General features: G+C 45.2%; 1 protein-coding gene and 3 long non-coding RNA genes across 5 annotated transcripts; 3 read left to right on the plus strand and 1 right to left on the minus strand.

Annotated features, from left to right (window-relative positions):
- The first annotated feature begins 36,790 nt into the window (after nt 1-36,790).
- G9a (histone-lysine N-methyltransferase G9a) lies at nt 36,791-224,049 on the plus strand. The gene is made up of 23 exons (XM_050191012.3): nt 36,791-36,893; nt 40,357-40,932; nt 56,888-56,949; nt 66,528-66,638; nt 67,395-67,538; nt 95,065-95,234; nt 96,540-96,634; nt 97,612-97,797; nt 99,060-99,148; nt 101,057-101,179; nt 106,988-107,086; nt 128,660-128,764; nt 140,420-140,535; nt 143,085-143,123; nt 143,212-143,275; nt 147,806-147,909; nt 164,811-164,955; nt 174,469-174,546; nt 175,247-175,362; nt 177,231-177,317; nt 180,813-180,891; nt 200,149-200,324; nt 213,751-224,049. Exons 2-23 carry the CDS (start codon nt 40,371-40,373, stop codon nt 213,908-213,910), a joined length of 2,910 nt encoding a protein of 969 aa, XP_050046969.1. The 5' UTR covers nt 36,791-36,893; nt 40,357-40,370; the 3' UTR covers nt 213,911-224,049.
- A 1,395-nt stretch (nt 224,050-225,444) lies between these two features.
- LOC140216406 (uncharacterized) lies at nt 225,445-229,716 on the plus strand. The gene is made up of 2 exons (XR_011893069.1): nt 225,445-226,670; nt 229,464-229,716. It is a non-coding gene; the product is annotated as an uncharacterized lncRNA (long non-coding RNA).
- On the minus strand, nt 227,701-229,457 carry LOC129380568 (uncharacterized). The gene is made up of 2 exons (XR_008608706.1): nt 228,151-229,457; nt 227,701-228,082 (listed from the first exon to the last, which is right to left on the minus strand). It is a non-coding gene; the product is annotated as an uncharacterized lncRNA (long non-coding RNA).
- A 39-nt stretch (nt 229,717-229,755) lies between the features above and the next one.
- Nucleotides 229,756-233,692, plus strand: LOC129380567 (uncharacterized). 2 transcript variants are annotated; one of them, XR_008608705.1, is made up of 2 exons: nt 229,756-230,478; nt 233,526-233,692. It is a non-coding gene; the product is annotated as an uncharacterized lncRNA (long non-coding RNA). The 2 variants fall into 2 exon arrangements; XR_011893066.1 differs by lacking the exon at nt 229,756-230,478 and adding an exon at nt 230,485-231,869.
- Nucleotides 233,693-288,358: the final 54,666 nt, after the last annotated feature.

A 288,358-nucleotide genomic window follows, 5' to 3' on the forward strand; every position in this document is an offset into this window, starting at 1 on the left:
TTATGCTTTATGAACCACTTGTGTCTGCCTCAGTATTCGGGTAGCACTGACTTATAGCGGCCGCTAGTCACTGTGTTCTTGTGCACAGCGCGCAAAATCGTTTGCTACGCGAAACGAGACAAACGCAACAGCTCCTTCGCGACGCCGTCAGCGGAAGTGCACCGCGTAGCAAAAAAGTGAGAGAAAAAAAAAAAAAAAAGGCGGGGCCCATGACGCGTCGGGAGAATGCAGGGAAGGAATTTTGCTCGTGGAGGCTAGACGGGAAAAGTGAAGAGGATATCTCTCTTGGCAGTGGCCCTTGTCTCCTGAAATCATGGGTTCGCAGCACTGAAATATTTCTATCTCGAATATTAATAGAGAGATTTAGATTAGAGGGACGCAAGGCGTTTGGGCATTCTAGCGCTTTGGACCACAGTACTGTGCACTGGCCACAGTCAAAGTGAAAATTTTACTGTGGTCGTTGCCTTTCTTGTGCTTCTTTAGTGACATGTAAAATAAGAATTAAACCTTCCAGAATTGTAAACATGGTAAGTAAAGCTAATTATAGCATCTGCGAAGCTGAAACAAGTCTGGACATTGAATGTATACAACAATGCTTCCCAGGGTGGCTACTAGCCGTAAGTGGAGGGAGCATTAGCTGAGCTACCATGCAGCTGGCTTTTAGGGGTTTAGGTCTAGAGTACATCTTACAAAATACAGCTACTAGCTGTGGCCATAGCTAGATCAAGCTGGAAGGTAGACGTCTACTAGCTAGCTGCGTGCTTCCTAGGTTTTGACAGTGGGGCATGTGCATGCAATGGAGGTTCCTTGGGTCGAGAGCTCCTTGTGTTCGCCGTCTTAGCTACTTGGCTAGCGTGGACTCAGGGAAAATTTATCCGTGGCTCATGGAACTCCGAAGCAGGGCCTGCGGAACCCCTGTGTTCCGCGGAGCCCACTTTCAGAACCCATGATTTAGAGCTTAAAGGGCCCCTCGTCAGGCACCATAGCAAATTTTTATTATACGCTGGAAGTTGTTACGTGTCCTCTAGGGAGCATTCTGCTGCAAAAATTTTTCGAATCGGCTCATTAATAACCGAGATAGAAATATTTCTGTGCCGCGAACTCACGATTTCAGCAGGCGGGCTCCACTGCCAAGCAAGACACTCTCTCCAGTCGCCCCGTCTAGCCTTCGCAAGCGAAATTCCTTCCCTGCGTTCTCCCATACCAGACCTCGTGGATCGCGTGACGCATACGTCACGGGCCCCACATTATTTCTTTTTCTCCTCGCTTTTTTTCCCCCTCGCTACGCATTTCCGCTGACGGCGTCGCGCGCGAGCTGTTGTCTCGTTCGCGCAGCGCACGATTTTGCGCGCTGTGCACAAGGAATCATGACTAGCGGTATAATTAGTGCTACACGAATACTGAGGCAGAACAAGCGGATCGCAGAGCGTGATCACGCGCTGGAGCATGGTAGAAAATGGCACAGTTTCGGTACCTACGCACGTGGCTGCATGAGTGGGGAAACAAGCAGACGAAGCGGAAGTACCCCCCATCTCTCTTCCTTCGGTGCGAAGTAAAACAAAAAAAAACACGTAGACATTCAGTTTGTGTGTTTTATTATTTTTTGTAAACTCCAATTCGTCAATTCAAGCAACAGATCGCACAGATAGCAGATGTCTTGAATAATTCTCGAAGTCACATGTAACTACGAGCGACGACACACTGCGGATACGACTACGTAGGCGCAGGGGCACGACTACGACACCGTCCGGCTTGGAGCGCGGCGGCCGCGAGGAGAAGGAAAAAAAAGGCGTTTGGTTTGAAATTCCAGGTCTTTCCGCGGCGCCTAGTGATGTAAGACTTTGTAGACACGATCGTTATCGCGCGTTGTATGCATTGCGCTTGTCAGCTCAAAATGGCCAGACCTGGTGAGAGGCCCTTTAAGTTGTACAGATGGGCTATTTGTTAATTCAAGACTTAATCATTTCCAGTTTATTTGAAAAAAGAAAACACAAAACAAATATGGACACAGATAAAAATTCACAAGGAAAGTCCTCTGGGAATTCTCTAAGTATGCGTAAGCATTGTGGCACTTGCTCATCTCCACGCAGCCCGGTGTCAATATAATTTTTATGAAACTTGATCCGACCATTATAAACGACAGCGCTGTGGCAACACGAACTGCTGTGGATGGCGGTGCAAGGTGAATTGATGACGCAAGCAAGCTACTGCAGGTGGCGGTGCCCAAGTGAGCTGATGACGTTCCGATCATTAGAAGCTGTTATCGCTCTTAAGCACCTTATCCAGCCGCGTCGAACCATTATCCGGCAGCTGCTGCGTGTGGCGCAGCCGTGTGGGCCCTATCTTGAAATAAATTTGCGATGGAGACAGAGTGCGCTCAGTGCTGATAGCTTCATGTGCGCTGTGTTCTTGCCGCTTAGTTTGCATTGAAGCGAGAGACAGCATAAAGGTCAATCCGCTCGCTGCTGTGGGCCTTATCTTGAAAGCGATCGTCTTACGTGATGGATGGGCGGACGGGTTTCCTCATTGGGTATGCATAGAAATCATTACGCACTTAAAAATGAAGGCCTACGCGAAGCGCTGTCAGCGCTCCGTTTTCTCTGTCTTTGTTCTTTAAGTGCACTGGTTCTGTTATATTTAGAGGAAATGCGGAAAATGTTAGCGTTGGTGCACATAAAGATTTTGAAGTATTTTGGGTGATTATAACTACTCACAAAGTTTCCCACCATCTGGCAGAGCTAAAGGTGGTAGCAATTCTATACTTGCTGATAATAGGAAGGACGAGGAAGGACGAAGGACTGTGCCCTCGACACTTGTCTCTGAGCCGTACTTGGTTGCCTGGGGATAGACTGGGAAGAGGTCGCGCAGCGTGACGTCTGTCGAAATGTATCTTTTGTTTTTGTCTGTACTTTTCGTCCTGCTTTTTCCAAGAAACGCTTACTAATCGCGGCTCTGGCGCGGATGGCATGCATGGCACTGGTGAGCGTAAGCGGCGGCTCATTAGCAGTTGCGATGGGCTATAGCTGGTTGGGCCTCGTGAGTTTCTATAGTACAGCAAGGCAATGTAGGGGTCCTGCGCTTTCTTCAGGGGTCTTTTGAGAGTCCCTACCATGCGCTCAGCTTGCCCGTTAGCGTGTGGGTAACGAGGGCTCGTTGTGACATGCTTGAGCCGTAATTTCTTGCAAAATTAATGAAAGCAAATAAGATGAACTGGGGTCCATTGTCCGATATTACCGTTTTCGGGATCCCGTGCCTGGCGAAGATGCTTTTCAGATGCTGGATGACCACCTCTGATGATGTTCCTCAATCGAGCAGGGCCATGCAGCTCAGGATACCTGGAGTGGTCATCGACAACAACAAGACACAGCTCCTTTCCGATTTTCTCAATTCGAATCAATTCCGATTTTCTCACATGGAAGCTCTTGTTTCAGATAGGATCATGGGTTCGGAAAATTGGGTGTGCTCTGCGGCACAAGCTTGACAGTTGGCTACGGTTTTTGCTATTTCCTGGCTAATTCTGGGTTACCAGACTGATTCTTTAGCGTTCGCGCGGCAGCGGGCAATGCCTTGAAGCCCCTCGTCCCAGTATAAAAAGATGCTCAAATCAGTTGGAAATTTCCACTTGGAACCAATTGGATATTTCCAATTGTGTTTTGGGACACCTATAAGAAAACTCCAACAGGTCCAATTGGACCAATTGGTTTTTTGAAAACAATTGAACCCAATTGGTCTCTGAATTAGACTTGGGACCAACATGAAAACCGAAGGAAAGGAAAAAAAAGAAAACCTAGATAGGCCCTAACCTTGATGTGACAGATATATACTTGAACCTCCTTTCGAGAAGCGTACTCATACATGGACACAATTCTCTTCATTGACATCACCACTTCAATATATGAGAGATGCATGTCAGGTGCTATATATGTGAGCAAAACTTGGTTGACCAAGTGGTGCCAGTGGTTCATGAGATATTGGTAAAATTTCAAGCTAAATATATTTAACTTGACAGAAAGGTAAATGCTTCTCTCCATTGATCACACCAAAATACAAAGATCTTTTACGTTAAACCTAACCTTATACTTGTGCTATTATTGTTATCAACTATTCTGTTGTTTCGTGCGATTACTCATTGACTTCCAATTGCGTCCATTTGGGACCGATTGGCATACCAAGCTCCAGTGATGTCCAACTGAAACCAGTTGGGTCCCATTGAAAAATCCACCTGGACTCAATGGTTTTTATCTGACTGGGCTGGACTCTCTGGAGCATTCCTTTCCGCAGCACTCGTGGAATTACTAGTCTGGAGTCCTTCAGAAGCAACTGATTGCAAGCCGTTATGTTACCACAATCCGCCCAGAACGGTTTGAGAACTTGCGGTAGCCGGTCCTTTGCGGGTCACCTTTGCATGCAAGCTTCGAGCAACGATATGCATTCGGGGTCCGTTGCCTGCTCTGAGCGTATGCAGTTGAGCATGTCATCTGAGAGCTCACATCGAACAACTCCGTCCACGTGAGACGAGACGTCAGCTTCAGACAGTTCTTCGATATACAGTCCCATATGTTCATCACTCTAGCCCGAGAAAGAGTGTCCGCAGTAGCAATATAGTTTTACCCGGGACGTGTGTAAGCGTGAACGAATACCGCATTAGACGCATTCTGAACCTTTGGATTCTTGGTGGAAGAGAACCAAGGGGATCGCGACCCAGTAGCGGAAGGAGAGGCTTGTGGTCTGTCTCGAATAGAAACGCGAGGCCTCTCAGAAATTCGTCGAAGCGTTCTGCTGCCCAGTGTTACGTTTCGCCTACAACGCGCGGTAATGCCGGCGCGGATGCAACGGACGCCGGGGCTTTGTTCAAAACGGCGGACATTTTGGCCTGTTCGACGCCGCCGCAACGCCTACCCGCCAAGCGTGTCCAGGCGTGTTTCAGTGTCACGTGTCTTCATGTGTGCGTGTGTGTGTGTGTGCCCTCGCTTGTCAAAGCGCGGCAGCCGGGGAGCGGAGTTCCCCGAATGAGGAGCCTGGAGGTCTCTCGGCTCAACCGTTCGCGCCGTCGTGTGGGCGGTTGGCGATGCGTCACTACACTCGGTTCAGCAGGTCTCTCGGCCCGACAGTTCGCGCCGTCGTGGGCTCCTGCTGCGCCGTCCCGTGACCTTCATCCCGTGACCTTCCCTCCTTCCCTTTTGGACCGCGACGCCGGGAGTATAAGAGCAGCTGCCCCCGGACGCCAGAGCAGAGGCTCCGATTTGTACTGTTGAGTTACGTGCTCTCCCGTCTCTCCACTTCGGTCGACCTGACCGGCCGCTCTTTTGCTATGTTAGAATAAACCAGTTGTTCTGTTACCAGTCTTCTCATGCTTTGCCGGGACCTTCGGATGCTTCCAGTGCCCCAGGCCGCCAGGCCAACGCTACCCTTGGGGCTTGCGACCCATTGGCAATAACGGGCGTCAGCACCGAGACCCCATCAACTCGTGCCAGCGGTACGATTCCAACATCTGGTTGCCAGCGGTGAGATCGCGACAACGGAGGCCAGCAGCGAAGAGATGCGGTTGACTGTATGCTGAGCAGCACAACGACCATCCGGGAGCAGCGCAACGAGCCCTGTGTGATGACTGGTTGCCTGCAGCGGAACGACTGCGCTGAAGTCTTGGCTGCGAGGTTTGGTGAGTGCGGGACTTTCTTCTTCTGAGTTTTGCCAGGCTTTTGTTAGTGTTAGAAACAGAGCTGGTAATTGGGGTTGTCGTTGCTGCCGGGTTAGTTGCGGCAAGACAATAGTAGGCAGTAGAGAAAGCAGCATTCAGAGCAGCCATGGATTTGAAGTCGTTGCGCAAACCGAAATTGCTGGAGCTTGCGAGAGAGTTGGGTCTGGATGTCTCAGACAAACTCAGAAAACCAGAACTGCTAAGGGCTATTCTTGAGTTAGAAGCTGAGGATGACGAGCTGTCGGAATGCCTTGAGACCATTGAGGAGAGGGAGGCGCAAAAAGAGAAACAGGAGCGCGAACTTAAAGAACAGAAAGAGAAAGATGAGCGCGAACGTAAAGAGCAACAAGAGAAAGAAAGAGAGCGCGACCGTCAACACGCTTTGGAAATGAAGCGTCTCGAGTTAGAGATGGAACGCGCTCGTAATGGAAGTCAGGCACACGGTGCAGGAGAACGAGTATTGTTCAAAATGACTGACCTGATGCGGCCGTTTAAGCTTGGAGAGGACATTGGTTTGTTCCTGGTTAACTTTGAGCGAACGTGCGAGAAGCAGGGGTTCTCTCGGGAAACGTGGCCACAGCGCTTGCTCACTTTGCTACCCGGCGAGGCGGCCGACGTAGTCGCTCGCTTGGAGAGAGAGGAGGCAGAGGATTTCGACAAAGTGAAATCGAGTCTGCTAAAAAAGTACCGGCTGTCAGCGGAGGCGTTCCGTCGGAAGTTTCGGGAAAACGAGAAAGGCAGAAGTGAGTCATATACAGAGTTTGCGTACAGGCTTATGTCAAACATGCAGGAGTGGCTCAAAGAAGAGAAAGCGTTTGGTGACCACGAGAAAGTTCTGCAGTGTTTCGGGCTAGAACAGTTTTATAGTCGGTTACCTGAGAACGTGCGGTACTGGGTCTTGGATAGGCCAGACGTTAGTACGGTGGCTAGAGCCGCTGAGTTAGCCGAGGAGTTTGTGACGCGTCGGGCTCGTGGAGCTAAGGACGGTCCAAAGGGTGAATTTGGCTCCAAGTTTGAGAGGCCAAAGTTCACGCCCATGAGAGCAAAGGGGGACACACGTAGTTCGGATGCGAGTGAAAGCAGTCCGACCGAACGTAAGGAGACGGCGGCAACCGAAGCCGAACGCAGAAAGCGGTTCGAGACGAGGCAAGCGCGCGTTTGTTATACGTGCCAGAAGCCGGGTCACTTTTCGGCGCAGTGTCCGACCGAACGTAAGGAGACGGCGGCAGCCGAAGCCGAACGCAGAAAGCGGTTCGAGGCGAGGCAAGCGCGCCTGTGTTATACGTGCCAGAAGCCGGGTCACTTTTCGGCGCAGTGCCCAGAAACAAAACCAAAAGTCGTGTTTTTTTCATTAGGCAGCACTGACGAGAACATCAAGCTTCTCGAGCCTTACATGCGAGACCTCCTCGTGAACGGGAAAGAGTGCCGAGTGCTTCGCGATACCGCAGCTACAATGGATGTAGTTCACCCCTCTTACGTAGAACCCGATATGTTCACGGGCGAGTGCGCATGGATCAAGCAAGCAGTGGAAGCTCATAGCGTGTGTCTGCCGGTAGCAAAAGTGCTTATTGAAGGACCTTTCGGAGCACTTGAGACGGAGGCCGCAGTGTCATCTATGCTGCCCCCCCAGTACCCGTACCTATTTTCGAACAGGTCCGATCACCTCCTGCGCGAGAAGGGGCTTTTGTTTGGTGAGGCTAGCGTTCAGGCCTTAACCAGATCGAAGGTTCGGGAGCTCGCTGCAAAGGCGGTAGTTGCGGGGCCGACGTTGTTGAATGACGAGAAAGGGTCAGAGGCGCAGCAAGCTAGTATTCAGAGCACGCCCGAACGGGATAAAATTGAGCCTGTAGCGTTAAAGGCACCAGATACTGGAGAGGAAATTCCCGATGCGGGAAAGTTAGAAGAGCTTCCGGTCGAGCTTCCGGGACTAGGCTCAGTGACAAACAGGAAAGACACCGATCAAGTCATTAGTGACTTAATAAGTAAAGCATCGCTGTCGCCTGAGCAGAAAACCGAACTACACCAGCTCTTACAAGAGTTTCAAGGTCTGTTCTCTGAGAGGCCTGGTAGGACTTCTGTCCTTACTCATGACATAGAACTTACCTCCCCAGAGCCAGTACGATCCAAGGCGTACCGGGTGTCACCCCGCCAGAGCGATATTATGGAGGCTGAGGTAAAGAAAATGCTACAGCTCGGTGTTATTGAAGCGGGTGAGAGTGATTATACCTCCCCTTTGATTTTAGTTGAGGTACCGGGCAAGGAACCTCGTCCTTGCGTCGACTACCGCAGGCTTAATTCCATCACTAAGGATCAAATTTATCCGATCCCTAACATCGAGGAGCGCCTTGAGAGAGTGAGTAGCGCTCAGTTTATTTCCACCCTAGATCTTGTCAGGGGTTATTGGCAGGTTCCACTTACAGAAGAGGCTAGTAGGTATGCGGCGTTCATTTCACCAATGGGGACATTCCGTCCTAAAGTTTTGAGTTTTGGTTTGAAGAACGCGCCATACTGCTTTTCAAGCCTCATGGATAAAGTGTTGCGGGGACAGCAAGAATTCGCTTTACCGTATCTAGACGACGTAGCGATATTCTCCGCATCCTGGCCTGAGCATATGGCGCACTTGCGGGCAGTGCTAACCCGCCTGCGCGATGCGGGCTTGACAGTCAAGGCTCCCAAGTGCCAGTTAGCACAGGCCGAGGTTGTCTACCTCGGACACGTGATTGGTCGGGGTCGTCGCCGCCCCTCTGAAATAAAAGTGGCCGCTGTGCGAGACTTCCCGCAACCGCGCACGAAGACCGATATTCGGTCGTTCTTAGGTGTCGCCGGCTATTATCAGAGGTACATTCCCAGGTACTCTGATATCGCGGCTCCCTTGACGGATGCTCTAAGAAAGACAGAGCCGCAAACAGTCGTCTGGGATGAGACGAAGGAAAGAGCTTTTAGCGCCCTAAAGAGCGCCCTAACAAGCCAGCCTGTGCTACGATCGCCCGACTACACAAAAGGGTTCGTTGTTCAGTGTGATGCTAGTGAGCGAGGCATGGGCGTTGTACTGTGCCAACGGGAAAATGGAGAAGTAGAACACCCCGTCCTGTATGCTAGTCGTAAGCTGACCAGTCGTGAGCAGGCGTATAGCGCCACCGAGAAAGAGTGTGCGTGTATCGTGTGGGCCGTTCAGAAATTGTCATGTTACCTAGCTGGCTCGAGGTTTATCATTGAGACGGATCACTGCCCTCTCCAATGGCTGCAGACCATCTCTCCCAAAAATGGCCGCCTCCTGCGCTGGAGCCTCGCTTTGCAACAATATTCCTTTGAGGTGCGTTACAAAAAGGGGAGTCTCAACGGTAACGCCGATGGCTTAAGTCGAAGCCCCTAACGTGGGAATCAGCCTCAAAATTGCTTGTTACTGATGTTTTTCTTCCTGAGGCAGGATTTTTAACCTATTGCTTTTGTGTAGTGTTTCAAAGTGATGATGTGCTTTTTAGTGCAATTTTTCCGATTTGTGGACGCGTTCTGAGTGCTGCTAAACTACTGTAAGGAACTAGGCAGCAGTATAAAAGGGGAAAGAGCCTGGCAGGGCTTAGTGAGGGTTGTGCCGTGCTTGCTGACTGAGCGGTTGACTTTCAGGCGTGGTTCTAACGCTTGCCGGAAACAAGAACAAAAATGTCAACTCTCCCGAAGTCACTTTGCAGTGTCCTGTGTGCACCTGAACGTGAGAACGAGGCCTTCTCTGTGCGCTGCGCTCAAGAAACGCCCAAGGACGCCCAACTTCGGTTATGAGCATCATCGAGCGACATCCCTCCGGACAGCGGATGCAGTCCCCTGACCATCGGGATCTCCTTCCCCCGGCGGGGCGGTCTGTTACGTTTCGCCTACAACGCGCGGTAATGCCGGCGCGGATGCAACGGACGCCGGGGCTTTGTTCAAAACGGCGGACATTTTGGCCTGTTCGACGCCGCCGCAACGCCTACCCGCCAAGCGTGTCCAGGCGTGTTTCAGTGTCACGTGTCTTCATGTGTGCGTGTGTGTGTGCGTGCCCTCGCTTGTCAAAGCGCGGCAGCCGGGGAGCGGAGTTCCCCGAATGAGGAGCCTGGAGGTCTCTCGGCTCAACCGTTCGCGCCGTCGTGTGGGCGGTTGGCGATGCGTCACTACACTCGGTTCAGCAGGTCTCTCGGCCCGACAGTTCGCGCCGTCGTGGGCTCCTGCTGCGCCGTCCCGTGACCTTCATCCCGTGACCTTCCCTCCTTCCCTTTTGGACCGCGACGCCGGGAGTATAAGAGCAGCTGCCCCCGGACGCCAGAGCAGAGGCTCCGATTTGTACTGTTGAGTTACGTGCTCTCCCGTCTCTCCACTTCGGTCGACCTGACCGGCCGCTCTTTTGCTATGTTAGAATAAACCAGTTGTTCTGTTACCAGTCTTCTCATGCTTTGCCGGGACCTTCGGATGCTTCCAGTGCCCCAGGCCGCCAGGCCAACGCTACCCTTGGGGCTTGCGACCCATTGGCAATAACGGGCGTCAGCACCGAGACCCCATCAACTCGTGCCAGCGGTACGATTCCAACACCAGGTGAAAGCCAACGCTTCCTTTTCGATCTGTGAATACCTCTGCTCTGTTTTTGTGAGCGATTTGGAGGCAAATCGCTACTGGACGTCTTTCGCCAGATGGCTGATCCTGGAATAGTACGGTGTTGCATATGGGTCGCAAGCCCCAAGGGTAGCGTTGGCCTGGCGGCCTGGGGCACAGCTGGAAGCATCCGAAGGTCCTGGCAAATGATGAGTCGACTGCTAACAGAACAGCTTGTTTATTATAGCATCGCAAAAGAGCGGCCGGTCAGGTGGACCGAAGTGGAGAGACGGGAGAGCACGTTACTCGACGGAAGAAATCGGAGCCTCTCTCGGCGTCCGTGGGCTGCTGCTTTTATACTATCGGAGTCGAGGGCAAGAAGGAACGGCTCGGGATGAGGCGCACGTGACGGCGCCGCGCGGACACGTTGAGACTAGAAGGTGACGCATCCGCCGGGCCGGCGCCGGTCAGACCTCCTCACTTCACAGTTGGGGAGCTCCTCTCCCCGGCAGCCGCGCTTTGACAAGTGTGGGCACCAACATGCATGCACACACACACGCACACACGAAGACACGTGGCATTGAAACATGCCTGGACGCGCATGACAGGAGGCGTTGCGGCAGCGCTGAACGGGCCAAAATGTCCGCCGCTTTGAACGAAGCCCCGGCGTCCGTTGCATCCGCGCCGGCTATACCGCGCGCCGTAGGCGAAACGTAACAGACCGCCCCGCCGGGAGAAGGAGATCCCGATGGTCAGGGGACTGCATCCGCTGTCCGGAGGGATGTCGCTCGATGATGCTCATAACCGAAGTCGGTCGTCCCTCGGCGTTTCTTGAGCGCAGCGCACAGAGAAGGCCTCGTTCTCACGTTCAGGTTCACACAAGACACTGCAAAGTGACTTCGGGAGAGTTGCCATTTTTCTCTCGTTCCCAGCAAGCGTTAGAACTACGCCGAAACTCAACCGCTCAGTCAGCAAGCACGACACAACCCTCACTAAGCCATGCCAGGCTCTTTCCCCTGTTATACTACTGCCTAGTTCTTTACAGTAGTCTAGCAGCACTCAGAACGCGTCCACAAATTGGAAAATTGCACTAGAAGGCACGTCATCACTATGAAACACTAAACAAAAGCAATATGTTAAAAATCTTGCCTCAGGAAGAAAAACATTAGTAACAAATAACTTTGAGGCTGATTCCTACGTTAGGGGACTCGACTTAAGCCATCGGCGTTACCGTTGAGACTCCCCTTTTTGTAACGCACCTCAAAGGAATATTGTTGCAAAGCGAGGCTCCAGCGCAGGAGGCGGCCATTTGTGGAAGAGATGGTCTGCAGCCATTGGAGAGGGCAGTGATCCGTCTCGAAGCATGCGAAGCGGAGACCGCAGCGAGCGACCGTACACCAGCTCAGCTGGCGAAAACCCCGTAGCCGCATGCGGCGCGGTCCTTAATGCAAACATCACCCCAGGCAGACACAGCTCCCAGTCAGTTTGTTGTTCAAGCCACAATGCTCTCAACACGCGCTTCATGACGGAGTGGAGCTTCTCAACGGAATTCGACTGTGGGTGGTACACTGAGCTGTGTAACAGCTTTACCCCGCACCTTTCGAGAAAGGCTGTCGTCAAAGCGCTAGTAAACACTGTGCGCTGATCTGACTGGATTTCCGCAGGAAAACCAACTCGCGCAAATATGGACAGTAGTGCATTGACTATCTCAACTGAGCTGAGTTCTTTAAGCGGCACTGCTTCAGGGAACTTTGTCGCTGGGCATATCACAGTCAAAATGTGTCTGTACCCCGTGATTGTTACCGGCTGAGGTCCCACTGTATCAATCACGAGCCGTCTAAAAGGCTCCGTAATGATAGGTACCAACTTCAACGGCGCCCTCGATTTGTCCCGTGGTTTGCCCACCCGCTGACAGGTGTCACATGTCCTCACAAAGTGTTCTGCGTCACGAAAACACCCTGGCCAATAGTACTCTTGCAAGAGACGGTCCTTAGTCTTCTTAACTCCTAGGTGTCCGGACCACGAACCCCCATGCGACAAGCGCAACAGATCCTGACGGTAGCACTGAGGCACGATCAGCTGATCGAACTCCACTCCCCTGCGGTCTAGATACTTCCGGTACAGGACCCCACCTCTTTCCACAAAACAAGCATTTTTCTTGGCGATACCTTCCTTGACATTGCAGCGCATGTTTTCTAGGCTGCCATCCTTTTTTTGCTCGGCTATCAAAGCCGACCGGCTGACTTTTAGCAACCTATTAAGTCCGTCTGACGTAGGCGCGATGAGCAAATCTGCAGATAGCTCTTCTAACTTTCCCGTGTCGGGCATTTCCTCTCCAGTATCTGGTGCCTTCAACGCTACAGGCTCAATTTTATTCAGTTCGGACGTGCTCTGAATATCAGCTTGCTGCGCCTCTGACCCTTTCTCATTGTTCGACAACGTCGGCCCCGCAACTACCGCCTTTGCAGCGAGCTCCCGAACTCTCGATCTGGTTAAGGCCTGAACGCTAGCCTCACCAAACAAAAGCCCCTTCTCGCGCATGAGGTGATCGGACCTGTTCGAAAATAGGTACGGGTACTGGGGGGGCAGCATAGATGACACTGCGGCCTCTGTCTCAAGCGCTCCGAAAGGTCCTTCAATAAGCACTTTTGCTACGGGCAGACATACGCTGTGAGCTTCCACGGCTTGCTTGATCCATGCGCACTCGCCCGTGAACATATCGGGTTCTACGTAAGAGGGGTGAACTACATCCATTGTAGCTGCGGAATCGCGAAGCACTCGGCACTCTTTCCCGTTCACGAGGAGGTTACGCATGTAAGGCTCGAGAAGCTTCATGTTCTCGTCAGTGCTGCATAATGACAAAAACACGACTTTTGTTTTCGTTTCTGGACACTGCGCCGAAAAGTGACCCGGCTTCTGGCACGTATAACACACGCGCGCTTGCCTCATCTCGAACCGCTTTCTGCGTTCGGCTTCGGCTGCCGCCATCTCCTTACGTTCGGTCGGACTGCTTTCACTCGCATCCGCACTACGTGGGTCCCCCCTTGCTCTCATGGGTGTGAACTTCGGCCTCTCAAACTTGGAGCCAAATTCACCCTTTTGACCGTCCTTAGCTCCGCGAGCCCGACGCGTCACAAACTCCTCGGCTAGCTCGGCGGCTTTAGCCACCGTACTAACGTCTGGCCTATCCAAGACCCAGTACCGCACGTTCTCAGGTAACCGACTATAAAACTGTTCCAGCCCGAAACACTGCAGAACTTTCTCGTGGTCACCAAACGCTTTCTCTTCTTTGAGCCACTCCTGCATGTTTGGCATAAGCCTGTAGGCAAACTCTGTATATGACTCACTTCTGCCTTTCTCATTTTCCCGAAACTTCCGACGGAACGTCTCCGCTGACAGCCTGTACTTTTTAGCAGACTCGATTTCACTTTGTCGAAATCCTCTGCCTCCTCTCTCATCAAGCGAGCGACTACGTCGGCCGCCTCGCCGGTGTTACGTTTCGCCTACAACGCGCGGTATAGCCGGCGCGGATGCAACGGACGCCGGAGCTTCGTTCAAAGCGGCGGACATTTTGGCCCGTTCGGAGCTCCCGCAGTCTCCCCGCCAAGCGCGTCCAGGCGTGTTTCAGTGCCACGTGGCTTCGTGTGTGCGTGTGTGTGTGCCCACGCTTGTCAAAGCGCGGCAGCCGGGGAGAGGAGCTCCCCAAGTGTGAAGCGAGGAGGTCTGACAGGCGCCAGCTTGGCGATGCGTCACTACACTCGTCTCAACGTGTCTCTCAGTCTGTCCGTACCCGCCGTCACGTGGTCTCGTCACGAGGCCTTCCTTCTTGCCCTCAACTGCGAAAGTATAAGAGCAGCTGCCCCCGGACGCCAAGAGAGAGGCTCCGATTTCATCCGTTGAGTTACGTGCTCTCCCGTCTCTCCACTTCGGTCGACCTGACCGCGCGCTCTTTTGCGATGTTAGAATAAACCAGTTGTTCTGTTACCAGTCGACTCATGCTTTGCCGGGACCTTCGGATGCTTCCAGTGCCCCAGGCCGCCAGGCCAACGCTACCCTTGGGGCTTGCGACCCATTTGCAATAACGGGCGTCAGCACTGAGGTTCCAACAACTCGTGCCAGCGGTGCGATTCTAACAGCTGGTTGCCAGCGGTGAGATCGCGACAACGGAGGCCAGCAGCGAAGAGATGCGGTTGACTGTATGCTGAGCAGCACAACGACCATCCGGGAGCAGCGCAACGCGTGCGTCTATTTGTCGTACAAAAATCCCTCACGTGACCTGATCCTAGATGCCTAGGGACAGCATCATTTAGGGATGTTTGAGAAGGCGCGATGCTGGCGCCGAGCGACGCCGTGGCGTGTTCGTCCTCGGCGTGATCGTTCTCTGGACCGCGCGTTGTTCAACATTGCTCATGTAATCGTGCGTGCGTTGCTTGTGTGTTGGTTGTAGGTTCTGTGTTACTTAGCGGAAAGCCGTGAGTAGTGGCGGTGCGGCAATGCGGCTTTGGCCTCGATGAGCTCTGGCACTACAGAATCTGCGTTGTGTGACCCGTGCTTTCTTGACAACCCGGCGGTGGTGACAATTGAAATATCGAAGTTATCTAGCCACCATATCGAAGTGGCCTAGCGCCTCGGCAGCGAAGTTCTCCGAACCGCGATGTGGCGTCGCCGTGTCCGACTTTGCTTAACGGACATCGAGGCATGTGCTGCTCGCTGCAAGTCATGTAAATGCAACTGCGTCGACCGCCCACTGTTCAGCGCTGAATGTGTGTTTGGTGTGCTGTGCATGAAACGATTGATGCAGCGGGGGTGGCGGAGGAGCATGTGCTCCCGTCTTGGTCTCATTAGTGGCTGTCGCGGGATTGTGGTGTGCTAGCTCCTTGCCTAGTATGAAGTTTACGACGCTAACACACAGGATGTTCACGCTTTTCCGCGCTATATGTCATTTGCATGACGGCCGAGTTGAAAACGAGACATATAGTGTTCTTTGCGTTTGTGTGTTGTAAATTACTTTCTGTTGTGGAAGTTCTGGGAGTCTTATTACGCAAGGAGTGCGAACGTAAACATAAACACATATGTGTGTCTGAAATTTTGAATTACCCATAATGCCCTTTACGACTGATAAGTGGGCTACACGGCCTGTGTGAATCAGCTACCGTATGTTGCGACGCTCTTTCGAGTGGTAGAATGATGCATGGTGCGCGTTTATTTCTGTACTGTTGTAAAAACCATTTGTTTATTCACTCAATACAAATGTACGGCTTCTTCGCCGCAGTACGGCTTAGTTGTGCGGCGAAGCATACTAAAAGTGGGAGGGGGCCGCTATCAGCCAGCATAGTATGTCCACTTAGGCGACCTCAGAGGCGGCGGGTGCGCGAGTGTATAATTTAAGAAGTCTTATTATGTCCAGTGACAGTGGAGATCATTAACTGTAGCACCAAAGTAGTGGACCACTACCAGAACAAAGGCATGTAGTATGCCCATCTCAATTCTTGTGCTTATGCCAGTCTTCTTTTTTACAGCAATAGCTGCTATGGGCTAACTCCCCTGGTTGTTCCGATGTCTACTGGTGTTGTCACTGGAATTCCCGAATTTCTTGCTAGAATATTGCAAATAAAGTTCTCATTGTGCTGCGAGGATTCAAACATACGATCAAAAGAGTGGCAGTCCACAATTCTACATTTCAGCCACTCTGCTGAAGGTACAATCGTGGTGAATACTGATACCGGAGAGCGTGATCTAGCCAACAGGTGCCTAGATTGGCTAACACCTGCTCAATGTCTGCGTACTGTATATAGAGCTGGCATCCACACCTTCAAGTTCTTACACATGACCTTCCCACTTGTGAAGGCAGTCCTATGTTAAGTTTTCTTCTTGCATGTGATGACAATGATTGAGTGCATCTGCTTCATTAATCTTCTTCTAGTGCTTGGCTTCTCAGATTTACTGGATGGAGCTGTTGGTGTCTTGTTTTCCTCAAGCAAAGTGAGAGGCCTAGCAATGGGTAGCCCAAATATAGATTTGAGAAAAGCAAAACGAATTCAGCAGTAAGAAGCTAAAGGGTTGTTTTGGTGTGGATCAGTGGCTAAGTCCGGATATGAAAGAGGAGGAAGAAAAGCCAAGTATTTCCACTTCAACACTGAGGCACAACTCCCACATATAAATACGACTCTTACTTATTTTACTTTTTTAAGGAGATTACCGACTTGCATTGGCAAGTGTTCACTTCAACAAACACTGCATGAAGTAAGCTTCCTGCGCATATTTCACCAGCTACTGCATCATTGTTTCACATTATGAGTGAAACTGCAATTTTCTTTATGCCACAACTTGCCCAATCTAGTGTTTTGCAGTAGGATGTTAGCAGTGCTATTAAGGCACTTAAATACTCATGAATAGTAGTACAGAGAAAATAAAGTAAGAAAGCAGTGGCTTTTTGTGCGTAGACTATGCATACACCTGGTGTTCTTATGGTCATTTTTTCTCTATCCGCTAAACCATTCTAAACAAGAAAAGTTTATACACAATTAGTTTATACACAGACCACAACTAAACCACGGGTATCGTTGGTAAGCAAAGTATATTTATTCGGTGACATTTTCTGCAGCCCTGCTATTGAGCTTTCCTTCCTTCCTTTTCAGCTGTGCAGGTTCATTAAGAAGTGATGATACAGTTTGACAATTTTAATCGTTGAAAGACTTAGCAAAACCTTTTTCGGGTTGTTTTTTCTTGGTTTCAGACTCTTCACATTGCATTTTAAGGCGTGCTTTCTGTGTTTGTTGCTTTTTCTTTATGGGTAGGGCATGTCAACATATTTTACACCATTTCAAGTATGTGGTACCATAGACTGTTCTTAGATGGAGTCTTGCCCTTTCATTCTGTACAATATGATGTCGGTTTTTTGTGTCCAAGGCCGTTTTACAGCGTGATTGTAGCATTTTGCTAAGTTTTGCCTCTGTCACCCAAGCTTGAAAGATTGCTACCCACTGGTGGTGGCATGACACATGTCGCGTTTCTTCTTCAATGAAAGGAAGTCTATCACTTATCCTGTGCACTGTTTGTCTTTTGTGTCTTTGAATTGCAATTTGTTGCCTATATTTGCTCTTTTGTTGCATTTCAGATTAGGAATGGTTATCATAATTGACATTTAACCATATTGCACACAATGTGGATATGTAATTGCATATATGGCCACCATAAATATAATAGAAGTTAATAATTCAAGAATAGTGCCTTTGCATGGTGGTGCAGCCATGAATTGTGGCTATAAGGTACCAGCGCTGCAGATAGCACTGCTTGTGCAGAATGTAGTTCAACTCTACTACTTTCAAACATCATTGTTTTTATCTGCATTTGTATAGCTCCAGTTTCTGTGAACAACACACATCTGGTGGAAGAGTGGCTTGCACCTGCAGTTGGGTCCAATGAATAGCCAAATTTCTGCCTGTTTTCATGTTATTAGCATATTAGTAAAGGCAGTCGTTTTTATAGTAGCCTGTTTGCCCAGTGTAGAAGCCGCTGCAGGGTGTCAGGATCTCATACACATCTTCAGCTTTGCAGGGGACACAGCATCTGGCACATAGTTTGTCACAGGCCATGTATTCGGGGCAAGTTGAGTTCACTCACTAGCAAAGGGAGAACCAAGCTTCTCGGATATGAAGTAAACCGCCTGTATACTCAGTGGCCTTCATTTCGTGTTACATATGTGGTTATAGCGACCCTTGTTTTAAGCACTTCTTGTCCAGCAGCGGTCGTTTGCTTTTGAAACACTCAGGATAGCTTTCAGCAAGCTGGACAGGAATAACACTGAAAAACCAGCAGATGTTAATTGTTGCACTTATCATGCGAAGCTTCGTACAGTATGATGAGGGCGTAAATAAATTAGGGTGTTCCTCAAGGCCTTGTAGCACATGTCACGAGTTTGGAGCAACATGATGTATAGCACTTTTTTGATCGCATGCTATAGGTTTAGCAGGTGTGGCCATGGTTGAAGTGCAGTGCAAGGTCAAGAAAACAGATATCTATGAGCAGCACCCTGGTAAAGGAGACTCTGGGAAAACTAGTGGGAAGCCTGTTGAACATCTGGTTGACCCACTTGCTGGCTCCATCAGGCAAAGTATGATAAGGAAAAGGGAGTCATCAACACATCAGAAGGTTTTTACATATAAACACTGCTAAGGTCATAACATGCCAACAAGTCTTAGTGCGCAGGCTATGCACGACCAACTACATATGCCTTCTGTTCGGACATTGCTTATTGTAACTAACCAGGATGGAGTGGACAAAAAAAAGAACAGCAGCTCCATTAATTTGGTTTCACTGGTATCAACAGTGTTTTGTAAGTGTACATTGCCATACTCTCCAATGCCTTCTTGGGTGACATCAGCAAGGACCAGCTTGAGGCAAGGGGTTAATAGACGTCTTTACAAGCTAAAAATGCATGCATGCATGGAGAGCACATTGTGTCCAAAAAGTAGGCACTTCACAGGGGCACTGGAGAAGGAACAGGTTATTAACAGTGGGCAAAGACAAGCTACTAAACACCCAACACTGTTGCCATGTAACAACCTCTGAAACAATCCCTCTTAAAGAGGAAATCATCTTTGTGTATCCATAAAGAGGGCAGATGGGCAAAGCCCCTTCAGTAATGCTCCCAGCTTCAAAAGCCCATTTTGCACATCCTGAATGCTTCCTTCTTAAGACTTTGCTGGGTGCAAGCATTCTACTGTCCAAAAGCTCTCATTGAGAGCACTGTTGGTTTGGTGGCAATAAAGTTCAGAAGCAATTGCAACAAACCTCCCTTCCTAGTTGGCCTGGATGCTCACGGTGCTTATGAAGCAGCACCATGAGGCAAGCAAGGTGAACCGATGCCTCCAAGCCCTTGTTCATTTATCACACTGTTCTGTTAGTAACAACCATGAGACTTGAAACCAACAAGCTCAAGCTCAGCACTCGCATGGTTACTGCGGAGGATCCATAAAAAGCACAAAAACAGAAAGAAAACTCAAGGGAAAGGATAAAGCACCATTTAACACTTAGTATTGCTACAGCCCACCCCCTTCTTTTATTTTGTCTGGTCGTGCTACATCTTTTTACTATATATAGGCATGAACTTGGGTGATATTCCCAATCAGTGTCCAATTTTTATATACACTATGTGATGGTTCAAAGAGGTTCGAAACACTGCAATGGAAGCTTCAAGTAGAAAAGGTGCCTGGAAGAAAAAAAAAAGCTGTGCTGCAACCATCTCGGCAACATCTTGTCCCTTTAATAAAAATTGTGCTTCCATATTAACTTGAGCCCTCCAGTTTAGAGTAAAATACCAGTGCACTTATGAACAATGAATCAATTCTCAATGAGCATGTGCAGTCCAGCAAAAAGCAGGGGCAAGAATCCGCATTGTGCTCCTGCATTGAAGGTGAATAACACGTACCATAATGGCGAATGTGCTTTAGTAAGCTTCCCTGCAATATGAATTTGTGATGTACAAAGAATTGTCAATGAAGCTTACCACGAGCACAGATGCACTTGCAAATTAGGTCACAATTGAAAATAATGAGCACAGTGTAAACCTATGTGCCCTTTCCACTCTTAGTATGCTTTACTGCATGACGCTAATTTTCACCCCTGTATTGCGGTGTAGCAAGCTACAATAGAAACTTTGCATAATTAGGCTTTTTAGGATTATCTTTCTCGCAATACACTAATATTTCGCGGTGAAGCCTAAGCAATGTACGGTGAAGCATACTAAAAGTGAAGAGGGGCCACTGTCACTGGACATAATAAGAGTTCTTTAATCATACGCTCGCGAACCCGCCGCCTCTCAGGTCATACTATGCTCAAGTATGGCAGCATAGTATGCCTCAAGTGGACATACTATGCTGGCTGATAGTGGCCCCCTCCCACTTTTAGTATGCTTCACCGCGTAACTAAAATGTACTGCGGCGAAGAAGCCGTACATTTGTATTGAGTGAATAAACAAATGGTTTTTACAACCGTACAGAAATAAACGCGCACCATGCATCAGTCTACCACACCTAAGAGTGTCGCAACATACGGTAGCTGATTCACACAGGCCGTGTAGCCCACTTATCAGTCGTAAAGGGTATTATAGGTAATTCAAAATTTTAGACACACATATGTGTTTATGTTTACGTTCGCACTCCTTGCGTAATAAGACTTCCAGAACTTCCACAATAGAAAGTAATTTTATATGTCTCGTTTTCACCTCGGCCGTCATGCAAATGACATATAGCGCGGAAAAACGTGAACATGCTGTGTGTTAGCGTCGTAAACTTCATACTAGCCAAGGAGCTAGCACACCACAATCCCGCGACAGCCGCTAATGAGACCAAGACGGGAGCACATGTCTGTGAACGCGCAAATCCTAAGCCACTCTGCTCCTCCGCCACCCCCGCTGCACGGCTGCACCACTCGTTTCAAGCACAGCACACCAAACACACATTCAGCGCTGAACAGTGGGCGCTCGACGCAGTTGCATTCACATGACTTGCAGCGAGCAGCACATCCCTCGATGTCCGTTAAGCAAAGTCGGACACGGCGATGCCACATCGCGGTTCGCAGAACTTCGCTGGCGAGGCGCTAGGCCACTTCGATATTTCAATTGTCACCACCGCCGGGTTCTCAAGAAAGCACGGGTCACACAACGCAGATTCTGTAGTGCCAGAGCTCATCGAGGCCAAAGCCACATTGCCGCACCGCCACTACTCACGGCTTTCCGCTAAGTAACACAGAACCTACAACCAACACACAAGCAACGCACGCACGATTACATGAGCAATGTTGAACAACGCGCGGTCCAGAGAACGATCACGCCGAGGACGAACTCGCCACGGCGTCGCTCGGCGCCAGCATCGCGCCTTCTCAAAAATCCCTAAATGATGCTGTCCCTAGGCACCTAGGATCAGGTCACGTGAGGGATTTTTGTACGACAAATAGACGCACGCCAGTGCAACGAGCCCTGTGTGATGACTGGTTGCCTGCAGCGGAACGACTGCGCTGAATTCTTGGCTGCGAGGTTTGGTGAGTGCGGGACTTTCTTCTTCTGAGTTTTGCCAGGCTTTTGTTAGTGTCAGAAACAGAGCTGGTAATTGTGGTTGTCGTTGCTGCCGGGTTAGTTTGCGGCAAGACAATAGTAGGCAGTAGAGAAAGCAGCATTCAGAGCAGCCATGGATTTGAAGTCGTTGCGCAAACCGAAATTGCTGGAGCTTGCAAGAGAGTTGGGTCTGGATGTCTCAGACAAACTCAGAAAACCAGAACTGCTAAGGGCTATTCTTGAGTTAGAAGCTGAGGATGACGAGCTGTCGGAATGCCTTGAGACCATTGAGGAGAGGGAGACGGCAAAAAGACAGGAGCGCGAACTTGAAGAACAGAAAGAGAGACAGGAGCGTGAACTTAAAGAACAGAAAGAAAAAGAAGAGCGTGAACGTAAAGAACAGATAGAACGAGAGCAACAAGAGAAAAAAGAAGAGCGCGACCGTCAACACGCTTTGGAAATGAAGCGTCTCGAGATTGAGATGGAACGCGCTCGTAATGGAAGTCAGGCACACGGTGCAGGAGAACGAGTATTGTTCAAAATGACTGACCTGATGCGGCCGTTTAAGCTTGGAGAGGACATTGGTTTGTTCCTGGTTAACTTTGAGCGAACGTGCGAGAAGCAGGGGTTCTCTCGGGAAACGTGGCCACAGCGCTTGCTCACTTTGTTACCCGGCGAGGCGGCCGACGTAGTCGCTCGCTTGAATAGAGAGGAGGCAGAGGATTTCGACAAAGTGAAATCGAGTCTGCTAAAAAAGTACAGGCTGTCAGCGGAGGCTTTCCGTCGGAAGTTTCGGGAAAACGAGAAAGGCAGAAGTGAGTCATATACAGAGTTTGCGTACAGGCTTATGTCAAACATGGAGGAGTGGCTCAAAGAAGAGAAAGCGTTTGGTGACCACGAGAAAGTTCTGCAGTGTTTCGGGCTAGAACAGTTTTACAGTCGGTTACCTGAGAACGTGCGGTACTGGGTCTTGGATAGGCCAGACGTTAGTACGGTGGCTCGAGCCGCTGAGCTAGCCGAGGAGTTTGTGACGCGTCGGGCTCGCGGAGCTAAGGACGGTCAAAAGGGTGAATTTGGCTCCAAGTTTGAGAGGCCAAAGTTCACGCCCATGAGAGCAAAGGGGGACACACGTAGTGCGGATGCGAGTGAAAGCAGTCCGACCGAACGTAAGGAGACGGCGGCAACCGAAGGCGAACGCAGAAAGCGGTTCGAGACGAGGCAAGCGCGCGTTTGTTATACGTGCCAGAAGCCGGGTCACTTTTCGGCGCAGTGTCCAGAAACAAAAACAAAAGTCGTGTTTTTGTCATTATGCAGCACTGACGAGAACATGAAGCTTCTCGAGCCTTACATGCGAGACCTCCTCGTGAACGGGAAAGAGTGCCGAGTGCTTCGCGATTCCGCAGCTACGATGGATGTAGTTCACCCCTCTTACGTAGAACCCGATATGTTCACGGGCGAGTGTGCATGGATCAAGCAAGCCGTGGAAGCTCATAGCGTGTGTCTGCCCGTAGCAAAAGTGCTTATTGAAGGACCTTTCGGAGCACTTGAGACGGAGGCGGCAGTGTCATCTATGCTGCCCCCCCAGTACCCGTACCTATTTTCGAACAGGTCCGATCACCTCCTGCGCGAGAAGGGGCTTTTGTTTGGTGAGGCTAGCGTTCAGGCCTTAACCAGATCGAAGGTTCGGGAGCTCGCTGCAAAGGCGGTAGTTGCGGGGCCGACGTTGTCGAACAATGAGAAAGGGTCAGAGGTGCAGCAAGCTGATATTCAGAGCACGTCCGAACTGAATAAAATTGAGCCTGTAGCGTTAAAGGCACCAGATACTGGAGAGGAAATTCCCGATGCGGGAAAGTTAGAAGAGCTATCTGCAGATTTGCTCATCGCGCCTACGTCAGACGGACTTAATAGGTTGCTAAAAGCCAGCCGGGCGGCTTTGATAGCCGAGCAAAAGAAGGATGGCAGCCTAGAAAACATACGCTGCATTGTCAAGGAAGGTATCGCCAAGAAAAATGCTCGCTTTGTGGAAAGAGGTGGGGTCCTGTACCGAAAGTATCTAGACCGCAGAGGAGTGGAGTTCGATCAGCTGATCGTGCCTCAATGCTATCGTCAGGATCTGTTGCGCTTGTCGCATGGGGGTTCGTGGTCCGGACACCTAGGAGTTAAGAAAACTAAGGACCGTCTCTTGCAAGAGTACTATTGGCCAGGGTGTTTTCGGGACGCAGACCACTTTGTGAAGACATGTGACACCTGTCAGCGGGTGGGCAAACCAGGGGACAAATCGAGGGCGCCGTTGAAGTTGGTACCTATCATTACGGAGCCTTTCAGACGGCTCGTTATTGATACAGTGGGACCTCTGCCGGTAACAGCCACGGGGTACAGACACATTTTGACTGTGATCTGCCCAGCGACAAAGTTCCCTGAAGCAGTGCCGCTTAAAGAACTAAGCTCAGTTGAGATAGTCAATGCACTACTGTCCATATTTGCGCGAGTTGGTTTTCCTGCGGAAATCCAGTCAGATCAGGGCACGGTGTTTACGAGCGCTTTGACGACAGCCTTTCTCGAAAGGTGCGGGGTAAAGCTGTTACACAGCTCAGTGTACCACCCACAGTCGAATTCCGTTGAGAAGCTCCACTCCGTCATGAAGCGCGTGTTGAGAGCATTGTGGCTTGAACAACAAACTGACTGGGAGCTGTGTCTGCCTGCGGTGAGGTTGGCATTAAAGACCGCGCCGCATGCAGCTACGGGGTTTTCGCCAGCTGAGCTAGTGTACGGTCGCTCGCTGCGATCTCCGCTTCGCATACTTCGAGACGGATCACTGCCCTCTCCAATGGCTGCAGACTATCTCTTCCACAAATGGCCGCCTCCTGCGCTGGAGCCTCGCTTTGCAACAATATTCCTTTGAGGTGCGTTACAAAAAGGGGAGTCTCAACGGTAACGCCGATGGCTTAAGTCGAAGCCCCTAACGTAAGAATCAGCCTCAAAATTGTTTGTTACTGATGTTTTTCTTCCTGAGGCAGGATTTTTAACATATTGCTTTTGTGTAGTGTTTCAAAGTGATGATGTGCTTTCTAGTGCAATTTTCCGATTTGTGGACGCGTTCTGAGTGCTGCTAAACTACTGTAAGGAACTAGGCAGTAGTATAAAAGGGGAAAGAGCCTGGCAAAGCTTTGTGAGGGTTGTGCCGTGCTTGCTGACTGAGCGGTTGACTTTCGGCGTAGTTCTAACGCTTGCCGGGAACGAGAACAAAAATGTCAACTCTCCCGAAGTCACTTTGCAGTGTCCTGTGTGAACCTGAACGAGAGAACGAGGCCTTCTCCGTGCGCTGCGCTCAAGAAACGCCGACTGACGCCCGACTTCGGTTATGTGCATCATCGAGCGACATCCCTCCGGACAGCGGATGCAGTCCCCTGACCATCGGGATATCCTTCCCCCGGCGGGGCGGTCTGTTACGTTTCGCCTACAACGCGCGGTATAGCCGGCGCGGATGCAACGGACGCCGGAGCTTCGTTCAAAGCGGCGGACATTTTGGCCCGTTCGGAGCTCCCGCAGTCTCCCCGCCAAGCGCGTCCAGGCGTGTTTCAGTGCCACGTGTCTTCGTGTGTGCGTGTGTGTGTGCCCACGCTTGTCAAAGCGCGGCAGCCGGGGAGAGGAGCTCCCCAAGTGTGAAGCGAGGAGGTCTGACAGGCGCCAGCTTGGCGATGCGTCACTACACTCGTCTCAACGTGTCTCTCAGTCTGTCCGTACCCGCCGTCACGTGGTCTCGTCACGAGGCCTTCCTTCTTGCCCTCAACTGCGAAAGTATAAGAGCAGCTGCCCCCGGACGCCAAGAGAGAGGCTCCGATTTCATCCGTTGAGTTACGTGCTCTCCCGTCTCTCCACTTCGGTCGACCTGACCGCGCGCTCTTTTGCGATGTTAGAATAAACCAGTTGTTCTGTTACCAGTCGACTCATGCTTTGCCGGGACCTTCGGATGCTTCCAGTGCCCCAGGCCGCCAGGCCAACGCTACCCTTGGGGCTTGCGACCCATTTGCAATAACGGGCGTCAGCACTGAGGTTCCAACAACTCGTGCCAGCGGTGCGATTCTAACACCGGGTAACAAAGTGAGCAAGCGCTGTGGCCACGTTTCCCGAGAGAACCCCTGCTTCTCGCACGTTCGCTCAAAGTTAACCAGGAACAAACCAATGTCCTCTCCAAGCTTAAACGGCCGCATCAGGTCAGTCATTTTGAACAATACTCGTTCTCCTGCACCGTGTGCCTGACTTCCATTACGAGCGCGTTCCATCTCAATCTCGAGACGCTTCATTTCCAAAGCGTGTTGACGGTCGCGCTCTTTTTCTTTCTCTTGTTGCTGTCGCTCTTTCTGTTCTTTACGTTCGCGCTCCTGTCTTTTTGCCGTCTCCCTCTCCTCAATGGTCTCAAGGCATTCCGACAGCTAGTCATCCTCAGCTTCTAACTCAAGAATAGCCCTTAGCAGTTCTGGTTTTCTGAGTTTGTCTGAGACATCCAAACCCAACTCTCTTGCAAGCTCCAGTAATTTCGGTTTGCGCAACGACTTCCAATCCATGGCTGCTCTGAATGCTGCTTTCTCTACTGCCTACTATTGTCTTGCCGCAAACTAACCCGGCAGCAACGACAACCACAATTACCAGCTCTGTTTCTGACACTAACAAAAGCCTGGCAAACCTCAGAAGAAGAAAGTCCCGCACTCACCAAACCTCGCAGCCAAGAATTCAGCGCAGTCGTTCCGCTGCAGGCAACCAGTCATCACACAGGGCTCGTTGCACTGCTCCCGGATGGTCGTTGTGCTGCTCAGCATACAGTCAACCGCATATCTTCGCTGCTGGCCTCCGTTGTCGCGATCCCACCGCTGCCACCAGTTGTTGCATATGGGTCGCAAGCCCCAAGGGTAGCGTTGGCCTGGCGGCCTGGGGCACAGCTGGAAGCATCCGAAGGTCCTGGCAAAGGATGAGTCGACTGCTAACAGAACAACTTGTTTATTATAGCATTGCAAAAGAGCGGCCGGTCAGGTCGACCGAAGTGGAGAGACGGGAGAGCACGTTACTCGACGGAAGAAATCGGAGCCTCTCTCGGCGTCCGTGGGCTGCTGCTTTTATACTCTCGGAGTCGAGGGCAAGTAGGAACGGCTCGGGATGAGGCGCACGTGACGGCGCCGCGCGGACACGTTGAGACTAGAAGGTGACGCATCCGCCGGGCCGGCGCCGGTCAGACCTCCTCGCTTCACAGTTGGGGAGCTCCTCTCCCCGGCTGCCGCGCTTTGACAAGCGTGGGCACCAACATGCACACACACACACACGCACACACGAAGACACGTGGCATTGAAACATGCCTGGACGCGCATGGCAGGAGGCGTTGCGGCAGCGCTGAACGGGCCAAAATGTCCGCCGCTTTGAACGAAGCCCCGGCTTCCGTTGCATCCGCGCCGGCTATACCGCGCGTCGTAGGCGAAACGTAACAACGGCGCCAAGTCCTTGCGAAGATGCGTCCGCCGATACGATTGTCGGGTACCTGTACTTGCCAGGCATCTGTTCCGAGCTGAGAGTAGCCTTGATCTTTTCGAAAGCTTCCTGTTGTCGAGTACCCCAAGACCAGTCGCTGTCTTTGTTGAGGAGGCTGAGTAGAGGCGCAGATGTAGACGAAGCATGAAGAAACCTTGCGAGGTGGTTCATCATACCTAATAAGGCTCAAACCTCAGCAACATTTTGGGATCGGGGCAACTCCTTGATTGCCCTGACTTTCTCAGGATCTCGGAGCACACCACTGGCATCGAAGATCATACGCAGGAAGCGTACTTCCATTTGCTAGTAGTTACAGCGGGGCGTGGCACTTGAGGAGACGACGGACGTTTGCGTGCATGCGCGAGTAAGAGCGGGTGCGAGAGAGTAAATGTGGGGCCTTTTGCTCCTTGAATATACGACTCTGCCTAGGCGCTACGGAGGAGTTTCTTAGCGTGTGTTGTATGCGTTTGCCCATAGGCGTGCCGGCAGAAGTCGCGGGGTTCGGTAGTGCTCAACTTAGCATCGCAAGTTGGCGGCTGGACGCAATTATATTTATTAAATCGTGTTTTTTACTAATGAAAACAACGTGTCATTATTTTGCATTATTGGCGGCGCCTCCAGGACACCAAACCGGCAACGGGGACATCAAAGCTAGAACCCGGACTGGTCCGTGGGTTGGGGCTCGCCGAGGCCTGCGCGTGCCAGGGGAGTACAAGATCGTCTGTCCGCTATCGCGGACAGCCAATTTTTTATGCAATTTTTATGCGAATTTTTTATGCTTCGGCCTCCGCGGCCCCAACACACGGGCCGCCCTGCTTCCAGCTATGATCCCCCCGCTACCGCTTGGGTGCCCTGGACATCCTGCGCCGCCTGCTTTAATATAACCTCAGGTGCTCTCCTGAGGCCTCCGTTTGCAGGTTACATGTGCCCTCCTGGAGTAGTGCTTTCAAAAAACGCAACCTATCGTCGCGACTAAAAAAGCGACCCGCGACTTATACAACACCAGTCAGAACCTTGCCCCCTTCAGACAAAGCGATCACGAAATGGGGCGTCCGTGCCCACTGCCTCACCGCGCGGGCAGCCAGTGGCGGAGCGTAAACAAACTGGACCGCACTCCGCAATGCCGGCATGCCTAGGGGACAAACGCATACAACACGCGTTAAGAAACCTCCTCCGTTGTGCCTAGGCAGACACATATATTAAAGGAGCAAAGGCCCCCAGATTTTCTCTCGATCGCATCCGCTCTTACTGGCGCCTTCGCAGAAACGTCGAGCGCCGTGAACGTGAAAAGCTCAACGCCCCGCTGTACCTACTAGCAATTGTAAAAAGGCGCCCAGGAATACTACCTGCTCAACAGGCGGTTGTGTTCCACTTGATTCTTGCCGTGCACCAGAATGTCGTCGATGTAGTTCAGTATGCCGTCTATGCCTTCCACGACCTGCGAGAACTTTCTTTGAAAAATTTCTGGTGCGGATGTTATCCTGAACGGTAACTTGCAGTAGCAGCACCGCCCATACGGCGTAATAAATGTGGTGAGCTTGTGACACTCTTTGGAAAGCTTTATATGCTAGAACCCAGAATTGGCGTCCAGTTTAGCGAAGACCTTGGCTTCCTGGAAGCTCCCCATAACTTGCTCTATAGTTGGTAGCTGATGACGCTCCTGTCTAACAAACAGGTTTAGTTGAGTTAAGTCAACGCAGATTCTTATCGCTCCCGACGGCTTCATTACTGAAACAACGGGAGCGCACCAGTCTGTCGGTTCTTCAACCTTTTGTATCATTCTTTCTCGTTTTAGGGTGTCCAGTTCTTTCTTAACCTTTTCCTTCATAATAGGAATCCGTCGGGGTGTAGACAGGGCGTACGGAGTTGCATTCGGAACGAGGCGTATGGTATGTTCCCCAGCTATGGAACCTGTGCCTTAGAACATATTAGGATACCTGCTTACGATGTCCTCAGCGGTCTTTACTTCATCTAGGAAGCGAACAATTCCTAGGGCTTTGATAGCTGGTAGCCCCAACAAGGGCGTAAGGCAAGTTGTGCACGCCGTAAATGGTTTGCTGTGAACAGTGGCCCAACTTTCGGCAAAACCTGCATCTTTCTTGTTGCGCTGGGCAACCACTTCTCGGATGAAATGGTCCGGCGCAGACACTGCAGTTCTTTTGACGATAAACTGGCTTTTGACCGCGTGTGAACGCGCTCTTTCCAGCGGTTTTCTTGGGCTTTATTACGGCGACGCAAGCTTCTGGGATCGCGCCCTGGTGCTCTTTTAGTTCCGTGTGTGTTTCTTTAAGGTTTCGCTTGTACACGCTTTTGCCAAAGCAGTGTTCATGGTGAGCTTAGGATCCATCTGTAGTTCTTACGAGAGAACCTGGTCCCGTAATCCTACTACGAAGCGGTCCCTTATTAGGCATCCCTTCATGTCTTTGAACTCGCATCTGTCTGCTAGCCTGTTAAGCTCTTGTTTCGAACTGGTCTACCGTTTCTTCCAGTTGTTGGCGGCGTAGATTAAACTGAGCACTCTCGTAGACTGTGTTCTTGGTGTGGACGAAATAGCCCTAAAATTTAGACTTCCCAAAGTTGAAGTCCTCCATTTCTTGGTCTTTTACGTTTAGCGAGTGAAGAATCTCCCGTGACTTTCTGCCCATTGTATAGAGAAGAGTCCTTATACTTGAACTTCGTCTGGTTTCTCGTGTAGTCCGGATGCGAATCTCTGGTCGTCGAATTCGTCCATCCATGAGGGCCAGTCGGCAGCTCGGCAGCGTTCTGGAAGTCGAAGGGCTCTGGAGGCTTGATTACCGCCATTCTGAAGTGTTGCTTGAGTCACCGGGAGGACTTGTTCTTGTTGAAGCAGCTGGCTAGTTGTTCGCTCGTTGACGTGGCTGTTGCAGCGCTACATCGGAATCAGCTTTGATGTAGCCACTTCTGACACCATGTTAGACAGGCAGATAGACACTCGTTGTCTCATGACCAAGAATGATCCCCTTTAATGTACCGTCGTGAAATAAATACACAGCCAGAATGATCACATGACTTTTGTGAGAACTTGTGTAAAGGAAATGAAAGCACAGCGCTTATCTCAGCGCCTGTCAGTGGCACAGGCGGGCACAGTGTGTATCAGGATGTCATCACACATAAAACGCCAGAATTTATTTTTAAGAATTTACCCCGAGAGAACTGTAATTGTCGCTAAGATTGAATTTGGTAAAAAGGGGTCATGGGGGATGGGGAGTGTTATGGCCAATCAGCATGTGAAGTTAAATGTGTGTTGTTAAATTCTAAAATTTCTCCAGAAAGTACTTGAAAGTGTGAGTCGGTCGTTATTCGCTGTTTCAAAGTGCCCCAAGATAATTGTGCATGCCATCAAATTTACATTCAGTGTAGATGGGTGCCACATTAAGTGTGATGTGTGAAAAACTTTAACATTCCTGGTCTAATTATGATCGTTGGAAATAGTTATTGCATACTCATCTTCTCCCTATTTTCATGCGTTCCACGAGGCAAGATCGATAGCTTTCCCCGATGACCTCGGCGAATTAAACGAGGAACTTAGTTTGTTTAGTATTAGGAGAAAGCTTGGAGGTGTGTGTGGAGGTGTAGGCAATGCTTAGAGTATGTGGATCAACTGCGGCATTTCCAGTAAATTACTTACGCAAGTGCTCCAGAACGTTATAAGTATGTTTTACAAACGGTGCAGAATTTAGCCCGCCGTCCTATACCCGATCTATAACTGCCACCGAGATGCATGCCGGGTGAAATGTGTGTGCATAAATTATATCCTTTGTAAAAAAAAAGAAAAAACATTTTGTCAAGTGCTTGAATGCATTATTCGTAGGACGTCATTAATTTTTTTTAAATTTTTTTAGATCCAAGGAGTAAAAATCGGGTGTCATATTTAGAGTGGAAAACCGGGGAGAAATTGGGATTTTGCGCTCGGGCAGCTCAAACTTCATGGTTTTTCTTGTAACTCACTAGCGATTAACACAGGCAATGGCTGCTTCTTGGACACAAACATACTTAAACAAGCGAAATCCCTCAAAGGCACATTTAATGGCAAACATATCTGTTCGCAAGTCATGAGATGAGCCTATAGTTATACAAATCCTCATTGGCAGGCATTGATCATACTTTTAAAAGAAACCATATCAACTACACTCTTAGAAACATATACACCCTTTGGGGCTTATCTTGTCCCACAACGATAATCGTCATCTGTTTTGCCCGCGTTTCCTTTCTTTAACGCTGCGAGCCCGGCACTTCCCAGTCACGAACGGCATGCGCGTTATCAGTGTGACGCAGCATTCTCGACAGGAATGTAGCGAGCGCTCGCATTTCCTTTCTTTAAGAGGAAGCTTTAGCTCCGGCCCAACACCGACGCGGCCTATTCAGATACATGTGAAACGCAGAAACGCTTTTCTGAGATAACCCCTGGACCGATTTTAATGAAGTTCGTTGCATTTGAGAGAGACAGTTAAGTTCTAGTAACTGTTGGAAGCGGAATTTCGATTTATGGCCTGAACTTTATTAAAAGAATTTAAAATAATTCGAAAGTTCGAAAAAAAAATAGAAGCACTAAGTTTACAGATAATAGCTCTGCATCAAGGACAGATATCGCGGTTCTGTAAACGGCATCTATTAGATCATTCAAAGCGAACTACGTGAATTTGTTACGTACGTTGTGTACAAGGGTTCTGCAAAAGTTGCATTCACCAGTGGCGTAGCCAGAAATGTCGTTCGCGGGGGGGGGGCTCACGTTGTAGCTTGGCATCCTCCTTAAGAGGAAGCTTTAGCTCGGGTGATCCTATCTAAATACATGTAGAAGGGGAATTCGTTTTTCTCGACAACCACTGCACCAAATTTGACGATGTTTGTTAAATCTAAGAAAAACTTGAATTCTAGTGACTGCTGGTTTCGAATTTTTCATTTAGGTTGTCAATATTTTATTAAAAATTCACCATAATTGCAAATCTTCAGGAAACAAAACAATCAAGTTTAGAACTCTGTAACTCAACAATGAAAAATGATATCACAATTCTGGGAATTTCAACTAATAGCACATCTACAGCGGACAAAATTGATATGTTGCACATGAATCTAAAAAATAGTATTATGAAAATACGGCTTTTGCAGAACCCTTGTACACATCGTAACGAATTCACGTAAGATACAAATTGACGTACCAAATGTGTCCACTTTGACTGTTATAATAGATGCCGTTGACAGAACCGCCATATCTGTTCTTGATGCAGAGCTATCAGATTGTAAACGTCATGCTTCTATTCTTCTCGAACTTTCGAATTTTTCGAAATATTCTAAACAAAATTCAGGCCCTAAATCGAAATTCCACTTCCAACAGATAGAATTTAACTTTCTCTTTGAAATGCAACAAATTTCATTACAAGCGATCTAGAGGTTATCTCAGAAAAGCGTTTCTCTGTTTTACATGTATTTGAATAGGCCGCGTCGGAGTTGGGCCCGAGCTAAACATTCCTCTTAAATAATTTGTCGAGGGATTAAATACATGAATAATAATTGCATTGCCAATGGTGCTGCAAACGAATTCTAGGACTCTACGCACAGTCAAAACAAGCAGAATATGTCATTTTTCATAAAAGAATATATTCGTATGTGCCAAAAATTGTGACCTTAATAACTAATATCAATGCTTCCATTCTTTTTGTCTATTCAATAAGTAAAGAAAATATCACACGATTTTTAGAACAATTTCAGTTCGAAACCAGCAAAGCAGTGCATGCCGTTGATATGAAAAATGTAAAGGCCATGAAATGAACAAGTTGAGGACAAATCTGTTAACGAAACTTTGCCATTCAAGAACTGTGTTTACATTCATGTACGTATGCAACGGCCAGTGAAAAGTCTCGATGACGTTGGGATTCATTCCAATGTATTACGCAGGAGCAGCTGTCACCGGCCGTGTATCGAGAGTAATTCACCGAAATTATAGTCGCAATAGAGAGCACGTATAAAAAGCAGGAGTTCTGCAGAATATACCAGGGCGAGTGAAATGAAAGTGAGCCAATGCGAATATATGACAAACGGGGTACTTTATTTAAAAGTAGCCTCCATGAGAATTTAGACATTTGTCCCATTGAATAAGGAGTCGCGTGATTCCGGTCTTATAAAATTCCTTGGATTGCTGCTTTAAAAAGTCTGCAACTGACTCTTTCACGTCATCGTCCGACACGAATCTGGTTCCCTTGAGCTGTTTTTTTCGGTTGCCCCAAAATGTGGAAGCCGCAAGTCGACAGGTCTGAGCTGTATGGCGAATGTTGCAGCGTTTCCCACTTTAACTTTACCAGTTTTGTATTAAATACATCGGCAATGGGGGGACGGGCATTCTCATGGAACAAGATGACTCCATTCGTCAATTTTCCACGTCATTTGTTCTTGATTGCAACACGCAGCCGTTCCGGCGTTTCACAGTATCGGAAACAATTGGTAGTCTCTCAAGATTTAGCAAATTCTATCCGTAATGGTCCCTGACGACTGAAAAAAAAGTCAACACCACCTTTCCGGCAGAAATGACGGCTTTTGCTTTCTTTGGGCGTGGTGAATTCGGTTGTTTCCACTGTAAGCTTTGCCGACGTGTTTCAGGCTCGTGATAGTGGCACCATGGTTCGTCCCCGATCACAATTGCTGTCAAGAAGTCGCCACCATCATTGTGATACCAGATCAGATGAGTCAAGGCAGCGCCGAACCTCTCCGTCTTCTGGTGGTGGTTCAAAATCTTGGGCATCCATTGCGCACACAAAAGCCGATAACAGAGATGATGTTCATGAATTATGGCGTGAACCGAACCGTGACTGACGTTCACACGCTCTGCCATTGCATCGATGCTTATCCTCCGTTCTTGTCTCATCAGCTCATTAACCTTCGCAATTTTGTTAAGGGTGATTTCACGATGGAATTTAGCCTCGTTTTGGATCGTCTTTGCAATTTTCACGTCCTTCTTTGAACGTGCTCCAAAGCTTCACCGTGGCCAATGAAATTCGATGTTCAACGTACACGGCAGCCATTCGGCGTCTAATTTCTTTTTGGGAAATACCTTCCGCAGTCAAAAACTTCACGGTACCACGCTGTTTAACTTTTGGAGTTTCGATTATGTCACGCAACAATGTTCAACCCAGCGTATGAGAACATTACAGGACCTTTATTCTCACACCTGCGTGTCACTTTTGTAAATGAGACATCCCTCTCTTCTACGCACATACCTCGCAGATAATGAACGGAACTATCATTGCGCGGAGTGGGTAGGTTCACTTTCATTTGACTCGCCCTGGAGCATTAGAAATGCGAAGCTACAATGGGATACACAAATGCGAAGATAGAGCTTGATAAAGAGCAAAAAAGTGTCAGTGGAAAAAAAGTTGACTGCACGTATACACGAAACCTCGCAACAAGATAATTAAATATACGTTTAAGTCTCCAATAAATCTACGTATCTAAGAAAAAGTCATGGTATATAATGCGTCAAACAAGGCAAATAAACATGTTGCGCAATCACAGATTCACAGAATCCTAGATACCGCCCCCATTCCATTCACTCCCGCCGATGTATCGCGCGCGACGGAAGACGGCTAGCTTGCTCTCCGCTTTTCTCCTTTGCGCACACAAGACAGTCACAATCGTCGGCTCACCCATTCCAGCCCCCCCATCCCCTTGCGTTTTCACTCGCACATACAGCATGCGGCGCTCGGTAACATTGTTATCGCTCTTGGTCTTTATACGAAAAATGAGGGCGAAGATGACGGCAGGAAAGCGCCTGGAGTATCCATATAATTGGTATCGCAATAATATAATAAGAGTATCCGGCAACTGAAGCGTCCCATGACTCATTACTTTCCGCAAAGGAAGAAGTAACAAAATGGAACGTTCACCATGCGACAATTCACTGCGCCGCAACAATGCATCTTTCTTTTTTCCTTTTGTGGGGCGGGGGCACCAAAATGAAAATACGCAAAGGAAAATATGTTGGCCATAATCGAATGCCTATATTGCGCGGCTAATGTGGCTACCGAAGAAATGTCGAAAAAAAAAATGTGAGACGCTTGGTCCGCCAAGAACTATACGCATACTGTTGCTCGGTATCCTACACCGGCGAGACAAGACTTTCTTGAGAGGTTGCGGTCAAGCTAACGCGGTGCAATCCGTTGAGTCCCCACAGTGATGGCGGCGAGTGACCATTGTTTCTTTTTCTCGTCTGCTAGCCAGAAAGCATCCGAAACTCTGCCAGGCAAAAATCCACTCGGCCAGAGCAAACCGAACGCGCACCGAAGTGCGCCGCGCGGTGGTCGAGGCAACACGAGAAAAACGTATGCGCTCTGGCTGCCTCTGGCAGCCCGCTGGTAGGGTTGCGAGAACAAAAAAATTGAAGACGCTCAATTTGTCTTCGCGCATAAAAGTCAAAGTCGAAAAAATAAGTACGAACGTAGTTACCTTGGCTGGCTTTAGTGTCTTGACATGGATGCTTTGGCGTAGGTGAAAAAAAAAAGTTTGAATTTTTTTTTGTATGTGACATGACGGCACAAATGAACCACCACAGCGCTTCGTCTCGTCGGACCTCGCCATACCTCGCTGCGTGCTTTCTCAACATGTTTGTCAACTTGTCTAAAAGTGTGTTGATTTGGCTTGTCTCGTTGTATATTCCGATGTAAGACTTTCGAATCGTCAATGCACCTTTGGCGTCAAATGTTTATAACAACATTAAACCCACAAAGTTCCGAAATTTAAAATCTAAAGCACAACTTTGGAAATGTCAACGCACCTTTCACATCAAAAGTTTATGAGATTTATACCCTTAAACTTTCGGAATTGATATCCATGCTCTCTGTAGGTTCCGTCTGTAGGTTCCGCGGCCTCCGCGAGATGCCGTGGCGAGCCCGTTTGTCATCAAAACGCCCTTGAAACTTTGTGCTCGTATGGGGCTAATTGGCGTTATGTGACTCCCAGTACATGGGCGTTGCCGCGAAATCCAGCCCGAGGTCGCAATGTTCGCGGTGAAACGTATTTCAAAGCATGAAAAAGACATTCTAGACAAAATCAACAATGATTTCCGGCGCCAGGGGTTGCTTTGGTAGGCTGTGCAAGGACAGCACGAAAAAATTTCAAGGGGGGGGGGGGGCTGAAGCCCCATAAGCGCCCCCCCCCCCCCCTGGCTACGCCCCTGGTATACACATATTACTAAATTTTTTCCGCATTCATGTGCAACATATCAATTTTGTCTGCTTTAGATGTACTATCATATGCAATTAACAGAATTATCATATCATTTTTTATTGCTGAGTTAGAGAGTTTTAAACTTGATAGTTTCGTTTTCTGAAAATTTTCGATTTTTGCCGATATTTAATAAAAATTTGACGGCCTAAATAAAGAATGCGAAACCAACAGTCAGTAGATTTTAAGTTTTTCTTTTAAATGCAACAAACCTCGTCAAATTTGGTGCATTGGTTGGTTGCCGAGAAAAACGAATTCCCCTTTTACACGTATTTAGATAGGAGCACCCGAGCTAAAACTTCCTCTTTGCTTCCTCTAAGCTACGTGAGGTACTAAATTCTTTTAGAGTGTGTATTTATTGGCTGCCTTCTGTCATGACATCACGCATACACCACTGACGCGAAAATCAGGGACAGACTTCGTAGGATACGATACCGAAACTGGTTGAGTGCTCTGAGGCTTGTTATTTTTCTGGGGTTTCGAGATTCTTCATTTAAGTTAAAATAAAAAGAGGTGAAACAGGTTGTGCCTGTGCCCCCAAATAAGTGCGCTCTGTTATGAATCATTGCTGTGACAGTATGGATTGTTTTAAGCCTCTGCATAGTTTTTGGCAAAACGCATCTGCAAAAGCATTGCGTTCGAGATCAGCGATCGCTGTGCGCAGGATTTGGACGCATCTAGTCCCCAAGCAATAACCGCAGTTCGTAACACTGCATTCATGGTCAAGCCAAGCGCTACCAGCGGCTTTCGCTGCGAACTGCAAGCTACTTTGGTTTGCTTTGGACGACGCGGCGAGTTAACCGGTGGCCGGCTCGAAAACTGAAATCAATTCTGGTGCGCTTGGCAGTCTTTGGCGTAGCTATTTAGAAGAACAAAATGTTAGACCTTATTCTCTGGAATATTGTTTATGGCAGGCATGTTACAAAACAGCAGTTATGTATTTAACGTGGAGCGCGGGAATTCCGCGCCTCCCTAAAACCTTATCAGCGTAAAACAAATCGTTTTCCAACGTGTGTTAATTTACGTTTAATCTGTGTGTGAGCCCTGAACAGCTTTATTTTTAAAGATAGCGTAATGGTTATCTTGTTAACATTAAGATAAGGCATATTTATAATAGAAGCCGCATGACCTGCATGAAATTGCCGCGTATTGCATGGTGTGAGGCATTAGATTAATTTGACGCGCGTAAAAAGTCGTGCTTGCTTCCTTTGCGTTTGCCCGAACATATTTATAACGGGCGCCGCATGACCTGCATAAAATTGCCGCGTATTGCACGTAGTGTGGCATTAGTATAGCGCGTCGAAACGATCGCGCTTGCTTCCTTTGCTGTTCGAGCGTATATGTAACAAGAGCCGGATGACCTTCACATAAATTGCCGCGTATTGCACGTAACGAGGCATTAGATTAATATAGTTCGCCTAAAAGATAGTGCTTGCTTCCATTGATGTTGTCTGTAAACGTGCATGACAGATCCGTGCTTTGGCTGAGTGAACGTCGAGTGAGCGTCCCGGAGGTGTGTTGCCTTTATTGCGAGTTTCTCACTCGACGTAAGCGCAGCAAGTAACAAATGCAAATGATAGGCTGCTCCACAGTGAACTTACTGTGTAGACATACTACTAAATGTACATAATTCCTGCGCTCTGTATGAAGTTTCTGATCCCCTCGGATTTTGATGTTGTGGTTTTGACAGTGTGGACTTTCACTTGGATTTGTGCGTATCGTATTGCAATATCTTGAAGTCAAACGAACTTGCAGCATTGTATTGCAAGATAAATGAACAGGAATTATGATTGTGTTGTTACTGCTTTTCCCACTAGAAGTAAAGCACGTTTTCATGGATACCTGCTACTACCATTAGAAAGTTTTAGATTAAAAGACGCAAGTGGGCTTGCATGCATAAGAACCCAGAGTCTACTTGGGTTTTGCTGGGACCGAAGCAGTTTGCATACACAAGTGGAACATAAGCCTTCTGTGTTCTGTAACCCAGAACTGTCTATCGTCAGGCTCGGACAGGTGCTATCTCGGCACTCTGTCTGTTGTCTTGGAGTAGAGGTTTGTGAATTTTTGAAACCGTCGAATAACGAATCAAACAGTGTCCTATTCGATTTGGTCTTTGAATCGAACAGTCACTATTTGTAAATGCGAATATTTTACTAATACATTTCAGTGTTTGAAAACATCAACTGCGACCAAATAAACATAAAATAGGAGGAAAAATGCGGTAAATTTTCATCCCTGCGGGCATAGTGTAGACATAAAACATGAGAACTGCATAATGGGGCAGGCTACGTCACTTAGGTAGCCATACTTCCATCATTCGCATTCTCTGAAGCCCCCTGTGCATGCAAAGAAACTACTTGTTTGCTCCTAAAACTCCGTTTATGCTTTTAATAAACACTGCTTTGTGTAACGACAGAAACTTGCTAACCTTAAGAATACTGGGATAGGAACATTGTTTTATATTAATTGGGATAACAACTTTTCATTATCATAAAAGTATTTGATATTGGTTTCGCTTGTGACACTATTCGATTCGGTCTCAAAAATCAGTGTTTGCGAACTCCTATCTTGGAGTGAAATTTAGTGTAAATAAATATGCATGTCTATTTGATGAACAAATTGCAAATTTTGGTGAAGTTGGCTGCCATGGAAAGCCGCTTTGCAACCAAAAACTCTTGTCAATAGACTTATTTTTGGATAAATTTCAAAACTACGTGATAATGCCATCTGGTGCCCATTAGCTCATTCTTACTTTCATTGGTTAGAGTTAAAAAATGTAATGGCCTATTTTGCAGGCTTTGTACAACAAGTACAGGAGAACTAAACTCCGACATCAAATTTCAAGGTTGGTTTATGGGAAAAAAAAAAAAAAAGTGGTGGTGGTGGTGGTGGTGGGGGGGTGGGGGGGGTGAAGGCAGATCCTAGCTATGCATTCCTCTTGCTTTTCCCCAGCAGCTGACTTGCTTGTAAATTGTTGCATCCAAAACGGGAATAGAAGTAGACAAGGAAGTTTGGTTGTTGCAGCAATATTTCCGAGTCTCTTATAATTGGTGTGCCAGTGTTGCTTTTCTTATGTTCTTTAAAGTTATTTTTTTGGTATCTTCCTTTATGTTTTCACTTCTTGAAAGGTTTATGTCGCCTGTTTTCTTAAGGGCATTGCTTGGTTGATACCTGATATTGTATTATTTTATTTTACTGTATTCCGAGGCATGCCAGGAAAACCACTGAACTGTATATTGGGTCTACTTTTATGCATGTATAAGCACAAAAGTTTCATCATGCTGGTATTTGTGTATTAGAGGTGTGCTATGCATTAGGAAGAACATTGCAAATATTTTTATATAAGGTTATTGGTTACATACAGCTGGCAATAAGTGTTGCCTCAATGGTAGCTGAAACGTTTGAATCAGGGAAGCTACTGAAGTAAACACCTGTTACAGGGCAGAGCATACAAGGTCCAGAAGATAGGGATTTGACTACACAGTTCATTGTTTCTGTGGTATTGCAAGAATAAATTTTACTTCTCATTCTTGTTTACAAATTTAAATGAAATGAACAGGCCCAAATGCTTTGAAAAAACAAATGTGCTCACTTTGTAGCTTATGTGATTGTGAATATCTGAGCTCTGTGTGATTCCTCGTTGCTCAAAACTTGCAGAACTTATAAACCGCAAGCTATTTATTAAAAATCGCAGTCTGGTTTAATCATGAGTTGTGGTGCTGCATTGTAGCATGTTCTTTAATGTCATGGCTTGTATTTGCTGTGTTATGACAGTAAAAGTTATCCTAATGATTTCTACCATACTTGTACACATGTAATTGTGACACCTTAGCTGTAATGGCCTGAAAATTATTTGTGCTTCTGAAAAGAGATTTAAGAAACCACAACACTTATTTTAAATTGTTTATAATGTTATAAGCCATCTGCATTGCTTTGCTGGTACTAATGGCTTAATGAATTTTTCTTGTCACTAAGCTGTATTTTCTTTAATGCAGCCATAACCTTCTGTAACTGGCCCTTTATTTTCGTCACCATATTAACAGACTTGGATAATTATTACATTTCTGAGTAAATCACTTATTTAAATACAGTTGTTTTGTATAGAGTGTTGTAATATATATTGAGCATTGGGGGGGGGGTAGTTTTACTAGGTTAAGTGAGGGAAAAGAGTTTTGTTTCTATTTCTGCACGAGCAGTGCAATGAAGTTTGACGTAAGTGCCAAAAGGTTTTGTTTTTTGGGCCAGAGGAGTAATAGAGGAAGTGGCCTCAGCAACAGAGTGCTATGCTACTGTACAGGTGCCTGCTGCAGCATGGGTGGAGGCCGAGCCCGCAAAGGCGGCAGCAACGGTGGGGGAGCGGAAGAGGCGCCAGCACGGGCCAAAATGAGTGCTCCTGGAGAAGCACAGCAGGTGGCCCTGGTACGGGTGAATACGGCGAGGAAATCCTTTCCTGCCGCTTGTGAGACCCACAAGAAGCACAGGAAAAGGTTCTTTCGTGGAGGCACCTATGGTCTATACCTGAGTGTCTCTCGGCGCAAACGGCGTCACCGCAAGGCCGGCTCAGACGAAAGTGGGACTTCTATGGATGGGGAGGCAACTGCACCTGAAACGGGCAAGGAGAACAGCTGCCCTGCACCATCAGCAGAGGCTCCAGCAGAGGAAAGTGCCAGTGAGGGAAACTCGCAGAATGGGGTCCAGCCTGGGGAGGGCTCTGCTGGTTGGGGCCATGATTCAAGCATTGCTTCTAGTGTCAAAAGTCGACAGCGAGTGAAGCGGCGCCTAATGGATGACCATGTTGATGTTGATGAAGTGAGCCTCTGCTCATCCAGCAGTCCACCTGACGGAGCTGGCAAGAAAGTTCCTCCACGCAAAGGTAGGTATCTATGAAGGTGTACCGCTACCCACCACAGGTGCTATCCTTGTGGTCGTACGGTCATCAAGTAAAATGCAGTCTTAGGCACATTAAGGACTGTTATAAAATATAACACCTGGCTTGCTGTCAAGAATGTTCATTACCATTTTCATTACAGTCATTAGCTTTGTTTGCCTACATTTAGTTTATGGTCTGGAGCACTGTTATTTTTTTCTGAATCCAATAGGTGCTAGAATATTTCTTCTTTATTTTGCAAGGAAACCTCTTTACTCTGCACAAGGAGAATAAAAATATACTATAGATTTTTTTTACTTATCGCTACAATCTGCCTGCTTTTGTAAAAAAGGCGTATTGAGCAAATTTTGGAATTTTAGGTTTTGCGCACCCAAAGTAAGGGGACGCAAACTGCAGGGTGTAAGAAAAAATGCAAATATGTGTGCAAAAGAATGTAAAAGGAGTACAAAAGAGGACTAGTAGGGCGCGGGGCTTGGTTACACAGAGGGTGTGGGGTTGTGCGCTGTTTTAAAACTCCCTCCCATGTCTACTTGAACTTACTTCAATTGTTATTCTCTGTATTTAGTTGTAAATCACAATTTCAATGGTGTAACAACTTTCATGTATATAATGCTCCCTTTATCCGTGTATTTTATTAAGAGGAGCAAATAGGCAGATAGCATGGTGTAATGAAAGGGAGCAACATACCAGTCAAAGTAGCGATGCTACTGCACACTTTGAGAAACTAACGTGCTTGTGAACTGTGCGGGCTGAACTGAAAGCCCGGGCCCGGGTCGAGTGAGGAAGTTTTTATGTGGCTCCATGCCAGGCTCAGGGCTAGGCGCTTCGGGCTCAGGTCAGGCACATGCTTCAGTTGGGCCTGTATTAGGCAGAGTCATCGTATTTGCAACTTCGTAAAACTGTCAACTGTAAAAGTTGCTGACATTGCAGAATTTTGGGTCAGTGGCATCTGCCGGCCTACAGCAATGCAGGATCATGATTTTCAGTTCTAAAAGACTGAGACAAAAAAATAGGGATAACACGAGTGCTGTCTCTCAACTGATGATTTATTAGGAACATGTGTCGGATAAATATACAAGTTAACAACAACGGGAAAAAAAGGGGAAAAAACTGTCAAAAGTGTGGTGACAAATTCGGCGGTCATATGGCCGTAGTGCAGTTAAGTGTTGTCTAGAAAATCAAACTGTTCAGCTAGAGTGATACATGGCTGGCTCACTCAAGAAATTTCATGGTTGTGCCCCTTAAGAATGGAAGTGCTTGTGAAATCTGGCAAGCTGTCACATGAGCGACAGTGATTTGATAAATGAGAGCTGGGTAAATGAGAGCTGATAAGTGAGAGCAAACTGAAATGTTCCCTGAACTAGTTTGGCCTATTTAAGCTGTGGCACAAGAAAGTGGGACTTTCTAAACGGCACCCATACAGCAGTGTGTAAAGCTGGTGGTGTGGTGGACTGTACATATGTTACCTTGAGTAGCCAACAACTTGTCTAGCAGATGTATGAGCGGCCTCACTGTCTGCTTTTCTCTAAATGACTGCACAAACACTAACGAGCTTGATTTTTTTGCCGGGAAGGCATTAAAGGCTGTTTTGAAGAACTTTAAGCCTGCGACTATAATTGTTGCCAGTGTAAAAAAGCATGCTTTCTCCATGTTGTCTTATCTCGGGTTGGAGCGGCATGCAGTGGCCGTCAAGGCAGCAAAGGCCAATCAAGAAATATTTTTCACCGCCGTAACTCACATGCCGGATGATCGTTTCAGAGCTATCATTATGGCACGCGACTCGTGGCAGCATGCTTTATCTGTGTATCTGTATGGCACTTGCACATATTGTCCATATTGGATTCTTTTGCAAACACCTTTAGTGCGGAACCTTGGATTAATTTTTACCACTTGGGGCTCTTTAATGGGTACTTAAGTATAAGTAACCAAGCGTGTTTTTTTTTTTTTTTCATTTCCCCATATTGAAATGTAGACGATGAATTAGATTTATCATAGTGTCATGGGCACCAAACAGAATACACATAAGAAGGGGACGGACAGCAGTGCTAGACAGATATTTGCTAGACAGCATGAAGTTATATATATTTCATTGCTATGGTGTTGAAGAGATGAGACACCAGATTGAGTAGTGGAAGGCTCAGAAAAAAGGCTCCCTAGACTGTCTTCACTTGGCTAAATTATTTTTCATAATAACAGCCACAAGCACAAGTAGTGAAAGTAATTTCCGTGAAACAGGTTACATTTTTCAAGAGCAGAAGACAAGCTTAAAAAAGAGTTGTTGGAGGATCTTTTGTTTCTGCACAAGGAATATTTAGACTTCTGGCGGTCTTAAATAAAAGTACTGCCTTACCTGTGGAGATAGTAATGCAAGAATAAATATCGAACACATTTTAGATACTTTGTTAGAGCAATGAAATAATTCATTAATGCAGTAGCAAATAAATTCTGAAATATATGTCCACAAATTTTGTTGTGTCCTAAAGCATAGTGCAACTTGCTACTGGTTTTAATTTAATTTCTTCATTTTTGTTCAAGCAAGTTGAATAATGTGGCATTGTTTCCTGCATAATTAGTTTAACATAATTTAATTCAGACATTTAACTATCCTTAGATAAATACTCCAAACTAACATGAACACTGCAAAACCTTGCAATGTTCTTGACGGAGGTGTTGTAAATAAAACATAACACAGAAAGAAAATCTATATTTCACTGAATTTTTCTTTTGAACAATGTTTTTAATGTTAAATAGCATGTCAATCATGTTCATTGACTTGTATTGATTCTTTCTGGCAGTACATGGGTTCACAGGGAATTAGCATGAATGAAGAAGTATAACATCTTAAAAGCCAATAACAGCGGAATTTCACTTTGACTAAATTGGTTATAAATGTGTAGCTATACTATAGTCTGAAGCAATCTTGGCAAAGCTGCAGGGCTGGCAATTGTTTAATCTTGTTGTCAGCAGCCTTTTAATAGATTCGATGACATTGTAGCACCAGTAGACAAGGACAAAAAGGAGACATTGACACCAAGATGCACATCGTGGTGTCTACTTCTCTCTTTCGTCCTTGGTGCTAAAACATTGTTCAAGTTCGTATACCAACACGCCTAACACACAGCACTGCTTTTAATAGTGCCTAAGCAGATGATGTGTGCACCTGCTGGTTAACGGCTATGAAAATGTTACGGGGTTAAAAACAGTCAGACGTGTATTTACAGAATATTTACAATAATTATATCAGCTCACAAGATGGTAGCCCCCGCGCGAAGCCCAGAACATCGTCTTCTTCCGACGATGATTAAAACATCTTCTTCATCAGCGTGTCACATGACCCGCAGCGGTTGAAGCACCGGCTCGGTGCTGGTTAGGAGGCGGGCGAGTGATACAACTTAAGATGCGCGACGTGGACCACGTCGGAGCGATGCGGAGCCACGGTTGGCTCAAGAGGGGCGATTTCGTACGTGACGTCAGTTACTTGACGCAAGACACTGTAAGGGCTGGAGTAGCGTGAAAGTAACTTCTCCGAGAGGCCAACGCGTCGCGACGGTGACCAAAGGAGAACCAGGGCGCCCGGTGTGTAATGGACATCACGATGGCGGGCGTCATATAAGCGCCGCTGATTCACCTGCGACTCCACAAGTTGACGTCGAGCAATGTGGCGTGCTTATTGTGCTTTGAGGATGGCTTCACGGGCATACTCGGATGTGGAATTCAGACTAGCAGGCAGAATGGTGTCGAAAGGTAACGTAGGGTCACGGCCAAACAAGAGGAAGAATGGAGAGAAGCCTGCGGTATCATGGCGAGACGAATTATAGGCGAAAGGAACGAACGGCAGCACAACGTCCCAGTCGCGATGGTCATCGGAGACATACATGGACAGCATGTCAGTAAGGGTGTGGTTAAGGCGCTCTGTTAGACCGTTCGTTTGTGGATGGTAAGCAGTAGCAAGTTTGTGTTTAGTTGCGCACGAGTGTAGAATGTCATTGACAACTTTAGAAAGAAAGTAGCGGCCTCGGTCGGTGAGGAGCTGTCGAGGGGCGCCGTGGTGAAGGATGACGTTTTCTAGGAGGAAGTCGGCGACATCGGTTGCACAGCATGTCGGAAGAGCCCGTGTGATTGCATATCGGGTGGCGTAGTCTATTGCTACAGCAATCCACTTGTTTCCCGAAGCAGACGTAGGGAAAGGGCCTAAAAGATCAACACCTACACGGAAGAATGGTTCTGATGGTACGTCAAGTGGTTGAAGGCGACCAGCAGGGACTGTGGTCGGCTTTTTGCGTCGTTGACAGAGATCACACGCAGCGACATAACGGCAGATGTCACGGTATAGACCAGGCCAAAAGAAGCGCCGACAAACGCGGTCATAAGTCCGTGACACGCCAAGGTGACCTGCAGTCGGTACATCATGAAGCTGGGCAAGAACAGTCTGACGCAGATGCTCAGGCACGACAAAGAGTCGGGCAGGGCCGTCCGGACACATGTTGGAGCGGTACAATATACCATCTTGAAGTTCAAACATGCGAAGGGAAGGCTCGGGCATTGTTGAAGTGAGCCGTTGAGCAAGGAGGGGTCCCAACGTTGTTCGGCTCCAATGTCGCGAAAAGCAGCCAGAGAGAGAACGGTGACAGGTATGCCGGCTGCAGAAACGTCAGGAGGGTCGACAGGATGGCGCGACAAGCAGTCCGCATCTTGATGTAAGCGGCCGGTCTTGTACACAATGGAATAGTTGTATTCTTGGAGGCGCAGAGCCCAGCGGCCAAGGCGCCCTGAAGGATCCTTGAGGCACGAAAGCCAACACAGAGCATGGTGATCAGTGATGACTGTGAATTGGCGGCCGTATAAATAGGCATGGAATTTACCCACTGCCCAAACGAGAGCCAGACACTCGCGTTCGGTGATAGAATAATTGCTCCCCGCAGAGAAAAGAAGGCGGCTGGCGTAGGCAATAACACGTTCTCGCCCTTGTTGTTTCTCTGCCAAGATAGCTCCAATACCGTGGCCACTGGCATCGGTACGGACTTCTGTTGGAGCTGAGGCGTCAAAGTGAGCGAGAATGGGTGGGGACGTAAGCAGCCCAATCTGCTCAGTGAAAGCACCAGCTTGCTCAGGGCCCCAAATGAATGCAGCGTCTTTCTTGAGGAGCTGATTGAGAGGGTGCGCAACGTTTGCAAAATTTCGGACAAACCGACGGAAGTAGGAGCAAAGGCCCAAGAAGCTGCGAACATCCTTGGCACATGTTGGCACGGGAAAGTCTTTGACTGCCCGTATTTTATCGTGATCAGGGCGTACACCAGAAGAATCAACGAGATGCCCAAGCGCAGAAATTTCACGACGACCAAAGTGGCACTTGGACGAATTTAGTTGTAGCCCCGCCTGACGAAAAACATAGGATCGTCGACAAGCGCTCGAGGTGTGTCGCAAAAGTCGGAGAAAAAATGATCATGTCGTCCAGGTAACAGAGGCAGATGGACCACTTGAAACTGTGTAGGAGGGCTTCCATCATTGGTTCATATGTGGCCGGGGCATTACATAAACCGAAAGGCATCACTTTGAACTGATACAGGCCATCGGGAGTAATAAAAGCTGTCTTCTCGCGGTCCATGTCATCGACGGCAATTTGCCAGTAGCCGGAGCGAAGGTCGATGGACGAAAAATATTGTGCTCCATGCAGGCAATCCAGGGCATCGTCAATGCGTGGTAGCGAATAGACGTCTTTCTTTGTTACCTTGTTGAGGTGTTGATAATCGACGCAAAATTGCCAACTGTTGTCCTTCTTTTTAACTAGTACAACAGGGGATGCCCATGGGCTGCAAGAAGGTTCGCTGATGTCTCGTGAAAGCATCTTGTCAACTTCGTGTTGGATGATATGTCGCTCAGTAGGCGAGACGCGGTAGGGTCGCCGGTGGATCGGGCTCACATCACCGGTGTTTATTCAATGTTTTACGACAGATGTTTGTCCTAGAGGGCGTTCTCCAAGGTCGTATATGTCCCAGTATGAGGCAAGGAGGCAAAGTAGTTCTTGAGCACGCTGGGGAGGAAGGTGGGGAGCAATCATTTTTGTTAGGGTATTCAAATCTGAAGGGACAGGGGGCGAAGCAAACGTTGAACACGACGAGCTGTCACAAGTTAAAGCCGAAATGTGGTACTCTCTGGCTGACATTATTTGCGCCAGGAATATTCCGCGCGGGAGTACTTGTGTACAGAGTGCAAAGTTCGCAAGCGGAAGGCAGGATGTGTTGTCCAAAATGGTAACGATGGTGTGAGGGAAAACGACGTTATGCGAGAGCAGGACATCCGGATTAGGAGATACGATGTAGTCACCGTCTGGGACAGGTGGAACGGGGGAGATGCCTATGTAGGTAACGGCACGGTGAGGGAGGCAAATATGCTCTGTGGAACATAACCGTATCGGAGCACTATCAGGAGGGTCAATAGCAGCAGATAGAGCGAGTTGCACAGCACCAGCAGAACAGTCTATCAAAGCGGAATGTGTCGACCGAAAGTCAAGGCCCAGGATGAGGTCGTGAGGGCAGTGCTCTAGTACATAAAATAAAACAGAAGTATGATGTCCAGCGACACTCACGCGAGCCGGACACATGCCAATAATGGCGGCTGGTGTTCCAGTGTCGATGACTTGGACCACAGGCGAAGGGGCAGGAGTGAGGACTTTCTTGAGACGATTCCAAAGCTGAGGATTCATCACAGATGCGTGAGCGCCAGTGTCAATCAGAGCCGTGACAGGTACACCATCCACGTTCGCGTTAATGAAGTTCCAATGTGTGGGCAAGGTCAAAAGAGTATTTTTGCGTCCGGTCGGTTTGGCAGCATCACCTCCAGGTGCTGCACCCGTTAGTTTTCCGGAAGGGTGCGCCAGAAGGAACTAGGGGACGGTGATCGGCGAGATGGGGGTGATTGGGAGAAGCGGCGACGTGGCGAAGTAGAGCAGCTAGAGCGGGTAGGACGAGAAGTGTCGCCAGAATTTGCTGGCTGCGTTTGCGGGGCGAACTGGGGAGCAGCATGAGGGCCGTGGGATGGGTGGTAGGACCAGGGGGTCGAATTCCACGAAGACCGGCAGTGACGTGAAATATGGTCGATACGGCCACAAGTGAAGCATATAGGCCTGTCGTCTGGAGTACGCCATTCGGCCGGGTTGCGATACCGCGTTGGGGCATTCAGGCTGCAGGTGCGTATGACAGTGCTGGACGGAGTGTAGTCAGGCCGATTAACTGAGCAGACGTTGGTCAAGCCAACGTTGGCCAATTCTTGGCGCACGACGGACTGTATCAATGAGACGGTCGCCTGGCAATTGTCGGGGCCATGGGTTGGGGTCGGGACAGGAGATGCGGCTTCTATTTCACGTCGGATGACATGGAGGATGTCATCAGAGCGATTGGGTGTGGGCGGCCTGCGGAGGTCTTCGCAGGTGGACGTAGCAGGCGTGTTGGGAAGGCGGGGAAATGGCTGGGCAATGCGGTGACTCTTGGCTTCAAACCGCCGGCATTCGGTAATGATGGCTTGCACAGTGGAAGAATTCTTGAAGACAAGGAGATGGAAGGCATCATCTGCTATGCCCTTAATGACATGTGCAACTTTATGTTGAATTCCAATGGCGGAGTCGGAGCAGCCGACGGACTCCACGAGCGAGCACTCGACTCTGGCGTAGAGCAACACCTCCAGATCTGTGAGTGGAACACAACCTGCACCGCCAGAGCAAGGCGGAAGCGGAAGTTCTATCACCGAGTTATGCTGGATACCTTGCGTGTTGTCATTTCCTTCTGCTGTTTGCTCCCAGCACCGCCGCAGCGGTCACTTGTCTCTTCAGCGCCGTTCACCTGTTTTTTTTTTAAAAGTGCGGAATGGATATCTCGCCAAGCGTGCAGCAGCTTTTGCTTCTTTGCGAGTCGTGACTGGTGGCGCCTCCCAGCAGACAAACGTGGTAAAGGAAATACGTCATGCAGAGTTCTGGTCCACTCCGCCAATTTTGGCGGAGCATCTTTTTGCGGCACAGAGCGAGCATGTCCTGGATGTAAGTGAGATAGGATTCTGTGCACGTCTGGACACGCGAAGCGAGATTTTTTTGGGCAGCGTGTTGACGTCCAACTGGCTTGCCAAACAAATCTTTGAGTTTCTGTTTACAAATGTCCCAGCTGGTAAGTTCCTCCTTGTGGGTCTGAAACCAGATGCGTGCCGTGCCCACGAGGTAAAATATCAGATTCGCGAACATGATGGTCTGGTTCTAGTGGTTGCTGGCGCTCACCCGCTCATGTAGTTGAAGCCAGTCTTCAACATCAGTGTTGTCGGTGCCAGAAAAGGTTCCTGGGTTGTGGGGTTTGGCTAGAATGACAATGGGCGTTGGTGCCGACGGGCCCGAAGCATCCTCGGCTTGAGCTGGCATTGTAGATGCAGCCAAGGAGCGCCCGCTGCGTAAATCCGTCTTGATAAGGATCCCACAACCTCCACCGCGCGCGAAGCCCAGAACATCGTCTTCTTCTGACAATGATTAAAACATCTTCTTCGTCAGTGTGTCACAATATAAATCATATAACATTGCCTCAAAGTATGTGTCGAGGTAGCTTAGTGGCTAAAATGTTGCGCTGCAGAGCTCAAGATCCCAGGCTCAATCCCGGCTGCCGCGGCCATATTTTGATGGGGGCAAAATGCAAAAACACCCATGTAATTAGGTTTTGATGCACGTTAGGGAACTCCAGGTGGTCGAAATTAATCTGAAGTCTCTCACTATGGTGTGCTTCACTATCAGATCCTGTTTTTGGCATGCAAAACCATGGAATTTAATTAAAATAATTACTTAAATTGCCTCCGAGATGTTCCTGCGTGCCATGGGCGGCCGGATGGATGTGGTGCCGAGTATTGGGAGGCCACGCTGAGTAGTCATGCAAATTTAGTAACGTGTCACTTCCAGCGAGGGGTAAGGGTGGCATTTTTTTTCTTCTAGTTTCGGTAGCAAATACATCTATTATGAAAGCGTTTCGTTACGTATCCACATATTTTTCTGATGTAAAATTTTGCACTGAGGCTGTACTGTATCTACACTATCTGAATCTTGGCTTTCTATATGGCTAAAAATTTCGTTGCAGTTAGCTTCTAACTTGATCGGAAAAAAAAAAAAAGCTGAGTTGTCTATGCTGTATGTGCACTATGCTTTTTTAAAAGCACACTAATGGCAAATATTAAGTCAATCTAAAGTGGTAGATTAATGCTCGTGAACATCTAAGGCGTCAATATTGCAAACAGAGCTTTAGTAATCAAGCAATTGAGGTAAATGCAGGACACGATTTGAGACTCCCCTGGGACATTCAAGTACTAGCCCGATGATGTAGGCACTCTTCATTATAATTTGCATCTAGTACTTAATCAATCATAATAAAAAGATCGTTGTATTGCATTATAAGACAGAAGAAAATGCTACTTGTCCAGTTCTATTCGAGTCTTAGAAAAAACTCATTGATGTTATCCTTGACAATGATGCGGATGGTCAATAGGTCTCATTTTCATTCGACTCTGCCACTTGTGTTTTCACGTTTCAGTAGTTTTGTTATTGAGTAATGCCGCACTGGTTTTGTTGGCTCGCGAAACTCACACAAACTGCAAGTAACAGAGAATGCATGTGATGTCGTGGGATGCCTGAACAGTCCATGCCACTTGACCAAGAGCAGGTGCATCGGCAAATTCAATGCTCTATCTTGGCTCGGTTTCTCCGTGGCTACACATTTACATTTTGCACAAAAAAACGTGGCACTGTCGTACGAGTGTCATTTTACTCCCAAACAGCAGTAAAGGGCGGTGATGGCATATGCAATGTCACCACTCTCCGCTCGAGGGCGGGAGATTTTAATTGCGCTATAAGTATGTGGACCCTTCATATGCAGTTTTATATAAAATATAAAAGTACTATATATATATATATATATATATATATATATATATATATATATATATATACCGTATTTACTCGATTCTAAGCACTCCCTTTTTTTCACGATCGCGATGCCCAAAGTGAGGGGGGGGGGTGCTTAGATTCGAAAAATCTAGAATGACCCCCCCCTCCCTCTTTTCGCAGCGACATCATGACGAGACGGGTGCGAGAAATAACATTTTATTTTTCAAACATTCAAAGGAAAAATCGGTGCAGACAGTGAACCTACCGCTTGTGTCGGATGCTCAGTTACTATCACTGCCACTCCAGTTCGTCGTACCGCTTGAACCGCCGCTCTGGGTATCCCACAGCAGGTCGTCTTCTGTTCTGTTGAAGTAGTTTGGGATCGAGCACTTCCTAAATGATTTGACCACAATGTCCACTTGGACCCGCTTCCACGCGTCCGAAATCCACTTTGCCATGGTTGATGGGGACGCTTTCTGCAGCTTTCGCCGTGCAGCCGTACGGTCCGGCTGTACGGCGTACTTGCGCCGCGGACCCGTGCCGCGGACCCGTGCCACCTCAGGATTCCAACGGCTCTGGCTCGATGAGAGTGAGCAAACGCGCTTGGTGGCCTTGGCTACACGCTCTTCCTAACAAATAGGGGGGGTGCTTAGATTCTCATGCAAACTTTTTTCCCAATTTTCTCACGAAAATAGAGGGGGGTGCTTAGAATTGCGAAAATACGGTATATATATATATATTAAATATTTACCAAAATAATCTCCAATAGAATAAGTGCAACATTGGACTTTAGTCAACCAAGGGAACAGGCTGGCTTCAGGAAAGGATACCTTACAATGGATCACATCCATGTCATTACTCAAGTTATCAAGAAATCCGCAGAGTACAATCAGCTTATCTATATGGCTTTCATAAATTATGAAAAGGCATATGATTCAGTAGAGATACCAGCAGTCATAGAGGAGTATAGACCGGCTACGTAAATATCTTGGAAAATATCTACAGAGATTCCACAGCCACCTTAATTCTGCACAAAAAAAGTAGGAAGATACCTACAAAGAAAGGGGTCAGACAAGGAGACACAATCTCTCCAATGCTAGTCACTGCGTGCTTGGAAGAAATATTCAAGCTATTAAACTGGGAAGGTTTAGGAGTAAGTATTGATGGCGAATACCTCAGCAACCTTCGGTTTGCCGATGACATTGTTCAATTCAGCTACACTGTGGACGAGTTACAACAGATGATTGAGGACCTTAACAGGGAGAGTGTAAGAGTGGGGCTGAAGATCAATATGCAGAAGACAAAGATAATGATAAATAACCGGGCAAGGGAACAAGAGTTCAAGATCGCAAGTCAGCCTCTAAAGTCTGTGAAAGAGTACGGTCTGTGAAAGAGTATGTTTACCTAGGTCAACTAATCACAGGGAACCCTGACCATGAGAAAGAAATTCACAGAAGAATAAAAATGGGTTGAATCGCATACAGCAGACATCGTGAGCTCCTGACTGGAAGCTTACCGTTATCATTGAAAAGGAAAGTGTACAATCAGTGCATTTTACCGGTGCTGACATATGGCGCGGAGACTTGGAGACTGACAAAGAAGCTTGAGAACAAGTTAAGGACCGCGCAAAGAGCGATGGAACGAAGAATGCTAGGCATAACTTTAAGAGACAGAAAGAGAGTGGTTTGGATCAGAGAGCAAACAGGTATAGACGATATTCTAATAGACATTAAGAGAAAAAAATGGCGCTGGGCAGTTCATGTAATGCGCAGATTAGATAACCGTTGAACCATTAGGGTGAGAGAATGGGTACCAAGAGAAGGGAAGTGTAGTAGAGGATGACAGAAGACTAGGTGGTGCGACGAAATTAAGGAATTTGTGGGTACTAGTTGGAATCGGTTGGTGCAGGACAGGGGAAATTGGAGATCGCAGGGGGAGGCCTTTGTCCTGCAGTGGACATAAATAGGCTGATGATGATGATGATGATGATGATGATGATGATGATGATGATGATGATGTGCAGTTTTTCTGTTAGACACAGTTCTTTAATGGTACCAAACAATTGCTGCAAAGTTTGTGGAATTAGTATTTTCAAAATTCACATTGACTAAATATTTGCCTTTAGTGTCTCTTTAACAACCCAAATGTTAAATCAGAAGTAGACAGAGCTGAAATTCACTTCCATATTACGAAACACAGATACTTGAATTGCTGGCTGAAAAATTGATATTAGAATGAAGCTGAATGAAGCAATAGAAATTCCTTGTTCCATATGGCAATATCATTGCACATGAGTGCTACCATTGCATGCCACCTGTTTGTATACAATAGAGCTGGAAGAGCTTCTAGCAGCATTGTATTATGGAATTCAGAAAATTGATAAACCAGTGAACTTCAGTTTACATTCCAGCCAGTTTTATTCTCTCAAATTCTAGCATTGTATCTTGCAATGGTTCTTTGAGATTTATGAGTGAGATGAAAGGACTAGCTGTGTGTACAGGAGTAGTCACGTATGCCTACGCTGTAATAGCCACACAACTATTTGGCAAATGTAATACAGGCGTTCATATCGCACAGTAATGCACAGGCATAATAAACAGGTGATGCCCTTTTTTCTTTCTTTTTTACAAGTTGCCAGCAACAACTGAAACACCTGATATTCGAATATTTTTCTATAGCAAAAAATTTGTGTATGGCTGGTATCTTGTAAATAACCAAGAACTGTAACATACTTCGTTCAGGCTGAAGGGCTAATGGGAAGGGCCGGGCTGAGCCGGGCCAAGATTGAAACACTGACCTGGGCTAGGGCAGACCAGCGCATGGCACTTTCGGGCTCGAGCCGGGTCCGGGCCAGAAAAAACAGCCAATGTGATGCTCTATAAAACACTCTTGCAATAGTATTATGAGAGCATCTTAGACTGCTTTGTTGCTCCCATTCATCACACCTATGTGGCGCTGCAAGGCACTTGAGCACTAACTAGGCACTTCATCTCTTGTAGAGAAGGCTTAATTAGTTACGGCAGTGGTGCAGAGTTTTTTATATTGCGCTTTCCCTAAGGCTTATGCATAGAGTTTGTTCACTGGACCAAGTACGTGCTTAAGTAAAAATTTTTATTCTTCTATCAGTTTTCATCTTTCGCTGTTTTTATTTCATAGAGAGGTATGTCACTTTACAGGTGCGCAGTTTGGGCAAGCTGGTAATGCATGATTGGGTGTAGGCAGCGCACAATAAATTCCCGTTTCTTTTTCCAAGAAACGGGAATACACGTAGCACTAACTTTAATTGCTTTTTTTTATTGATGTGAACCCTACAGCATTATGTAGGGATGTTAGTGCATTCTCGACGTGTTGACTTGTCATGATTTTGGAAATCCTAGTCCTTTTTTGGATAGGCAGTCACTACGGTGAGGGGGCCCCTTTTTAATTGATCGCATGTTCTGTGCACAGACTTGTGCTAGTTGGTACATATGGTGCATATGTACGGATTAACAAATACATTTGCTTATTTCGTTCCTAACCTATTTTGAAAAGAAATAATAGGAAAAAAAATTTAAAAAAATAAAGAAATAAATATTACAAACACACACATGGCTGGGAACGAGGGTCTTGCAGTCACAAATTCAATGTTTTCCTATGGTGCCACCGATCACAAACGAGAAGGGGGGGCTATTACACAGGTTCTGTATCGGCTGCTGTTGCCCCGTCACTACAGTGTTGCTACTACAGTGAGAGGCGCTCTCACTATAGTCGCTTCTCTTCCGCTAGCACTAGTGAAGGCTTTGACATGCAAATGTCACCAAGTCTAGTTATCATTTCTACTTTAATACACTTCAATAATCTCTGATTGGTTGGTAATGGCTTTTTCCAACAGTGATGGTTTTATGGTAGTTTGGCTTAAAACTGCACACTTTGTAATGATCTTGAAAGCCACCATTGTTGTTGACGTTATGATGCTATCTTAGCAGACTGTTTACACGTTAACCTGTTTGGCTAACATAGGCCGGAAAAAAGGCATGCAATAATAGACATTCTTTGCACAGCCAACAAAGCTGCTTTTGTGAACTTTGTCACAGCCACAATCAGCAGAACAAGAGGTCCTGGTGCCACAGCTTAGCCTCTGTAACTTATTGGGTAGATACAGAGCATACAAACATCATATCTGAGTGCGTCGCTATTTGTTTTCAAAGGGTGGGAAACACAGTATGTGGGACCACAGTAAACTTTTGTTTTTCCATGACTGCAGGTGAAACAATAGGACGTTTTCAACATATTTCTTAAAGGATCTTCTCTGCTAATTAGAACATGGTCAGGATGTTCTGCATTCACTAAGCCCCTAGTTTCTACATTAAAAGAAACATCACTGGGATGTGAACATGACTTTCACATAACATCGGTCAAATATTATTTTACAATGGTCCTTCTATGTGATTTTATTGAGCCAAGTGGAAAGGAAGCAAAGGCTTGTTGGAAAATGGCTTGTATAATCGGATGTGAAAGAAATGCTCCCATCGACAAGCACCTCATGTGTTATCTTGAGAGCAGCTAAGCATGTCCGAACAAGCGTTCAAAGGAACAGGAACTGCATTCAAGTAAACACAGTTAGTCTTCAGCATACCTAAAAACCTTGATTACTTTTCACTGGCCTAAGCAAGCAGAAATCTTGGTGTCAAGTTGAGCTGAAAGCAAGTCTCTGAGGACCATTGTTAAACGTGATCCAATGCACACTTGTTTTTTGTAGGTAAAGCTTGCCTGTAGGTAAAATAGGGAGGTAATGCAGGGTATTTGAATTAGGAAGGAACAGCGCCAACTAAGACGATGAGATGAAGTTGGCGCTTGTCCTGTGTCGTTCTCCCCACTTGTGATCGCTTAGTTGGCGCTGTTCCTTCCTAATTCAAGTATGCACCATCTAGCCCAAATGAATATTGTCCTGAAAAATGCAGGGTATCCTGACCATGTTCTGGTTAGCGTAGCAGAAGTTCTTTTCAGAGGAAAATGTGAGGAATCTCCTACTGGCTTCATCTATGACCATGGTAAAACACAAGTTAGGTGTGATCCCACATATTCCCGGCGTTTCTTACCACTTGAAAAAAATAAAAATAAAAATAATAATGCACTCAGGTGGGAAGGTGGTATGTTCAGCATCCAATAAGCCACAGAGGCTAAGCTGCCTCACAAGTGCAAATTCGTTGGCTGTGCAGAGCATGTCATTTATCATGTGCCTTTTTTAGGACCTATAGGGGCCAAACAGGCAGATGTGTGATGCTCTCCGAGTATCACAACAATAATGATGGCTTACTAGATCATCATTGCAAAATGTAGGGTTGAGGGCCAAATTTCAATAAAATTATTGTTGAGAAAAGCCGTACGTAACCAGCTAATCAGAGCGATTATTAGCAAAGCTATCAAAATGATAGCTTTGCTTAGTGACATTTGCATGTCTATGCCTTCAGTTGTGTTATCGGAAAAATAATTAGATTTTCTAAGAGCATGATTTGTAAATAACACTGAGCATGCACTGGCGATTCCGCATAATGCTGCTGTATTGACGTCAAAAGCAGCAGAAAGACTGTGCTATCTCCTTTTGTTTGTGTTACCTACACCAAGTCACATTGAGTAACCACACTGTTTTCTGCCTGTGTGATGCTTTCTGTATTAGTCTTAACTTTAGTTAAAGTTTATAATGTGTCAAACCTGTGGAAGTTGAATTCAATCATTCTCAGGCAGGGTTACAGATTGCCAGTTAGCTTAGGGAAGTACACTGCTGCAATTAAGGAAAAAGTAATGTAATTTCTTCATTTCATTGCCATTTCATTATTGGGATGCAGTCTATGGAAGAAGTGGGTAGTATTTTGTTGTAAAAGTTCTTAAAAATGTTTTACTAGGCCCATTTTCAGGTTTCATTGACTCTGTTGGGTATGGCTCCTAATGGATAGGCTGTAATGTGAAGGTGAATATTGTAGTTTTTTTTCTGAATGTGTGTTCTAGCCTAAGCTTCCTGTATGGTAATGACTACTCAGCTAGTTCCATGTCTTCTTGCAGGTATTAATGGTGGCGGTCCCTTCTGCCAGGCAGACCTCAATTGTGTTCGACTAGAGGTTGTGGTGAGTGTGTGAAAAAAAAAAGTGTGCATCAATTTTATAATTTTTCACCCAGAAATTCCAACACTACAGTGATGGAAAATCTATGCATTGGCATAGATTGACAAAATAAATAGAATGTTCTCAAACTATTTATTTTTAACTGTATATCTTTAGCTTAGGGCTCTTTCAGACTTAGCCTGGCTCATCCTGACTTAGACTCACCAGAAATCATACCAAGGAGCACACTGAATGCCAACCAGTGTAGAAACTGTAGGGTGAATCCAGATAAGAACGAACAGGCAGTCCTGGTCACCATCATCGATTTTTATAAAAATTAAGTTTAGGGCAGGTTATGGACCCAGGTCTATGATTGTGAACTTCGTTTTGGGAGAAAAAAAATTTGCCTGCCTAAAAAGAAATATGCAACATTCGGCTGCGGAAAACCCTTTTTTAGCAACTTTCACAATTTTTCATATTTGAGCGTACCTTAGCAAAAAATTCGGAGAGTTCTTGATTGCAATATTTTTACAGCAAAAGAACATGTGAAGTAGAACCTGATATGCATTTTATTTCACTTCATTAGTGAACCAGTTTTGAAGGAAAAAAGCACAAATATGGAAAATGGTCCAGAATACCTGTAATCTAGGAATTTATTTCTCAGACATGTTAACAGGATGTCTACCAACCAGGAAAACCAGGAATTTTCAGGGATTTTGACTAGTCTGGAAAAACTCAGGGAAAACTCAGGGAATTTGTGCCTCCATCAGGGAAAATTAGCTGTAATGTTATTGAAAGGGTCGAAAGTCGTAACACTGGCTCGAGTAACAGACAGGAATCGTAATGAATCGTCTTTGACGTCCTGTCATCGGCTAGAGGAGTTGCCAGTGTACAGTCAATGACCCTTTCCGGATGCCCGATAATTTGGACGGCTTTGCAACACCACCACGTACCCCATGGAGTCAATGTATCCAGAACGTCTGAAATTTCGAGCACAAGAACCCTTTGCCGTCTGATCTTCCGGACTTTTTGCCGTGACCGCAGATACAAAACGGCATTAATCAAAGCCACTACCGCTGCTGTTTTGATTACCTCGCTGCCTCGAACCGGCGCTCTCACACGCAGATCTGCTGGCAACCGTAGCCGCCGCAACGCTAGACCTAGCTGCTTCGGCGTTCGCTATTAAGATTCTTGCCATTGGTTGCCGTGTTTTTCATTGTAAGAATTCGCTGCTGTCAGCAATAGCACGGACTCCGCCTTTGTGGTCCTCGCAATTGGCTTAGAAGCTTGGAAAGCACGGTGCGTTGCATAATGCCGGTTTCTGAAAGTCAGCTTTGCCTCTTTACAGAAATGTTAATTGGTGAAGCATACGCAAAAGTATTTCAGTGACGCATAACAAGCGTGGGAACGGGCTATTGCCTCGGGACACAGTATGTATTCCTTAATTATACACACGTGCACCCAGTATCGCCTGTCACAGTGCGAGCACGGATATGCTTAATACGTGTACCGACAGGCTTTCAGAGCATTTTCGAATGTGCCTTTGGCGGTTTGAGCCTTTAAGGGCAGTAAATGACATGCATTTATTTTTTCCAACTGGCTGATTTTTCGGCCGTTTTCGCGGCCCTTAGGGAGTTCGAAAAGCCGGACATGGACTGTGCAACTGACCAAGAAGATGCTTCAAATGGTCTGTGGGGCGAACGAGTGGCAGAAGGAGGATGAGAATAGAAATGACTGTCACATTGAGAAATGAACGGGAAAGGAAGCGTTCTGCCGCCGTTTTGAAGGAGCTTGAGCTCAAAAAACAAAGTATTGGCTGATGCGAGATGCAGGTGTCCCTCATCCAAACCAAAATCAACTCTTTAAAGCAGTGAAACACAACACTGAGGCGTCGTGCGCAGGCTGAGAGTATGTCAGGACAGTTGAGGTTGTCTTACGAGCTGTTGAGAGAGAATCTCAATTGTGGCAAAGTTCAGGCCTCATATTACTGAGCTTGCTATCAGTTGATAGAAATAGCTCATATTCGAAAATATTTGCTTCTGTATGCATCTCCTTTTTATTCGTATTTAAGAATGTCTGACTCGATTTGCAATTTTTTTCAAATACACATTATTTGCTGTGCATTTTACTAACCCCTCCCTTCTATTCTCTTTTTGAATAACATAAACACTACTCCTTAGTATTCAAACTGGATTAAGTCATTTTTTTTTAAATTTTCTTTCATATGCTTACTAGAGAGTGACAGCACTGGGCGACGGGGTTTCAGCCTGTCTTGACATAAAACATAGTTCTGCGTCACTCAGGGAAAACCTGAAAAACTCGGGGAATTTGGAAATGTCGACTTGGTAGACACCCTGGTTAAGCTTCTGATAATAAAACTCTATGGCCATAGACTTACACGTTTGTGGTTTATTTTGCAGTAATTTTGGTGTCTCATCTAGGCGCCATTATACTTCAAAATTTCACTCAAATGCAGTGGTTTAATAAATATGACGGAATTTGAAAATAGTTTCTAAAAAAATGCTATTTCTTTTTTTTTTTTACAAATCACCCTGGTTAAATTCAAAGATGTAGTCTACCACTCTGCCTGAAAAAAAAAAAAAAGATTATTTGAGTGTCTAACAAGTTGCAAAGTGTCAAACATGACCAACTCCACGGAGTCAGCATGGCACTGATTTTGTGCTGCAAATCATTCAGGTCATTCAAAAATAATTGCACCTGTTATAGCACCAAGAGGCCATTAACACGAAAGACATGTGCCCAAGCTGCATGGTGCAGTAAGCTTTGTCCCCCGATTCGCCGCTTAGCAGACGGCCAGATATGGTGCGCGCTTTAATCGCGCCCGGCCGAACTTGATACTGCATGCCCGCGTGCAACATTGAAGTTTAGAGGGCGAGTTAGAGAATGTAGCACTGTGAAAGGTGAAAGCTATCAGTGCACAAAGGAGGTTCATTTCGTGCTAGGGACAGTTCTGGCAATAGTGTTGCTGAGAGTGCCTCTAGTACAGGACGCCTGCATTTCTTTTTCCACTCTGATAAATGCAGCTGCAAAGCCTAGCGGGAAACATGTTTCGTGTTGACTATTTGCAGAGACATAAAAAGAAAATTTTGTTTAATCAGAATTTTTTTCCACTTCGAGAAACAAATTTTCTCTGTGGGAACTGTCTCAACTGCTTCAGGGTACTGACTGTGGATTCTTCAATGGCACTGGCACCTGAAGACAGGCTGCAAGTGAGGATGCATTGCTACTGGTAGAAACATCTGGAAATGATACAGCTAAGGTTGAGGATACTTCTGGGTCAGAGGAAGTGCTCGTTCCAAAATAAGCGGGGCATTGAAAAGCTTAACATGTGCATGCACTGCCCAGAAGTTTTGCCTTTAAGATTTCCACATTTGGTTAAAACAAAACATCAAGGGTCATATGCCAAGCACAAGGAAGAAGAAATGGAGCAATGGAGCAAGTCTCAGAAAAAATATAAATCTAGTTTATCAGCATCATATGGCATAGAAAGCCAGCCCATGACATTGGAAGAGAGCTGCAGTACCTGTTCAGAGTGGTTGAACAACTTAAAGCAACCTTTGGAAGCTTCATACTCGTCCAGTTAGTCTTGGCATCTATTAACTCTGCTACTAAAGTCGCTTGACATGAAGGAGATACAGCATGTTATTCCAGCAGCCACCCGTTACATGATCCATAAATGTACAAAATACCAGGAGGATTGTGGTGTGTGGTCAATTTCTGACCCCTACACAAGGAGGGTAAACCAGGAGGATCTAGAAGTAGCATTGGACTATTACATTGAAGATAAATGTAACTGTTGTCCACCAAGCCCATACAAGAAGGATGTGGTTGGCATTATGTGTGGAAAGAAAGAGTACATTGCAAAGTGCGCCATGTGTCGTATTTGCGAGGATTATTTCGTGTTTAAGGAAGCCCACCAAGACACTGGAATTGGACGGACAAAGTTCTATTCTTTGTGACCAGAACGATCACGCCCACACCATCGCATAAAGTGTGTCTGTGTTCACTGTGGGAACATAAAGTAGGCAGTTTGTGCTCTGAAAAAAGTTTCCAGGAGGCATTGTGAAGACATTGGAGGCATTGTGAAGCACCAGGTGACACTACACAATCTTCGAAGTCACGCCACATGTGCCATCAACCCGGCTTCTGAAATGGTCCAAGTTTCGACGCCTGAACTTCCAAAGGTGACAATAATTGATGTCCCAAAATCTGACATTGAAGCTTTCAGGGAGTTGAAGGTGAGAGAATGGGTTTCTGTTCCCACAAGGCCTGGTGTTCAGTCGGAGGACGTATGGGAGTGCAAGCGGACCCATAGCTCCGAAGTAGACTTATTTGGGGCAAGAACAGCTGCTTCAGAAAAGAAGTTACTTTGACTTTAAAAGCGAATGCCACAGATTCTTCAAAAAGAAGGTGTAAGACCAGGCCAATAAAGTATTTATATCTGGCAGCAGTACCATTAGCCTCAATACATTAGCCTCGTCCTCTGCCACACTGGTATCCGAATCCACAATTATGTTGTAAACAAAAGTCACAACAGTCACAGGACAGAGTAACGGAAGACAGAGTTATCAATTAATAATGAATTTCACCTCGCATTAGTTCGAGTGTTGCTCAGCAAATCAAAATGTGTAAAATCTGTGTTGCGGTAACTAGGTAGAATTGGTCACATTTGACACTTTGTAGCTTGTTAGACACTCAAATAATGCGATGTTTCTTTTAGGAAGAATGGTAGACCGCTTCCTTGGCTTTAATCAGGGTATTTTCTAAATAAAAGAATTAAAAATAAAAACTGGCCTTTAAAGAAAGATTCAATTGTCGACGCTTTATTATACCACCTTATGTTTGAATAAAATTTTAAAGTATAACAACGCTTCACTCGGGCTGTCATGCCCAATGACTCGCACGGGATGTCAAGCTTATGGGTGACTCCTAGTCTTGAGTTGACTCATTCATGAATGAGTTCCCTGATGTGTATTGGTGGTGTGTTTGTTTATGTTAGCTATGAAATTGTAGACAATTTGTAACTTGTCCAATGCAGTTAAGCTGCCTTCACTGTTAGTGTAACTGCTGCTTAAATAAGCAGAAAAATGTGGCATATATTTTACATCACAGAGAGCAAACAGACGGTAGGTTACTGAACCAAGATAGCTCAGAGGATGCGTGAAGACTCATATTATTCTTTAATGAGCATCAAAACTAAACAGTATTGATTAGCATTTGTGAGTCACTAGGAGAGAACTAATTGGGAACCTTATTATGAAGATGTACTTGATATGCATCCAATTTAGGATTTTGTTGTGTTGTACTGACATAGCCAGGTTGCTTTGCTATTTGTGCTTTCTTTGTGCTAGTTGGTAGTTATTCTGGTTCGTTGTAAGGCATGTTGAAGAATTGTTTGGTCATACTTTTTTAAACATGACCATTAATCTTTATCAGTTCCTATTTTCCTATGATTATCGCTTCCCATGGCTTGCGATGCTCAATCTTGTGTAAATGACATTTCTCAACAATGATGTACATCCTTTGTGTTTGCTAACACCGCACAAACGCCCATGCAGGGGCCTGCGGCTTCGTCAAGCTGTCCATGTGGCAGCTTTTTCTGCATGCCCCTCGCGTCATGTACTGATGTACTGATGCAAATAAACATCATTGTCATCATTGTCATCGGTAACAAAGGTTGGAAGATTAAGAATGCAGCGAGGCAGGTCAGACGTAGGGCAGGAGTGCTGTCTTCCCAAACTAAGCTAAGCTTGAAAAGAGCACACACATGCACACACTAATAACACAAACAAAAACAAGTGCCACTACTAACTGAGTTTTATTCTGCAAAGAAGAAGACCTTAGACATTCAGTGGTTCACATACACATTGTACAAATGGCTATCATTTGAAATCTATAGCTTGTCATACAAATTTTGCTAGACATTGCACAAGTTGTAAAATTTAGAAACGTGACTATACTGATTTTTGTGCAACTTAAAAGTGCTACAAGTGGTCATAATTAAATTTAGGGCCATCCACCATGCCTAGCATAGCTGGCAGTGTAAGCCTTGTTGCGGTATAAGTATGCAAAAGGCTTTGCGAATTGGACACAAGGTGTGGATGAGGAGAAACACACAACAGGGAAGCTGTTTACCAGCTGATGCTGTAGTGATGAAAAACTATGGTACAGAACTACAGTGGTGTACAAGAAATCATAATGATGTAGAAGGAAGGGATCTTTTCATTTGTAGTGGGAGTTGAACACTGTATGCACTATGTTATGAGCTCATTTTACTTCCCTCTTTGGAAATTTCTGTTCATGCCACCGGGTGTGGCAGCATTTTTGCCTGGGAAGTTAAATATTGTTAGGATAAAAAAAAGGAAAGAGATTAGCCTTGTTGTATATATACAAATTTTTTGCATAACAGGATATCTATGTGCTTTTGTCCACTTTTATTAGCTGCATTGTCCTCAGAAATGTTACAATTCTACTAGTAAATACAATGGCACTATACGATGAGCGGGCCCTGAAACACTATTTGAACATAATAAGAACATGTTGCGGATCTGTAGGTAAGGCTCCTGTGAACATATGAGCCAAATATTATTGCACTACCTGCAGCAGGGAATCTTCAATCTCGTGTCAAAAAGAGTGAAAAATTTGTTGCTCTTTCTTCGCAATGCCGTCATGCGGCTACGTGGCACGCAGCCAAGCCCACTTACAGTTAATGGCTGATTTTGGGATCATGAGAACATTCTCAGTAATACTATAATTGCTAAAAATAAACATAAACTACGCAGGTGTGCAATCTCAAAAAGACCAAACAAATATTTCATCTTCGCACTTCTGGTCTAAACGTGCCAGTTGCTTGTAACTGCATCTGCTGAGCGTGGCTGCCGAGATCACACTGGTGTAGGGTTGCCAACTCTCGAGTGGACCAAGTCAGAGGAGAGGCGGGCAATGACCGACCCTGTCAGTACTAGAGGAGCTGTCAATGTGTACGTGAAACAAAGTTGAAATATTTTTTTTCTGTACTACCCTCTCACAACTTACAATAAATGTAAAGCATAGTTGCCTAACACAGCTACCAATACCGATAGAGGTAATGTGAACGGTTAGGGCCTGTAACAGAATTAGAAGCATGATAAAAATGAAATCGCCTTTAAATTTACGACAATGCAACAAAACACAGAAAGGAATATTGGGCAGACGAGCTGTCAGGCATTATGAAAAGAAAACCTGGTCTATTTATTGTTATCCAGTACAAAAAAAAACAAAAGTCTGGGAACATTTTGCTGTCCTGACTGAGTCAAGTAAGGACACTGGAAATTTACAAAAATTTGGTACTGTCTTGCTAAATCAGGGATGGTTGGCAACCCTAGTTTGGTGTGCTGCATAGCGTAACTATCTTGGCCACCACAAGGTGCTGCCACGAGCCCTCTTGTCGGCGAGACGATCAGACAGCCATGTATGCTGATTGGTCTCTGTAATTGATGTAGTTCCAAGTACAGCCACTATGGTGGTGATATTGCTACTGTACTCGAGGCGCCTGAGTGCCCATCTCGCATCGAGAGAGCGTCGCACATGCCTAAACTAGCATCACAAAGAAAACAAAAAGAACGAAAAAAAAAACAAAAAACGTTTCGTTGGGGCCTTGCTCTTTTGCCATCCCCCATGTAGCTTCCAGCGCGCTAGTGGAGACGAAAGGAGAGAGAAGGCTGTGCATTGGTGCGATAACTATTTTCAACTCCGCCTATACTTGAAGAATTTGAAAAAATGTTTTTGGGGCAGGAGATTGTTGAGGTGATGTTTCTTTAATAATGAGGCCATTCTATGATTAGTTATAAAAAGTGTTTCACAGCCCCTTTAAGGAGGGACATTATATGCAAGGTTTATAGCGCAAGGCTGAATTGCATCTGGTTGATGGATAGCATACTTTTACTGCATGCCATTTATCTGTGTGATGTGGGCTTACCTATTAAATGTTGCCATCATGGGTCTTGTGCTATGCTGTCATAACATCATGGTATGTGATACCATCATGTCATGCCAACACAGCATTTAGTGAAGTGTCTATGTCTTGACTTCAGTATGTATGCATCACATATAGAGTGTAAACATTGCCTTGTAAAGCATGCTTGGGATCTGTATTGTCAGCTGCAAGTTGTACACTTCTGCATTGTAGAGCTTGTGTGAACTGCATGGACTCGTAACGCTATAAGGTACTCTTCCAAGTGGTCACTGCACAGTTAAGAAATTCTTGGAGCCTAGGCCATGGTTCAGCATGTCTGTGCACATTCTGTCCTTATCTTTGTCAGACCCGCCGTGGTTGCTAAGTGGCTATGGTGTTAGGCTGCTGAGCACGAGGTCGTGGGATTGAATCCCGGCCACGGCGGCCGCATTTCGATGGGGGCGAAATGCGTAAACACCTGTGTACTTAGATTTAGGTGCACGTTAAAGAACCCCAGGTGGTCGAAATTTTCAGAGTCCTCCACTACGGCGTGCCTCATAATCAGGAAGTGGTTTTGGCACGTAAAACCCCATAATTTAATTTAATTTTTTTTTATCTTTGTCAGAATGACAACTTGCGTGCTGGCAGTCATTGTTCTTTCTACTTTTCTAGTTCCAGCTTTGAGCAAGTCTCACCTGTCTGTATTATTTGCTAAGCAAGATTAAACACCTGTAGCATGTATGCATTTTCACATACATATTGTGGCCCTGAAGCTGTAAATTGTAATTTCATAGTGCTTTATTTCTTGTTACTTTTTTCGTTTGTCTTCTGGGCTGTTTGTACCTTGTAGGTTTGTTTGGTCTGGGTCAGTTCTGAGAACTGTACTATCAGCATAAATTGAAATGCGAAGAGAAAAATTCACCGATGATTATGATAATAACTAATGTGAATTTCGAACCTGTGGCAGAAAGGATGTTCCATATCCGCTGCCAAGGTTTGTGAGTGGTGGCGCTGGCTAACAGTCCTAGAGTTAGTTATAGTAGCAACACATAAATACCCCGGAAAGTGGATGGGAAAATGGCGCCGTGGTAGCTCAATTGGTTAGAGCATCGCATGTGTAATGCGAAGACGTGGGATCGTTCCCCACATGCGGCAAGTTGTTTTTTCATTCACTTTCAATTACATTAATTTATTATTTCTTTATTTCAATTTTAAGTACAAGTAATTTCCCCTGTGTTGTCCTTGGTGTCTTTGTTCATTGGCTTCTTATACAACACATTGAAGTAGTTTTGGAGTTGCTTGCATTTGAATTTATGCTAATAGTACAGTGTGGTACAAATGAGGCAACATCACCATGTGTGAATGTGGCCTGTGGGCATGCTGCACATGTGCAAAGATGCTGGTGGTTTTGTCTGGAATGCACGGAGCTGATCCATAGTGAGACATGCTGCTGGAGTCAATGCAATCCTTGCAACACTACTGATGTTTTTGTACGCATAATCCAAAGGCACCATCTTCGTCTCGTACGCCCACACAGCTTGGAGCATGGGTGAAGTGCTTCTATGTGTTTACCATGTTGGGCTTCACTGTAAATGAAAAAGAAGTACATACATGGCCCACAGTAGTCTTGGTTCCTTCTTGTATTCAGTGGGATAGCGAGTCACCGTCATGCCAGCGGCCGTGCTGCTGCACAGAGCCAAGTAGGCCTGCAACAGAGAATCAGTCACATTGTCAAGGTCTGGACTCCTTGCAAGGCAGGGTCAGTTGCACTGTTTCTTCTCATCTTATTTTGTTATTTGAAGTGTGCAATCTTTTCAGTGCATAAATATGTTTCACTATGTCAGCTCTTAGTGATAGAGAGAAAGAAATGTTTTAGTGCATAGCAGTGAGGTTACAAAGCATGCTGAAGTAATGAGGAGCAACTAAACGACATCTCGGACAAACTTGGATTGCTTTGGTTTCTTTGTGCACTGCCCACTAATCATGAGGATGCTTTTGTTACTGGGTTTGTGTGAACGTATTGCAATGATGCACATCACCAGCACAAAATGAAGCCGAAAGGACAAAGTTGAAAAAAAAGGAGTAGCAAAAAATGAGTGCTAAACAGTGACCTCATAAAATTTTGACTGTACATAACTAGTATATAAGTACTATAGGTATGTAACTATAGTAATGTATTTAACTAGTAAAATAATGACATTGGCATTTTGAACTGTCCACAGAGGTTTTACATACTGAACAGGTTATTCTTGTGGCATTAATTTTTTTTTTTTTTCAGATGTGTATTTTTCGAAGTTAGGACTTGTGGTGACCATAGATGCAAACAAAGCAGTTGTATCGTGTAGGGCTTTATTTGCATGCCACACACAGCAGCAGTGCTGCTGGTGCAGTGCACATGGGGAAGTTATTTATTTTTAGTTACGAAAGAAAAAGAACATGCTGCTGTTCTTTAGGCTTTGTGCTTAGCATTTCATGTAGTCCTGTAGGTTTGCTGTCTCATGTGCTTGTACTACAGGTAGTGGGATGCACACGGCCGCTTAGGTCGCAGCAACTAGGACGTGCTTCAGTGCGGATGCCTTTCGGGGCCTTCTGTGGTGCCCACCAGCATCGGCTGCGGCTGCACCACTGCTGTCCCCACTGTGGCCTCTTCTGCACTCAAGTGGGTTACTACTCTCTCTGCATTACCTGCAGTTCTCAAGAAGTGAAATATTTTCAGGACTTCAAAATCATAGTGTATTGAGTAACCTTGGGGATTAACTTGTGGTCTTTCTGCGTGAACATTTTTCTGTCATTTTGTTAAGGCAAATAATTGAACACCATTTCCAATTGTGGTGCAATCTGTGCACACCTTACCGCAAAAGTTTTTTGAGCACAGATTCATGAGAAAGTCGTTTCTTTTTTTTTTTTGTGTGTCTGCCATTTGGCCTGAAATTCAGGGATGGAATGTGGTGGCGTACTACACCTTCGCTTTGTGCCTGTTGAAATTTTGTTCTGTTGTGGATTCCTCCCTCCAAAAGTTCGCGCAGTCAGAGGTACAAGGTTTTATTTCAATGGCTTTTTGCTTCTATCAAGATTCTGTAGCTATTGAATGTTGACTTGCGTACTAACCACAGAGTGCCTGCAAATGTCACAACTAATCAGCACATATTGTAACAACACAGCTGTTTGTGGCATTCATGGTTTGTTCTCATGTGGAAGAAATACACTGTGCAGTTTCATATTAATCCTAATTTACTTTGAATCTTAAATGTCATAAATGGGAGGTTCCTAGTCATGCTTGGGTGGCACTGCTTTGTTTCTGCTTGTCTAGCTAAAGCGACTGCACAGAACAAGGATGACTATTTTAGGTGTGCAAGTATTGTCCAAATTTATATTGAACACTTCTTAAAAAATGATCACCCCTACTTGATTATTTACCAGAAAGACATTATTTATTTATTTATTTATTTATTTATTTACTTACTTAATTACTCTCAAGGTAGAGACATCACAGAGAGAAGTGGGTAAGACAGACGAAAAAGAATATAGAATAGGATAATGCAATTATACAATGATTCCTGTGATGGCAGTTTTGAAGGCGTTTGTATCTGTTACTTAAGCAATGGTGGAGAGAATGTGGTTCCGGTCGGAGCTTGTGGTGGGAACAAATGAATTAAAGTAGAAATCGTTGCGGCATGTGGTACGCCAACTCTGTTATGGTGGTCCATGCTGTTGGATATATACAGGTTGTAAACAAAGTGTCTCGTAGGACAGGGTTAAAATGATTAATTTTATGGAAAAGACAGAGACAGGAAATATTCTGCGAAGTGACAGGTCACGTAAACTGAGGGATCATTTCATTCAGGTAACACTAGCTGTTTGTGAATGGTTTAATATAATAAAGCGTACAGAGCAAACTTGGATTGCTTCGATAGAAAGGATGAGGGAATTAACATGGGGATCCCAAATAGAAGACACATATTCGAATTTAGGATGCACTAATGTTTTATAAAGTAGGAGTTTTAAGCTGCTAAGGGCAAGCGAGAAATTACTCCTTAAGTAGCCAAGTGATCGATTTGCACTATTGATGATGTGGTCTATGTGTACTTGCTAAGAAAGGTTCTCGGTAATGTGGATGTGTAGGTATTATTTGTATGAGGAAACTTGATATAGTGGAGCATTGTTAAGAGAATAATTAGAAGGTGGAAAATTACTAACATGCCGGGAAATTCTCATTACTTTACATTTCGTTACATTCAGTTTGATCTGCCAAGTATCGCACCATGCAGAAACCCTGTTTAGGTCTGCCTGAAGGATGGCACTCTCAGTGGTTGTTAATATTTCACGATAAACCATGCAATCCTTAGCAAACAACTTTATCAAGGAGGAGACATTATTGGGTAGGTCATTTATGTATATGAGGAAGAGTAAAGGGCCGAAAACTGACCCTTGAAGGACACTGGATGTTACAGGAGAGCTGTTAGAGTTATAGCCGTTAACTGACACGAACTGTGTGTGAGAGGACAAGAAGTGTTCAATCCATTGTAAGATATTAGTATGCAAATTGAGTATGCCGAGTTTTAAGAGTTAAGAGCTTATGGCAAACAATGTCAAAGGCTTTTGCAAAATCGATGAAGATGCAGTCGAAGAATGAGCAATGGTCAAGTCCAGAAAATAAGTCCTGGGTAAAGGAGAGGAGTTGTGTTTTGGGCATGAACAAGTTTTCCTGAAGCTGTGTTTAGGCACATTTAAGAAGGAGTTTTCTTCGAGGAAAGTTATTAAGTGGCTATAGGTGACATGCTGCATTAATTTACAATGTATGCTTGTCAAGGAAATTGGCCTATAGTTGCCAGAAAAGTGTGCTATCGTGGACAAATTAAACACGAACAGCGGAGCTCGTGGCCGATAGAACAATCATCGCCACCTGCTGGCTATGCTCAATTCAGGCGGTGAGTGCGAGAGTACGTGTCCCACTGCAATATGTTCGCCCGCAGTTTTCTGTGTGCTAGTTCTATCATACTGACGCACCGCTGACATTACCGTCAAAGCAGCTTCTCACCATGCGGTGTTGCCTACAGGCAGCCCGCACGTGTGAGACGAGCATTTGCTTTGCTCACTATCAAGCTTTGTTTTTTATTTATGTATTTATTTTTGCCACCATAGTCTCCTCGCTACCACCGGTGCTTTAAATGCTGGCAGGCAGCATTGCTCGTGCCACTCAATTGTACAGTTAAAAATGCCGCTTGCACAAGAGCCACACCTTAACAGGGCGGTGTTGCTGTGTCGGCGCTATTGTATATAACGTCGGGACCCGGTGTTCCTACGGCCATTAGAACTCAGCCATGCCTGGTGTGTGGACAGAAGACAGACTTAAGGTGATTGCTCTTTACTGATACAATGTGCCGCAATGTGACATTGCCAGCATTACAGGCCGCCAGTTGTTGGCTGGTAATCGGATTCTCCAGGCGTAGCGTGACGAGAGACGGCTTGGAAATCTACCTCGTGGACATAGACGTCGAGCTACGACAGAGGACCAGGATCTTCAAATCGTGGCATGCACAGCTGAAGCCACAGCTGAAGCCCCATGTGCAGCGGAAGCCCCACCGGCGCGCCGCACCAGCGATGTGCCGGTGCAGCGGTATGATAAAACTAACACGCAGGAAACTGCGGTCGAACATATCGCAGTGAGACATGTACTCTCGCACTCACTGCCTGAATTGAGCATGGCCAGCAGGTTGCGCTGATTGTACTATCGGCCACGCGCTCCGCTGTTTGCGATTGCACATTACCTGTCTTATCTAAGGGAACCACATTCTTAACCTTCCAATCATTCGGAAGTTCACAAGCATCTAGTGACTGCCCAAAAAGCATCGACAACATTATAGAAGAATAAGCTTTAGTATTCTTCAAGAACTTTGGATTGATACATCTACACCTGGCGAAGAAAGCTTTATTTTTTCTATTAACATATCAATTCCAACTGAGTCAGTGATAATGGAATTCATTAGAGGAAAGTGATATTGAGCAAGTATGTGAAGTGAGGTGGCTTCAATTACAGTAAAGGAAGATAAAAATATGTTGTTTAACAAAAAACAGCGATTAGGTCTTGAAGACGATTGCACCAACTTCACCAATGAGCTCAACTACTGTGTTGCTGTCACTTTTCACCATCTTCCAGAATTTGTGTGGATTACTAACAAGCAAAGAGGGAAGTGTTGTTTTAAAGAATAAATCCTTGGCTGATGACAGCGCATGCGCATAGTCATTGGCTGTGTCGTGATAAGCTACCCTACGAGAAGCGCTCTCAGGTAACCTAGCCTTTCTGTAAAGTAATTTTTTTCTTATTGTGAAGCCGTCTCGGAGGTGGCGTGAACCAAGGTGATTTGTTGATCTTACCCTCTGTAACGGTATGTATTTGATAGTTCAATTACTTTAGACTTGAATGAAAGCCAGTTTCCATCAATAGATCTTTCTGAAAATTGCCAAATGAAGTTAGACAAGAAAAGTTCAAGTTCAGCATTAACAACACTAAAACTACCTCGGCTGTAATCCCTGATCTGCTTTTCTGTTTTCCTTATTGGCGTTGAAGAATTTTTGAATGAGAAGTGCATCGCTAAATAATCGCTCAAGCCAGGTAACATTGTTACATTTCCAACTAATGAAGGGTGAGTGGTAAGTAGTAAATCTAATGTAGTCACGCTAGAGAGCTTAATGTGTGTCAGACACCCGCTGTGGTTGCTCAGTGGCTATGGTGTTGGGCTGCTGAGCACGAGGTTGCGGGATCGAATCCCTGCCACGGCGGCCACATTTTGATGGGGGCGAAATACGAAAATACCCGTGTACTTAGATTTAGGTGCACGTTAAAGAACCCCAGGTGGTCGAAATTTCCGGAGTCCTCCACTACGGCGTGCCTCATAATCACAAGGTGGTTTTGACATGTAAAACCCCATAATTTTTTTTTTTTAAATGTGTGTCAGACATTTGATGAGCTGTGCAAGATTGAAATCTGAACAAGTGTTTATGAAAGAAGTACATTCTCAGGAATTAGAGCTTACATGAGGATGAGGCTTGGCCCATGAAATGCCCGGAAAGTTGAAATCACCCGCCAGAAGCAGTAATGAAGAGGATACAGAAACACCTCCTATAACTAGTGATGAGGTCTGAATGTCCTTGCAAGACATGAAACGGGGAAGAGCGGCAGGAGAATATGGAATAACAGTCAATTTAATCAAAGCTGGAGGAGACATAATGCTTGGAAAACTGGCCGCTCTCTATACGAAGTATCTATTGACTGTAAGGGTCCAAAAAAACTGGAAGAATTCAAACATGATCCTAATCCACAAGAAGGGAGACGTGAAAGAATTGAGAAATTATAGGCCCATTACCTTTCTCCCAGTGTTATATAAAATCTATCTGCAATAGAATAAGGGCAACACTGGACTTTAGCCGACCAAGGGAACAGGCTGGCTTCAGGAAGGGATACTCTATAATGGATCACATCCATGTCATTGATCAGGTAATCGAGAAATCCGCAGAGTACAATCAGCCTCTCTATATGGCTTTCATAAATTACGAAAAGGCATTTGATTCAGTAGAGATACCAGCAGTCATAGAGGCATTACATAATCAAGGAGTACAGACCGGCTATGTAAATATCTTGGAAAATATCTACATAGATTCCACAGCTACCTTAATTCTGCACGAGAAAAGGAGGAAGATACCTATAAAGAAAGGGGTCAGACAAGGAGACACAATTTCTCCAATGCTATTCTCTGCGTGCTTGGAAGAAGTATTCAAGCTATTAAACTTGGAAGGCTTAGAAGTAAGGATCGACGACGAATATCTTGGCAACCTTCGGTTTGCAGATGACATCGTTCTATTCAGCAACACTGCAGACGAGTTACAACAAATGATTGAGGACCTTAAGAGAGAGAGTGCAAGAGTGGGGTTGAAGATTAATATGCAGAAGACAAAGATAATGATGAACAGCCGGGCAAAGGAACAAGAGTTCAGGATCGCAAGTCAGCCTCTAAAGTCTCTGAAGGAGTACGTTTACCTAGGTCAACTGATCACAGGGAACCCTGACCATGAGAAGGAAATTCACAGAAGAATAAAAATGGGTTGGATCGCATACGGCAGACATCATGAGCTCCTGACTGGAAGCTTACCGTTATCATTGAAAAGGAAGGTGTGCAATCAATGCATTTTACCGGTGCTGACATATGGGGCAGAGACTTGGAGACTGACAAAGAAGCTTGAGAACAAGTTAAGGACCACGCAAAGAGGGATGGGACGAAGATTACTAGACGTAACGTTAAAGAGACAGAAAGCGAGCGGTTTGGATCAGAGAGCAAACGGGTACAGGCGATTTTCTAATTGAGATTAAGAGAAAGAAATGGAGCTGGGCAAGTCATGTAATGCGGAGGTTAGATAACCATTGGGCCGTTAGGGTTACAGAATAGGTACTAAGAGAAGGGAAGCGCAGTCGAGGACGGCAGAAGATTAGGTGGGGCAATGAAATTAGGAAATTTGCGGGTGCTAGTTGGAGTCGGTTGTCGCAGGACAGGGGTAATTGGAGATCGCAGGGAGAGGCCTTCGTCCTGCAGTAGACATAAGATAGGCTGATGATTATGACCAGAAATTTCGGTGCTATGGGGTATCGAACCTGCACCTTGTGCAGAACATTGCGTGATTCAAAGCTGAAACCGGAAGGGTGGCCGGGAGGGCGGTTGCAAGCACAAAAGACAATGTCTTTATGATGGAGACGGATGCAGACACAAACTAGTTCTAAGGGCGATACAACAGAAATAACAAAAGGAGGAAGGTCATGGTTCACTGCAGCTAAAGCTCTGCCACCATTCGAGTTCCGGGATCACACCGATAAAATGTGCACTTTCTTTCACAGTTCAAAATTTTCGTCAATTTTTACGGAAAGCCATGTTTCTCTCAATATGACAACATCAGCGCAACACATGCCCACTAACGATAATAGGGCATCGCGTTTGTTTAGCAAACTTCTGATATTACAGTACAAAAAATAAACATTGCTGGATACACTGGAACAATTTTTTTTTTTGCTATGCCAGTGGGGCTGGCGCCTGTGCTCTGGCGGCTTCAGGTGCTAGGGAGGATGCTGTCCCTCCATTCGATTCAAGTTCATATACTCTGTTAGTCGTTTTACAAAAGGTATAGCTTTTTTTTTTCTAATACAGTAGGCTCCCTTTATGATGAACTCGAAGGGACCATGAAAATTTGTCTTATCAGAAGTTTGCCTTATCAGAAGAATAATTGGTAACATGACCAGGTGCATCCAAATATCTTACTTCAAAATGGTTATTTAGCTGAACTTAATAGAAAACTATTTTCCAGTGGTACTCTTACTTGGTTTTATCCAGTCTGTGATGTTTTGCGCTTCTGTGCATATCGGCAAGCAGCCACAAACAATGTCATCTCGCCTAATGACCTTAAAAATTCTTCTGTGCCTTTTTGCTGGGGGAAAAAGTTAACTGAGGAGTTAAAGTAGGCATCTGCCACCTCACAGGTCACCGGTGCAGGCTCCGAGCTAGCGAAAGTACGAAGAAGTGCGCTGAGCGTGCAGCAAAACAAGGCCACCTAGAGGAAAGTCTAGGTGATGTTGAGTGAAGTGGGGAAGAAGAAATGAGGCAAATAGTCGTGGAGGAGAGAGGTAGGCGGGAGATGTGCTGGGTTGACCTCCTCTGGCAGTTGCTGCAGGTTTGTTTGTGATAAGGACATACTAGGTTCATCTCATGTTAACATCGTTCTCATGCGCCTTACGCTGTGTGTGCGAGGGAAAGTGTGCGACGCAGTGAACCAACGATGGTGGCTCAATCTCGCGTGCGCTATGGTGGCTAGAAGGGGGAGGTGACGCCAGCGCCTGCATATCCGCCGAGAAAGCGCGATCCTCTCGTTCATGCGCAGCCGCAAAGGCCGCGGTGGCGCTGCGGTCAGCTGGGCGATGCAGTCACGCGTTTGCACGCGTGTGCAGCTTCCCGCGGTGTCTGGCCGGCGCGACAGCGTTTCTGTTTCTTCGCGGCTGCCAAGTGTTCTCTCGTTTATGGCAATATGTGTTTCGCTGCTGACATGTTAATGTGAGTGCCGGACTTCGCCGAACAGATGAATTCCAACGCAAAAATACGCGAGGCAGCGTCACTGCTTCGCCCCTGGCTGCACGTCCGGCTATGTGTCGTCGAGGCAGCAGCGAGGGTGCTCTACGTTGCATATTTCTTCAAGGTCGAACGTCTTAATTTTTTATTTAGTGGAAAGTGGTATCCTTGCCTCCCCATTTCTTAGTGGGTATTCAATGTTTAATGTTTTTCTTTCAAATTACACAGAAGCATGTGTAAATGTGATACCTTGTATTTTGAATTACCCTGAATGTATGATGTGCAGTGCTTTGCTATTACTACGATGTGCAATAAATTTTTGCTATGCTTTGTGTTACCTGTTCTGAACCCCATTCACATATTTTAGGAGTAAGCTGACGCTTCATATTACTGAAACTTAAGGAGTGGAAGACACCGGCCAAAGAACAGCCAACCTTTCTTTCTCTCATTTAATACCCCTTTTAATTTCCTTTGTACATATTTCTTTATGCCCTGAGGCAATAAACAACGTTATTAAAAAAATGCAATCGCACGGACCCGAAACGTATTTCAATCCTAATTCTTTTGGTCTGTGTCTCCTACTGTCATCTTGCACTATCTTGACCACACGGGGCTCATTCGGACCCTTCAATTCCTGAAAGTGAAAGGATTCGCGAATAACGCTTTAGATACGCCGATGTGTTACGCAGCAGATGTATTGCAGAGGCAACCACTCGATTTCAATGGTTTTGTTTGTGGGGTTTCACGTGCCAAAGTGACTCAGGCTATGAGAGATGCCGTAGTGGAGGCATGAAGGACTCTGGAAATTTCGACCACCTGGGGTTCTTTGACATGTACTAACATCGCACAGCAAACGGGCGCCTTGTTTTTCGCCTCCATCGAAAAGCGGCCGCCGCGGCCGGGATGCCATCCCTCGTCCTTGGGCACAACAATCGGGCACCCTAACCACTGCACCACCACGGCTTAAAATTGCATTCTGTCAGCCGTAGTCACGTTCGACTAGCGTTTAATGAGCTAAACCATTGCTTGCAACAACATCACTGAAAGGCCGACGCGTTGCCTGCACGGCAGGCCTGCTTTCTTGCGTATGCTCAAAGCCAGCGGCGCGTACCATGCGTCGCATTACGGCCAACAGCGCCACCTACGCCCGGCTTGAAATGGAGGAGCGGTTTCCATCCGCTGTTGGCGTCACCTCTCCCTTCTAGCCACCATAGCGTGCGCAAAGGAGGAAATGGGGGGTAGCTCCATCTTTCATTGCGCGCATAGTACTGGGGAAGGTAGAGAGGGGGTGTTGTACTTCTGCCACGTGCAGTCACACAGGCTTTATCTTGAAAGCAATGAGCTTTGGGGACACAGTCTAGGTGGGCAGATTGCTTGTAGCTTTGCATGTGCTGTGTTCTCGTCGCTCAGTTTGTGTTGAAGCAATAGACAGTGCAAAGGTCACTTCGCTCGCTGTTGCTGCCGTGATTCCTCACTGCAGCATTTTGACAGCGAGTGTCTGCAGTCATCAAGTGTGTTTTGTTTTGCCAGTGTGCGCTAACGCCATGCCTGTTAATGTAGTTAGTGAGTGAATTATTACAAAGGGGTGTTCTACTCCAGCAGCTTCCGCATATGGCGCGGCCGCGCGAGGCCTGTCTTGAATACAATCTATGATGCAGACAGTCTAGGTGCACCGAGCGTTGATAGCTTCGTATGCGATCTGGCACTGATACTCTTGCGTGCCACCCGTGTTCACAAAGTGAAACATCACTGTCTCTTTTTGTTTCCCCCTCTTGCTTTTGCCTCTGTCCACGGGTGATGCGCGTCGCAGGCCTCCAGTAGGGTGCCTTGAGGCGTGCGCCTCTGGGCGCAGCACATTGAGGCACCCTACCCTCCAGGATTGGTAGCAGTGGTGGCCACTCCAAATGTTCGTCTTGACCGAAGAGCACATCTGAGGCGGTTTGTCTTTAAGCGGATTTTCTTTTGCATCGAGTCTATGGAAAACCAAACAAACATTCCCATGTTGTTCGTTTTATGTGAGAATTCGACTTAACCGAATTCGCCTTAACGAGAGGTCAATGTATTAGCTTATTGTGGCATAGCACATACGGCTGCCCGCTGGCTTTCCCAAATTCAAGCAGTTTTTTGCGCGAGTTGCACGTCATCTGACAAAAAGCTTCGCTAATAAATACTCCAGTGCCTAGAAGCCTAAATTTTTGAGATTACACAGTTGATTTGGCTTTAAATGAAGAGAACCATGCCATAATTGGTCTGCACTTGTTTGGAAGGAACGAACCCAACTGATGAGCGCGAGAAGTCCCGTCATCAGGCAACTGCAGACCGAGGCACTTGGACAGCAATTCTTGCACCTTTTCCTCGGCACTAGCCCAAGATTCTGTGCCACAATCTGCAATGCTGTAAAAGTAAAGATTTTCCCTCCTAGCTCAATCTTCCTGATCATCCATTTGTGCCTGTAGTGCTGCATTTTCTGCTTTGACCACTACAGAAACTAAGTTCTCCATGTTTGGGTCCTCATGGCTATGTTCCAAGGAAATTACTTTGTCCTCTAGAGCAGACACCCTAAAAGCTAAGTCCAGGACCTTTGAGTCAAGCAGTTTTAATTTTCCTTGACCTCGTCGATGGATTTGAGGAGCTCATCATGATGTGTGTCCAAATGCGTACTAAGCTGCTTGATCACACCTAGAATTTCCCTATGTTGTGCACTACATTTTTCATGCTGCGTACTGGGAATAAGTTCAACATTGCTGCAAAGTAGAAGGGCTTTTGAAACACGGAACAAAATCAATAGCAATAGACATCAAAACCCGTGGGTATGGGAATTGTAACAGGGCAACTTTGTTAGAACGTTTGGAAAAACAGGATGGGGTTGAACCAACCTGCACAAGTAGGCAAAAGCAGTTTGAGGATGCCTTCGGTGCTGCATTCCCATGCCTACTGAAGAGTAAAGCTGCTCGCAGGCTGCTTATATGGTTTCCGGGAGGCGCTGGTGGCATCAAAGTGGCTGTGTTGTTGAAAGGTGTGACCAGCGTTGCACAAAAGACATTGCTATCCTTGATGGTGCAGGTGCCGTTGGTCCATGTGCCACACATGCCATAGTCAGTCGTCATGTTATTATTATTTTATTTATTAATATTGTCAAACCACAATGGGTCATTACAGGAGTGGAACAAGTACAGAAAGAACATACAAAGTGTTACATTCCTTGGCAGGTAGTGAAACATCATACATCAATGTTGATTTTCTAGGTGCAAGAATATTCTGTCAGATGAAAACTTAGAGAAAACAGCAGTTACTAAATGTACAAGATCAAGAAAGTGTGTTGTACACAAAGACACTCAAAGTGGCATACAAAGGTGATGTATAGAAAGACATACAAAGAGTGTCCAGACCCTAGCAAAAGTAACATGCGGTATGGATCGGAGCATTGCACTTCTGTTACTGTCTTCATAGTTGAGCAGATATTCTAACGAATATCGAATAACGAATATGCTCTAGTATTTTGGCACATGTACTAATTAATGAAATAGCTCTATAGTTATTAACATCCAACTTATTACCACTTTTGTGAATCGAAACAATTTCTGCACATTTCCAAGCAGATGGAAAGCAGCCAGTAGAAATTGAGGACTGATAGATAACTGTGAGGTATTTAGCGGTCCACTCTGCATATCTATACAAAAGCTCATTAGGAATGTTATCGGGTACTGGACTCTTTTTACTATCGATGTTCAATATGAGATTTAATACACCCTGTTCATTCATTTATATGTCATTCATAGGGGCTACCCGCCGTAGTTGCTCAGTGGCTATGGTGTTAGGCTGCTGAGCACGAGGTCGCGGGGTCGAATCCCGGCCTCGGCGGCCACATTTCGATGGGGGCGAAATGCGAAAACACCCCTGTACTTAGCTTTAGGTGCACGTTAAAGAACCCCCAGGTGGTCGAAATTTTCGGAGTCCTCCACTACGGCGTGCCTCATAATCAGAAAGTGGTTTTGGCACGTTAAACCGCATAATTAATTCATTCATAGGGGCTAATTGGGACATTCGTCAAAATTAGGTGTTGAGCAGTTATCTTTAGTAATAAATGGTAGAAAAAAAATAACTTAAGCGACTGAGCTCTGTCCAAAGCATTATCCTTACAGTCAGTGCGAGGCGAGGGGTTGACATATCTCCAGAATTTACTCGGAGCATTTTTGAGGAATGATGCCAAGGTAGTGTTGAAGTTAGTTTTTGAATCTTTAATAAGTTGCTTCAATTCCTGGCTCATATTCTTGATAACATTAATGGAATGTGGGCAACCAGACTGTGGAAGCACCTGACGCCTTCGCTTTAATATTCTTTTTGCACGAATAATGTCTCTGGTTATCCATGGATTTCTTTTTCTTGTATTCTTAAGACGGTGTGGAACATAGCAATTTATGTAACGTTGAACCACGTTGGAAAAATGATCCCAGAGTTTGTCAACGCTCTCACCAGAACGGTACATAGTAATGAGGTCTTCAAATGATAAGGCAAGGTGATCTAGTATGCATACATCATTAGCATCTTTAAAATTCGGGATCAACTTTCGAAAGCGGTCCTCCGATATCTTTACATCAAGCCTAAATCATGTAATAACCATATTGTGGTCAGACATTCCAGCCTCAACCGAGCAGCTAGAAAGATAGGGATGCAACGGCTCAGAAAGAAATACCAGATCTAAGATCTAGGTATCCGCACACACCCTAGTATGTTCTGAGACAATCTTGGATAAATTAAAGCAGAAGGTCAAATTAAGCAGTTCTTCACAGGATCGAGGTTCAGATGAGCCAGGGTCCACTGTTACCCAATTGATTCCAGGTAAATTAAAGTCGCCAGTCAAGCATATATTATCTGTGTGGCAAAAACTTGCTTCCATAAATGCTCTAAGGTTTCCCATTACGCTGTCGGTTGAGCCAGGAGGTCTGTAAAATACACCAAGGCAAAGTAAATGGTTTGGAAGTTTTACTTTAATCCATAGAGCTTCGATATCTCTGAAATCTGGCAATACTGTGTACGTAGTAGAATTTTTTACAAGTAATCCTACTGCATCCTACTCCTCTACTGCATCGGTTCTCTCTCAAAAGAGTGTAACCGCAGGGAGTAACCTCAGCGTCGGAAATGTCATTGCCAGCCATGTTTCCGTAATGCCAACAATATCTGGCTCATGCTCGAGTAGAATACTTTCTAACATATGTAATTTATTTAGTGTGCTGCGGCTGTTAAGATTTATGAGCCCCGCAGGGGCGTCTGCGTCAGCAGGCGTTTGGTGTGTTGCGACACCACGTACCCGAGCACACGAGGGTTGGACCCTCCCGCGCGTAGCTGTGCGCGGCTTAGCCGTGTCCGGGGAAAGGGGGATCCTGGGGGTTGAGCCAATGCCGGGTGTTTGGACCTTTACGGCCCCCCGGCGGCGGCAACACACCTCTTTGGCCTCGGCTTCACGTAGACGGCACCCCCGGACTGACCCACCCGGGGGAAATCGGTAGTTGCCTTTTCCTGTCTCTCTCTCCCTCCAGCCTTCGTCTTTCTCTGACTTTTCATCTTTCCTGTCTTCTCCTAGCTTCCGCTTACTTCCAATTTCTCCAGGCAGCAAGGGTTAACCTTGTGTGAATAGCCAACCTAGGTTATCTCATATTTGGTTATAGTGATAACGTACAGCTGGCGCTTACAGGACCTGTTTTTTACAGTCCCTGTAGCGTCCCCTTGTAGGGCTCCACGGTGGGTGGCTGGCGTTATTGCCGAAAATTACATTATTCTATGGCTAGTTCCTTCCCTCCGCTTCCTGATCGCCCTCAGAAAAGAGGGCGCACCGATGAAGTTTTCCAGTTCTTTGGATGTCAAAGACCGAACTTCCCACGTTACCATGTGATCCACTCAGAAAAATCCGATAAACAAGTACGAAACATTTCCCCTTTTCTAGTTTCCAAGTCCTTAACTGATGTCCTTGGTCCAGGCTACAAGGTATCAAGGCTGGCAAGTGGTGATGTCCTGTTAGAGCTGCATGATCAGAAACAATACGAAAAGTTGCCCAGTCTAGTATCATTTGGAGATGTTCCATTGACAGTAACTCCACACCGCACTCTGAACACCACCCGCGGCGTTGTCTCGGATGATGATTTGCTCCAGCTGACAGAGGCTGAGCTCCTGGAGGGCTTCAGTGAGCAGAATGTTGTCAATGTGAAGAGAATTAAGATGAGAAGGGATGGAAAAGAAATTTAAATGAAGCACCTAATACTCACATTTGCTTCAAGTATTCTGCCCGAGTCTGTAGAGGCCGGGTACATCAAGCTCCGTGTCAGACCATATGTGCCAAATCCCCTAAGATGTTTCAAATGCCAGCGTTTTGGCCACAGTTCGCAGAGCTGCCGGGGCCGCCAAACATGTGCAAAATGTAGTGCCCTTGAACATGCCACTGAAGCTTGTAAGAACTCTCTCCACTGTGTAAACTGTGACGGGGATCGCGCCGCGTACTCGCGGTCGTGCCCCTCCTGGAAGAAGGAAAAAGAAATTGTAACGATAAAGTAAAAGAGAATATATCGTTCAAAGAGGCACGAAGGCGGGTAGCATACCTGCTAAAGAAAAGCTTTGCCGAAGTGGCGCGTCAGGGGGCAGCGCCACAACGGCCTCCGGCGGCTGTCCGACCCACAAGCAGTGAGTCGGCAGTTACGCCATCTGCCCCCACGGTGGTCGCAGCTAGCGCTGCTCCACCAACCGAGCAGAAGGAAGTATCATCTGCGAAGGTGGGCGCAGCCGAGGCTACCCCAACCTCCCTCGCCCCTTCCAGCGCTGGCAACAGCCGGCGCAGCCAAATCCCGCAGGGTGCCCCATCGACCTCCGGGCTGGTGGGCGCAGGGGTCTTGCCCTCCAAGGCGGTACTCTCTCGGGAAACTTCTCGCTCGCAAGAGCACGTGTCCGGCGCCTCACAAGAGGCAATGGACACTACACCTATCCTCAAGGCGCACCAAGCGCCTAAGGAGCGGCGAGGCTCCCTCGAACGCTACAGAAAGGGCAGAACCCCCGTTACAGGGCCTCGAAAGAGCTCTGTAACTTAAGGCATCACCTCCGTTTCCATACACACAGCACTTATTTACTTTCAATATGGATACACAAATTATTCAATGGAACGTTAGAGGTCTTCTTAGGAACCTTGATGACTTGCAAGAGCTTATCCAAAAACACAATCCAAAAGTGCTGTGTCTACAGGAAACACACTTAAAACCACAGCACACAAACTTTCTCCGACCGTATGTCAAGTTCCGCAAAGATCGCGATGATGCTGTCGTATCATCAGGCGGTGTTGCAATTTTTATTCATAAAAGTATCTCCTGTCAGCATTTACAGCTACAAACGCCCCTTGAAGCAGTGCCGATTCGAGCTGTTCTTCTAAATAAACTCGTTACGATTTGCCCGCTTTACGTACCCCCACACTACAAATTAACGAAACATGAATTCCAATCTTTTATAGATCAATTGCCAGAACCTTATGTTGTTCTTGGCGATTTCAATGCGCACAGCTCTCTGTGGGGCGACTCTCGTATAGATACGCGAGGTCGTCTTGTTGAACAGTTCCTTTTTTCTTCTGGTGCGTGCCTTCTGAATAAGAAGAAACCCACATATTACTGTCTTGCGAACAACACCTTTTCTTCAATTGATCTGAGCATAGTTTCCCCGTCCATACTGCCTGAACTCGAATGGGAAGTTACGAACAATCCCTACGGAAGCGGCCACTTTCCCATACTATTAAGAACACTTAAAGAAAATGAATACTCACCACAGGCTCCTAGGTGGAAGATTGACACAGCAGACTGGGAGAAATTCCTAAACTTAACTAGTATATCATGGGATGACATGTCTTCTTTAGAAATCGATGCTGCTGTAGAGTACTTCACAGCCTTCATAATAGATGCCGCATCTAAATGCATACGTGAAGTAAGTGGCTCGGCATGCAAACGGCATGTCCCGTGGTGGAACGATGAATGCAGAATCGCACGTAGGAATCAGAACAAAGCGTGGGGGTTGCTACGCGCTTCGCCCACTGCAGAAAATCTTGTCAACTTTAAGAAAGTAAAGTCCCAAGGCAGGAGAACCCGCCGACAGGCTAGAAGAGAAAGTTGGGAGAAGTTTTTATCGAGTATAAACTCTTATACAGATGAGGCCGAAGTATGGAACAAGGTAAATAGAATTAGAGGGCGACAAACATATTCACTCCCTCTGGTAAATACACAGGGCGATACACTGCAAGATCAGGCAGACTCACTTGGGGAGCACTTTGAGCAAGTGTCGAGCTCAACGTACTATTCCCAATCCTTTCTTAAACATAAAGAAATAGTAGAGCGTAAGCCAATCATAGGAAAGTCCAGGCAGAATGAACCGTATAACCGGCCTTTCAGTATTGCCGAGTTGAGAGCTGCCTTGAACACATGTAAAAGCACTGCACCCGGACTTGACAGAGTCATGTATGACATGATCAGAAACCTACATACTGACGCACAAGTTACACTTCTTACACTTTTCAATACTATTTGGGCTTTGGGATACCTCGCATCCACATGGAAAGAAGCGATTGTAGTTCCTGTTCTAAAGCAGGGAAAAGACCCTTCCTTGGCATCAAGTTGTCGTCCGATAGCACTAACGAACTGTATGTGTAAGATTTTTGAAAAAATGATAAATCGCAGACTTATACATTTCCTTGAGCTCAACAATATGCTCGATCCTTATCAGTGTGGATTCAGAGAAGGGCGGTCGACAACCGATCATCTGGTGCGCATTGAAGCAAATATCCGCGATGCATTTATACATGGACAGTATTTCCTATCGATATTCTTTGACATGGAAAAAGCGTATGACACGGCATGGCGTTACGGGATCTTGCGAGACCTGTCGGAGATGGGCATCCGTGGAAATATGCTGAACATAATTGAAAGCTATTTGTTGGATCATAGCTTCCGCGTGAAAATCGGCAACGTATTGTCGCGACCTTTTATACAGGAAACAGGTGTACCCCAGGGAGGAGTACTCAGTTGCACTCTCTTTATAGTTAAAATGAACACACTTTGTCCTTCACTGCCAGTGGCCATTTTTTATTCCGTCTACGTAGATGATATACAGATAGGTTTCAAATCTTGCAACCTTACAGTGTGTGAAAGACAGGTACAGCAGGGCTTAAACAAGGTGTCCAAGTGGGCAGACCAAAATGGATTTAAAATCAACCCGCACAAAAGCTCTTGTGTTCTTTTCACAAGAAAGAGAGGCCTGGTACCTGATCCCTGTGTAGAACTGGGTGGACAACAAATTCCCTTCAAGAAAGAGCACAAATTTCTAGGTGTCATTCTCGACTCCAGGCTCACTTTCATTTCACACATAAAATATCTTAAATAAAAATGTCTAAAAACCATGAACTTAAAGTTCTATCCCAAACTACATGGGGTAGCGACAGGAGGTGCCTCCTAAATCTTTACAGGAGCCTAGTTAGATCACGTATAGATTATGGTGCCGTAGTATATCACTCTGCTGCACCGAGTGCGCTAAAGATGTTAGACCCCGTTCATCATCTGGGTATCCGCCTGGCCACTGGCGCATTTAAAACAAGCCCGGTGGAAAGTGTTTATGCAGAGTCAGACGAGTGGTCACTACATTTTCAGAGAACGTACATCAGCTTTACCTATTTTCTCAACGTGCGCTGCAATAAAGAACATCGCTGTTTCAAAACTGTTAACGACTTGACGTGTGAAACACTTTTTCATAATAAACCCTCTATGAGACTTCCTTTCTCACTGTGTGCAAGAGCACTTAGCACGGAAATGGATGTCCCTGTTCTCGAACATCGCCTAATGCCTCCAGCTAAGCTGTTACCGCCCTGGGAGTGGCAGGTGATAGACTGTGACGTATCCTTTGTAGAGGTCACAAAGCACGCACCTGACCTCGAAATCGCTATGCATTTCCGTGAACTTCAATCGAAGTACAGCTGCTCCGAATACTACACAGACGCGTCAAAATCACATGCTGGTGTATCTTATGCTGCTGTTGGTCCCTCTCTTTCTAAATCTGACTTATTGAACCCGCAAACAACTATCTTTACTGCAGAAACCTGTGCAGTACTGTCTGCAGTAAAACATATACAGAAATAAAACTCGACAGAGCAATTGTATACACAGACTCGCTAAGTCTCGTAAAAGCATTAATTTCATTACAAAAGCTTAAAAATCCTGTTTTCATTGAACTTTACTCCCTCTTAAGCAGTATTTACATGTCACATATACACGTAGTAATATGCTGGGTACCTGGCCATAGAGGTATCGAGTGTAATGTACTGGCTGATAAAATGGCCACATCACTCACATCACTAAACACTTTTCCTACAGCTGCTGTTCCTGTCACAGATCTGAAGCCTTTCTTGCGCACGAAACTGCGACAACACTGGCAACGCATGTGGAACGCAGAAATAAACAATAAACTACACGTTATAAAGCCACAGTTAGGTGTTTGGCCCTCCCCAAGAAAATCACGGCGAACAGATGTCCTTTTCTGCCGCCTCAGAATAGGGCACACATTTGGCACTCACAATTTTCTGCTTACTGGAGATGAACCGCCAACCTGTGGTCGATGTGGTGAGAGGCTGACCGTCCTCCACGTCCTCTTGGAGTGTCGCAAAGCCGAATCTGAAAGAAAGAAACATTTTCCTCTTGCATATCGTTATTGTATACCTCTTCACCCAGCTATGTTTATTGGTAAGGAACCATTTTTCAACACCAATGTAGTCCTCAATTTTTTAAATGAGGTTGTCCTACATGTTATGAGCCCAATAAATTCATAGCGCATCCTCTTTCCAGAGGATGCCGCTGTGATAGTTGTTTTATATAGCACATGCCTCCAGGCCTTTGTGTCGCAAGGGCTCTAACGAGGCCATGGTGCTCTAGTGAATTTTAGAAATTTATGCAATTTTTAATATCGTATCATTATGTTGAAATGCACCTCAATGCTCATAGTACGCGTCATTTGTCATCGCCATAATTTTATTACTCGTACATTTTACGCACTTTACAGCGACTATATTTTAGGCCCCTTTACAGCCACGTCACATCAACTCCATAGAACCCATCAATCCACTGCGAAATCATTACCACTTGTATGGTGCTCTTTGGCCATACCTGGCCCTTGCGCCAATAAAAACCACACATTCATTCAAGGTTTATGATCTTGAAACATGCAAGGTCATTTGGTTGAAGTCCAGCATCCCTGCTCATTGAAGGATCCGAGCACACGTACCATTTATGATTTACGTCATCCCAAACGCATACGGTGTTATTAATTTTTATCTTATCAAAGATGAGCTTAACTCTAGCACCCCTATTTTTTTCCTCGACTGCTGAGTTCCACAGGCCCTTGCGTGTGCTATTAACTCTCATAGAAAAATCCTTCTTGACGTTGAAATGTGTTCCCTTAAGCTTTGAACAATTGATTAGTACCTTCTTTTTTTCCCTGAAATCAGCGAAGCGCAAAATAACCGGCCTGTTTCTTCCGTTTATCTTCTCACCAAGCCTGTGGATATGCTCAATCAAGTTTAACTTTCAGTATTTGCTCAAAAATGTCAGAATTTACTTTGCGCTTGAGATCTTCGTCTGTTTCTTTGTCTTACCCGCCGTGGTTGCTCAGTGGCTATCGTGTTGGGCTGCTGAGCACGAGTTCGCGGGATCGAATCCCGGCCACGGCGGCCGCATTTCGATGGGGGCGAAATGCGAAAACACCCGTGTACTTAGATTTAGGTGCACGTTAAAGAACCCCTGGTGGTCGAAATTTTCGGAGTCCTCCACTACGGCGTGCCTCATAATCAGAAAGTGGTTTTGGCACGTAAGACCCCATAAATTTTTTTTCTTTGTCTTCTTCTGCTGTACCCCTAATTATAAGGTTATTTTGCCTTGAGCAGTTTTCTATATATTATCAATTCCTTTAGCCAACTTGCCCACCTCACCGTCAAATTTACTTACAGCACAATCAAGCACCGAAAGAGGCTTATGAACATCGTCTAAGGATTCAAGTTTTTTTTTCAATAGCTTGAAGTCTGCTGTCAATCTGTGAGAGGAAAGCCTCTTATGTTGCCTGCTTATCTCTAATTTTCGTCACTTTCTCAAGTAGTTCTTTTTGAGACAGCATGAGCTGCTCAAGCATGTTATCGTTAGGTCCTGGGTTTTCTTCGATATCCCCAGAAAGTTTCATTAGTAGGCTTATTACGGATAGGCATTCAGTGATACAACAACCAAGAGTGCGTGGGCACGGCAGCACTAATAAGCAGATGTAATCACTGCAGAAACCATATTTGCTTTTACCAGCCTGCACAAGAAATGGAACTTCAGGTGACATAGTCACGGCGGTGCTGCCGTGTCTACTGCTGGTGAATGGAGCTTGCATCCCTTTTAAAGGTGTCGGTCGGGTGATCACATGGGCATTTGTTGATGTCACTCCGTGAGCAAGGTAGGCGTCACCCGCATCATCCACGTGCTGTCCGGCCAGTCGGTCTAATGTCAAAGATGCGTGGTTCCTGAAACCCGTGCGCAGTCGCAGTGGCGCGCTGTACCCGTAGAGACGTTGTCCATCAGGTGGAAAAGAAGCATCCATGAGCGATCCAAGGCAAATGCATTTGTAGAACACCTGCACAAGAAGCCGAACTTCAAGTGACATAGTCACGGCGGTGCTGCCGTGTGGGAGACATCATAAATGCTGGCAAGCACGAGCAGATGACGCAGGCCAACTGCACAAATAGGCAAAAGCAGTTTGAGGATGCCATCGGTGGCACATTCACATAAAAACAATTTAAACTGCTGAAGCACAAATACCTCAGTTTTGCCAAATCTTTTAAATAGTATTTTTGGCTCCATGTATGGCTTCATTAATTAGAGGTGTAAATGTCGACATTCATGTAGCTAAGCAAGGGTGGTACACTCTGCTTTTTAGCAACTTGTGGTATACAGAAAATGCATCTTTCAAGATGGCTCAATCCCATGGTCATGTGCGATAACCTATATTTGTGTGTTAAAAAATAAAGTTGAAATTTAAGTGTGGACATAATCTTTATTTTCTAAATCAAATGATCAGGGGTGGGACTTCTGTGCCAATTGTGCCATTTTGATACAAACGCAACTTCCTGCACCAAACTGCATCAAAGAGAAAATTGACCGAAATTGTGCCATGCTGCGGCAGAACGTCTTCAGCATGTGCGCTCTTGCAGTGGTCGTGAACAGCGAGCAGATTTGTTTTCCGAAAAAGAGTGCAGTTGTTCACATGCCTCACACTGCATGACGCCACCTCCCGCACAATCTTTAATAATTTTCGTGCTTCTAGCATGCCTTTTCGGCGCTTCCAGCAAGTGGCCGGCACGCACGGCCACTTCCGGCTGTCATCGCGCTGCTGTCGGAACAGCCAAGGTGGCTGTATTTAGAGTGTATTAGAATACGGTTGAGTGGGCCATGCTGTGCGGTGCTCCCTAAAGCTGAGGCGCAAAACAATGAAAAGTAGGCTGAGAGTGCTGTGAACAAACTAGGTGTTAGGGCGACGCGCGCTGCAGCGGGTCCAGCATGCGGGCGTCTCTGTCCCCAGGGCCGGTATAATGTAAAACTATTCCAGCCAGTGTTTATGCCCATATAGGTGAGGCCTGAGCCATTTTGACCTATCAGGAATGACTAATGGCAGATTTGAAATAAAAACGGATTGTGATAATTTTACATACCATAAAGTTGTGCATTAGGTGCTTTGGAATCGCCCTGGTCTGTTATGTGAAAAGGCTTTTCAAAAAAAGTAGTTTCGCCCGAAAGGTGATTGCAGTAGCATATTAGTAGACAGCTATACGAAGTAAGGATAGTAATTTTATCAGTCATAAAAACTTGTAATCATTAGGTTACTAATTAAATTAACAAGCACGGTGTTATGCGCGCACGGGTAAACAGGAACACATCTCGCCTGATGACCGTGGAAAATCGCTGTCAGAATGCAGGAGTGAGGAATCGCGGCAGCAGCAGCGGGCGAATTGACTTTTGTGGTGCCTCTCGCTTCAACGCGAACTAAACGGTGAAGACACAGTGTACACGAAGCTGTCAGCACTTCGCGCTTGCACTTTGTTATCGCAGATTGCTTTCAAAATAGGGTCCGCGTGGCTGCACTAGCCACGTCATACTCAGCAACCACCGGAGTAGAACGCCTCTCCCCTCTCCATCCCCCCCACCCCTTGCTGTCCCCCAGGTGCCTTGCACGTTACGGAAGACGGCATGCTTCCTCTTCACTTTCCTCCCCTGCGCGCGTGAGATTGAGCCACCATTGTCAGCTCACTCTTGTACGCTTTCAGTCGCACGTACAGCATACGGCGGGCGGGGATGATGTTATTGACCTTGGACTTTTTACAAGACATTATGGTGACGCCGGCATACATGCGCTCAATTGTCCCTATAATTGCTATCGCAATAATAAACCACAGTTGTCCATAACTCTGGCTTCTCCGTACGGTCTGCTAGTGAAGCGCATTTCCAGGCACTTGACCCACACTGTTGAGACATGAAAAAAAAATGTATTTATAAAAATGTCTTCGGCTACATTTCAAAATGTCTGACTCACCATTGCAGAATGCATGTTTTTGTGATTGCTATCACTAATTAAAAATCTACAGGCACTATTACCAAAATTTGCATGCACTAGACAGTTTCAGTACCAGAGTAGTCTACTTCAAAAGTCAGTTTAAGACGTTGCTTAATACAGTTGTAGTACAGCGCTTGTGTTGGTTCGTCGTGGTTACGAAGTGTGCTGACATATCCATTATTCCACCAAAATTCAGATTGGCCTGCTATGAAGTGCTTCAAAATGAAATTTTATCTGCTCCAAATTTTTCCAAAATAAAATCTATTCTGCTCCAAGCTGTACCAAAATAAAATTTTGCCTGCTCCAAAGTGCTTCAAAACGCAATTTTACTTGCTCCAAAAATTGCTCCAGAATGACTTTGGGCAGTCCTGTCCCTGAATTATGTACTAACTGCTGCGAGAGCTAAAAGAAAAGGCCTAAAATCTGGGCTTCATTAGGTGGCATGTGATGCTTGATGACAATATTGTGTATGATGTCCAGTCGCCCGATGTGACTGATTTGGACTGCCCAAAATCCTGCATGAAATCGGAGAGTGTGCTTAAAGCACTGTGTCTGCCAAGTCCAGCCTGTATTAGCATTTTACTTTAAAAATAGTTTGAAAATTCAGATTGCTGTCATTACACAGACTAAACACTGAATATCAGTGTGTTAAACTAAGCCTAAACCTGAATCAAAAACCTTACCCAAACTGAAACTTTGGTAGCTTTGGCTGAAACTGAACCTGAAGCAGAACTGATGCTGTATTCTTGGAACTTTGTCTCAGTGGTTATCGATATGGAATTACATGGTTTAAGCATATTTGACGGCAAGGAGCAGTGGACGGAACAGCTGTGCTAATTGCACCAAATTGTGCTGAGAGCAAGCCTTTGTGCCATCCTGCTCCAAAATGGCATTTTAGCAGAAAATTGCACTAAGCCTGTGCCGAAGAAGCACAAGATCTGCCTCACTAGTAAAACTGAAACCAAAACCTAAACGTGCTATCGTTATCATCATGATGGAGGTGAACCGAGCAGCCTTTGTCTCGGACACAGCCAACACCATCAGTCTTTCCTTTGTTGTTTTCGCTCTTTGATTGTATTATAGTGAGCTAGTAGTTGCATTTTTGTCTAGTGTAGGTTCCAATGTTTTACCACTCTGCAGTCTTGTTTGTGCTGTCTGTGGTGCAGTTTTGTATACCTCGTACTACTGTGGCACGGAGCTTGCTCAAGGAGCCTGTCAGGTCTAAAAGCAGCTTCGGATAATGTTTGGTCGCATATTGTCTAGCATAATTGCTGGCCGTGCCACTTTAGAGATCCCTTGTAATTGCAACCACTGGCTTGGAGGAGGTGGAGGGAAAAGACAGGGAATTATGGAGAGGTTAGCAACTGCTGGCTAATAATTTACTACTAGTGGGGACTTTTCTTGGAAGCTTGCACAATAGGAAGAGCAGGTCTCATGGGTGTAATTTAAAGAGCTTTCACAAGACCCAACATATGTTTATGCCGGAGAGACTTTGCACGTTAAAAGTAAAGAAACGTCTCGACATCTTCACTGTAACTTACAAGCTCCTGTCCTGCAAACTATTTTTGCTTGATTGATGCTCAGAGAATTTGCATATGCCTTTTGCATGTATAAATGGTAGAAGTGTCTTTATAATGCAATGCTATGTGCCATTTTACTTTTATATTTTTGCTTCCTTGAAGCATGGCAAATGTACACACATTGTTGCAGGTCAAAATGGTAGAAGCGGTTCTATAACACGATGTACGCATTCTATTAAAAACTAGTAAAATTTGTTTGCTAATTTTGTTCCCAAATGCCGCATTGATGTGCATAAAGCCAGCTCTGCTAAATTTATTGATTATTTTAGTTAATATCTAGACAATGTGGTGTGCAGATGTGTGTTTGATACTGCGTGCTAGAGGTGCTTATCGCTGTGCTAAATCAGCTTTCTGCCTGCGCCAAGATCTGTGCCGAGAGGTCAGATGGCTGTTCCACCACTGAATACAGATCATTGGATGGGCCTGCAGAGCGAGAGAATGCGGCAAGCCAGCCAGAGGAATGCTGCTTCTTAATTCTTGCCCTGCTGCTTTCAGTGAATGTCATTGTGCTGAAAACTGACGCAATTGTGTCTTGAGGATACGGCCACCATCCTAATGTCGATGGGGAGGGACATGCGATGCAGGCGTGCGAGTACCCATTGCTTTGTCTAGGCTTCCTGATGCCACGCCGCTCCGCCTCATCATCTCGCATCTCGCTTTACACCAACATAAATCCTCTGTGTCCATCTTCTGCATCCTCTGTTACACCCTATATAGAAGAACAAAAAGGATTGGAAGAGCAAATAAAGTTTTGAAAGTCTTCTGAGCACTCGCCTAATCCTTCCCCATTTTTGTTTCTCTTGTTGTGGTGTGGTTAAGAGCAAATTTGGTAATCAGAGCAGTGCTCCTGTCACACAGTTCATCTACCCTTGTGACAATTTGTATTCTGTGGTGATGTTGTTGCTTTGTGGTGCAACTGGGACTGTGCTGAAATTCTCAGTGGCCAGAGCAGCCTTTGACATAGAATGCACGATGGTAGGCTGGACATTTTCAGTATGTCATTAATCTTAGGTCAACAGCTGACCTGTGTTGTTTGAAGCGCTTTCTGTGTAGAATTTCAGTACCATAGTTTTCTTGTTTATGCAAGGAGCTGTAGCTGTGCACTTGATGGGCCAAGCGTATTTAGAAAGATGAGAAGCACAAAACTGGAACAAAATAGAAGCACCTTGAACCTGGACTGAAACCCAAATTTTTTTTGATGTGACACCTTGATGATAACTGTACTTCCATAAGGTGTAAGTGCAAAGGTTGATACTGCTAAAGTGGCTCATTATTATTTACAGTATATAATTGAAATTGAAACTTCTTTTTGGAGGACATTAACAAAAAAAAAAGTTTGTTTAAAGCTGGTTGAGCTGAAATATATTTAATGCAAATAAATCAGTAGATGAGGCATAAGTCACCAAAGAATGATTCTGCATATGTTTTTATTTTAGATACTGTATTTACTTGCATAATGCTCGCACCCTCCTACATTGGCAATCAAAAATTTGATTTCTTTATTTCCTCTATTTAATCATTGCACCCTCAAATTGCTGCAGCGACAGTTGTCTGCTTCTTCTAACGTCAGTGTTGACAAAGACTCTGAAAAGGTCGAGCCAGTATCACTTTATCTGTTTTGTGACTAGGTGTAGCTAGAGTCTGCAAACACTAAAGGGTCTTTGCAGTTCCTGCTTGTGTAGGACATGTGCTCTTATTACAAAGGTAAGAGCTGTTTAGAAGTAATATATTGCTTGAGTTTACCATTGCTGGCAGTGGGAACCTCAATTTACAGCAAATTTATTTTTGTTTTTCCATTTAGTGCCGAGAATGTTCTACTGGAAATTTTTTTCCTGTGTAATTATCGCATCCCCCAACTTTGCATCAATTTTTTCGAAAAGAAAGTGTGAGCATTGTGCGAGTAAATACGGTAAGTATTTCTTATTCTGCGTTCTGCCTCTAAAATATTATTATTCTCACCATGCTGCCGCTGTGCCTTGATTTTTTTCATGTGTACAGAAGCACACACAATATGGCAGGCTGAAGCCAAAGCATCCAATTTTTTTCACTTGCCTCAATTGTGTGGCAGGTGCTTTAATGTGTCACTCGTAGCATGACTATATAAATAGAAAAGTGCTGTTCCACACCAGTAGACGCTGACGTTGGTTTGGACTGAAGGCAAAGTGGTAAGTGAGGTTTGACATCAACCCTCTTTCTCGCTTTTGAGTTGATATAGATCAGTGTGAAAAATTTAGTTTCACACACATCACAGGCCTGCACCAGACAGAGTTGGTTTCTCTTCCAAAAGTCAAGACTATTGCCTCTGGGACGGTCCTCATGGACTCTTGCACTCTCTTGAGAAACCTTGGTAGTTCATAAAGTGTGGTTTGAGAAATAGTGCACTAGGTGTTTAGTGTGTAATATGGATGTATGGTGCAAAGCTGGTTTCTTCATACTTTCTTCTTGCACTATATAGTACAAAAAAACTGGGAAAAAAAAGGAATGGACAGACAAATGGTGTGCAAACTTCAATTGGTTTATTAGTGTCAGATGACATATACAGGGTGTCTCAGCTAACTTTAGCCAGAGTTCAAAAATGTGCAAATGCCACGTAGCTGGACAGAACAAAGTTAATGTTGTTTGCTGTTGCTTGGAGATACCTAACTATATTTGCCATTCTACCTAATTAGATAATTAGTCATAATTAATCAATTAATTAACTAACTTAAGTATTATAATTAAATGAAACATGTCAGTGATAAAATTGTAGAGAGACATGAAAGACTCCCGATATAGCTTTCTGTTCCTAAATATGTGCTGCATAAAAGTGTTTTTCCGAGCGTGAAAGAAGTCCGCGAATACACTCAAAGTGCCTCCAGCAGCCAGTTGCACGGCAATTTTGCATTCACCGACTTCTTTCATGCTCGGAAAAACACTATTATGTAGCATGTATTGAGCAACAGAAAGCTGTATCGGAAGTTTTTCATGTCGCTCTACAATTTTCTTATTGACACTTTTCATCTAATTATAATATATGAGAACTTGAATAATTAAGACTAATTATCTAACTAGGCGGAATTAAAAAAATTATTTGTCTAGCTCCAAGCGACGACAGACAACATTACCTTTGTTCTGTCCAGCTACATGGCATTCGCATACTTTTAAACTCTGGCTAAAGTTAGCTGGGACACCTTGTATATATATGTATATTAGGGTAAGGATCAGATTGAAATAGCAATGAAAAACTGTTTTTTTCGAGAAAGAAAGAAAACAATGTTAGCTGTACACCAAACAAGCAGAAATTTATTTCGTGTGGAATGCCCCGTGATACCTATAATCTGTTGGAATGGCTCATGTGAGCATCAGTGATCGTTGTGTGTTCAAAAATTTTTTTCTTGTTCTTTTTTTCACTTCTATTTCAATTGGATCCTTGCCCTATATATATATATATATATATATATATATATATATATATATATATACGTGATATAACACTAAAAAGTTAGTTGCACTTTCTGCACCATTCGTCTGCCCATTCTTTTCTGACCCAGTCTTTTCGTACTACACAGTGCAAGAAAGTATGAACTGCCACCAATTAGGCCCTTTCATTGCTCTTTTCAACTGATTTCTTCAGCAGCCTCTTTTGAAATGAAGATTGACAGAAAAGCATGAATTAGTTCATATGTCTTGATGGATACCTGACAATTTAGTTATAAAAAGAAGGATAATTCACTGAGGAGTGAACTATTTCAAGATGCCTAGAAATGACTTTATTGACCCTAAAAGGGCATGCTGTATGGTAATTTGACAGCCACTGTTGTAAATTATCTTGGCCTAGCTATGCTTGAAGGGTGCATTTATTGTGGGTGGTGTTGTCTTGCAGGGTCATTTTGTGATGTGCAGCGAAGGGCACCTGTGGCATAGCCAGTGCCAGCAGAATGGTCACGCAAAGGAAAGCTGCCCCCATTGTGGTTGCGATGGATTTCAGCCTGTGCGCCTTGAAGCCCTTGGCTGTCCCCTCTTCCAGACTTCCCAGCATTGCTCAGCACCAGGGTTAGTATTTTTCTCTTGTGTAGCAGGATCTTAAAAAATTATATCATTTTCTTTTCTGTCAGTTGTAAATGCATAGATAAGTAAATGTACCTTTTGATAATGACAGCAATACTGCCAAGAGCACCTTGAAGTTTTGTGAAGGTTAAATTCTGGCTGATAAAAAGGAGGGAAAAAAGAAGAAGAGAAGGGTTGGGGGGTTCTGAAAACATGTAGTGCAAAGTACAAGACATTGTAAAGTCTCTGGCTGAATGTCCATGAAGTAAAAGTGTTTCCAAAGTTTTAATATTTGCATAACTTGCATCTTGAAATCACACTCGTGTTAAAGGTTGTGCACAGTTTGAAAAATTTCAGGATTTCTGTCGCTGCTGTTTTATCCTATATATTCTATTTTATCCTATGTGCCAAATCGTAACCGTGACTTACTTAAATGACATTTGGAGATCCACTTACATGCATACATTTCCTATTCTTCAGATGTTTATCTGAAAGTATCCAGTTGCCATTGTTGTGGATTTTCACGTGGCCCAGCAAGTAAACATTCATTTTGCATCAAGTTAAAGAAATGAGCAGCTGCCGAGGTTTTACCCAATTGTTGAAACAACTTATGGGAACAGCGCCCTAGCTCTTTGTTGCATGTATCAATGACAGGCAAGGGATATAATGTTGAACGCACAAGGGAAGCGTAACCTTCCGACCCCTGACACTGCCTTGGTGGACCGGTGGTTTTGGTCTGGATCAAATTCTCGCTGCAGCGGTCACACTTCGATGGGGGTGAAATGCAAAAACGCCTACTCACTGTGCATTGGGTGTGCGTTAGAGAGCCCTACGGCGTCAAAATTAATCTTGAGTCTCCCATTACAGCATGCCTCATATTCATATCGTGGTTTTGGCACGTAAAACCCCAGTATTTCAATAAATAATATAACCACCACATATTGCTGCAGTTGGCAAAGAATATGCATTGTAGAGCAGATTAATATATTGAATACTCTGATGTTGTTGCTGTCATAGCAGTTGGACACTGTCAGCGTCCATACTATGCTAAGAACAAATAACTGCCATGCTCAACCTGTGTCCCAGGGTAGCCCCTTTAAAATTCCATTGCCATACCGTAGTTGAAAAGGTGTACGGTACCGCGGTTAAAAGACAGGACAAAAGACACACAGGGACACACATAGCGCTAACTTCCAACAATGTTTGTTCACTTTTGTTCACTTTGAATGGACATATTTTGCAGTCTTATATAACCTGAAAATTCAGTGCGCAGATATCACCTTCTAGTCTGATGTTTCCACCATATTGCAGTCCTCGTGCACGTATGTCGCTCCCAAAGCCAAAGCCTCCAGCATCGAGTAATGAAAAAGGAGACCAAGGAAAATTGAAGAAGGAGACACAGGAGTGTGAGTGCCATTTGTTACCATGAGTTTAGGCCCCTTTACAGCCATGCTTTTGAAGAAGGAGACACAGGAGTGTGAGTGACATTTGTTACCATGAGTTTAGGCCCCTTTACAGCCATGCTACATCTGCACATTGCAATTCATTGGTCATCGACAACTCATTGACACTCTTCAGTGCAGCGCCCTTCGGCCACATTGGCCCCTTGTGCCACTAAACACTGTCACATCATCATTGTTACCATGGATGTAGTGTTAACAGTTCAGGGGGAGGTTATTGTTCGAGACTTTAAACACATTTGAAACCGTGGTCGCGATATATCGATGCAATCACAGATGGTAACTGCAGTTTTGAAGGAATGCGACCAACATGCGCTGAATCAAAACGAAACTGCTATTAGCCGCAGTCTGTATTGATGCGATCATGGATGGCGATCACGCAGTTTTAAAGGCATGTGGCTGATAGGGTGTCATGCGTGGTGTTAATTGCTAGAATGAAGGCTAGAATAGGCACGATGAGTTCCGGTGCTCTTGTTGTTCCTTGTATTACTATATATATGGTTTCCGCTGATGACCATGGCAATGCGAACTCTGCCACTTCATTGTTGTTGGATGCTAGTGCCGCTTCTGCTCATTTGCCTCGCACATTTGTGGCGCTCCGTGCTTGTCATGCTCCAAGGGTCGTCTGAAATAACCGTTGTGTGACCAAATACGTTCAAATTAACGAGAGTTTGGTCCCGTTAAATAATGCATACGCCTGCCGGGACCAGAGGACGAGTCCGAATTATCTGATTTTCAGAATTACCTAATGAGGGTTGAATTCACGAGGTTTTACTGTGCTTCGCTTCTTGCAAGTTTGTTGTAACCTATTTTATTCTAATGAGGTTTTACTTTTGAGCTGAGTTGTTGGACCTTATTTGGAATATTTGTATATTGCATATATATATGCAGTATAAGAAAGAAATGAGTAATCTTTTTCATAGGTGCAGCCACTGTTGACCAGCCTCCAATATCACCTGGACGCAAGGAATTAGACCAATTGGTGCGGCATCTGCGGCAGGCTGCTTCATCCACTAGTGGTCGTCCAGTTCCACAAGGCGCTGCGGGCACATCTGTATTACTGGCTGCCTGCCGTCAAGGCGATGTTGATAGAGTTGTTCACTGCCTTTGTGAGCCACATTTTCATTACTGTTGTTCAAAGACTAGAACATTTTTCCGGCTATTCCATATGCATTAAAACTATACACTCTTTCAAGGCAAATTGTTTGTGTTAGATGCATTGTCCGACGATAATTCTATCTGGAACTCGTGTTGGGAAAGAGCAAATTGTATTTTATATTGTGACTGATAACATTTGCAAACATTTTATGCTCCATAATTTTCAATGGTATGCTTGTACTGACATCAGCTGGTAATTGAGTGGCAAACTTCTGTCATCATGTTTATAGATTGGGGCAATCTAAGCTGGTTTCCATTCTGAAGGAATTTGAAATGATGCAAATGGACAGCAACAAGAGTAATTGAAGTATGAATTAGTTGTATCCGTATTTTTTAGTTGTAGCTTCTGCTGATGCCGTCAGGACCCGGTAATGATGACGAGGTAAAACAATGTTCGTTTCATAAACTTGTTTTGCCCTGCTGATGGTCCTGGTGATGTGTTTTGCCAAGTCAGAATAGGCCTCGCATATAAACGACCAGTTCCTTTCTTTAGCTGATCTGAATAGCTGCTTTTTTTAAATGAGTTTCTTTATAGTATTTGGAAACCAGATGGTAGATATTTTGTTTCTCATTGTAATTTTTGGTATGAACTGTTCTACTAGTTTTTACAGTAACCAAATAGTTGCCAATTATTTTCAGCTGAGTTGTAAAAAACTTGCTTTGTGCTGTAAGCAGAATTTGCCAAGTTCAACATTAATAGCCTGGTAATTGCCTGTGCTGTACAGACTGATTTTTTTGTGACTATGTTTTTGTAAGTGAAGAAGATACTAGCAAAAAATGCTAATATTATTTTGTGATTGAAGAAGTAGTTTAATGATTGGAAAATGTAGAGAGGTCGGCCGGAAAATGGAGCATCTGGCCTGCTACTCTACGTAATTGTGTCCTTTAATTTGAAATGCTTTGAACGATTAATAAAAAGTGTTGCAGGACCCCCTAAGTACAACTTGATAAAATTGAGGTTCCACTATATTCTAATGAGATTTTATAACATATAGTGTAATTGTTTTATGGCTAGCGCGCTGTTTTAGGGTGCTACAAGAAATATAATCCCAATCTCATATTTAGAAGAAATTCTACTTTCTATCTTGTCCCTGTGTGCCTTGTTAACAGCCACTGTGTTTTCCTACTTAAAATTTGTTAAACCTTGCATATTGTTACTGAAAACGTATGTATGTTTTTATCAGTAAGTACACAGTATGCATTGCACTGACAGCTGGTCGAGATATTGGCCCAGCAGACTATGGAGCCTTGCATGCAGCAGCCCAAGGAGGACATCTAATTCTGGTTCACATGCTCCTTCAGGTTTGAACTGTTTTGTTTCTTTTGTTGATAATAATTGTAATAAGTAATTGTGGGATGGGGGTCTTTGTCATGTGTGCTGTCCAGGCACTGTAAGGTTGCTTTTTGGAAATACTTTGACCACATATTTGGTTTCCCTGTGTATTCTTAGACTGCCTCTTTGTATCTGATAAACTTAGGATTTATAAGCTCATTTAGTACTAGCCACATCATTGTTCCTAAATTCTAGTTGCACTGTGCTGTGGTTCTGCCATGTCAAATGTTTGATTTATTAATGAGACTGCTTTTTCTTAGCATATGTGTTATCCTAATTTATTTTTTTGTTATGAGGAAATGAGTAATATTTATCTTTTTATTGAATGTTAGTGCTTGTCGCGTTTTCTCATTACTTTATCAGTGCCTCATTTTCTTTATAATCCTTACCTCTGGTTCATTGCAGTTCAACCCAATTTCTGCGATGCTTGCATTGGGGGGGGGGGGGGGGGTGCGAAAATGGGTCATTAGTGCTATTATACTTGAAAATGGTAGGTAACAGTTCTACTGGTGTTATGCAATAGAAACATTAATGAAGAGAGTTTTAATTTGCACTTTTTTTTACAGTGTAAATTAAGCTGAAAAAATGCCATAAGACATTTTCAGTGCAGGATAAGACAGATAACAAGATGCAAAAGGACAGGCACAAGCACTACTTACAGTGCGCTACTTTAATGCCAGAAACTTTAAATTTGTACACACATGAACAAAAAATAACAGAAAAAGAGTTTATGAACAGGAAAATACTAGACTGCGACCAAACCAATCACATCAAGTGGGAGCACATGTTCAATGACAAAACGTAATCAGCTATCACTGCCTACCATCCAGAAGGTAAAATTCTTTCTTGAGTAAGGAAACTGATGTAGGCAGCTGTGCACTGATAATCGTCACTCAGCATTGCTACATCCTGTAAACTCTTCTGTGTGTAGCGACCTCTTTCACAGAGCACAACCACTGAGAGGCAAGATGACTCTACCACAGAACAGTGGAATTTCAATACACTATGCCTTTGATGCAGAAAACAAACCTGTTCTTATGCTTTGCATTGCAGACTCCCTTCTGCTACACTATCAGTGACATAATCTTGCAAAGTTCGGCCTTTATCTGAGTCAGACATGACGACTTCCAAGCCAGCATTTCTGCCAATCTATTTACGATAATGGGACATGCTGTGCAGATAAGAAATAATCGTTACCCTCTTTCAAACTGTTTTGTTGTTCGTTACATTCTGCACTAAAAATATGTTATGCATTATCAACTAGCCCTAACTATTCTCACTATCTGCAAGGGAGTGCATGAAATCTTACTCCAACTTGCATGAAAAGTGAATAAGGAAAAAAGAAAACAAAAACTGGTGTTGTTGTGTATGCTCGTTTGTTGAAAGGAGTATAAGTGGGAGTTACACATCTGCGCTCTGCTTTCTTGCATTTGTCTCTCCATTTTCGTTGGGGCCGAAATGAGAAAACACCCGAGTACTTAGATTTAAGTGCACATTACAAGAACCCCAGATGTTCGAAATTATTCTGGAGTCCCCCACTATGGCGTGCCTCACAATCAATGATCATCGTGGTTTTGGCACGTATACCCCGTAACTTAATTTTCATTGGTGGAATTTTGGCTCTTGGGAAACTGCTGCTGAAACTGTTGAACAACACAGCCTAACTAGTGACAGCCATTCATGATCAGCTGGAGGCTGGTTTGCTGCTTCTGGCAGGGTATTAGTATTAGGAGCTGACCGCTAGTGGCACCACTATGTCTGAAAGTGGGTGCCATATGCCTCTTAGTGGCTCCACTGTCACTTTACACAAATAACATTGCTCATGCACGGATATGTATTGTTGTGAATGCCAAAAAGGGCCTTATGCTTTGGTGCAGGTGGGCCTTTCGGTTAACCAGAGTGATGATCAACTGTACACACCTCTGATGAGGGCAGTGGATGCTGGAGCCTGTGCTGTTGTGCAGTACTTACTGAAAGCCGGTGCTGATGCTCATGCCAAGGTAACCCTGAGCGCACAGCTATGTGGCCGCCTTCATAGCCATTGGTAGGTTAAGAATGCAGCGGCACACGCCCCTTACTGGGAACATGTGTACATGCACCAGTGAATCATTGTGTCTTGGTCACCTTATCCTTTTTATTCACGTCTCCACTTTCGCTTTGTTCAGGCGCTTTCACGTCAAGAAATCACTCACACTGCTGTGGTAGGCTTTTAAGCATAAAAAATTGGGTAGGATGCCCATGTCTGTGAAGGGACCAACTGGGCCATTCAGCCTTTATTGGTGCAACTCGATGCTGGTGAGCACCCACACAGAAGGTGGGGGTGGGGGGGTGGGGGGGTAATGAAGAAGTACTCTGCATGTGATGTCAATGAGATCCTTCTCCTAATTTTTTTTAAAACGACCTGTCTGTGCCGTGAGCTGCCTTCTTTGTCGGTACACCTGGCAATTTTGACTGTTTGTGCATTTCATATGAGACTGCAACGTAGTCATTGCTTCTGAACAAGTAGGGCACCTCTTTGTGCTGGTGTGCTATATATAAGGGAACTAGTACTGTTTCTTGAAGTGCAGAGGGATAAAGGATAGTCGTATCAAGCTTTTATAGGAGGAGGCTTCCCCACTTTCTTGACTTGTCACTCTAAGCGATTGTCACAAGTCACAATAATGAGGAGAGATTTGAAACAATAGCAGGCAGCTTACTAAGGTAACTACAAAAGGAATTCGTTGAAGCCTGCGTGCCCTTATTCTTAGAGCACCTAGTCTCCTTGCTTAACCCTTTCAGGGTCGATTTGTTTCGCCATATGTGACTGACCAGGGTAGATTTTTTTTTATTGCAGATTCCAATTCATCTGAGGGACCTGTTTTGAAACAAATTTACCGTAATTTTTTTAGGGTGACCGTAAAGTGAGAAAAAAATATTTTGCGTTGGTATATATGTACTCTTCATTCATGAATAACAACAGTAAGAACGGAAATAAACTTATAAGAATTAAAAATTTTATGCATTGTTATAGTTCAAGGCTTTGAATATGCGCACGCGAGACTATTACGCAAGGCTCAAATGTTCCTGCTCTTACATTAATATGTGCTAACCCATAGCATAATCGAACTGTGTAGGTGCACGCACTGAAGAAAACTGTGTGGTTGTGTGCCCTTCAAAAAAGCAAAACGTGTGACAAACTTTCGCTAAGCTTCACCTTATCGCCAACCAGAGGCCATTAGTTTTTGAGAGTCTCAAAACAAAAACAAAAACAACAACAAAAAAGCAGCAAAAACGCGTGCACGGCGGCATCCTTCCTATGCACACCCTGTGAGCACTTAACCAGCGAGAAACAAGTGGTCGCCCTTTGAGTGATTAGTAACGAGGTAGCCATCAGTTTTGCAAGCGCAAGAAGCCGAAACCGCCCACGGAACAAAACCCAAACTGCCACCCGCCCGCGCGCGCGCCAACGCGCGAGCGGTAGTATATAGATACGCGGGAGCGAACTAGCTCCAAAACAAACCATGCTACGAAAACCGAGAGAGGGAGGCGCGAGAAAAAAATTCCCTGTATTCCCACATAGTGCTAGCACATGCCAGGAAAGAAATTATGAAATTGGTGCGCTTTTTGAACGTACAGATGGCGCCGCGCCGTAAATATACGGCATCGACCATTTTGGACTTTTTTGTTCGCGGCGCCGTATATTTACGTCATTGACCCTGAAAGGGTCAAAAGAAGTGACGAGTCTCACCTACCACGTCATGGGTCCTGTCTGCAAGCTGAATTTGCATGCTGGTTAGTAAATATATATATTGTGGGCAGCAGAAAGTGTTAAATTAAGGTAACAACAACTGACCAAACTGTGTCATGACATTATGGTGGAAATGAAAATGCTATTTACATTGGTAGGATTGAGCAGGATGGTAGCAGTTAAATAAGGCAGCATAATTTTAAATTGGCCGAGAAACTCGCAGGTAACTGGTTGCTGAGACACTATACTGGGAAACTATTTAACAAGTTGCCCCATGCGATCACAAATTGGTGTACATGAGTTAGCCGTGACTAAGAAGTGTGCTATGCTTCTTGTTTTAAGAATTTTTCATTATATATGTTGGTCGATATTTTTTGTATGTACAGTGGAACCTCGTTGATACGTTTGCTTGCTGCTGCGCTTGGTCCTGACCTATATCCCATTAACTCCTATGTATTATGTTCCCATTTAATACATCACCATTCTGTAATGTTCCCGCATCTTGCATTGTATGTGAATGCAGCAGTCATGTAAATTGAGCTGTGCAGAGGCAAGTTCAGAAGCGCGAAATGCCGGAATTGTGTGGTCGTCACTCTTGATAGGTGTGTCAAAGTGTGTCACGGCACAATTAAAGATAGTGCTGGCATTTTAAAGTCAGCTTCGCTGCAATACAACAGTGTTATGCGGTGAAGCACATTTTTTGGGGGATGGGTTCATTGTTGCAAAACATAGTACATGCCCCTAATTATACATGTGCACAGAGCTGTTCTGACTTTGTAATGGCCATTTGGGGCCTTCCTCACTCTTACATTTTTCTGGCTGTTACATTCTTTTTTCCTGCAGTCTCTTGAAGAATGTATAACAGGTTCTATTGTATTACAATGTAAAGAAAGTTCATGTTTGCAAGTTATGCTGCTGTCAAGGCAGTGACTGGAACAGCAGAGTCTAGTGATCTCCCTCAATCCATGGTGGCACATATAAGTCTTTAGTATACGAATTTTCAAGTTCCCCAGTGTCCCTTATGATGGTCTGTGGTCTTATAAGATACACAACCCGCTGTGGTGGCTTAGTGGCTATGGCGTTGCCCTGCTAAGCATGAAGTCGTGGAATCAAATCCTGGCTGTGGCGGCCGCATTTTAATGGCGGCGAAAGGCAAAAATGCTCATGGTGTTGGGCATTGGGTTCATGTTAAAGATCCCTAGATGGCCAAACTTAATCCGGAGTCCTCCACTGCGGCATGCCTCATAATCAGACCATGGTTTTAGCATGTGAAACCCCAGAATTTTAAAGAGGTTCATAATACCTTCAACTCGTGCCGTAAAGGCTTCATGCATAAAGGGGTGTTGGAATTGCCACATCCTGTCCAGATAAGCTCTATTTACAGGTCTTGGCCTGGAAATGACTGAAGCATAAAAGACAGTTTGACAGGAAGGTGAAAAAAAATGCATGCGTATTGTATAAAAGATTCAAGAGCGCTGAAAGCATGAGCCACAGACAATAGTCTTGATAAATAAAGGATTATACCTTACAGCTGGGCTGCACTTGTTCACTTCTCTCTCACGCTGAGGGACAGTTGCTAGCATGCTCACTTATCACTGTTTCCAGTATTCGGCTACGTGAACACTATCACGGATACAGATAGAAAAATTCTTATTACATGTTGCTTTCTGCACTGCCACTGCAGGAGTTGAGTACCTTGGATGGTACTCATTGCATTGCACTGAGTAAATTTTGTACTGTAGACATCACTTTCTTGTCCCTATAATGTCAAAAAACATTACGAAAAAACCCTGTACCTAGGGTCTTGGCATTGTTCTTAAAAATGATTTTAACTTTTAAGTCACTTAGCCTCATTTGTAAACTGCTTGTCTATTCTTTATTTTGAAATTCCTTTTTTTATTGTATGTGTTTGAAATCTGTACTTCTTGCAGATGTGCCATAGAAACTTATAGACAGCTTTATGTCCTCGATGAAAGTGAATGAATGTGTGTGTTTGTGAGGCTGAAACTCGTTTGCTTCAGGCATGAGTTTCTTTGCCACAAGTGTCACATTGTGTAGTAGACTTTGGGTAGTAGCAGTTTTATCATCCATTACTTGATTACTCAGACTTGGGAATCTAAAAATGCCAATCACTTCAGATCTGATTTTATCTTCTTTTGTTCATTACTGCTGTGTCACCATAAATGTGTGGTTAGGCAACATCATAAGAGCTTTATACATAAATTTCTCTGTATCTGTGTAATTTCTGCAAAATGTGTTTTGCAGCATAACTGTGCACTGTTGCTTATTGTACACATTGAGACTAAGCTGACTGAAGTGTCCAGATGCAAAACTTTGAGGCTACAGTAAATGTTTCTAGTTCTAGTGCAGCAAATGATCTGACTTGTCAGGCTAACAAAACTGCAATTTAGACAATAGGGTAAACAAGTAACATAAAACATCAAAAGGCTCCTCACCAGGCCCTGTAAGAAGTTATGCATTGGAATTTATAAAGATCCTCCAAAGGAACGTTCTAACAAGAGAAGTTTTCATAATGGTTTAGTAATAGAGATATAAGCAAGCTAAATGTGAGGTAATAGTGAAAAAAGGTGAGCTACTTTCTCTTCCCAAGCAGAGGCTCTTTCATTGCCTCGACCAGCATCTACCTATCTCCTCCCATTTTGGAGGTGAGAGCCATTGTCGCATTCATGTCACGAGGCCTGCCTTTCTTTCTCTTCCACTCTTGCTGGAAAGTAGATTTCCACTAGAGGCTTTGCGTGCTCTGCATTTCCTAGGAATCTGTGTTGCCCATGTTGCTGCTGGCTATTGGCAGGCTACAGGAGGGACCCAAGATGTGGTAGGCAAGATGTAGGATGTCTTTACTGGCTGCTCTGAGAACAAGGGATTGCAAACTTCTGTTTCAATGTTCAGCTTGTTGTGGCATACATAGGTGTAATATTTTGTTTACATGATTGTCACTCTGTGATCTACATACTGGGCCTGTTTGTTTGTTATGCCTGAACCTGGTAAGGGGCCTTTTAAGTAGCTGTTTTGTAGCTGTTATTCTTAGATACTTTTTTTGGTTTCAACTATAGGCAGTGACAAGTCAAGAATGCAAGAGAAGCTCTTCCCAGAAAAGTGTGCTGCTCCTGCTGTTCCCTGTGCACTAAACAAGTACCTTAAGCCTTAGGACTCACAGGCTGAGAGAAATGTGGGCACTCACAGCCATGAAAGTTAAGAAAGGGCAGTAACATGTAGTGAAAATGCCATGAAGACACCCACAGCAAAAATGCATGTACAAAGCACAGTGAAATATTGCAGCGAAAAGTAGAGCTGGCAAAGCGATGTCTACTGGGGTGCACTGCTGGGGCCATGTGGGTACTTGCTCCAAGTAGACAAACACACACAAGAGATGGTAATCTGTGTTTTGAGAGTAGCCGAGTACTCATTCAGCAGCTTTTTGCAGATATTTTGTCATAAAAGGGAAAAAGCAGTGAGCTTTTATAGCAGTGAGCTTTTATAGCAGTGAGGGAACAGAAATGTGTACACGCACCATGTTGTATATTTTACCTTGACTTCGAGAAAATGAGTAATTAATTCTGATTAATGCTAATCACTGTATCGTTGTCCTTGATTTTTTGCCGACTGTGTAGCTGCTAGCCTGCGGTTTTGGTTGTATATAATTTTAGGCTGTGAGAATGTCTTTCCTATAATTCAGTGCCATTTGTAGAAGAAATTTTCACGTAACAACAAACTCCTGAGTAGGGGTCCATGTTTTTGGTTTTCAATTCTTTTGGAAGATTCGACATTTCTGTTATTGCTTTTCTCTGGGAAATATATATATGTAGTATATATATAATGTTTTGGATATTTCATTCACATGAACGCTTGCTGAATTCACATAAGGCCAGTGCATAATTGCCAGTGTACTTCATTTTTCTGCATGCCACATTACCCTTGCATGTTTCTAGTTAAAACCAATATATGAAAGATTAGTTTGGCGCACTTTTCTGAAAACATTATGTATTCAATTTTAATAAAAAACACTACGCCTTACTTATTTGTTCATTGGTGAGCTTATTGGACAATGTTTTTTGTTTAGGGTGAAGATGGTATGAGCTGCCTGCATTTGGCCGCTCGGTGTGGCAGCCTGGAACTTTGTCAGATGTTCCTGGATGCAAAACTGCCTGTAAATGATCAGGTACTGTTTTGTTTTAATTGTTTTCAATTCAAGTTCTCAGCCTGAAATTGTAGAGGCTTGCTGATGCAGAGTCATTATTGTCACGTGGTAGTGACGGTGAAGAAATCAAAACGGTGAATGGCAAAACTAGCGTTTTATTGGGCGAACTTGTGCCCACAAAAGCAAGTTACACTCAATGGAGAGCAATAGCGGTGAACACGATCGGTGGTCATCGAAATCTGATCAGCTGGTCAAGCGCGTCGGCTTTTATACAACGGTCGTCGAATGTTCCAGAGTAATCGCTGGGACCCGCGTGCCTTCCACAAAGTTCTACATTATTCGCGTCGCACACACATGCAATCAGATTACACAAGGTTCGGTCACAGACAGCGAATGGAACCATCGATAACATTCAAGAAACTTGCGATACATGCAGGCGTGTCCTGCACTGTGCGTTAACATTTGTTAGGCGGTGAAACATGTCACCCGATAAAGACGAACAAGTACACGTGTCATTATGATAGAATAACATTGCTGCAGGACAATCATAATGGATAGATGTAATTGTTACAGCAACCATCACAATGGCATGTTAATGGTAACTAAGCCACACCTCAAGTTAATCTATATACAGTAGGACCCCTCTAGTATGTTTTCCAGGGGACTGTGAAAATAATAAACGTAATACTCTGGAAAATTATTACGTTAACAGGCTCTTAAAATCATGCCAATCTGTTGTTGCATATTAAAGCAAAAGCACTATGCACAGCTCAGCCTCTAAAAGATTTATAGTCGCCAACAGGTAATGAGGAATTGACGCACCACTTAAAGTCCGAATAATCAGGTGTCCGAAGTATTGGATTTGGCACAAAAAGAGTGACTTATTCGACAAGTGGCTAAAAATGGTGTACTCTTGGATGATCACTCTCAGGGATACCTTCACTTTTACAAGAATTCTCGTGAATAGCACCAGGTGCATTTATGTTAAGCAGTCTATCTTATCACAGTGCCAAAACCGCTTTCACTCATCGACACGTCCGTTGTTACAAAACTGAAAGTGGTATCTTTGAAAGGGATCATTTGAGAATATGGCCCAAGTTTATCAACACTGCTGCATGCATATTCGCTTGCCTGAGACCAAGCCAGTATGTATTTCGGCCATTTTCATGATGTCACTACAGATAGACGAAAGTGCAGTCAGCGCATTAACCAAATCTTCATCTCCTGCCAGCATAACAAAAGCAGACCGAGCTGTGAAAGCTGAATGATTGCGGGTTTCTTTGCAATAGTCATTGTCCAGCAGTTGCCGCACTTCCCGATGTATGCCCTCTTCAGTGCATAAATCGCGGGTGGAGTTAATGCCAGTTGAAGAAGTTGCTGGGAACCCGCCGTGGTTGCTTAGTGGCTATGGTGTTGGGCTGCTAAGCACGAGGTTGCAGGATCGAATCCCGGCCATGGCGGCCGCATTTCGATGGGGGCAAAACGCAAAAACACCCATGTACTTAGATTTAAGTGCATGTTAAAGAACCCCAGGTGGTCAAAATTTCCGGAGTTCCCCATTACGGCGTGCCTCATAATCATATCGTGGTTTTGGCAGGTAAAATCCAATAATTTTAAGAAGTTGCTGGGACTGTGTCGCTATTTAAAACACAAGTGAAGAAACGTGGAACTTGCACAACAGCTAACAAATGCAGTTGATGCAGTGTTTCAACAAGTAACGGCTTCGCTTGGCTTGCCCTGCGGATTAGGTGCGACTACTGGATTGACTAAGCTTTGCTAGTTTCGTTTTTGAGGAGGAGATGGCGACAAACCCAATCACCATGTCGGCAACATATTAAAAATACAATATAAAAATTTTTTGCTTGATTCTGTGGCCAAATTGGCACGTGGTCGTGCAGGTGGAGTCCGAATATCGAATGGTGCTTGAAATTTCCGCCAAGGCTGTGGCGCATCAAATGCGTATGTTGGTGGTGTTCGGAAGTGTGCAGCTCAGGTGTCAGCATGGTTTACATTTTTTTTTTAGTTATTCGAAGTTATAGATGGTACTTTAGTTGGTGATCTTGCATACTAAAAAGGTTTTGCACCAAAAAGAACGTACACAAGTGTGGTCGTCTTTCTTGTGTGTATTCGTTTTGGCGCAAAATCTTTTTAGTACTATATAGATGGTACACTAGATATTTTCTTGCAATTATATGCCAAAAGTTCTACGTATCATGTGGGAACGTTGCGGGAATGATGACGTATCAAAGGGGGTTCTAATACATAAGTCTCTACGAGCACTCACCCGCCGTGGTTGCTCAGTGGCTATGGTGTTAGGCTGCTGAGCACGAGGTCGCGGGATCGAATCCCGGCCACGGCGGCCGCATTTCGATGGGGGAGAAATGCGAAAACACCCGTGTACTTAGATTTAGGTGCACATTAAAGAACCCCAGGTGGTCGAAATTTCTGGAGTCCCCCACTACGGCATGTCTCATAATCAGGAAGTGGTTTTGGCACGTAAAACCCCATAATTTAATTTTTTTTTTCTACGAGCACTTTGCTGGGTTTGGGCTTTACCGACGTTATTCACGAGAAAACGTATGAATGAGGAATGTATCAGTAGTTATACTGCATATATAGCTTAGACAAATTTTCATGAAAAAGAAAAAACCATGCATGAATATAGCCTCCTAACCACTCAAGAGCCTGGTTGCAAATGAATGGTCAAAAAGTCCCAAGTTGTGCAAAAAGGGGGAAAGAAACTGTGGAAGGACTAGTGTGCCATAAACACATGTGAAATGTCACAGGGGTTAGTGTAAAATGTAAAATGACTACAATTGCCGAACACACTAAATGGCAGACTACAAGCAAGTCATTGATGCCTTAAAAAAAGAAAAAAAAAAGTATTCCTTCTGGTCTAGAAGATGTGCTCCATTCATGAAGAAACAACTCCTCCAGCCACAGAAAATGCCCTCTCACTTGGGATAAATGTGTGCCTGGTGTCACAAGGTGTGTGGTGCGAAGTTCTATTAGGTAGGATACCTGAAGCACTTAATGGGTTGCCGTTACTCATAGTGGTCAGACCTTCTTTCACTATAGTCAGACACAACTCAAGTCTGCAGTGAAGCCCTGCCCACGCCCTCATAACCGCCAGCCGCTGTTCCGCCGCGAGGCTGCAAATAGTTCGTACTTCAAACTTTCCCTGTTACCTAAATAAGGTGTTAACCACAAAAATAAAATAAGCTGGTGATTTTGTACTTTTTCATTCATCTATTACAGGGGAATGATGAAAGCCTAATTCTTTCTTGAACTGAAATAAAACGCTTGCTTCGCTGCAACTATTTATTGTCAAGTTTCAGTTCAGTTTGCAGTGAAGTTTCATGAGTAAAACGGAGTCGGCAGTGAAATTAACTGTACTGTGAACTTTTGAGGAGTGAAATGCTCAGACTACATGCACTTTGTCCATGTCTGTTGCACACCTCATCGCTTCCGCTGATGAAAAGACTCTTCAAGAACAGCAGACGCTCCGAAGGTATCAAGTAGTACAACGCTATTTTGAGATGGTTGCATGACGACGATTTTGTTTGCTTCTGTGATTGGCTGGTGGAGTAGCAACTCCGTGCAGTTTGTGTGCCTTGGTTGCCAACTGCTGTTTTTTAAGTTGTATCCTACTATAACACCTCTTCTAAATAGTGTGCTGTAGCCATCTACTCTGATGCAGGAACAGCGTTCATTTCCTTTATTTCATTCGTAACTCTAGTTGTAGTTGGCAGCACAGCATGGTAGTGCTTCATGATAGTGACAAGTGCCTAATCGTTCTGCGGACTGTTTTGGTGCAAAGTATCTGTGCTATTCCGCTTTTTAATGAGGCTTCTGCAGGGAAATCAAAAGGAAACTAGTATTATTCATTTTGTTGTTTCTATATTGTTTCTTTTTAAAACTTTGTCCTTTTGTTTTGCAGACTGAGAACAGTAACCAGCCTTTAACATATGTTGCCAAAGGTTTATTGGGTTAGATTTGAATAAAGTCGACTTCCGTTAATTCGACTCTGATGGGACCGACAAAATTGATAGAATTATCCGGCGGGTCGAATTAACAAGATGTGCAGAAAAAAACGCCAAAACACACCTTTGTTTCATTTGGCAGTATTTTCCCGATTCTAACACGGCCTAAAATCACACGCGCACCCACTTTTGAAAAAGAAAACTGACATAGAAATGTCAGTTTTCTCCTATACAAAGTAGAAATCTAACCTGCACCCGTGTTTTTAGCAAGAAAAATGGGCAATAATGTATGCCTTGAGCAATGGCAGCCAGTGTGGGGGGGGGCAGGGAGGGTATGGTTCATAAAGTCAGCGTCGCCGCAATACTTTTGTTATGCGGTAAAGCACAGAAATGCCATGAAAGCGGTTTTGGTGTTTTGTCTGATTGCACCGCGCAGGCATTTTTCTGCCCAGTTGTCCTGAAAAAGCAAAAAAAAAGTGCGTGTTAGAATCGGGTAAATACCATAATCGGTAGGGGTGTGCGAATACCGAATAGCGTATTTTGAATCGAATATGAGAAAATGGGAACACAAAATTAGTATGCTGACACTGACTGTAGCTCCATTCTGTTGTATGAAGGTCCGTAAAATATCTTTAAAGCGAAGCTTCCTTTGCCTCTTCCTTCGACTTTCCCACTGCTGCTGCTGCTGCTGCTGTTTTGCACACTGTGTTGGGGGTGGTTCAGAACATGTGTATAAATGACAGAGGCTTGGCAGAGAGGAAAGGCAACGCGAGAAACTCGTTTAGACTATTGTACTGCGTCGAATGTGCACAGTGCCCTCTGGAGCTACCTGGGCGTTGCCACAGAGCCTCCTGATAGCTGTAGTTATCTGTGACTTGCCTTAAAAGTATTGCAGCAACTGCAGTGCTTACCTTTCTACTAACATGCAAGTCCAGAGGGGACGTGGATAGAGCTGTAGAAAGGAGGCGGGAGAGTGGGCAGAGAATGGGTAGAAACAACGGAAGTCACGAAATGAGTGAGTAACAGCCTTGCCACTCTTCGCTCGCAGTTCCCATACAAGCAGGGGGGGAGAGAGATAGGTAGAAGGTGACGTGACAAGGCAAGGAAACGCTGCTACTATGAACATGCCAGTGGTTCAGGGCAAATGGAATAAATTTAAGTACAAAGTACGGTACATTTCTGCTATTTCTGAAAAATAACGCCATATAAACTTAAAATGCACCATAGGGTCTAGGTGATACTACGGAATCGGTCACACATCTGATCAACACTTAAAAAAAATTAAATTATGAGGTTTTACATGCCAAAATCATGATTTTATGAGGCACGCCGTAGTGGGAGACTCCGGAAATTTGGACCACCTGGGGTTATTTAACGTGCATCTAAGTTTATACACGGGGTGTTTTCACCCCCCATCGAAATGCGGCCACCGAGGCCGAGATTCGATCCTGCGACCTCATGCATAGCAGCCCAACACACTAAGCAACCACGGTGGGTGAATAAACACTTCGGTACTGAGGTAGCTTTGCCACTATGGCATTGCTCAGGGTCGCAGGTTTCGTCACGATCGCAACAGCCACATTTTGACGAATGCGAAATAAGAGACGCCCGTGCACTTAGATTTAAGGACATACTAGCATCCCGCGACAGCCGCAAGCTGTTGCAGGACGCTAGCCGCTGACATGTTCGTACGGGTGGCTCATCAATGATCATTCCCAAGGTAATGCGTGCGGGTTATATAGACGGCTTTTGAAGTGATGTAGACTTCAGCGCCGCGTATCCAACACAATCTGCTTGCCCATCGGCGGCTAATCGGCCCGATGTTTGCACGTGCTTTTGCACTTCCTGAATTACATGCTGCTTTTGTTGCCGTTCTCTCTGTCCGTGTCTCGTTATCATTTTGATCAGTCCTGTCGACCCGGTCGAACCTTGTATCCGCAGAGGTGGCCCCGGCTGATGTGGCAATGTCCTGGGAATTGTGTCGGTCGGGCGCTGTTTGTGTGTGCGATCTTGCGCATCGGGCCTACGTCAGGGAGCCATAGATAGACAAATTCTACAAGAGCGGACACTCCCATAGAGCCCAGTGGCCGAATTGACCGTAGCGCACCAAGTGGCTGATGTGAACACCTGAACCACGCTTTCGGTTTGAGTGCGCGCAGTTTGAACGCTGGCTAGTACGTGTTACGATGGCTACATTGATCGGCGCGGCATTGGTTTTGGCTTTTGCTGCTCAACTGCACACTGTCTTGGTGTGGAATGTCTTTTTTTTATTTAGTAAAATAAATATGATTGCAAACAATCTTTACAAGCCCCCATCGAATCGGTCCTCTGTGCAACGTGCAATTTCATGATGTAAACGCAAGACACCTTGTGAAATGAAGAAACTTTTGGCTGCAGCTTTTGTTCCAAGCAAAAAAATTTCCGCTAGGTAAAGTGATGTGTAAATTGTACATTTTATGAAAAACAATATTCACTGTCAAACATTAAACACGACCGAGAGCTCCGATACTTGTCGAGCTCAGCTGCAGTGCATGGCTACCAACGGCGGAAGACCGGTGCATGTGTGCTTGCATCGCATCTGATGGCGTCACCATTATTAGCATATTTTCTTTGTGTATACAGTAAAACCTCATTATAATGAAATGGGATATTTTAGAGCGCAGCTCTCTGACGCCCATTCCTGCTTTTCGCGGCACTGTCGTACCTCGCCATAACCAGCTTGTAGCCGGGGTCAGTACGCTCCTGGCGCCATCTCTCGTGCACGGCGCGAGCCTTGCTCTCTTCGCTTCTCCTCCAATGCCACCCATGTGTGGCGGCAATCAGAGCGCCGGCCAGGTGGCGGCTGATTTTGATGATGTGCTGCTGCTCAAGCCGAAACGTATAGCCGCCGCCGTTCGCCACTGCGTGTACCTCTTCCCCCTCCTCTCCTACATGGCGACGACCGCGCGAGAGCGCGTGGTGTTCTCTGGTTGCTGAAGCGCCGGTAGAGCGTAGGCTCGGTATCAGCGTATCATGCTGAGCGCTTTCCAAGCTGAAACGCAAAGCCACCTTCAGTTGACTTGCTAGCAGCGTCAGCGGCGTCAGTCAGTCGTTGGCATCTGCCATCTCTTTGCCGGGCAACATTCCTATACGCCTATGCACTGCCTCCCGCAACCTCCCAATAAGCGAGGCAGCTGTGCCAAGCTACGCTCCATTTGCGGCGGCTGGTGCGAAATGTTCCACACCAGATGGATTATATTATAATATAATTCGTCTGCCTATATAAGTAGTTTATTCTCAGCCAGTTCTTTCTAAGCCATGAGCGAGGCAACCGGTGGAAGTCCTTTGTCTGCCGCTGCTGCTAAACGAGCTGCCCGAGCAGAGGCCCAGCGCTGTTGCCGCCAAAACCCTGAGGTGCGCTACGCCGAACCAGGCATTGGTGCAGCAAGTCTAGCATATATCCATCTATTTCTCTGACCACAAAGCTACCTTCATGACAATCAAGAATTGGGAGTGGAGTGTTTCTTGAAGAAGTGAAGAATAAAAAGTTGTAACTGTACATACTTGTCTTGCTCAAATTATTTGCCTCAGTATATAAAAAGGCCGAAACAGCTGAAGAGCTGCGCTCAACTTTCACATTAGAAAGTAACGTAATCGTCAGCAATTGTTTTTTTCACAGCAAGCATTTACTGACCATTTTGGTACCTGTCAGGTCAATGTCTTATAGCGCGCGACGTTTGTGTCTCCTGTGCGCGTCTCCCGTGCGCGTCTCCAGGCCTCCACTTTCCCATGGAACTGCTGGACCCGCCCGCTCTTTCGCTGCGTGCGTGGGGCAGCGCCGACTGCGGTTTTATTGTTGCTTGTTGTCGCCTCCGTGCGCATCAACGATGTCAGTGTTTCTGTCGGTTCGTTCGTGGGAGTTCCTGCCGCCAGAGAGGAGATGGACGACGACAAAGGGAAGCGCAAAACGATATCAATCGAGCAGAAGGTGGCTATGCTGAAAGCTGTCAAGTCCGGCGTCAAGAAGAAAAAAGTGGCCGAAGATTTCGGCATAGCGTTGAGCACGGTGTCAACGATTTTGAGCAGCAAAGAAGCTGTCACCAGTGGTGTCGCACGTGGCGTTAAAGGTGACAGAAAGAAGCTGCGAGCACTTGCTTGCGAAGTTGTAGAAAAGGCAGTCTTCAAGTGGTTTTTGAACGCAAAAGCAAGTGGCACTCCTTTGAGTGGGGCACTGTATCAGCGTAAAGCAAGGGACTTTGCGTGCATCATGGGGCATGACGATTTCGGGGCGAGTGTCGGCTGGCTGCAGCGTTTCGAGGAGCGCCACGACATCATCGGCAGGGCTGTGAGCAGGGAAGCGCAGTCTGTCGACTGCGAAGCTGCAGTGGCGTGGGTGGAGACAAACCTTGGACAACTGCTAGAAAAATACAGTGCCAAGGATTTGTTCAACGCGGATGAGACAGCCCTGTTCTACCAGATGCTGCCGTAAAAAAACCTTGGCCCTCAAAGGTGAACGCTGCCACAGTGGTAAGCAGAGCAAGGTCCGCATAAGCGTGTTGCTTTGTGTCAACATGGATGGGTCGGAAAAGGTGCTGGCCCTCGTGATCGGCAAAAGTGCGTCACCATGACGCTTCAAAGGCGAATGAAAGCTCCAAGCGTGATATGTGTCCAACCGTAAGGCTTGGATGACGAGAGAAATTTTCGCACAATGGCTGCGAGAGTGGGACGAGTGGCTGGGCAAGCTGAACCAGAAGATATGCCTCGTACTGGACAACTGCTCGGCCCACCACACTCCCACTGTGCTCAATAACATCGAGCTATGCTTCTTGCCGCCAAACAGCATTGCAGTTGTTCAACCCCTCGACCAAGGAGTTATCATGAACTTTAAGTTGGGCTACTGCAAGCATGTGATCGACCGGATTCTGCTCAATATAAGCATGAAGAGCAAGTCCACGATCGACTTGTAGATGGCGATCGAGATGCTACAGCCTGCTTGGATGGCTATACCGGCAAGCACGATCGCCAATTGCTTCCAGCATGCCTCATTTGGCGTCAGCAGTGGCGGTTACAGCGAAGATCTCGGTGCTGCCGCCAATGAGGGTGCCGCGGGCGACCTAGCCCTAGCGTTGTGGGATGCTCTCCTTGACGCCGGCGTTGTGCCTGACTGCGACACCTTCTCCACGTGTGCAGTGCCGATGCTGACGTGGTGACGACAGAAGAGCTAACGGAGGCGGAAATTGTGCGCGCGGTGACGGGGGTGCCTATTGACGACAATGACAAATGTGTCGATGACAGCCAGGAGCCAAATATTGGCGAACCCGACATACCTACACCCGCACAAGCGTTGGATGCGGCAGACCTGCTGCGCCGCTTCTTTGGCGCTCACGATGACGGCGAGGACGGACTTGAAATAGCGGCTGCACCTGAAAAAGCCATCATTCGCCTGAAGAAGACGCGGCAAAAATCTATCAAGGTCTTTTTTTCTGCGAAGTCAGCTGCCAGCTGGTGTGCTGTTGATCGATCAGTGATGAGCTGTTTGGTGTGAATAAAGTAGCAATTCCTTGCTGTCTTTATTTTGTGTGTTTTCTTTTTTTTCCATGCTACGGCCGTTTTCCTTTTCGTGTGGCGGGCTTCTGTGAGATTTGGTGGTGAGCACATCCTCTCTTGCTTGCTAATTGTGAATAGAAATGGATAGTGGGTATAACGGACTAATGGTTATAACGAAGTAATTACGACCCCCCCCTTCAACTTCGTTATAACGAGGCTTTACTGTAATTATTTTGAAGAGTGACAACAACGGTAAGAAAACATTGCGTCTTTTGAGCGTAGGTGTTCTGTGATTCATTCAGTAGTCTTTCGCTTTCAAGTGAATCGAAGAAGGCCTAGAGATGATACTGGCGCCGCCATGCAATCAGTGATGGTGAAGCCACAGAACACCTATGGTGAGGCTGTTGTCGGTGCCAGAGTGACCACTCCTCGGTTGCTGATTGGCCACATCACTGTATGGCTACTGCACAAATGGGTCCTGGTCCCATACTCTCTACGGCAAGAAAATCTCACCGTTTGCAAGCAAAACTACCGTTGAATGGCAAATGGCATGTGGCGAATTGCCATGCTGGTAATGTGGACGGCTCTTGAAAGTGTTCATTCCAGGCTTTTCATGCATTCATCCAATGCTGTGGCATCAGGTAAGGAGCAGTAGTTCTCGTACGAAGTGCCACCGGATGGCATCAACTGAAGAAAGTAAATTGCAAGCATGTGTCATTTTGGCATTTAGACCTTATAGGAAAGCTGTATGTGGAGGTAGTACATGCGAAAATGATGAATGGACATTACGAACAAAACATGGCGTAGAAACACCCAACCCATCCCAAACAATACCATACATAAAATGTGACCAAGCATTCCCACGTTCCTGTGCCTTATTTCCTGCTCTTAACCCTTTGAAGGTCAATGACGTTGTGGCGATGAGCGACCACGTAGACCGGTAAAGTCTCGGTCGCTTGCAGGAGAGGAAGAACCGACACTCGATCTCTTAGCGTAGCATTCTTTTAATAATAATCTCTTTCGGAACGCTAGCCCGTGCCGGAGCGTGCCAGTCGCTCGAGCCTCGTGTAGACGTGAGCGTCTACGTCATCTCTTGTGCGACGCCGATGCTGCTGCTGCTACAGAGGGCTCCCCCCCTAGAGCGGAGGAAAGTTCGACGAACGATGGAAAGTCCATGTGACGCGGCGTGTCTTGGCATTGGTCTTCGGTGTCACGTGTGCAGGCGGCGGCGAAGGCTGCAGCAGGGTCGCGTCGCATATTGGTGGAGCTGATGGCGCGGGTGCTTCGATGTAGGTGGGTTTGAGACATTCCAGGGCATTCGTGTCTGATCAGCCGTTGACATTCACAACAAACGTCGGACGACGCTCTAGTGTGGTTGCAAAGGCTTCCGCAAGGCACAGTTACGCATGAAAACGTGGGTAGCAGAGGTTAGTGCGGGAGAAACGTACTGGGACCATGCTTCTTGTGAACGTGTAAGCACGGGGCGTATCTGGCTGAAGAAAGCTTGCAGTTCGGCAACGTAGTCGGCAGGTGATGGCATAGGGGTTTTGGTGGTGGCGACAAAGAAATCGCACGGAAGGCGTAGGCGAGTGCCATAGACTAGCTGGCACAGGAGCAACCTAGGTCGCTCTTGAGTGCGGCTCTGATGCCAAGTAAAACGAGAGGCAAATGTAGGACCAACTTCTCCGGTGATTCATGTGCCATAAGGGAGGCCTTGAGATGCCGGTGAAAACGTTCAACTAGTCCATTGGACTGCGGGTGGTAAGCAGGCATGCGAAAACAAGTCGTTCCAAGTAGTTTGAGTAGCTCATTGAAGAGTGCTGAGTCATACTGTCGACCGCGATCTGTGATTATTGTGGATGGGCAGCCGAACCTTGCGATCCACGTAGACACGAAAGCTGCTGCAACAGTGGGCGCTGAGATGTCAGATATAGGTGTAGCTTTTGGCCACCGTGTATAATGGTTGATGCATGTCAGTATGTAGCAGTAACCTTCTGAAGGTGGGAGAGGGCCAACGAGGTCGAGGTGTACGGTGTCAAAACGAGCATCCGGTGGAAGAAAAGGCTTGGCAGGCGGAATGGGGTGACGCTGGGTCTTCGAACGTTGACACGACCAACAGCAGCGAACCCAATCGCGAACTTGCGCGTTTAGCCGAGGCCAAACGAAACGACTGGAAAGAAGCTTCTGTGTCGCGCGTATGCCAGGGTGCGACAGGTTGTGCACGGTTTCGAATAGACGTCTGCGAAGGGATGCCGGAATGTATGGTCTAGGTGTGTCGTTAGAAGTGTCGCAGACGACGGACGTACCATCTGGGGTCATAACGATGTCTTCCAATTTCAGGGACGTTGACGAATTCCGGAGTGTACGAAGTTCAGTGTCGTCACACTGTTGACTGGCGAGTAAGTCGACCTCGATGATGAAAGGGTTCGATGTCAACGTGGAAACGACATTGACACGACTCAGAACGTCAGCTGGAACGTTGTCTGTGCCCTTGATGTGGCGGAACGTTGTTGTAAACTAGGAGATGTAGGAAAGGTGTCGAATCTTGCGGGGCGAGTAACAGGACGCCGAACGATTCGTTGCGTGCACAAGGGGCTTGTGGTCAGTCAAGACAGTGAATGCACGGCCTTCTAGGAAATGGCGAAAATGCTTGATAGCCAGGTAAGCAGCGAGTAATTCACGGCCTAACACGCTGTAGCGGGACTGCGCAGGCTTCAGTTTCTTGGAGAAAAAAGCGAGTGGATGCCACGCATTGTCGATGAATTGCTGCAGAACGGCACCAACGGCGGTGTTTGAAGCGTCGGTCATGATGGTAGTGGGTGCGTCTGACTTTGGGTGTCTAAGCAGCGTGGCGTCGGCGAGGGCAGACTTGACTCTTGTGAAGGCGTCGGTGGCCTCTTCAGTCCACTGAAGCACTTGTTTGCGTTTGTTTACCAGGAGAGCGTCTAGCAGAGCCATAAGTCGTGCGCACTCGGGAATGAATCGGTGGTAGAAATTGACGAATCCGAGAAATTGGCGAAGCTTGGTGAGTGTGGTCGGTCGGGGAAGGTTTTCGATGACGCAAATCTTGGACGGTAGAGGTTGAATGCCGTTAGCGTCGACGATATGACCGAGGAACTTGAGTTCGGGTTGACCGAATTCACTCTTGGTGGCATTGATAATTCCTTTACTGGCAAGGCGTTAAAACAACAACCGCAAGTGGTGAAGATGTTCTTCTGCCAAAGAGCTTGCGACGAGAAGGTCAATGTATGCAAAAACGAAAGGCAAACCTCGGGTGATGGGATCGATGAAACGCTGAAAGGATTGGCCTGCGTTCCGTAAACCAAAAGGCATGCGGAGAAATTCGAAAAGACCGAAGGGTGTGGTAATGGCGGTCTTGGGAATGTCTTCTTCAGCGACCGGTAGTTGATGGTAGGCGCATTGTAGGCGAGATTGATCTTAGAAAAGATCGTCGCACCGTGCAACGCTACCGTGAAGTCCTGAATGTTCGGTAGAGGGTAGCGATCAGGAACTGTGACATTGTTTAGTGCCCGGTAATCGCCGCATGGGCGCCAGTCGCCCGTCTTCTTAGGCACCATGTGAAGTGGTGATGCCCAGTTACTGGAGGAAGGGCGGATGATGCCAAGTTGCAGCATGTGTTCGAACTCCGCGCGAGCGATCTTGAGTTTCTCCGGGGACAAACGCCGGGGTCGAAAATAGACCGGTGGGCCGGAGGTGACGATGTGGTGCCACACGTCATGCTGCACCGGTTGCATCCAGTCTGGCAGGCGCGTCAAAGTGGGAAACTCTCGTAGGAGCGCGGCGAAAGGTTCGTCCAACATGGCAGAAATAGGTGCTATGGGCGATGTGCCTGATGATGGGACGCCGGGAATGGATAGCTGGGTCATGGAGTCGATGAGACGGCGTCGTTGGATGTCCACAAGGAGTCCGTAGTTATGCAAGAAGTCTGCTCCAATGACTGCACGACGGACGTCTGCAACCAGGAAAATCCAGCGGAACACTCGTCGAAGGCCAAGGTTTAGCATGAGGGAGCGTGATGAGAAAACTGGAATCCTGGTGCCGTTGATGGCTTGCAAAAACGACACAGGTGCCGCTTTTCGGTCGGAGTGCTGGGCGGGGAGAATGCTGACGTCAGCACCTGTGTCGACTAAGAATCATTCTCCCGTAACTCTGTCCGTCACATAGAAAAGGCGACTTGTGTGTTGAGCTGGACCACTCGTCACCATTAGAGGTCGGCCGGCCTGTTTCCCTGCCAAGCACAGGGACGCCGACAGTGACGAGCGTCATTTCCAAAACGCCCGTGGTAATAGCAAAGGACAGGCGTTGTAGTTGAGGTTTCATTGCGGGTGCCCTTGCGTCTTGATCTGCTGGAACTACGGCTGCGTGGGCGACGAGATGTGCGGCGATGTTCCGCTCCACAGATGATGTGCTCCAGGCGCTCACACAAGGAGTCGAGCGGAGATTGCACTACGGAAGAGCAGGGAAGAGTTTGCAGAACGGTTGTATTGTCACCCGGAGACGGTGCCGTGGCTGCGATGGTTGGGGTGGCTACTTCCATGACTTTGTCGGCCAAAGCGGCAAGTCCGGTAAGGTCCATGGTAGAGGCTGTCGCCAGGACCATCTGCACGTTAGCCGGGAGTCGTTGCAAAAACAATTCGCGCAACAGCGTGTCGTTGATGGATCTCGCGTTGTTTCCGAGCAGCTGGCTCATTCGGCGAAGAAGTTGACTAGGGCGTCGGTTGCCGAGTTCTTCAGCGGACAGAAGCTGCTGGATGCGAGAACGTTGTGAAGCTGCTGTGCGCTGTAACAGTGCTGCCTTGAGATCGTCATAGACGGTGGCAGACAATGGGGAGTTCAACAAATCTGCTACCTGGTCAATGGCGGCGGGTGAGAGCGCTGCGACGGCGTAATGGAACTTCGAGGCTTGAGAGCAGATACCAGCGACTTGAAATTGCGCTTCGGCCTGAAGAAACCACGCCGAAGGATGCTGGTCCCAGTACTGTGGGAGGCGGACAGCGATGGCGGAAAAGGAGGGCTCACCGCGTTCCTCGGAAGGGTTCTGGCCTTGAGCTCTCGTAGCGTTGGTCTGGTCCATGGTCGTCTCTAACACAGGAGCGTATGGCAGTATCACGTCTGGGGTCACCAAACTGTGGCAGCGAGCGACCACGTAGGCCGGTAAAGTCTCGGGCTCGCTGGAGAGGAAGAACCGACACTCGATCTCTTAGTGTAGCATTCTTTTAATAATAATCTCTTTCGGAACGCTAGCCCGTGCTGGAGTGTGCCAGCCGCTTGAGCCTCGTGTAGACGCAAGCGTCTACGTCATCTCTCATGCGACGCCGATGCTGCTGCCACTACAACGTAAATATACAGCACCGCGAACAAGTCCAAAATGGTCGATGCCGTATATTTATGGCACCGTCCGTATGTTCAAAAAGCGCGTCAATTTCCTAACTTTTCCTTTTTTGTCTTGTGCTGCCACTATGTGGGAATACAGGGAATTTTTTTTGTGCGCCTCCCTCTCTCGGTTTTCATTGCATGGTTTGTTTAAAGGCTAGTTTGCTCCCGCGCGTCTATATACTACCGTAGGCGGGCAGGCGGGCGGGCGGCAGTTTGGGTTTTGTTCCGTGGGCAGTTTCGGCTTCTTGTGCTTGCAAAACTGATGGCTACCTCGTTGCTAATCGCTCAAAAGGTGACTGCTTGTTTCTCGCTGGTTAAGTGCTCACAAGGTGTGCATAGGAAGGATGCCGCCGTGCATGCGTTTCCGTTGCTTTTTGTTTTTTTGGAGACTTGCGAAAACTAATGGCCTCTGGTTGGCGATAAGATGAAGATCAGCGAAAGTTTATCACGTTGTGCTTTTTTGACAGGCACACAACCACATAGCTTTCTTCAGTGCGCGCACCTACGCAGTTCGATTATGCTATGGGTGTACATATTAGTGTAAGAGCAGGAACATTTGAGTCTTGCGTAATATTCTCGCGTGTGTATTTTCAAAGCCTTGAACTATAACAATGCACCAAATTTTTAATTTTTATAAGTTTATTTCTGTTCTTATTGTAGTTATTCATGAATGAAGAGTACATATATACGAACGCAAAATATTTTTTCCTCACTTTACGGTCACCCTAGAAAAATTAAAATTTTTTTCGAAATAACTCCCTAAGAAGAATTGGAATCTGCAATAAAAAAAGATCGACCCTGGGCGGTCGCATATGGCAAAAAAAATCGACCCTCAAAGGGTTAAAGAGCACAAATAGGTAACTGCACATTTTCAACACAACTTAGCCTCAGCTGACGCGGTGGTATGCCACGTACACAGGCTCCCAGCCAGACCGTGTTAGATGCCTTCTCTTCTAGAATCCTGTTCTTCTACCCTAGAATAATGCACATTTCTGTGCCTTATTTCTTGCTCTTAAAGAGCACAAATACACAATGTCTTCTACTCGTGCTCAAGACAAATGCATGAATGCAAAGCTTGTTTATTGTCGTTCAGAAGACTGAATTTTTTATTTACAAGTTCCTGGTTCTTTTACACATTCTGCTGGCAAAAGCAATGCACCCCTGTGTTATCACTTTTCACAATCACTCGGCTCGTTTTTGACAAGTGTAAGTGTCAAGAATGTATAGGCTGTTTGGGGGGGGGGGGGGGGGCGGTGGAGGGGCAGAGATAGAGAGTATCACAAACTTGGCCCCGCATGATTCAGTCAATGTGAACCTAACCAATGTTAATCTAACTGCATGACAGTGGCTGACCTGTCTTTTGGCATCACAATGCCCTGTGCGGCAAGCGTGCCCGTAAAGTACCTCAAGAAGTACCAAAATAGGTTACAATAATGTTTTGGCCCATAGAAAGTGTCTCAAACATGTCCCAGTAAGACCTGGTACGTGCCAAACTAACTCACCACAACCGCCAATCTGTTTTTCGCTAACTGCGTCACAACACTCGGTGTCATGCCCTAAGCCTAAATTGCTTGAAATGCAGCACAGACTGTCAAACCAAATTTCTCACCTTGCGGGGGTCCAATATGCTCCTGACAGGGGAGTTTGCCAGCAAGCGCCGTGACACCTGTTGCAGCTGATGGGCAGCGACGGGATAGATGAGGAATAGGTACCCTGTGAGGCAGCACAGTTTGCGGCTTTGAAACCGGTTGGGGCACAGTATGATATTGGCGTGTTCAATAAAATGATGAATCTTTTTGAAACATTGGAGCCAATGCTTGCGCTTTCCGTTCCGCATTGTGGTCCTTGTTTAGTCGCCAGTCCTTAAACCTCAGGCAACTGCGTTTTTGGTGCTCTTGCGTTGACACTCCTAATGGCATCACTGGACATTTGCATCATTCTTCCGCCTGTCCATATAGAGGCTTGGTTAAGATGTTTTTGTCGCCATGTTTGGGCGAGAAAATTGTTTAATAAATCGAGATTAGCATAAATACACGTTTCTTTATATTGTTGCTCCGGGCGATCTGATGCCTTGCTTGATTCCCTCAGCCGATGCCTCATAGGCTTCGTCTCTCTGCTCTGACACTGGTGAGCAGGGCAGGCTCCTCTTACTTCAGCATCTGGGGAAGGTATGTGCCTGGGAGGTGCTATTCATATGGAATGGCGGTGTCTGGATAACCAGACTCATTCATTCTGATTTCCAACTCGGTACGAGTTAATTGCATTCATACTTTTGATGATGATGCATGGGGTTTTTTTGGTGCAAGGGCCAGGGATGGCCAAAGAGTGCCAACCTTGATATTTTTCAATTACATATTGATAGCGGGATGCCTGTCACCACCGACTTGTGATAGCACTGCAATGCATAAGAATAATGCCACAAAAGTTCTTCGGGAGGCGGCACTATTACAAAAATCTGAATTTGTCTACCTTGATTTATCTTTGTTTCTATTTTGCTTTCTTCAAAGTGCGGCTGCAGTTGCAGTGATCCAGCGAAATGCATGGATATTTCAGTGGCTTGAATATTTGGTGGAGGTGTGGAGTCTGTTATGCAAACAAGGGATTAAACACTGAAGGCTATTTAAAATACAATGTATATTTACAAAAACACTGCTGCAGCGCTGGCCAGTTCAGCCAACAGCTCGAGACTCAGGAGCAGTTTGTCTTCTTTATCGGGGTGCCCACACACATTGTCCAAAAGAAACCCGCAATATGCTTGTAGCAAAACAATGGGAACACTTCATCATTACCTCTGTGCCTCTTCATCATTACCTCTTCATCATTACCTCCGAATTAGCTTGAGAAGCGGCTAATCACTTTGAGGATGCTAAAGTAAGCGAAAATTGAGGGCTCGCTAGAGCGTTAAAGCAGTGCCATAAAAGAGTGAGCTGCTAGAATAGAGCTGAGTCGTGCTCGCAGGCTCTATTGAATTGCTATGTCAAAGCATAACTTCATTTGTGTCGAAAATGAAGTGAAATGCTCACTTGAGTGGCGTCGAGTACGAGGGGCTCCGCGGTGCATGCGACACTGCGTAGGTCCCTATGCCGCACATATTGAATATTCAAGAAATTGAATAGTAAATATTCGATTCGCGAATCGAATTATTTGTATGTGCATTATTAAATTCAGGGATATACGAGTATTAGCATACGCCTAATAATCGGACATTGTGAGCTATAGTTATTGCTCGAAAATCTTCCTAGTGAAAATAGGCATTTTCAACCGCTTCCACTGTCCTATAAGCTCTGCTGAGACTGTTGCTGCCGCTAAAGGGTATCATCATAGGGGTCAGGTGCATGTGTGCTGACTGGTTAAATTTGAATTATCCAGCAAAGGCCAATTTTAGGATCTAAATAATGCAAGCTTGAGCTCGTAGAAAAGCATGGGCGCCAGCCAGGACCTCCGGCCTGCATTGAACTAATTGAAAAATCAATTTAACTGTAGTTGAATTAACAGAAATCTACTGTATTTGAAAATACTGAATATTTGCATTTCCAATATACATTGTTAGTGTGCTGTATTTGACCTGCTTTCGAAAATTCAAAAATATTCGGCTGTCCCTACCAAGCACCAAGAATTAGGGATTTAGAAGCATCATTTTTACTCATTAGTGGAGAATAGCACATTTAGAATGGGTTTTTGCTCTTCAACAAAATATGAAACCTGCACATGTGTGTAACAACCTACAGCCATTTTCACTGTGTGAGCTGAGGCATTGTAATAAGCATAATTTGCTTCCATATTGTGCTCATACAAACTTGTTTAAAAATTCGTTCTTTCTACAGAATCATTAAATGAATTGGCGAGCCTTTATTTTTGTGCCCTATGAAAAAAAAGTTTAAGAAGCCTTGCTTGCAGTGAATTAGTGGAGTATCTCTTTATTGAATCAATTATTGTTGTAAAACTTCTGACAGAAAATTTTATTTTGCGCTGCATACTTGTTACGGTCTGCTGTGCTAATGCATGTTTTACATGTCTATGTTTAATTTTTAAAGTGGCGTAGCATGAAATTCATTGCGAATGTGTGTTTTCTGATCTGCTTAGTAATAAAGGAGACCTCAGTACAGTAATAGCTCATTAACTTGAAGTCATAAAAAGCGCAAAAAATTTCAGGATAAGCAAAGTTGCAGAAATTGCAGTGAAAAGTTGAGTTCATTCTAAAAAATTCACCACTACTGACTAGCTTTCCAACAAGAGCTTCTAAACTGGCTCTTCGTAATGGTTTCAAAGAAAAAATATAAACATACCGGAGATTTCAACCAGCTCCGTTTTGCGGCACTGCCATTTTATTCAGTGCAGAAGGACTGCGTAAGGGTGGTAGGCTTCACAGTAGCACTTGGACCTAGAGAGTTGTCCTTGAGCTGCTTCACACATCGCATTAGCCATGAGCATGATTAGGGCTACCTTTCTTTCTAGCGTCGGCGACCTGCCTTGCTTTGGTGGCACCATTCTCGTCGCACTCATGCTCAAGTTGCCCGCACCGCACAGCCAACGAAAAAAATCTGTGCTGCATGAATTGCGTAGAATAAAATTAAAACTGAAATCACACCTCTGATGGTAAATCATATGCGTTGTATAAAGAAACTGCGTCAAGCGTGCTATTTAGCAGGCCCTGCCTCTGTGCACGTCTCTCCCATCATATGACGCGCCACATGGTCGCTTGGCAAAGTTTTTATGCCACTAGGTTGAGACTTCAGATTTGGGGGAAGTGTCCGCATTGTGGTAGGTGCGGCAGCCTCGTGTGAAGCTTGTTAAATGGTCTGGTGGCGGAGCTCTTGTTCCACTGTCAGTCAAGATTTAGAGATATCCGCAATTTGGCCCAAAAATATTTCGAGGTAAGGGGCAATAAATACATGGCATGTATGGAAACTGGTTCGGTGCTGCGGAAAATTTCGACTTAGCTGATTTTTCAAGATCTCCGAGCTCGAGTTAGCGAGGTTTGACTGTATGTGCAGATAAATAAATAGATAAATAGTTTAATGCTGAACTTTGTTGGTGAATGCACGGACTGTCTTGATGCTGAGAGCAGTATGGTGTCATTGCAAAACTGATTTGAGAGGTACCACTGCTGCGCCAGCCTGGGGAGATGATGAACATAAATTGCATATTGTCACGTGGTAGTGACGGTGAAGAAAGCAGGAATATGGTGGAATACAAAACTAGCTTTTATTGGGCGAACCTGTGCCCACAAAAACAGGCTACACTTATAGCACAACGATAGCGGCGAACACGGTCGGCGATCATCGGAAATCTGATCAGCGAGTCAAGCGCGTCGGCTTTTATACAGCAGTCGTCGAATGTTCCAGACTAATCGTTCGGACCCGTGTACCTTCCACAAAGTTCTACACCATTCGCGTCACGCGATGAAATCAGATAACACAACGTTCGGCGACAACAGACAGCCGGGTAGAAGCATCGATAACTTTCCAGAAACTTCGGATACATGCAGGCGCGTCCCGCGCTGTGCGATTACATTTGTTAGGTGGCGAAACGTGGTCGCCCGATAAAGATAAGTACACGTGTCATTATGATCAAGCTATAGGGGCTACACACTGGTTGGAACTGACATGGTGTGACATGCTAGCAATCGGGAAACTTCTCTCCCTCTGGTCTCTGCTTCCTCTGTCTTCCATTCTTGCTATCTTTAATGTATTGTGCACCATTAGAAGGATCGTTGCACACTTTGATATGAAATCACATCATGATGGCATGGCAGCTTTAGCTTGGAAGTGCGCAGTGCATTAGCATGCTCTTTCAACAGCTGTGCTTGACAAAGGCTGCACAGTGCCTGACAAGTGCACAATAAGACTAGTAAGGGATGGTGAAGTGAGTACAGGTGAAATGAACGCAGCGATACAAACAATGGGATTTTACCATCCTTTTGAGCTGACGTTAAAAACTGGATTTTCCTGGGACGTGACAGGCATTGGGTCCACCTGCCACAGGCATGTGCGCCATCAAGGCAGCACTGCATGGTATCAACAGATTCTGTGACATGTTGAACCAGCCCTCATTCTATTCTGCAGGTTTGTGGTCTATATATAATGCATTTGTGGCTGTGAACAGTGGCACAAAATTTTCAGCTGCCCTGTGTGCTCCATTGAAAAGGAAAACATGAGTGTAGAGCAGGTGAAAATTTTTTACTGTGTCAAGTGTACAATTAAATTGCCTTGCTTTGCAGCAGATTACCTGTGGTTGGCGATGTTGGCACCTTCGTACACATTTGCTCAGAGCATTGGCATAGCTTCAGCCGGCACTTGTAGTTAGAGTGCCAGCTGTGTTGGGGCCGCACATGAAAGTGTTCCCTTTTACAGTGGACTGCAGTGCACAAAAAGCAAAGTTTAGGCAGCCTTCGTTGTGAAAAACTATTCGTTTTCTTTGCTTATGAATTATTGTATTTTTATCTTGGTACAGCACATTCCTACCATTGTCCTGTTTTGTTCCTTTCCCAACTAGGACTACTCTGTGCCCAATGTGCATGGCAGCTGTATACTTTCTATTATCATTTCTTGCCAATCATCTTCAGTTTAATGGGAAAACTTAGGAAATAAAAATTTGTTGCACCGCACAAACTACATTCACTTGTTCGCGTTTCACTGTATTTGTGCACATGTTTGATTTGGGTATGGTATGTGTGTGACTCGTGCAGGATGAAGGAGGATGGACACCATTGGTGTGGGCCACAGAGCATCGGCGAGTCAATGTGGTGCAACTTCTGTTATCCAAGGGAGCAGACCCAAACCTCAGGGATACTGTAAGTAAATGCAGCTCTATTACATGTAAGCCCTACACTGTAAAAAAAGGTTTCCTTCTCGTTAAAGACTATGCTAAATAAAAAAATTAACAACACTTCGTTGAGCTTTGTGCTTTAGCAGTTCAAATAATTTCATGTAAGCCAAACCTGCCTACATTGAATAAAGATAATTCAGATTACTGTCTATACCAAACAGTAGAAAAAAATAATCTTAAAAATTTCATGCAAGACAGTAGGAAAATTGCTTGTTTATGCTCAACTCCCACTTTATGATAGATTTAATTGAATGACACTGTGCATGCCCCTGCAAGAGGGCTTTTCATTGGCATTGCTTTTCGTCACAGTCATCTGCACAAGATCAGCCAGTCATGTACACAGGCTTCCTATGCTTGGTGGTGCTGTCTGTGCTTGCGATGTGGCATTAATTTGTCACTGTAATGCCATGCGCACAGAATGTCAGAAGTGGTGCAGCAGAGGGGAGCAGGGCTTGCAGTAACATTCAGAAAAGAGGAGACTTCTCTGTGAAGCCCAGTTTGTTGATAAGAATGGTAGCAATTGTCACTGTGAGCCTCTGTGCACCTTTCTCCAATCCACTTGCTCACTCTGTTTTCAGGAGAACTGCATTCATGTTTTATGTAGGTGTATGCGAATACTGAATAGTAGGTTTCGAATCGATTATCGAATCGAATCAAGAAAAAGGAAAGCCAAATGTTGAATTGAATATCAGGAAGGGTATCGCGAAATTTAATGCTTCCAAATTTTATGCAAGCAATAAGGGAGCTGCGCATGTTCAGAAGTCTACTAGCATTCCATAACAATAATGTTGCAAGCTATCAGTAACTTAGGTACCTAGGAATCAAAAGGTACAGTGGGCATTCTCTCAGTTCACTTAGTAAGTCCCTCCATAGAAAGTCAGAGTGCGAACCTCTTCTCGGCGACATCCTGAGAATGCTTGGTGAAAGTGAAAATCATGGTAAATTAATTCGTCTCTGTTGGGTTCCAAGCCACGTGAGAATCTTGGGAAATGAAAGGGCGGACCAATATGCAGTAGTGACAGCCCATGAAACGCTAACAGAAATAAATCTTCCACTCAAGGACTATGTTTGGGTAGTCCGTGCTGCGATCACCACAAAGTGGCAAAAGGATTGGGACTGTCAAGTTAACAACAAACCACAAATCCCATACTGCAGGAGTGGAAGACATCATACCACCATGAACGTTTCATGGAAGTTACGGTATCCTTTGTCGCATTCGTATCAGACACACACATCTCACACATAACTTTTTATTGAAAAATGAAGAACAAGCAGTCTGTAATCAATGCCAAGGAACTCGAAAAAGTTTGCCTAGTTGGGGTTTTATTGCGTGTAATTTGTTTTCAGTTTCTTTATTCCACTGATGTTGCCAGCGCTGGTGCAGCCGGTTACGGACAGAAGGTTTAATATCTCGAATAGGGACCTTAGTAACTTCAATGTCACCACGTAGACCAGCTTCTCTAGCATTCTAATCTGCCACCTCGTTTCCTGCTATGTCGCAGTGCCCCGATACCCAGCATACCACGAGGGAAAGTTCTTCATTTTAAGCATCATCAATTGATTTCAGCAGCTGATTAAAAACAGGGTTATCCCCCAGCTTTCCCCTGGCTAATGCAGTCACGACGCTTAGAGCATCTGTGTAGATAATAGCTTTTTGTATGCTATGTTGTTGTATATGATCCACAGCCAGTCGTTTACCATATGCTTTGGCAGTGAATATGCTTCAGTTTCTATTGAGGTTTTTTGTAATAATATAGCAATGACAATGTGCTGCGCATGAGACTGCCTTAGCTGTGTTTGAGGCGTCCGTAAAAAAGGACGTTGCATTATATTTGTCTTCCAGCGATAAGAAGTGTTGTATAATAGCCTCGTGTGGCATGTTTTTCTTGTCAAGTGCTTTAAAAGTCATGTCACACAGAACTGGGTGGAGGTACCAAGGAGCAATGAGATTACTGGGTCCAGTTTCGTAGATATCTGAGAAACTAAGCCCTAATTTTTCAGCAACAGTTGTGACAGCCAAAAGAAATGGCTGAGCTAGTGATGGCCTGTTCGCGTACAGCTGTTCCGATGTTCGATCATCCATTAGTGTTCTGCACGGGTGTTCCCTCTGAGCTATTATGTTGAGGGCATGTGTAATTCCTAAGTGCATTCTCTGATACTCCAAGGACCACTGATTGGACTCTGCATAGAGACTTTGAACAGAGCTGGTCCAAAAAGCACCAGTGGCTAGCCGAATGCCTAAGTGGTATATGGGGTCAAGCATCTTTAACATTGTTTTAGACGCTGACTGAAATGCCACGCTGTCATAGTCTATTTGGGACCTCACAAGGCTATTGAAGAGTGATAGCAGACATTGCGTGTCAGTTCCCCAGGAATAATGAGCCACAATCTTTATGACGTTTATCGATTTGAGGCGTTTTAGTTTGAAATCCCTGATGTGTGGAATAAATGTAAGTTTGCTACCAAAAATGACGCCAAGAAATTTATGTTTGCTTTTGACCGTCACTTTGTGTCCATTTAGTTCAATGGACGGATCAGGGTGTAGGCCTTTTTTTTTCTTGTAAATAGTACGCATGTTGTTTTTTCTGTATTAAAGCGGAAACCATTATCATTTGCCCATCTCGATAGTCTATTTACACAAAGCTGAACCTGATGCTTACATATGGATAAATTACAAGATTTGAAGGTCACTTGCAGACCGAGTAGGCAATTGTTGGTGGTACAAAAGTTTGAAGTGAATTCATTTTTACAATGAACAGCTTACAACTAAGTACACCTCCCTGGGGAACACCATTTTCTTGCATGCACAAAAGTTCGAGATAGTTTGTTACCTATCCTCACCCGAAACTTTCGATTGGAGAGGAAGCTCTGTGTGACTTGGAGCATGTTTCCGTTTATCCCATATGCGGTCAAGTCTTGCACTATGCCATACCGCTGTGCTGTGTCATATGCCTTTTCGAGATGAAACAATGCAGAAAGACAGTACTGATTATGGACAAAGGCATCTCGTATGTGCGATTCAAGGAGGACCACGTTGTCAGTTGTTGATCTTGCACGAAAACTGGCTTGTAGCAGATCTAGTATACCATTGTATTAAAAAAAATTTATAATGCGGCAATTCATGGTTTTTTGAAAACACTTTGCATAAACAACTAGTTAAAGCTACTGGCCAATAATTTGCAACCACGGAGGGATCTTTGCCTTGTTTGAGGATCGGTAGAATGATTGCCTCTTTCCAGCTGTAGGGCAGACAACCAGCATCAAAAATTTTATTAAAGAAGCCCAGCAAGCATTCAAACGTCTGCTGCGGCAGTTTCTTTAGCATGTCATAACTGATCTGGTCCTTACCTGGAGCTGAACTTCGGCAGCTGTTTACAGCTATGTTTAATTTGTGTATTGTTATAGCGCTGTTGTAGCCATCTCGACTTCGTTTATACCATCTCACCTTGCATTATTTTTATCCCATGAACCTATGTTTAGAGTCAGCAGAGTTTTTAAATACCTTGCCAATGTCAATTTTTTAAACAATATATACTACAACCCAAACCGCCATGCTCCATCACAAACGTGACGAGCCTGAAGAGTTGAATGCCTCGAGGTCTCGCACCTTTTCGCAAGGTAAAAGTACTTTGCTGACGGCTTCGAGGCAAAATTTTATTGCTTATAATTACTGAAAACTAAAAATAATCTGTATAACTCATACATAGAATATAACATATAACAAGTGATCACTCATAGTTACCGAAATCTCTAACCCACGCACAGATGAAGTACCTGATATAACATTAACCGCATTGTTTAGCTAGGCCTTTTATATCTTTTTAACTAGGAATTATCTGCCCCTTTGTATAGCACACTTCAACATGCTTACCATTCTGGTCTGACTCTTGTATTTATACTATAAATCGTTGAATATATCCATAGACTTGACACTCTTTGGCCAAAGATGCCCTTGCACCATTAAAACCCAGCAATCCAGACCTGATGTGAGGAAGCGGGGGGGGGGGGGGCAGATTGTTAAAATGCAGGGGTTTTCCCTGTTTAGGAATTAGTACAATTTTGGAATGCTTCCAGGACGATGGCAAAGAGCCCGATTCCTATGCTGCATTGATGTGATGAAGGAGAGTCGCGAGTGTGTCTATGTTTCGAAGAAGCCGATTAGTCATACAGTCATCCCCGGGGGCGGAGTTGAGGCTTAAGGTGTGAACCACTGTCTGTAGTTCCGCAAGGGTAACGGGGAATCCATCTCAGTGTTGTCCTGGCCTATGTAGGGCTGTTGCTGCTGAGGTGTTGTGGTGCCACTGTACTTGGTAAATAGGTCCCGTAGTAATTGATCGGAGCCCGGAGCCAGATGTAGTAGTTTCTGAAGTTTCTGCCGTTGTGTAGTTTTACTGGTGCGATCATTGATGAGATGTCGGAGGATATTCCAGGTTTTGTGGAGGTTAGGTTGCCGTTGCATACCATTGCATATAGCATGTCATTACTGATCGGTGAGCTGATGCGCATAGTGCTCAATATCACGGTTAAGTAGCGCGATGCGTTTGCGGAGCCTACGGTTGAGCATCTGATTCTGGTATTGCCTTTGAAGTCCCTCGAGGGCCTCTAGTTGGTTGTCGAGTTGCTGTAGGCCAGCCTCTTCAGAGACAATTTTGGTCGCTTCCCGGGCGTCCTCTAACAAACCAGTGATCCAGATCTCAAAGAGTTGGTGGGGGGGCCATCTGGAAGGTTGCACTGTGCGCGCTGTGCTCGAAATGCATCCCAGTCCGTGAGACTAAGCAGCTGTCCAACCCGTCTACTCGAACTGGCCGTGATCTATGTCTGGAGGATGAAGTGGTCGCTGTTGAGAGTGTGTCCAATATTGAACCAATCTGCCATGAGAATACTCTTGGTCAGGGTTAGATCTGGTGTGGTATCCCTGAACATACTGTTACCTGAAAGAGCGTAGGTTTGGGCATGTTGGTATTCCATAACTTTTACGTTTTTAGCGCACGAAAAGGGATGAGAGACAGAAGTACGATGCAGACACAGCGCTAACTTCCAACAATTGTTTTTTTATTCTGAATAATGAATTATGAATAATTTTCAAGATGTCTTAAATATTTAGTCTGAAATTTAGAGATGCAGCCCTTAGATGGGTATGGCCCTTGCACAAAAATATGTGCTATTTCACTAAACTGAGGAAACAATTCATGATCTGCTATGGAATCGTTTCTGAAAGACATTTTTGAAGGTTGCTTTATTCAGACACCCTAAAGGCCCTTACAGGCATTACTAAGAGGTGGGGGTGGAGGGTTATCAACAAGATATTTCAAACACAATTTGGGGGGAAAGGCAATATAGAACACTGTAGTATAGATCACCGAATACAACATGAAAAAAAAAAAATGCATACATGATGGGAAAGAAAAATAACACTCGGTACAAAGCATGTATAAATGCACTTACAATGTGTCAAAGGCACAAAATTTTGTTTTTACTCGACATGCGTATTTAAACTGCGCTTCAAATGAGTTACAAATTAGTCATAATCATGTATAGAAGCAATTTCTTTTGGCAGCTTGTTCCACTGATAAATAGCAAGAAAGAGCGGTGATTGCTGAAGGAGATTCATACGCTGAAACATGGGATGCACTTTGAAGGGATGGTCGAGGTGGGGGAAAATTCTTTGCGGGGGTTTGATATGGGATGCTGTAAAGGATGACGGGGTATGATACAATCTGTGGAAGTGGGAAAACAGTGCTAACAGTCGTCATTTTTCTAGAGAGGGTAATTGGAAGGACTCTTTGATAGCCGTGAAGCTGGACGTTCTAGAGTAGGTTTCAGTGATGAAACGTGCTGCTTTATTTTGTAAAGATTCAAGCTTGTTTATTAGGTATGTCTGATTTGGATTCCATAATATGGAAGCGTATTCCATCTTTGAACAAACTGGAGCTGTGTAAGCTAATAGTTTAGTGGACTGATTTGCTAAATACAAATTTCGCCTAATGAATCCAAGTGTATTATTTGCTTTCGAAATTATTTCATCAATGTGATCATTCCACGTAAGGTTTGAAGTTAAATGAACGCCCAAATATTTTAACATAGGTACATTCTCTATGCACATGCTGTTCATAAAATATGAACTTAAGTGAACGTTACTGGCTCTGGTAAATGACATTGTTTTTGTTTTAGAAACATTTATTTCCATTTGCCATTGCTCGCGCCAAAGTGAAATTTTGTTTAGGCCGGCCTGTAAAATATAAGTATCTTCAGAGGTGATAATCTGTCTGTAAAGAATACAGTCATCTGCAAACAACTGAACTGTTGAGGTCAGGTTGTTACTGATGTCATTAATGTAAATTAAGAATAAGATTGGTCCAAGTACGGATGGAGCCCTGAGGAATGCCAGATTTAACTTGTGCTAAAGGGAAAACTGATCACTTACGGAAACAAATTGGTAGTGATTGGTTAAAAAACTTTAGATCCATTTAACACTTTTACCATGAATGTTAAGCCAGCCAAGTTTCATCATTAAGCGAGAATGGGGAACTTTATTGAATGCTTTCTTGAAGTCAATAAATATGGCATCGATATTTATTGAATCGTGAACAGCTTGATGAAGATCAGCTATAAGTTCAAATAGTTGTGTTTCACAAGAGCGTCCTTCTGAAATCCATGCTGATTATTAGAAAAAAAAGTTATGTTCAGGTAAATATTTCTCTGAATACCTCCTGTAAACACGCTGTGAATAGCATTGGAAGTGCAGGAGGTATTCAGAGACCTGGATTGGGAAGAATTGGGGATAAGAGTTAATGGAGGATACCTTAGTAACTTGCGATTCGCTGATGATATTGTCTTGCTTAGTAACTCAGGGGCCAACTGCAATGCATGCTCACTGACCTGGAGAGGCAAAGCAGAAGGGTGAATCTAAATATTAATCTGCAGAAAACTAAAGTAATGTTTAACAGTCTCGGAAGAGAACAGCAGTTTACGATGGGTAGCGAGGCACTGGAAATGGTAAGGGAATACATCTACTCAGGACAGGTAGTGACCGCCATTTCGGATCATGAAACTGAAATAATCAGAAAAATAAGAATGGGCTGGGGTGTGTTTGGCAGACATTCTCAGATCAGGAACAGCAGGTTGCCATTATCCCTCAAGAGAAAAGTGTATAACAGCTGTGTCTTACCATTACTCACGTACGGGGTAGAAACATGGAGGCTTACGAAAAGGGTTCTAAAGTGAAACCTCGTTAAACCGTAGTTGGCCGGAGCTCGGAAAAAGTACGTGTTAAACGGTAGTACTGTTTAACCGCAATAGCATGAGATCGCCCACTTACCTGTTGAAAACGGAACTCAGAGAGAGTGTGATGAAAGGGGAAAAAAACATGCAGTAATTATTCACTTCGCGCGACAAAAATGTTATTTTCGTTTGATGCCGCGGCTGCCTAGCACGACGACGACAGAGGCCTCAAACTTACTGAAGCTGCGTGCCAGCTTTTCAGCCAGCCCCCTCTTCTCGGCAAACACTTGCATGGCAGATTCCTCGTTGGTGTTACGTATTCTCCGTGCACGTGCGCAGTAGTGCTGCAGAAGTCCCGGGGGCGCCTTTTTCATTGCCGGGTGCCGGAGTTTGGAATACTTTTCGTTTGGAATAGAGTTATGTTATCGCGCCCCTGTTCTCGTCGCGACGATTGCATTCATGAGGCTGACGTAACGCGCAGCTTATGCCACTGTCGGGCCTGAATCGCCCGTGCTGTCGCTTTCCGTGTCATCCTCATCACTGTCGCTAGTCGACACTTCGGCAACAACACAGGCAGCGATGGTGAAAAGTCGAACCTCATAGCCGACATGTCTTCGTGGTCGCAGTAGCGCTGCTGAACAACTTTGCATTCCAAATGCCACATACTGTAGTCAACAGCAGATCCCTGTTGCGTGCCAGCGCCGACTTCTTCGTGTCACGTTCGATAGCACGGACGATGTCTAATTTTTCTTCTATGCTGAGCACCCGGCGTCTTTTTTATCCGAGCTTCAGAACGACGCGAGTCCTTGCTTGCACGACCCCATAACGCTCTCTGGCACGGATGGATGGATGGATGGCGGCTACACCCTTTGTAACGGGTGGCGGCTGGCGCCACCTAGCCTTTTGCTCCCCCTCCTATTTTTTTTTCCTTTATATCACCTAAATAAATATCTAAAATAGTATAGAAAACATTAGCTCCCCGATTTTTGGTATTATCTCTCCCTTGACTTCCTCCACCAATCCTCTAGCCTCCCCTTCGTTACTGCCACTTTTTTATAGTCTATTTGCCCTCGTTCACCGAGGGCAAATAGACAAAATGTACCTGGAAATGATGTTGATGTTGATTTGGCTTCACGCGCAAACTCACAGGTGCTTGGAGGTTGTTGTTCCGATCTCTGAGGCTTGTTGTTCTGCCGGGCCACCCGATGGAGACGGTGCACCGCCGTGTTTGCGCGACGAAAAGTTGAAACGCTACATTTTAACCGATGGGTATGCAATAAACTGGTACGGTTTATGCGGATACAAAACACATTATCTTCAGTGGCCACTGAGTCGGCGATTTGACTTTACTACTTTTAAAACGAAACTACTGTTTAAGCGGTTACGGTTTAACGAGGTTTTACTTAAATTGAGGACGGCACAATGAGCTATGGAAAGAAGAATGATGGGTGTAACGTTAAGGGATAAGAAAAGAGCAGATTGGTTGAGGGAACAAACACGAGTTAATGACATCTTAGTTGAAATCAAGAAAAAGAAATGGGCATGGGCAGGACATGTAATGAGGTGGGAAGATAACCGATGGTCATTAATGGTTACGGACTGGATTCTAAGGGAAGGGAAGCGTAGCCGGGGGCGGCAGAAAGTTAGGTGGGCGGATGAGATTAACAAGTTTACAGGGACAACATGGCCACAATTAGTACGTGACCGGGGTAGTTGGAGAAGTATGGGAGAGGCCTTTGCCCTGCAGTGGGCGTAACCAGGCTGATGATGATGATGATGATGATGATGATGATGAAATATTTCATAACTGCTGAAGATATATGCTCAAGTAATTTACCTGGAATACTAGTGAAGAATATAGGTGTATAGTTTGAAGGCACTGATTGGTCACCTGATTTGTAAATGGGAGTGATACGACCGATCTTCCAGTCATCCGGTACAATTCCTGTATCTATTGATTGCTGGAAAAGGGCGGCTAACACGGGAGGTATTATAGGCTTAATCATTTTAAGTATCTTTGTGCAGATGCCATCTGGACCTGGCGCTGAGTTATTCGAAAGTCGATCGATGGCCGATTCTATTCTCTCCGGTGTCATTATAAGGTCATTCATAGATGAGTTAATTGAAAGAAATGTTAGATCAGGTGGTATTGGGTTTTCGTTTGTGAATACAGAGCTGAAAAACGAGTTTAATTCAGTTGCAGCTTCAAATGGTGAGAGTAGCACGCCATTATTAACGATTGGTATAGTGGATTGAGAAGAGTGTTCAGGGATAATTACTTTCCAAAACTTTTTTGGATTGTTAATTAATATGCTGACGATGTCAACATTTAAAAACTTGTCTTTAGATGCTTCAATTTCCGCTTTACATTTATTTGATTGCTCTCGGTAGCGCTGCCAATCACCATCCAAGCCGGACAACTTTGCTTTAGAGTAAAGGCATTTCTTTTTATTGATTGCTCTCTTCACTTGGGACGTGAACCATGTGCTCTATGTATATGAGGTGATTTCAATTTTGGGAAAGTGCTTTTGTTTCAGTTCAGTAAGCTTTCTTCGGATAGTGAGCCAGCTATCATTTGTATTGTGATAAGCCATGGTTTCCAAGCACCACACAGAAAAAGATGACAGCTCTGCAAGAATCGCGTCGATATTTGCACGGGAGTAATCGTAAATAGATTTCGTTGCTTTTTCTGGTTTACTACTTTGTAAAAGATATTCACAGTGTACTACGTTGTGGTCGCTAATACATTCAAGGACGTGAACAAGCATATTTTCCGGTTCGGTTGTGAGGACTAGATCTAGAATTGAGTTTCCACGTGTTGGCTTGCAAACTACTTGATGCAGATCAAATGAACAAAGAACATCAAGAAATCCCCTGCATTCTCTATACACATGTTGTTCATAAAATATGAACTTTAGTGAACGTTACTGGCTCTGGTCAAACAATCAAACATCTTTAAATCAATGTTTGTTGAATCAAAGTTCTACTGTATTTTTTAAAGTAGTGATATTGTCAGTGATACTGATTAACATTGGGTGAAGAAGGGAAGCCTCAGCTTGGAGCCGACATTTAGACACGACCCTTTGGTGAAATATGGGCTCCAGCCTGAAACATCTCGTTTACCCAATGTTACTCAATTTATGCCTTTCTCTTACCAATTCTGTTGGTTGAATGTTCACCAACCCTTTCGCTGTCGGACCTTTCTAGCCGTGACGCACCCCCAGTGTCGGGGTGCTTCATGTGGCTTGGTTTCAGGGAACGAGCATTACAGGGAATGAACATAGCAATTTATTTTTTATTATGATTGGTATACAGTAAACATCATCATCATCATCAGCCTGACTATAAAATTCGTTCAACATCCAGATCTGACGATGCAGAACCCTCTTCCTCGCATGAGACTCTAATCCGAGCTCGGCTTGTATTCTGAATCAGAATTGAGCCACCGCTCCAATGAGCAGACGAAGGTCCCGTGCGCTCAGCCATGTGAAAGTAACCGCACGCAGGGAGGATGCGCTCTCAGTCGCCTGCACAACGGAGAGAAATGGGACGTTGCATGATCAAGAAGACAGAGGGAGATGGAAAAAGGCTAAAACAAAGTTCGAAGGGCTTTACGTTTACTGCTGCAAGTCGGAAGCGAGGGTGCGGCGAGAGAGCGAAAGCAGCAATCGAGTCACTCTTTTCGGAGAGGCAACGGTGCGTGCCCCTGAACTTGACGCGCCATAGCAGATGCACCAACAGAATAAAAATAAAAACCTTCAAACCAGCGGAGATGGCAGAACAACCCTTGAACCCATAACCACACCCGCGTGCGACGCATGATCTAGCGAACGCGGAGCCACCGCGCCACTCAGCAAAGAGAGAGGGGCGAGTGGCAGTCGCACTGTACTCTTCAATACATGTACTACTAACACAGGTCGGGGCGAAATTACGAACTTGTAGAAAGAGTCAACAGATGGCGTGGCCAGTCCAAGAGCACCAGCGTTGCGCTCAGGCGCGAAATTTTGAACGCACGATAGAGAACGTACCGGTACGTCAGTGACACTGTGGGGTGGAAGCACGAAGACGTACCGGTACGTCCGTGACAGCGAAAGGGTTAATCAGTCAAATAATTTGCTAAACGATATGAGAAGATGAAGTTCATCTGCACTTTCTGTGTTATTGCTGTTTGCCTGATTATAATAATTTTTTTCAACTTGCAACTGCTGTGAACCTGTTATGGTTTGTTCACTTAAGGTAGTTAGACACCGCATTAGTCTTTATATTCTAAATGTTTTTGTTGTGGGAATTGTACAGTTCCATGTGTACATGTTGTATCTAGACTTGAGTTCTTTGCTTCAGAAGCAGCAGAGTTATTTTGTGCTTGTGATAAAAAAATTTATTTTGGCTCTTTGATCAGGAGGAGAACACAGCACTACACTGGTCTGCCTTCTCAGGCAATGTGGAGATTTCGTGGATGTACCTGGAGCGCGGCTGTGATCCCAATGCCAGCAATGAGCGTGGTGACACCCCTCTGTTAGTTATTGCACCACTCTGATGTTACACTATTGGCCGTGAGATCGAGCTAGCCGCTACTTGTTTACATGTACACGTATGGCACACATATCATTTAAAGTTTGTTTGTTCCGTGGTTGTATCGCAGTTGTAAATGGTGGTATATACTTTTTTGATGATGTAAAAACTAATTTGGCTTGTACTGCAATAAAATCAATGACTGCACATGTTGAGCACGCAATTGTGTAATTATTGCGCCTTCTGTTCGCCATAGTTATTCAAATTTTATTGCTGCATTGTGATTCAAGCACTTCACAAAAAACACTTGGCATTGTTTTAAACAACTAAAGTGGTCGCTGCGATACTTGAATGCGACGCTTTGGTGATTGCCTGTAGCAAAGTGTTCATAATTGCGCAATTTTTGGGATACCACGAAACATGAACGAGGAAGTGTGAGGTCATTTAGCAGTATGAAATAAAATATTAAGTGCTCATATGGTATCGCAAGGTACAAATGATCTTAAGTGTATGTTTGCGTGACTGTCACTTAGTGGTGACCATCCTTAGCTGTGACCATCCTTAGCTGACTATCCTTAGCTGTTCCTGAGGTGTACTTCCATTATGTGGGTATCCCATTATGCAGAATTTTACCTCGTAATAAATTTTTGTGCTTATAAATTATCTGCTAAAAGGAAAGTAGAAATTGAATATTACAAGAGGATCACGTGTAAAATTTCAGTCGCTAGGCACAGTGTGCAGCAAAGCAAGGTTGCTGGCGGCTAATATATGCGCTGTTTAGCATGGTGTTGTTAGCTTGACAGAAGGTAGCAGTCATCATTTTCACAAATAAAGAAAACAGTGCCATAAGGCTGGCTCTAAAAATAATTGAAAATTATTCGCACCATTCTCACACACGTAATCATGCAAAAATATCCTTGTGCTAAAATGCTATGTGTTTAGTGTTACTGCAAAAAAGAACAAATAAACAAACAAAAAGGTGTGTGAAGCCACATGGTGACCCTGCCACTGCACTGCCACTCATAGGGGCACAACTTGTATAATTAAGCTTATTAACTATCTTGTACATGACAGAGAATCAAAAAAGAAGTAAACGGTACTAATGTATGCAGACAAGTGGGGAAGTAGAGTCACAATAACTAGCTGCTTTAACTTCACTGTGTCGGAAAAATTTGGAGGACGCTTAAGCTTCGCCTTCAAGAGTGGAACGCGATAACATTATCGCACCCCGTTCGCACCGCCTACTCAAACGCACTACGCCAGCCAAACGTCGCGATCGGCACAGATAGCCAGGCCCTGACGCGCCATGAAGGCGGACGCGATCATGGGGCGAGTGGCGCGCCACATGTCGGGGCAGCGCCGTACATTGCGAGGAGGGGGTTTTCTGTGTTTGCCGCAAGATGGCTCTGCGTGTGCGCAGAGCGCAGAAGAAATGTAGCGGAAACGTACTTCGCTACTCGTGAAACTGCGACTTCTGTAAGTTACATGGTCATAATTACCGATATATACCACAGTATAACTTTCTACGGCACGTTTCTAAGGCAACACCGCATTCACTAGAGGCGATTTCGTCCCGTTTTGAAGGAGCGAACTCGTGGCTGAGTGGTAGCGTCTCCATTTCACACTCCGGAGACCCTGGTTCGATTCCCACCAGCCCATCTTGCAAGATGTTTTTTATTTATGAAGTGCCTTCTGGTATTTATCGCTCACGGCCAACGCCGCTGACACCGGCTTTTCTGCGACACGAGCTCATTAACGCTGTCGCGTTAAAACACATTTTTATAACCAGTGCAAGAATAGCAGAAAGTTGAGTTGTGCAACAGCAGTGCCAGCAGAATAGGCTGAATGCACTTCAACAAAAATCAACATGTATGTATACCAGAACAGCAACTGCATTTTACGCTCCTCTCACGTATAGTAGGAATGTTCAGGGCGTTTCGTACAAAAATGTGGCATTGGAGGGCAATATATCATCAGTATGCTGCAGTCAACATGTGTCATTAACATACAGTCTGCCCAAGTCGCTCTCGAAGTGCTGCCTGGTACATTTCAGTGCACACGGCCTACTGCCCATCCACACTAATGCGGAGATGGTGCTGCCACCTATAGCCCGATCTCACGGCCAATACAGATTGTAAAAATTTGGGCTAGATAAGGCCTTGTCATCTCTATAGTCAATTTCAGGGGTAACATAAAGAAAATTGAGCATTGAGCAGACATATCTATTGAGGCTAGAATCCCAGCCCAGCTAAAGGTGAGGGGAGGGGATGGAGGGATTAACAAAGAGATGGCCTTTCATATAAAATGAGGAAGGCCCACCTTTGTCGTCTACCCCCTCATTTTATTATTATTTAAAGCTGTGCTGCATGTCATCCATTGTTAAACCCCTGAGGAAGAGGCCAAGTTGGCCCTGAGAATTTCGGCGGAATAAAGACTAGTTTCATTTGGAAATATTCACTTTGTAATTACCCCAACCATGCAGATAATTCTGTCAAAATGTTTTTAGTTTCCAGCATCTGACAATGCATGTTCTCTGCCTTTCTCCTTTCAAGGCACGTGGCTGCAAGGCAGGACAACTATGATGTGGTGGTGTGAGTATTTATGGTCAGCCTAATATTGTGATTCAAGTGGTCATAGAAGGGACCTTTGATCCTAGCCCGAGATATTCTGCATATGCAGGCTGCTGCTGAACCACAAGGCTCGGTTTGATGCCCCAAACAAGCTTGGTGACACACCATTGGCAGTAAGTAAAATTTCATAGCAGCTGCTGGTCCTGAGCTTTCCTTACTTATTTTTCAGTTCCACTTTTTTTGCTAAACCAGTATCACAGCAATAGCCACCCACCATCAGAGGTGTCTTGTAAAAAAGGGGGAAAGGGGGGGGGGGGAGCCTGTGGCCATTTGAGCTCTCGGGGGCCGTAAAAGGCAGTGCTTCGAAAGGTCAGCCAGGTATCAGCAACAGAAGTTATGGTTTTACGCTGAATCGACTTGAGTATCTATTCGCAGAGGCCACATGACACTCGGGAAGCTAACAAACCGCCTCGCAATGAAAGTGAGTGTACGGGATGGTACGAACATTGTTCTCAACCGCCATCACCACGTTTGTGACACACCATACGGAGGCATCTCATCTCGTTCATAGATGCATAGTTTCTTGTCGAGCTTCTAGCATTGTTATTGGGCTTAATAGACATTTGGCTTATGCGGTAAAGCATATCAAAGCACATCTTTCATTTGGAATGCACATAAGACATTTGCCATCACTTTTTTGCCTGACGGTGCAAATTGTTCTCATTAGGCCCCAAAATTTTATTCAATTGTTTACAAAGCTAAGTTCCTCCTTGCATACCCAAATCAAGATGTTTGCAACATACTATACATGGTATACCCTTCGTGGGAAGGCAACCTTAATTGGTTGCTGTTAGCTTTGTGTCTTGCTTCATGCTTGAGCAGCACTTACTGATTGCAAAGTAATAAGAAGCTTCGCCAAAATGGCCACAGATTACTGCTGTACTACTCCAAATGTTCCAAAAAGACAAATTTTTCTGCTCTGAAGCTGCTCCACAATGCTGGTGTGGCTGCTCCTAAACTGCTCCAGAACAACATTTCTCCTGCTCCAAAAATTGTCCTAAATGCTAAACTGACTAGACCACCACTGACCATTGTTTGAGAGACATCATTAAAACGGCCTATGCGTCGGATTGGAAAACAGACAACCAAAGAGAAGTTTCTGTGTCTTCACTGCTGCTGCTGTTTAAAAATGTTGCTGACTTGACGAAAGTGCAAATTTTGCACCTTTTAATTGAAAAACTGCTAGGGCTGTGGGAGGCTAGTTTTGACGATACCTCCAGTTGAAGTTTTATTTTGCGATTCTACCCAATCTGCCAATAATTAGGAAACCTGACAACTAGTTGAGTCATCATTTCAGAAACTGCATGATGCTGCTAGTAGAAGAAATTGAACAGAAATGTTTAACAATGCATAGAAAACCTGGCAATCAATTTGATCAATTTCTATAGGTGTGGTAACGAAACAGTTCAGGAGACTCTGCACCCTCAAGTTCCTATGCAAGTTATAAAAATCGGCACATTCGACCCCCTCCTAACCTCCACTCCCCAAAAATTGAACATCACATTTCCAGACTTCCGAGTGGCTGCTAATTATTGTTGTCAATTTGGCTTCACACTTCTCGGTGTAAACTTTGACTACCATAGTGGTTAGTAGGGTTGGTAGAGCAACTGGCTCAGTCTGGGGCAAGGCTTCCAGTCAGCAAAGCAGGATTTCTCTCTCATGCTGCATAAACCTTCCATTTTCTTTTCTTTATTGCTTTCTGTGTGACCAAAGTGTCAATTTTTTGTAAAGCAGTCTGCATCTTTTACAGTTGCACATGCTTTTAAGATTGCTACTTGTGCAAAATTATTGCCAAAGCTATTTCCTGGCTTGTAAGAGATTTGAATTGTGACTTTTAGCTTACCATCACTGTATTTATGAGTCGCACAAGTAATTCTAGATATTCCTTATTCCGTGTTTATTGCAAGTTTCTCTAACCTACAAGGAATTTCCAACGCAGCAGCAGTTATAGAAGAAAACATGTTCACAAAGAAGGGCATAAATAGGACAAGTTTGTCTTTTCTGGCTGAAGTTTTCGTGCTGAAACGTATTTTACAGCAAGCTGTGCAGAGTACCCTCACAGCAAGTTATACACACACACATGCTATGTGAAGGTAAATTAGTGACAAGCTTTATTAGCTTTCTATCCACTTGGAAGATAATGTTCCCTCACATTCATCTGCAATGAAGGCCTTTGTGTGGTTTTGTACACACATGATTTTGTACAGGCAACTTGTACACATTTTTAAGCTGTGTTTTGCGAGCACCATTCGCTCCCAGGTTCAGCATAATTAAGGAACTTCATGAAGAGCTAGCGCACCTCTCTACTAAAGGACTAGTGGCCCAGTGGAAAGACGAAATCATTTATGGTAGTATGTGGTGCTGCCCTATGCTGTAGACTATTAAAAAATGCCTTTTGCCCTTCCGCACTCGCACTCAAACACATGTCTGTTGCACTTAGCTATTGAAGTGCTTTTTGTTATCTTGTTTGGGCATCTGTGCAGCCCCTTTGCTGTGCCCAAGTTAAGCCATGCTACAATTTCTGCTCACTCCCTGCCTTTTGAGGTGAAACCCCTGTGTACTAGTGATGACATCTATACAGAAGTCTGTTAGATTTTAGGCTAAAATTTCTTGGCAGCTCGCATTTGTATCTGATCGAGTGCATAAGGAAGCTTATGAGTCAGTGTTGCTGGGATGGTATATGTCCCAGAAATTCCAGCATAGTGAACTGGTACAAGAACGCCAAATGGATTTAAAGTGATGCCAAAATTCAGGAACTTTTCAACTGTGATTTGGAGGACTTCAGTCACAATATAACCTACATTCAATGTCTTTTCTCTGAGTAATGTGCTAGTTACCATAATTAAAGTAATTAGATAGCATAATCATTAACTTTGTTTGAGTGTTAAAATCAAGAGAAGTTGTAAGATGTTCTGTAGCATATTGCCAATAAATTTGAATTGAAAAGATCCATAAACTACTCTGAGCTCAAAGGCAAGCGAGCATTGTCTTTTTTTTTTCCACCTTTGTTGCCCTCCTCACTGCTGCTCTCCTCCTCGCTGATTACTTCACTTGAAAACTTGTGGGTACCACATCACTACAGAATGTCACGTTGGCTCTCTTTTCTTGTTTGAAAATACTGTCACCTTTCGCTTATCAGGACTCTGTGCCTTTTGGCTAGATGCTGTTTCCACTGCACACTCAGTGCAAAACACTACATGAAATGAAATCAGTTGATTGCACGCAACAAACGAATGAGATAATGATAAAAGAGCATGTGTGACTGCATAGCAAAGGCATGCTAGCGAGCGGGTCAGAACTGGAGCCCCTTGTATATGGACTACTTTACTGCTTTTAACGGGCAGAAACACCCAAAATTCCCACCACTAAAGAGGGTTAATTGGCTGGTGCAGCAGTGTGGCAGCATCATCGTGTAGTTGTTGCTGCTGTAAGGTATCTCAAAGGTTCTTGCACATCAGGAAAAGTAGTGGTGCCAAAAGCCACTGTTTTAATGTTTGGCATTATCACCTATTAATTTATGAAGCTATTTTGACTGCATTACCATGACATAAATTGGATGTTGAAATAGATATCTCGTCTGGCCTGGTGGTAAATTTGTGCCAATAAAAGAGACAGGTCATTGGCAGAAAAGGTCAGGTCAATTAAGGTTTAAAAAGATTACAATTTCGCCCTAAAGGAGACGCATTGATTGCGATAGCAAATTATTAGACAGCTATATGAAGTAAGGTTAATTGCTTTATCAGCTGCATAACCTGCTGTAAACAGTCACTTACTAAATTACCAAGCACATTGTCATGCGCATACAGGCAAACAAGAACACATTTCACTCGCTGACCGCGGGCAGTTGCTGTCAGAACACTGGCGGGATGAAGAGCAGCAGCAGCGGTGAGCGAATTCCCCCTCGGGTTGCCTCTCGCTTCAATGTGAACTAGGCGTGGGAGAACACGGTGCACGTAAAGCCTTCAGCAATCTCCATTTGGCTAGGCTTCGAAGCCAGTGCAGATTGCCTCCAAGATAGGATGTACACAGTCGCTCGCAGCCACTGCAGATGGAGTAGAAGGGGACACTAACCTGCTCCCACCTCCTAGCGCACACGTCTCCCTGCTCCCCCCCCCCCCCCCCCCCTTGCATGTATAAGAAGGTGGTGCGCACTCTCCCCGCCTTCCTCCCTCCTAAGCACGAGGAGACACCACCACATCAAGCCATTAGCCTTGTCTGCTCATCCTTGCAAGTTTTCGCTTGCACCTACAGCATATGGCGTGCGGTCACAATGTTATTGCACTTGGACTTTATACAGAACATCACGGTGACGGCGGAAATTTGCCTAGAGTGTCCATGTAATTGCTATCGCAATAAAAACATTTTGAATTTCATATCGAATCCTTGTCCGCAGAACATTCCAACTTACCTGTGAAACACACATGCTGAGCATGTGTGCCACAGGTGAATTGCATTGAACTTGTAGAGAAAATTTGCCTCTAAGATCACTGGCATCTGGGACACAATCCTTATAGGGAAAGTTAGAATTAAATCTGAGGTCCCAATTTTACCGCAGATTTTTTGTTGTGATCCTGCTGCTCTTGGCATTGCAGTTATGTGCATGCAAGACTACTGGAGGTAGCACTGAGTACTGTCTTTTGCAGTGTTGTAAGGATGACAAAGCCACAAGCTACTCCTTGCTGAGCATCAACCAGATGCTTGGCCAACTGCTAAAGAACAAGCTGCGTGTTGAGCGTGTACTTCACAGGTGAGTTGCTTTGAACACACAGGGAACATCTGTTGTCTGACTCCTAAATTGCTGGAATGTGGGCCACAATCACTCTAGTGGAAGTTATGTGTGGCATTAACTGGTGGCACTGACACAGTCTGAAACTGCGCAGCTTGCACGGCATCTTATTGGATGTTGAGGTGTGAGCTATTTTTTTGTGACAGTTTGACTAGATAAGCTGGCCATGTATATCGTGCTTCTCTTTTCTTTAACCGCTTGTCTCGATCCTTGTTGAACTGTTGTGAATGTCTCCCTTTGTCTAAGTGTCAAGAACCTAATCTGTGGTACCAGACGTAAAGCAGTATGGCAATCAAATTTTATATTCCATGAAGCCTGCGTGAGGACTAGCACATTTAATAGTTTTACTAGTGTGAGAAGTAATAATGAAACCTCTTAACTAGACTGCAATGTCTAAAGCCCTTCAGTGAAGGGCAAATCGTATTTCACCAAAGACACCTGATGTTTGTGTCTGGTGGCTCAGCATTGTTTAGAATGTGAAATAACGATTTTGTCCAAGTCTGAGGATGTGATAGAAATTGTATTGATATTTATTCTATAGCATTAAACTTTTTCAGAAGTCAGTACACTCATTGCATAAACATATGAAGTTATTAAACCTTTATCAGCATGATTATATATATCCCGGCCACGGCGGCCGCATTTCGATGGGGGCGAAATGCGAAAACACCCGTGTACTTAGTTTTAGGTGCACGTTAAAGAACCCCAGGTGGTCAAAATTTCCGGAGTCCTCCACTACGGCGTGCCTCATAATCAGAAAGTGGTTTTGGCACGTAAAACCCCATAATTTAATTTTAAGCATGATTATAGTTGTGGAAAGATGGTTTGTCTGAGTTAGTATATTTACAATTCTTTTTGCTTGATTCTGTGCTACTGATCCATTGCACTAAGTGGCAAATTTTGGTAATAAATGTGAATGCTTGCTGCTAGAGCCACTTATGAAGGGCAAAATGAATAGGTTTGGAGTTAGGAATAGATTAGACTTACTGTATTGTTCCAGTCTTGCACGCATATTTTCAGTTTTACGTGCTTGACCACTTATGTTATAAGTTAGCAATTTGTTTAGTTCAGATCATGAATTCAGCTTGAAACAGAGCTCATCTTGAAAGGGACCTTACTGTGTAAATAAAAAGTTAAGGTGGGCTTTACAGCACAGTTCTTGTCACGCCTTGTCACTCTTGATAAATTTCTAGTGCACCGCTCGGTTGCTCTGCTGCTGATGGTCGTCTTGAAGGGAACCATGCATCGCCGGCAGTCCAGCACATGGCGCCGTCGTGCGGTAGCAGTTGGCCGCAGGGCATCAAACTCCGGCACTGAGAAAGAACGAAGACCCGTTCTGATTGTTGTTTTGCTTATATTCACCTTATCTTTCATATTAGTACATGTTGCCGGCATCCACCACTGCTCGATTTTAGGCAACATCACGCAAGTCACGTTGCCGAAGTAGCGGCAACGGCAGCTATGGTGACACGCTTTTTCACGCCAGCGCGATACGTTACAGAGTGGGAAGCGCTGCGCGGACGTTCAAAGCTATAGTGGTGGCGCTCTTGGACTTGATGCCAAGGCAAGTAAGCCAAGTCATCGCGGTTGACGGCAACTTTTCATCGCACTGAGGACCCCTTCAAGCCATGGAATTCTTCCGTGAATAAACTTTCACAATTGACTAGTTTTTCTGATCCGTCTTCCCAATCATCTCATCCCGGCGGTACTCCTGTAAAGAAAGTTTCCTAATGGCATAAGTAAGGTAGTAGCTAATTAAAGCAGTTTTCAGAGCTGTCACTGACATAAATATTAAACTGACTGCTAGAGCCAATGCCGGAAAAGAAATCTCGATAGAGAAGCCGCGCCCGCAGTAAAGCTTGGCGCCTGTAACTTACCGCTCCAGCGTGAAAGAGCATGCGTCACCGTAGCCGCCATTGCGACTACTTGCGTAATGTCTAAAATCGAGCAACGGTGGATGCCGGCAACATGCACTAATATGAAAGACAAGGTGAATATAAGTGAAACAACAAACAGAACGGGTCTTCATTCCTTCTCAGTGCCACGGTTTGATGCCCTACAACTCTCCATTACTGTGCGACAGCACCATGTGCTGGACTACTGGCGATGCACGGTCCTTTTCATTATGACCGTCAGCAGCAGAGCAGCCAAACGGTGCACTAGAAATTTATCAAGCTGTCACTCACAAGGCCCCGTGTGATAGTGAGGGCAGAGTGAGATAGCGGCGCCCTGTTGTCGTCCCGCAGCCGCTCCGGCCACCTGAGCCGTGGTTTGTTTACTTTTTTGGCCTACAGTACTTCACCAGTTCGTCTAGAGTCATGCACCTCTTCCAGGACCGATTGCTCTCAGCCATGGAGGAAGACATTTAGGAGGTGAAGCTCCCATCAGCGCAAGCGAGCTCAGGTGACCAGATAAGGTCACAATTGTATGCGCCGACAGGGCTGTATGCAGTGGCGGCGCCATGCGGCACGTCGTAGAAGCTGCAGTGAAAAAAAAAATATATATATATATGCAGCGCCTGGGCAGGCGGCTCCGGCGCGCTCTCCGGCCACTTCCTCCGTGCCCTCAATAGAAGTCAGGCGCGCGGCCGAACGGGAGCAACATGCTCAACCGGTTTCCCTGGCAACCGAAACAGCCGCCAGGCCCCACCAGCATGATAGTGGCTCTGCGGGCTTGTGACCTTTTCTGGTTGCCGCAAACGGCGGAGTTTCCACTCCTAAATGTTTCTTGCTCCAGGCTCTCAGCGTAGCTGGGCAACTACAAGATTATGGATCCAAGCATATCTGTTTGCATTTTTGCAGATTGTCTTTATCACCTCTGCAATGAAGAAGAGTAGAAAGAAATCACACGCCATTGTAAACTGTCTTGCGCTGCTCCGTGCTGGGCCGAGATGTGCTACGGGTGGCCTTCTTGGCGTGAACGGAAGTTTCTTTGCTGCCCATAGCAGCACATCATAACCAAGCGAAGTATGCACCCTGAAGATAATCAACAGAGCTCTCAGGTCATGCAGAACGATCGGCAGATAGGTGCGCACAAGGAGACCGCTTAAAGCCATAAAGGAAACTCACTGGTGAACAGCTGCGGATGTCTCAGGCTGACTCAAAACATCGTCGCTGTCAGAGCTTGAATCTGCTGTGCCGTTATCTTCAGAATCATAACTCGAGCCCTCATTACTAAATTGAAGTGCAGGTGCAACATAGCTTCGAGCACGACGCTTTTCTCGTGATGCAGCCGTGCGGGACGACGCCATGGGAGTGACTTTCGATAACTGTGCAGTGATACTGGCAGTGCCCCTTGCTTTACGAGAGAAGTGAAACCTAAACTCTTGGAAACTGGTTGAAAATGCCAGGTCCACATGTTGGACACACGGCGGACCTTCAGAAACACACTTTCGCGAAATAAATCAACTCGAACTCCAAACGCTCACTAGTGAACAGCTGGCGTCATTTTCGGTTAATTATAACCGCTCAGCACTGTCGGACGGCTAAGCCGGCGATGTAATTGAATTCTTGACATGCTTGGAGTCATTTGATTACAAAAGTTTGATGCTAGTGTGGTGTAATCGTGAGCAGCTAGCTTTCTTCTCAAGCGTGGCAGAAGGTGACAGCCACGTCCCTTTTTGCTACCACATATGCACATTAGTTCACAAAAAGTCCGTCAAAAATCACAGCATCGCTGGAGCGTGAAAATTTAAACTGATTCTGAAAGTGCAGTGCCTGCTCTAACTACTGGATGGCCTTAAGTGCATAAGAAACAGCTCCTATGTGTCGAAATCGGCGATCTAAAGCATCAATCACAGGTGATTGATTTGAATAGGCGTGGTAACGAAAGAGTTAAACAACACTTGGGAGAGAGATAGATGCAAGTGAGGACTATTCCAAATGAATCTGCTATAAAAGAGCTGCGGTTGTTGCGCAAAGGTGCACATTCTCGAGCGAATAATGCACAGGGCAGATAACTTTTGCTCAATAAAAAATTCCTGCAGAATCAATCTCGCGATGCATGTCGACGTTAATGCAATTAGCATTGAAGCAATGTAGTGACATGCCGCATTGCCACCACGTCATGTATGCAGCCAGGCTCTTCTCTTATGCATTCCTCTGGGCACGCTGTGCAATCTAGTGCTACTGCTGTGAAGTCTGCGTGTGGCATTTGTCTGCATATACTGTAATATCCGGAGTCATTGCCCCCCCACACCTCCCGCCACCTGAAATGAATAGAAAAGACAAAAAACCCCATAATTTCATTTTTTTTTAATTCATAGAAAAAGTTGGGTGGGCCACGTCTCGGGGACCAAACAAAAAGAATTGGAAAAAGCTAGAAAATGTAATCTAGCATGGTTTGACAAGACATAAACTCAACTTTTATCACGGGATGTTATCTTGCATTCCAAAAGAATGAAGAAAGTCATCCAAGTTACAAGCTAGCAAAGTGATGAGCGGCGAAAGCAAATGAGGAAGCCAGTTGTAAGCAAACAAAACTGGTGTGCGTGCGTACAATATGTACACAGTAGTGGCCGGCTGGGTGTCTGGGTGGCATGAATGACATACTGCTCCACCTAAACCGAGGGTGACGAACCATGGATGGCTTTCATGAAATAACTGGAACAAAACGTTTGTTTGGCATCCGAGAAAACCTTTATTTACTTGTTGTGCTCGTCAAAACCATCAAAGGAAACATCATTTTTCGAATCAGAAAGAATACCAATGCCATCTTCGGCTGGTCGTTTCTGAGCGCTCTGGAGTGCTCTTGCGAGCGGCGTTGTCTTCGGCTGATTGAAAGAGGGTGGGCGGCCTGCGTTCGGCTGGTTCTTCTCAATTGCTTTCCTCCATCTTCGAGCGCTCTGAGACGCTCCGAGCCGTGTCGTTGGAGCAGTTGTCGAGATTGAAACGTCATCGCAGCGCCGCGTCGCTGCTGTTGGCTGCTCTTCCCGCCGGCAGCGCCGGGAGCTTTGGATAGACGAAACATCGGACATTGGTAGTAGTCACGTGGTATCGCATCTGCCATTTCCTCCTCCGAAAGCGAGTTGCACGTTCGGCTTGTGCGCTTGTCCTCTACCTCTGAGCTTGGGGAACGCCGGATGTGCCTGACTCTGCTGCGAGGGATGGAGGTGACCAGACGAAGATACCATGAGAGTTTCGTTCTGCAACCCCTCTTGTGTTCTGGCTCCAGTGCTGAAGCTGCAGCTTCATTTGCGGACGCCAGTCACTTGCTCAGCTCGCCACCTTCTGAGCTGTCGAGGGCAGTGGAGAGACCACACCGCTTGAAAGACCAATGGACTATGTCTTCGGAAAGTGCAGCCTAAGCCTCTACCACAAAGTTAATCACGTCTTGTCTGGAGGACTTCTTGAGGTTCCCCTTAGGTGTGATTGTTCCTGCTCTCAGGAAGTTCATATGCGTCGAAGATGATCCTTAAAGGGCTTGATCCAGGACACATCTGCAGGCTACAGGATTGATGTGCGTCGGCCTGGTATGAACACAATGTTGGTGTCCACCTTGCTTAGGGCCTTTTGGGCTTTTTCGGTCTTGTGAATAGGTGCCTTGTCTAGCAAAAGAATGCACCAGACGTCGTCCTTGTTTGGCCCCCAGAAATGGGTGACACATTGGGCCAGCATGGGAGAAGTCATCCAGCCGTTTTTCGAGCACGTCACTTGTACGTTTGCTGCAATCAGTGTAATTGTCGATTAGGAATTGCAGTATCATAAGCTTTGGCGTCGCTCTCTACACTAAAAAATGTAGATAAAGTAACTGAAAAGTAAGAAGGAAGTGCAATACCTGGAATTTTGAGCGTGAAATAGGCGCACGGAGGTACGTTCAACGCAGTGAAACGTTGAACTGCTTCTTCCATCTGGAGAGGTAATAATGGGAGGCCACAAAGTTACCGAACCCCATCTTCCCGGCAAGCTGCTTCGCATGCTCCTGAAGGCTCCAGTTGCTCACCGATCGTTCTGCTGCTCATTTCGTTGTTAGAAAATCCACCAGTCCCTCGTTCACTTCTTCACTGAAGACAGCACGGCCGCTGTGGATGGTGTGTCTATACTTCCTACTTCCGTGGCACTCACACAGCAGCACTTCGAGTCCCACTCCCACACACGTTTGCGGCCCACGTTAAAATGTGTGGCTGCACCCACATTTGTTCTGTGATTCCGATACCATTTGATAATCTCCACTTTATTCTTGACTATGTAGCTGTTCCTCATCATGTACAAAAAGGCTGTAACACCACTGGCAATGACAGAGACAGTGGGAATATGGTCCGCAAAACTGCAGCTTTAATAGACCCCTTTCGAAAGAATGCACCAGCTGTTGCACACAACTGCAACTGCCTAGGTGTGTGAATAAAAGAGTTTCTTTCTTTCTCCTTTTTTTTTTTTCATTTTGCGGTTGCACCATTCGAGAGGGTATTTTTCGCAAATTGCGAGGCCTGCTGTTTATGTCCTCTAGGAGTGGGCGATGACTTGGTGGTTTTGACATAATCAATTTTTTACCTAAAGGGAGTTGGGCGATCACTTGAGGATGAAAGTTGAGTCAGGATATTACAGTATATTCTGACAAGATTATCTGAATATTATGACATGGGTTCGATTCCGCTCAGCACCAAAGGAATTTTCAAGTATTTTTTTTTTATCGTTGAAGAGCGGCACGTACCCAGTGACCCAAGTTTGGCATCAAAGGGGTTCATTGAAATGTGACACATGTCTAGTGGAACATACCCAAGTTGGCGTCAAAGAACCAAGCGATTGTACTATGCTGGGTACCTGGCCATAAAGGCATAAAAGGCAACGTAGCTGCTGACGAAAACGCTACGTCAGTGAGTTTTAGCAACACAGATGGAAATATCCCCATTCCTGCCACCGACCTAAAGCCCTTTCTGTGCTGTAAATTGAGGAATCATTGGCAAGAAGAGTGGGATACACAAACATTGAATAAGTTACACATTATAAAACCAAAATTGCGGAATTGTATAAGTGACAAAACAGCACGGTACAAGGAAGTACTTCTTTGCCGATTAAGAATAGGACACACTTACAGTACTCACTCCTACCTCTTGACTGGCGGGGATACTCCTACTTGTAGTAGGTGCGGCGATAGCCTGACTGTCCTCCATGTTCTTATCCAGTGCCCTGCAATAGAAACAGAGAGGAAAAAGTATTTCCCTTCTGCGTATTGGGAAAATATACCTCTCCATCCTGCATTTTTTCTTAGTGACGAACCATTTTTTAAACTGCAAATAGTCTTAGATTTTTTAGCCGAAACCGACACCCTGAAAATCATTTGGCCAGGCAATTTTTAGCACATGACTAACAGCCCTGCATCCAAGGGCTTGCTTGAAACTCTGGTGTCAGTGTTATGTTTTATTGCATAATGTTTTAACGAAAGCCCATTGCCATAGCCTACATCACTGCCTAGTCACCGTCATTATTTTAGCAACTATATATTCTACGCCACTTACAGCTACAGGTTTTAGGCCCTTTTACAGCCATGTGACATCTACCATGAGGAATTCATTGTGCACGCCATCAATAATACATCGTCAACATTATTACTTGTCATGGCGCTCTTTGGCCAAACCTGGCCCTTGTGCCATAAAACACCACACATCATCATCAAGTTGGCGTCAAAGAGGTTAATTGAAGAATGGCACATACCCAGTGTCTCATAGTCACTTACTCATGTTGATCCAGCGATTGATTTTGAGCACGGTTCCCTCTGCACAGCAGCCGAATGTTCTACCCATTAGAACATTTAACCCAGTGACCGAAGTTGATGGGAAAATGGTTAGAGACATAGATACACACATAGAGACGTACTGGAAAGTGCACGAACTATCCAAAGAACGCTAATTCAGTCATTCAATTAGAATGCCTCAGTTTTAGGCAGCCTATATATAAATTTATTGTCATGATTTAGGCAGGGCTCTTTATTTTTTGACCAGCCTCACAATCTTTGCATACCCTTAAAGCGATGTAGGTTGTTGTTGTTGTGTCATACTTATCTCTTTATACAAACACAGTGCACTATGTACGTCTGGTGATGCTCTGTCCCCTCGTTTCATTACTGTCTTTGTCGGAGTACACCAAGTAGCATAAAAAACTTGTTTCTCATTTACAAGCTTGTCAATAGACCAGACGGTTAGTTCGAACAGCCTTACATGACACATTTATCAAATGGTAATGTAGGACTAAACAACTTTTAGCCAAATGGAATTTCTCTGATGCTTTGTGCAATTGAACCCACGTCACAAAGGTTCCTCAAGTACGGCATTCTGACGTTTATCAGGCTGCGCCACAAATTCACTGGGTGTGTTCTGCCTTTCAGTGAACGTCTTTCACGCTAACGCATTAGCGAGCTGCACCATGAATGCACTGGGCATGTGCCGCTCGTTGAACCACTCGCCAACTTTGGGTCACTGAGTATGTGCCATCGGGTGCGTGGCAAGCAAGGGAGCAATTCTCAGCGTTTGCATACTCTGGCGCACCTTGTTTTTCGTCTCAAAGGCCACTTGCGGACTTGTCGATAGGGCCAATAGATGGCGCTGCACGTCCAGAAAGAAAGCAAGAGAGAGGAGCTTGGTTGTTGCATGACGCATTTTGCATTATTTGCATGCACCGGTGTGCCATGCATTGTGGAAGCACGTGCAGGCTGTGCGGCAGCACTGCTAGATAGTGCCAAGTGTTCTTATGGAAGCGCGAAAGAGGAGTCCTGCTGTAGTAGTACACACCTCATACATAACTCGTTTCGACGGTGGCAATATGTTGTGTCGCCATATTGATTCAATGCTAAACGCATTACCGTCGACAGGCATCGTAAGATGGGTTCTGCCAAATATTTGAAACTAAGAACTGAGCTCCAATTCACAATTTATGCCTGAAATATTATCTGCGGAGGCAGGCACCTCCTCTACATTTTCTCACAACAAGGAAAAGCTAAAACACTCTTCTAGGAGGATATCCTTCTTTTTTTTTGAAAAATCAGCAGGGCCAGGATGGCAAAACAAAAAGCTGCTGATTTAAGTGCTGCCTACTAGTCTTCTGATATCATCCAGTATCTGTTCTAACAGACGTAGAGCTACAGATGGGAAATAAGGGTCTCCTGGACAATGTAAACAGAAAGATATTGTTACGTGTGGAAAGACACAGACGAGAGTTGCTATTTACACGCTATTTACACTGGAGCCAGGCAGCCAGGCTGACACTCGCTCGTGCCGAGGGCACCGACCAACTTCTTCGTCGTTCTCGCGGCGGCTCGTCTCTCGCGGAATCATATCGTAATATTACCCCCCGGCGGCAAAAGCACCGTCACGGTGCTGTTAAATATCCAAGGGGCATGGAGAGTGGTAGGGCTTGAGTCGGACAACGTGGACAATGTCACTGGTTGTCACAGCGGAGGACGTCGTGGGCGTGGCTAGAACGATTTCATAGGTGACATCGGTCACTTTGCGTATCACGCGATATGGGCCTGTGTAACAGAAAAGCAGTTTTTCACAAAGGCCGACTTTACGCGATAGTGACCAAAGCAACACGAGGGCTCCGGGCACAAAATGGACATCACGGTGACGGAGGTCGTAGCGTTGTTTCTGCTTGTCTTGAGACACTTGTAGATGAGCGCGCGCAAGTTGGCGAGCATGGTCAGCATGGGCGATTGCATCACGGGCATAATCGCTAGTTGAAGCTGTATCGGACGGAAGCACAGTGTCCAGTGGTAGCGTCGGTTCGCGGCCATACAAGAGGTAAAACGGGGAAAAGCCAGCAGTTTCGAGACGGGAAGAGTTATATGCAAAGGTAATGTAAGGTAGAGCCAGGTCCCAGTCACGGTGGTCGTCTGAAACGTATTTGATAGCATGTCTGTAAGGGTGCGGTTCAAACGCTCAGTGAGGCCGTTCGTTTGGGGGTGGTAGGAGGTGGTAAATTTATGCTGTATTGAGCAGGCACGCATGATGTCGTCAATGACTTTGGCCAAAAAGGTGTGGCCGCGGTCTGTAAGCAATTGACGCGGAGCACCATGCATCAATATGATATCATGTAGCAGGAAGTCCGCAACATCAGTTGCACAACTGGTCGGAAGAGCACGGGTTACGGCGTAGCGGGTCGCTTAGTCCACCGCGACTGCAACCCACTTGTTTCCTGATGTAGATTCCGGAAATGGGCCTAGAAGGTCCAAGCCGACACGATGGAAGGGCTTGGCAGGGATGTCGAGCGGCTGCAGGTAACCAGCGGGGAGCTGGGAAGGCTTCTTGCGTCGTTGGCAAAGTTCACAAGCGGCGACGTAACGTCGTACGAAACGGGCAAGGCCCGGCCAGAAAAAACGGCGACGTACACGGTCATAGGTTCGAGATACGCCGAGGTGTCCTGCCGTTGGTGCGTCGTGAAGCTCTGCTAGAACGGTGGAGCAGAGGTGTTTAGGTACTACAAGCAGGAACTCAGAGCCGTCTGGATGAAGGTTACGACGGTACAGAGTACCGTCGCGGAGGACGAAGAGGCGTAGAGTAGCATCGGCCGGAGAGTGTTCAAAACGGTCGATGAGTGCTCTGATGGAGGCGTCACGGCGTTGCTCGTCGGCAAAATGAAGCAGCTGGGATACCGAGAATACGCAAGAAGCACTGGCAATATTGGAGAAGTCAGAGTCGTCAACAGGGTAACGCGACAAACTGTCAGCGTCTTGGTGCAGGCGGCCAGACTTGTACACCACGGAATATGAAAATTCCTGTAGCCTCAAAGCCCATCGACCAAGCCGGCCTGTAGGATCTTTTAGCGATGAGAGCCAGCAAAGAGCATGATGGTCAGTGACTACGGAAAAAGGGCGACCGTAAAGGTAAGGACGGAACTTTGCAACCGCCCAGACAACAGCAAGGCATTCGCGTTCCGTAATGGAATAGTTGCGCTCCGATGGTGCTAGGAGGCGGCTCGCATAAGCAATAACGCGATCCTTGCCACGCTGATGCTGGGCTAAGACGGCACCTACGCCATGACCGCTGGCATCTGTACGTAATTCTGTAGGGGCATCAGGGTCGAAGTGGGCGAGAATGGGTGGTGAGGTTAGAAGAGTGACGAGACGAGAGAAGGCGGCGGCTTCTGCAGTACCCCACGAGAATTGTACGCCTTTCTTCAAAAGATTAGTTAGGGGCCTAGCAATTGTCGCAAAATCTGGAACAAAACGACGAAAGTACGAGCACAGCCCTACAAAACTTCGAACGTCTGCGGCTGTCTTCGGAACCGGAAACTCTCGGACAGCGCGAGTTTTGTCGGGGTCAGGCTGTACTCCGGAAGCGTCAACTAGATGGCCCAGAAGAGTAATTTGTCGGTGGCCAAAACGACATTTGGATGAGTTAAGTTGGAGCTTTGCCTTTCGAAATACATCAAGTATAGTTGTGAGACGCTCAAGGTGAGTGTCGAACGTTGGCGAGAAGACGATGACGTCGTCGAGGTAGCAGAGGCATGTGGACCATTTGAAACCTTGGAGCAAGGAGTCCATCATACGCTCAAAGGTGGCAGGGGCGTTGCATAATCCAAACGGCATTACTTTAAATTGGTATAGGCCATCAGGTGTGATGAACGCGGTTTTTTCTTTGTCCATATCGTCAACAGCAATCTGCCAATATCCCGAACGAAGATCAATAGACGAGAAATATCTGGAACCGTGCAGGCAATCAAGGGCGTCGTCTATACGTGGGAGCGGGTAAACGTCCTTTTTGGTAATGCTGTTCAGGTGACGGTAGTCTACGCAGAAGCGCCACGTGCCGTCCTTCTTCTTAACCAACACCACAGGTGACGCCCAGGGACTCGATGAAGGCTCAATGATGTTTTTATCGAGCATTTTGTTCACTTCATCTTGAATTACTCGGCGTTCCGACACAGAAACTCGATACGGTCGTCGTTGAATAGGCACAGCATCGCCAGTAAGAATGCGATGCTGGACCGCGAGCGTCTGGCCTAAAGGGCGATCGTCGAAGTCGAAAATATCGCGGTAGGACGATAATACTTCGCAAAGGTCTTCAGCCTGCGTAGAGGACAGGTCCGTCGCAACCATTTTCTGTATCTTGGGATCGACGCCCGAGGCTGGCGTGATGGGCATGCTAAGGTCGCGAGAACCATCGGTCGATAACGCTGCCACGTATTGGTCGCCGAGACAATCAATGGTGGCAAGGCAAATACCTTGCGGTAGAATTTGCTTTGCCAATCCAAAGTTACTGACAGGCATGCGAATGTGGTTCGCAGTAATAGTAACTATACTGTGAGGCACGGTGACGTCATACTGTATTGGGATGTCGGGCAGAGGAGTGACGAGGTACTCGCCATCAGGAACTGGTGGGAAAGACAACAGGTCAATGTAGGCTATGGACTTTGGCGGCAGGCGAAGAAAGCCGGTGGAGCGTAAGCGGCAGTGGGGTGCGTCAGAAGGTTCTGCGAGCATCGGCAACTCGAGGCGAAGGGTACTGGAAGACCAGTCAATTAGGGCAGAATGGGCGGAGAGAAAATCGAGGCTGAGAATAAGGTCGTGGGGGCAATGAGCAGTTACGGTGAAGAGTACAGGAGTGTGGCGGCCGGCGATGCTGACACGTGCCGTACACATGCCGATGATAGGCACAGTACCGCCATCCACAACGCGGACGACGCGTGCCGACGCTGGGGTGAGGAGCTTGTTCAGTCGTCGTCGGAAGGCAGCACTCATAATAGAAAGATGTGCTCCTGTATCGATGAGTGCCGTGACAGGATAGCCGTCAACGTCAACGTCAAGAAGGTTTCGGTTAGTAGGTAACGTGAGCAGAGGATTTGAGGGCAGGGTCGACAATGCAGCTTCACCTCCAGAAGCTGCAGTGCCTAGTTTTCCGGCTGGGTGCGGGAGGCGATAGGCGGCGAAGAAAAGCGGTGGGGTTGCGGCGAACGAGACTGGTGGCGTCGAGGTGAGGGCGAGCGGCTGTAGCGAAGGTTCGGAGCAGGGACATCAGCGGTAGTAGGTTCATGGCGGGTGGCATAGGGTACAGAAGGTCCAAAGGTGCGGGAATAAGTAGGGGCGGAAGTCCGAGGAGGTGGTGGCCATCGGTTGCGGCAGTGACGGGCGACGTGGCCGATGCGACAGCAGTGGAAGCAGATCGGCCTGTCATCAGGTGTACGCCATTCGGACGGGTTGCGGCGAGATGTGGCAGAAAAGGACTGCCGGGGACGAGGAGGGCCGCTAGATAACTGGGGAACGCTGGGTCGAGACGTGGAACACACGGTGCTCAGACCCATGTTTTCAAATTCCTGTCTGACGACAGCCTGAATCATCGCAATGGTGGTTGCTGGCGGATCGGGATGCGGCGTGGAAAAGGCTGGTAAAGAAGCGGCCTCGAGCTCGCGGCGAACAATACGGGTGACGTCGTCACAGGTGGTGGTCTGACGTGGTCGACCCTCACATGTCGACGTAGCAGCAGTGTTGGAAATGTTACGTGTGGAAAGACACAGACGAGAGTTGCTATTTACACGCTATTTACACTGGAGCCAGGCTGACACTCGCTCGTGCCGAGGGCACCGACCAACTTCTTCGTCGTTCTCGCGGCGGCTCGTCTCTCGCGGAATCATATCGTAATATTATGTATTGAGAAGCTTGACTCCGTCCATGCAGAAAGGCTTTCTGCCGGAGAATCAAAACCATATGCATAAGGACCTCTGTCTCAGATGCACTGCCAGCAGCATCACTGATTAGTGCGCATGACTTTGGTAAGTTATCCAATGCAGAATGTGCAAAACCTCCAATTGAAGTGCACCGTGCAGCAAGAAAGAATTTGGAAAAGCAAAAGGCAAGGCTCATTATGTAAACGTGACACAATCTCTTGGCAGAAGGCAGGGAAGGAATGTTGCTTGCAGGTGTTAGTTGAGGCAAAGGGTGAGAGTGTCCATGTTGGCACTGAAGCTCACCTCCTGGCAGCATGGGAACGCGACAATTCAATTTCTCCTGTCTCCTTTAAGATGGACATATTTGAAAATTTTATGGAGTAAGACTATTCCTAGACAACAGTTTAAGTTTTCTGCTGTATAACCAAAATTTCCAATCGGGCCTGGTGAGCGATCTTTTAAGGCACCTTTAATTGGTTCTCTACTTAAAATCTGATTAATCTATGTGCAAAGTGTTCTAGCAAAAAGAGTTTGGAACATAGATGTCTAGGTATTTGCTCGTGGCGCAAATATGTGGTCATGTAGAGGGTCCTTTAATATTTTTGAGAGTGTTGCTGAAGATGCAAGAACTTTGTTAAAACGAAATTTTTAATAGAGAAATAATTGAAACCTAATGGAGACCATTTTGTAATCGGAGAATAACGTGGCAGTGGCATCATAGCTTACTGGCACACTGCAACTGCTTGATATTGCATGCAAGGAAGCAACCGTACCACTTATTTTAGCTGAACTGACTATAAGTATTAAAATTGGTAAGTTGAAAGAAATTTCATTTCTGTGCACAAAATTTATAGCAGTTGCACACATTCAGTGTTCGTACACATCCTTGAATGCCTTGAAAACCCTTGAAATAAAAAAAAAAAAAAAAGATTCAAGGGTACTTAAAATTTCTTGAAAAAAAAAAAACAAAGAAATGCACTCCTTGATTTCCTTGAAACTGTTCTTGTGGCCTACTTATAAAAAATCAAGGTAACAAACTCCGCATCGGCACTATGCCATGGACAGTGCCTATTGGGAAACAATTGATATATTCTCATTTGAGAGCTTTGCTAAGCAGTTGCAGTCTGGCATGTCCAGAGCCACAGACGACACGCTGTTTAAACCGCCATTGCCATCGTGATGCTAGACAAAGCCAGATCAAGCGGCCAAACCACACCACCATTTTTGTTGTTTTGCTAGTTGGTTTACATTGCAGCCATGATATCATGGCTCCATTTTTGAGGCCTGGGCTCTAGAAATGCCTCGAAGAAAGTAAGTTTCAACCATTTGGCCATAATGTGACGAGTATCTTTGGATCAAGCCGGGCACTACTTAATAACCCTCATCGAGTGAAGTGTGCGACTTTTCACAAGTTGATTAACATTGTTACAATCAGAAAGTCGACTTTAAAAGCAACCTGAAAAGCTTGAAGCATGCGTGCAATTAAGTGGCTCCTTAGGTATAAAGAATTGCTGCTAAAAAAAGGGAGATTTGGATTTTTTAAAATTTACGTTATGAATGAAGCTTGTATTAACCTCCTTTAATTTTGAGCTTCAGCGACCTGGAAATCCTTGAATTGTCCTTGAATTTTCTGTTGGATGTTCTGTACGAACCCTGTGCACATCAGAAGTTGTGTTATAGTAAGTTTCTTAGTTAATGGAATCTTGCTTGTGAGCTTCTAAATAATAGCTTTAGCACACATATTGTAATTGCAGAATTGAAGCAAGTAAGTGCTGAAGGCATATTTACTTAGTAAGAATTCTGGAAGTAGTTTCCGTTTTGAGATATTTATCCCCAAAATCAGCAATAAAGTATGAGCATATTGGTATACCATGTAATTTTACCCTATGGTCTTTAAGCAAGTTTGTGCAAGATGCTTTAAAATTGTATCCTTAATATAAACACATGATATTTGCAAAAAGAACTTCAGGTATAAATGCAAGATAGAAACACATAATTCTTATTTTATATGGATATATGCATTGAATCTTAGACACTTCACTCTATTTAACTAAGTCTCAGTTCAGCTTTATTGTTTGAGCTGTTGGAAGCTACCAATTTTTTTGCTTCATAAATTTGTCGATCACGCTGCAGTTTTCAATTTTGCAAGTCGGAGAAACTTTCGTTGGGTTAAGCAAATTACTGCCATTTTCATTTTCTTACCCAGCAAGTGAGGCTAAGTAGTGCTACTCTTACTTCAGAACCAGAAGTTGCCACTGCAGGTCTCTAAACGACTAATTGAATCACTTCTTGATCATGAAACACCACTTAGGTATCAGTATTTAGCTCTATTTTTCTTTAAGAGGAACCTTTACCTTATGAGGCCATTAAGTCAAATGAATAAAATGTTTCCTGAAGTGAATTTGGTCATATCTAAGCTCCCGTTGAACAGGCTCTGCTTGTTTGCAACCTAGTAACATGCTTCCACTTCATACCAGCATCTAAAAGCATGCAGTCTTTGGCTCAAGTCACTTCAAGTGAAGAATCTGACTGGATGACTTTTATTAGTATATGCTTGAACACTTAAAGCTTTCACCTGTTAATGAAATGGGCAAGAAGTCGGAGAAAAGACTGCAATGAAATAACAGCATTGAGAGAAGCATTTTTGAATTTCACCCCCATCGAAATGCGGCCACCATGGCCGGTTGAAGGTTTTCATGTGAGGCAGGATAGCAGATCCAACATATACTGTTTAGAGGACCGTAAACTTGATAATTCTTGCTGGATAACCCTGTAATGTATGTAGTATCAAGAATCCTGCAGATCATCGCCGTCTTCAATGCGGCCCAGCCCTGTCGGCTCAAAGAATGCATTATAGGAAAATTGCATGGTGATGCATTTCATTGAAGGTTCGAGGATCTATATCAAAACTGGTCACTTTAAGTTCTTTTGAAGAGGAGGGCACGACTGTGCTTTGTCTTCCTTGGAAATATAATTTTAACAGATTCAAAAGGCAATAACGATTTGACATTTGAAAGCGGTAGCTTGACACAAGATCCTTCTTAGCGCACTTCCTGTGAGTCCGTGATGTCCTGCTGGTCACATAAGCAACACCACTTTTTGAATTTGCTTTAAGCATAAAAGATTTCGTTGCATGGGGTATTGATAACTTTATGCTGTAGACTTTTGCACAGAGCCAGGGCATCTACTTTTGTGAATTAATAAACTTGGGCTTATTGCCAGACTTAGCAGCACTGTGGATTTTGCAATTGTTTGATTTTGTGGTCACAGGGACATCAGCAGGGGCAAGGAGCCACATCCAATCTCGTGTGTCAATGGAGTTGATGATGAACCTGCTCCCACTGACTTCTTGTATCTGGTTGAGAACTGCCAGACAGCTGCTGTTCCTTTGGACCGCTCCATCACTGCCTTGCAGGTGTGTGACTCTGCTCATATCCTGGCCAAAAGCAAGCAGGTCACGTCATCATCATTTATTGTCCCTTAAGGACTCCTTTCAGGGTATTACATGAGGGGGGGGGGGGGGTAAAAGCATCAAGAAACACTATGGTCATTTGTACTATGGTAAACAAAACTTAGTATACATGCTAGTAGATGATGTGCAAGAAAAATTAAAAACAAAACAAAGTAAGGTATGAACCGGCAGTAGAAATGGAAACACAACCGGCAATATAACAGAGAAGTAAAAAAAAAGTTAGACGTTAGAGTAACAGCATAGTAGTGGTAGGTTAAGGGTTTAAAAAACCTGACAATAGGTGTCTAAATTTATCTGGATTACTTTCATTTAGTATGCTGTTGGATAGCGCGTTCCACAATTCAATAGCACTAGGTAAGAAAGAGTTGAAGGCATTAGAGGAACCATGAAGACATTGTAGACTCAGGTTGTTAAAGAGACGCTTAGAAAAGCGGTTGGGCGGAAGTAAAAAAGTGTTCCTGAGATGTGGGAAATTATAATAGAGTTTGTGGAAAAGGGAAAGTTGTGAAATCTTCCTATGAAGTGTTAGGCTAGGGATGCTGAGGGATGATTTTATGCCGCTTATACTTGTATGTCAGTCATAGTTTGAAGCGATAAAACGTGCTGCGCGATTCTGCATTGCTTCGAGCGAGTTAGTAAGATAAGACTGGTGAGGGTTCCAAACTGCTGAGGCATACTCAAGTTTAGTCGGAATGAATATTCACATGAGTGGCCTCGTCTAAATCCATGTTGATTGGGAAAGAAAAAAGAGTGCTTGTCTAAATGAGATGCAATACTGGAGTACAATATAGGCTCTAGAATATTACAAGGCATGAAAGTTAGGGAAATAGGGCGGTAATTACATGGGCTGGAACGACTACTGGATTTGTGCACAGGTACAATACTGCTAATTTTCCAATCATTCGGAATGGTGGAAGAGGCAATAGATTGAGTGAAACTCAATTCCAAGAAGCGGCTAGATTGAGATTTGGTGCCCTTTAAAGCTTTGGATGTTATGCCGTCTGGGCCTGGTGCACTGGAAAGTTTAAGGTTATCGATTAAATTGGAAATTCCTTGAGTAGTTAAAATAACAGCCGGCATTTCTGAAAAGTGAGTAGATGGCAACGTAGGAATATCAGTGGGAGGTTCATTAGTGAAAACCGAGCAAAAATAAGAGTTCATGACATCGGGACGCTGATTCACTGAAACAGGAGACCCATCCGAGTTGATTAATACGATACTATGACATGAAGTACGTTTAAGTGATAATGAGTTCCAGAATTTACGAGGGTTGTCATGCAGAATGCTTAGCAGGTCCTGGTGAAAATATTTGCGTATAGATTGTCTCAGCAAACTTGTGTATTCCCACAATACCGTGAAGTATTTTTCCCATTTTTGCGGATTGTTGTGTCGTTTGAGTTCGTGGAAAATGCGCTTTCTTTTCCTAGATGGTTTCTTAAGGTTGTTTGAATACGAGGGTCTGCCGGCATCCCCGCGAATATGTACAAGAGGAACATGAGCATCAAGAAGAGACAGAAGTTTATGTTTATAGAGTAACCAGTTTTGCTCAGCTGTTCTGGAACCGGCTGATTGATGGAAGTCTACAAAAAACAATTCTAGCTGATTGTTAATTTCTGCAAGGTTAGCTTTATTGTAATCTCGGATGTATTTAGTAGACGGCTGGCGGGTAGGAAGTTCTATAGCTATGTTAAAAAACAAAATGTTGTGATCGCTAACACCTTTAACATACTGTAATGAATTTATTAGTTCATTATTGGTAGTAAGTAGTAAATCAAGAATGTTATTACTGCGAGTAGGTCTGGTAACTACTTGGCTAAGGTTGTACATAAGGACTGCTTCTAGGAAATATTTGGACACGCGGGTTGAAGCGATGCAGTTTTCCCAGTCAATATCCGGAAAGTTGAAGTCGCCGCATAGCACGAGGTTAGCTCGAGGAAGACAGGAGATTAGATTGGATATGATGGAATTAAGTTCGTTTGTAAATGTAATGTCACAATCAGGGGGACGATAACAAGAAATCAGTATGGTCATGCTTGTCGGCAGTACTATCTTGAGACAAAGGATCTCCTGGTGACCTTCAGTAGATAAGCGAGAAGAGACCAGCCGTTGTTTGACATATACCAAGACCCCACCCCCCCGACGACGGGTCCTATCTTGCCTATAAACGGTATACGATGGGTTGTTCAGAAGTTCATGGTCCTCGATATCAGAGTTTAGCCATGAGTCTGTCATAACAACAGTGTCAGTGTCATCATCCGTGATGATCGTTTCCAGTGTTTATTTTTTCGTCATGAAGCTTCGAGCATTGGTTAACAGAACTTTCATCGTGTGAAACGTGGGGCTCTTTGACGGCGCATAACTGGATAGGGTAGAGTGGGAAAATGGAATATTTTCAATACGAGTTGATGGATACTTTGTCAGTTCTATGACTGAATCAGACTTGGCGTCATAGACAAACTGCTTGTCTTCTATGATGAGCCTGACATCCTGCTTTCACAGTGTTAGTTGTGGGGTCTCTCAGCAGCAGACTTGCTGTCTTATGTCCAGCCGCAAAAATGCATGGGCGTGAGCAGATCGAGCTAAAGAAAAAGAAAATTATGTGGACCCCACACACCGCGGGAATCGGTGTAAATGAAGCTTTCTATGCTGATTGCTTTGATTGACGATAGTTATAGTGGCGGACTCTGGATTAATTTTGACACCCTGGTGTTTGTTAACGTGCACCTAAATCTAAGTGCACTAGTGTTTTTGTATTTTGCTCTTGTCGAAATGTGGCTGCCATGGTTGGGACCAAACCTGCGACCTCGAGGAATGTCATTGCCGCCAAGCTACCGCGGCGAGCACAAAAATATTGATTTGACGTGCGACCTCAGTAGAGTCACGACCCTACGGTGCTTTAATGCGGCTTTGCATCTGTACGCCCTGTGTCAGTTGTTCACTTCACAAATTTGCATGGTGTTTATTTTTCAGAAATAGCAGAAACGTACCGTACCATCTTCAATTTGACCGCAACCGCTGTCATGTCTATAATAGTAGCAATTCCTTGCCTTCTCGCGTCTTTTCCCTTTTCCGTCCTCTGCCCCTTTATGGGAACTGCAAGAGTGGCAAGGCTGTTATTCACTCATTTTGCAACTGCATAGATTCTACCCATTCTCTGCCTCCTCTCCCCCCTCCTCTCAACCATTCTATCTACCTCCCCTCTGGACTAGCATGTTAGTAAAAAGTTAAGCGGTTTCTGCAATGCTTTTGTGGGGGGTCACGGATAATCACAGCTGTCAAGAGGCTAATGTGGCAACGCCCAGGTAGCTTCAGAGGGCATTGTGCATATGCGACAGGATGGAAAGGTCCCAACAGGTTTCTCGCATCAACTTTCCTTTCTGCCACGCTCCTTGCATGTATATACGCACTCTTCACCGCTATACTTCACCGCTATAGTGTAACTGAGTATAACTTCACCGCTATACTCAACCACCCGTCTTACATAAAAATGCCGGTGCACACTCAATTTGTCATTTTGGTACCAGCAAATCTTTTCTGGGGTCATCGCACGCGGCATTCACAGCTATCACCGCCAATCTTATTAAGATAAGCATCTTCGCCTATCTGTTTCACAGCCCGTGGTGCCGTCGGAAGCATAGCGAACGCTTTTAATAGGCAATGACCGAAACGCGCCGCCGTTCCCTGCTGCAGACTCCGATTGTATACGTTTTCCGGCTGCTAGATCCCATGTGAACAAGAAAAGGCGTGAGGCGCGCACGATCAAGAACAGTATATAGCCGCCTGTCTCATGGGAAAACGACGGTGTGCACAGTTTCTTATTCCGGTACCAGCAAATCTCTGCTTGGGTCGTCGCATGCCGACTTCGCAGCTATCGCCACCAAACCTATTGCAATAAGCACTTCACCTATCTGTTTTACAGCGTGGGGTGCATAGTGCCATTGGTAGCATACTGTGCACTTTTAGTAGGCGATAATCCAAACAATCAAATGAATGGTCGCTCCATCTACAGAGAACTTATATCAGCCTTACATATTTCCTAAAGATACACTCCAATCGTCAACATCCATGTTTTAACACTGTTAACGATATGACCTGCTCTACACTATTCCATAATCGTCCTTCTGTAAGAAAGCCTTTCTCACTTCGAGTGAAGGAGCTTAGTGATCAGATACATGTCCCACTCCTCGAGCTTCGCCTAATGCATCCAACCAAGGTGTTACCGCCTTGGGAGTGGCAGGTCGTAGAATGTGACATATCCTTTTTAGAAATAACAAAACACGCACCAGAGATCGAAATACGAACTCATTTCCTAGAACTCCAGCACAAGCACTCCTGCGCAGAGTTCTACACAGACGCCTCGAAGTCTAATGCCGGGGTGTCGTATGCTGCTGTCGGCCCATCCTTCTCAGAATCCGATGTACTACACCCGGAAACAAGTATATTTACTGCCGAGGCTTACGCATTACTGTCTGCCGTGAAACATATAAGAAAATCAAAACTCCAAAAGTCAGCGATATACACAGACTCCCTAAGTGTCGTGAAGGGCCTGATGTCACTTTATACACACAAAAATCCAGTACTTAATGAACTATATTCCGTCTTGTGTAAAGCGTACAGATCTAACCAGCATATCATTATATGCTGGGTGCCTGGCCATAGGAGCATCGAGGGTAACGTTCTGGCGGACGAGATGGCCACGTCAATCGCATCGCAAGCTGTTAACCCTACCGCTGCGGTGCCTGTCACAGATCTGAGACCTTTCTTGCGAAGGAGATTGCGAGACCACTGGCAACGCATGTGGGACGCGGAAACGGATAATAAGCTCCACCTGATAAAACCGCAGTTAGGATTCTGGCCCCCTACTACAAAATCGCGCCGAACAGATGTCCTATTCTGTCGTCTCAGAATAGGACACACGTTTGGCACCCATAATTTTCTACTCACCGGAAGTGAGCCTCCAACCTGTGGTAGATGCGGGCAGAGGCTGACCGTACTCCACGTCCTCCTGGAGTGTCGGGAAGCCGAATCTGAGAGAAAGAGACATTTTTCATTAGCATACCGACAGCACATTCCTCTTCATCCTGCAATGCTCCTTGGTCCAGAACCGCTTTTTAATACAGACACAGTGCTACATTATATTAGAGATGTGGTCTTACATGCTATTAGTCCCATGAATTCGTAGCGCCTCCTCTCTCGAGAGGATGCCACTGCGATAACTGTTTTGAATAGCACATGCCTCCAGGCCCTTGTGCTTCAAGGGCTCTAAGGAGGTAGTAGTGCTCTGGCATTTCTTATAATCTGATATATTTTACCTATTGCATCATTCTTTTTATATGCATCTATATGTTCATAGTACAAGTCATACGTCATCGCCATAATTTTATTACACATATTTTACGCACTTTAGAGCGTATATTTTAAGGCCCCTTTACAGCCACGTCACACCAATTTCATAGCAATCATAGTTACACTGCACACCCACTACCACAGACATGGCGCTCTTTGGCCATACCTGGCCCTTGCGCCATAAAACATCAAATATCATCAATCCAAACATGCCGCTGTTCCTTGCTGCAGGCGGCGCAATGTGGGCATCACGTTTCGCTTTGGTTTCCCATCTCCCTCTTAAAACACCATGCAGTATTAAAACAACAAAACGCGTCTCGGCACGCCGAAGCACCACCAGCTCGACGCACATTGGCGTCTCGTGCCGCAACGATACACGCGACGCTTTGCATTGCGTAGATGTCAACAATGGTTCAGCCTGTCAAATTTTTTTATTTACTTCGGATCATACGTTTTCCCATTTAGTACGTTTATTCTCGCATTTTTTTCGAAAATATATGAACGAGGTTCTACTGTACAGTAAAAGCTCGTTTATTCACTACTCGTTAATTCGAAATTTCGGATAATTCGAAGTAGTCGCCGCGGTCCGTCCAACAATGTATTGAAAGCAATATGTAACACATCCCGCTAATTCACTCTGAAATCCGCACCGGCACCGATAATTCGAACTCCGCATCATCGTGGATGGGGAAGGTGCTAGTGCGCGGGAGCACGCTGGTGTCGCTGTGCGCCGTGTTCTTTGTATACAAGCGTGCGAGGGTGAGCCAGCGAATGCGGCTCAATCTCGCGTGCGCGAGAGGGGAAGGTGGGGCGAAGCACGCCCTCTCTTGTCGCGCGCGAGGCAGGGGGGTGAGGTGAGGGAGGGACGGGGGACGATCTTCGGCGGCTGCTGCTTACGGCACGGCCATGCGGGCGCCGCATCTTGAAAGTGATCTGCGACGTGGCCAAAGTGCGCGCCCGCGTGGGCCTCATCTTCAAAGCGATCTGCAATGTTTGCAGAGTGCGCGTAATGCCGGTAGCTTCTTATGCGATGTGCTTTCTACGTTTCGTCTGCGTTGAAGCGAGAGCTGTAAGAACGTCAATTCGCTCGCTGCTACTGCTGCGTGTCCTCACTCCAGCGTCTTTCATCGAGTTTCCGCAGTCATTGAGCGAGATGCGTTCATGCTTACCTGTGCGCGCGTGACACCGTGCTTGTTAATTTATTTAGTAAGCGAATGCTTACAAGTTTATACGGCTGATAAAACTATTATCCTTACTTCGTATAGCTATCTGCTAATTTTCTATCGCAATCGATGCTTCGCTTTTCGCGCGAGACTGCGAAAATTTTTTTTTCTCCGCCCCAGTCAGCGCGACGAACGCGCGGATGGAGCAAGAGCCATCTCGACGTCGGGCGCGTCGGACTGCGCTGGCCGCGTCCGGTTACGTTGGCTGGGCCAGTGTATCGAAATATAGACGTTCACGCCAACGTGACGTAGCGTGTGCGCGCGTGCTCACGGCACGTCACACTATATACGCGCCTTAACCGAGCAATTTTTTTTGCTGACTTTCATTAGTTCGAATTTTATATAATTCGAATTTTCATAGCATCCCCACGGAATTTGAATTAATGAGCTTTTACTGTATTAGAAATATTTGAAAGGTGCTTTTCTTTCCTTCTGCTATAAATAAATTACGTGAACGTCACATGTAAATGAAAACACTGCTTGGTAACACGTGTGTGTGTGGTTGACAATGAAGGAAAGTTGCAGAGCAATTCACATACATTTATAGCTTGAAGGCTGTATTGTGTGTGTCAGATGCTGTAGCATGTGCCTAGCTCTGCTTTATATATTTTACTTATATTTTTATACTTATATTTACATGGCCTACTAATGCAATGCCATGCCGTTAGGTAGTCTCACAACCTTAGTCATTGTTTCTCAGTACTTGCAAACTTACTTTCATTTATTACAGGGCTGTCATTGTGTCATCGTGTGATCATTGCAAATTGTAGAAATGTATCGAGCACAGCTAGGGTTGGTTGTTGTCACAAAAGCTTGTAGTTCTGCATTACGCGTTCTTGATCACGAAAGGAACGTGCCCACTGTCATGGAGCAAGAATTATTGCGGTGAAACAGTGCTCGCACGGGCATCCTTATGAAGTCACGGCGTAAGGTACGGCACTGATGCGCCCTCTGTTGTGAGTCGACTCGCTCTCCGAAGAGGCTCGCCGGTGTGTTTCTTGCGCCTCTTTGCCGGCTCCAAATGCCTTGAAAAATTTACGAAAGAAATGTGTCGCAAAGCAATTACCTGCGGGATGTACTTTTTTAGGATGCCAAATCTGTTATGTATGTGTTTTCTTTAAAAACGCGAGATCGAAAGCGATGGCAAATGTTGGAGGCGGCAGGACACACAGTCTCACTTTTTTCACCCAAGCAGTGGGTGAGGAGTGCTTCTCGCAGACATAGTTGCAAGACTTGAGCTTTCAATCCTTCCTTGGAATTGCATGAGCCCACAATTCCAACTGTACCGGGTCAGTCGGAACTTTGAATGTAATTACCGTTTCCTTGGAGGATGCGTAGTCATTGCGGACGCATTTCCGCCTCGTCCTAGAAAAAGCACTGATTGAAAGTGCTTGCCTTTGTTGCAACGTGGAAAGCGCATGCAAAGTCTGAGAAGACAGCGCCGCCGGTGCAATGCGGAAGCCCGCGAGAGCTCTAATAGAGATGGAAAGCCTGTAGATAGCAACATCGACAACTTGCACGCCCAAATTGGGAGCTTTTCCCATCAAGGTCGCCTACGCATGCACTCGCACCACATGCAAGCGAGAAAAATGTGGCGGCATTGGCAGACGTCGTCTGCTCCGGGATTACTACTAGTAGCTCGTTTCAAGCTCAGTACGGCATGTAATTAGCTGCTGTAAATGTCCGCCGCTTCTATTTATTGATGTTACAGAATGAAATCTGGGAAAACGTACAATATATGAGACGATATCACAATATCGCGAAGGTCTTGTATAGAAGAACATGTAAACGATGACAACGCACTCTGCGCATCATCTGTCATGCTGCGGCGAAAACTGCAATTCCTCCTTGCCCAACCATAACTTTATCGGGCTACCCGCCCGCGCTGTCGCGCCCTAACAGATTCCTCTCCTCAAATACTCGTTTCTCCGTGCCCACTGTAGGCTTTGACTGGTTTTCTCTAAAATAGTAAATATGTGATGTAAAAATAAAAAAATGGAGAGAGAGAGAAAGAAAAGCTAAATCTTTTTGTGTCATGATGTGCAAAACTGCAGCACAAGGTTACACTGCAGCACAAATTAATTACATTGTAGCACAATTTACGGTTGTGGATTGAAGCCACACAACTAGTTATTTTGTGTAGTGTTTGTGACTGCAGTGCTTTGCACATGCGTTTGATGTGCTTTGGCACATGGCTGATGAAATCTATGTGCTCGCATGAAGCCCCAGCCTCAGAGAGCTAGCTGGCCCACCATGTAATCTAGGGGGCTGACTGGAGTTGTCAATGTATTTAACTGCCTGTGACAGATGGCACATCAGGTATGCCACTTCGCAGAGTGTGGGGCGTGGCCTCATCACGACATAATCTTACCATGGGGGAAGGGGAAGTTTCCCCTCCTGAGTTGTCTTGCTCTGTGGCAAGCAGTAAGTAGGCCAATATTGAAAGCAAGGTACAGATTGTTGCCATGCATGCAAGATATATGGGTGTAAAGAAAGCAGTGAGGCCTGAAAGCGACTTTTCTTTATAAAGGTATCACGGCTGGTTATTGTTTTCGTGTCTTATCACACTGTCATCATATGTGCAAGAAGTGATCGCAGTCAGAGTAGCAAGTGTTGAGGAAAAATGCACTTTACAGGCCATAGCAAGGCATGCCATTCAATATGTGAATGTGCTATAAAGTGTTATGCATGAATGTGCTATAAGTGTTATAAAAAGCATGTGATTGATATGAATGTATGTATGAGGATGCTAGATGCAGCACCTGCTAGTTTTGTGTAAAATCGTTTTGATGACAGATGCAAAGTGTGTGGTGTTGCTGTCTTAGTGAAAGATTGGTACTACCTGTGTTCGTAAGCTTGTCACAAAGTCATTGTGCTTTTCTTGCAGAGTTGTAAGTGCCAAGACAAATGTGCATCACAGAGCTGTGTCTGCTCGAGCATCAGTTACCAGTGCTGGTATGATGAGGTGCAGTATTTTTTCTTCTACTTCTGCTTTATGCCTGCATTATAGTCGAGAATATTTGAGTCATTCATCTTGTGCTCATCGAACCTTGCACCTGTTAAAGTATAACCTAAAGCAGAGTGCTGCTTCAGCAGTCCTGAATGCTGGTAAAATTACTTTACATGAAGGTAAAGGGTGTGTCAATATTTTGCTGTGTTTTATGATGTTATGACCTCTGTAAGCTGCTGGTACTTTTTTGCCCCCTTTGAAAACTGATACAAGGTGCTTAAAAAGAAATTTAAAATGTGTTTGCTTAGTGTGTAAGTCAATGAAAAATTTACCATGTTTTATTTAGGCAGATGGATCATAACTATTATTAGGTGCTTGCGTAAATGCAAGTTGTGAAGCCTTTTTTTTTCCCTTATGTTGTAGTTTGCCTGTTCTAATGTTCAGGCATGTGTACAGTGGGAAGTTGCGGTGATAGTAACCGCATTGTCACCACAGTGTTAGAGATTTTCTTTGACTTGTTATAAAAATGTGTTGCTAGAATTAAATGCTGGAAAATGGCAGCAGAAATAAAAGGAGTGAGACTACGGGTGCAGCTTAGGGTGAAGATTGAAGGGTGAGGGAAAAAAAAGGGGGTGATATTATTGAAGCATTGGTGGTGTGAAAATGGCAAAATTGTTCAGTGGATAGTTTTTCTTTTTCTTTTTTCTTACCGTAGGATGGCTGTCTTGTTCCGGATTTCAACTTACTGGATCCTCCAATGCTGTTTGAGTGTAGTAGAGCATGTCTCTGTTGGAGTGACTGCCGCAACCGAGTTGTCCAGAAAGGCATCACGTACGTTCTTTAGCCTGTTTCTCTTTTGTTTTTGTTTTTCCATTCTTTTCTTTAATAATGGGATTATGCTTGGTTGTACGACTTCAGTTACAGGCTGCTTGAAGCCTGTAACTATTTCACCAGCAGTGGAATGTAGAAACATCCATGTTTAGTGGACATTAAGAACCCCATATTTAGGAAATTATTCTCCAGCTTTCTGCTATGGTGTGTCTCATACCTTCATCGTAGCCTTAAAATGAAGGGTAAAAAATATAGTCAAATGATTGCGTGAACACTGCATGACAAGAAAAGAAATAGGTTTTTAATGAAAGAATTTAAATTTTGTTTGAATGTTTGAATACCACATGTAGTAAAGCTTGTGGTTTGGATTTCATGGGACTGGCAAAAGCTTTTGAACTATCTGAAGGTTGAGTTATTGAATGGAGGAAGGAAAAAATTAAGTGTTTATTTCATCAACACACTTTTGTTTAAAGGGCCCCTCACCAGGTCTGGCCATGTTGAGCTGACAAGCACAGAGCATATATTGCATAATAACGATCGTGTCTGCAAAGTATTGCATCGCTACATGCCGCAGAAGGATCTGAAATTTCAAACCGAATGCTGTTTTTCCTTCTCACGGCCGCCGTGCTCCAAACTGGACGGTGACATACTCGCGTGCCTGCACCTACGTACTCGAGTCCGCAGTGTGATGTCGCTCGTGATGACACGTGACTTCAAGTATTATTCAAGGCACCATCTGTTATTTTTGGGGTCTGTTGCTTGAATTGAATTGACGAATTGAAGTTTAGAGATATAATAAAACACACAAACAGAATGTCTGTGTGTTTTTTGCTTTACTTCGCACTAAAGCAAGAGAGATGTACTTCAGCTTCGTCTGCTTGTTCCCATGGTCGTGTGGTCACGTGCGCAGGTACCGAAACTATGCCATTTTCTACCGTGTTTCAGCACGTGATCATGCTCTGCGATCCGTTTGTTCTGTGCCAGTATTCGTGTAGCACTGAATTATACTGCTAGTCATGTGTCCTTATGCACAGCGCGTAAAATCGTGCGCTGCGCGAAGCGATAACAGCTCTCGCAATGCTGCCAGCAAAAATGCGCATCACGGAAAAAAAAAAAAAAAATGCGTGGAGAAAAAAAAGTGAAGGCGAAGCCCGTGACATGTGTGTCACGCGATCCTTGAGGTCTGGCATGGGAGAATGCAGGGAAGGAATTTCGCTTACGAAGGCTAGACAAGGCGAGTGGAGAGGGAGTCTCGCTATGCAGTGGAGCCCGCCTGCTGAAATCATGGGTTCGCGGCACTGAAATATTTCTATCTTGGCTATTAATGAGCCGATTTGAAAAATTTTTGCGGCAGAACGCTCCCTAGAGGACACGTAACAACGTATAACCGAAACTTGCTATGGGGCCTGGTGAGGGGCCCTTTAATGAGGTATTCTGTTATTTTTTGCATTTTGCTTTTGTGTGTGGCATGAAAATACCCTGCAACCTTGTGAATATAGCAGTGCAGGGAAAGGTGCACAAAGCTGCTTGAAATGTCAATTCTGTGCCATATAGTAACAGATAAATAAATTGGGAAGAATAGGCCTGTGCACAGGAAGTGGATGGTTTTCTTTTTATGTGTAATCATGGAGTGAACCCCTGCACCATTGCTTATGTGCTGAATATAAAGTCTTGCTTTATTTGCAGGACTTGTAATTCACTATTTCCTTTAGTCTCTTCTGTGTGCAGTTACTGCTCTGGGCTAGTAAATGCCAGTGCACCTTTCCTGCTTATGTATTTCCAGCATGGCTAGTGAGGCATCACTAATGAAATATTGAAAACTGAGAAGGATGACATTTTCTGTAGCATGTTTTCACTTTTACCTACAGGTGTCATCTTCAGCTGTTCCGGACGCAGGGAAAAGGCTGGGGTGTCCGCACTTTGCAGGATATTCCCCAGGGTGCATTTGTGTGCGAGTAAGTCTTTAACGTTTTCTTGGATTGTTTAGGGACACCTTGCTGCTTTATTTTTAGTCATATTGAGTAGGGGTGTGTGAGTACCGAATAGTAGATCTCAAATCGAATATCAGAAAATTTATCACAATGTTTAATGCTTGTAAATCTTGGGCAAGAAAACATGATGCCGCACATGCTCAGGAGTCTCCTGGCATTGCACAATGACAATGTAGCAAGCTATCGGCAACTCAGGTACTTAGGAATCAAGATATACAATATGGTCTACTTTTATTAAAGAGAACACCAAATTAGTATGCCAGCACTGGTACAGTTAAATTCTATATGAAGGTCTGGAAAATAATTTATCAATAGAATCTCAACTAAAATCAAGCGCTATTTTCCCCCTGAAGCTAATGAATTAATGATGTTATGTTGTACAATACCAATGAGGTTCTCAGTTTAATAGTGGAGCTGTGTCTTATGGCAACCTTTTATTGCATAGAAAGTTTTGCTTTCCAGTTTTCATCTAAAATCAGAAAGGCTTTTCCATCTTTACGGCAGGTAGGTTATGGTAAGGCCAATCTGTGCGACAGACGAAAGCGCGGATCGCGCATCACGTGGCTTAATCACCACTTCGTGCATAGTCGTTGCTGCTGTGTAGTTCGGTGCTGTCGGTGAAGAGCAGGCATCTTTTCATTGTCGCGTTCAGTGTTATTTGCCACCTGTCAAATGTTCTAATATTCGAAGGGCGACGGCTAATTCGACGTTGGCCGCTACGCTAATAGGCGGTAAGCCGTAGCGGAATGCTTTCCGCTAATATGTTTGTATGGGTGGCTCATTGGTTCAGTGATAGCACGTACGGGTTAGATTGGTAGCTGTTAAGTGGCATTCATTGCCACGTATCCATCACAATCTGTGTGCGTTCTGATGGCTAATTGGCCCGATCTTTGCACTTTCGAAATTATGCGCTGCTTTGTTACGGTTCCTATGTCCGCGTCATGTTATCGTTATGATTGATGCTGTTAATCTGGACAAACCTTGTACCGACAGAGGCGGCCCTAGCCAACGCGGTGCGGTGCTGTTCTGCTGTTCTGTTTGGGCGCTGTGTGTGCGATCCCAGCATCTGGCCGAGAGTGAGAGACAAAACATATTCATTGAGCCGTTCAGTATATGAGGTGGAGCCTTATTCCAGGTAGCCATGTGCTGTCTTGGCTTGACTGTCCCTCTCTGCCAGCAGACATTGATCTTGAGGTAGGGAGCTGGACAGCAGTATCTACCACTGCCCAGGGAAAGGGGAAGGGGGTGGCAGGTCAGGGTTGTTGACACACTCCCATATGATGTGACTGAGAGTGCCTGGATGATTGCAGAATTTACATTGGGTGTCGAATTGTGTGGGGAATAGCAGATGCATCCTGATTGGAAGGGGAAATGTGTTAGTCTATAATCTGAGTGTGGCTTTCTGGATCTTCGTGAGGTTTGGGTGCGGTATGGGGAGTCTTCTTCTTCTGAGCGTGTAGTGTTGTGTAATTTACTGGTAGGTCAATGTCTTCACCATGGTCTGTTGGTCGAGATCTCAGGTCATAGATGAATGTGTTCGTTGCCTCTCATGGAGCAGTCAGGGAACACATGCAGTAGGACAGAAATGCTAGCAGAAACCAAGTCTGCAACCGTGTCAGCCTGGGCAGCCTGCCTGCGGTGTACTTGGCACTCCTTTTGTGCTGAAAGCAATGATGTGAGGTGCTCGCTTGTGCGCCATTGAGCATGAGGGGCTTCGCAGCGCATGCATCATGTGGCACTGTGCAGGTCTCTACACCAATAAAAAATGAAATAGTAGATATTCGTTTTGCTAATCGAATTATTCAAACATTCACTATTTGATTTGATTCGGTGATATTTAAGCATTCGCACACCCCTATTTTTAAGTCATCTCATAGAAGCAAGATGGTTCTAAATATGCACCTTGGACTAGATAAATGAAGGTTGAAAATTATGCAGTTAACTGCCAATTTTTCGGACTCTCTAGGGGCCGCGACGTCTGAAAAATTGGGCAGTCCGAAAAAACTGAATGCATGCCTTTTACTGCCCCCAAGGGCTGAAATCGCTACAGGCACGTCCGAAATAGCTCCGAAGGCCTTGCAGTACACTTGTTAGGCGTATCAGTGCTCTCACTGTGATAGAACACGACAGGTTCCCACGTGTGTAATTAAGGAATAAATAACCTGTCCCGTGACAATTGCCCCTTCCCACACTTGGTAGGCTTCACCGCTATACTTAGTGTATGCTTCACTGCGTGACAGCTGTATTGAGGCGAAGGTGACTTCCGGGAACCGGCATTGTGCAACTCGCCTTGCTTTCCGAGCTTCCAAGACATTGCAGAGTATTACGAAGGCAGAGTCGGTCCCATTTCTAATAGTGGCGAAATGTTTCCATGAAAAACAGAGCAGCAAACGTAGTGAAGGTCGAAGTTCGTAGCGAAAATCGAAGTAGCTAGGTCTAGCATTGCCGTGGTGGTTGCTAAGGCTGCCAGCGGATTTGCATGCGAGAGCGCCTGTTTGAGGAGGCGAGATAGTAAAAATGGTGGTGGTGCTGGCTACGGTTAATGCCTTCATGGTAGAAAGTCCGGAAAATTGGACGGCAAAGGTTTTTTTGTGTCCAAAATTTCAGACGTTCTTATACATTGACTCTATGGGGTACGTGGCACCGCCGCGAATGTGTCTCAATTATCGGACGTCCGGAAAATCAGTTGTTGACTGTATATGGAAACATATATATATATATATATATATATATATATATATATATATATATATGCTCTCATGTATGTATCTATATTTGTGCATGAATGTGTGTATGTGTGTGTGTAATCAGTTAAATGCAGTAACAATTTATTGTGAGCTGCTGTCTGTTTTCAATCAGAAGTCTGTCGAAGGCAGGCTGGAGATCAGCATTTTTGGCAGCAAATGTGTCCTCAGCGCATTTACGATCCCCTAGTGCAACCAAGACAGATGCAGCCGTTGGTGTCAGGCGCATGTGTACTGACCAGTAATGTTTACTGTAAGTAAACATTACTGGTTTACTGTAAGTAAACATTACAGTACAGTAATGTGTACTGACCAGTAATAATGCTTAGCCCCGATCACTCGGCAAACGAGTTGAGGAGAAAACACAGGGCTATGGAGGAGGGTAACTTGTAATCATCCGTAGCTCTCTTAATATGAGACGATCACACAAATTTTTGGTGCGAATGATTAACTTTAGCTGTACCCTATGCGTCTACAAAATTTGTATGAAGGGGCCCTTTAAAATAGCTTTATTTCTTTCTTAACTAATTAATTTATATATTTATTTTGTTTCCATTGTTAAAATAAAATTTCATAACTTCAAATGGGGGCTTTAGATTGTAAAATGATGAGTGGTGCTTCCACAGAACTTTCGAACATCGCTATGACATCCTTATGGTAAAACATTGAAGATATTGACGTCGCACCAAGGATGTTTCGCTGCCTATCATTACAGGTACATTGGGGAGATGCTCTCGGATTCAGAGGCAGATAAGCGAGAAGATGACTCATACCTGTTTGACTTGGAAAATCGGGTAAGCCTTTTCTGTTCCATTGTAATGTGTGCCAAGTGCACTGCAGCACTTCCTTAAACTTGATAAAAATCTTCTTTAACTGTATAAAAAGGTTATCTTTTTTTTTTAAACTGAAAGCATACTGGATGAGTGCGATGCCTTTCTATGAAATATTCCCAAAAAAATTTGGAAATACACCGTAATAACAGACAGATAAAGAACACAGTAAAAGCCTGAATATATTATGAGGGGTAATTTTAGGCCCGGAGAAAAAAAGAGCTTTCTTCGTATGTAATATCTATCACAGACATTTGCCACGCTTCAATAATATATTTTATTAGAGCTACACTGCCTGTCCATTTACTCTCACTTCCCTCAAATGAGAACCCACCATGGTTGCTTAGTGGCTATGGTGTTGGGCTGCTAAGCACGAGGTCGCGGGATCGAATCCTGGCCACGGCAGCCGTATTTTGATGGGGGCGAAATGCGAAAACAGTGTACTTAGATTTAAGTGCTTGTTAAAGAGTCCCAAATGGTCCAAATTTCTGGCGTTCCCCACAGTGGCACGTCTCATAATCAAATCATGGTTTTGGCACTTCAAACCCCATAACTTTTTTCCCTCAAATGACACATGGCCGCAGATTTCTACACTCATGTGTACTGTCCAGACCACCTGATGCACAAGGGCGCAGGCATAATGAGAAAGCAGCATGGTGCATAAAACGAGTAATCCAGTCTCTTCTCGCTGTAGGTGCACTTTGTAATCTTGTGAAAACATGAGGAAGGCAGGAGATGGAAATTCAATATGATGAGCAAAACAAGAACAAGGTGAAAACAGGAGTCAACGTTTCGAGAAGTGGACTTGTCTTCTTCAAGGCGACATATGCTTTCCTCGCTACAGTATCTATAGGTGGGATTCTTCTAAAGGGGAGAGGGTGTAAGGTGGGTAGGTGCGGCAACGAGCGAAGGTGTGTTAGCGGTGAGTGTGTAGAATTGAGAATAAAGGAGTGCTGTGCACAAGGCCAGTGACACGGCCGTCTGTCAAGCACGTGTTAACAGCCGTGTGCCAGCCGGTGTGTCAATGGCGTGCACAGCAGCCCTCTATTACCTGTTTTGCTGGTGGTCGTGGGCTATCGTGTCTCTGAAAGAGATAATAGAAGGAGCAGCAGCAACCGGTGCTAGTGAAAAAAAAAATTAAAAGAAAATACTGAAATGAAATACATAAATGAATAAAAGGAAAAAAAGGGGGGGGGGAACGGAAAAAAAAGGACCACTAAGCAACCAAACTAAGTGTTGTTGCCTATAGCTTGAAATTTAGCATAGCAAATAGATTCTAAAGCTACCTTTGAAACTTTTATGCCTATTGGTTGCAATGTCTTGAACTTATGGATAAGGTATGACTGTACTTTCTTTCTCATTCAGAACGGAAATTTGACTAATATAGATCATATAAATATATATATGTTTTGTGGGAGATATGGGTTTCTCCTCCGTACTCTTGGGACAAAGGAACGACAACACAGTAGTGCAAACAGTCACAAGGGCATTTATTGCACCTTTCATAGATCAATGCCTGCTAGCCGAGTCGCTATCCCCAAAACATGCCGATGGGCGCGCGACAAATCTAGAAGTCCGACTTACCGCGACCGCATTGCGAGCGAATATGTTCGCCCCATGCTGGATCCCAACGCCTGGTCGTTCGCGTGTACAGTCACGCCAACGGTGTCCAAGGCGGCCACGCGAGACGGTCTCGCAGAAGCATGGTCGGCGCGGCACGCGGGCGGCACGTCCGTCCCCGCTCGCTTCCCGAACCCAAAGAGGCCAAGTGCCTTCCTTTCGGCGCCCAAGTAACCTCGCCTGTCGGCGGCGTTAGCAGTGCAACACTAGCGCCATCTCTCGCACTGCGCTTGAACCACTCCGAGCGCCAGGCCACGCGGCGGGCGAAGCCGCCCTGCAGGAGACGCGCTATGCGGGAAAGACATCAGGGGACGCGCGAGAGTCGCGCATCCCCACATCCCCCCAACCTTAAATCACTACATATTCTGGCGAAACATGTCACTCGGTCTAACATCAACACGTGCTTCGCGAACAAGGTGGTACATGCAACAGTGGCCGCGCCGAGGAAATGTCCACACGCTGTCCGTAGCATGCTAGCCGACATTGTCCTTGGGTACACCGCTGGCGTCCGCCGGTCACAGCAGCAGCTTTGCGACTCGACGGCACGATCCCAGGCCAGGACTCCGGAGACGACGACGCAGTAGTCGGTACGAGCAAGCGTCGCTCGCGCCGACGCGCCCTGCTGGCAAGAGGCGCCGCCGAACTGGCCACAGCATCACCATCGCCCGGGGTGACTCCAATGACGCTGCGTAGACTCAACACACTCGGCAAACACTACAGTAGTGCAAGGGAGAGGAATTCTGCATGCGCATCGCCCACGTGGTACGATGTTCAACTCGGCTAGCAAAAGATCGGGCAGCTACTCAGTTGCTAAGTTCACGTGAACGAAGCTCGCTTTCTTGAGTCGAACGAGTAATTTCAATTCGTGCGAGGCTAAATAGAATGAGGGAAGCAAATTGCAACGCCTCAACGCCACGGTCCATCAGGTTGTGTCCCTCCACGTGCGACAGGCAGCTTCGTAAAGCCTTAGGCCTAAATCGTCGCTACCCTGACAACAACCGGCATCCAAAAACAACACCCAAAATGGGCGCAAAACAGGCAGCCGCGAGGAGACGTTAGCTCTGTGAGGTGGTCCTACTCCGCTCGGTGCACACAGCATCCGAGTTGACGGCGCCCACCGTCCCAGACGGTGTCGGAGCGCCCGGTGCCAGGCCGCAATACCAGTCAGCCCGTAGTGGCACCCGTGGCCCGCGGCCACCCGGCTCCCTGAGCCGCGACTTCATCCGAGTCAAAGAGATAGAAGAAGCTATTTACATAAGAAATTCGGACCACCCACGAGGCTTCCGTACTCACTCGCTTCAGGCTTGCCACTGCTCCGCGGGCGCTCAGCCTCGCTCTCCCAGGATGCAGACCACGTGGCTCTCGTACTCACGAATGTCATTAAAAAAAACACTTGCGAAAAGGCTTAGCATGTTGATAAGTTCAAACACACTACAGCCACCGTCGCCTCGCTCAAGAAAGCACGCCGCCAACGCTAGCGATCAAAATCCACGCTAGGCCTACGCTTCGGTTCAAACTAAGGTCTTGAACAAAGCAACACTGTTAAAATTATCGTCCGATGCCCCAAGAGGTCCACGTTGGGCAGCCAGATGTGGGAGATATGGGGTTCTCCTCTTCCGTACTCTTGGGACAAAGGAACGACAATACAGTAGTGCAAACAGTCACAAGGGCATTTATTGCACCTTTCATAGATCAATGCCAGCTAGCCGAGTTGCTATCCCCAAAACATGCCGATGGGCGCGCGACAAATCTAGAAGTCCGACTTACCGCGTCCGCATTGCGAGCGAATATGTTCGCCCCATGCTGGATCCCAACGCCTGGTCGTTCGCGTGTACAGTCACGCCAACGGTGTCCAAGGCGGCCACGCGAGACGGTCTCGCAGAAGCATGGTCGGCGCGGCACGCGGGCGGCACGTCCGTCCCCGCTCGCTTCCCGAACCCAAAGAGGCCAAGCGCCTTCCTTTCGGCGCCCAAGTAACCTCGCCTGTCGGCGGCGTTAGCAGCGCAACACTAGCGCCATCTCTCGCACTGCGCTTCAACCACTCCGAGCGCCAGGCCACGCGGCGGGCGAAGCCGCCCTGCAGGAGACGCGCTATGCGGGAAAAACATCAGGGGACGCGCGAGAGTCGCGCATCCCCACAGTTTATAAATCATATAAAGCATATAAATCACATCCAAACTTGCACAAGTGAAGGTAGATTTGACTTTGTGTGTATAACTATCTGCGTTGCTTTTCATTTTAATGTTACTTTGAAGGTGCCTGCAGGTTTTGCATGTAGGGCAACAACATGCTTTCATTACGGGGGAATGATGTTGGCTGACTTTTGCGTGCACTAATATGTCTTTAAAGTTCCTGTTGCAGCAATAGGTAACCCTTGGTACATCCGGGAATGCTTTTCTCAGACGCTTGTTACTTCATAATATTGGGTGGTATTTTTGTCGGATGTTGTTTATGTTTGGGAGTGCATTAGAATATTTTGTTATAAAGGCTGGCGGTCTGTCAGATTCTGGTGTAGGCGTTTAGCCAGTCGTTCGGCTCGCTGTTCGTCTGTTTCCTGGGCAATTCGTTTCCTCTTCATCTCAATCCAATGTCGATTCCAGGCCTCCTCCTGCTTATCATAATTGTCGCCGTCCAACTGCCGCCTCAACTGTGGTTGCGGCGCACGCGAGCTGTCCTTTTCAATCCTCTGCCATGTTATCAGGCATGCGACACAGCTGCCGAAGCGAGTGGAGGCGAGCGCAACGATGAGGAACGCGGTGTGATGTCGTACCAAACGGCGGCAGCGGAAAGGCACGGCGCTGTGCAGCGGTGGAACACCTGTGGTTCGGTGCTACTAGTAGCGCATGCTCAGTAGTGGCTAGAGAGCGAGAGAGAGAGAGAAATATCCACGGCAAGGCGCGCGTTGTGATGTAATGTGCCTCCTCGGAGCACCGCCACGGCGAAATCGCAAGTTCGCGGCCAGTAAAGCTTTCGCTTTAAAAGTGCTAACTGATGTGGAAGTGACATGCGAGTTACATACAGTAAGTACAGTAGAACCTCGTTGATAAGATCCCGTTTCATATGATTTCCCGGCGCCAACGTCGTGATTGAAAACACAAAAAATGACCCAATATAATTAGGCTTCTTTTTTACTGGTTAATATGTTCCCGGAATACAAAATTTTTCGGAATCAATGTTCAGTACATTTCCAAACTGGGATAACATGATATGTTTTCCAGCCACCAAATCCCACACAAACAAAAAAGCCACAGTTTCGCTTCAGGCAAAACATCGATTGCAATAGCAAATTATTAGAAAGCTATACAAAATAAGGATCATAGATTTATTGGCTGTATAAATGTGTAAACATTCGCTTACTAACTAAATTAACAACCATGGTACCACGTGCGCACAATCAAACATGAAGATGCCTCACTCGATGAATGCGGTCACTCGCTATCAAAATGCTGACGTGAGGAAGTGCAGCAGTAGCAGTGCGAGGATTGACCTTCGTGCTGCCTCTTGCTTCAATACAAATTAAGCGAAGCAAACACAGCGCAATGAAGCTGTCAGCACTCAGCGCACTTTGTCCCCATCACAGATTGCTTTCATGATAGGGCCCACTTGGCCACGCCATGCGCAGCTGCCATCGGTTCTGCTGTATTTAAAAAAACTCTCAATGTTACTCGCTTGCAATGAACGGAAGTAAGGTACACGTGTGTGGCCATGGGCAAAGATTGATGTGGGTGACATTGTGCGGTCGTGCATATAGAATTGTTATAGTACACACAACATTGTGCGGAGTGCAGGCAGGTTCCACCTACACGATGTTGTTCATGCATCATTTTATATAATCGTTATGTATCTATTTACACACACACAGACACACTCATATATAATTATGTATTATACATTATACATAGTTACATTCATTATATATCATTGTAACTCTTTCTGAATAGCGATTTTCATTATGTTTTGCTTCAGTAGCTCGACGTTCACTGCAAGATGCAGAGATTGTTTTATATAGGTGCAGGCTGCCAAGTCTTCTTCAATTTCTGGGAAGGCTCCTTTCTTGGGACGTCAGAAATCTCTCTACCCGCTTCACATTAAAGGCAGTTCTTTGTCATCACTGACTCTAGCTGGTTCTTGGTAGTTTCGGCAACCTAATTCGATTTCCACTTGCTGCTTCTCTGGAGCTGCAGCTCAGCAACAGGGAAACGAGGCGATCCTCGGTGTGGTCGCTCGGGTGATATGCGGTTTGCAGGCCTTGGAAAATGTTTCAGTAAGGTGGGCACGGGCTTTGATAATTTTGGTATTCTGCTTCCATCGCAGCTCCTAGTGATGATGGCAATAGATGCCTGCTGCTTTGCGCCACACTTCAAAACCGAAACCGTGATGGGATAAAGTAGTTAGTGCCCAAATAAAACACAAGACAGATTATGCACATCAAATTTTGGACGAGAACTTTGTATTATATGTGGGTTTTTTCATTGCTTTGCCCATTCTTCTTTTACACAATGTCTCCTCTTATATAGCAATGCCCTGCCAATTGCTCTTTTTGCAGTAAAACTGTTTAGGGGAATGTGGCTGAGTGCTTAGTATCAGTCGGCAACTAACTGCATCAGAGTTGCAAATTTTTGCTTTGTAATGTAATTATCAATGATTATAGTTACCTTGCGCACTTCTGACACAAAGAAACACCTTCTTTTCAAATTTTTCTTTTTTTCCAGTAATTTGTAATTTTTGTTTCTCACGTGTTCTGGCTCCACGTTGGAGGCCAGCTAGGAGTTTGTACGGCTGTGGTGGGGAACAGCAGCAAGCAGTGCAACCTATGTTGGAGTTCCGAAGCAGCCATACGACCAGGGTGTCAGTGAGAATGCACAGGTGTCATCAGTGATGAATTGTAACCAAGAACAGCCGTCAAATAGATCATTAGTACTTCCAAAGGGTGTGAGAACTTGCTTGTACAGCTTTGCTGTTTTTGAGGTATCAGTTGCTCAGATTAGCATACACCTGTGAAGTATTTCCTGCTTTTTCTTCTTTTGGTGCTGCTCTCGTGGTAACCTTTAAGGTTGGCATCCGACAAAGGTGCCGACAATGAAAGAGTGGTGACAGGACAGGTGGGACGCATTAACATCTGTTAGCAACCACCCAACCACCTGTTAGAATTGGAGAAATGCACATGGGCGCATGTGTGCTCATGGGAGTAATTCATGGTCATGAACAATTGCTCAATGGCTTGTGTCTTGTGGGTCCATGAGGTCATATACATAGAGGGAACATGATAGAGGGGACTTCAAAGCCATAGAGCTACCCTCTGCGCAAGATTGTGGGCTCTCTGCTGCTGCATCCAGCAGAATAATATTTGGCTTGCATGTTTATTATAGTATATTATATTATAATTATATAATTATAAAGTATATATATTATATTATATTATATTATATATAGTATATTATAGTATATTGTAGTATTTGGCTTGCATGTTTAATTATATTATATGGCCATGAAGAGAACCAACTTGGTTTTCTGAGAAGCGAGCTTCATCGTTGAGAAATTCATCTTTTTTTGGAAATTGAGTTTGGAAGTGCTTTGAAACTGGAGTAGCAGCACTTCCATTTACTTAGCCAATTTCGAACCACTGTGTTATACATAACCGAGGGCTGTAAATGCCGAGAGGAGCACTCCTGAAGGTGTTAGTGTATACATTCTTAAAATTATGTTGCTTACTGTATTAGTTGGGGAATTGTGTTGTTCAATTAAACCTCATAATAAACAGGGTGTCTACCAACCAGAAAAACTGGGAAATCTCAGGGATTTCGAGCATTCCGGAAGAACTCGAGAAAAACTCTGGAAACACTCCAGGAATTTGTGCTTCTATCAGGGAAAATTTGCTGCAATTTATTGAAGGAGAACGAAAGTCGCGGTAATGCTGGCCCGAGTAACAGGCAGGAATTGTAACGAATCATCTTTGACACTCTGTCATCGGCTGGAGGAGTTGCCAGTGTGCAGTCAATGACCGACTTTCCGGATGCCTGATAATTCGGACGGATTCACGGCACCATCACATACCCCATAGAGTCAGTGTATCAGAATGTCTTAAATTTCGGACGCAAGGCCCTTTGCCGTCCGATTTTCTGGGCTTTTTGCCATGACCGCAGGTCTGAAATGACATTAATCAAAGCCACCACCGCTACCGTTTTGATTACCTTAACACCTCGAACCGGCGCTTTTGCACGCAGATGCAAGAGCGCCGGTTGCACGTAGCCACCACCGTGGCAAACGCCGGGCCTAGCTGCATCGACGTTCGCTATTAAGCTTCTTGCCGTTTGGCATCATGTTTTTCATTGGACGAATTCTCCGCTTTCAGCAATGGCACCAATTTCGCCTTTTGTGGTCCTCGTGATTGGCTTCGAAGCTCAGAAAGAACAGTGCGTTGCATAATGCCGGTTCTCGAAAGTCAGCTTCGCCTCTGTACAGAAATGTTACTTGGTGAAGCATATGTAAACGTATTGCAGTGAAGCCTAACAAGTGTGGGAAGGGGCTATTGCCACGGGACACAGTATGTATTCCTTAATTATACACACGTGCACCCGGTATCTCCTGTCACAGTACAAGCACTGACAGGCCTTCAGAGCTTTTTTGAATGTGCCTGTGGCAGTTTGAGCCCTTGAGGGCAGTAAAAGACATGCATTCATTTTTTCCTACTGGCCGATTTTTCTGACGTTTTCGCGGCCCCTAGGCAGTACAAAAAATCACTTTGATTGTACGACTGACAAAGAAGATGCTTCAAATGGTCTGTGGGACGAATGAGTGACGGAAGGAGGACGAGAACAGAAAGGACCTATGCATTGATGAATGAACCGCCGTTTTGAAAGAGCTTGAGCTCCAAAAATAAGCTGTTGGCTGATGCCGAGATGCAGCTGTCCCTCATCCAAACCAATATAAACTTTTCAAAGCAGTGAAACACAACAGTGAGGCGTCGTGCGCGGGCTGAGGGTATGTAAGGACAGCTGAGGTTGACTTACGAGCTCTTGAGAGAGAATCTCAATTGTTACAAAGTTCGGGTCTCATACCACTGAGCTTGCTATCAGTTGATAGAAATAGCTCATATACGAAAATATGTTCTTCTGTATGCATTCCATTTTTATTCCTTCTTGAGAATGTCTGACTCGATTTGCAATTTTTTTTAAGACATTTTGTTTGCTGTGCATTTTACTAACATCTCCCTTCTATTCTCTTTTGAATAAAATGAACACTACTCCTTAGTATTCAAATTGGATTGTCGTTTTTTTTTTTTTATTTTTTCACATGCTTACTGGAGAGTGACAGCATTGGGTGACATGGTTCTAGCCCATTTTGACATAAAACATAGTTCTGTGTCACCCAGGGAATTTGGAAATGTCAACTTGGTAGACACCCTGATAAAGAAATGGGTTATACAACAAAACCTCATTAAAATGTACCCGCTCAAAACACACTAATACTTAAGTAATTGTGGCAGACCATCTCACGATGACTGTTGACGGTAATGTGTTAGCATTGAATCAATATAGCAACATAATGTATTACCACCATCGAAATGAGTTTTGCATGAGGCATATACTGCAGCGAGACTCCTCTTTCACACATCGCTAAGAACACTCAATGTTATCTAGCACTGCTGCCATGGGGCATGCAAGTGGCCTCCGAAATGCATGGTACGCGAGTGAGTGTGAACACTCAGGAAGGTGTCATGTGGCAACTTATCTCCTCTCTCGCAAATCTTTTTGGACATGATGCGCCATTTAGTGGCACTGCTGAGAAGTCCACGCGTGGCCTTCGAGATGAGAAGCTGGTGCGCCATACCTGTGAACGCTGAGAATTAATTGTGCCCTCGCTTGCTGCACAGTCAGTGGTGCATCCTCAGTGATCCCAGTTAGCAAGAGGTTCATTGAAGTGCATTCATGGCCCAGCTTGCTAAAGCATAAGCGTGAAAGATGTTCACTGAAAAGCAGCACATAACCAGTGCATTTGTGGCGCAGCCTTTTAAAGCGCCAGGTTGCTGTCTTTGAGGAACCCTTGTGATGTTGGTTCGATTCCGCTCAGAATTGGACAAATTTAGGAGATCTTTTTCGTCATTGTAGAACGGCAAATTCCCAGTGGCACATGCCTACATACCCAAGGTGCCATCATAGAGGTTCAGTGAAGAACAGCACAGACCCAGTGGCACATACACAGCGCTCCAAGTCAGTGTCCAAGAGTTTGTTAGAACTGCGGTACCTACCCAGTCCCGTGTCAACAGGGACTCATGTCGGCGTGAAAGAGGTTCGTTGAAGAGTTGCACGTATGTACACACTGCCACCTACTCAGTGACTGAAGTTGTTTCGATGGTTAGTTTCGAACCCTGTTACCTCATCACAGCTGCCCGATGTACTACTCATTCCGCCATTAACTACCTAGTGACCAGGTGAGTGGGAAAATGGTTAGATACAAACAGACATAGATAGATACATAGATAGGAACATAGATAGCCTCCGGAAAATGTGTTAAGTATCTAAGACTGTGAACGCATTAAAAGTAGTTGTGACGAATCCCCAACCGTCTCCATAAAGATTGTGTTGGCTGACTGCTTAAACTGTAGTGGCTTGTCATATACCTACTAGTTTGTGTGTACCATGATCACCTGCAGAAGCTGACTGCGCTGTCTTGACTTACAGTATGCTGCGCTGTGCCACAAAATATCTTGCGCTGTTCCAGAATGTGCAGGGACTGGATACCAATCATTACAGCTTCAGTGCAGGTGCAGTGATGCCTCTACGGATAAGCATCGGAAATGCTCGGGAGACGTGGCGGCGGCCACCGATCAGTACACCTGTATGGCCTGTTGCCACTAACTCTATTGTGATGAACATCTTCACTTCTCTGGTTGGCAGCGCTTTTGACTTAGTGTCATTGGAAGCCTACTGCATGCTTTTAACCCAAACGAGGTGCCGATATTTGTCACTTGCAGCCTGAAGTCGTCACATACGCTCAGCAAACTATGCACTGCAATCGTGCATCGCCTGCACAACCAGGAGTGGCACAGGCACAAACAGACAGATGCTCTCACAAATGCATACAAGTGTACTGGCAAAAGGGTACAGCATGCGCCTAGTAGGGGACATGCTGCACACAATTAATAGCATGGTGTGATCGGCACCGTGCGGCAGCGGATACCGCATGCAAAGAAGCGCCATCTGTTCTCACTCAGTTGATCATTGTATAAGCACGTAGACACACGCATTGGGGAAAGCTCGATGAGTCGATACATTGTCCATTCCACTGCTATGGTCCCCTAACAAATTTTCTGAATGTTGCCTGTGCTTACTGCACCACTTTCGGAGAGAAGGAGGGAGAAAAAGAAAAGTTGCCTTTAAGTGCATACTTTAAATAACATTTACTGTGGTGTCGCATTTCTTCCTTTGTTGAGGCTGTTGCATGTAAGGAGCCACAATTTTTTATAATTGCCCGTTAGTGCGTGTAGTGTTTCGTACGTAGTTATGACGTGTTCCCCCCAGGTACATATTAACAAGATTCCACTGGTATGAGCTAATGGGTATAGCAATGTAATTGTAATTCTCCTTTAAAGGGGCCCTGAACCACCTCTCAGGCTTGGTGAAAACAAACAGTCAGGAGATAGCATACACTGCTATGAACATCTCAGCCAAACTTTGCAGTCATGCATGGCGTGTGGATCTCGCAAGCAGAGCACGAAGCCGCCTTTCTCTCAAACGCTGTCTTTTCAATAGAATCCTGCTCCTCACTCTTTTCTGGATGCCTTATTTCATAATACACAGATTCCCATATGCAGCTGCTATTGGCCAATAGCTGACGTCAATCAAGAAGGGTGTTTGGATCAGTGCGCTTCTTCATACTGTTACTGTGTATATTTATTGACACGGTTTAATAAACAGGCTGAAGCAAGTGAAAATCACCTTTCGAATTTTGATAATAATTACATACTTCTGGAAGAAGTCGACTATCATCTGCTCACACTCGGCTGCGGCCGCCCGTGTAGGAATTAAACTTTGGCCACCCTGCTTATCCTTGTTGTAGCTGTCTGGTCTCGCTAATTTCGACTAGTTTTGAACACTCAGCTAGCCTCGAACCACACGAAGCCACACGAAAAGTCAGGCCACACAAACACTTGCCAACATGCGCTCACTCCTGGCCGCTCCTGGTTACACGCCTAGGCAGAATGCTTTGTAATAAGCTTCAAAATGCGCGAGTTGGAAGTGGCTACTATCCAATCAAACTGGTGCAGGACAAAGCCAATCCGCACCACATAGTGCAGCCAGACAGGAGCATATGAGCATGAGAGCTCACTCTAGATCTGTCGTGCACAAAGCAAATACTGTGGTTGCGTGTGGCTGTGGTCTGCTACGTAGCGTATATACCGCGGCCGTCGTGGGTTGCCGTGACAAGTCCACTGGCTGAGCGCACTGCAGCTCACTGAGGACAATCTCGTTTGGCGTGTCGTAGGTGCCGAAATCGTAAATAGTGGTGTCTACCTGAATATCTAATATCAAATTTGAACTGCACGCCACAGTGATGTTCAGTAGGCAGAGCATTGTGGGCGCACCCTACTCTGCCGTAGCATTCACAGGGCAAATTATTGAATAAGGAGCGGAAGCACAGTGAATGGTGAGTTTAATTGCCAATAACTCTGCTTCCGCTGAACACACTGAAGAACTTTTTGCGGCAAAGTATTTCTGAAATAGTCTAATTTAACTTCAAATGTATTTCTCAACTTCGGTAAAAAGTGGTTCAGGACCCCTTTAGAGAGAGAGAAAGTTTTAATGATAAAATAAAATGCAGAGAGGTTTGCCTAAGGTACATTCCTTTAGCCAGCTACTCTGCGTTGGGGGAAGGGGAAGAGGGAAAGAAAGGGAAGAAAAAGGCGCATGATGGGTGACGATGATGAGGAAAGATTTAAAGCATGTAAGCAATTTGGGCTACTTAAGGCCTACAGTCGAGGCCCGTGCTTTTTAAAAAATCTAGTAAGGTCTGGATAGCCTTGAACTCAATTTAATGTCTGGCCAAGGGCCTAAAATAATGTCCTCTGACATCAGTGGGCCGCCGAGGCACGTAAGGACATTGTTCAACTTTTGATGCTCTTCCACATACTGAGGGCAGTCGCACAGCACATGACTTATAGTCTCATTCACATTGCACAGCTCACAGTGTGGAGAATTGGTGCATCGCACGAGGGGCACATACCAGTGCGTAAACACCACCTCCAACTGAAGTCTGTGCAGGAAACTGGAACAGCTGCATTGAATTTTGGGTGGTAGCCTAAATTTCATGGTAGAGTCCTATCTTCGGATTCATCTGTGGCGACTATCCGGATTGTCCCAATGCTTTTCTGTCCCTGTTTGGATGACACTTGAGAGAAGGCAGTTGATGTCTGCTCTTGAAAAAGGAATTGCAAGCAGTGGCCCTGGTTCTTAGAGTACCTTCTTCACTTTGGCATTGGCTAGTTCGTTGCTGTGTATGCCACAGTGACTGGGAAACCACTGAAATGTAATGTGGTAGCCATTCTCTTCTGCTAGAGTACATAGCTCGGCAGTATGAAGAGCCAATACTCTGCAAGAGCTTTCTTTCATGATGACTCTAAGTATTTCCAGAGCTGATTTCGCGTCACTAAAGACTTCCATACATGAAGAGGCTGTTGCAAGATATAGTGCACTGCCTTTCTGATTGCCACTAGTTCCGCGGATGTTGGTGTTGTCGTGTTTCGAAAACGAAAGCGTCGAATGACTTGATGCGCAGGCATGACGAAAGCCGCACCTGATGCGTACGACGAGACCGCTCCATCTTTATATACGTTCACCAATGAGGCATATTCTTTTAACATATGTTCAAGTGTTAAATGTCTGAGTCCCACGGTAGGTATTTGCGATTTTTTAGAAATTCTGGAAATTGAGAGATGTACCCATATTTTGGGCATTACCCATGGCGGGGCATACGTGGAAGATCAGCAGGGGCAAAGTATGATAGTATAGCAGATTCTTGGCATTTAATGGCTCTCTAGAAAGTAGAGTCCGGCCATATGCCGGGAAGTGTTGACAAGGGTTGGCGTCGGTGATGACACAGCAGCCGCAGGAATAATCGCAGAGGTTTCTCCTCGCAGAAAGACAGGTATAGGGGTGACGCGAGCTTCCTCAATTGTACCATAAATTGAGGTGCAACATGCAATCCCTAGGCATGTTATCAGCATCTTTGCCTGAACACTTCCAGCATACACAAACAGGGCAGGCTCATACCTGATAAAACTGTGTTCCTGGCATGTCAGTTCATTGCGGCACTTCCCCAGTAAGGATGGTGAGCATTGAAGTCTCCAGTAACAATGCGAGAGCCTAGAGAACCTTGTAACACAGTCGATAGGTAGGAGAGGTCAAGTATTTGTCTAGGAGGTATGCAGGCGTCGATGATCGAAAACACCTGTAGCTTAAGTTTTAATGTCACACACACATACTCAGTCCTGTCATGTGGAGAGACCGTATGCCTAACAAACATCATGCCATTGTGTATACACCTGAACACTTTGCTCTTATGTCCATCTTCATGTGACCATAGCTCAATGTATCCGGAAAGGTGAAATGGCGACGTGAGATTTGACTCGCATATCATGATCATTGGGAAGTGGTATTTGAAAACTTGTCTAAAGTCAGAGAAGCGGCCACTTAGACCATTGCATTATAACAGAATGATGCACCTTCTGTTGCAATGACCAGTGTTTTATCGTGAGAGCAATGATTGCCACCCTTACTTTATATCCGCTGATAGCAGCTCCATGGCATCTAACACCTTCACAATAGATATTGCAGTTGGCGTTGCCAATCTGGAGAGCAACATTCGCATAGTGTTTACTAGCTGTTTAAGCATGCCTATCACCTTTTCATTTCCAAGCCTTTCATTACCCTCTTGGCTCTTGGGTAACGCCGAAGAAATATTTGCACCTGAAGCCCTTTGAGGTAGCGAAGGCCACTCAGCAGCCAAAGAGGTTAGATGCATGGTGGAGGATGCTTCGTTCCTTGACGGGCGCGGAGTTACTGGGGGAGGCGTACCTTGTGTGTGTGGGCCTTGTCCTCTCTGTGGTATGTTTTGCAGCCAAAAACGCAAAGGAAGTGCCTCTTTCAACCGGGACTCATTCTGGGAGCAGCAATGCCGTTGTCGCAACCAGCGCCTTTTCTTGCGGAAGGAATCGGCAGCCTCCTTATGCATGGAGTTCTCTCTGACCACTTTTCTCAGAATTTGTCTCTCCTGTGCCACTTTGGGGCAATCCTTGGATGTCGCTTCATGGGCTCCGGAGCAGTTTGCGCGTTTCATGGCTTCAGCTTCACAGGATTCTATCTGATGATTACCACCACATCTTCGGCACAATGCAGGATTCCTACACACAGCACTCATGTGACCCATTTTAATACACTTGTGACACTGTAATGGTAGTAGCACATATGGTCACACTGAATGCCTCACATACCCTATTTTGATTGATGCTGGCAATGAGTCTGACTCGAAGACTAACTTTATGCACCGGGAGCAGCCGAATTGGTGAATGTCAAGGATTTGCAGTGTGATGATAGTAGAGATTGATGTCAGTGTCCACGTCTGATACAAACCAGTGCAGGTGTCCTTGTATGCTAGGAATGAGCAAACTGGAATGTTGCCAACCGCTTGAATAGCTTTCAAAGCCTCCAATAATGCTTGAGAACTCACGTCCAGCATCAGAATGTTCTTCCGAGCATTAATACAGATCTCTCTGATATGTCCTGAAGCCATTCGATTGAAATATTCGGTCATTGATTGCCTGTTCAGCAAATTCATATTTGCTCCTGCTGTAGTTGGTGTGTAGCCAACGGAGAAGACCCGTTCACCACATCTGCTTTTATGAGTGGAATCGCTGCCTGTTAATGACCTGCGAAGCTTGCGCTTCAAGTGGCATGATTGGACTAGCGTATAATCACTGTCTGAGTCCATCTCTGCTGCTGTTGAGCTGTCAGATAAATTGGGAAGCCTATAATCCGTAATGTTGCGGTTTTCCAAGGGCAGGGCTGCCGCCTTAGGACTCGCCTTGTCAGGAGGGCGCGGAGGTTCTCCATGCCCCATCCTGGAGGACGACGTCTTTGGTGAAGCTCCTGATAGCTAGAAGGCGCGCAACTTCAAAGAACCCCAGAACAAGGACATTTGTTCCACACTTCTTTCTTCTTCCAGGGCCCCTTTAAATTCTCATAGAAATTTAGGCATTTAAAATCTCATTTTGGTTAAGCAAAAAATGTGTTTTAAAGAAATATGACAAACCTTCTTAGTTCAGAATGAAGGTTTACTGATCGTTCTGTGCCAATTGGACCAATATGTGGCAGTGTGCGACTTAACTTGTAACTCATCTGATTCAGCTGTTCAGAACTGCTCCAAGCTCTTGGCTACCTGGCAATGCACTAAGCTGGCCACACTACAAGTTGGCGGCCACACATGCACTCTACTGCTGCCACCTCGCAGTGCAGTCTACCAACGCTGCTGATTCCCACACTTTCCTGTGCTCTGTGCGCACAGGTTGGGATGCCTTGGTTGGTAGAGCTTGTGGTTTGCGGCACGTGGAGAAAGGATGCTTCGGTAGATGTTGCACCATCTAACTGTGGCTGCAATGAACTGCAACATATGCGAAGTCAAGAGGTCTTCAACGCCCTGGGACTGTATTTTATAACAATCCATTTCATTTTACATTCTTTTCCTTTCTTTTGTCATTGCCTCAGACGAAGTTGTGCCGCAATTATTGCCAAGATTGGGCACTCGGTGCAGCAGATAAGAATAGAAAATAAAATGAATTGTTACAAAATACAAACCTCTGCTCGTACTATTCTAGGCCATCGCTTGGCTTATTTGTTTTGTATATATGCCGACAAAGCACTGCAAGCTTCCGATTTCATGCAACACTCGTTGCTGTACTTGAATGGAGTCAATGCTCTAAGCCTCATAATTCATGCACTGGCCATCGCCATCTTAAAGATATGTTTTTTTGTTTAGAAGTGTCCAGTTGCATAGTCTGATGAGGGTACAAAATGTTAAATGTTTTTATGATCCATTATGCCACTATACTTGTGTGCATATGATGGCAAAACTTGATTAGCAATGACAGATATACTAGAGAATGCAGTCACCTCGTTGATGAAGATGAGGCAGAAAATATTTTTCAATTCAGTGGTGCAGAGCAGGTTTTTTCACTGGCTTGCCCGGTGGTTACTGATAACATTTCCCCCTTTCCTGGTGGCCAATGTCAGCTGCGAAGCCAGGCAACCATTACAATAAAGTAATGGATATAACAAAGTAATTGCCACTCCTCCTTGAACTTCATTATGGCAGACTAACATGTGTTGCTATTTAATTTGCGCTACTGTATTTGAGCTCTAGTGTAGTTAAACTTGATTAAAACGAAGTTGATGAGGCACTGTGATTGCTTTGTTATTACTATTTCTTTGTTGTAGCCACATGCGACCTTGACCACAGATGCTTTACTACGGTTGCTAGAATTTAAAATTGGTTGCCAGAGGTGCCATTACTATGACCTACCTGACCGCTGGGCTGCTTTGCTTGTGGCAATAAAGCACTCACCGAGTTATTTCTCTGCTTTTTCTACATTCTCAGTTATTTGGCCTGAATGGCACCCTTGTGTGTCTATGGCCAATGTTATAAAGGCAACCTAAATTTTAGCCGACATGCAACATTTCTTTGGATTATTTTGGACATGGCTTGTGTGCTCAATAGCCATTTGGTTTGGCCACTGAGCCTAACCATTTTTATGATATGTGCTAAGCATCAAATGAACCAAACCTCAACTTTTTTATTTCTGGCTCACCATCTTTAGCAACAAAGTTGCTAAAAAGTGAAGGTGCTATGTTCACATTTTGTAAGCCAGATATATTGTAGCTATCGTCATGAAGCACTGCCTGCTAACAGTGATTAAACCTGAGATTGGGCAGTCGTTACAGACTAGCTAGTGGTGTTTTAACTGAGGTAGCATGGAGATTTGTGGCTGACTTGCTGACAAGTTGTCAGGGCTGAATGCCCGCTAATTTTTCTGAGTGCTAAAAGGTTAAAATTGATAAAAGCTTGCATGTGGCCAAAACGATCATGTTCTGCAGTGCCGGTAATGCACTCAGACCTTGTGTAATTGCTGCATATTGTTGTCACAGAATCCATATCTGAATGTTGCACATTGAACTTCACACTTGGGACCTTTAAAATGCCACTCATGGTAGCACTCAACACTTTTCAAAGTGAATATACGAGTTGGAATGGCCATTTACGTTTTTCTTTAGGGAAAATGTTTGTCATATGTGTTGGTAGGGAAGTTTTGCTTCGTCAAAATGAGGTGGCAGGTGCATATATTGCTATGGGGCCTGGAAGGGGAATTTAATTTTGTTTGTTATATCCATTATTCTGCTCTGTCCTGGGGCGATATTCTCGGGCAGTCACTTTCGCAGATAGTTTCACTTTCGTGAGATTTCACGACATGCAGCACTGCACAATGCATCTGAGCATACAACAGCTGACAGAATTTCTTGCACTGTGCCAAACTTGCTGTCTTCCCACAGTACCAAAAGTGCTGTTTGCTGTCTATTTCAACATTTTCATTGCCATGTCTCGCGAAATCTCACAAAAATGAAGCTATCTCCGTAAGTGATCATCCGAGAATGCGGTCCCTGTCGCATTATAGTGAGGTTGGCCTGTATAGGAACACCGTCACAAATTTAAATTGAATGAAATGTTAAAGCGTGCTTGTCACCAGAGGTACTGTCGCATTCAGTATGAGCTGCAACACTCGAGCTGCGGTTGCAGCAACTCTCTCTAGAAAAAAAAAATGGAGAGGGTGGCGCCATTTGAGCATTGCGCATACTCCCCTGCTTTCTGTCATTTGCTTACTTCGTGGATCGATGTACATCTGCTTACTTTGTGGAGCGATATACACTGGCCCACTGAGCAGCTATTGCTCCATTATGGATTTAAGTAAAAAAGGAAAAAAAAGAAAAGAAAACAGGAATAGTTATAAAGCTAGGGCAGTGTGCACCATGACGAAGCACACTGTGCTAAGGGCTATGGACTTCCAGGCTACTCTGCAGGCCACTGCATTATCGCTCCGTGAAGAAAGCAGGCAGCTGAAAGCATGGGTGTATGTGCATTTCTGGAATGGCGAAACCCTCCACTTCTCTTCTCGAGAGCGTAGCTGCAGCCACTGCTCATGGGCTGCGGCTCATCTTGATCGCAACAGTACTTGTGGGAACAAGGTGGTTGACCTAAAGGCTAAATTATCAAGTATTTTTTTTTTCAATAATTTATTTTGTTGGCATCATTGTGCAAAAGGCATATGCTGTTTCTGTCATAGTATTTAATTTTTTACTGTGCTCTCATTTACCACCTCTTTCTTGAAGTGTCCTTACGGTGTGATACTTTCTGTTTTTAAAGTTAAAATGTAAGCTAGTGTATTTGCTTAGACCTTTGTTAGACCATTAAACCAAGGTTACAAGAGTCATGACATTTATAATTTTTGGTCACAGTGTCTATAGAAGTGTTAGATGACTGCGTTGGCATGGTATGCAGGATGGAGAAACATACTGTCTGGATGCCCGGCATTATGGCAATGTGAGCCGGTTTGTGAACCACCTGTGTGAGCCAAACCTTGTGCCTGTACGAGTTTTTGTGGACCACCAGGACCTGCGGTTTCCTCGAATGGCCTTCTTCAGTTCACGGCCCATTGCTCGCAATGAAGAACTGGGGTAAGTGTAAGGGTGTTTCTAGTGGTTTTAGGCAGCCTTGTACAGTGTTGCATTGATTCACCGGCACCATGGGGTGAAGAAAACCTGTCATGTCCTTGTGATATGTCTGTTTCCTTTTGCATGATTGAGTTTGCCAAGACTTTTATACTATTTGTGAGGACTGCCTGCATTACTTTCTTTTTGTGCATACAGCTGGGACACTTCTTGCATGAAAGTGACTCATATATTCTCAGCGTTGAAGCACTCACTGACCTTGGTTCTGTATATTCTCAGTGTTGAAGCATTGACTGACCTTTAGTTCTGATAGCTCTGATTTCATGTGCATGGTTTTTAGATGTTCTTGCTGTACGTTTGCTGAAATAAATAAAAGGACATTAGAGGTAGAATAATTTAAACTCTATATTAGAAAATTGCAGTTTCATAATAGCAAAATGGGGACACTCTTGCGTGAGAAAAGACAGGAAAATGAAGGCCCCGGAAAAAAGAACCACATAAGAGATAACCTCATGGAAAGAAAATGTTGATTGGGTTTTCTGAGCATGCTCTACAACTTTTACCATTAATGTCGGGCCATGAAACGAATATTTAAAAATTTTCATAATTATACTTAGCTAATTAGCTAAGGAATGACACTTAAATGAATAATCTAGCTCATGACAGCTATGAACAGTATGTCGGTTGCCTCAGTTGCCTAGGGTGTATAGCTATTTAAAAAATGGGGGTTCAAATTAAATGAAACACCCTTTATATTGTGCGCTCATACTTAACGGAATAGAGAGAGAGAGAGAATAAACTTTTACTGAGCCCTTAGTAAAGGTTGGTGCGCGCTGGCACCAGATGGGGTGGAACCTTCTTCTCAGGTCCCATGTGCGTCCAGCAGTTCCTGGCCCCTAGCTGCCAGCGCGAGCTGGGTCGGTAGGTCGGCGCTGGACAACAAGGTCTCCCATCGCTCGGGGGGGGGGGGGGGGGGGGAGTAGGGATGGGGGGGGGTTATAGAGCTTAGTGCACTCTGCAAGGATGTGTGCTAGAGTGCCTTCTGATCGTCTGCAAAACGGCATGAAGTGTCATGTTCTGCTGGGAACATCTTGTGCAAGAGCATGGGATGCACTAGCGACCCTGCTTGCGCGCGTCGCACGATCGTTTGCTGCCTTCGGCTGAGTTGCAGATGCGGACGGGGAAGCCTACATCTGCCGCCTCTGTACATTTGGGTGATGTCTTTGTAATTTGTCACGGGGTGCAGTAGCTCTGGCTCGTCCTCGGCTTGGACGAGTTAGAGTCTGTGACCACGGTCCTCACTCCCGGTTGTGCGAGGGCCACTGCCACGTTTTCTTCTTCGGCTGTATTTGTCATCCGTATCGACACGCCTGTGACCAGTTTATCGATGGTGGTGACGACCGCCGTTGCTCTGGTGCCATGCTTGGGAAGCGAGGCGTCCGCGTAGAGAACCTCAGGGTCCTCTTCCAGCTGTCGAGCCAGTGCCTTTGCCCGCGCAGAGCATCTCTCGTCATTCCTCCCCGGCTGCATGTTCTGGGGGAGGGGCTTGGTCTTAATAATGTCTCTCCACGTTGTGGGGAGCGGCTCTGTTGTCGGTTGTTGTTCAATTTGCCATCCTATCTTGCGTAGGACGACCCGGCCGTGCTCTGTTCGGCTCAGCCTTACTCTCTGGTGGGATAGGTGTGCTTCCACCAGCTCTTCCATTGTGTTGTGGGCACCCATGTCCAGCAGCTTCTGCATTGACGAGTAGACTGGGATTCCCATGGCAAGTTTGGCTGCTTTCCTTATCGTCGTGTTCAGCGTCTCGCGGTTCACCTTCGTAAGCTGGAGGTACGGGGCGGAGTATGTTATGCGTGACAGGACGAATGCCTGCACCAGGCGCAGTGCGTCTTCATCTTTGATTCCTCTGTTCCGGTTGGTGACTCTTCGGATCATTCTCATGACTTGCTCTGATGTGGTCTTGATTTTGTTGACGGCTGCGTGCGCCTTGCCGTCGCATGGTTCTCAGAAGACTTCAAGCACACCTGGACGAGACGTGTCAGATGCCGGCGACCATGTATGGATTCCGCCAGCACCTGAGCACCCAAGACGTCCTGATCCAATTACACGAACTAGTGATTAAGAGAGCAACGAGGCACGCGCCCCGGGATATACTGGCTTGGGACCTCAAGGGGGCCTTCGACAACGTTTCCCACGCCAGCGTGCTCGAGAACCTGCACAAGACGGGGTGTGGCTGCAAGACCTATGGCTATATTAAAGATTTTTTAACCAATAGAACAGCGACTATCCAGATAGGAAAGGAACAGTCCGAGCCTGTGGAGCTCGGAGACTGGGGTACCCCACAGGGGTCGGTCCTGTCGCCTCTGCTTTTCAACCTGGCCCTCCTGCCCCTGCCCGAACTACTCAATCAGATCGAAGGTGTGGACCACGCGTTCTATGCCGACGATATAACGGTGTGGACGAATTGCGCGGGGTCCAATGCCTGGGCGGAGGAAGCTCTGCTGAGAGCGGCAACGACCGTCTACGAGTATGCCACGACCTGCGGCCTGAGCTGCTCTCCACAGAAATCGGAGCTGCTCATGCTACAGCCCGGAAGACCAAAGAAAGAGCCACTGCCGAACATAATTATCACCATCGACGGCACAGAGATCAAGCCAACGCAGCAGATCCAGATACTTAATCGAATAGCATGTGATATTCAATGGCTTCTTTGATTTTTTTTATATTTAAGACGCCCCATTCTTAGTTCATTGGGTGTGTGCCTTTGAGTACGTTCCCATTCTCGGCCATTCCTTTAGACCTCCAGAATGGTATCTGCCATTGTCACATAAGGGGTATAGAATTCTAAAATATATTTAGATATGTGTCGTACTTCTCTGTCCACACAATTTTAATCACAGTTTTTTTCTCAACAGGCATCATACATTGCCTTTACTCTTGAGACATCACTGCATTGATGTGCCACAGTGTGCACCAATCTGATTTGGTGTATGCATTGACATAAATGGAAACATCCCACGAGAATAAAGTTTTTACTTACGTACTGCATAAACTAACATTGCATGAGAATACGCTTTGCATAGAATGAAAATAAACACAATGGTAAGCATAGCATTTAGGTTACCGTTTCACATAGATTCAAACATGTGCTTTGGATTAGCATAATTTTTTGCACCAAATGAATGAAATTCATTTTGGAGGAATTGCTTATCAGTCCAGCATGCATGACAGTTAATGATAGGTAGGCTGGGAGTTGGCAGTGGCTAAAAGAAGCAATAAATGATTATTATTATAACAGCGAAGTTAGAACTATTGCAAATTTTAGTGTCTTATCAGATTTTTGCACAGCTGGGTCACGAGAAAAGCGTCGTGCTCAAAACTATGCTACACCTGCTCTTCAATATAGTGATGAGGAATCGAGTTATAATGCTGAAGATAACAGCAAAGCAGATTCAAGCTCTGACAGCGACGGTGTTTTAAGCCAGCATGGGACATCCGCAGCTGTTCGCTGGCGAGTTTCCTTTACGGCCTTGAGCAGTCTCTTTCTTTGTTCGTGCTTATCTGCTGACCTTTTTGCACGACCTGAGAGCTCTGCTGATTATCTTCAGGGCACATACTTCGCTTGGTTATGATGTTCTGCCATCGGCAGCAAAGAAACTTCCATTCACGCCAAGAAGGCTACCCGTAGCACATCTTGGCCCAGCACTACGGATCAGTGCAAGACAGTTTATAACGGCGTGGGATTTGGGATTTCTTTCTACTCTTCTTCTCTGCAGAGGTGATAAAAACAATCTGCAAAAATGCAAACAGATATGCATGGGTGCGTAATCTTATAGTTGCTCATCTATGTTGAGAGCGATCAGTCCTGGAAAAGGTGCATGACTCTAAACGCTTCTAGGGGAGGCGTTGCTCTAGACGGACTGGTGAAGTACCGCTGCGGTCAAAAATACGTGTCCCAGGGTTTCAGGCGCAGGAGCGGCTGCGGGGCCACACCGCGGCACGGCTATCTCCATCGAGCTAAAGTCCCTTCATAATTTGAAAGTACCACCACTCTTTGAATTCCTCGCCTTTTACACCGCCCCCACAGGAAGTGATCTTGTGCCTGTTTTTCTGCACGTCGATTGGTCTCGCTGCCATTCCCTTGGAAACGCGCAGATCTTGCATTTTGCTTGCGTGTATTTTTTTTTTTTTTTCGTGCACACTATTTTTCTCCTCAGCTCGGCTGGCTCGGTGCTTTAGCTCGGCATAGTGTTGTACGCTGTGTTTCCTGCTCTCAGTGCTAGCGCTATGCCATGCTGTTGTGCATATAGCTGCAGCAAGAAGCCTGAAGAAGATAGTTATGCACTTTTTATGATACCACAAGGGAAGCGTCACGGCTTGTGCAGGAAGCAGTGGCTTCATAACATTGGCCAAAAGAACTTTGTTCCGACAAAGAACAGTGTTGTTTGTGAGGTGAGGTGTCTTTTCTTATTGCTCGTATCAAAGTATCCCCTAATGCTGCATATTTTAAATCCTTCCGGCCTGCTCACTAGCGTTTTTGCTGCCACAATTTGTACATTGCCTAAAAATGGGGTTGTCCTCAGTATGCTTAATATTCTGCTGGGACTCCATCACCTCGCACGTTGCCAACTGTTGTTATTCAGTCGGAAATGTAGCACTATAGATTCTGCTTTCTGCTGTGAACATTTATGTGCAAAGATACAGCCTCTCGATCGCACTATTCGCGATTGTTAGGATCCATTGCCTGTTTTACTGAAAATTGAAATAGCGGCTTGTAGAGGAGCTATTATTTTCAGCTTATGTCGATGTGTGCGTCAGTCTTACAATGAATGCAGGCCTTGAAAAAAATTTGGGGCAAGTGTACCCGTCGCATTGCAGGTGATGAGCGCTAGCTAGTCCACATTGCGTTTTTTAAGTTTTAAGGTGAAAGCCTTTAGATCTCCGTTTCAAGGTCGCATTGTGAATAGAAAATATCACGTGAACCAGGAAGGCCAGAAGCGACCCAAAGCATGACCAGCCATGTATGAAAGATTAATGATTAGCCAAGTTAATGATTCATTAGGGATTGAATAAGGTGGATTATGGAGGATTAAGGTTGATTAGGGTGTATTAAGGTGTGTTAAGAAGGATTAGGATAGATTAGGGTGTATAAAGGAGGATTAAAATGCATGAACAAGGATTAAGACATATTAAGGAGGATTAGGATGAATGAAGGAGGATTAAGGTCGATTAGGGGGGATTAAGGTGGATTAGGGTTGATTGAGGTCGATTAAGGTGAATTACAGTAGGCTTTACAAGGTTTTTGCATTCGCATCTCTCAGGCGGTACCTAAGGACACCTTGGATTTTTTTAATTTCCTTTGAACTTCACTTCCAGCATGCACGAGTGGACGACAATTATTGTTTAATTTTCTCACGGATACAGGCAATGTGTAGTGGGTGTTCACATGATCGGCGCACGCTTACTGTTGATATCAGCATCTAGGCAGAGGCCGGGAACCTTCGCTTTAATAGCAAATGTTTTGAAAGTACCTTTCTGCGGTTTTGTTCTGTGGGAAAACTTTTTCCATTGATTTAACGCTAGCCAAAATCATTGCATCAATGCGCTTTGATTACGAAGGTTGAGCAGTCAGTCATGGTTGTGGTCATGGTGTAGTAATGCAGAGAATATTTTGCAGGCAATAATGTTTAGCACTGCAACATATTTCACCCTAATCCACCTTCATCCTCCTCCTTCATAGACCTTAATCCACCATAATCCTTCTTTATCCACCCTAATCCTTCTTAATCCACCTTCATCGACTTTAATACACTTTAATCCTCCTTAATACACTTTAATCCTCCTCAATACACCTTAATCCATATTAATACAATCACTAATCAATCATTAACTTTGTTAATCAGTAATCATCTCTTATACACGGCTGGACATGCTTTGGTTTGCTTCCGGCCTTCCTTGGATCACGTGATATTTTCTATACCTCACAATGTGACCTTAAAACAGATCTAAGGCTTTCACTTAACCACACACAGAGGGATGTGCCACAAGCAATACTAGAACCATAGAGTTTCATATTAATATAACTAGAGGGAAATCTGGCGCTGCGATCGTTCAACCATCATGGGAATGATGGGAAGTACAGGCTTCGGATTGGCATTTTGTTGACTGGCGAACGAGTCTGCAAGTATTTTTTGCAAGTTTTATTTTCGCTTCAAGCGTAATTGCGATAACCTGCAGTGGGACAGTGAAACGCAAAGCTCTCTGCCTTTTTTATGTTGCTCGAAGTGGTGATAGCGCGCTGGGCCAGCGGCTGGGACGGTGTTTGTGTCGCGGTGTGGTGTCGAAGCCCTGACGAAAAAGCGACGGCATCATAAACGATGAAAGAACATGTTTTGACCGTTTGGACCTTGGTTTGTTAAGTGTGTTGGGTTGGCGCTGTAGTGTTACGTGCTTTATGAAACTTCAGAATAGGAAAAAGAAGGCACTACTGACGCAAAACATAGACAGTTCTATTTCTAGTGGCTTGACAATCAAATTTTATTGAGGGCTTCATTATGCATTGCTCGTTTATGTGCTCATTGAAATGTGTGTTTTAGGACTTTGCGAACACAAACTTACTTGTGGTAGGAAAGGTTGCTGCTTCCTGGCTGTAGTCTAGTGTCGCAAAATGGGTAAGTGCAAAGCCACGCCATAATGCTTCGGAAGCCGTGCTTCAATATAAAATATGATGAAGCATACTCGTAGGAAGCCACTAGCGTCCTAGCTAGCACTGCAGCAGATGTGCTTAAAGGTACTTGAAGACGTTCAGCAATCGGGACAGCCGACGCAACCTTTCGAAAGAGTGAGAGAGTTCACAAGTGCCTGTCGTCTGCGAGAAAAGTTTCGCGTTTGCAGCGAGCAGGCATCGCAGCAGACGACACTTGTAGCATTCCTCTCAAAGGCGCAACACTTTCGCACAATACAAAATTTTTATTTCCATAAATACTTTATGAGTATTTCTATATAAGTACATGCAGGGTTGTTATTGCTGTTGCAAAAATAAATAAATAATTATTCTCTGGCGTTAAATTGGGAACAGAATCGCGCAAGAATGCATACCCTGGTGTGCCCTGGTGGTAAACCATGGTAAACCGTGCTTCCATCTCAAAGTCATGCAAAGTTTATGTAGCGTGTTGTACATTATATAACGTACTGCAGAAATACAATTAGATTTTACGCAATAATATTTGAGTATAGTTTCGTTTACTGTGCCGCAAGCAAACGCCACTAGTCTAAAGATCGAAGTCAATCCGAAGCCTGTACTTCCCATCATTCCCACGTAGGTTGAGGCAGTGCTCCTGAGAGCCCCCGTAGACACTAGCGCCACATTTCCCTCTACGGTATTTATTTAGAAACTCTGTGACTAGAACAGACGCACAAAGTAAAGCACAAGTAAAGTGGCATTGCTCTGAGCATAAGTGCACTCCTATCTATGAAGACACCACAATACTTTCCGCGCATAGTAGTCAGACTGTGAGGGAGATTATCGAGGCCTATTATATCAGGAAAAAAGGATCGCATTGTGTAAGCAAGCCATCATTAAATTTGTATGACAGTGAGTTTGAATTCTTAAACCGCCTCATAGTGTAACATTAGATTACAGGGTTTTGCATTTTTGCCTGTGCACTGATAATGATGCCATCCATAGGAGAGCACGTGGGTATGGTTTGTAGTACATAAGTTTTTGTATGCCTTGTAATAAAGTTAGTTGTGAGTTCAGCGCTGTCCTGTGTGTTTCCTGCCTTTTGTCTTCGTCGTCTTGCACTGCCCCTTCAAGATGTTCAACCAGTACCGACTCGCCCAAATGTTGACTCTTCCACAGCATGTGACTCGCTTCCCTGAGAAGAGGTAAAACACCTACAATAGCAAGAAGTACATATAAATCAGTGGTTAGGGGTATCTTTGGTCTTCATGTTGCAGCAAAATGTGTAGCGCAATGGCGCTGGCTTTTCTGGTGGTGGGTCGAATGCGAATGACGATTTATGACTCGAACTTGTGAGACTTGTAACTGTCAATATTTGACAGATCCGAAGAGCTGGTGTAGCTGAAATATTGTCACCTGAAGGTCTGGCGCAGTCGAGATCCAGCCGAGCTTCTGCTCTTCGCTGCCAGCGGACAAGACCGGCATGCCTTGCGTGCCTTTCCCGGTGGACACTCGTGACGTCACACGAAGAGGTTCACTCGGCTGCTTTGTCAGGTTTCGGTTTCGTTTTTGCGCTTTTTTGCTTATTTAAAATTATTTGTGAATTTGCATAACAATTCTACTATCAGACGTGTGACAGGGGGTCTCGAGAACCTAAATATTCCATTACCTTGACATGGTCAAAATATCGCCGGAGTTGCACTTTAAGCGCTTCATGCTGGAATGCGCTGCGGTTGATTTTTCTCCCTCTGTGGCGATCGCTGGAACTTGAGAGTGTGTGGGGCCTGGTTGTACTCTGGCAGTAACTGCATATTGCATATTCTATTTCACTATAGTAATAATGCACAACCGCACTCGAGGGGTGCGGATGATCGCTGCTCAAGCTCCCTTGTACAAGGGAGGAAAGCGGGAAGAAGACACGCAATCTTCCGTCACGAGCACGGTGCCAGGAAGGAGGGGAGTGTGCCTCTGGCAGCAACTGCGCATTGCCATTGCACGCATTGTGCGGCTGCAGCGCATAAACAACAACGGCACCGGCGTGAAAGCGTCGCATGCGGGATAAAATTCAACTAGCGGGTATACATCTCTCCCATCTTTTGTTCACACTGCCTTGATTGCCTCTTGCATTGTGCATGTTTGGACACGTTTCGTACTGCGCACGGTGTGTGCCTGTGTGTGTGGACGTTTTATTTAAAGGACAATGTACACACTTCTATTCGCCTTTAAGAAGATCGGTGCGCTTGACCATTATTTTCATGACTGCAATGCGGTGAAATGGCAGCATCTGCTTAACTATGTAAGTGACGTGGAGCTGGTAATCGGTCACGACATCGTATGTGCCACTGGAAAAATTGTCGGCACATAAGATGCGTGTTACAGTCGCCGACCGTTTATTCAGACCTCACGGGGACTGCGGAAATATCCAAATAAACAGGTGTCCAAAAAAGCAGATTAAGAAAAAAAAAAAATCCTTTATTTCCACACACTTATTCGGGCTCGGCAGTAGGCTTGAAGAAATCGTGAATACACCGTTGCACGCTGTTCCGTTTACGCGCAATCATATAAGTCTGAATCTCGGAGAGGCTCGTACTATCACTATAGGCGGCTGAAAGCACAGTCACTGCTTGTACACGCTCCGCATGCGACGGCAGCGTAGCACATGGGACGTCATCGTGCGGCGGTGCAGCAGAAACCTGACGAATGATCTCGGCGTCGTTGAGTTCTGCGCATGTCAGTACAGCAGTTTCAGTACCTGAGAAACTGGCAAATGAAACGGTGTCCGGGATCACAATGCAACCACTGCGCAGGTCTCGGCAGAACATTTTCGGCGTCAGTAGGGAGCACATCGGAAGGCGACAAATCCTAGGCCTCCCGGCACCCGCTTGCCGGCATTCCCCAGCGCAGTCTGCGCGGGCACTGTCGGCGCCATTAGACACTTGACACAATGTTTCCGTATACCGCGTTGGATCACCGCAACCTCGACACAGCACACAAAGCAAACACCACCGTGCCGACACCAGTCGCACAAACGAAAAACATGGCCTGCTCGCAGCATCGTGCGCGAAAAAACAAATCAGCTGCTGCTGGATTGTCTTGACATGGCTTACTAAGCTGAAACCGGAACTGCTGTAGAGCCACTCAATCGAACCAGGCAGAAGCGATGATGATGAGCGGGGATTTGCAGTAGCGCCACTTCGTGGGGCAGCAAGGAGGCTTCCTTCAAAACAGAAATGGCGTTATCAAGTCGAACCATGCGCCGGTCAGAGTTGGTGCATGGTGCTCTCGATCGAGTTGGCTCAAGTAGTGTCCGAAAAATCAGACGAGAGGCTGCAAGGTGTCAGAACTTTCAGCAGTTGTTATACATTATGGTCTATGGGGAGAATGACGGTGCCGTGAAGCAGACCGAATAATCGAGCATGTCCGAATTTTTGGAGTCCGAAAAATCAGTCAGCAACTGTAGCTAGGCATTTTTGCAGTTTCCCACAAAATGTTTGCGACAAATCCATGTCTTCTCTGTTGGCGACAACGGACGTCCACTGACACTATGTGGAAATATGCAAAATATATCGCTGCATAGCACAAATACGACATGCACACACAACTTTAACTAGTATGGCCCCTACAGTATAGAATAGCGGCAGCAGCGTAAATAGCATGGCAATTTTTTAACAGTTGTCAAGTGACGGAAGTTGAAAGCATTAGTAATAATTTCTGCCTGAGCAATGCCGGCACGACCTATACGCGGGCGTGTATTGCCAGTAACTCAATCGATCGGTGCAGTGGTGATGCAGGAATGAACTCTGGTCATGTTCAATGCATCGTGCAAATATTCAATTTCTCGGCACGCATCAACTCCGGCCACTGCTAGCGCATGCAACAGAAGTGGTTTCCATTCTTGGGCAGCGCACACACAAATGAAACACGAGAAAGAAGACAAGCGCTAGTCTAACAACTGAAAGTGCTTATTTAAATAAAAGGATTATGTACCCAGTAATCATAAAATTCATGTGGATTACATGTAAGAACCGTCATACACTCACAAGTGATCAATGAACGAGATCACTTTGTTTGCCAGTTGTTTACTTACTTTGTTCAGGGCACCGCAGTAATCCACGTCTGTTGTCTGCTTTTTTCGTACCATTGTCTTGTGAATCGGCAGGATTTCACTGGTGGCATCAACTCTTTCGTGTTTACATTGCTGTTGTGGCAGTTAACAACACAATAATAATTTCCAGTCATCCGAAGAGGCACCGCTGCAAACAAGAGACGTTTTTCGCGCAGCGCCAGCTGAGCTCGAACTCGAGCTTGAAGGGAAGTGGCGGAAACGTACACACATGGGAGGTGAAGTCGTTCTGCCAGGGGAGGAACGAGCGCTGGCGTCTAGGATGAAACTTGACGTGCAGACGTCTATCTTCAAAGCGATCTGCGTCGGGGGCTGAGTTGATGGCGGCTTGTACCTTTGTGTGTGCAGCATTCTCGCCATTCAGTTTGCATTGAAGCGAATGTTTGCAAGTTTATACGGCTGATAAAACTACTATCCTTAGTTCGTGTAGGTGTCTACACATTTGCTATCGCAATAGATGGTTTGCATTTCGGGCGAAACTGACTTTTTTAGAGGTGGTCGCGAAAAAAAAAATCACTCGAAATTTTATCTTGCCTATAAATGCAACCCCAACTTTGCGCATATTTTTCGGGAAAGATAGTGCGTTCATTTTGTGAGTAAATACGGTAACTGCCGCTGATGGTAACATGAAGGTGTTGAACTTTATAAAAAAATTGCCATTATTGAAAAGGGAGACATGTGGCCAACAAATAACAGTTGCTGGTAAAGTGCATGGCAAGTGCAGTTATTGCTCTGCTGTGCTGAGGGTATGTTACACTGCATTAGGTGCAACACTTCAGGTTGGACTGGTTGACCTGAGGCACTGTGGCAGAGCATATGGCCGAGATTTTGTTTCAGTCAGAAGTTTGCTTGTGTGTGGTCAACTCCTCTGCCGATTGCATAATAAATGTTGACATGATTTTAACAATTGATGATATTGTATCACCACATGTTATATGTGCTTTAACAAAACTTACATTTGCTGTTTATGTTAGCAGGCTTTCGCTAGCGAAACTGCCGAGCCTTTGAGCTCTGAAATATGAGCGCCACTTTCAAGATTTGCAAACTATCTTCACTTGATACCATAAGTATTTATAGCAATGTCATAATGATTGATTAAATCTGCTGGGCTTTGGCAGGGCACATATCTACATCCTGTGTGTTGTATTTCACTGCTGGATTGAAATTTGGGAACTGTGTGCTTCCACTTGTGGGTGCTTCCAACTGATACCTTTAAATGAAAAGTGTGGATTTTTTAAAGCCTGCATTTATCTTGCCATTTGTTTCTAAAAAAATATACCAAGAATGCTTATAGCACTTTTACTTCTCTTGTTGAAAAAGGTAGCAAAAGATATTGTATCTTATTTATTCATGTGTCAAAATTACAAGGTTGTGCAACCTTTGTCGTGACGAGTTAACTCGTCATCGACAGTTACGGGGTTAAAGGGACATTAAAGAAAATATTAGGTCTAACTAGGTTTGTAGCACTGCTGAAGTAGCATATGGACCACTTGTAAGGAAAGCAGGGATTTGGTGTGGCATAAAGTTATGGAAAACTGAAAGACAGGTGGCAATATGGTCTTTAATGGAACACTTAAGGGCGACAATAAATTAGCTTAAACTGTTGAAGCATTCTATTAAAGTTACGTGTTTGTTTATTTAGCAGAAAAAGGGTTGATTGCTAGCTGATGAAATGAAGGTCAAGGTTTCTTATTCTGAATTTCATGCCCAAACTTCAGTGCTGGCTGCTTAATGGGGCATCATGGATTTCAAAGTACTTTCGCATGTTTAGGCTGTTTCTCTGGAGAGAAATTTCTCAGAACTTGTTAGGTCGAGTCATAGGTTCTCATGATGCTCTGTAACCTTTAATTATCGATGGACTGATAAACAGTTCTGTGTAGATTAATTCGAAGTTCGTTATCTTTCGGGGAGGTAGTGTCAGAACATTGAGCTGGTTTTGCAGCCTTCTTAAACTTTTGTGCTTGTTCTAGCTAATCAACCATTAAGATTGGCCTTTTCGGTGTCCCAGATATGGAATTCACCAACACACTTCACTTAGTGTTTCGTTTTATTGCCACTTTAAATTCCTGTAGCAGCTCACTATGATGGAGCGGATTGTGGTAACAACTAGCTGAGGCTAATCAATTGTTGTCTGTAAAAAATAAGCAGTTGCATTCATTACACTTTAAAATGAAAGAGATTTCAGTCTGGCAATGTTTGTGAGTTTCTTCTGCTGAATAGTGCCCCAAATCATTATTCACGAGACCTTAAAATCCCTGTCATCATACAGTGATGCCATTGGTGCTGCTTATCGGGGGGGGGACACAGGTGGTAATGTTTAATCCAGAGCACTCTACTTCAAGAAGCGACTCTTGTACCCCGTTATGCAGGTTTTAAATGGAAAACTCCACCATTTCATTACAAAAGAAGCTGACCAAGGGAGTTTGCTTTTCAATTATAATTTTCTCTGCTGGTAAAGGTATTTTCTGACTTAGTCAATGTGGTGATTTCCCAATGAATAATCTTCCAGTATAACCTAATTTAGTGCTTACATTTTGGTATTATGCTTGTCTTTGTTAGCTGTTGAATTATTGAGCAAAAGTTTTCTTAATAGGCTTCTTTATTATTTCCTGTTTGTGCTGTTGCAGATTTGACTACGGAGAAAAGTTCTGGATAATTAAATACAAAATGTTCACATGTGAGTGTGGCTCACCGAAGTGCAAGTATTCCAAGGAGCGCATTGGTGAGACCCTGCTTAATTACCGGCGCCGAGAAGAGGCTGCTGCTCAAGCTGGTGGGACCCACTAGCCTCTAGTGCGCCTGTGGCGTTCACTGCCTTTTTAGGTCTATTCCTGTAAATCAGTGGTTTTTTGTTTCTTACCTGTGTGTATTTTCTACAAGCAGCGATTGGGTAACCACAGTGATCACCCTTGGCAAGTTGGGAATGAGGGTACATAGAGAGCTGCATGTATATGTCTCTTTATCTTATCCTATATCTCGCAGACATTAGTTAAAGCTTGCACCAAACGGTAGCAGTGTCATTTTACCACAAGCAGCAGTTGTGAGTTGAGAAATTGACTTATTGTGCTTGTTCGTTCCTCATGTTTGCCTTGGGCAGGGGTTGACTTTATTAAAAAATAAAGCTATCAAGCCCATGGTTTTAACCACTGCACCTGTTCGTGTGAGTGATCAGATACTTTATTGGAAAGGAACAAACATTGATTATTTTTCATCAGACTCGTATGATGCACCATGCCACAGCATTGATTGAGATGTGGTGCCTAAAACACCGGTGCACATATACTGTGTCATGCTGTTTCTTCGCACCAGTGACATTTACATTGCCACTGGAGCGATTCGCAGGTTCATGACGTGAACCTGCAAATCTTGCACATGCCATCTGCAAGATTCACATGTTCATAAAGTCAATACACAACAGAAAGTGTGCCATGAGTAAAAGCAAACTTAGTAAAGGCCGCCACTAACAAGATATATCTCACACGTCCTGCTTGCCAATGCTACTGCAGGCAGCGTGTGTGTGTTGCCGCATGCAAGTTGCATTCTTCGTCAGATTGCAGGGCATCCTCTTGTATGTTCAAGAAAGTGGCACTGTAGTTTTCTAAGTTTCCCAGGAGTTCTGGGGCATTCTGAAGATTAAGTGGCAGTCCAACTACTTATATAGGAGTCAGGAGCTTATAATGGCTGTTTTGAATGATTGAGTTATGAGGAAAAAAAAAGTCACTTGTGTCTAGGAATATTTTTATTTGGCAAACATCTGAATTTGCTATATATGATTGCAGTTGCTGCTTGCTGTGAGGTCAGGTCCATAATTTGTTTTCATTGTGCTTAAGGATCAAAAACATTGCCTAAATTTACAAAGACTGTGTGCTAAACTTAGAATGCAAAGATGACTCCATGAATGCCCATGATGAGGACATTAGTCTTTCTGTAGATGAATGACGAAACTGAGGCAGCATTTGGCATGGGAAATGCCCCACTTGCATCCTACATCCCTGACATGTGCCTGCAGGGTTTTAACCGATGGCATTATGCAAAGGAGTGGTCTTGGTAACGACCGTCTTTGGTGACATGAAGACCAGCTCTGTGGACTGGCTCAGTGCTTAAAGGGACACACTAAATCTGTTTAGAGTGGTAAAGTATTCCTTCAAAACTCTGTTTTCGTCTATTTCATGGTAAGAGGTTGATCACCATAAGAGGAAATGAAGGCTAAACTTCAATTTTTTTTAATTTCAAGCTGACACAGCAGCGCCGGTGTGCCAATGTGACATGACAAGTTTTGGAGTATTTTCTCGTATGCAGCCCATTGTGACAATACAGAAGTTCTCCAAATGTGCTCAATTTAGTCTTTGGCTCCTTTAGCATGTGATGTTGTCCATATTGTAGTTCAAGTAATTGACTAGACCTAAGCAGGCACTGTCAAAATCCATGGCAACACGGCGAGCTGGTACGGGAACTTCAAGACGGCAGCACTGCCATTTGGCTTTAGTCTTTAGATCTTTTCTGGCTTACCAAGCCTGCCATGTTGTGGCATTACTGGTATTGCAGAATTCAAGCCAACCTTTGAAGATGTGCCGTAGCTGAAGAGCCTTCAAAATGAAGCTCACCTCTTCCATCGGAGGCCGTGATCCGGAGTTCTTGTAACACATCCATTGAAAAACTATTTTGTCGAAGGTCTCCAGATCATCCAACTTCACTTTCACGGCACTCTCCGAAGTAGTTCAGCACTGTCCATAGAAGCCTTCTCCAAAACGAAGTTCACGAGCTCTACTGAGCGCTGGTTCATCTTGAGCTTGGTGTCTCAAGGAAGAATGTCACGCACATGTTGGAGTCAGTTGCTGGCTGCACCAAAATAATGTAGCATTCTTAGCTAAAAGGACACAATACATTTAAAGCTTTGCTGTGGAAATGATGTACACTTTGTCTCCATTTACTCCCAACTTTGTCTTCCTTTTCTCCCTGCCCAGCCCCTTGCACTTCGTCTTTTATCCAAAGGCTCATAACTCTTTAGCACGTATATCCTGTATTCAATGTATGAGCAATAGACTCACGTATGCCTGCCTTAAAAATATCAGAAATTATGCTTTTACCTTTTCTCATACCATGGAATTGCAGTATCTTGCCAGTGGTATGTGGTGCCAAGCATATGTACACACAACTGTAAGAAGACTTCAGAGCACTGAAATCACAATAAACTTAAGTGTTATCACTTGTAGTACTCCGCCTGTAATTCAGGAGTGCAACATGGTAGTTCGTACAAAGAAACACATACTGCATGTTTGAATTTGAAGGAACATGCATTGATTGCTACGAAAATGAGTTTGTTCTCAAATCCAAGGCACAAAAACTCCTTTAGTTACGGGTACATAAGAAAAATTTTTAAAAGCATACATAGTGAGATGTAATGTTTCATTCCAGTCACTTCATATTTAAGCATTAGGATCAACAAATAGTTTTGACTATATGGAGTGTATTATATCTTTATATTGGCAGTAAAACTTGCGCATAAATGACAGGGGGCGACATTCTGTGGCGAAATGTGGCATCAGGCCTTGAAACCGTGTCCTCACTTTTTTGCGGTGCGGCGCACTTCCGCTGATGGCATTGCGCACAAGCTGTTGTGATTGTCTTGTTTCGCACAGTGCACGATTTTGCACACTGTGCATGAGGACACGTGAATAGCGCTATAAGTCAGTGCTACGCAGATCACAGAGCCTGATCCCGCACTGGAACATGGTAGAAAATGACATAGTTTTGATGTGTGCGTGCGACTGCACGACGTGGGGACAAGCAGATGAAATGGAAGTACATCTCTCTTGCTGCGGTGCGAAGTAAAACAAAAATATGCAGACATTCGGTTTGTGTGTTCTATTATTTCTCTAAGCTTTAATTCATCTATTCAAGCAACATATTACACAAACAACAGATGTTGCCTAGAATAATTCTCGAAGTTACGTGTCACCATGAACAACGTCACAGTGAACACGTGTACGTCGGTGCACTAGCACGCGTACATCATCCTCCGGCTTGGAGCACAGTGGCTTTGAGGAGAAGGGAAAACGGCGTTCAGTTTGAAATTTCAGATCTTTCCGCGGCGAGTAATGATGTAATACATTGCAGGCGCGATCGCTATCGCGCATTGTATGCTTGGCGCTCAAAACAGCCAGACCTGGTAAGGGGCCCATTAATAAAAAATTTATTGAGTTAAATATTGTATTTGTGCAGTTCACTAAATTTCTGATGTCTGCAACTGCTATTAAATTTAGCCAGCAAACACCATAATAATTAGCCTGTTTATGTTCACAGCAGAAATAAGGTCTCTCTCGGTTATTTCTGATCACCCCTGTATTGTGGTAGCATGTTCTATCATATGCCTGTGAATGTCCCGCCTACACCACCTAATTCTCTGCCACCCATGACTGCATTTTCCTTCTCTTGGCATCCATTCTGTTGTTCCAATAGACCGTGGGGTACCTGCTCTGTGCATTACATGACCTGCCCAACATCACGTCTTCGTCTTAATTGCAACCAGAAAAGCAGCTGCACCCGTTAGCTCTCTAATTCATGTAGCCCTCTTTCCGTCTGTCAAAGCTACCATTTTCCATTCCATCACTCATTGCATGATCCTTTGCTTTTTCTCAAGCAAAGTTATCCTTGAAGTTCTGGCTCCATAGGTTGGTACTGGTAATGTGCTGATTGTATACTTTTCAAGGATGTTGATAACAGCCCATTATAACTGGAGTGGCTGCCACATGAACTTCAAAAGATCTTCATGATAATTATCATCAGAAACTATCCTGTCGCAAATCACTTGTTTAACCCTTTCAGGGTCGATTTCTTTCATGATATGCGACCACCCAGGGTTGATTTTTTTTTATTGCAGATTCCAATTCTTTTAAGAGACCTATTTCAAAAAAAAAATTTCCGTAATTTTTCTAGGATGACCATAAAGAGAAAGAATTTTGCGTTGGTATATATGTGCTGTTTATTCATGAATAACAACAATAACAAAAGTGAGCAGAAAGGGGATTAACCGAGGGGCCCGATTTTTATTAGTCATATCATAAGAAGCCAACAAACACCGACACCAAGAACAACATAGGGGAAATTACTTGTGCTTAGTAAATGAAATAAACGATAAATTAATGGAAATCGAAAGTGGATGAGAAACTTGCCGGAAATGAGGAACGATCCCACAACCTTCGCATTTCGCGAAGGTTGTGGGTTAATCCCCTTTCTTCTCGTTTATTACATAACAAGGGTCTCGAATCTGGCAACATTGATGCCTTCAGGTAGCATGTGTGGGTTTATTGGCCAGTCGCCTTCACCTGAAAAGATCACGTTCTCGTGACGTCTGCGGCAGAAAGGATGTTCCACGTCCGCCGCCAAGGTCTGCAAGTGGTGGTGGTGGCGCTGGCTGACACTCCCAGGGTTCTACTAGGAAACATAAATATCCAAGAAAGTGGATGGGGAAACGGTGCCGCAGTAGCTCAATTGGTAGAGCATCGCACGCGAAATGCGAAGGTTGTGGGATCGTTCCCCACCTGCGGCAAGTTGTTTCTTCATCCACTTTCATTTCCATTAATTTATTGTTTCTTTATTTAATTTATTAAGCACAAGTAATTTCCTCTATGTTGTCCTTGGTATTGTTTGTTGGCTTCTAACACTAAAAAAAGGAAATAAGCTCATAAGAATTAAAAACGTGATGCATTGTTATACACATAATTCAAGGCTTAGAAAATGCGCACACGAGAATATTTCGCAACTCTCAAATGTTCCTGCTTGTACACTAATATTTACGTCCATAGCATAATCGAACTGCGTAGGTGAGCGCATTCAAGAAAACTGTGGGTGTGTGCCCGTCAAAAAAGCAAAACGTGTGACAAACTTCCACTAATCTTCATCTTATCGCCAACCAGAGGCAATTAGTTTTCGTGCGTCTCCAAAAAAAGAAAAGGAAACACCTGCACGGCGGCATCCTTCCTGTGCGCACCCCTGTGAGAACTAAACAAGCGAGAAACAGGCGGTCGCCCTTTGAGCGATTAGTAACGAGATAGCCATCAGTTTTGCGAGCGCAAGAAGCCGAAACCGCCCGCGGAACAAAAGCCAAACCACCGCCCACCCGCCCGCCACCGCTCGAGCGGTAGTATATAGACATGTTGGAGCAAACTAGCTCAAAACAAACCATTCAACAAAAGCCAAAAGGGAGGCGCGAGAAAAAAATTCCCTGTGTTCCCTCATAGTGGCAGCACATGCCAGAAAAGAAAAAGTTTGGAAATATGCGTGCTTTTTACACGTACAGACGGCGCCGTAAATATACGGCATCGACCATTTTGGGCTTGTTTGCTGCGCCGTATATTTACGTCATTGACCCTGAAAGGCCTAATAATCGGGAGACAGTCACCGGTGAAACAGCTATCAGTACTGAAAATCCTATTAACGCGATAGCATTAAGGGCCCCGTATTGCAGAAAATACGGTGTCGGCATCCGGTGTTGGCGTTGGCCCTCTTGAGAACGAAAATAGCCATATATATTCTATACAGCACTAAAGTTCTTCTATCACTAAAGTTGCTCATACCTTGTCTTACATTCTTTACAAAGTTATTCCTCGGAATTTTGAGAATGACAGCCCACAAACAAATGTCATGAAACAAAACACTGACAGCACATGCCTTTCATGTTGATTCTTCTCAGACTGATATATTAAAAGTGCGAAACAATAACAGAAGATCTGCCCACACGAGAGGCTGCATTTCTACCAGAAAGCTTGCCTTCGTGCATAGTGTTCTGTGCCAGTGTTTCCCGGTAAACATTATGGTTACACAAGCTGCAGTTGCCGGGAAGTGTGGGAAGCAGTCGGGAATCTTCGAATGCTATCGTGTTCTACTCTTAAAGTCAAAGCTTAAGTGTCCTCCAGATTTTTGCTTTGCTATCCCAGGATATCCTATTAAAACTGCCACAGTTTTCTTGATTATCTGTGTGGACTTTGTGTTAATCTTTCTTGCGCACTGAATTCACTGAGCAAGCATTTCATTCACTCTGCTTGTTCTTTAGCATAGTCCTTCTGTACATCTTTCTACTGTTTATATTCCGACCTCAGAACACATTTTGCTTTTGTAGGCAGAGCTTGTGTTAAATTCTTACGTTGTCGCCAAGTATAACTATATTGTATATTTGATGCTGCGTCTGAGATGTAGATGCAGTTCCTTTAGAAATCTACTTCCTCACACGGCGAGCAGTACTGTTTACTAAGCATGTTCAGTGATGGAGAGCCATGGCAGTAGTTGAACTCTAAAGCGTCAACTGTGTGGCACTTGCAGTGTAGCACATGGGATATTACCAACCCTTAAACTGCACATGTCAGCACACAAAAAATAGGAAGTGTAACATAGCCTTGAAGTGGTGTGACTAGTTCATAATCAGAATGAGAAGCATTTATTAGCTGTTCGGTTGTAGTGAAATTTTGGCATAATGGTTTTTATCCTTCGCACATACAACATTATTTTGGTGGGCCATGATTAACTAGTGTAAAAGGAAAAGCAGAAAGGTGCTTCACTAAAGAATAGTGTGGTGAAGTATTCGTTCAAGATGAAGGACAGTTGCACAAATTGACAGTGGCAACAAGTTTTCTTGCCTATGTGAAAGGTCCCTTTGTGTCCACATGTATGCAAGAAAGTGTTCTTTTCTTTGCTTGTCTATTTTGTTTGCACAGTTACCTGAGAATGACTGAAAAACTTTGCTCGCATTGTCAAGGGCTGTTGTGTATCTGTGGAGTGTTGTATGCTTATTTCCATCCCTTTTGGCTTCCTGAGTATGTAACTTGTATGTACGTAATTGTGAAATGCCTGTGGACAGACTATTTATTAGAATCTCAGCCTCTATATATGTATATATATATATATATATATATATATATATATATATATATATATATATATATATGTATATATATAGGGGCTGATCATTTGTAAGTTTCATTGATTTCAAAAATTGCCTCTTTGCAGATAACATAATTCAAATCCTTGAGCTCGGTTACTCGAGAGGAGGACATTACTTGCGCAAGAAATTGAAACATATATCCAAAATAATTAACAAGGATTCACAAATTAGCTTAATTGCATTATGACATATTTCAATTTAAGACTTGTGGCCAGTGAATTTGGAAGGCATGTCCACTTGGAATGAATTTCCAGAATGACACCTGTTTGGAGATATGTCATCAACCTCGCCGTAAGAATGCACTGTTCCACTTACTCTTAACAAAACGCTCTGTTGGGTATTGAAGCACGAAAGTAACTGGAATGCCTATGTATTTTGTGCTATACTTTAGAAATTAATATCTCTAAAGTGGTGTCATTCTGGAAATTAATTTCAAGTAGATACCTCTTGCAAGCTCACCAGCTACCATTTGGAATTAATGAAAAAGTTAATTAGTCCATATGTGTTTCGATTTCTCGTGAGAGTGATGGCCACCTCTTCGATTAATTCAACTCAAGGACAATAATTTTGCTAGCTGCCACAGGTGATTTTTCAAAATTCTGTAAAACTTAAAAGTGATCCCCCGACACAGACATACACGCACGCACGCACGTACACACACACACACACACACACACATATATATTATATATATATGAGAAGAAGGGAAACCATGGGGCTTGATTATTGGTAATCATGGCCATATAAAGACAATACACATATGCATATTGAGCTCGAGGTTGCGGGTTCGATCCTGGCCACACTTCGATGGTAGTAAAATGCAAAAACGGTCATGTGCTTGGTGGTCAAAATTAATCTGGAGTCTCCCACTATGGTGTGCCTCGTAATCACACCGGAGCTTTGGCACGTAAAACCCCAGAATGTAACTTTTATTTATTTAAAACAAAGCTCGGGAGAGGGCTGACATATTCGAGGAATTGGTTAAGGGCGCTCTTTAAGGCTATGTGGAGAAAGTGGTGTGATGTTACATAGTGTGAAGGTGGTGCCACCTTTAAGCCAAGCCCCTGTTGTTATGTGCAGAAAAATAAATTAATAGTAGTAAAATTCCTTGTAGGTAAATATAAATAACTAGTATGCTTTAGCAATGGCTAAAGCATGCTTATTTATTCTACATCATGCAGGATGGCAACATTTTTGGTTATAATGTTTCACTACTGTTTGTTGACTTGTGTAATTCTTTTGTGTTGAGTTAAGAATATAATTATTTAATAAAGGGATAAGACTATACTTGTTTCTATAATTTAGAGGTATGATCATTCCGTTAGCCAGCTGTCAGATGGCCTCCTAAACAAGTGGCTGACTGGGAAAAGTGCAAACCAAACCTGACTGATCACACCAACCACATACATGTATTGCTAAAGTGGCAAACGGGATAGCAGGAAAGCGAAAAGACATTTCCGCTGTGTTCATTTCAAGGCTTTTTCAATATTGACACACTTCAATAGTGATGGACAGTACTTGCATGGAAGAAAACAATAAGCAATCGTGTGATGCCAATTTAAATGACAGTGGTGTGTTAGATCGCTTCACAAAAATGAGCTTTTTATTTATTTTGCACCATTATCTAAATCATCTGCTACCAGCATGGTATGTGAAAGAAGTACAACTCATTAGTCTTGTTGATGTTCTGGTCAGCTAACATTTGGGGAGAGTTCATCTCTTGACAGTCCAATTTCATTGTATCTGCTGAGATCTGGGTAAATACACCTTGTGAAAATGGCACGTTCATATGAAAGGAAAGAGAAGGATGAGGTTTGTGCAAAAAGAAAAACCAGCTGATTTGGAAAAGAAGCCAGAGGAGGCATCTCTGAACACAGTAGACAGCATACACAAAGGCACAAGGCTGTGTTCAGTGGTCTCAGGCTGTTTGGCTTCATCCATCCGTAGAACTCTACAAGAAAGGATCTGCTTCTGTGGGCATGGAGTAGCAAAATGTTATTGTGTCTCTGACATTACTTGTTTTTGACTGTTGGTGCATATATGTTATTTCATTGTACCATTTTTGTCACACTTTGTGGCACTTTAATGTTGTACCTTTTTTTTTGCTCATTCTGCTTAAGCTTCAGTGTTGTGCACTTCATTTTAGGCCGTTAGTAAGGTAGTAACATCCATTGAAGACTGATAAGAGTCTGACATTATGTAGTGCTGTGGACAAAGACAGCTCTGCTAGCACTGGTGTTATGTTCGTGTGCATGGTGGGATGGTTTGTACTTCATACTTTTATACTGCCTCTGAGAGATTTTTCACATTGTAAACGGCTCTTATATTTATATATTTGACAGAAAACATAAGTTGATTACATTTATTTTTAATGAATGAAAGAAAACTAGCTTTTACTTCTTGTTTAATTGCAGTCTCTTGTGTGTTGTAGTGGACAAATAAAACACAAATGGGAAAGTATAAAGTAGAAGTTTCTCGAGCTTTATAGCACACTGCCATGCATCTTGTCACCAAAGATGGTGTAGGCCCAAGCTGGAATCATGCCGATATTACACAAAGTAGTAAACGGGTAAATGAGAGTGCATTCTAGTTAGCCCGAACTTGTTTGTATTTTAGAATCCACATTTGTACGTTGTGTGGTGGTTTTGAAGTTAGTGCCTGCTGCGATAAGCATGTTTGTACATGTTCCAGAGATGTGTGCAGAATATTTTCTTTGCTTAGCTAGTTTAAAGACTGCAGTTAGTGGACAACCAACTGAATATCTGCACACAATACCTATTTTTAACATTTTATTCACTATGGCTTTTATGGTATGATCTGTTGGGTTTGATCTTGTATACTGCCTCTCTAGATCCTTTGCGCACGCCATATTAAAATGAAAAGGGCCAAAATGAAGGCAGATCAGCTTGTAAGCCATATTATGGCAGCACATGTGTCCCATGACAATGCTCTCTGTACCATTTGCACCCACTAAATCTTATTCAGTATACTTGCCTGGTGTTGTGTTACTTTTTAAAGAATGTAGCTAGGTTAAAAATGTAAGCACCAATTGCATTGTGTGTGTTGTCTCTGGTCTTAGTTTTTTTAGCACGAGTAGCTGCCTCACTTCCAGACTTCATTAGTGAAAACCGCACGACCACTAGGTTGTAATTGGGCAGCCAAAAAATTTACCAACAATTAAGATACTCCCTAATGTGAAATTTGAGCGCAGCTCTATCCGCCTCTTCATTTCGCGATATATTGGCTGGTGCGGACAATCTATCTCGTGCAGCACGTTGCGAACGAAGCGAAGTGTGGCGCGACTGCCTCACTAATCTGGAGATCTCGAGAGGCAGGGTGTGGGCGACGCGTGGGAGGGATTCACAGCAGCTGCTGCCGACAGACCTCCCAGACGATGCGCGCTACTCTGGCAAACACCTCATAGCCGCCGTCGCTGCACTACACTTCTCATGCTTTCGCCATACGCTCTTCCTCCGCTTTCTGCCTGATGGTTCCACGGCATCCTCTTCCTGCGCTTAGTTTCTCGCGTCTTTAAAGGCACACTAAAGGCAAATATTAAGTTAAGCTAAAGTGATAGATTAGTGTTTGATAATCTCTAAGGCATTAATATTATTGCGAACAGAGCCTTAATAATTGAGAAATTGAGGTAAATGCAGGACATGGTTAGAGACTCCCCCAGGACATTCAAGCACTTGCCCGATGATGAAAGCACTCCTCAGTTAAATTTTATCACTAGTACTCAAGCATTCATTGCAAAAAAACACCCTTGTATAAGACGAAATAAAATGCTACTTGTCCCGTTCCGTTTCATTTTTTAGAAAGAGATCTCGCTGAAATTACCCTTGACAATGATGCGGTCGGTCGAAAGGTTTCATTTCCGCTCGACTCCGCGCCACTCACGCTTTTGCGTTTCACTAGTTTCGTTATCGCCTAATGCTGCGCTGGTTTTGCTGGCTCACGAAACTCACACAAGCTGCAAGTAGCAGAGAATTCAACTTCCATGTGATGTTGCAGGATGCCTGAACAGTCTATTGCGGGCGAGGACTTACGGAGTCACCATCTGTCGGAAGCGCCTCCTTGAGTATATGAGGGATAACGTGGTGCGCTCCTCATAGGTTTGGCATGCGGCGCTCAATAAAAACACGCGGCAGCCCTTCTGGGCATATCTGCAAGTACTCTCAAAACGAGGGAAGTTTTTGACTTTCAAAATAATAATCTTGGGCAAACTAGATGCACAGAATTCTTTACAGGCGCTACCTCTTTACCAAATACGTACAGTGAACGCCACTGCGCGCGGTCGCCGCGATGTAGTCCCCCGAATGGCCTTCATGCGTGAAAGATAGGCAAACGTTGAGAGCAAACTATATGAAATATGATCTTATAATGGGCTGTTTGTATTGGGGGCGAGCTACACCACTGGAAACGCTGGGGCCACCGTCGGCGTGACGTGGCATGAGGGATCATTTGAACACAGCGGCTGCTTCGGAAGCGCCGAAGCGAGCTGAAAACGAAAGTTTAGTCCCACCAGCGCTGCGGTTCTGATTAAGTGGTGAGACTTTCCCGCCTTGGGTGTCTGCTTGACAACATTTCAAAGCACTGTAATAGGCAGGGGGCTGCCTTTGGAGGTGCGCAGCATGGTTGGCCACTGTTCGGCGCCGCAGTGCTGGACGTACGCAACGGAGCCCGATGTCAGCCTTATTCGCACGTAGCCGCAGGACAAGAAGGTGCGTGAAGCTTGGCTCAGAAAACTTAGAACCGGCAAACAGCCATTGGCTACAACTCGGGTATGCAGCAAGCACAGACAGGGTGGCTACCAACCGGGAAAACCGGAAATTCTCAGGGAATTTGTATAGTCTGGAAATACTCAGGGAAATTTACTCAGGGAATTTGTGCTTTCATCAGGGAAAATTCGCTGCAACTTTATTGAAAGGGAACGAAAGTCGTGTTAATGCTGGCTTCAGTAACAGAGGAATTGCAACGAATCGTCATTGACGCCGTGTCATCGGCACGAGGTATTGCGAGAGCAGTTAACGCTCGATTTTTCGAACATGCCCGATAATTAATTCGCACGGCTTTGCGGCACCACCACGTACTACATATAGTCAATGTATATTGCCCTGACTGCAGGTCTGAAATGGCATTAAAGCCACCCATAGAGTTACTATACTGACTCTAGAGGACAAGCTACCCATAGGGCCCATGCATTGAAATCGGGAACCGCAAGAGCGCCGCCATGTTGCTACGCGCCGAGGTTGCCAGCTCCTGAGACGCTTGCTAGACTTGGTGACAGTAGTCAGTTTTAATCCGGCAACCGTAGCAGCGTAGCAGCATGGCATCTCGCTTGTAGTGTCGTGATGTGTGCGTGCAGCCGTGTGTTTGGGCTTTATAAGTTGGTTCTTTATTCTATGTTGCGGAACGGTGTGGGTGTGGTCCATGTTGGCCGTACAGGTGGCAGTTATGCAACCGAGGGATGATCCTGTTGAAGTTTCCGGCGGTATGCGGTTTTCAGCGGTAACGCCTGTTGCAGGAGTGTCACTCGACGAGGTTACGAGCTCGAAGCTGTGGTCAGATTCCTCGTTGGCGTTCCGTAATTCTCTTCGCACGGGCGCGGTATGTTGCAAAAGCCGCTTTCGCGATCTATCGTCGCGACGCTAGATCGGGTTTTTTTATTATTACAAGTACTGATCCAGCTGTAGGGCACATGTAACCGACAAACGGAAGTCTCAGGAGAGCACCTGTGATTATAATAAAGCAGGCGGCGCAGGAACTCCAGGGCACCCAAGGGACAGTGGGGCGATCAAAGCTCGAAGCAGAACGGTACGTAGGTTGGGGCCGCCGGGGCAGGTGTGTGCCAGGGAGGGTTCGCACGGACAGCTCCCCTGGCACGCGCAGCAGTGCCTCGCAAGGTCGAGATACTTTAAAGGCACCTGCGCCCATGCTCTTTCTTTTGCCTCTGTGCAGTGAGCACGATTAACGAGAATAATATGGAGGGCATCCGGTGCAGTCGCGAATGCGTAATGGCAAATGTAGCTCGCGTCGCCTGGCGTGTGTAGTAATATCAGAGTTGGTTGTACGAACTTTATGCATAATACGCTTTGTTACGGTACCTTAACGGAATGGGTCTAGAGGACGGTGTTGGCACATTTTTTCGTACCGCCCTGATCCTATACCCCCCACTACAAACACACACACATACCCCCTTTTTTTATGTATACATACACTTACTTGCCATGACGCATCATAGCCTCCTTTATTTTTGAAAAATAGAGGAGGCTATGGGACGGATTGACCAGTTCAAGTTGTCAACTTGTCAGTAACTGTCATAGGAATCACTGTAATAAACACAATTCCACGATCGGATTGTTTACTTTCATTTTTTGTTGTAACACTGAGGACTACATAGAACTTTATTTTGTATATGTGAGAGACGTATGTGGATATCACGAGCTTAAGCCAATGTGCGATACACAGACAAAGCTTAGCTGCTACAACATGAACTGCATTGAGGGCCACACAGCACATACGTAATTAAAGGTGCAAAATATAGGGGGAAGCTTCAAAATACGCTCTGTAGCACTGCAAAGTATAACGTATATTGTATGTGTACAATAAATGTTAAAAAAAAAACAATGCATCAATGTCCCATTTGCCTTCAAGTTTATTATCAAGTTCAAGTTTACTGAAGTTTATTATGAGCATATGTACAACAGGAATCTACTGACACACCCGCAGTCAAGGTGGCTGTTCAAGGTGTGCTGGCTGCCTCAGTGTAAGAAAAAGAAATTGGGTGAATGTCGACACCAGTACCACTGCTTCTTGCCTGTGACCTGCACGTGCCTCCGCGGCATCTTTGTGCACAAGTGTGCTGGCGAGGCGAGGCATAGGAGTCATCCGTGAGAAAGAGTATCGTTTACATAGAGAAGTGGCTGTTCACATTGCCTGTCGCTTTCCCTCAAATGTTTCCTTGGCGACTAGGGTGACACACCCGCAGACAAGGTGGCTGTTCGAGGTATGCTGGCTGCCTTAACGAAAGAAAAAGAAAGACATTAGATGAATGTCGATACCAGTGCTATTGCTTCTTGCCTCTTACCTGCATTTGCCTCCATGGCCTCTTGGCTTGCGGAGTCTGTATGAGGGAGCTGCTGTGGTTAGGTGTAGGCATTGTCTAAGCAAAAAGAAAAGGCCATTCAAATGGGGAATTATGGAAATAAATGCAGTTATGTCTGCTTCTTGCACTCTTCTTGCCCAAATGTTTTCAAACATAGTGTCCAGCACATCAGCACTTTGACTGCTTCTGCTTTTTACCTGCAGGTGTTGCTGCGAGATCCTTAGTATGGCTGCGTGCAGCATTGTAACACTTGGTGGAGGCATTTGAAGTGGTAGCCAAAAATATAAAGAATCATCCTTGTCTGCATGAATGCTTACAATTTCTAAATGCAGTGGTAACTATCACTATTACTTCAAGGCTCCCCACATCTATGCGGCAAGTGCCATAGCTAGAAACTGAATTTTTCCTGTAGTGTTTCACAAGGCGTCTGATATATCCACATTAGATGTGATGTGTTTGTTTTTATTTATCCCAGTGTGGAGAGGGCATCATTAAATTGATTTTTATTTTTGCGTGTCTTGTTTTTGGGTTTATTTCTGAATTTATCAAGCAGCAGTCTCATGATGCTAAAGTGACTTATGTAATGGCAATCGGCTTTTGTTTTGCGGAAAAACAATGCATTTCCTGACCCATTGTTTGACATCCCCTCACTCGCATGATTTTGCAGAGTATTCTACCTATATTGACTTGCTTGACCTCCACTAAAGAGTCTTGCATTTTCAAATACGACTCTTTTCTTACAATCATTCGACACTTCTCATAATTTCTGTACCTTGGGGCTTCTGATACTCTGCATTCACCATTTTTGCTTGTTTCTGACTAGAAATGTCTTCTTTAATTTAGAGCTTAAATTTTACCTCTGGAACACACAGAAGGGCTTGCCATTGCATATCTACATAAAAGGGAAACATGTTTCATTAAACATTTGCAAACTCCAATTGAAGATTGATGAATGCAGCTTGCTGTCTGATTTGACTGAATGAGCCATAAAAGTAACTCATCTCACTTGGTAAATTAAAGTACATATTAGTGTGATGTACAAGATACGTTACACTAATGTGGGGGGTTCTCTTGCTTATACAGCAAAATAATCGGTGCGCGAGAAAAAAAATTATTTTTGCATACCCCTTGTACACACTGATTTAAGGAAAATGAGCTGGAGCTGTCCACATGATCTACTTGTTTTACCGGCGAGTATGGTCAAGAAAAATGCGTCCCAGCTGCTATTTGAGATTATGTCAATATTGCATATGTGCCTGTTGTTTAAAATAATTGAATTTTGAAAATGCTCGCAGGGATCTGATGTGCATATCTGCAGTTCGTGGATACATGTAAAAGACTCAGCATCAAGTGCAAGTGAACGGTCCCACAGGCCCGGAGTCGATCATGCAAATAGATTCGCTGCACAAATTTGTGACCAGAAAAGATATGCCACATTAAATGGCATGCAAGGAAGTGTTGAAAATATTGCACAGTTAATAAAACGCCTACGCTAATAACATGTGGGTTGATGCACTCGTTATGCAAAACGGAGGTGAGGCGTGCAGACAGGACACAAGAGTGGAGAAGTGGACAACACGAGCGCCGTCCACTTCTCTACTCTTGTGTCCTGTCTGCACGCCTCACCTCTGTTTTGCATAATGAATCCTTACCAACTAGCTCAGCTTTGTGTCGTTCTAAGTCTCGATGCACTCGATTTCGTCCGCATTAGGCACTCGCCTCTTGATTACTTCGTGGCACAGAAATACTCGGCATCAGGCTGTTTTTCTGCTGTGGCCTTTGTAGAAGCATGATTGTTCAAAGTGCAACAATTAATCAGATTCTATGAGTTGCTTGTGGCTTCGCCAATACAATTCCGGTGCGCTGGTCCGCCTGTCCAGCAATTTCCTAATTGGGAAACCTGCAAACACCGCCCCGCATGTAGAAAAATGCTCTACTGTGACGCTTCTCAAATGATTGTGATGCACCACAAGAGCTGCCCACTCGCGTGATATTCTCAACAAGGAGATACATTCGTTTACTTACATGTGAAGGTATATGCCAGAGCACTTCGGGGCTTCGGTGGCACATAAGGCACAAGTGTGCTATAGCGTCCGATGTCGACGCGCGATCGCATGTCAAACTAATTGGTCAAGGCCGTGTCTGCTGTGCCCGGGGCACAGCAGACGAAAGGTGCCCGAAATGTCTACGTTCACCCATGACGTCACGTCCGCTATAACCCATGATGTCACATCCGCTCATTTTCATGGCGGCCGTCTTACGGAGCCGGCTGCGCTGCGAAACGGTCCGTATTCCCTGCCCACTTAGAGCGTGAGTAATTCATCTTTCCACGCTATATGCGTGTAATAAAGGATTGGGGCTGTGAGCAGTTTGATGCGTTACCATTAGGTACCTTGTGCGCATATTTTGCCTCCTGGCCGCGTCAAATTGCAGCCGGCATGTGGAATGGGCCGTGGCTGCTCATGTGAGTGGTATTGCCTCCGTCAGGATCGTCAGTGCGTGCACAGAACCATTCAGTAGTCTGGTTCAGGGAGGATGCGCGAAAGAACGAGGACGTAAGAAAACACTGGCATGACGAGCTGTTCCGTCAGATCGCGTTACATCGCGCTTTTTTTCTAAGACCATCTCGCTCGAGCGAGAGGATCTTAGAACAGCATTACTACTGCTTTTTTACAGCTTTGCTGCTGCTCATTTAATCGTCACCTGCATTCTTTTAATAATACAAATGACATCGCTGCGCGGAAGAGCGTCTCTTGAAGTTTCCAAACAATAGCCAATGCCGCCGTGCCTGCTGCATACACGCTTGCTTTTCCTAACGCAGTTAAGACGCGGCACTAGCTCTGCTACTGCGTGATACAGGGTCACTGTGATAAGAAAATTAAAAAGAACAAACGAAATTAAGGCAGAAAATGTCAAACGTCGCCAAGCGTGATAGACGGACCTGCCTCGCTAGATGAAGAAATCGGGGTCCTGAAGTCAGCTTCGCCGCAGTAGACTAGTGTTACGCACTGAAGCATGTCAGAGCTGAAGAGTGACCGCTTTCACCGACATAAATAATATGTGTTCCGTAATGATGTACGCGTGCACCTGCCGTCTCCTGTTACATTACGCGCGCCGAGGCGCCTAAGTGTACTGGCCGGCCTTCAGCGCTATTTCGGACGTGGCTGTGATGCTTTGAACCGTTGGTTTGTCGACCTCGTAAGCCAGTTAATGTTTACACGGCCATTTTTTTCTGAGCTGTTGATTTCTTCCATAACAGCTACGTAATTTCGTAGTTTCCTGTTCAACTGCTTTGGTCATATGCGAGTCAAGGTTGTTCTCTTTAGCCGAGCGCAGTTTTCGAAAGCGAAACGACGCTTTTGCATCAGCATATAGTGCCGTCGCCCATTTACAACACAGTCAATCAATGTAATTTTGTATGTCACTGGGAAACCGCCGAACGCAGGGAACTCACTCGCATGCGGGGAACTGCATAACTAGCCACGGGATTACCGTGCCTCTTGGGAAGCTGCTTTGCATCAAAGGCCAGGTACCCTTGCTATGATTCACCGCAAAATATTTTGTATGTCTAACCGCTTAACATATTTTTATTGCGGTGAAGCTAACCTTACGGAACCGAATTTCGCAACGCTTTTTAGACTCCTGCATCTCTACCAGCCACTACCAAACGCTTGTCGGTACGTCTCTTGGCAAAGGTCCAGGTAAATCTCGCCCTGTTTGGAGTTGGGGGGACTCACGTATATGAAAACTGCCAAGGAAAGCAGTTGCCCTGATGAATTCACGCTCCCCTGTCGAAACATTTGCACCAGCCTGTTCGACCACCGTTATCACCGCAACATATTTGTGTGTTGCGGTGAAGCATGCCGATATTGGGAAAGAGTTACGTGAATCTGGAATGTATGGTTTCTGTCAGCGACGAACCTAATGTTCTACTCTCATCCCTAATGTTCTACTCTCATCAAAGCAGATTTTCGTGGCAGGATGCATGATGTCTTGAGAACTTTTGTTGGCTAAAGCCATACATACCAGGTTAGCTCTTGTCACAATAATACGCTTTACCGCAATACACAAGAGGCCTCGCTGCAGGACACGCCCGCCGTAGTTAGCCAAAACCTTATGTGATGGTTCACTGCAAAACACCTCCTGTATTGCGGTGAATCGTAATAAAGCACATTTGTCAGTTTAGAATTTAAAGACCCTTCCCCTTCGCTTTTGTAATAATATGACTCAGTTTAATGAGAACATGTATTCACTGCTAAAAACATCCACATTGAAATGGAGATATGAACACTGATGGCAGCCTGTGTGATGTTTTATCCCTTTGCTTTTTTGTGTACTGTCACGCTGCCATTATTAAATTTTCCTGTACTTTGTTAGGTGCTCATGTACATAACATTAGATCACAAAGAGCCACTGTGTAATTAGTGTTCAAGGACCAGTGTGATGGCTTTACTCAAGAAAGGTTTGGGTTATGTTGTTGTGAAGGTTTTTTTTTAGAGGTAGCTTTCTGAGAAGAAATCAGATGTCAGGAAATAGATCTCAATGGCACAGTAATCTTGGCTGCCTTTTGCTCAAACATGCCCTAGACATAATTGAGTGATTTGCACTTGCAACTGGACAGCAGCCGTAGCTTGCTTGGGAGACCAGTGATATGGCATATTTTATCAAACTAGGTGACACATAGCATTACCAGTCCGAATAGAGACCTGTTTAAATTTTTGTCACCTTTAACACCTACATTTTCGACCATGAATTCAGAAAAATCTGTAGCACATTTATAACCTAGATTTTAAATGCTGTATAAGTTGGCTTCTTGTTCACTGCAGCTGTGCTCGGGTTCTGTCCAAACGGGAGAGCACTTCTGCACAGCTTATTAGGGAATATTCTTATTTACATACCTTCTTTTTATTTATCTCGCCTACAATCACAATCAAATGTTTATGGCACATGAATGTGCTGTGCATGAATCTAACTTACAGTGCCATGCTCAACAGCACAGTGCATGTAGCTTGTGTTGGTTCATTCAAGCTAAGCATTGCTACAGCCTTTAACTGTAGGTATCATGGTATGAGAGCAGAGAAATGGATATGCAAAGACAGTTGGGCACATTGAGACATCTTTGTTGTGTGTGAAAAGGTGACAGATACACAATATGGGGAGAACGCATGCACTTTCATATTTTCTCGCGCACAAAAAAAGCCGGAGGAATAAGGTTTCTTCACTGTGCCATAGAAACTATATGTTTGCTCTCAAAGGTAATTCTGATTCATTGGATATGTTCCTGTGCTGTGTTTATTTTCTTGAGTGTGCTTTAGTTTTTGCACGTTAATGTTTCAAACTCGTTTTTATTTTCACAGACTGAACATCCCACGTCTTGGTTTGACTTCCTGGTACAGGATACTTGCACTTAGCATGGAGTGATGAAGCAGAGCAGTGTACTTTTATTAAATGTGCAGATTTTAGCAGTATAACAGCAGTTCATTAAAAAAACATGTGTGCTGAAAATAAAGTGTTCTTACCCACATTCCTCGTTGTCTATTTATTTATTTATTAATACTGTCAACCCTCATAGAGGGTCATAACAGAGAGGACAATACAATTACATAAATCAAATATGGACAATGTCAATGCACGTAAAGTTGCTTAACACTTGTCAATTCACAGTTAATAAGATGTTCACTTGAATGCTGTTCAGCACACTTCTGACATTTATCAAAATACGTACAATGAATATCAAGTCGCACATATCACTTGGCACTTCAAAACTAAATCGAAAACTCCCATAAATATGCCTCAGCAGCATTTTCAAAGTCGGTGACATCCTTTAGGCTAACAATAGCGTTTGGCAATTGGTTGCACATTTCTATTGCATCCAGGAAAAATGAGTATCGATGTGTATCACTGTTGGTATGGTCCGGCTTTATGACGTAGTCGTGGTTAGTTCGCGGGTATCTTTTGCCTGGAGCATGTAGATATTTGAGCTTATCAATCTTAAGTTGATCCTGCATTATTTGATAAAGCACCTTCAGCCTATATTTTTTCCTACGTACCTTAAGAAGATCGAAGTTGCAACGCTGTAACATAAGCGTGACCGATTCCTTCCTTCGGTATGTCGAACAAATAAAACGCGCCGCCAGACTCTTTCCAACTTCCTCTTAAGCGTCACTTGATGGGGACTCCAAACAACGCTGAATATTCTAGTATCATCCTAATGAAGGCGGTGTATGCAATAAGTTTTACATTACGCGATGCACGTTCCAGTTTTTTTTTCTAAGAAAATATAACTTTTGATAGGCAGTTATGCAGACGTTATCTATATGTTGGTTCCATGTCAATTTTGCTCGTATTCCTGTATTCTCTTCAGCAAAACCACTTATATGGGGAACTGATCATGATAAGTGCTCATGAGCATTTGAAAGAACAGCCTTGAACCCTACTCATGCACTGGTAAAATGTATAGATGCAGTGAAATTGAAACAGAAGGCAAAATAGCAAACATGATGCAGTATTTGTCAGACAGTTATGTCGGCAATTTTTGCATAAAACGATTTACTTAGAGCATACTAGCACTACAAAGCACCCATCTTTTTTGTTAGGCACACATTACTACGAAGTCTTTAAAGGTGGCCACAAGAGAGATGCTGGCTTTAATGAGGAACTATAGAGGTTAAAGGCAGCCATGGAAATGTATTAAGAAATTATGCAATGCATAGCATTTACTCAGTTCATAGAGCTTCCAAAGTTGCCATAAGGCCTTGATAGCTGTGGATGAGGGAACAGTTGTAGCCCTATTTGGAGCATGAGAAATGAACATTAAGATCGAAACATAAGTAACAACTCGTAATGCAATTAAAAAATCTTGCTATACTTTTAAAAAGACAGTGAAATGAAATTAGTAACACAATTTTCTTGTCTTTTTACTTCATTTAGGTTCAATATACTTATTTTAGTAACACAAGAAAGCAGAGTGGTGAAGCACATAAAAAAAATGCTAGTCTGTTTTTATATTCTGTTTTCTCTAAATTCAAAGTTCAGTAAAGTTAACTTAGAAAGCTACGGTGAAGCCATTGCTTCAGCCTGTATGGTGCATAACAGCAGCAATCGCCAGCCTAACTGCTTGGGTTTACAGTGCCTTATTTGAATTGTATACCTTTTAAGTGCTGAGCTACTGGAAGATTGATTAAGGTGACCAACATGCTGAACCAGTAGTTTACTGAGTAAAATACATGGAGAAGTGTGGAAAGATAGGACAGAGAACAGGGGATGTATTCTGTGTCCACCTAGTGGAAATGTCCATTTCATCCGCTCCTGAAGTTCTGATTGGCTGGGCTGGCGTATGCATGAGAAGGAGACATGCTCCCCCAGCTACTTTGCACTTCAGCAGAAGAGGATATGGACATGTCCACTAGGTGAATACTTACAAAGCTATTTAATAAAGTACTTCTGTAACCAACATGCCTGCTATGCCATCCTTGCTTTCAATGTCTGTCTTAGTAAAAGTGTGAAAGAGCCAGGTTTGTGCATGAAAAGTTTTCCTGAGGGTGTGTGCCTTGAAGCCCGTAGTGGTAATCACAGGAAACGGGGGTGGATCCAGAGTAGCACCAAAGGGCAAGCCTTCATCGAAACAAATATGGAGGGAAGTGACTGCATGCTCAAACTTGTCAGCTCACAAGTTTGCCAAGACCAAGTGATATCAGAAGTTGATGAAGCCTACATAGTTAATGTATAACCGCTTAGGCCAAAATTATTTAGATACTTTTTATGAGGACTACATATTTACTGGAAATCTCAAAATAATTATGTTAGTGCGGAATACCTTCCACTAGTTGTGACGTCCTTGAAAGAATGAAAATGTTTGGGTTGTACTTGTGTGGTGCATGAAGTTACTTTAAAAAAAAAAAACTCAGCAATGGAAACAAAATGCAAAGAGTAGTATTCGAAATAAATTGCCACCTCTTTAGGGCTAGATGAATTCAAATAATAATAATAAGCAAATGAAGATCGGGCATACAAGATAGATGTTTCGGCTCGCACTTGAAAGCCTTGTTCACAAAGATTGTGAACAAAGCTCCAGTTGAACCAGTTCTTATTTTTCATTTTTATGGTTGGCATCTAATTTTAAACTACTTACCGTGCCTCTTTTCACAAAACCAGACAGGCTGCTGTCAAACTCTTCACTACTTCAATGCAAATAATTGGAGGTTGGCAAATACATTTTTCTAATAGGAATAGTAGGTAACGAATAGTCAAACACTGATGCATACAGTTACAGCAGGCATATTTATCTTGGAATTCAGCACCATGCTTATATTGTCTAGTAAAAAAAGGACAGCTATCAAGGAAGATTAGGATTATTTTTAAGCAAAAGTAATTATACCTCATATACTTGAAGCAGATGTAGTGCTTCTGAAGAATCACGTCCAAACTGCACACACTAAAACATTAAGCTGGGATATTCAAAAAGACAAGTACATGTTTTGCTCGCCAAGTGACTTTTAGTGTGCTCAATTATGTAAAGTGTGCTATTATATGATTAATGTAATTTGCTAATGTAAAGAAAGAACAAGCCAGGATCTCTTGCTTCATATATATGCGCTGAATCAAGAAGGTAATTAAGGAAGAAGAACACCAGAAATAAACACGAATATTTGTGTGCTTTCTGGCATAAAATAATTCTCATGTAAGCCACATAACATGCTTTCCAAAGCATCCCCTACCTTAACTTATAGCTGCATCACATGAAGGCACTTTCTAAGAACACACATGCTTCATGATCATTCACTGTGTTAGTGACTCCCACTGAAGTAGACTGAGAACATATCTGGGCATTGCATTCAATGACTGATGTAAAGTGAAAAGACTGCTGCTTGTAGGTATGAATGAACCAAGTGAATAAGAAATATAGGTTCTCAAACTTCTAGTAGTAAGTGTGGCAGCACTTAAGAAAAACATATTGCAACTAAAAATTCCAACACATGATGAAATAACTGAAATAGCTAGGGAGAGTTTAATAGACCAATAAACAGGAAACTGCAAACTCCCAACATTTCTGAATGCTTTTCTTCACATGTACTCACCTCATAAGTATGACTTCCCTTAATGCTCGAACCTCTGCCTTAATTTCATAATTCCCCATTCTCACTGCTTCACTCATGCTGATTGACATCTAGCACAAAGGTTGGCGAAAGTAGCTGAGCATGTGCATGTGTTGTGAGGCAAGCTGCCCACATCTGGTAGCCGCATGCCAATTTCTCAGAGTAGATGAAAGGGAAGCCTTGAGGGTAAGCCATAGAGAAGACCTTGGTTCAATGATAACTGAAAACACCAACATGGAAAATTTGGACTGCCCACAGAATCAGCAGAATTGACATAGCTTGGAAAAACTGAAAAGATGCATTATAATATTTATGTTACACAGGTTCCAGTCAAGTTGAAGATTTTCACTGTCTAATAGACTTATAAGACAATGCATGACCAGCAATACTGTATGGAACCTAAACAATTTTAATAAGGTCACCTAGAAGTCAGGATGGAGAAGTGACTGAATTGAGGATGCTAAAATGGATGAGGTGGAGGCAGATTGTGAAGACAGGTCTTAAAAAATTAACATTCAACACACACTTAAGTTGGCAAAGATTGGACTCAATGTTCAAGAAGAAATTGACTAAGATAATTTATTGGTATACATACATGAGAGAGCAGCAACAATACAGCAGAGATAACTGTCATTCAAGAGGAAAGGACGTCAGTCTAAAAATTAACATTTGATCAGAAGAATGGTTATGCATGGGCTTAGGCTCATGTACAATTATGTATGGTACGCATGATGTCAGAGCTGCATAGCATAAGGAACTGTGGCCTTACATGCCTCGATTATGAAATGATGTGGGCCAAGAGTGGAACAAGGATAGCATCAAGAGGGGGCCTCCTCCAAAATGAGAATGGTAGGGAAACGGGACGAGAGAGATTTTCTGCGCAACAGATACAGAGTCACATGAGTCATAGTCATATGAGTCATAGTCATAGAAACCATGACCCAAGGAGCTGCACAACAAGGTATATAAATTCAAATCTCTATACAGTTAAACCTCAGTATAACGAAATTCTCGATATAACGAAGTATTTAACTTTTCATAACCTCTTCTCCATAGAACACCATGCATTTAGAGCATCAATATAAAGAAGTGTGTTTGTGTGCAATTTCAATATAAAGAAATATCGCTTCTGCCGCAGAGGAGTGCCAATTGAGACAATCAATGGTAACTTCCGCGGACGCAGGTAGTCAAATGACTGAATTACAAGCGGCTGCTTGCAAACGCACCTCTCAAACTGCGTGCAGCGCGACAAGAACAACAGCTTGGAGCCGCATCATGTTCCGTATAAATTAAGTCCAAGTGCGATCAGATCCTATCGCGCCCCGCGCACTTGTGCTTTAGGTGCGAGTGAAAGTGTGCGAGGGTGAGACAAGAAAGATGGTGGCTTCATAAGTGCGGCTTCCCCACGCGAGCAATGGCAAAGTGGGGAAGGAAAGCGAGCTCGCGGTAACGCGATCAAGCGCGCGCGAGGGGGCGGAGTGGGGGGGGGGGGGGTAAGTTGGCGCGCGTCTCGGCCATGACTGCGCGTGGCTGTAAACGCGGCTGAGCGCATACGCAGCCGCGCACCCTGCTCTAGAGGTAATCTGCTGCGTGTGGAAAGAGCGGGCATGCCAAGACGGGGTGGCATCATGTAAGCTGTTTTCCGGCACGTTTAGTATTGAAGGTTGCGCAATCTCGAGTTTTGATGACCCGTTGGAACGAGAAGCAGACGAAGCATTCGCTCCCAGCTGCCGGCGCTTTTCATGATAGCGTCGTCGCAGTGCGACCGGGCGACGCTTTGGGGGCGGAGTGCACGCGAAAGCATGGCGTCACTTAGTTCGTACCGCTGATGTGAAGATATCGCACGACCGGCTTTATTACTAAAGCCGGTCGTGAGATATCAACGTGGCATGAAACCGTATCATTCATCGCTGACTCCTAAATTCGTCAAAATAAAATGTTTTCTCATTCAAACTTGCCTTTTTTTATTGCCCAATAATTCGGGAAATTGCATGGCCCCTTTCCGTGCAACAAAAATCGATCGACGACTGTACTCATTTGCATAACAGATCGAATTTCAATACAAGGAAATTTCTATATAACGAAGCGAATTGCCGATTTTACCTACTTTGTTATATCAAGGTTTGTATAACGAAATTTCCTGTTCTCTACACGGGGGTGGCAATGTGGGCTTGTTCGTTGATCATCATGGAACGGCATGTAGTGTAGCGCAGCAAAAACACGAACACAAGAAGAAATGAAACACAGACACAAGCGCCTAATTATGTCTGTGTTTTGCTTTTTCTTGTGTCCTTGTTCTCGTTGCATTACACTACATGACATTCAATACTTTCACTGTCACATTCATGAGCACTGAAAACCTAGAATCAACTAATATCTTGTCTGATTTGCCATAATTAAAAAGAAAAATGTGGGTATAGTAGGTCTAATTGAGTTCTGGTGATTTTAGCATCACTGACATATAGCTTTTAAGAATGTTTAATCGTTTCTTCCGTTAAGGCAGAGTACATGCTCAACTGCTACAATAAGTGTGAACGTAGGCAAAAACGACATTTTTGGCTCTTGCATCAATTTTATGGCATGTTGCGTGATCTAGTCAAGTGGTTTCAATTTGACGAAATTCTCGATTTAACAAAATAAAACCTCACACCCAATAAAATTTATTAACTAGACTTACTGTACTTTATAACCAAAGTACTGTATAACTATAAGCAGCTACAGCTGCCATGAGTGGCGAGCAGAATTTAAAAGAAATTGCTTTAGTCAAAACACGCCGAGCGCTGCTGCTAAAGTACGCGCCACATGCATTGGGCAACTGTGGGAACCACGGTACCACACGCAGTTATTCAAAGCAGCACATAAAAGTGCTGGTTAGTGCTCAAATTGGTTAGTAAATGCATTCGGAACCAGTCTTTCGATTACTCAATATATCAGCCACACACTCGCATAGCACGGCCACGTGGCAAACGCGGCCATGCGGACGCTTCACTATGCGCGGATCAGCTGGTTGCAATATTGGGGCACTCTATGGGTGCATGTTTAAAGCACAGCGTTTTTTGCCTATCGCGTGATCGTTGCGGGTGCTCCATGGCTGAGTGTATTGCATGGTACAGAATTGGCCCCAGTACCAAAAGTACACAGGTAGGGCGGTCCGTGCAGATGAAGCGTGAACGCGAGCTCAACATAACCACGTCGTCATTATTCTGTAGTGATTATTTATGCAAAAGCATCATATGGCCCATTGAGCAAAAAAGCCGGCGTCTGTCGTCTCAGCGAAACAGCACCTCAAATCCCATTGGCTGCGACCACGTCACGAGCGCGCCTCTATGAAACAGAGCGGGTGAAAGGGTACACCTGCTGTCGCTATAGTGCACCAGGTGTTGCATGTGGGGAGAGGGCGTCGCCGCGACGCCACGTCGTCCTTGCTCTCGCAAGCCGCCGCCCGGTCCGTATCTCGCCCCTCCATTGGGCTTAGCTGCTGCGCGTGCCTGCCGGCCTTGGTGGCCACTGCTGTTTCCTGGTCTCTGGTCATGCAGCACGTCGGTGGCATGCGGTGTTGGCACCGCAGGCTGCTGCTGCTTGCTAGCTCGGGCCCAATGTAGCTCTAGGGTGCATCACTTGCAGCGTAACACTCGAAGGACTGCTCAGCGGCGTTCAATTGGGCATTAATGCTTTCGCAATCACAACTCAGATAAGACATGCTTAGCTGTGCTCATACGTTTTTCTTTAGTTGCCAAATGGATGCATCATTGTTCACCATTCACAGTCTTCAATCTGTCGTCATCATTGCATTGTCATTTCAAATTAGTTGTAATATCACGCCGGCGGATGCTGCCGCCTTCACACTGTGTAGTAGATACGCAGTCATTGCCATGCATGCACTCATCATCCCAAAGTCGTTATGCCTCAATCGTGATGACTGTAGAATTGTCATCCCATCGTCGATCATGCCATCGTTGTCACCGCATCAGCATCATACTGTTGTCGGCATTTGACAGATGCATTACACAGATTAGCATTACCTTTTCAGCTTCTAGAACAGAATGCACGCGGTGATCTACCGCAGTAATATTATGAGAGACACTTGGGCGGAACAATTGCTGGCCTCAATCGCCAAGCCTCCCTGTAACATCATTTATTTCAATCTCCATAATAATCCTAAATTGTGTCACAAAACTTCTACAACAAATGTCAACATGGTTGCCATAAGACCTTGTCTCTCATGAAAAACACAACTATATTGTCATGTTCACTAACTTGATCTCCTCCATTGAACTTAGTTCTTGCGTTGAATGGATGCTTTTAGCATTTTAAATTCTGCTACTTTGTGCCACTGCCTCCTTCTCCTGAATAAGCTAACTTAATATTGATCCACATGCAATTACTCAAATTCACTGAATGCTTTCTTCATGACTAAACACAATTTGTATGTTAACAACTCCAATTCACAAATCTGTCTTTTGTCACTTCTGGCATGCCACAATGCTGAGTGTTTAGGCCCTTGATTTTTCTCATTTTAGATCTCGCAAAGAACTTAACGTAGAAAACTAAACTTTCTGTTGATGACTGTGTGTTTTGTCGTGAAACAACCAAACTCTGGCAGGTCCGTTTCTGTTCAAACAGACTAAACAAATGGCCCACTGAGTAAAAAAGCCAGCGTCTGTTGTCTCAGCGAAATGGAAGCTCAAATCCCATTGGTTGTGACCACATTGCGAGCGTGCCTCTACGGAGCAGAGCGGGTGAAAGGGTACATCTGCCGTCGCCCTAGCGTGCCAGGTGTTGCGTGAGGGGAGAGGGCGCCGCCGCAATGCCACGTCATCCTTGCTGCAAGCCGGCGCCCAGTCCTGCAACTGCAAGCCGGCGCCCAGTCCACATCCCCCCCCCCCCCACTGGGCTTAACTGCTGCACGTGCTCAGTGGGGCAATGTCTCCACTAATGTCTCTCCGGAGTGCCATCACTAGTTAAAAACCTAACATCAGTACCCTAGCAAAAAAAAAACTGATAGAAATTTCTACAAGTCTCTTAGGAATATGTATAGGTTGTACGGGTCCTTCTAAGACTGATATATATTCCTACCTGACCCATAGAACTCTTTACCAGACTGGCAGGCAGCAGATAGATCTCACTGTGCTGCCTACAAGACCAAATAGCATGATGTATCAGTCTTTTAAACCCAGATAGAGATCATCATATGACATACAGGAATCTTATTGAGGCACTCATAAAGCATGTTAGAAATAGCACGCATGCCGATGCCCACACGCCTGAAGAGACGTTTTTAAAATGAACTGAATATACAACCCTGAATGCATTGCCTGCCACGTGAACAGATTAACAAACACAGTTGGGATATTAGAGTATCAAATAAAAATGAAGTGTGTAAACTGTGCAATTATCATAACTTTTTACAGCTTGTATGCAGATATATTATCCTAAACATGTTTCAACATAAATTAAAGCACACGTTTTCAAAGCACAGCAGCGTTGCTTAGCCTGTGAAACTACATTGGGGAAGTTGCATGAGAAAAGTATCAGTCCATCTTTGCAGCAGGTGTGCTCCAGTTCTTTTAATACAAAATTACATTTACAAATTTTGCGAGACGGATGTGCAACATTTAATGCATACCCAAAACAGGATTACTGTCATCATCATCATCATCATTATATTTATGTCCACTGCAGGACGAAAGCCTCTACCTTCGATCTATAATTACCCCTGTCCTGCGCCAACCGATTCCAACTAGCACCCGCAAATTTCCTAATTTTGGTGCACCACCTAGACTTCTGCCATCCTCTACTGCACTTCCCTTCTCTTGGTACCCATTCTGTCACCCTAATGGTCCAACTGTTATCTAATCTGCGCATTACATGACCTGCCCAGCGCCATTTTTTTCTCTTAATGTCTATTAGAATATCATCTATACCCGTTTGCTCTCTTGTCCAAATTGCTCTCTTTCTGTCTCCTAAAGTTATACTTAGCATTCTTCATTCCATCGCTCTTTGCACGGTCCTTAACTTGTTCTCAAGCTTCTTTGTCAGTCTCCAAATCTCTGCGCCATATGTCAGCACCCGTAAAATGCACTGATTGTATACTTTCCTTTTCAATGATAATGGTAAGCTCCCAGTCAGGAGCTCACAATGTCTGCCGTATGCGATCCAGCCCATTTTTATTCTTCTGTGAATTTCCTTCTCATGGTCAGGGTTTCCTGTGATTAGTTGACCTGAGTAGACGTACACCTTCACAGACTCTAGAGGCTGACTAGCGATCTTGAACTCTTGTTCCTCTGCCGGGTTATTTATCATTATCTTTGTCTTCTGCATATTAATCTCCCACTCTTACACTCGCCCTGTTAAGGTTTTCAATCATTTGTTGTAACTCGTCCGCAGTGTTGCTGAATAGAACAATGTCATCGGCAAACCGAATGTTGCTGAGGTGTTCGCCGTTGATCCCTACTCCTAAACCTTCCCAGTTTAATAGCTTGAATACTTCTTCCAAGCACACAGTGAATAGCATTGCAGAGATTGTGTCTACTTGTCTGGCTCCTTTCTTCATAGGTATCTTCCTACTGTTGTAATAAAGTTTATTTACAAAAGCAAAACAAAGCACTTTCAAGACTGTGGATACTAACTGTAGCTCTAACATGTCAGGCTGAGTTTCTGAATGCCATAAATTAGACACTACCAACGTGATTTCATTAAAGCTACTTTCTGGGCTAGTTGGTGCATACTTGATTTGAAAATTATGACAACGCTAATGCATCCATCCACAAAGGAACAAGGACAAGACACAAGCAACATGACTACAAACATGACTAGGGTTTATTTTACACTCCATTATCTAAAGAATAAGCAAGCAACTTCAGCCACATTTAAACAAACACATAAGAGGAACAACACAGACTGAAGTACCAACTTCACCATGCCCATTTGTGCTCACAGATGCTGTATAGAACACTAGGTCTAATTGGCACATGCTTTTATAATATTACAACTTCATATGAAGCTATTTTCTCTAGACTATGCACTTTTGCATTCATCCCAAAAGTGTTGTGATATGTGACAGAACACAAGTGAGCTTGAGCAAAAAGAACAAACTGGCATGGCACACTTACAGGAAGCAAGGAAACAGGACAAGCATATTGGTACAAGATCTACAGCAATATATCAGAACATGACAATACAGCAATATTATTTAAGCAAAAGTGAGTACAGATATGAGAACTTTTTCAAGTAAGAACATGGATTTACCATTTTTAAAACCACACATTCATGAACAAAAACAGCTAAACATCAGTGAACATATTGCAAAATCAGAAGACACAATTCTTCACTGGGTGCTAGTTCAACCACCGCACGTCGAAATGTGTAAAAGTAGTTTAACCTGTGTAGCCTTCAGCACGTGACAGCAAAGAAGACTATCAGAACAGGCTTCATATATAGTGCTTGGAGTCTTTGATTCAAACCGTAATACACTGTTAAAATAAAATTTCACAGTTTGCTTGTTTCATTCAGAAAAAAGATAGTGTCTTAGTCATGCCGCCACAGTTAACGGATAAACTTGCACCAGCTACATTGAGTCAAAGGAGAAAATAAAGTGAGGAAGACAGATGCACGGTGTGAAAATGATGCTGTTGTATCAAGTAGCATAACTGCTCACTTAACATTCAGCTGCTTTCCATGCCTCTGCATACAGAGTGAGAAGCTTTACCTCTTCACCATCTGCTAGTGAAGCACTGTTTGTTCACTGTGATCACCCACTCAAGGCAGTCACTTGGTTAAGTAGGGTCCTTCGCTACATGTAAGGACACCGACCTGAAACTGTGCATAAGTCCTGTAAAATATTGTCATGTTTTGGCTACTGCAACTGTTCATCAGCAGCTGCGTCACTACTGCCAACATGCAGACCATGCAATTCCCCAAGCACTGAATTAACAAGAGTACAATAATGAAGAGTGGCAAATTGGGCTAGCTGGTTCATTAGAAAAACAAGAAGCTATCGCAAGAAAAAATAAACACTCTAGAATTTTGATGGCTCTGGCTTGTTTAATATATTCAAACATCAAAAAGCTGATTATTACAGAACGCCATAAAGCGTGGTGCACTGTTACCAACTGTTGTTTTTTAAAGCTATAACCTGTTATAACCAGACATTCATGTACCATGGCTAAAGACATACTGTTCATCGTTGCCATGTCTTGAGCACGGGAATTAGTCTCTTTCATAAAGGTTTCGTATTGTCCATTCAAAAATATTGTTGTCTATTTCTATAAACACATAAAGGCGCATAACTTCGCTGGGTGTTACGTAAACTAGTGGCTCCTCTCTCCTGATGCAGACTGAAAGGTGCTTTGCATGGAGAATTTCAACAGGAAATAGTTTCTTGCATTTCAGAATTATACAAGAATTCGCTCCAGTAAGAATTCTACAAATGAGAGAAAACGCACCTGAAAAGCTGACAAATGCACTGTTTTTAGTCTTTATAGTTCAAGTGTACTGGAGAGAGTGGAATGTTTGTTGGTTGACGACCATTCGGTAATATTCAGTGACACTTGTTGAGTCACAGCCACGGTTGTGGACTACAGCCCGTTTTTCACTTTCATCCAAGTTCAGGCACAGCTTTCCAGTGCCCAACGAAACTGTCTGCTGATCAGCTCCCCTCTCCTGTGCACCAAAAAAACTCACTGCTTCTGGTGAAAGATTTAAACTAGCTTTAGCTGTCTGTAACTTACAAGCAAGTGCATAACATTCCAATATTTGTAAAGGAACATCGTTAGCTCCACTGACCAATTTCACAAGAAGTTCATTTCCGCCTTCAAATACAAATGAAGAATGCGACCAATGAGGTCCTAGTTTAGCCGCACTTTTAGGAAGATGCAGGATTTGGTGTACATTGTATGCCATTGCACCCAATCCATACAAAGACTGTGCTCTCACAACAAACTCCGAGAGAAGATCAGATGATCTCATTATGGTCATCTGAAGTGACGGTGTCTAGTAGAAGTATATAGACACCCTCCACAAGCAAACTGGAATGTCTGACATACTTATCCGGCAAAAAGCTATGAAGGCATGGTAATGAATAATGAAGAACCCACCACTTCCATTCACTAGCTTTCCAGATTGTGAAGTCTGATAATCTTCGTGGTGTACGTGTGAACCAATTCGGTGGCTTGATTGCCAATAACCTCCTGTTTAAAGAGGCTAAACTTTGTTGTGAACCAATTTAAACATCTTTTCTCTTTTAAACGTGATCACAATTTTATTCTTCTAAGCTGTTGTATGGTGTATATTTGTTCCAACAATCTTTCCTTTCTGAATCCTGGGCTTCATATTTGATTTATATGTATTGTCTTTTGTGATAATATAAATGCATTATTTCTGACTCATTTTTTGGGCAAATGAGGAAGCTTGCTTCTCCTTGAAGCACATTACACCTATACAACACACATAGATACTGATAGACTATAGATCTGGCAAACTAATATGAATACACTATTACACTAATAAAAAGAATACACTAGTACACTTGTACAAGCAGAATAGCACAGATACATCCAGAATAGAACTAAAAGTAATTTTATCAGTGTATCAGTTGTATTGTTTCATAATGCAATAGAAAAAAACTGATATAATTTTTATTAGGTTGCCCTATCAGATTTTTTGCTAGTGATCTTTCAGCGTAAATGCATATCAACTATTTGACTAAAGCTAATACTTGAACACATGGCTTTTTGTGCTGCAATTTTTCTTGGACTCCTGCTTCCCTTAAACTTATACTGTATAATATGCTTGCAAGATCAAAAAACTGGAGTATGCTTCATCAATCCGGGATATACCTACAAAAAACACAACTCTCATATTTAGTTGAAGCCATACAAAACCAACCTGTAAATTTTATTGCAGCTGCTTATTCCCATACCGTAAGCTTATCAACAATTAAAGCTTGCCTTGATTGGCCAGGCTTGTCAACAAAAAAACTTACCCATTTATTTCACAAATTCTCAGTTGAAACATATGTTATTACCTCCTTGTATCTCATTGAGAATGAACTACAACCTCAAGGTACAGGTGCCAACTTGCCAAACCAATCTTTACTATTCCTGTAAAAGGCAGCCTCAGAACGCACACAGACGCACACACATATATATCAATGAGCTACAAGGAGGTCATAAAAGCATGTTTCAATTGAGAATTTGTGAAATAAACAGGGAAGTTTTCTTGTTGCCTAGCCAATCAAGGCAACCTTTAATTGTTGATATGCTTGCGGTATGGGAATAAGCAGCTACAATAAAATGTACAGGTTGGTTTTGTATGGCTTCAACTAAATATGAGAGTTGTGTTTTTGTAGGTATATCCCGGATTGATGAAGCATACTCCAGTTTTGATCTTACAAGCATATTATACAGTATAAGTTTAAGGGAAGCAGGAGTCCAAGAAAACTTGCAGCACAAAAAGCCATGTGTTCAGTTATTAGCATTACTCAAAAAGTTGATATGCATTTGCATTGGAAGATTATTAGTAATATGAATACCTATGTACAAGGTGCTTAATAAGAACAGAATGTTTAATTTTGTAGGTAAATGTGTTAAAAAGACTAGTCATGATGTGAAAATCTCTTCATTTTACTTTTACCACCCCACCTTACCACCATTCTACCTTTACACACACACACACACACACATACACATATACCATGGCACCCATTCCGTAACTCTAATGCTCCATACGATAGAAAATACGACAGAAAATTGGACAAGTTGTTGAAGCTTCATGGCAGCTACTGCATGACAGATGCCGACAAAAGTAATAGAATGGGACAGGATACAGCACTATAAAATGAAGTTTATTGAAAGAAAACAACCAATATATAACACACATCACGTGACCAACACCCGGCCCCCTAGCATATGCAGATACATACCAAAACAACCTTCACATCACCGAATGAACATGTTTTGACGGCAACACACATGTCACGGCTGATTAATCAATGTAAAAAAACAATTACTAAGGCACAATGCAACTCAGTGGCTTTACTTAAGATCTAACACGGCAACCTCGCTATCTTGCAGCGAGATGGATGGCTGGCTAACACTTAGTGAGCTTTTCTTTCTAATGTGATAAGCCTCCATTAATTCATGTGAGAGCTTTTCACACGTGTGTGAACAGCAGAATAGTACTTTCAAAAACTGGATGACGCCCAATGCTGCAACAATGCACAGAAAGGTGTGGATGCGCAAAAACCCTTAAAGAAACTATGGTACTTCCTTAGTCGAATGTTTAAGCACCTTCCAGTCTGACTGATATATATTTTGTAGGCTTCAAGAAAAAGGAATCGAATAAACAACATTTCGTGCGCAAGAGACAAACTGTATGCTATATTTCACTTTGCAGTCCTCCCTGCTCAGACACCTGTTGTGAAGAATGTGCTTGTTTATTGCTTCACATATTCCCTTCAGCTTATATTTAAATGAAAACCCAATCCTCTCCTGGAACTTAGAAGCCACCTTTTTCTGCCTGTGCGACAATTAATAGAGGGGATAATGGCAACTTTGTTCCGCTCTTGCTCCTTAAGCTTCTTCCACCCTGGTTGCACCTTAAGTTCCTTAATTAACGTGTTTCAATATAAAAAAGCCACTGAAACTGAATAACCTGCCTCATTAAGCCTTGTCACCAGATTCCTTACACTTTCAAGGATAAGGTGAGGATAGCTCTTGGTTGGGGCATCTCTAATTGTGTGAGTGGCAATACTGTACTTAATAAGTTTTGAATGGCTAGACCTATAATCAAGAAGGGGCTTAGAAGTTCTCAACTGATATCCCCAGCATACGTGATCCCACATAAAAGTAAGCCTGATATAAGAAGTTGCAGCACATATTTTTTCTGGAACTTCTAAAGTGAAGTTGGAACCTTGCTATTGTTCTCTAAATAGCTTCAGTACTTCGATGACAGCTCTGCAAAAGTTATCATTTGCTGATGAAAAACAAATACTCATCCACGTATCTGAAAATTTTAAGAGCAAGCCCACTCAGGTTTTGATTATTTTCTGGTCAACATAACTTAAAATATTACTGAGCACTGGTGCAACACCAGAACCTATGCAGATGCCAGCATTCTGGACACATATTTTACCTTCCCACTAGACCAAAATTGACCTTAAATAGAAATCAAGACGCTCCAGAAAGTTTGCAACAAGAATTTTACACCTTTCAGCAAATTCCAGCTAACCTGTTTGATTGTGTATGCAGTCCTTAACAAACTGCAAGGGACGCACCTGCGGCAAAGAATTGTATAGAACTTCTGGATCTATACTAAAGCCTGCCCATTTTCCCAGATTATGCTCCTGCAGGAAGTGTACAACAGTCTGAGAGCTGGCAGCAAGGAATTGGTCGTTGATTCCCAGCCTGTCAAGGTGTGTCTGCAGAAATTCTGAAACATGAAGCCATGATTTATATTCCGACACAATGGTTCTGAAATGGATTCCCTAAGCTTGTGTGTTTTGCACTGGAGAAGGCGCATAAAAGAAGACCTTTTTCCACCTTAACATCATTTGAGACTGTTGTCAAACCAAACTGATTCAACTTCGTGACAGCTCAACATTTTATGTCAGCTATATTGGTATAAATTTCATTAAAATTTATGTCAGTGGCTGACACACCCTCCTCCGGAAAAGTGCTTTCCAACATGACAACACAATGTCCTTTTTTGTCTCCAAGAAACCTCCAAGTTTCTGCCCCATACGTTAGCACAGGTAGAAGGCAATGATTCTATGCTTGATTGTACACAATTATATATATATATATATATATATATATATATATATATATATATATATATATATATATATATATATATACTTTGTATTCACCATCCAGGGCCAGGGATCAAGAGAAGCCAGACACCACTGACCAATTTCTGACTAAAAGAATTAATTTTTGACCTTATACATCTTGTTTTTACTGTACATGTCCCTCACCTCCATCCAGGTTCCCAACATTTATATCTAAAAAGGGTCTGTCCTGAAAGTAATGTCAGTAAATTTATTGTGAGGTGACTGTATGTCAGAGCGGTCTAACTGGTTGAAATTAGTAGTGACGGAATCCAGCTAAGCAGCGGTCCGTCACTCAGTGTGCTCCGAACATTGGAGAGTGTTGGACGGGCCTGTCCGTGAGAGCTGTTTTTTATTCTTGTGCAAGTGAAAATGCAGCGCTCATTAGAACAAAGATTTGCGATCAAGTTTTGTGTGAAACTTGGCAATACCGCTGCGGAAACTGTTACTATGCTCAAGACTGCTTATAAAGAACATGCCTTGTCAGATTGGCAAGTGTTTCGGTGGCACAAGGCCTTTTGGAAGGCCGGGAAGAGGGCGACGACAAGGACTGCGCTGGATGGCCATCCACGACCGCTACGACTGACAATGTGATACGAGCGAGGGAACTGTTGAACTCAGACCAATGATTATGTGTTCGTATAATGGCCGACATGTTAAACGTTCCGAAAACTCAAGTTCATGAAATTGTTACAAACGATATCGGCATGCGGAAGGCGTGCACAAAAATGGTTCCAAAAGTGCTCACTGACAACGAAAAGTCACGCCGCGTGGAAACGTGCCAAGTAAATCTCAACATGTGCAAACGTGAGCGAAAATTTTTTGACAACGTCATTACAGAAGACGAGACTTGGGTATTTGAATATGACCTGGAGACCAAAAGGCAATCATCTGAGTGGCACACACACTCATCCCCTCCCCAGAAGAAAGCCAGGATGAGCAAATCAAAGATTGAGATCATGCTCATCGTTTCTTTTTTTTTACATCCACGGACTGGTTCATCATGAGTTTGAAGAACCTGGAACCACTGTGAACTCCAAATTTTATGTGGATGTCCTCGAAAGACTGAAACGCAGGGTTCAACATATCCGGCCGGACATTTCACACAACTGGAAGTTGCACCACGATAATGTGCTGGCCCACAGTGCCTTCATCGTCACCGACCACCTGGTTAAAGCAGGGGTGCCAACGATCCCCCAGCCCCCGTACAGCCCAGGCTTGGCTCCCCCCCCCCCCCCCCCGACTTTTTTATGTTTCCATGCCTCAAAACACCCCTGAAAGGCAATCATTTTGGGACAGTGGACGTGATCAAAGCAGCTAGCACCACAGCATTAAAGGCCATTCTGGAGGAGTACTACCGCAACGCATTTGAGAGCTGGAAGTCTCACTGGAGCCGATGTATTGACGCAAAAGGAGAGTATTTGAAGATTTTTAAACTTTTTGTAACAACAAATTCAATAAATGATTTTTAATCGCCTTACTGACATTACTCTCAGGACAGACCCTGTACATGCACCTTGAAGGTATGTATGTGGAAAGCATTTCAAGCTCTGCTTGCTTTTCTGGCATGGAATAAAATGGCCTTTTGCCTCTAAACCACTTACTTTTAAACTATTCCATTTGGTTCATTTTTCTAACTTCTCCAGAGTTGCATTCACAACTTTCATAGTTAACCGGCTCCGTTTTCATTCTTGCTTCCTAAATTATGCCCTCCTGTCATGCATAATTTGGAAGGCCTTCTGTTAGCAATGGGTATTGTATTTCAAGACTATCAGTGCAATGTTGCATGAAGAAACCTATTCTTGGAGTGAATTATTGTTCAGCTTGATATCATGATACTGCTGCATGGTTGTTATTTAACTCTGCAAGAGAATGGTCCTGCCATCCTACCAAGAGTGCATTTCATGGGTATTACTCTCTTTCTTTTGACATTAGTTTATGAGGCTCACAGATATGTATCTGTGTCAACAATAACACCTGACATCTAATTTTGTGCAACATGCACTACATTTAATCAGATAAAAGTTGCATGTTTTGTCTCTTGGACCAGTCTGCTCAATGGTAGGAGGTCGAGACCACAAATGAGAATGGTTGGCCAAGATCTGTGGTGTATGTCCCGTGTTATGCATCTGACAAGATTTCATGGTGGCAAGAAGACATATCAGACATGATGAGATCTTTCTAATTATTGTGCACAGAGTTATCAGCATGATAATATCCTTAATGCTATAAAGAGTACCTCCAGCAAGCAGTCTATATGCTTATGCCTCTTTGCTGCTTATGGCAACAAAATCCAACATCCTTTGAAACATGCTCACTTGCTGTCTGATGCACAAAATGAAGAACGCTGCCTTCTCTAAATTTATTAGCAACAAGAAAGCCACTCTGGAAGCAATTATTTACATACACAGCAACACACACTAAAACCTACAAATGGGAGAAACACACAAACTAGGCTAACAATAAAAGAAACCTGACACCAAACAAGCGTTACACGTTACTCAAGTATGCACATTCAACCTGAGTTAGAGAGATAGATGGTCGACTCCCGCACTCCTGTGCATGCATGTGGATATGTTAAACCTCAGCTAGTCTTTCTATATCATAACTATCCCCATGTTTGTGAAATCTGGTGTACAACCGCAAGAACAATGATGGCTTGACAGGTGGTTCACCTTTCACTGAGTTCTATAAGGAGGATGCATCAACTCTTCCAGCTAATGTACACATTACCACATGAAAGCAGCAGCTTATAAACAGCACAACACCATACAGCACAAATTATATATTTGCCACGTGTTATTAAACTTACATAATTAAGGTACATTAGAAATGGTGCTAAGGCTGGTGCTAAGGCTGGTGCACAATATATGCATATACTTTAAGCAATCAAATAATGCAGGAGCTTGGAATATGATTGACTATTCTCGGAACTGCTTTGATAATACAAAAGTCAAGGCTTTGTTTTTGGCATCACCCACTCCAATTCGCTTTCTTTTTTTTTTTCAATTGAAGCTTTGGCAAGGTTTGTGCCATGCGCATCGACCGTGATTTTTCCTTGTTCGTGCACGGCCATGACCATAATACAAGAAAATCGCCCCAGTAACGCAGTGGTCCCTGCCTACTTTTTCATATACTTTACCGCAATACATTACGTATGCTTCACCGCATATCATGACTGTATTGCGGCAAAGCTGATTTTATGGAACTGACATTATGTAACGGACCTTTTGTTCTTCTGCTGCTCGCATGAGCATAAGCTCGAAAAACCACAAAATACAGACTTGGCTTGCTGCTAGTTGATTTCTAGCTAACATTTCGAGACGTCCACGTTGTTTACAAAAAAATCGGTGAAGTTTCTCGCGCTCGGACGCGCTTCAAAAAGCAGCGTGACCACCTATAATTAAGGCAGTCATAAGCGGCAACGAAATCCACACAAGGTACATCAACTTCCACAAAGCTACTGGGCAACGCCATCAATAACTGGCACAGGGGCCACCCAGGAGCTGGCAAAAGCTGCGATGACATCCACACAAACCACGTCGCTTTCCACAAAGCTATTGGGCAACACGATCAGTCACAGGCACTGGTGAAGTCCGCAAAACACTACATGGGCAGAACCACTACGGCCATACTCAATCACTTCGCCACAAGCTCTCACATTTAATGACATCAAACAGCTACAATCACTTAATTCTCTACAGCCACAGACACAGGCGAAGACCGCACGGGCAGAACGGAAGCACCGATTCAGGGCTCTCGTAGCGTTCATCGCTTTAGCGCCACCTATTTAAAAATAATATACGGAGCCAAGCCAAACCATTATTTAGCGTCTATTTGGGTGAACCTAACGCTTTTGGGCCCTAAGCGTTCGAACGACCAGGGCACTATAACGCTTACCCCCCCTTTCCACTCCGTCGACCGGGTCGCAGGAACGGCGGCCATTGGTCAAACCTAAACTGTACGAAACTACTACGCATCCAAAAAACAGATTCGAAACCGAAATTCGCGTCATCCTTTATTGCATGAATGCGTACATCGTGATTTACATAAGTCACTGACTTAGCGATCGCTTTCTGTAGACTTAATATTAACGCACCATCTTCATAAAGCCATCAGGTATGCGTTTTTAGATGACAAAGCATAAGGTGACCTGTACCTGTTTTCAGCTCTTTCAATAGTAATTGCGCTGGCCACATTGACCAGTAGCAACAGGGCGGCGCCCTAGAGGTTCCCACTTTTCCGGCCCAGCTTTTCCTCTAGAGTTGTTCTACTAACTCTATGAAGCCACCACCGCCGCCATTTGGTTATCTCGCCGCGTCGAACCGGCACTCTCGCACGCAGATTCGCTGGCAGCCGCAGCCACCACCCCGGCAACGTTAGGCCTAGCTGCTGCTTGCCGTGCGGTGCTGTTTTTTTTTTTTTTTTTTTTCATTGAAAGAATTCACTGCTGTCAGCAATGGCACCGACTCCGCCTTTGTAATCCTCGCGATTGGCTTCGAAGCTCGCAGAGCACAGCGCGTTGCGTAATGCCAGTCTCCGATAGTTAGCTTTGCCTTAGTACAGCAGTGTTACGCGGTGAAGGATAAGCGTGGGAAGAGGCAATTGCCTAATAAGTGTACTGGCCGGCTTAGCTTTTTCGGACGTGCCTGTGGCAATTTTAGCCCTTAAGGGCAGTTAAAGACACGCATGCATTTTTTCCGGACTGCCCGATATTTCGGATGTTTTTGCGGCCCCTAGGGAGTCCGAAAAGTCGGACATTGACTGTACAACTGACCAAGAGGATGCTACAAATGATCTATGGGGTGAACGCGTGGCAGAAGGAGGATGAGAACAGAAAGGACCAACGCACTGAGAAATTAACGGGAAAGGAAGCGTGCCGCCGCCTCTTTGAGGGAGCTTGAGCTCAAAAAACTGTTGGCTGACGCCGAGATGCACGTGTCCCTCATTCAAACCAAAATAAACTCTTTAAAGCAGTGAAACCCAACACTGAGATGTGTACGGGCTGAGAGTATGTCAGGACAGTTGAGTTTGACTTTCCAGCTGCTGAGAGAGAATCTTAGTTGTGAGAAAGTTCAGGCCTCATACCGATGAGCTTGCTATCAGTTGATAGAAATAGCTCATATTCAAAAATATTTACGTATGCATCTCCTTTTCATTAATTTTTGACAATGTTCGACTCAATTTGGAATGGGTTTTACCATTTCTTTGCTGTCCCCTCTGTTTTCTTTTTAAATAAAATAGATATTGCTCCTTCCTATTCAAACTGGATTAAGTCATTTTTTTTTCAACATGCTTGTTAGAGAGTGACAGCATCGAGCAACATGGTGTCGCCTGTCTTGACATAAAAGAAAGTTATGCCTCATTCAGGAATTTTGCAAAGGTGCTCGGGGAAAACCTGGAAAACTCAGGGAATTCGGGAATGGCAACTTGATATGAATGAATTATTCACTGTTATGAATTAATACACTGGATTACGAAAAAGAAGCAGCGGGAAATCGCATGCTGGGAAGACCGATAAACATACAGTGCGACGCAACTTGCGAAATAATATTGAAACGCCCAAGAATTTAGAAGAAAAAAAAAAGATTGAATCGTCGCGACGGCACATCACGGTCACCTAGGCGTCGAAGTCTCTATAACGAAATTATTTTTTAACAGCTCTGATAGCGTCCACGCAACAATGGTTGCTTGTGTACTGTCAAAAGCCCATATTCTGCTGCCTGAAGCTCGCAGCATGGTGCGAAAACGCGTACACAGCGAAAGCGAAACATTGTGCCCGGACATGCATGCAGACGCGCAGTCGGTCGCTGCGAACCCGTGCGATCGCTGCATTGAGGCTTCATTTTGTTATGCTCCATCTGGTTATAAAGACAGCCTATCATAAGAACATATTTCACATAGTTTGCTCTTAACTTTTGCCTACCTTTCACGCGAGAAGCCGGTTTGGGAGACCCTATCGTGACGACCGCGCGCTGTGACGTTCACTGTACCTATTCGGTAAGGAGATAGCGTCTATAAACGATTCTGTGCTTTCAGTTGGCCCAAGATCATTATTTCGACAGTTAGAAACTTCCCTCGTTTTGAGAGTACTTACAGAAATGCGCAGGAGGGCTGCCACGTGGTGTTTTTATTGAGCGCCGTAAGCCAAACCAATGAGGAGCGCGCCGCGTTATCCCTCGTACTACGCAAGGCAGGCGCTTTCGACAGACGGCGACTCCGTAAGTCCTCGCTCCCAATAACCGAATGGAGTGTTGGTGGCGAGCTCCACGACTGGAAAAGCTGGCGCCGCCGTCGGCGTGACGTGACAGGAGGGATCACGTGGACACAGCGGCCGCGTCGGCTGCTCCGGAAGCGCTGAAGCGAGCTGAAAACGAAAGTCTAAAGTCCCATCTACGCCGCGGTTCTGATTAAGTGGTTAGGTTTTACCGCCTTGGGTGTCTGCTTGACAACATCTGAAAGTACTATAATAGGTAGTGGCTGCCTTTGGAGGCGTGCAGCACAGGCCACTGCTCGGTGCCGCCGTGCCGGACGTACGCAACGGAGCCCGGTGTCAGCCTTATTCCCACGCAGCCGCAGGGCAAGGAGCTACGTGAAGCTTGGCTAGCGAAACTTAGAACCGGTAGACAGCCATAGGCTACAACTCGGGTATGCAGCAAGCACAGACGCGAGGAACATTTCTGCTACGGCGCCGGGACTGCGCGATGTTCGGTGAGTAGCAGAAAACGCGCACTGAGACGCTCGCCCGCGCCCGCTGCCCTGCTAATGTCATGATGGTTTGGTCTGTGTACTTGTTGATGCTAGATACTGGCAAGTTCACTGGAACGGAAAGGAAGCGGTAAGACTCACATTAAAAGAAGACATGGCATATGGTCATGTTTGTGTTATGAATTAATGCACTGGATTGCGAAAAAGAAGCAGACGGAAATCGCACGCTGAGAAGACCGATAAACATACAGTGCGACGCAACTTGAGACATAATATTGAAATGTCCAAAAATTTGGAAGACAAAACAAGCTTGAATCGTCGCGATGGCACATCACAGTCGCCGTAGGCGTCGAGGTCTCTATAACGAAATTATTTTTGAACAGGTCTGATAGCGTCCACGCAACAACGGTTGCTAGTGTACGTCACATGCTCATACGCTGCGGCCTATAGGTCACGGCAGGGTGCGAAAACGTGCTCACAGCGAAAGCAAAACATTGTGCGCGGACAAGCCGGTTCGGGAGACTCCATCGCGGCGACCGCGCGCAGTGGCGTTCACTGTACGGATTCGGTAAAGAGGTAGTGTCTGTAAAGAATTCTGTGCATCTAGTTTGCCCATGATTATTATATCGACAGTCAAAAACTTCCCTCGTTTTGAGAGTACCTACATAAATGTCCAGGAAGGCTTGAGCGCCGTAAGTCTTCATCTGTCGAAAGCGCCTCCCTTGCGTATTATGCGGGATCACGCGGCGCGCTCCTCATAGGTTTCGCTTACTGCGGTTGCATTGAGTTGTTGCGATGCGTGTCTATAGAAGCTCGACCGACGTTACTATTGGGTAGCGTGGCGTTGTCGGCGGGCTGCAGGCAACCGGTAGACCATGGCGACCAGGCAAGGACGAGACGATATCTAGTGCGAAACTTACATGGTTTATTCAATGGTTGGTGAAATATAAGAAGAAGAGAATGAAGTGTAAAGTACATTGCGGAGCCCCCTTAAATAGGCTCACTAAAATTGTGAGCGGGATCTTGCTCACGTCAACGTCACGTGACAGGCACTGAGTCTGGTTGTGGATGGGCGGCGGATGCCTTTTTCCCTGGTGACCTTTCTTCTAGGCGGCGTTGTGGTTGGGCGGCGGATACCGTTTCCCCTGGTGACCTTTCTTCTATTCGACGTTGTGTTTGGGCGGCAAATACCTTTTTGCCTGGTGACCTTTCTTCTAGGCGACGTTGTGGTCGAGCGGCGGATACCTTTTCACCTGGTGACCTTTCACGAGCTTGCCTCCGCTGGTGGCAATCCGCGGATCAGCGATGTGCGGCTGGTCCGTTCTTCTAGGCGACGCTGGTTCGCGGAAAGGGTCCCTTCTAGAGTCGCACAGTTTGCGGAAAACGTTTTCACGCCCACACACTAAGGCGCCTATGAACACGGCGGGCACCTTCCAGACCGGTCATACACTCGAGACAACCATCGCAAATTAGGCATCCATCCTTCATTCCGGTTGAGCAGGGTGTTACATGCAAACGTAACAGCATCTCCAGCGGGGGAGGAAGATCCCGACGGGTAGGGGCCAGCAGCCACTGGGCGAGGGATCGGCGTTTCAGCAGCAGAATTTCCCTTCGGGTGACGAACCCTTGGTTCGTAGCTGGTAGATTCCTGGGCGGCGTTCATCAGTCCTTGTGGCGCTCTTGTGTCTTTTCTCCCTGGTCCGGTCCGGTGAAACGGGATTCGCAAACAGGTCTCGCAACTTTTCGTCTCCTGTTTGGGCAAGCAATCACCCCAGAACAATGCCGGACCCACAACCACAAAGCAGTGAGCACAAGGCCACCCTCCCCCAAGATACACCAGGCTCTACAAAAAAAAAAAAAGAAAGAAAGAAAGAAAACCCGCTATTGCTTTCCCATTCCTTTCGCACGTCCTCTCTTCCAGAACACTAAAAACAGCCATTTCTTGAAAGCGTTAAAACGGGGTTACTAAAATCAGCTAACAATCAACTAAAACTTCGCGATAAAAAAAAAAACGTATGGAAAAAATACCAACGTAAAAATGCCACGAAAACCCGAGTGAACATGAGACTTTAGTTACTCTAGGGGCAACGACTCAGACCGTTGGTATTACCGTTAAGCTTACCCTTCTTGTAGCGAATGTCGAAGGTGTACTGTTGTAGAGCCAAGCTCCAGCGCAAAAGACGACCGTTTTTCGTAGACATGGACTGCAGCTATGTGAGGGGACAGTGGTCAGTCTCTATAGGGAACCTTGAACCAGCGATATAGCATGCTAGATTCCGCACTGCCCATACTACGCAGGCGCATTCCTTTTCTGGTGCACTGTATGCTTCCTCACGAACTGAAACCTTTCTACTGGCGTACAGTACGGTGTGTTCGTTCTCGTCATCTCTCTTTTGACAAAGCACCACCCCCATACCCCTGTCGCTGGTATCACACTGAAGAATGAATGGCTTAGAGTAGTCGGGCGCGTTCAACAATGATCGACTGACTCGTTAGTGCTTTCTTCAGCATACTAAAAGCCTTTTTTCTTTTGAGTCATCCCACTTTACCGTTTGCGGTTCTGTTTTTCTGAGAGCATCTGTTAAAGAACTTGCAATCTCGGAATAACGCGGGATGTATCTTTGGTAATAACCTGCCAAGCCAAGGAATGACCTGATGTCCCGCTTGATGCGTGGTTGTGGGAAGTTGTCTATTGCGGTCAGTTTAAACTCGGAAGGCCGACAGTGGCCTTGCCCTATTACATGACCTAGATAAGCTACCTCCGCGCGCCCCAATTGACATTTGGGATCCTTGACCGTTAAGTTCGCCTCTCGTAGACGGCACAACACTGTTCGCAGGTGTTGCATATGGTCCGCCCATGATGAAGAAAATATTGCTATGTGATCGAGATACGAAAGTGCAAAGTCCTCCATTCCCCGTAGCACCTGGTCCATCAGGCTAGAGAAGCAATAGGGAGCATTCTTCAATCCAGAGCTCAGGACTTTCGGCCGAAAAGTTCCCACCGGGGAAATAAACGCCGCAAGCCTGCTTGCCCTCTCGGTCAACGGAACCTGTCAGTACCCTCTGACTAAATCGAGTGTAGAGATGAAATTAGCACTGCTCACTTTCTCAAGCCTTTCCTCGATATGCGGTATTGGGTAGGTCTGGTCCTTCGTGATTAAGTTGAGCCGGCGGTAGTCGATACACTGTCGCGGCTCCTTTCCTGGGACCTCAACCAACATAAGAGGCGAGGTATAATCACTCTCTGCTGGCTCGATTACACCTTGCCCTAACATCTTGTTTACTTCAGCGGCCATGACTTGTCGTTGACGAGGTGAAACGCGGTAAGCTTTCGAACGAACTGGGTCCGATGAGGTTAACTCGATGTCGTGAACGATCGTAGTGGTCCTGCCAGGTGTGTATGAAAATATGTCTTTAAATTCAAACACTAGTTCCCTCAGTTCGGCCCTTTGATTGGGATTCAACTCCGCCTGCTTTACTAGCTTGTCAATGGTTTCGTGAAAGTATTTTGTCCCCGTTACTGATGTTAACTCCGAAAAGTCGACAGTCATCTCAGGTTGGTTAAGGGACATGTTCACAATGGCCTCCCTCTGCCGGTAGGGTTTAAGTATATTGCTGTGGTACACTTGTGGTGTCCTTCGTTTTCCCGGTACCGCGATTACGTAGTTTGTTTTAGATAATTTCTTAATTATGTCAACCGTCCTTCCCATTGAACCTGTAGTTTGTTTTTCAATGAGGGTTTCAGGATGATTACCTTTATTCCAACTTCAAAGCGTCGCGTTCGAGCCGTCCTGTCATAGCATTGCTTTGCGCCTTACGCATTTCCTGCCCTGCTAATTCTTGTGATGTGTGCAGTCGGTCTAACAGCTCTAGCACGTATACCACAACCGAAGGATCGTCCGCCTGGCCTTCCCAGGCTTCTCGAACAATGCGAAGAGGGGACAGAAGGCAGCGACCGTAAACTAGCTCCGAAGGTGAAAAACCTGTTGACTCCTGCGGTGCAGTTCGAAGCACGAACATTGCTGCAGGCAAGCAAACATCCCAATCGGCTTTTTGCTCATAACAAAGGGCTCGCAAAAGCCGTATAATGACTGAGTGGACTTTCTCTACCGCGTTTGACTGCGGGTGGTACACTGAGCTGTGAATGATTTTAATAGAGCACGTTTCCAGAAACGTCGAGGTCAGTGCGCTCGTAAAGACGGATCGTGGATCTGACTGGATTTCTGCGGGAAACCCTACTCGCGTGAAGATAGATAAAAGCGCGTTGACGATCTCCACCGAGCTTAGTTCTTTGAGTGGCACTGCCTCCGGGAATTTCGTTGCCGATATCCAGACTGCGTTGCAGGAAGTGGTCCCACTGTGGCTATTATGAGCCTGCGAAACGGCTCCATGATAATGGGAAGAAGTTTCATTGGAGCTTTAGCCTTATCTCCGGGCTTGCCTATGCGTTGATATGTGTCGCAGCTTCTTATGAATGTTTCCACTTCTCGAAAGCAGCCGGGCCAGTAAAATTCCTGCAGTAAGCGGTCCTTTGTTTTACGAATGCCCAGATGCCCTGTTCAAAAGCCCCCGTGGACCAGGTGCAGGAGCTGCTCACGATAGGGATGCGGCACCACGAGTTGAGGAACTTTACGTTCTGTTTGGCCACACCTTCTTTCGCGTCTGGCCTTAGGTTACGCAGGGTAGAATCTTTTTCCTGCTCAGCAATCAATGTGGCAGGGCTTACATTTAATAACTTTCTTCTGCATTCTGCCTCTCGAGACATTTCAGGCTCCGGTGCTTTCCTGACCTCTTCATTAGCTAGTGTACTTTCCGCATTATCCCCTATAGGGCTGTCATGTTTGGTGCTGGTTGACGATTCCTCCGTCAAACCTGTTTCCTCCACCACTGGACATTCGTACACTGCCTTGGCCGCGAGCTCCCTTGCCTTGGAACGAGTTAGGGCTTGCACTAGTCCTTCACTAAACCCGATTCCCCTGCGCCGCAGCAAATCCTCGGATTTGTTAGAAAACAAATACGGATACTGCGGCGGGAGATGTGCCGAGACGGTGGCTTCAGTGTCCAGTACTCCAAAAGGGCCTGCGATGCGAATCTTGGCCACAGGGAGACTAACACTGGAGGCCTCTACGGCTTGCCTTATCCAAGCACATTCTCCCGTAAACTGGCCTTCCTCCACGTACGACGGATGCACCACGTCCATTGTGGCTGCCGAGTCGCGAAGCACCCGACACGGTTTGCCGTTTACCACAAGGTCTGGAGTGTACGGTTCTAGCAATGTCAGATTTTCCTCGTTACTAGTTAGTGACATCAACACTAGTTTGGGATTTTTGCATCCCACGGAGATGTGCCCCGTTTCCCGGCAGTTTTAGCAAACTATAGGTTTCTTTGCCTCGAAAGCTTCTTTCTTTTGCCTTTCTGCCCTCTGTTCGGGTGACTCCTACCTTCCCTTGCTGTTCTCGTCACTATTTTTCACCGAATCTGACTTTCCTTTTATTTATACTGACGCGACTTTGACCATCGCTTTGGCTTGTCGGGTCTGTATTTATTCATCTCATTCTTAGGAGCTTCGTTGCCTTCGAACGCACGGCGAGTTACGTACTCCTCAGCGAGATCGGCCGTCCTCGTGATAGTGTCCACGCCTGCCTATCCTAAACCCAATACTTGATGTTTTCTGGTAGCCGGAGGTAGAACTGTTCTATAGCAATGCACTGCATTGTCTTTTCGGCGTCGCCGAGTGCGCCCTCTTCTCTGAGCCATTCTTTCAGGTTTACCTCCAAGGTGTATGGAAAATCTGAGTATGACTCGCTTTTGGTATTCTCGACCTCCCTGAATTTTCCAATGCTTCTGCTCGTAATATATACTTTTTAAACAGAGTAGCTTTGACTTTATCGAAGTCCCCTGCTTCTTCTTTGCCCATGCGGGCAATGATATCAGCTACCTCACGTGGCAGCAACGTTAGCAAGCGTTGTGGCCACGTGTTTCTCGCGAATTTTGCCTTCTCACACACGCGCTCAAATTGCACCAGAATAGGACCTATGTCCCTCCTCCTGCGTAGGGTGCCATCAAGTCTACCATTCTGCGCTCGCTTTCTCGTGCCTCTGTGCTAGGTCTTCCAGTGTTTTGAGCCTTCAGAAACTTAATATCTAGGCGCCTCATTTCGAGGTCGCGCTCTTTGGCCACACGTGCAGCCCGCTCTTCTTTCTCTTCTAGGCGCTTACGCTCTTCCTTTTCTTCTAAGCGCTTACACTCTTCTTCCTTATCCGCTATGATCTTTAGGCATTCCTTCAGTTCATCGTCGTCTGCCCCGCTCGCTTCGATCGCCTCAGTGATCTCCGGCTTTCTCTTTAATTGGGCAATTTGGAGGCCCAACTCTCTGCCCAAGCTCAACAATTCCAGCTTCTTTAATGCCTTCAAGTTCATGGATGCCGTTAGTGCTGCTAACTCTTCGTTCTATAAAAACCTTGACGTACTAAAAACTTCCGTGAACGGTTGAAGAAAAGTCAGTGCCCAGTCCTCCCCAAAAAATACGTAAAGCCAACTGATATCCTAGTGAAGAAAATCCGTGCACTCACCATATGCAGTCATGAATCCTGACACTTCGGACATTCGGGGGTCGGCTTAGAATCGGGGCCGCCCTATAGGTTGGAGTAAATAAAATGCATTGAACTTCGTACAACCAAAAATATCTAAAACTCGTGATGCAAGCGCCCAAAATTCGCTAAAAGCCCACTATATGCAGACAATAACCACGTTCAAAATGAGAGCCATCTTAAAAGGCGCTTCGTATATTCCACGCTATTCGCTAACGTTTTTTCTTTCCTTTGGTAAGATGGCGGCAGTCGGGCTTCAGCTGAGACGTCATCTCCACTCCAGCAATTTTTTAAGCCTCCTATAACTTTTATTACTTCTACGTGAAACACAGCTTCTGTGCGTCCATAATGGAAGAAAATGTGCATTATCAATATTATTAAGCGCTTTTTTGTGCGACTGAAGTGCGGAAACATAATGCGAAGCGAAATTAATAAGTGCTCCCGTGTAATACACCGACTGGCCGGAAAACAACTATATACCTTAAGCAATATAGTGCTTAAAATTACAGAAAAATGCCATTTGTGTCATTTTGGTGTGTTGCACGTCCTCTGTGCGTATTTGTTCGCAGACGTGACTGGGTCTAGGGTCGGTATCATCGCTGACCTCATAGGCCTCCGTCGTGCCGCTCTTGAGAACAACGTCCTCGGGCAGCCATCCAGGATGCTCTCTAGGAAGCTGTGCGTGTCGTGCAAAACTGTGCAGCCGCAGGCGGCCTTGTCTGTGCAGCCGAAGAGTGCGAATTGCTGCTCGTGCACAGGCGGCGCCGCAGAACCGACGAATCCCTTAATATCTCCCTGTTTTTACAAGGCAGCCCTATTCCTCAGCTAGCTAGACTCCGTATCTTAGACGTCCACATTCAATCTAACGGCAAAGCCTCGCAAACTATACACCTTCTGGGCCAGCTGATAGCACAAGTTACACACATGATACACCGCATTATTCACTGTAGAAGAGGCCTTCACGAGAAATATGTCCTCCACATAGTACAGGCTCTGATAATCAGCCGGCTCACCAATCACCTCCCCTGTCATAATCTCACCCTCATTCAGACTGAGAAGATGGACGCCCGTCTGCGGAAGGCAATGAAAGCAGCTCTTGGGCTGCCTCCACATGCTTCCACACAACGGCTTCTTCAGCTTGGTATCCACAACACCGTAGGCGAGCTTCTCGAGGCTCATCGCAACGGTCAGCTCCAACGACTCAGGCGCCGCTTTCAGGGCTGCGCTATACTCTCTCGTCTTGGCTACCTTGTCCCTGAGGCACCCACACACGTCCCACAATATCGCCTCGCTACTGCTCTACGTGCTAGAATACATGTAGCTCCGATTCCCCGCTATATGTATATCCCGAGCGACACGCCGGCCGGAGATGCGCCCCAACTCAGGCTCTGGTGCGCCTTTTTGGAGATGGCACCACAGTGGCACCGGTTATTTACACTAACGCGGCCCGCTACCTAGGGAGGCGTGCCATGTGTTTAACTGTAATTGACAGCACAGGCGCGCTTAGGGTGTGTGCCACAGTTCTCACAATAGACAGCGGCTCGGCAGAGGTGGGATATATCGCCCTGGTCATTGTCCACACCTTGACCCTTCCCGCACATGACACCCCATCACCACAGTGACGGATTCGCAGGCTGCCTTCGCGGGCCTTCGCGCAAGGACTTGTGACTGCACACACACATCGAATCCTCTCCTCTGTCCCCCCTCCCGTGTTACGCAGGGTGCGTATCGTCTGGACTCTTGGATACTCCTCTCCATGGTAACGAACGCGTTAATGCGGTCACCTGACGTCTGACCAGCCGAAGGGATCTGTCCAACCCAGACGACGCACCGGCATAGCGCCTACACTACACCGCGACGCTCGAGTACTATCGACAAGGCTGCCATAACTATCCCCCTCTCCATCCTTCGCTTAATATAGGCCAGGTGCCGCTACCTGGTCGCAACTGCAGACCAATTCCTTGTCTCCACATGGTACATATCCCACCCTATATACCCTTCCTATTGTCCTTACTGTGGGGTGAAACCCACGGTGTACCACTCCACATGGGAATGCCCTAACCGTTCGAGTATTTCACCAAACCCTACCCTTTCCTCTTGGGAGTCTGCGCTGCTCAGCTCGAGCCGGCACGAACAGTGACGGCTAATCCAGCGGGCTCGCGAAGTAGGGCATGGAAATGGAGCCTTGGACTGAGGGACCCATCTCAACGAGGTATAATTTCCCGCCTGTTTGACAAATAAAGTTTATGCCCTCTCTCTCCTCGGGCAGCATTTAACTGAAGCAGGACTTGTAGTTTCTTCGGAGACCAGCCCTCACAGTAAGGATGGCATTTGTCATCTCGGTGCGCATTCTGTTTCTTAATTAACCCCTTCAGGCGCTCTGTACACAATTGTGTGCACCAAAATAGCGCATCAAAACGAAAAGCAGTGATAAAAATAATTATACTTAAAATGTATCTCGTACACATCGAAACACTTCTGATTAAATATGACTTGAAAGTTTCAATAATATACATCAGCGTCTTTCGTAAAACGAGTCGTAAGGTAGACGGCTGGGTGTTCACTCTCAGCATCAGTATGTCGTGATGTAGCCGATTCACTTCTTTCTCACAATGTATTCAGCCATATTTTTCGAGTGGCTAGACAGGGTTCTTACAAGGCAGATGTGGAACTCCTGCGCCAATTGCGCCGTTTTGATACCTCAAACCATTTGTTCGGTGTTTCTTGCCAGCCTGAGTTGCGGCCGTGCTGCCCGCTTCAGCGCGCGGGGAAAATTAGTGTGAGCGCTGCATGTGCATTTCATCTTCCTCATCTGTACATACTCATTGATCACAACTTGGGACCGTGATATTGGGTGGCGCATTCGCTGAAATAAAAGGAAGACCTGCAGCCTAACCGTTTTCGCACTATATATATATATATATATATATGTGTGTGTGTGTGTGTGTGTGTGTGTGTGTGTGTGTGTGTGTGTGTGTGTGTGTGTGTATGTATGTATGTATGTGGAGGTTGTGAGTGAGTGAGTGAGTGAATAAACTTTATTGCCCGGCTAGTCCCACGTCCGGACCGGCAGGTCTAGCCCACCGGCCCGGTCGCGGGCACGCCGGACGGCCAGGATTTGCTTTTCTAGAGCGGGGCTACGCAGAAGCGAGTCCCACTCCTCCTTGATGAACTTGGGGTATGACGACCCGCACTCCCAGAGCATGTGAGGTAGAGTGGAGGTCTGGCCGCAGGACGGGCAGGCGTCGTCGCGATACACGTCGGGGTAAGCCTCGTGGAGAGCGGACAGACACGGATATGTGCTGGTCTGTAGAAGCCTAAGCGAAACGGCTTGCGCTTTATTCAACTTGGGGTGAGGGGGTGGAAAGACCCTTCTGGAAATGTAGAAATATTTAATAATCTCATTGTGAGTAGCGGGAGCGTCCCTGTGGCAGTAGAGAGGACGGGAGTCAGTGCTTCTTATAGAGGAAGCGCGGTCGGGGAGGTCACGCGCAGGCTCGTGAGCAGACTCATTGAGGTTCGGGGGAGCACACTCGACCGACCCTACTTGAGCGGGAAACCAGTGAATTGAATGGTTTGTTAGAGCATATGGACTCGAGCCGCTAAGAAGGCGAACAGCTTCCTTGGCGATGCAACCCTTCTGAAAAGCCCTAATTGCCGTTTTGGAATCACTATAGATTTCGGACCCACGATCGTCTAGCAGGGCGAGGGCGATGGCGACTTGCTCGGCGACTCCGGGGTCTGAAGTGCGAATCGAGGCGCTATCGGAAATCGTTCCGCTCGAGTCGACCACAACGACGGCAAAGGTCTTCCCGTCACTGTACTCCGCGGCGTCGACGAAGCTTGCTCTAATGTCGTGTTGTTTGATCTGTTTGAGGATGGCTGCTGCTCTGGCCTTGCGTCTGCCCTCATTGTGGACGAGATGAACGTTTCGGGGCACAGGGGCCACTATGAACTTGTTTCGAATGCACCTAGGGATAGGGGTACTGACCATCGGGAATTCCGCAGGGTGGTAACCCAGCTCTTCGAGGATGCGTTTACCTGCCGCTGTGGTGGTCAGGTGACTGAGTTGCGCGCGTTCTTGGGCTTCGGCAATCTCCTCGGCGGTGTTATGTACCCCCAGCTTCAAGAGATCCTCGGTATGGGTCCTGATGGGTAGCCCGAGAGCCCTCTTGACTACTTTGCGGATGAGAACGTTGAGCTTGTCTCGCTCCGCTCTGAGCCAGTTGTGCATAGAAATTGTGTACGTGAGGTGGCAGAGTACGAAGGCATTGACCAGCCTGAGAAGATTGTTTTCTTTCATGCCTCGATGCCGATTTGCGATTCTGCGTACGAGGCGGAAAGCGTTGTACAACCACGCAACGGCAAACTCCTAGCATTCCCCGGACAGGCATGCCTTACCAACGAGGACGCACGCTTTTGCGGTGCCGAAACAACACTTTCCTTAACTTCTGACAAAAGTTTTCATCGCAAAGGCGTGCAGCCACTTCGCATCAAATTATGCGATCATCCTTAGCTATATTTAAAAACGATGCTTTTTAGAAATAAACCATAATTTCGTTTACGAATTGGTGGATTTATATAATGTATGTCGATGACCTAGCTGGTACATGACTTGGAAAAGCTAACAGCGCTAAAAACGGGGCCTAAACAATAACAAGACAGCGCACTATCTTGTGTCTTCTCGTTTTCACTCTTAAAATTTTCACACCTTTATGGGTGTAATAGGAGTGTATCGGTTTTTTCACCCTTGTAAACATCCTTGAAACGCCCTTTTTTTCATAAAAGGTTGTTTCACAAGAAAAAAACCCTTGGAACACCCCAGTCCTAATTTACACCCTCATTTTACGGGTGTAAATTGACAAGGCTATAGTACGATAAATGAACGTTGGTAGGTTACGCATTTATATTATACTGGTGTGCCAAGCAGTGGGACATCCTGTGTCCTTAGTGTAGCATGCTTTGTTATTACGCTGTGCTGCCTGGTGGCAGTGTAGTATCACTGCAGAGGAAGATGACGAAAAACATGGGGTGTGTGCCTTGCTGCAATGGCGAAACCTTAAATTTTTTGCCTGAAAGGGTCTCACATTAAATGTAGTACTACATGCTCAACCAGGGGAGCCAACGTGGTCATACCTCTCACATTCTGGCTCATATACTGAACAAGATAGTCGCATAGCTAAGGCTAGGCAGCGTTTACAATACCTAGGCGGTCCATTAACCCTTACAAAAATGAGTTTAGACTGTCCATAGAAAGTCTATAAACTTTTTATAGACGACCTTGCCTTTCTATAGATTTGGTCTTTTGATACATAGTCTACACACTGTTATAGACGAAAGTCGATAAGGTTTCTATTTATTTTGTCTACTCACATTCTATAGACGGTCTATAGAAAAAGTCGATAATATTGTAGCACTCTTCAATGAAGCGCACTAAACACACTGGTTTATTGTGGGCGAACTTGTGCCCGGAAACTCAATTATTAAGCATTCACACACTTTGAAGAAAGAGTTGACAGCAGCCTATATCACAGTCAACCGCGTCTCTCCGCCGAACGCACTTTTCACGCGCCCCGAAGGCCAAGAGCCACGCCGTGGCTTCTCATTGGACGGCAGACTCGGGCGCTGCCGTGAGCGCGTGCACGGGAGACACGCGCTGTATCGCCATGCGCGAGGCGTTGCTGGCGCTCTTCTAATGGCGATTTTAGCGATGAGACGCTTCGAAAGGTGCCTCACGAGAGTGCTTGTACCTGGCATGTGGAGAGCTCTCTGCGGCATTAGTCCCCCTCCGAAAACACATCGTCCCGATGCGTATGGAACAAATTTATCTATAGATGTGTTTTCATTGCCTGTCGTAGTAAGGCTTCATGCGGACTACGTGTACGACCTCCGCATGGATGTGCCGCTTTGATTGCTCTTGCTTATGAGGGATAACTTCGTAATTCAGGTCACCCACTCGGCGAATAACTTCGTAAGGTCCAAAGTATCGGCGAAGGAGTTTTTCACTTAGTCCGCGGCGACGCACTGGTGTCCATACCCACACTTTGTCGCCCGGGTGGTACTGAACTTCTCTGCGGCGCAGGTTGTAGTAGCTTGCGTCCCTACGTTGTTGCTGGCGGATACGGAACCGTGCCAACTGCCGGGCTTCTTCAGCTCGTTGTAGGAAGTCGTCGATGTCGTACGGGTTGTTGCTGTCATCATCTACCGGCAACATAGCATCCAGTGTGGTTGTTACTGTGCGGCCATAGACCAGTTGAAATGGAGTGACCTGGGTTGTCTCCTGTACTGCCGTATTATAGGCGAAAGTGGCGTAAGGCAAGATTGCGTCCCATGTCTTATGTTCGAGGTCGACATACATGGACAACATATCGGCCAGGCTTCGGTTTAGACGTTCCGTCAGGCCGTTTGTTTGGGGATGGTATGCAGTGCTTTTTCTGTGACTGGTGTGAGTCATCTTCATCAAACATTGCATCAAATCAGCTGTGAAGGCCGCTCCTCGATCGGTAATGACGACCATTGGTGCACCATGTCGCAGTACTATGTTACAAAGGAAGAAATTTGCAACTTCAACTGCCGTTCCTCGCTCAAGGCAGCCAGTTTCAGCATATCGTGTTAAATAGTCCGTCGCTACTACGATCCATCTCTTCCCTGACGATGATGTTGGGAACGGGCCAAGAAGATCCATTCCAACTTGTTGAAATGGAGTCTTTGGTGGGTCTATGGGCTGAAGAAGTCCGGCCGGTTTCACGGGTGGTGTTTTGCGCCTTTCACATTCGCGACATGTCTTCACGTAATGCTGCACCGACGCTAACAATTTAGGCCAGAAGTATCTGAGACGAATTCTGGCGAACGTCCGGCTGACACCTAAGTGACCCGACGATGGTTCATCATGGCAAGCTTCCAAAATTTCTGGTCGCATGGCTGACGGTACGACGAGTAAGAATTTTTCCTTGTTGCGTTCAAAGTTTCTCTTGTAGAGCGCATTATCTCGGAGGCAAAATGACGATAAACCTCTCATAAACATGCGTGGGACGTGGACGTCGTATCCTTCGAGGTGTTTGATGAGTGGGAGCAATTCTGTGTCGGCCCGTTGACGCTCAGCGATTTCCGAAGCTGTCATCGCTGTAAGAGACGGGAAATCTTCTTCTTCTGAAGGAGTCGACTCCACTGGTGAGCGGGACAAGCAGTCAGCATTGTTATGTTTTCTTCCAGACCTGTACACGACAGTAATGTCGTATTCTTGGAGCCTCGCAAGTCGTCCAGATGGGTCTTTTAGGTTTGCCAGCCAGCAAAGAGAATGATGATCGCTGACTGCACGGAACGGCCTGCCGTAAAGGTATGGTCGGAACTTGCTGATGGCCCATATGACAGCCAAACACTCCTTTTCCGTCGCAGAGTAATTTGTTTCAGCTTTCGAGAGAGTGCGGCTAGCATACGCTATGACTTTCTCTTCCCCATTTTGCCACTGAACTAAAACCGCGCCGAGACCGAGATTGCTTGCATCTGTGTGGACTTCTGTGTCCGCTGTCTCGTCGAAGTGGGCGAGGATCGGTGGGGCTTGCAATCGTCCCTTTAGTTCATTGAACGCAACCTCTTGTTCAGCATGCCACATGAAGGGTACGTCTTCTTTAGAAAGTTTCGTGAGAGGTTCGGCAATTTTCGAGAAGTTTTCTACAAATCGCCTGTAATAAGCGCATAGTCCCAAAAATTGCCGTACCGTCTTCTTGTTTGTAGGCTTTGGAAATCGTGCAACAGCAGCAGTCTTGTCGGGATCCGGAGCAGTACCTTGCGCGCTAATTACGTGACCCAGGAAACGAAGTTCTTGGAATCCAAACTGGCACTTTTCCGGTTTAATGGTTAGGCCTGCCGAGCGGATGGCTTGAAGCACTAAACGCAGCCTCTGGAGATGCTGGTCGAATGTTGCGGAAAATACCACTACGTCGTCTAGGTAAACTAAGCATGACTGCTATTTAAGACCCGAGAGGACACTGTCCATCATGCGCTGGAATGTCGCCGGCGCACAGCAGAGACCGAATGGAAGCGCTTTGAACTCATACAGGCCGTCTGGGGTTACGAAAGCAGTTTTTTCACGGTCTCTTTCGTCTACTTCAATTTGCCAATATCCGCTCTTGAGATCCAATGAAGAGAAAAATTTTGCATGTCGTAGGCGATCCAACGTGTCATCAATGCGGGGAAGGGGGTATACATCCCGCCTGGTCACACTGTTCAATTTCCGGTAATCAACACAGAATCTCAATGTATTGTCCTTCTTTCTCACAAGGACTACCGGCGACGCCCACGGGCTGTTTGATGGCTGAATGACATCGTCCTCAAGCATCTCTTGCACCTGACTCCTTATGATCTCTCGTTCAACCGGTGACACTCGGTACGGATGTTGGTATACTGGCCTGGTCGCTTCGTCTGTTATTATACGGTGTTTAACAATTGGTGTGCGCCGTACCTTTGACGAGGTGGAGAAACACTCTGCGAATTCATTTATAAGGTCCTCCATCATTTCTTTCTGGGCTGGCGTCAGACTTTGGTTGATCGCAACTGATGTTACGGCGTCATGCATAGTTTGGACAGCAGGTGGCCTTAACGCTAAGCTACATACATCTGTGACCGCAGTAGCGCTGTGCAGGAAGGCGATGGCTGTGTTCTTTGCGACGTGCTGAAATTCACTTCCGAAGTTCGTCAGCAATACATCAGCACACCCATCGCGTAGTTGAACAATTCCTCGTGCTACGCAAATGCCTTTTTTCAACAGTAGCTCGACGTTGGCCTCCGCTATACCTTCCGAGTCGTCGAATGCTTCGTTTCTTACGCGAACCAGCATGCTGCATCGTGGTGGCACGGTTATGTCATCGTCGGTAACCCGCAAGGCAACGTGTTCAAGCTCCTCCGACTCTTGCATGTCTATAGCCTGCTTCGTAGAAAATGACACGCTAGAATTCTGCAGGTTGATTATGGCACCATTTGTTAGGAGAAAGTCCATTCCGAGTATTACATCCTTCGAACATTCTGGTAGCACGACAAAATCAGCGACGTAAGAAAAACCCCGAATTCCGATTCTCGCTGTACATCTACCCAGGGGCGTAATGAGGTGCCCACCAGCCGTACGTATCTGGGGTCCACTCCATGGCATCAAAACTTTTTTCAATTCCTTCGTGAGTGCATATCTTACGACGGAATAATCGGCACCTGTGTCAACTAATGCACTCAATTCATGACCGTCTATTGTAATGCGCAAGTCTGAAGAAATTCTCTGTTCACTTATCTTATTCATCCGCTTCTGTTCGTCGCGGCTGCTCGGTAAACTTGACGGAGGATCTTGGCTTTTTCGAACGTCAGCGGCCTCGCCTCCACAGGTCGCTCGCTTCAGTTTTCCGGACGTGGGCTCAGTGAACGACGCCTTGGTGAAATCGAGGATGGTCGTGGACTTGGTGATCGGTAGCGTGCAGACGCTGATGATCGGGGCTGGTGTTGGTATCTAGCAGCCGGATCCTGTTGTCGGGTCAAGTAGTCCTGAATTTCGGTGGGTCTTTCGTCATTACGGGGGCAAGGCGCATTTATCGTAAAGCCGCGAAGACCTGCTCTGCGATATGGGCACATTCTGTAAAGGTGCCCAGCTTCCCCGCAGTGGAAACAGAGTGGTGTCCGGTCGGGTGCACGCCACACGTCACTTTTTCGTGGCCTCAGCTCTGCTAGAAGGGGTCCACTGCGCAGAGTCGGCTGGCGGCTGCTGGGAGTCGCGAATGGAGAACAATGCCTGGTCGGTTGGCATAACACATCAGCGTACGTTGGCACGCGACGTACGGGTGGTGGTTGGTCATGATGAGCAGGCGGTTCCTCACGTCCTGGCTGCAGAATGGCGTGGCGAACTTCATCTCGAATGACGGCGGCGAGAGTTGAGACTGTCGGCGTGGCTTCCGGTAGCTGCAGCTTTCGAAGCTCCTCCTTTACGATTGATCTCACCAGTTCTCTTAGTGCTTCGGTGTTACTGCCTGGGCCTGCTGACAGGATATCGGCCGGTGCGCTGGTGACATCACGATTGTAGTGATGGGCACGCTGCTGCAGCGCCTTCTCTATGGTCGTCGCTTCGGCACGAAACTCAGCAACACTGTGTGGTGGGTTGCGGACGAGTCCTGCAAACAGCTCCTGCTTAACGCCACGCATCAGATGGCGTAATTTCTTCTCTTCGGTCATGTTTGGATCAGCGCGCGTGAAGAGACGGGACATGTCCTCGATATACATGCCGACACTTTCGTTAGTGCGCTGGTTTCTGGCTTGTAGGGCGTGCTCTGCCTTCTCTCGCCGATCGGTGCTGGCATACGTGGCAAGCAGCTGTCGCCGAAATTCTTCCCACGAAGATAGCGTCGCTTCATGATTGACGTACCACGTCCTCGCTGACTCTTCTAACGCGAAGTACACGTTGCGAAGCTTCCGTGTCTCGTCCCAGCCGTTGAAATCTGCCACTCGCTCGAACTGCTCTAACCAGTCTTCCACATCTTCGAACGTATCGCCGTGGAAGGACTCGGGCGTGCGTGGTGGGTACACGATGAGCTGGGATGATGCCACTGGGCTGGTCATGGTTACACCGTCGCTGATAACTGTTGCCCGCACTGCTGCAGCAACAGGAAGCGGTCCGAACTCGGGTGGGTCTCCTCGGATGCGGCGGCTTGTGCGCTGGTGTACTGGAGTCAGTTCCCTGGGTTCCAATCGCTGAGGGTCGGGGCTCCGTTCTCTTACGAACTGGGGACTTCCAATCATACCCCGCACCTCCACCAGAAATGTAGCACTCTTCAATGAAGCGCACTAAACACACTGGTTTATTGTGGGCGAACTTGTGCCCGGAAACTCAATTATTAAGCATTCACACACTTTGAAGAAAGAGTTGACAGCAGCCTATATCACAGTCAACCGCGTCTCTCCGCCGAACGCACTTTTCACGCGCCCCGAAGGCCAAGAGCCACGCCGTGGCTTCTCATTGGACGGCAGACTCGGGCGCTGCCGTGAGCGCGTGCACGGGAGACACGCGCTGTATCGCCATGCGCGAGGCGTTGCTGGCGCTCTTCTAATGGCGATTTTAGCGATGAGACGCTTCGAAAGGTGCCTCACGAGAGTGCTTGTACCTGGCATGTGGAGAGCTCTCTGCGGCAATATGTTTGTTTCTTTTTGTCTACGTTCCCTTTATAGACTACCTGTAGATTAAAGTCGATACAGTCTCTATTTATTTTTGTCCATTAATTGTCTATAGAATCTATAGACAAGAGTCAATATGGTTTCTATTTCTTTTTGTCTACTCCTGGTTTATAGATTGTCTAGCTGTTTGTTTCTTTTTGTCTGCTTCCTCTCTATAGACTACCTATAAACAAAAGTCGATACAGTCTCTATATATTATTGTTCATTCTTGGTCTTTAGACTGAGAGCAGCATTCCGGGCAAGTGTCGTGTCGCTTGGTGTGTCGTCTTCGCTCACGTCCGTGTCGTTTTTCATGTCGCGCATTATCATTTAAGCTTTAGACTGTCTATAGACGAGAGTCGATAAGGTGTTGATCATTTTTGTCTACTCTCAGTTTATAGATTGTCTATAGGCAAAGGTTGATAAGCTTTCTATTTCTTTTTTTCTATTCCCAGTATATATATATATATATATATATATATATATATATATGTATGTGTGTGTGTGTGTGTGTGTGTGTGTGTGTGTGTGTGTGTGTGTGTGTGTGTGTGTGTGTGTGTGTGTGTGTGTGTGTGCGCGCGCGCGCGACTGGCCGCTCGAGGCAAATTGTGTGTATTCGCGGGCTTCTATCACGCTCGGAAAAACACTTTTATGGAGCATGTGTTTGCTGTATCGGGAGCTTCTCATGTTGCTCTACAATTTCCTCATTTAGACTATTCGCCTAATTCTAATAATTAAGAAGTTGATTAATTAAGCCTAATTATTTAATCAGGGGAAATGAAAAAAATAAACTATTCCACAACCTTCGCATGCGAAGGATGTGGGATCGTTCCCCACCTGCGGCAAGTTGTTTTTTTCATCCAAGTTGCCATTAATTTATCGTTTCTTGATTTCATTTATTAAGCACAGGTAATTTCCCCTATGTTGTCCTTGGTGTCGGTGTTTGTTGGCTTCTTATGAAACACGTAGGAAAATGCACGGTATGCTTGTGCACAGAACGGTCTGTCAGTATCCACCATCGATCACAGCTGAGGTACAACATGAAGTCCAGTGCACCTTTTTTCTTTCGCATCGATGTTTGCCCCTTTCCACTGATTAAGCCGGAGCAGTGCTACAGTTACATTGTCTTTATTGCCGGCCAAGTGTTGCATTTTAGACTATTTTATATAGGGCGTTTCTTTTTATACCTAATCGGAGTTTTAAAAAAATCGTATGTGGCATGTAGCACAATTACACTCCTTCAGCTGGATTGCTCTAAGAGGCTGGCATTATTTGCACGAGAAATCGAGATGCATAATAAACTAATTACCAAAATTTTGTTGATCAAATTTGAAGCTAATTGGATTTACCACGTATATTGCAGTTAACCAATTTCAGCCGGTGACGCACAACGGTTCAAGATAGGACACAGGACGTCGTCTACAGCAGCTGAGTTGACCGGAGTTCGAGAAGCAGTTCGCTGCATACTGCAACAAAGTCTCGAGAAGTGGACAATGTTCTGTGACTCAAAACCAGCACTGCAACTCATCAGCAATTATACGAGTGACAGAACCGCATATAGTCCTCTGGTTTATGACACCATGTCTCTGCTTGCTGAGGCGTCTCATTCCGGGCATACCATCGTGCTGCAGTGGATTCCTGGCCATTGTGGAATAGCTGGAAACGAGCAGGCTGACGCGGAAGCAAAAAAAGGCGCGCACTGACGGAACTATTATAAAAATTCATTTTTCCGGTATGACATTAACGCCTTGCTCCATACCTCCCTCAAAACTTCTACGGCGCGATATTGGGACAACCCCGAACATCGACAAGAGCGCCTCCATAGACTTGACGCTGGATTACAATTCCGGCTTCCACTTCGGTTGCGGAGAAGCCAGGAAACACTCATTCATCGATTACGGCTGGGTGTGGCATACACCCACCGATACCTTCACAAGATTGGACAAGCACGGGACCCTGAATGTAGCGTCTGTCACACTCTCGAGACAATAGCTCACGTACTTTGCGTGTGCCCTCAATATGCGGCCGAACGAAGAACACTCAAATCTACTGTTGACTGCTTGGACTCCCGCCCCTTTTCAGAAGAAAAGCTTTTGGGCGCGTGGAGGAGTGTTGACTGTGCCCAACGTGCCATAAAATCACTTTTGAACTTTTTAAGTGAGACTGGTTTAGATGATCGCCTCTAGAAGCTGTGAGACGTGCAGTCAGTGCGAAATGTGTTTGCGCAATAACTTTTTGTGACAAGATTACTTTTTGTATGGACAAGATTACTCTTACGTGTATTGCGTCTTCGGTGCGCACCCGCATATTGGACAACGTGTATATAGCATCTCATTGCACCATAACATAATCACCCGCCACCTACCTTTCCCTGTATTTCCCGCTTCCCCTTTCCCCAGTGAAGAGTAGCAGGCTAGAGACACGCTCTCCAGGCCGACCTCTCCTCCTTTCTCTTCATTAAAATCTACTCCTCCTCCTCAGCCGGTGAGTTCGCAAGGCATGAACACTTGGAAGCGAATTCTAACGATGTCGCCAGTTTTGAGATTTGCGTTCCAAAAATGTTTAGTGAATTACAGTGGCGTTGCAGTTATTTTTGTGTTTCAGTCCATAAAAAGGCGTTTTCCGCGTTCTGCTGTAAAACTAAGCCGAACAACATCGTGTTTTTAGCGCAAGTTCGACGGCGCTTATCTCAAAACTGGCCCTAGTTTCAAAATTTGTTTGAAGTGAATGTGCCCTGAAAACTCACTGGCTTCAATTCGCAAATTGCAATATGTGCCTTCAAATATTTAGAAAGCTGACTAGTGAAAAAGTGTGATTTAGGCAATTATGTTGTCTGATTTCTTGCGCAATTAATAATGTCCGCTTCTTCGTGTAGTCCAGCTCAAGGAGTAGATTTGTGATACATGCCACAGGCGATATTCAAACATTTTCTTAAGTCTTAAAAAAACGCCTGGTATTATGTAATCTTCAGACAACCTGGTGATTCCTAAAGCTATTCCTAGGATCAAATATTCCACTGGTTTGTGACCACTTTTCACAAGCCGTGCCGCTTTTTGGGGCTTGTTTTGTGAGGGGAATTCGCTTGCATAAATAATTTTGCATGCATCTGCTCACCAAGTGTGAAACTCGGATAAATCACAGTGCTTCGAGACCTGTTCGCGAGGATTCGCTGGCCAGGCATTGATTGTCTGGCGTGAAACATGCTGGGAACGATTCTATCTGGCACGATTTCGAGATGCGCAACCGTGAATAGAAGCATGTCATTTCTTTCTTTCTTTCTTTCTTTCTTTCTTTCTTTCTTTCTTTCTTTCTTTCTTTCTTTCTTTCTTTCTTTCTTTCTTTCTTTCTTTCTTTCTTGGGGACATTAGCCAACCATTGCACCAATTTAGTACGCTGTTAAGATCTGCCTGAAGGATATGTTGGTCATGACAATTAGTAAGAGTGCGGTAAATAACACAGTCATCAGCTAACATTCGAATACTACAGGAAACATACAGGCGTATGTCGTTAATATACATTAAGAACAGGAGGGGACCGAGGACAGACCCTTGTGGAACGCCTGAGGTAACTGGGAGGGGTTTGGACTGATGGCCGTTAAGATAGACCGACTGAGAACGATTAGTTAGGAATTCTTCAATCCATTTAAGAATATTAGGATGTAGGATGCATTAGGATGAGTTTTGGTAACAGACGGCGGTGAGTAACTTTGTCAAAAGCCTTTGCAAAATCAAGAAAGATGGAGTCAGTTTGCATGTTACAGTCAAGATTAGTGTACAAATCATGAAGGAATAGTGCTAGTTGGTTTTCGCAGGAGAAGCCCTTACGAAACCCGTGCTATTAAGGATGAAAAAATTCGCAAGAAGTTGATAATTTGCGAGTAGATGACTTGTTCCATGATTTTACAAGGCACACTAGTCAATGAAATGGGGCGGTAATTCAAGGTTGAGTCTCTGTTATCTGATTTGTAGACTTGAACGACCTTGCCCGTTTTGAGGAAAGTTACTGTGAAAAAATTAGACTTCCACGTTTTTCAGGAGCTTCGAATTATTAAGGCCCGTACCAGCCGACCATGAAACCTTCATATTGTGAATTATGGATGAAATACCTCCTCTGAAGAAGGTGACAGCCGGCATGAAAGTTCATTGTTAAAGGATGGTGACTGCGAAGGCGCGTCAAGTTCAGTAGTGAAGACAGATGCGAATGCGTTGTTAAATATTTCTGCACAATCATGGTCAGTAACTGTCTCGTGTGAATAGTTCGTCAGTATAATATCGGGAGGATGTGTTGGATTTAAAACTTGCCGGAACTGCTTGGGATTCTTGATTAGCAAGTTTGGCAAGTCGTTGTGATAAAACGTGTATTTGGCGTTACGAACGGAAAGTAAGTATAATTTTTCCGCTTCGAAGTATTTTTCCCATGCAGCAGGTGTGTCATTGCGTTTGCAGTACGAAATAATCGTTTCTTTTTGTTTTCTAGTTGTTTTAAGCGCCGGGTAAACCACTGTTTGTGGCGATTAGTGTGAAAGGTAACCTTCGGAATAAACATATTAGTGAGATGATTTAACTTGTTCTTGGAAATTAACCAGTTCTCATGAATTGAGCGAGTGTGAAATGCAGATTCGTACCCGGCAAAAAAGGTGTTGAGATCTTCAGCTATTGCATTATAGTTGACCTTATCGTAGAGGCGTATTGTTTTATCAGACATTTGTTTTTGAGTCGAAGTAAATGAAAATAGAGCATGTATGACTTTATGATCACTGATTTCAGGGGGGTAACTGATGGATGATAGATGCTCTGGGGTATTGGTTAATATCAGATCGAGAGTGTTTGCTGATCCCCGCGAGACACGGGTTGGTTGAGAAAATAGTTGTGTGAGGTTAAAATTTAAGCAGACATCGATGAAGTTTTTCGCTTCTGCATGACACGTTAATGTGGAACTAGTTATGTTCTGTCACTCATTGTCCGGATAGTTCAAATCGCCAAAAAGAAGGATGCCAACATTTGCGTAAGTGGAAACAAGTTTATGAATGGTATTATTCAAATGACGTGGGAAGTCTGGATTCGTTTGCGGGGGTCTATAGCGAACACCAAGGAGCGCTGTTACGGGGGGAGCATGACAGATGAGCCATAACGATTCGATATCGGATGCGATCTTAACAACGGATCAACATGATATACCCCGATGAATTGATGGCAACAAGACCCCTCCCCCCCCCTCGCGAGCCTTTTCTATCGTTTCGATACACGTGGAATAGGCAAATCGGTTAAAATTTCAGCGTCCGTTATTTCACTGTTTAGCCACGTTTCTGTTAGTATGAGGACGTTGCTTTTGGATGACGAAATATTGTTCGATATTAGTTCACGCTGTGGAAGGACGCTACGGATGTTAGGGGATATTACGGAAAACGGGAGGCGATTACAGGGTGAGGCGGGTTGGCGTTTTGTAGATGCTTGATGGCGGGGCAACTGCTATGCTATTTCGCTAACGGTATCGAATTATGTATCAAATATGTAGCGTTTCGACCCGATGTGCAGTCTTTTGAATCGCAAGGAATGCTTGTTAGAACGTGTTTTTGCAAATGTAAGTATCTGCTTACGCGCGTGTCGAACGGAGCGCGAGAACTCCTCTCCGATACCTGCTTTATATTAATGATCCCCCTCCCCCCCCTACACACCTCAGTTAAGATACCCGTTTTTCAGATGATTGCGTTTTATATCATACAATTAAACCTCCTACTGTTCATGTTGTCATTAACAATTCTTTTGCTGACTTCTGTAACTGGTCCAAAGCATAGCAAATGAGTATCAACTTTTACAAAACTGTCTCCGCGTTCTTTACATGACGCTCATCCCCTTCCTTCTTTGCCTATGCCATAAACAATATTACTTTAAATAGGGCCTTCGAAGTCAAATATTTAGGTATCCTACTAACACACGATTTGTCGTAGTCGAAACACATTGATGTCACCTGTAACAAGGCCCTTAAAAGACGAGGTTACTTACATCGTACGCTGCGTCTTGCTCCTCAAGAAACTAAACTTCTTACGTATAAAACCTTGATTCTCCCCATCCTCGAATATAGCTGCGTTGTATGGAATCCATACAAACACTGTGACGTCAAAAAACTAGAATCAGTGCAAAAAAAAAAAAAAAGGCAGTGCGTTTTGTTTGTAGGAGACATGACAAGGAATTTTCGCCGTTTAACTCTCTTCCCCTACTTCGTCTCACTCCTCTTGCAGAGCGTCGCAAACTTGAATGCCTGAAATTCCTTCACACGTTAATCAATTCTCGCCTCTCCTCTCTAGATAACTATTTGACTTTTTCAAAACCCTCATGTACGAGGGGTCATCATGCTCTAAATATCTCAATCTTTTTTTGCCTGCACTGATTCCTTTAAACACAGTTTTTTTCCATCAACAATCGAAGTTTGGAATTCATTACCGGGCAACATCCGTTCACTACCACTGAAACAATTCACGCAAGCTTGTTTATAAATGTTTGTATGTTTGTTGTTCATCGCACTCCTGCGTGAGGTTAAAATTTAAGCAGACATCGATGAAGTTTTCCGCTTCTGCATGACACGTTAGTGTGGAACTAGTTACGTTTTGTCACTCATTGTTCGGATAGTTCAAATCGTCAAAAAGAAGGATGCAAACATTTGCGTAAGTGGAAACAAGTTTATGAATGGTATTACGAATGGTTTATGAATGGTATTATGAATGGTATGAATGGATCGCTGCTTCATTGAGGTTGCAGTATGTATAAATAAATAAATAAATAAATAAATAAATAAATAAATAAATAAATAACTGTAATCCGTGTTCTTCAATTTACGGCCATTTGATAAAAGTGTCTTTTGGTTGGTTTTGTGTGATAAGAATTTCACGATTATGGGACGTGTTCGATGTAAAGTTGTAGTACAATCAAAACCTACGGGCGCTACCACTGGTAGCATCCATGATGTCCGGTCTTATGTTCTTTGTGTCTTTTTTATTTGCCCTACAATGGATTCGCCAAGTATCAAGCAATTTGCCCAAGAACGAACTATTTTGAGCCACCTGTACTAGCCTAGGTGTTCGCCAGACACGGCCGACCATCGCAGAAGCCGTCGCCGCTCGTGGGACGTTTATGAAAGGTTATACGTATAAAGTCACGCGGACTCCTGTTCTGGACTGCGAGGCGGGTTGGAATTTCAGTCCAACGTTCGTAGATCTGCGTGGCAAGACTGAAGGAGAGAACGTGTCCGCAACCTCTGCTCCGCCAGCATCTGTCGGGGACACGCCCGTGTTGTGCGCCGTGCAGTCGGACGGCGACGGGGTCCCGCCGTCGGAGGTCGGCCGATGCGGGAGGCCGTCACGAAGCGGTCTGTCAGCCGCGTGCGGCGAACAATGCCGCTGCGCCGGAGACAATGCGCGCACACCGCGAGCGAGGCGACCGCCCCGCTGCGCCGCGGAGCGCAGAAGAACGTCTCCTCCGCGCTCCGGGGCGAGGAGAGCGCGCGTACCTTGGATCGCTGCCACCGGCGGAGCTTTCATTGCCGGTCCTTTCGTCGCTCGTTTTCGGAGGAGACTCGTCGCGAGAGGCGCGCGTCGTTTGCCACCTTTGCGCCGTTACACGACCGAGCGCCGCTCCGTGCATCTGGGGTTCTCACCGGGTCACCTTAACAATGGGCTGCCCCTGGTGGCGCACGACGAGCGCTTCTTTGCGCAAGGGGCGGGCGAGAACGCCGAATTCGTTTGCCTCCTTCCGAACCGCCTCAGCCCCCATCGACTCGCACGCCTTCTTTGCCTTTCTTTCCTTCCCGCCTTTGGCATTTCTGCCCCCCTCTATTTCCATGCTCAGGACGGGCCTGACGTGGCGGCGTGCGCCCAGTATATGAATTGCAATAAAAACCGGTCAGGCGGAGGCCTATCCGCTAGACGGAAATATTCGTCTATATTGAAAGAGCGCGATCTCATTTCTCAGCTCGGAGTTCGTTCGTTCGCACCATGCAAAGCCCGGCGCAAAGACTTGGCGGCATAATATATATATATATATATATATATATATATATATATATATATATATATATATATATATATATATATATATATATATAGAGAGAGAGAGAGAGAGAGAGGAAGGAAGGAAGGAAAGGGAAGAAAAAGGAGCATTCTGCGGCGGGACTGCGTTATTAGAGCTGGTGACGAGCCGTCGAGCTGTAGAGACGCTGGCTATCGGCGCGGGCATGAAAATCTCTGCGGGAGGGAAACCCGTCACACGGCGCCATAGAAGACTGGATCAGTGAGCGTGTCCTCCGAGACAATTCCACTCGCTACCGAAGAAGCTGATATTTATGCGTGCGGCGTTCTCCCGATACGCGTCGCGCTGCGGGAACAGATCACAACGTTATATGATCCGTTTTGTGAGAATTATGCAACGCCTTCTAGCATTCTGCGGTGTCGGGAAGCTCCTTGTGTTTTCGTTCTCATTCAGAACGGCCACAATAACTCAAAATTCGAACCTTGCTCCTCTCCGCCTCCCAGAATATAGATACACAGAAAAAAAAAGAAAGAAAGAAAATGAACGCACCCTTTCTTTATTCGAATTCTAAAGGGGGCCCTCGTGGGAGGCTTCTAATTTAGATTTTAATTTGTTTTATTTTTTTTTTTTTCATTTTGAATGCTGCGATATTTGCGTGGGCCGTCTTAATTTTTTCCATGACTCGTTGGCAGCACAATGACAGCTGTGACTGATGAGAAAATGTCGTTTGGGGTAAGAATTGGTTAGCATCTCACGCGCAGCTCCATTATTGTTCATTACAGTCTGTTCGGTACACTCCTAAACGCGGTGCACGGTATCCGCCGCTGCTAGCTGAACCAACAAATGCTGCCAAAAATTCACTGAAAGCTATGTTCAGTGCTAGAGTATATAGCGTGGAGAAAGCTGCGGGAGACATGATTTGCCGCAGGTTCCGAGAAGGAGGAACGAGTATCCACGTTGAGGGCGTCCCCGCGCTGTTCGGACAACGCTCCCGTATGAATTACACGCTTCGTCCCAGCGCTTTAGACGATGAATGTTTTACCACCCGGCTTACAGCTCAGATTTGCCTTGGTACAACTTTCACATTTTGTACTGTACGAAGTACTGGTTGTTCTGGAAGCGGGTACTGGTATAGGGGCACTGGTATATTGATAAGATGAATGTGGGTTAAACTGGCTGGTTTAGTGCGCAGGCGGCAGCGACATTCTTTGATGTGGGTGTACAAAAGGGCGTGCCACGTAATGATAAATAAATACACCTCGTTAACTGCGCAAAAGTAGCCAAGGAATGCGTTTGGAAACACATAATTTAAACATTTCTTTCTTACCCCTAACATTTTTTATCATTTCATTGGTAGCTGAAAAGAAGCAACCCTTTTTGACTGCCTTCTGCTCACAAATGTTCGCATAAAGAGTTAAATATTAGCCACTCGTAATTGTTTGTAAACCGCTCGCGCAATGATATGGTCTCGCAAGTTTCACGGTAATGGTGCTGGTGGCTTACCACGCGATAATTTGATATCACGAGGACGAAGATGCTTGATAATGAGCGAAAATTATTTGTACGTTGGAAAAAAAAAAACAAGTAAACGAGGAAAACGGAGAAAACTAGCTCAGAAAGTCGGAAACCACCACTGCGTCTACAATATACCAAGCTGATAAGGTGGGCCATATTTAGAGAAAAGTTGGATTTCGGACGCAGAACAACGAGTGACTATATATACCTTCTTTCGTCTCGGAGTCTCCGAGTGCTTTCTTTCTTGTGCGATAGCAATTACATGGACACTACAAGAGAATTTTCGTCGTCGTCGTCGCTGTGAGGTTCTTCATATATTTGGGCATATGTATGCTATATACCACGCCCTGCTATATTACATGCGGTATACGCGGGTTATAGTGCCACATCATTCTGTCACTAAAGTTGGTCACAGCAGGTCTTACATTCTTGACAACATTAGTCCTCACAATTTCGAGAATGGCAGCCCACAAAGAAATGCCGTGAAACAAAACACCAACAGTGCACGCATTTCATCTTAAATCGTCTAAGACTTTAATATTAAAAGCGCGAAACAATAACTGAGCTCAAACTTTAGAATGATGTAATTTTATTGGCGCGGCTGTGCACTACCTCCGCGATCGGATCGCGAAAGAGGTTTGGAAGATACCCGATACGGGAAATGGGTGGTAAATTCGCTAAGAAAGACGTTGGCTTTTATCAATAAACATAAATGAAACTGTCCGATGGCATGATTCAAACGGAGGACCCCTAGCACAACAGCTCGTTTTTACTTAGTGAGCTTACGTTTACTTCAATTCACACTGCCACTACAGTTACGAGTCTTACACTTCGTGTAATATTCTAACATGTTGCTATCGCATTCATTGCATCGCCTGCATGGCGAAACTGGGACCTTTATTTCCATCTTTAGAGCTTCCCCACCTGTTGATGTACAGCTGCCAGTTACAGCCGAACATGTATTAGGTCAATCTGATAAGCGTTTTCATGCTGCCAATTAGGAATTCTCAATTCCTCGCTGGAATAGCGAAAAGTGCTTACTGCAACACTAGGGGGTTCTTAAAGAAACTGCGTATGAGTGCTGTGCCTTCGACGGTCAATAGACTGGAGTAGCTAGACGGCAGAAGTTTCACATAGGATTTCACCTTTGGACCGCGCGGTCTCATGCATCTCGCTATAGCAGAAATCAAGAGCAATGTTGCTGCGTTCTTTGACGTACCTTTACTATATGAACGCTTGTGATTGTGTGATGAACTCATGAGAGTGCGCGAAGTGACCCTCCCTTTTCTCTCCGTGTACTCACATTTTTTGCCTTATTTCCTTTTCCTTCTTCCTCAGTGAAAATTGTCAGCTGGGTTCAACCCTACCCTGCTTAACCTCCCTTATCGTCTCTCTCTGTCTTCCTCTATTTCCTTCTGCGAATGGGGGTGGTATGTGTCGCATCTGTTACGAGAACATCGTAATCTGCGAATTCGAAACGTGACTTGGCACAATCGCAGCATATTATAAGGCATTGAACAGCAACCCTAGCGCTGCGGTCAGCAAGTTAAATGGCCTCACGGTCTGCCTACGCGCCACTTAAGAGCAGCGTACGTGGTCGTGTCGAGAATATTCATAAACTCAACACATTACTTGAGGGTTCTCAGTCGTCTGATCACAATCGCAGCGCCCAGGATCGGGATCGAGTGTTGCGTGTAGCGGTGCAGTTGCTCTTGCGAAACTAGTGCGTCGCCCCCTTGATGTGCGGGCAATGTCCTTCGGGCGTTAAGTACACGGACGGCTCCTGCAGCGCGTCAATAAATTAATCCCCGGAAAAGGTGAGGGGAGCCGTCGCTCTCTGTCCCACTCTTGGTGTATGAACGGTATGGAAGCTGCTGGGACACGCTTTGTTTTCTTTATTCATTGCGTTCAGAGCAAGAAAGGTATAATTATTTTACAAAAACAGTCATTTCTCATTCTGCGGAGTAGCTGTGCCTGCTAGTGGCAAACAGTTGGAGATGATTAAGACACTCAAAGCGTAGTTCTACCGACAATACGGGAACACGTAGTAACGGTGTATATTCACTGAATGCTGAACTTAATGTGCCTTGTCTGTCAGCAAATATACATACATATATATATATATATATATATATATATATATATATATATATATATATATATATATATATATATATATATATATATTTGTTGACAGACAAGAGAGGGAGAAAGCAAGGACGGTGAAGGCAGGGAAGCAGGGACGGATAGGAGAATAGAAACACGAAAATAAGGAGAGAGTGAGCACTGAGTGCGTGTGGGAGGATGCACAGCGACACTATAAGCGGTCTCTTAAGCAAGTGCATTTCAAGTACGGTACTAGTGCACGAATCGCTTTTCGTGCCAGTGACGGGTGTGGCCACGGTCAGAGTATCTTTGACTCGGAGAACGGTCTCGAGTCCAATCGGTTTAAAATCGTCCACAGAGAGAGGCGTTGTACGCCGTAGCGAGGGCAGGTACACAATAGGTGCTGGATGGTTTCCTCGCACCTACAGGAGTCGCACATCGGGCTCTCGGCCATTCTCATACGTAGGAGTAAGAGTTCGGGAACGCTCTCCCAGCCACAAGCGGCACAGTAAGGTTGTTTCGCCGCGGGAAAGGCTAGATGGCAGTTGTAGCCGTAGCACGGGGTCCAGGTTATGCAATCGGCAACTGAAGGCACTTGAACTCCAGAAATCTTGTGTCTTTTTGCGTGCAAGCAGGCGAAGTTACCTGGCAGCGTCCGACCTCGCCAAAGGTGATGGACGCGTCTGGGTGTCTTCATGGGCAGACCGGGCAGCCCTGTCAGCAAAGTCGTTGCCGACGATGCCACAGTGAGCAGGAATCCACTGAAAGATTATGTTGTGCCCGGTTTCCAGAGCATGGTGGTGCACTTCCCTGACGTCGGATATGACAGACAAGCAACATATCATCATTATGACAGACAAGCAACATATTGATAATTGTATTGCTGCTTGCTTGTTCAGGCTTCTCAATTGAAAGATCAACACCCTGATTTGATATCAAATGAATTACACAATTAGCACTATGGTTTTGCTTTTCGAACGAATAAAGGTCGCAATTGAGAAACCTTGTTCGGTCCTTTTCGTTGACTCTCTCCGATCCATCACCCAGTAGGTCAGCGAAAAATCATTCAGCTCTTCACTAGAACAGAAAGGTTTCTAAGATTTTATGTATTTCTTTCTTCTAGCCTCTCTGTAACAGAAAGGGCCGGTCGTCCACCAGTATGCATAAGTTCTAATGAAGGATGATAAGGAAAATATCCACGGCATCCAATCAAATAGATTTTGTACCTGCATCTAGGATACCTGGCACCCACCGCGGTGGCTTAGCTGCTATGTTGTTGCGTTGCTAAGCACGAGGTCACGGGATCAAATCCTGGCCGCTATGGCTGCATTTCACGGGGGGCGAAATGCAAGAACACCCGTGTACCGTGCATTGTGGGAGCGTTAAAGAACCCCTGGTGGTCAGAATTAATCCGGAGTCCCCGACTGCGGCAGGCCTCATAATCGAATAGTTGTTTTGGCGGGTAAAACCCCAGAATTCACAGATTACGTGGCCGGGAAGACATTAGTTCGTCACCTAGACCGGTTCATCGTAATGATTCTCTTAATTATCCGCCTTGGTGCACATGTCAGCCGCATGCTGGAATATGCTGGAATATGGAATCGTCATCGAACTTAGTTCTGAAACACCAGCTGGTATTTGGTACATTACATGCAGATAAACCGCGTCATTCTTACCGGCCTGATTAAATGTCGTGAACCCGTATTAGGGCATCTTTCAGAGTGTTGCATATCTATGACTGTATCGAGAGGAATTTTTCCCAGTGGCTACTTCGGAGTACTTGTTCGTTAGTGGTATTGAGTGACGTGGGCATGGAGTAACAATTGCCTTCAATTTGGGCACGTGTAAGCATCATCCTTGAATTCTCGAGTAAATCCTCGATTAATTACGTAAATAATTCGTCAACGAATGATCAGCCATGACCGTTGTTTCCTCATCTTTCTTCCGGCGTGCCTTTGCCTTTACTGACGGTTGCGCAGCCGTAATGCGGGGTAATGCGGGATATCATCTCTTCTTTGCACGGCTTCCTCATTTATCTGATCTCTGTAACGGTGGTAATGTTGCATACATTCCTACGTGTACTGGTTGTGTCGGCGTAGAACTGTACTCCATTACAGCCTCCCGATTGCAGGGCGTCTTGTTTTA

Source organism: Dermacentor andersoni, chromosome 1 (assembly GCF_023375885.2).
Source record: "Dermacentor andersoni chromosome 1, qqDerAnde1_hic_scaffold, whole genome shotgun sequence".
Taxonomy (NCBI): Eukaryota; Metazoa; Arthropoda; class Arachnida; order Ixodida; family Ixodidae; genus Dermacentor; species Dermacentor andersoni.

Bases quoted from the DNA above. Each gene is read 5' to 3' on its own strand.
- G9a (XM_050191012.3), top strand. From the start codon at position 40,371: ATGGGTGGAGGCCGAGCCCGCAAAGGCGGCAGCAACGGTGGGGGAGCG. The intron at 95,235-96,539 runs GTTAGTATTTTT...ACCATATTGCAG, and splicing joins CAGCATTGCTCAGCACCAGG to TCCTCGTGCACGTATGTCGC. The intron at 97,798-99,059 runs GTGAGCCACATT...TTGCACTGACAG, and splicing joins TAGAGTTGTTCACTGCCTTT to CTGGTCGAGATATTGGCCCA.